This window comes from Tripterygium wilfordii, chromosome 14 (assembly GCF_013401445.1).
Source record: "Tripterygium wilfordii isolate XIE 37 chromosome 14, ASM1340144v1, whole genome shotgun sequence".
NCBI lineage: Eukaryota > Viridiplantae > Streptophyta > Magnoliopsida > Celastrales > Celastraceae > Tripterygium > Tripterygium wilfordii.
The window spans coordinates 2,174,421-2,449,960 of NC_052245.1; the positions used below are offsets into that span (position 1 = coordinate 2,174,421).

At 37.9% G+C, this 275,540-nt stretch overlaps 44 protein-coding genes, 3 long non-coding RNA genes, 1 other non-coding gene and 4 pseudogenes across 73 annotated transcripts in view; 34 read left to right on the plus strand and 18 right to left on the minus strand.

The window, feature by feature from the left end:
* The first annotated feature begins 1,943 nt into the window (after positions 1-1,943).
* LOC120014463 (ras-related protein RABF2b) lies at positions 1,944-6,785 on the plus strand. The gene is made up of 7 exons (XM_038866422.1): positions 1,944-2,230; positions 3,143-3,220; positions 3,307-3,474; positions 3,797-3,845; positions 4,329-4,402; positions 5,963-6,056; positions 6,440-6,785. Exons 1-7 carry the CDS (start codon positions 2,192-2,194, stop codon positions 6,538-6,540), a joined length of 603 nt encoding a protein of 200 aa, XP_038722350.1. The 5' UTR covers positions 1,944-2,191; the 3' UTR covers positions 6,541-6,785.
* A 1,371-nt stretch (positions 6,786-8,156) lies between these two features.
* Positions 8,157-9,590, minus strand: LOC120015135 (probable aspartyl protease At4g16563). Its single transcript, XM_038867360.1, has one exon. It carries the CDS (start codon positions 9,588-9,590, stop codon positions 8,157-8,159), a length of 1,434 nt encoding a protein of 477 aa, XP_038723288.1.
* Positions 9,591-15,258: 5,668 nt separating this feature from the next.
* Positions 15,259-19,744, plus strand: LOC120015346 (shaggy-related protein kinase eta-like). The gene is made up of 12 exons (XM_038867730.1): positions 15,259-15,477; positions 16,221-16,316; positions 16,464-16,523; positions 16,598-16,870; positions 16,943-17,017; positions 17,113-17,169; positions 17,746-17,886; positions 17,974-18,024; positions 18,115-18,210; positions 18,458-18,541; positions 18,756-18,857; positions 19,150-19,744. Exons 1-12 carry the CDS (start codon positions 15,460-15,462, stop codon positions 19,243-19,245), a joined length of 1,149 nt encoding a protein of 382 aa, XP_038723658.1. The 5' UTR covers positions 15,259-15,459; the 3' UTR covers positions 19,246-19,744.
* Positions 19,745-21,676: 1,932 nt separating this feature from the next.
* Positions 21,677-25,041, plus strand: LOC120014586. Its single transcript, XM_038866576.1, has 2 exons — positions 21,677-23,138; positions 24,341-25,041. The coding sequence occupies exons 1-2, from the start codon at positions 22,273-22,275 to the stop codon at positions 24,558-24,560; spliced, it is 1,086 nt and encodes a 361-aa protein (XP_038722504.1). The 5' UTR covers positions 21,677-22,272; the 3' UTR covers positions 24,561-25,041.
* A 183-nt stretch (positions 25,042-25,224) lies between these two features.
* Positions 25,225-25,297, plus strand: TRNAE-CUC. The gene has a single exon. It is a non-coding gene; the product is annotated as a tRNA-Glu (tRNA).
* Positions 25,298-25,382: 85 nt separating this feature from the next.
* LOC120014530 (60S ribosomal protein L11-1-like) lies at positions 25,383-27,471 on the plus strand. The gene is made up of 5 exons (XM_038866503.1): positions 25,383-25,506; positions 25,609-25,716; positions 25,828-25,870; positions 25,979-26,174; positions 27,103-27,471. The coding sequence occupies exons 1-5, from the start codon at positions 25,504-25,506 to the stop codon at positions 27,296-27,298; spliced, it is 546 nt and encodes a 181-aa protein (XP_038722431.1). The 5' UTR covers positions 25,383-25,503; the 3' UTR covers positions 27,299-27,471.
* A 272-nt stretch (positions 27,472-27,743) lies between these two features.
* On the plus strand, positions 27,744-31,008 carry LOC120014560 (pentatricopeptide repeat-containing protein DOT4, chloroplastic). The gene has a single exon (XM_038866543.1). It carries the CDS (start codon positions 27,969-27,971, stop codon positions 30,603-30,605), a length of 2,637 nt encoding a protein of 878 aa, XP_038722471.1. The 5' UTR covers positions 27,744-27,968; the 3' UTR covers positions 30,606-31,008.
* Positions 31,009-31,282: 274 nt separating this feature from the next.
* On the minus strand, positions 31,283-33,128 carry LOC120014494 (receptor-like protein 51). The gene has a single exon (XM_038866458.1). The coding sequence runs from the start codon at positions 33,075-33,077 to the stop codon at positions 31,629-31,631; it is 1,449 nt and encodes a 482-aa protein (XP_038722386.1). The 5' UTR covers positions 33,078-33,128; the 3' UTR covers positions 31,283-31,628.
* Positions 33,129-34,462: 1,334 nt separating this feature from the next.
* LOC120015167 (cellulose synthase A catalytic subunit 8 [UDP-forming]) lies at positions 34,463-40,551 on the minus strand. The gene is made up of 13 exons (XM_038867406.1): positions 40,374-40,551; positions 39,694-39,767; positions 39,473-39,524; positions 39,237-39,378; positions 38,796-39,068; positions 38,024-38,369; positions 37,757-37,894; positions 36,998-37,123; positions 36,692-36,904; positions 36,132-36,390; positions 35,845-36,044; positions 35,143-35,496; positions 34,463-35,050 (listed from the first exon to the last, which is right to left on the minus strand). The coding sequence occupies exons 1-13, from the start codon at positions 40,549-40,551 to the stop codon at positions 34,463-34,465; spliced, it is 2,943 nt and encodes a 980-aa protein (XP_038723334.1).
* Positions 40,552-41,443: 892 nt separating this feature from the next.
* LOC120015168 lies at positions 41,444-43,841 on the minus strand. Of its 4 annotated transcripts, XR_005471696.1 has the most exons (5): positions 43,704-43,841; positions 43,353-43,545; positions 42,498-42,792; positions 42,048-42,336; positions 41,444-41,836 (listed from the first exon to the last, which is right to left on the minus strand). It is a non-coding gene; the product is annotated as an uncharacterized LOC120015168 (long non-coding RNA). The 4 variants fall into 4 exon arrangements; XR_005471693.1 differs by lacking the exon at positions 42,498-42,792 and having other exon boundaries at positions 42,048-42,232; XR_005471695.1 differs by lacking the exon at positions 42,498-42,792.
* Positions 43,842-47,918: 4,077 nt separating this feature from the next.
* On the minus strand, positions 47,919-49,447 carry LOC120014503. The gene has a single exon (XM_038866469.1). It carries the CDS (start codon positions 49,152-49,154, stop codon positions 48,414-48,416), a length of 741 nt encoding a protein of 246 aa, XP_038722397.1. The 5' UTR covers positions 49,155-49,447; the 3' UTR covers positions 47,919-48,413.
* A 9,240-nt stretch (positions 49,448-58,687) lies between these two features.
* On the plus strand, positions 58,688-59,558 carry LOC120015787. The gene is made up of 3 exons (XM_038868340.1): positions 58,688-58,808; positions 58,912-59,049; positions 59,146-59,558. The coding sequence occupies exons 1-3, from the start codon at positions 58,725-58,727 to the stop codon at positions 59,416-59,418; spliced, it is 495 nt and encodes a 164-aa protein (XP_038724268.1). The 5' UTR covers positions 58,688-58,724; the 3' UTR covers positions 59,419-59,558.
* Positions 59,559-61,971: 2,413 nt separating this feature from the next.
* LOC120014378 (probable WRKY transcription factor 65) lies at positions 61,972-63,544 on the plus strand. Its single transcript, XM_038866320.1, has 3 exons — positions 61,972-62,344; positions 62,453-62,596; positions 62,834-63,544. The coding sequence occupies exons 1-3, from the start codon at positions 62,196-62,198 to the stop codon at positions 63,300-63,302; spliced, it is 762 nt and encodes a 253-aa protein (XP_038722248.1). The 5' UTR covers positions 61,972-62,195; the 3' UTR covers positions 63,303-63,544.
* Positions 63,545-66,598: 3,054 nt separating this feature from the next.
* LOC120014674 lies at positions 66,599-68,443 on the plus strand. Its single transcript, XM_038866693.1, has 2 exons — positions 66,599-66,930; positions 67,028-68,443. The coding sequence occupies exons 1-2, from the start codon at positions 66,637-66,639 to the stop codon at positions 67,049-67,051; spliced, it is 318 nt and encodes a 105-aa protein (XP_038722621.1). The 5' UTR covers positions 66,599-66,636; the 3' UTR covers positions 67,052-68,443.
* LOC120014675 lies at positions 66,818-70,370 on the minus strand. Of its 3 annotated transcripts, XR_005471603.1 has the most exons (4): positions 70,228-70,370; positions 68,977-69,807; positions 68,443-68,685; positions 66,818-66,952 (listed from the first exon to the last, which is right to left on the minus strand). It is a non-coding gene; the product is annotated as an uncharacterized LOC120014675 (long non-coding RNA). The 3 variants fall into 3 exon arrangements; XR_005471602.1 differs by lacking the exon at positions 68,977-69,807; XR_005471604.1 differs by lacking the exon at positions 68,977-69,807 and having other exon boundaries at positions 68,443-68,688.
* A 4,447-nt stretch (positions 70,371-74,817) lies between these two features.
* On the minus strand, positions 74,818-78,052 carry LOC120014078 (annotated as a pseudogene).
* LOC120014613 (ubiquitin domain-containing protein 2-like) lies at positions 77,936-81,502 on the plus strand. Of its 2 annotated transcripts, XM_038866616.1 has the most exons (5): positions 77,936-78,200; positions 79,423-79,545; positions 80,204-80,323; positions 80,461-80,526; positions 81,306-81,502. In XM_038866616.1, exons 1-4 carry the CDS (start codon positions 78,164-78,166, stop codon positions 80,514-80,516), a joined length of 336 nt encoding a protein of 111 aa, XP_038722544.1. In that variant the 5' UTR covers positions 77,936-78,163; the 3' UTR covers positions 80,517-80,526; positions 81,306-81,502. The 2 variants fall into 2 exon arrangements, with proteins under 2 accessions (XP_038722544.1, XP_038722543.1); XM_038866615.1 differs by lacking the exon at positions 81,306-81,502 and having other exon boundaries at positions 80,461-80,774.
* Positions 81,503-83,669: 2,167 nt separating this feature from the next.
* On the plus strand, positions 83,670-90,248 carry LOC120014938 (protein STICHEL-like 3). Its single transcript, XM_038867074.1, has 7 exons — positions 83,670-84,162; positions 84,279-86,862; positions 87,222-87,441; positions 87,730-88,293; positions 88,408-88,996; positions 89,244-89,307; positions 89,786-90,248. The coding sequence occupies exons 2-7, from the start codon at positions 84,790-84,792 to the stop codon at positions 89,876-89,878; spliced, it is 3,603 nt and encodes a 1,200-aa protein (XP_038723002.1). The 5' UTR covers positions 83,670-84,162; positions 84,279-84,789; the 3' UTR covers positions 89,879-90,248.
* A 1,152-nt stretch (positions 90,249-91,400) lies between these two features.
* On the plus strand, positions 91,401-94,198 carry LOC120015034 (U-box domain-containing protein 17-like). Its single transcript, XM_038867221.1, has one exon. It carries the CDS (start codon positions 91,813-91,815, stop codon positions 93,946-93,948), a length of 2,136 nt encoding a protein of 711 aa, XP_038723149.1. The 5' UTR covers positions 91,401-91,812; the 3' UTR covers positions 93,949-94,198.
* A 1,271-nt stretch (positions 94,199-95,469) lies between these two features.
* On the minus strand, positions 95,470-97,637 carry LOC120014839. Of its 2 annotated transcripts, none has more exons than XM_038866918.1 (4): positions 97,264-97,637; positions 96,459-97,063; positions 95,845-96,360; positions 95,470-95,763 (listed from the first exon to the last, which is right to left on the minus strand). In XM_038866918.1, the coding sequence occupies exons 1-4, from the start codon at positions 97,517-97,519 to the stop codon at positions 95,632-95,634; spliced, it is 1,509 nt and encodes a 502-aa protein (XP_038722846.1). In that variant the 5' UTR covers positions 97,520-97,637; the 3' UTR covers positions 95,470-95,631. The 2 variants fall into 2 exon arrangements, with proteins under 2 accessions (XP_038722846.1, XP_038722844.1); XM_038866916.1 differs by having other exon boundaries at positions 96,459-97,066.
* Positions 97,638-99,022: 1,385 nt separating this feature from the next.
* Positions 99,023-100,689, plus strand: LOC120015666 (transcription repressor OFP5). Its single transcript, XM_038868191.1, has one exon. It carries the CDS (start codon positions 99,376-99,378, stop codon positions 100,618-100,620), a length of 1,245 nt encoding a protein of 414 aa, XP_038724119.1. The 5' UTR covers positions 99,023-99,375; the 3' UTR covers positions 100,621-100,689.
* A 2,636-nt stretch (positions 100,690-103,325) lies between these two features.
* On the minus strand, positions 103,326-105,667 carry LOC120015754 (heat stress transcription factor A-4c-like). 3 transcript variants are annotated; one of them, XM_038868302.1, is made up of 4 exons: positions 105,534-105,667; positions 105,334-105,394; positions 104,649-105,205; positions 103,326-104,529 (listed from the first exon to the last, which is right to left on the minus strand). In XM_038868302.1, the coding sequence occupies exons 3-4, from the start codon at positions 104,862-104,864 to the stop codon at positions 103,519-103,521; spliced, it is 1,227 nt and encodes a 408-aa protein (XP_038724230.1). In that variant the 5' UTR covers positions 104,865-105,205; positions 105,334-105,394; positions 105,534-105,667; the 3' UTR covers positions 103,326-103,518. The 3 variants fall into 3 exon arrangements, with proteins under 3 accessions (XP_038724230.1, XP_038724232.1, XP_038724229.1); XM_038868304.1 differs by having other exon boundaries at positions 105,511-105,648; XM_038868301.1 differs by having other exon boundaries at positions 105,334-105,651.
* Positions 105,668-113,957: 8,290 nt separating this feature from the next.
* On the plus strand, positions 113,958-117,351 carry LOC120015164 (BES1/BZR1 homolog protein 4-like). 3 transcript variants are annotated; one of them, XM_038867400.1, is made up of 3 exons: positions 113,958-114,706; positions 116,236-116,995; positions 117,090-117,351. In XM_038867400.1, exons 1-2 carry the CDS (start codon positions 114,491-114,493, stop codon positions 116,977-116,979), a joined length of 960 nt encoding a protein of 319 aa, XP_038723328.1. In that variant the 5' UTR covers positions 113,958-114,490; the 3' UTR covers positions 116,980-116,995; positions 117,090-117,351. The 3 variants fall into 3 exon arrangements, with proteins under 3 accessions (XP_038723328.1, XP_038723327.1, XP_038723330.1); XM_038867399.1 differs by having other exon boundaries at positions 113,960-114,706; positions 116,236-116,975; XM_038867402.1 differs by lacking the exon at positions 113,958-114,706 and adding an exon at positions 115,110-115,248 and having other exon boundaries at positions 116,225-116,975.
* Positions 117,352-120,194: 2,843 nt separating this feature from the next.
* LOC120015165 (protein TIFY 5B-like) lies at positions 120,195-121,850 on the plus strand. Its single transcript, XM_038867403.1, has 2 exons — positions 120,195-120,410; positions 120,522-121,850. The coding sequence occupies exons 1-2, from the start codon at positions 120,222-120,224 to the stop codon at positions 120,726-120,728; spliced, it is 396 nt and encodes a 131-aa protein (XP_038723331.1). The 5' UTR covers positions 120,195-120,221; the 3' UTR covers positions 120,729-121,850.
* A 1,673-nt stretch (positions 121,851-123,523) lies between these two features.
* LOC120015539 (protein TIFY 5A-like) lies at positions 123,524-124,406 on the plus strand. The gene is made up of 2 exons (XM_038868010.1): positions 123,524-123,865; positions 123,985-124,406. Exons 1-2 carry the CDS (start codon positions 123,671-123,673, stop codon positions 124,171-124,173), a joined length of 384 nt encoding a protein of 127 aa, XP_038723938.1. The 5' UTR covers positions 123,524-123,670; the 3' UTR covers positions 124,174-124,406.
* Positions 124,407-125,542: 1,136 nt separating this feature from the next.
* Positions 125,543-129,130, minus strand: LOC120014043. 2 transcript variants are annotated; one of them, XM_038865959.1, is made up of 5 exons: positions 128,811-129,130; positions 127,451-128,362; positions 126,927-127,127; positions 126,188-126,383; positions 125,543-125,944 (listed from the first exon to the last, which is right to left on the minus strand). In XM_038865959.1, the coding sequence occupies exons 1-5, from the start codon at positions 128,922-128,924 to the stop codon at positions 125,760-125,762; spliced, it is 1,608 nt and encodes a 535-aa protein (XP_038721887.1). In that variant the 5' UTR covers positions 128,925-129,130; the 3' UTR covers positions 125,543-125,759. The 2 variants fall into 2 exon arrangements, with proteins under 2 accessions (XP_038721887.1, XP_038721886.1); XM_038865958.1 differs by having other exon boundaries at positions 126,927-127,130; positions 128,811-129,129.
* A 186-nt stretch (positions 129,131-129,316) lies between these two features.
* Positions 129,317-130,067, plus strand: LOC120015395. The gene has a single exon (XM_038867806.1). The coding sequence runs from the start codon at positions 129,385-129,387 to the stop codon at positions 129,706-129,708; it is 324 nt and encodes a 107-aa protein (XP_038723734.1). The 5' UTR covers positions 129,317-129,384; the 3' UTR covers positions 129,709-130,067.
* A 1,363-nt stretch (positions 130,068-131,430) lies between these two features.
* Positions 131,431-132,518, minus strand: LOC120015456 (CTD small phosphatase-like protein). The gene has a single exon (XM_038867894.1). It carries the CDS (start codon positions 132,397-132,399, stop codon positions 131,554-131,556), a length of 846 nt encoding a protein of 281 aa, XP_038723822.1. The 5' UTR covers positions 132,400-132,518; the 3' UTR covers positions 131,431-131,553.
* Positions 132,519-142,860: 10,342 nt separating this feature from the next.
* On the plus strand, positions 142,861-144,937 carry LOC120014837 (aquaporin NIP1-1-like). The gene is made up of 5 exons (XM_038866915.1): positions 142,861-143,149; positions 143,280-143,504; positions 143,763-143,960; positions 144,269-144,330; positions 144,530-144,937. The coding sequence occupies exons 1-5, from the start codon at positions 143,009-143,011 to the stop codon at positions 144,750-144,752; spliced, it is 849 nt and encodes a 282-aa protein (XP_038722843.1). The 5' UTR covers positions 142,861-143,008; the 3' UTR covers positions 144,753-144,937.
* Positions 144,938-145,050: 113 nt separating this feature from the next.
* LOC120014838 lies at positions 145,051-147,469 on the minus strand (annotated as a pseudogene).
* A 2,183-nt stretch (positions 147,470-149,652) lies between these two features.
* On the plus strand, positions 149,653-153,652 carry LOC120014835 (LAG1 longevity assurance homolog 3-like). Of its 6 annotated transcripts, XR_005471641.1 has the most exons (8): positions 149,653-149,880; positions 150,307-150,536; positions 150,669-150,824; positions 151,046-151,231; positions 151,823-152,007; positions 152,129-152,170; positions 152,514-152,645; positions 153,100-153,652. XR_005471641.1 is itself a non-coding variant. In XM_038866911.1 (7 exons), exons 1-6 carry the CDS (start codon positions 149,743-149,745, stop codon positions 152,158-152,160), a joined length of 927 nt encoding a protein of 308 aa, XP_038722839.1. In that variant the 5' UTR covers positions 149,653-149,742; the 3' UTR covers positions 152,161-152,194; positions 152,514-153,652. The 6 variants fall into 6 exon arrangements, 5 of the variants coding, with proteins under 5 accessions (XP_038722839.1, XP_038722838.1, XP_038722840.1 ...); XM_038866911.1 differs by having other exon boundaries at positions 152,129-152,194; positions 152,514-153,652; XM_038866910.1 differs by having other exon boundaries at positions 152,514-153,652.
* A 1,274-nt stretch (positions 153,653-154,926) lies between these two features.
* Positions 154,927-165,213, plus strand: LOC120015392 (probable LRR receptor-like serine/threonine-protein kinase RFK1). 2 transcript variants are annotated; one of them, XM_038867801.1, is made up of 25 exons: positions 154,927-155,534; positions 156,035-156,209; positions 156,302-156,373; positions 156,515-156,583; positions 156,651-156,722; positions 157,031-157,102; positions 157,228-157,299; positions 157,411-157,482; positions 157,611-157,682; positions 157,786-157,857; positions 157,940-158,011; positions 158,794-158,862; positions 159,217-159,282; positions 159,682-159,744; positions 159,835-159,882; positions 160,022-160,065; positions 160,786-161,174; positions 161,246-161,444; positions 162,159-162,257; positions 162,437-162,580; positions 163,299-163,411; positions 163,508-163,718; positions 163,818-164,052; positions 164,170-164,320; positions 164,452-165,213. In XM_038867801.1, the coding sequence occupies exons 1-25, from the start codon at positions 155,435-155,437 to the stop codon at positions 164,860-164,862; spliced, it is 3,162 nt and encodes a 1,053-aa protein (XP_038723729.1). In that variant the 5' UTR covers positions 154,927-155,434; the 3' UTR covers positions 164,863-165,213. The 2 variants fall into 2 exon arrangements, with proteins under 2 accessions (XP_038723729.1, XP_038723730.1); XM_038867802.1 differs by lacking the exon at positions 162,159-162,257 and having other exon boundaries at positions 154,943-155,534.
* Positions 165,214-165,672: 459 nt separating this feature from the next.
* On the plus strand, positions 165,673-171,402 carry LOC120015393 (MACPF domain-containing protein CAD1-like). Its single transcript, XM_038867804.1, has 6 exons — positions 165,673-166,130; positions 167,600-167,838; positions 168,438-168,633; positions 168,866-169,049; positions 169,823-169,977; positions 170,468-171,402. The coding sequence occupies exons 1-6, from the start codon at positions 165,855-165,857 to the stop codon at positions 171,110-171,112; spliced, it is 1,695 nt and encodes a 564-aa protein (XP_038723732.1). The 5' UTR covers positions 165,673-165,854; the 3' UTR covers positions 171,113-171,402.
* A 230-nt stretch (positions 171,403-171,632) lies between these two features.
* LOC120014079 lies at positions 171,633-174,660 on the plus strand (annotated as a pseudogene).
* A 6,030-nt stretch (positions 174,661-180,690) lies between these two features.
* Positions 180,691-182,954, plus strand: LOC120014501 (cyclic phosphodiesterase-like). The gene is made up of 3 exons (XM_038866467.1): positions 180,691-181,235; positions 181,442-181,499; positions 182,341-182,954. Exons 1-3 carry the CDS (start codon positions 180,918-180,920, stop codon positions 182,544-182,546), a joined length of 582 nt encoding a protein of 193 aa, XP_038722395.1. The 5' UTR covers positions 180,691-180,917; the 3' UTR covers positions 182,547-182,954.
* A 1,856-nt stretch (positions 182,955-184,810) lies between these two features.
* Positions 184,811-190,811, plus strand: LOC120014290 (integrin-linked protein kinase 1-like). Of its 2 annotated transcripts, XM_038866205.1 has the most exons (12): positions 184,812-185,614; positions 186,089-186,163; positions 186,301-186,396; positions 186,655-186,740; positions 186,863-186,983; positions 187,628-187,707; positions 188,176-188,235; positions 188,387-188,493; positions 188,636-188,721; positions 189,279-189,400; positions 189,854-189,965; positions 190,434-190,811. In XM_038866205.1, exons 1-12 carry the CDS (start codon positions 185,294-185,296, stop codon positions 190,536-190,538), a joined length of 1,371 nt encoding a protein of 456 aa, XP_038722133.1. In that variant the 5' UTR covers positions 184,812-185,293; the 3' UTR covers positions 190,539-190,811. The 2 variants fall into 2 exon arrangements, with proteins under 2 accessions (XP_038722134.1, XP_038722133.1); XM_038866206.1 differs by lacking the exon at positions 186,301-186,396 and having other exon boundaries at positions 184,811-185,614.
* Positions 190,812-192,240: 1,429 nt separating this feature from the next.
* Positions 192,241-194,059, plus strand: LOC120014442 (alkane hydroxylase MAH1-like). Its single transcript, XM_038866397.1, has one exon. It carries the CDS (start codon positions 192,395-192,397, stop codon positions 193,937-193,939), a length of 1,545 nt encoding a protein of 514 aa, XP_038722325.1. The 5' UTR covers positions 192,241-192,394; the 3' UTR covers positions 193,940-194,059.
* A 3,739-nt stretch (positions 194,060-197,798) lies between these two features.
* Positions 197,799-204,919, plus strand: LOC120014444 (floral homeotic protein AGAMOUS). 2 transcript variants are annotated; one of them, XM_038866398.1, is made up of 9 exons: positions 197,806-197,968; positions 198,270-198,513; positions 202,658-202,739; positions 203,695-203,756; positions 203,848-203,947; positions 204,060-204,101; positions 204,232-204,273; positions 204,402-204,568; positions 204,667-204,919. In XM_038866398.1, exons 2-9 carry the CDS (start codon positions 198,284-198,286, stop codon positions 204,668-204,670), a joined length of 729 nt encoding a protein of 242 aa, XP_038722326.1. In that variant the 5' UTR covers positions 197,806-197,968; positions 198,270-198,283; the 3' UTR covers positions 204,671-204,919. The 2 variants fall into 2 exon arrangements, with proteins under 2 accessions (XP_038722327.1, XP_038722326.1); XM_038866399.1 differs by lacking the exon at positions 204,667-204,919 and having other exon boundaries at positions 197,799-197,968; positions 204,402-204,572.
* A 178-nt stretch (positions 204,920-205,097) lies between these two features.
* LOC120014080 lies at positions 205,098-206,571 on the minus strand (annotated as a pseudogene).
* Positions 206,572-207,446: 875 nt separating this feature from the next.
* LOC120014650 lies at positions 207,447-210,354 on the plus strand. Its single transcript, XR_005471593.1, has 3 exons — positions 207,447-208,386; positions 209,118-209,198; positions 210,218-210,354. It is a non-coding gene; the product is annotated as an uncharacterized LOC120014650 (long non-coding RNA).
* LOC120014649 (GDSL esterase/lipase At1g29660-like) lies at positions 208,384-209,196 on the minus strand. Its single transcript, XM_038866662.1, has one exon. It carries the CDS (start codon positions 209,001-209,003, stop codon positions 208,437-208,439), a length of 567 nt encoding a protein of 188 aa, XP_038722590.1. The 5' UTR covers positions 209,004-209,196; the 3' UTR covers positions 208,384-208,436.
* Positions 209,973-216,936, minus strand: LOC120014648 (GDSL esterase/lipase At5g45670-like). The gene is made up of 5 exons (XM_038866661.1): positions 216,610-216,936; positions 215,764-215,888; positions 210,903-211,148; positions 210,553-210,808; positions 209,973-210,465 (listed from the first exon to the last, which is right to left on the minus strand). The coding sequence occupies exons 1-5, from the start codon at positions 216,848-216,850 to the stop codon at positions 210,242-210,244; spliced, it is 1,092 nt and encodes a 363-aa protein (XP_038722589.1). The 5' UTR covers positions 216,851-216,936; the 3' UTR covers positions 209,973-210,241.
* Positions 216,937-221,063: 4,127 nt separating this feature from the next.
* On the plus strand, positions 221,064-225,336 carry LOC120014081 (subtilisin-like protease SBT5.6). Its single transcript, XM_038866007.1, has 9 exons — positions 221,064-221,129; positions 221,211-221,403; positions 221,491-221,688; positions 221,954-222,068; positions 222,906-223,467; positions 223,688-223,782; positions 223,955-224,315; positions 224,431-224,644; positions 224,725-225,336. Exons 1-9 carry the CDS (start codon positions 221,064-221,066, stop codon positions 225,309-225,311), a joined length of 2,391 nt encoding a protein of 796 aa, XP_038721935.1. The 3' UTR covers positions 225,312-225,336.
* Positions 225,337-227,997: 2,661 nt separating this feature from the next.
* On the plus strand, positions 227,998-231,693 carry LOC120015433 (subtilisin-like protease SBT5.6). The gene is made up of 9 exons (XM_038867863.1): positions 227,998-228,063; positions 228,161-228,353; positions 228,441-228,638; positions 229,030-229,144; positions 229,322-229,880; positions 230,118-230,212; positions 230,398-230,758; positions 230,847-231,060; positions 231,137-231,693. The coding sequence occupies exons 1-9, from the start codon at positions 227,998-228,000 to the stop codon at positions 231,691-231,693; spliced, it is 2,358 nt and encodes a 785-aa protein (XP_038723791.1).
* Positions 231,694-236,727: 5,034 nt separating this feature from the next.
* On the plus strand, positions 236,728-241,703 carry LOC120014082 (subtilisin-like protease SBT5.6). The gene is made up of 9 exons (XM_038866008.1): positions 236,728-236,775; positions 237,224-237,419; positions 237,505-237,750; positions 239,194-239,308; positions 239,458-240,019; positions 240,106-240,200; positions 240,379-240,739; positions 240,850-241,063; positions 241,147-241,703. Exons 1-9 carry the CDS (start codon positions 236,728-236,730, stop codon positions 241,701-241,703), a joined length of 2,394 nt encoding a protein of 797 aa, XP_038721936.1.
* Positions 241,704-243,808: 2,105 nt separating this feature from the next.
* On the plus strand, positions 243,809-247,606 carry LOC120015770 (subtilisin-like protease SBT5.6). Its single transcript, XM_038868319.1, has 9 exons — positions 243,809-243,874; positions 243,989-244,181; positions 244,271-244,465; positions 244,931-245,042; positions 245,123-245,684; positions 245,790-245,884; positions 246,026-246,383; positions 246,464-246,677; positions 246,760-247,606. The coding sequence occupies exons 1-9, from the start codon at positions 243,809-243,811 to the stop codon at positions 247,308-247,310; spliced, it is 2,346 nt and encodes a 781-aa protein (XP_038724247.1). The 3' UTR covers positions 247,311-247,606.
* Positions 247,607-249,349: 1,743 nt separating this feature from the next.
* LOC120015651 (subtilisin-like protease SBT5.6) lies at positions 249,350-253,380 on the plus strand. The gene is made up of 9 exons (XM_038868169.1): positions 249,350-249,597; positions 249,696-249,888; positions 250,020-250,217; positions 250,559-250,670; positions 251,253-251,814; positions 251,912-252,006; positions 252,078-252,429; positions 252,513-252,726; positions 252,805-253,380. The coding sequence occupies exons 1-9, from the start codon at positions 249,532-249,534 to the stop codon at positions 253,344-253,346; spliced, it is 2,334 nt and encodes a 777-aa protein (XP_038724097.1). The 5' UTR covers positions 249,350-249,531; the 3' UTR covers positions 253,347-253,380.
* Positions 253,381-253,413: 33 nt separating this feature from the next.
* Positions 253,414-256,777, minus strand: LOC120015653 (pentatricopeptide repeat-containing protein At4g18975, chloroplastic). Of its 5 annotated transcripts, XM_038868171.1 has the most exons (8): positions 256,617-256,777; positions 255,523-255,711; positions 255,338-255,414; positions 254,994-255,090; positions 254,654-254,797; positions 254,187-254,399; positions 253,670-253,869; positions 253,414-253,632 (listed from the first exon to the last, which is right to left on the minus strand). In XM_038868171.1, exons 2-7 carry the CDS (start codon positions 255,646-255,648, stop codon positions 253,672-253,674), a joined length of 855 nt encoding a protein of 284 aa, XP_038724099.1. In that variant the 5' UTR covers positions 255,649-255,711; positions 256,617-256,777; the 3' UTR covers positions 253,414-253,632; positions 253,670-253,671. The 5 variants fall into 5 exon arrangements, with proteins under 5 accessions (XP_038724099.1, XP_038724100.1, XP_038724098.1 ...); XM_038868172.1 differs by having other exon boundaries at positions 253,414-253,869; positions 255,523-255,694; XM_038868170.1 differs by having other exon boundaries at positions 253,414-253,869.
* Positions 256,778-258,870: 2,093 nt separating this feature from the next.
* On the plus strand, positions 258,871-259,537 carry LOC120015469. Its single transcript, XM_038867918.1, has one exon. The coding sequence runs from the start codon at positions 259,027-259,029 to the stop codon at positions 259,450-259,452; it is 426 nt and encodes a 141-aa protein (XP_038723846.1). The 5' UTR covers positions 258,871-259,026; the 3' UTR covers positions 259,453-259,537.
* Positions 259,538-262,532: 2,995 nt separating this feature from the next.
* On the minus strand, positions 262,533-268,918 carry LOC120015655 (exonuclease 1-like). 2 transcript variants are annotated; one of them, XM_038868177.1, is made up of 14 exons: positions 268,689-268,918; positions 267,777-267,896; positions 267,264-267,387; positions 267,012-267,149; positions 266,721-266,930; positions 266,314-266,489; positions 266,143-266,215; positions 265,512-265,635; positions 264,652-264,815; positions 264,512-264,566; positions 264,067-264,416; positions 263,932-263,983; positions 263,051-263,273; positions 262,533-262,970 (listed from the first exon to the last, which is right to left on the minus strand). In XM_038868177.1, the coding sequence occupies exons 1-14, from the start codon at positions 268,847-268,849 to the stop codon at positions 262,874-262,876; spliced, it is 2,067 nt and encodes a 688-aa protein (XP_038724105.1). In that variant the 5' UTR covers positions 268,850-268,918; the 3' UTR covers positions 262,533-262,873. The 2 variants fall into 2 exon arrangements, with proteins under 2 accessions (XP_038724105.1, XP_038724106.1); XM_038868178.1 differs by lacking the exons at positions 267,777-267,896; positions 268,689-268,918 and having other exon boundaries at positions 267,012-267,163.
* Positions 268,919-270,197: 1,279 nt separating this feature from the next.
* LOC120014822 (cell division cycle protein 48 homolog) lies at positions 270,198-272,991 on the minus strand. The gene has a single exon (XM_038866895.1). It carries the CDS (start codon positions 272,885-272,887, stop codon positions 270,380-270,382), a length of 2,508 nt encoding a protein of 835 aa, XP_038722823.1. The 5' UTR covers positions 272,888-272,991; the 3' UTR covers positions 270,198-270,379.
* A 207-nt stretch (positions 272,992-273,198) lies between these two features.
* LOC120014971 (transcription factor GTE12-like) overlaps positions 273,199-275,540 on the plus strand; it is a 4,030-nt gene continuing 1,688 nt past the window's right edge. The window contains exons 1-5 of the mRNA XM_038867127.1: positions 273,199-273,356; positions 273,988-274,922; positions 275,068-275,131; positions 275,204-275,347; positions 275,428-275,492. Coding sequence (XP_038723055.1) covers positions 274,104-274,922; positions 275,068-275,131; positions 275,204-275,347; positions 275,428-275,492 — 1,092 coding nt within the window. The 5' untranslated portion in view covers positions 273,199-273,356; positions 273,988-274,103. The remainder of the gene's footprint in view (positions 273,357-273,987; positions 274,923-275,067; positions 275,132-275,203; positions 275,348-275,427; positions 275,493-275,540) is intronic.

Below are 275,540 nucleotides of genomic sequence, written 5' to 3' on the forward strand. Positions count from 1 at the left end.
TTGAGAACTCGATCATAACCCTATTTTAATTTGTGTGCTAATGAAACATTCATTTTTGATCTGCATGAGAAGATTCAATTAACATGACTTAGCTAGGAACCCTAATCATCATTCATTTGGTTTAGAGCCATATATAAGTCACCATGCAAGAACCCTTTTTTTTTTATCAACGAAGGAAGTAATCCATCGGAAATTACAGAAAATGCCAACAGGGCTTTTGGATCTTCCGAGCGAAGAGGACAGTTTTGTCCTTTTGGGTTTATACAAATGCCAATTCGTCTTTTGCGACAGAGGACACTCGAAAAGTTTTCGCCACGTCACGAGACTCTCTTTTTCCAGCATTTTCAATCTGCCAGCTAGGACCTGCGGGGTGGGGTAGAAGGGGGCAGGAGGAGTCAGTTTGACTGGGGCTTGACCATGATAGGTGGGTCCCATTATGGGGTCGCTTTTAAACACATTGACTAGTCCTTTCGCTCTAAGTTTTTGGATTCTAGCCTGCTCCATTTTTAGGGTTCAAAGATGAAGGGGGCCGTACCTAATTTTGTAAACCTAAATTAAATTATCATTCTAGATATATTGGAATTTGTGATTAATATATACATGAGAATAGGTATTGATTACCTGCAAATTTGGACCGATTACTCGCTTCTGCAAGTGTATTAGTTGATAGGATTAGGGATCAAGATGTTATTGTTTTGTATATGCGCAATAAAAAACGTGAGCTTTACGGTTCCCGAGATCTATCTCAGGGAGACGCCCAAGTTAGCTCAATATGCAATAAGGTTATTGAGATTTCTCGGTGTCTAGAGCTATCTTTTTAGCTAGTAGTGAATAGTAAGAATATGAGAGAGATTTATCTGAATGAGGTCCCATCTTATATGAATTTTGAATTATTAATTGCCTTTGATTGCGGGTGAGAATTCTAGAGTGAATCCCAGATTTTCTTCCTATTCGGTGATGTGTGCTCCTCGGTATCCCCGAGGAGTTTTGGTCACAGGGGATTCTCAGGGTGTTACGCTTGTTAGGTTGTATCGAAAAGTTTTGGCTGAGGTGACATCTGGGTTGGCCGAGATACTCCCTAGCCCGATATCTTCTTCCTTAGTATGTGTGGTGAAACGTGTCAATATCTCATTGGAGGGATATTTTTTGCATTATCATGTATAATACAACATTATTATTTTTTTAGTAAATCAGTTTGTAGCTATTACTATGGCCCATCTGTGTAGATGATGGGAATGCTCAATGTGTGAAATGTCCATACCAAATATCAAATCCAGATATCCAAAACAGTTCCATTGATAAACGAATTGTTTATGATAGGAAGGGTCCGAAGGGACCATAGATGTTTCTTTTCATGGGTTTCTGCTCATGGGCTTCGCCAAGAGTTTACTAGTTTACTAGTTTGGCCCGTATAAAGTTTGAGCTTTGCTATTTCGAAGCCCGTATAAAGTTTGGGCTTTCACTCAAATCCGATCAGATGGGTTGTTCATGTGACATTAAATTAACAAATATTATTAAAAAAATGTTTACGTGGAAAATAAAAAAATAAAAATTTATTTGCCTTACAATTGAATTTAACATCAAGAATAGCCTGATTTGGTAGTCATTCCACAATCTATATTAAAATTGTTATAAAGTAGTCACTCAAAAAGTTAAAAAGAATGCCAAGTCAGGGATACTCTTGGCGTTAAATAAATTTTTTTAAAATTTTTCCACATAAGCATTTTTTAGCAATATTTGATGATTTATTGTCACATCATTAATCCATCTGATCGGATTTGAATGAAAATGGTCAGATGACAATTTTATCTCTAATAACAAATACAAATTGCGTGACCAAATTATACCAACCCCTTTCTTTCCTTTCCATGTCTTTGGGTGCTGTAACGTATAATTAACTATTTGTAATTTCTACGTTGTAGAAAAACGACAAAAGAAAGACAACTTCCTTGCAAGCAAATGCACCGATCGCTTTCGTGCAGCTCGAGTCTTTTTCTAGAGAGAGGGGGGATTTGTTGCGGAGGATCCTTCCTTTGCCTCTTCAATCTTTCGTTTGCTTCTATCCCCTCTGTTTGTGTCGATACGCCCGGCTTTTCGATTCAGCGAATTAAATAACTCCCTCAATTGCTTTCTATTTCTCGAGCTTAATTATCTGTATCTACTGATTTCAAACAGTAAGTCGGTAATTGCGATGGCTACCGCTGGAAACAAGAACATCAATGCCAAATTGGTGAGTTTAAACTCCGCCTCGAGGGTCTCTCTGCTGTTTAGTTACTTGGTTTGTCTATGTATTTTTGGATATGCTGAATTGCGATCGTTCTCCTGAATTATTTTTACAATCTTGTTTGGATGATGAAATATGTATTCCTTTTCATGTGAATTCTGATGCGGGTTTGTTTTGAATATCAATTCCGATGTGGGTTTTATTTTCATTCGGTGTTGATTGATCTATGCCTGTGTCGGTCGTTATCACTTGCCTTCTTTCTCCTCTGACATATAGAATTATCTTACCGTTCTGTATGCCTTTTTCTTTTCTTTTTTTTTCTCGTTGTGAATTCTGAATTGGGTTTGCCGTTATCATCCTCTCTGATCCCGTCGATTGGTTATTTTATCAGCGAATTCTACCTTTTCCGTTTATTATGGGGGTTCAGGTCAACTTATGATTTCCGATGGTTTAGTCAAACTTTAGTTTTAACTTATGAGTTCATGTGATAATTGTTTTCTTAATTGGTAGTTCAGTACGGCTATTTTTAATATAAACCAAATCAGAAGAGTTTTAGTGCATAGAATAGAGCCCTGTGGAATTCTCAAAAATTGTTTTGCAATAAATAGAATCCAAAAGCAGCAAAAGCATGTGTAAGCAGAGAATTAATACTCATTGAATGGAACTAAAATGCTTCACCTAAAAGTTTTGATAGTGAAGTTTGGTCGCATGCACTTTGTCATGTTTTCATTGTGACTTGGCGTTCTCTGGGGCTTTTTTTTGCTATTTCGCACAAATCATATCATTGTAAGTTATATGTTAGTTTTGTTGCAACTTACTGTTTGATGTTTGTTTGCCCTGTTGTGTATACTATTCTGCTTGTGCCGCTGTGGTATTGGTTTCAAAAACATTATGGTTGCTATTTATTATGTCCTTCAGGTGCTGCTTGGGGATGTTGGAGCTGGAAAGTCCAGTCTTGTATTACGTTTCGTGAAAGGGCAGTTTGTTGAATTTCAGGTGAGTAAACATTGTTTTAGGTCTTTTTTAGGTGTGATGCCGTGACGCTAGATTCCCCTCAGTGCTATACTTTTATTATTTATTAGGAATCAACCATTGGTGCTGCCTTTTTCTCACAAACATTGGCTGCTAATGATGCGACTGTAAAATTTGAGATTTGGGATACAGCGGGACAGGAGAGATACCACAGTCTGGCTCCAATGTACTACAGAGGGGCTGCTGCTGCAATCATCGTATATGACATAACTAATCAAGTAAGTGACTTCGGGCAAGATGAGAGACTTCATTCTTGTTTCCTTTTAATAGTTAAACCACTGTACCTTATTTGTAAATTTCTTTTGACAAGTAGCTTCTTGGCATACTGTTAAACATTCTTGTTGTTCTTTTAGCTTCTTTTTTTTCTGGTCGTTATTTTTTATGCCATGTAAATTTATATGTTACATGTATTTACTGGTGAGATAAATTTTTGAGTTTTTTTGATGGTCATTGGAATTGATGTTATGTTTGAGATATCGAAGCTTGATTTACGTGATGCTATTTAAGGTAAACACCAACCATTTATTTTCTTTTTCCTAGGCCTCATTTGAGCGGGCAAAAAAGTGGGTCCAGGAACTTCAGTCACAAGGTATTCTTCCTCATTTCAGCTTGATTTACTGTATTTACATGCTCGAAGCCTCAAATATTTAGCTTTTGCAGTTAACCTACCTACACAGTGGTGATTGGAAATTTTTAGTAACCCTACCTGTCTGCCTTTTAACTGGAATTATATTTGTTTTAATTTTAAAAAAAGGAAAACATTTTTGATATTTTTGAGAATGTGTAACCTCTCCAAAATTGTACCTCATTGGACCTGCCTTGCATGGTAAACCACTGGCCCTAGCAAACACCTTCACTTGGTTACCCTTGCTTGGGTAACACTTACGAATTTTAAGTAGTTCTTATTTGACTCTTGTTCAGTTACGTGTTTGTGACCTGGAATATATTTTGATTAGTTGTTACTTGTTAGTAGTTGATGGATTCCTTATTGTTTTTATTTCTTGTTTTGTACTTATTACATGGATACTTAATTACTTACTCTAATAAAATATCTAATCATTTTTATGTCAAGGTAACCCCAATATGGTTATGGCACTTGCTGGTAATAAATCTGATCTATTGGATGCGAAGAAGGTTGCAGCAGAGGCAAGTTACTCAGTTACTCTACTTTGCTATTTGAATATTATTTGTCTCTATGTTTACATTTATGAGCATGCAGTCTATAAACAATATTGAATTTGTTCACTACACATTAGATAATTCAAATTCGAGTAAAACTTTCTAGTAGTCTGGAGCTGAAAATAAATACAGGTTACAACACCCAGTGTAATTTACAAGGTAGTAATTTCTTTCTATAGACTCTGTTTTTTTGAAATACCGCTGGGAAATATGCTTCTCATTGGAATTGAATATTGAGCACACATATGCCTAACCAACCGATTGTCAACCGAAACACCTCTCGTTGGTGTTTTCTATAGACAAGGTTGGTTCGCGCATTTATATTTCTTGATTAAAAATAGACTGTTTCTTTGGTTACCTGAGGCAATTATTGCAAAACTAGGGAGGATGGTTTGGTTTTTTCATAATTATTTATCTATGTATTTTCTGGGTGGAGCATGCTGTGTTTGATTAGAATAATAGTTGTGGGAGATGATAGTAATGACCAATAAGATTCTGTGAAGCTAGTGATTAATTTTTGTCTGTTCAGCAGTTGATTAAAATAAGTGCCTCTAGGATAATTGTCTACATAATGTTAGATGTTGAGAGTTGTAGTCGAGGATGTAACTACGAAAGTTGGCTATGAACTGCTTAGGAATTGTTGTTTTTTGGCAAGGTGTGACTTTTATGACAACGTAAAATAATCCAGCGGAGCCTCATAATTTTGATTGCATTAGTGGAAAGTGAGAAATTTAAAGCAAATTTGTGGTAGTACTTTTGTCATATTAAATTTTAATAGTGCCCTGCTCTTTAAAAGACATAAGTCCTTTGATTGCGTACCTTCCTATGGAAAATTTATCCTGGTTTGCAATCTTGTCCAACAGCTTACATTTAATGCTTCAAGTAGATTAATGAAGAATTGAATACATTCTTTGTTTAATTTTGTTTATCAGAAATTAAGCTCTTATTCATCTTAGCTTTTTCAATAGCAATATAGGAGTATAGGACATGTAATGTAGCAAACTGAATGAAGGGACGCTAATATAACTTTGAAAAATAATCAATATGGACATGAGATGTGTTCTTGTATTGTAAGTAGAGAAAAGTGGTCAAAAAAGAAAGTGTAAAGAAAAATGAAGTGATAGGGTGAAAGTAGAACCTGGATTAATGACTTTGCCAAGAGAAACAAATTTATATGATGCTCTAGTTAGCTGTTGGAATTGTAGTAACTAGTAAAATATTCTTCTCAAAAGAGGAACTGCCGTAAGTAACTGTAGATAGTCCTATAGCGAGATTGAAACTTTATACGTAGATATTATTAATAGATATATTTTCATATTTGGAACATTTGCAATTTTGATTTCAAACGTCAAGCGAAAACCAAGGAATACTGGAATTCATTTCTTAGTGTTTGTCAGTTTGCAGTCTCTTCAAAATTTTCCTCGTTTTCCCTTTCCCTTGCCCTTCAGTTGGCCATGAAAGGTTTATCAATTTGGATGTTACTCATATTTTTGCCTTCTCTTATTTGTCTCTGGTCATTAATTGCAGGAAGCACAAGTATATGCCCAGGAGAATGGTCTCTTCTTTATGGAAACCTCGGCAAAAACAGCAACCAATGTCAATGAAATTTTCCATGAAATAGGTATATCCAGAATTGCATACTGTCTTATTGGTCAATTCATTTTAATTAAACCTGTAATTATTACTGATTAATTGGTTGGTTAAGGTAGCTTCGTACTGAGCATATTTGAAATATTTGAGTGACAAACTAGCAAACATCAATAAACTTAAACTTCATCTGCTCATACTTTGTCCTTTCAATGCTGGGTGGTGGACTAGCATAAAAAGATGATTTGCGTATTCCTGAACTTCTATGTGTGAATATTATCCTGAACACCCATTGTAGAGCAATTATTCCTGGCAAACTATGAGCTCTCATTGTTTTTGACTAAATTATATTGAATATGCTGTTCTCTATGAAGTTCTTAAATTTGATATTTCGATACCCTGTTGTTCCTCGTGCAGCAAAAAGACTACCTCGTGTGCAGCCAGCACAGAACCCATCTGGAATGGTGCTTATGGATAGACCCTTGGAAAGGACAGCAAACACATCTTGTTGCTCCTAAGCGCTTCTACATCATCACCACCACCACTGCTTGTCTGTAACTTCTTATGCTTGTAACGCCTACTCTCCTGAAATCGAAGTTTTACAGTTTCCTGGTTTCCCCTTGTTTGTGTAATTACTCATTCAGAATTGTACAATGCTTGATTGTTGATTCCTCACCAGTCAGTGAACAGAGTTTGAGATTGGCTTCCCTTGTAGGCTTGTACTGATATATGCGGTTTCTTATCTGAGTTTCTAGTTTCTACGCATTGTCGAAGGTGGGAATATGGATGTGCTATTTTCATAGACAAAGTGCACCCTTTTTTGTGCTTTAGGTGACAGGTCAGTAACTAGTTGTGTAGTTGCTCGGCTTGGAATGTAACTCGTGGGGTATCTATAGGCAATTAAGCCCTAAATAATCCCCATAGAAAAAGAAATGCCCTGCATAAACCTTCATCCTCACCTCTCTATGAGATTGTATCTTGAGGGTGATAGCCATTACCCTTAGATTCGACAGGAGAGTAAATCTAAGGGTCCGTTTTATTTGTTTCTTTTTTTCTTTTTCTTTTTTCTGTTTCCTGTATTTTTTTTTTTTTTCATTTCGTGTTTCTAAAATGGATAACCAAACGTGTTTTTGAGGTTTCCTCGGAAATTGAAAATAAACATCCCAAAGAGTCTTATTCTGACATAAAATTGAGAAAATGACTGATTTGTCGGGCCAATGCAGCCCACTGTAACTCTTTGAATCGTTGGATATATTGCCCATCTTGGTCATGGATCCGCATGCCAGACAATGTATTGTGTGTTATACCGAATTATATGTTCCACATTTGTTTACCAAGCAAAGGAATATGGGTTTATGAGAACAAGCCCACCTCTCACATGTATGAGCCTTTTTTCCTTGAGTCCAAGAACCATTAAGTAAGACGGCTCACAGAAAAATAAAGTTATTTGAACCCAATATATCTATGAGAATCGGTAAACTCAAAGCGGTCCCACATTGGTTTACTAAGCAAAGGAATATGGATTTATAAGAACAAGCCCACCTCTCACATATATGAGCCATTTTTCCTTAAGTCCAAGTACTATTAATTAAGATGGTCCACAGAAAAATAAAGTCATGTGGGCCCGATATATCCATGAGAATCGGTAAACTCAAATCGGACAAATATCATATTGGTGAGTGGGTTTGGATTTCTAACATGTATTAAGAGAACTACTTAAAGTCATCACTGAAGGAGGATCTGTTGGTCAAGAGGATCCTCCTGTCCCTATCTTAATCCCATAAACTAATACATTAATTGATCTGTGATCACCCACATTAATCATTGCAAATGAAGCTTTACAAAGTTGATCCCACCTCAAGAACTAATTTAATCAAATCATGATTATTCCTCATGATGAGTTCCCAAACAAGGAGAATATATCCAGCTCATTGTCCTTATCAATGTAAAGACTTAAAGCCAAGACTTGACCAATGACAAACTGACTTCATAATAAAGAAAAACACAAGAAAATATTACATTATTCAAATCTCCAAACTGCAAAGCTTCATTATTTTTAAGCATTCACCATTGGCCAGCAACAAGAACTGCCATTAACTACCAGCTTAAATTAGCACCTTGATGATGAATTATTTTAATATTTGTGTAGTCCTTGAGAATCTGCAGCTGAAGCACAATCCTTGGTCTGAAACCCAATCCTCTCATTCTCTAAATCATACACAACCTCCATATTTTGTTGTTGGAAGCTCCCAAACACACCAGCTGGTCCATAATTACCATCATCCATGCTCTGGAACAACAGACACTTGACAGCAGTTGAGTTAGTTGGTGCGCTCATGGCATAGAAGTCATTCCCTTGTGGCAAAACAACACTCACATTATTCAAGAAATGGAAAGTGACTGAAGGAAACTGATTATGATCATCATCCATGAAAGTATTGTTTGGACATGGGACTTTGTAGCACAAATCAAACCCACTTCTGGCTTCTACTTCACTGGCTCTTGGATAAGTTATCAATGAATCAAGTTTTGAGAGGAATTGTGTGTAGAATGGCTCAGGTAGGTGAGTATAAGTTGTGCCTGAATCAATCAACATACCTCCATTTCCTTGTGAATCAAACTCTCTTAATGTTAAGGGCACTTGGGTTGCACTAATATTATTGGTACCTACAGTTATAGCCTCTAGACCAATGTAATAGTAGTTTGGGTACATAGGATTCTTCAACATTGGAGTGAATTGCATATTGTCTCTAGAAGATATAGCAACATCACCAATCAGTAATGGGCTTGAAATATTAGGGTTATTAGCAAACTTGAAGGGCAAGAAACAGTGTGAAAAGCCCTTTCGAAGTAACCCTAATTGAGAAGGCAAAGAAAGTGGACCCTTCCCAAACCCAGCAATCCCAATAGGCTCTCTATAGGTAGACCCAACACATCCAAAAGAGAATTTTGGGATATCTCTAGTGACACTAGGGTTAGTTCCATGAACCCTAAGAGTGTCCCTAGTGAGTGTCCCAATTACAATCCCTCCAGCACCATAAGTATAAGCAAAAGAAGGACAAGGTCTGGTGCAAGTGCCTTTGAGTAGAATACTTAGTGAGCATCCAGACACAGTGCATGGATCAAAAGAGTTGTCAGAGCTATGGATGTCAATGCAAAATGAGCTTGAACACACATCTCTAAATGATGAAGTTGAGTGAGAAGGAGAATATGCAGCCATTAATTTGTTGTTCCTATAGTCATCACAATCCATGCAATCAAAAGATAAATTCCCACAAGGGACCCAATTAAGGTCACTCCCAGTATCCATATAAACCTGGATAACTTGTGGGGGTGTACCTAGAGTTAAGGATATCAAATACCCGTCTCTAACTTCCCTCAATGGCTCCATTATGTCTGAATCCTCTGATGGTCTTCTTATGGAGGATTTTGGAGTGGGAAGGGAAGCCGTAGTCCGGCTCAGACCAAGAACTAGTGAATTAGGGTTTCCCTGTGTTGCTAGGGATTTTGAGGTGGTTAAGAGGAAGAAGAAAAAAGTAGAAATGGAGTAAGCTAGTCTTGTTGACATTGTAAACTTACTCTCTAATTCTTTCGTGTCTTGTGGTGGTATTAGGGTCACTAGTGGTATGTATATATAGAGGAGAACTAGCTAGGGTTTTGGGGAATTACTTTCAATGCCATTGTGGTCACACGACAAAATGTAGTAAATTGCATGTGAAAGACTTAAGAAATTGAGTGCATAAAAAATGACATTTTAATGGTATTTTAAGCAACGAGATCCTAGATTCATGTGTATGGGTATGTATGGGTGTGTGTGTGTATATATGTATGTATGTATGTATGTGTGTGTGTTTAAGAAAGAGGAGAGAGAGATTGTGGTAAGGATTGGATTTTCATGACTACATCCTTTGTAGATATATGGCAACCGATTGAATGAATAAATTAAGTAGAGCCGCAGATATATATATACATACACACACACATAAAGTATTAGTAAAGTCATTTATTCATTAATATATAGAAAAACTAAGTGAGTGCGCGCATGCTTTATATAATATTAGTTCATGCAATCAAAATCTAGTTGAGGCTTGAGAATTAATAATATTGGTGAAGTAGGCTTTGAGGATCCCATGTTTCCATGCATGTAAAGGGCTGGAACTTGGCACAAGCCGTTTGGTCGTTATTTGTGGGGAGCACGTACTTGGATGGCGCGCTTTGTGATTAAGATAGACTTGGCGTATATTATACTTATGGATTCAGGATATTTTGAGTTTGATTTTTATTGGGAATAATACTTTTGGGGTTACGTGTTAGATTTCGATTCAACTTACTCTATTCTTTCTGTGCATACGGACTTGACAATCGTAATTTAAAATCATGTGGGATGTGAGAACTCCAAAATTAAAAAAAAAAAAAAAAGTGTATATGATACCTACAAACTGCTTATTAGGATAATTGTGTGAATACGTTGCACAGAGACTTCTTCAAGCCTGCGCGCTTAGGTGGATTCCACGCAATTACCTCAAAACCCGGTGGGCAAACGGCCATCAACTGATCAACCGCCGTATGACATGTCATATTTCTAGAAACTAAGAAGAATATATATATATATATATATATATGTATGCATGTGTGTGTATATATATATATATATGTTGGATTAATATGTAGTACAACAAGATATGCATTTAGTTTGTAAGTGGTAATTTAATGAGGGAATCATTAGCACTTTTGTTTTTTTCCCCATATGAAAAGAGAAGGGTGTACTTGAGCTGTTTAGATAAATGATATTGGAGAATGGCACCCACCATATCATAAGAGGATGTTCTGTTTCCATTGAATGCTTACTAAAAAGTGATTGTGCATTATCATCAACTCTAAAAGTACTTTGTCTACATATTACCAATATTATTAATTTATTTTAATTTAATATTTATTTGTCCAAATCCTAATCCGGATTGGATTTCGGACTTATTTAATTGACCAAATCCGGATTGGTTTAAATCCAGATAAGTAAATCGGACAATAACCTAATTCGGGTTATGGTTCGGATAAGTAAACTAGACAAAATTTATGTGTTTAGACCCGGATTTCAGACATAAAACTTATGTCCAAATTTGATTTAATCGGAATTGAACAAATTCGATCATTTGGACCAGACAGAATTTGGCCACCTCAACACAAACCATACCTGTTAAACAAGTGCACAAAAATCCTTATGGCTTTGTTGAGTTTAGGTCGTTTGGTTTGATTGTAGTACAATTATAATAGAATCCTATTACTCAGTAATTAGAGTACCAAGTTTTGATGGGTATTGTGATATGATGTGAATACAATTATTATTACAATACAAGGGTGACCAATTGGGCCTGTTGCTACCTAACTTTTCAAGTTTAATGGGCTTTTAAGTGACTCATGAGCTTGTTCTTGTTTGGCCCAATCTAGAAGTCCATTAACTTGTTTTCTAAAAGCCCTCTTTTTTCCGGGGCAATCGGGTCCATGCGGGTTAGAGGGACGGGTTCTGCCACTTTCAAACAAGCGTCCGCAACGGACAATTAGGCATTCAAAATAAAGTCTACAAGCAACGGTCATCTTTTCAGTTGCTGATGATGATATTTTGGGAAGCTTTGTGGAGATATGCCACCCAGTTCTATGACATTAGGTATGTAATTTTGAATGTTTTCCTGAGTAGCAGTAGTAGTTGTTGTTGTTTGCTAGTGGGATTTGCATCAATTTGGCTCAAGCTTGGTCATCTCTGTTATATCTAATTGTAACTGCGAATTGTGCGCCAAGTATTCGACTATTTGCCTCACCCAACTGTTAAAGGGATAAAATCCCACATCGGTTGTTGAGGGGCTTGGTGTCTAGCTTATAAGCTTGCCCAAGTCTTCAACTCATTGTCCAGCCTTTTCCATGTGAATGGGCCGGGAACTGCCACAGCCCAAAGGGCTGAGATGGTGGGGAGGTTGGCTCTGGGTTATGCCATCGTGGGATTTTCTACATGGTATTGGAGTCAGGTTTGCTCGTCCCCGATAAAAAGTCCACTCGTTGGGCCTTGGGCAGAGATACCCAGTCCACGTCTGTCCCCGATAAAAAGTCCACTCGTTGGGCCTTGGGCAGAGATACCCAGTCCACGAGTGCGGGGGAGTGTTAAAAGGATAAAATCCCACATCGGTTGTTGAGGGGCTTGGTGTCTAGCTTATAAGCTTGCCCAAGTCTTCAACTCATTGTTCAGCCTTTTCCATGGGGATGGGCTGGGAACTGCCACAGCCCAAAGGGCTGAGATGGTTTTGGGCTGAGATGGTGGGAAGGCTGGCTCTGGGTTGTGCCATCGTGGGATTTTCTACACCAACTGCATCAATTTTCATCTCTGATTTGCATCATCCAGGGATTTAAGATCATCCAGCATGTGCAGGCAGGGTATTGTGTTGCACTTATTTGGCTTTCCTTATTCACTGAGATATGTATCTAGTAGCTCCTTTCAACGGCAAGAAGCGAAACTAATTTCACTGAGACTACAACAGAATTCATGAAGAACCATAAAAGTTCAGGATTTACATTTGCTATGCGCCATATGCAGTTCCTGTTGTAATATACATTTACAACAAATTCATTGTAAAAGATCATTGTGGTGAATGGTGCACAAGCATCAAGCGTTTATCCACTTTTGAATCTGGTCATGAATGACTGGAAATTAAGTTGGGTCTTCACCTTAAGTTTCCATGGACTTTAAATTAACCTTGAGAAATATCGGTCTTCCAAATATGCTTATACAGAGTGATCCTCCCACCAAAGTCCAGTAAAAGCCAATTTTAGACTTAGAAGATATATGTAATTGTGTCATTTAACTTCAATAAACACGGCCTAATTGCCAGTGGAGGGATTAATTTTCTTTCCAATATGCATCACGAGCTTCCTTGACAATGCTATTCTTTCATCTATTTGAGTTCTCGCCACAGCTTCTTTTGTATTATGATTCACAGACATTAATTCCACACTTTGTTTGAATGGCGAGTATTTATTTCTGTTTGGTTGCATTGTTGTTGGTTCAATGCTTTGTGGCAGGTCTAGCTACAACCTTCTTGAAGGGAACATCTCATTTGAGGAAGGCCAGCTTAATTCGCAGCCTGGAAGTGCCATCTACTGAAGGCAACAGGCTTTCAGGCTCTTTACCAGAAGATATGTGGAAAAGTGTTCCTGGACTTCATGTTTTATCATTTGCGTTAGACAAATTTGTTGGAACCATACGAAGGAGTATCTCACTTTTAACAATTTAAAGCCTTGCTAATGAAGCTCATGCCTAATGGGAGCCTAGAAAATGATTGTATTCTCACAATTATTTTTTGGTCATAGTCCAAAGGCTAAACATAATGGAAGTTGGAAGATGTTGCCTCAATTAACCAATGGAATATCTGCATCAGGGGCAGCATCCTACTAGATGAAGATATGGTGGCACTGGCACATGTAGGTGATTTTGGCATTTCCAAACTCTTGGGGGAAGGAGTTATGAGACAAACAATGACATTGGCCACTATTAGATACATGGCTCTAGGTGATTTCAACAAACTAATCTTTTTTTCTAAAACATTGTTCCTTTTATATAGAGTATTGTTGGATTATTTTATGTTTGCTTAACAAATTTATTTTCAGAGTATGGAATGATGAGAATTGTTTCTATAAGATGTCATGTCTGCGCTTTCGGCATCTTACTGATGGAAACTTTTACGAGAAAGAAGCCTATATTTTAAATGTTCGTGGGGGAAATGAGTTTGAAAAGTTGGGTGAAAGAGTTATTAGCACATGTACTAACTGAAGTTGAGGATGCATGTAAATTTGTTGAACAGAGAAGACATACATTTGATCACTAATTTGAATTGCATTTCATCTCTCATGGAATCAGCTGTGACTTGCACAAAAGATTCACCAGAAGATCGCATAAACATTAGTGATGAGCCTTGGTTATACTAAAAAAAATCAAGAAAATGCTCTTGAAAGGTGTCGGAGTGGAGCATAACACAAGATGTGAGGTTTCTTTTCGTCTTCTCGTTCCTGGATATGCAACTATACATTGTAAATACATATTGCAAGGCTGTAACCATCTTACGCTAAGTTTGGGAGGAACGTTCCCAGTGGTTGGGAAGAGGAGGTTTGGGGAGGGTTCCAATAGAAAAATATGTAAATTTGTATTGGAACCCTCCCCAGTCCTCCCTTTCCCAATCACTAAAAGGTTGTATGTTGCAGCTTTAGAGGAAAGTAATTGCTAACATTCATTATACTATTTCATGCAGCTAGAACGAGAAGTCCAGCTTATTAGTAGTATCTTCACAGTTCTTGGTGAAGTTGTAAAGAGCAGGGTAAGGCATCCAAGACAGTGCGAGCCTGGTGTGTCCTAGAAACTGTGTCTTTTTTGTTTTTTTTTTCACTGTACAAGCGACCTGATTGGCTGACTGTATATCAGAGCTTGCCAGTAAGAGTTGTTAAGAAAACTAGGCAGTTTTGACTTTGACCAAATAGCCTCCTCCCCACAGAAGTGGTCAAAGTAGTTGAAATTGAATATGTGGACTACGTAGTCATTATATCAATTCAAAATTCAAAACTCAAAACTCTCAGCTATAATTGAGGGAGGACTGCCCTTCTTCCTGATGCAAAAGGAATGTGCTTTGAAATAATGGCATTCACATGGCTCAATCAGGCTAATAGTAATAGTAGCAGCAGAGCAATAGTTTTTTCATTTTGGTTAGAAAACCACAACCCAGAACCATAGTATATATATAATACTGTATAATATAATAATAGAATACAATGAACTGTTTTCTGTATCATTGAAAGGACAGCCCATATAACTAATACCTGGTCAATGTAGTTTGAATATTGTGACAGAATGATCATCTCCTTTTTGAATAAAGGGGAAGGGTAGGAGAGGCTCGAACTTGAGACCTCCACCTTCATAAAATATCACACATATAAATATTATCTGAGCTACTCGTAATTGTTCATAAAATGTTAATATTGCTGGCTAGTAGAGCAGGAGTAGTTTATTTTCTCATTATCCGGCGGATGGTTATTACTAAACAAGGATAGGATTGGATAAGACGAGCGTCGGCAGGTAGTAAATAAGAAAATGCTATTATCGTAATTAAAAAGTAAAACGGGAGGGGTTAATGGTAATTGAGGGATGAAAAAGCGAGAGAACGGAAAGTAGGAGAGAGAGGAAGAGGAAGACCAAACCAAAGAAAACTAAAAAAGAAAGGAGCTGGAATCACATGGCCTTGTTTCTTGTCTCCTTTGTCTCTCTTAGCCTTACTCTTAGCCTTACAGGTGAGGGGGCCTCCCTTTCCTTCTTCCCCTTCTTCTATGATCTATCTCGCCACCGCACCATGATCTCCAAAGCTGAATCATAATCTCAACAACTTGTCTCTCTCTTTCTCTCTCTATCCATGGCTGAGGATAATAAGGTATCACTCTCTTCTTCTTTGTTTTGCTTATTCTGATTCTCTTATAATCTCCGGGAATTTGCATATTTTTTTTCTTCAATTTTTTCGTTTGGTTTTCTAGAGAGAATGATACGCAGAGAAACAGAGAAGTGGATTTTAGCGTTATTTTTTTCGTGTAGGAGAAAAGGAAAGTGATGGTGTGACAATTTTCTCGTCGTGCGTTTTTTTTTTCTTTCTTTCGTCTTTAGTTCGATGCATTTTGGGGCTATGAAATGGAATATTTTTAGAGCTTTGTTTTTGACTGGAAATTTGATGGATTTGGAAGTTTTGCCCCCCTAATGGTTCCTATCTCTGGATCTGGTGCTGTGGGCAAAACTCTACGTCCATTTAATATCGTTTATTTCCCTTTGCGGGTTGTCTCGATCTGACATCTTTTGATTTTTTTTGGAGGATTTAATTATGCTGCTACAAGTTTTTCAAATCTATGTTTTGAACCTGTGGGTGGAGTAGTATTTAAATCATATATCTTACTTTATTGCGGTTTGTTCATATTTTGTTGAGCTAAAATTTTCTTGTGTGGATGGTAATTTTTCTTACGTTAATTCTGCTATAGATGGTGCATATTTCTAAGAATCCTGTTATTAGTTGGTGTAATTTATGGTATTAGGAATCCTGTTATTATACTCCTTTAAGTTTCGTCTCTTTCTTAGTCAGTGAATATGGAAATATCCTTGATTGAGATCTTGTTGTGTTGGGATTTGCAGGAGATTGCAGCTGCCCATGTTATCGATGGAACCGATCCAGTTACTGGTCACATCATTTCCACAACAATTGGGGGCAAAAATGGAGAACCTAAACAGGTAGCTATTTTTTATTATTATCGCTCTACTTGCAAAATCAATTGTGTTAGATGTCAAAGCATGAATTATATCGGAGCTTGGAAATTTAGATCTTAAGATCCTTGCATAGCTGAAGAGTGTTGACGTTGTTATTTTTGCAATTTACAGACCATTAGTTACATGGCAGAGCGTGTTGTGGGGACTGGGTCATTTGGAATTGTTTTCCAGGTAAACTTAGTGTCTTATTGATCCTAGTTTATGTCTTCATTTACTTTAACATGCTATTGTTGCTATTCTCGTAGGCGAAATGCTTGGAAACTGGGGAGACCGTGGCAATAAAAAAGGTTTTGCAGGACAGGAGATATAAGAATCGCGAACTGCAGTTGATGCGTGTGATGGATCATCCTAATGTGGTGTGTTTGAAGCATTGTTTCTTTTCCACGACTAATAAAAATGAATTGTTTCTCAACTTGGTCATGGAGTTTGTCCCGGAGAGCATGTATAAGGTCTTAAAGCATTATAGCAGTGCAAAACAGGCAATGCCACTCATATTTGTCAAGCTTTACATGTATCAGGTATTGGCAATACCCACTTTTAGGTTTATTTGTCACATATTCTCAATATATTAATTCAGGATTATTTTTCAGATATTCAGAGGATTGGCATATATCCATGCTGTTCCTGGAGTTTGCCACAGGGATTTAAAGCCTCAAAATATCCTGGTATGCCTAACTTGTTATCGCTTGCTTTGAAGAAATCAGGAGCCCTTTTTTCTTTCTCTTTAGCTGAAGCTAATCACTTAATTGTCTCTCTGCAGGTTGATCCTTTTACTCATCAGATTAAGCTCTGTGACTTTGGAAGTGCCAAAGTACTGGTAAGTCGTCGGTACCCTTATCAATTTTCATATGGTTTATCTAGCTAACCACAATCATTGAATTCCTTTTTCTTCGGGAATATAAGAATGGAAAAGTACATTAAGCATTCCCCGTGTCTGTTGAGTCTTGATCTTGTGACACCTTAATGGTCATTGGGTGATTCATGTCATTGTTGGACGATGCACTATTTTGTAGAATTTGGCCTGATCTGTTGTTTTGATGAAGACTGTTTGCCTTATTATTGGCAGTTATGAATACATGCATTATTAGTCTTCCCATTGTTTTTCTTGCCAAAAGAAAAAAGAAGTCTTTTTGGTAGTCAGTCCTTTATTCTTGCTTCGAAGTCATCACGATTACCTGAGGTGAAAGCTTGTATATTGCTCTTGATCATTCTGCTGGGTTATCTGATTTAGGGATGGCTGAAAATATGTGGGCACTAGTTAGCTTTGTACACTTTCTGTATTAAAGAATGAAACTTGCAACTTTATGCTGTTAATGTGATCATTTCTGTTTTTCCCCCTTCAATTTCCCTGTAGCGAGCATCGTGCAATTACCATGTATCTCCTTGTTGTCAGGTTAAAGGTGAAGCTAACATATCGTATATATGTTCACGTTTCTACCGTGCACCAGAACTTATATTTGGTGCCACTGAGTATACCACCTCAATTGATATCTGGTCTGCCGGTTGTGTCCTAGCTGAGCTTCTTCTGGGCCAGGTAAGTATTTTCTAAATGCACTAAATATTCTTCACGTCCTGACAATATTTGTGAACAACTATCTAAAGACAAAAAATAATTTGGCAGCCATTGTTTCCTGGGGAAAATGCAGTCGACCAGCTTGTGGAAATTATCAAGGTACAGTTTGCATGCTAATACTTGAAGATGGTTTCTACTTGAAGATGAGGAAGCCTCACTATGTTAACTCTTTCTTATGTTTCCCTCTAGGTTCTTGGTACTCCAACTAGGGAAGAAATTCGTTGTATGAATCCCAATTACACTGATTTCAGATTTCCACAGATAAAAGCACACCCTTGGCACAAGGTTTGTGATTTTTCATTTCGCATTTCTCGCAGAGGCAGAATTGCCACCTTGTAAACCTTTTCTTTTCCTTCCCTAAATTTCCATCATGCCTATGTTCATTGTAAGTTTTTCCCCTTTCCCGCTTTTTCTTTTTGTTGTGTGTGCATTTTAGAGCATATGGCATTGCTCCTTGCGGAAAGTTTTCAGTTGATAATTTGTGAACCCAAAAAAAAAATGGTTGCGATAACAATATTATATTTGCATTTAGGTTTTCCACAAGCGAATGCCTCCAGAGGCAATTGATCTTGCTTCGAGACTACTGCAATACTCACCAAGTCTTCGCTGCACTGCGGTGAGTTTAATCATTGAATCTGTTGTATGGATATGCCACTTCTGTGGATTTTATTGCATGGTTTGTTTAGAAGGAGCCCACTAGTCTATTGTGTTCATTGAAGGGCGGTAGAAGCATGTGCACATCCCAACTTGTTATCAAAACTTGAAGGAGGAACTAGTTGTTTTTTTTTTTGACAACTCTTCCTAACTTGTATTTTCTTCTGTTATCACAGCTAGAAGCATGTGCACATCCTTTCTTCGATGAACTCCGCGAATCCAACGCTCGCCTACCAAATGGCCGCCCTTTTCCGCCTCTTTTTAACTTTAAACAGGAAGTATGTCTTCTAGCCATTTAAGCTTTGTTTCTTCCTTTTCTGGTCCTTATTTTTTTGTGAGCATGCAGATTTATTCCTCTCTCTGAAGGATCTCTAATTTTTTTTCCCTTAAGTTTGTAGTTTAAGATTGATTTCCATAAAGATTGTAAAATTGTTTGTGATATTCGCCAATTGTGATGAATGCAATATTTCTCTGCAATCAGATAGTTCTTATGTTATATTATAACCTATTATCTTTAACAAATCACCCACTGAAGCCATTGTTTAGCTAATTGCACTATTTTGGGTGCAGTTATCTGGGTCATCTCCTGAGCTGATCAACAAGTTGATACCAGATCATGTGAAACGGCAAATAGGTCTGAGTTTTTCCCACCAAGCTGGGACATAAAACTAGAAGAGTAATGGAGAAATTGATATCTGCTTGTTAACCTGTGGAAGTGAGTATAATCTCTACTTGTAATCAGTGTGCAATGAATCAGGCGTCGGTTTTCACTGTCGGGATGCGCGCTAATACTTGAGACGTCTGGATAGCTTGATGGGTGGTCTTTCTTGGTGCTTCATCTCTTTGTTTCCTCTCATCTCTCTACAACGTTTTCTCCATTTGCATATTTTTCTTTCTTCTTCCATTTATGTAAATGTTCGATAGTGAAAATAGATTGAGATGGGCTGACCAGAAAGGTGCTGGTAGAGAACAAGTCTTAAAAGACTCTTGGTAGCTAGGAAGGAAGGCCCCCTAATAGAATGGCCTGAACATAATGGGGTGGTATCCGTGGTCATGGGTTTTGTGTACTTCTTCCAGTTGTTTGTACTAAGTCTTCTTGGTGGTTCGTGGATGTCTGGATAACTTGAAAATCAGTTTGTGAAGAGTTATTTCATCATCTCTAAAATATCTCTTCTCCTCCCTTTTAGAATCAGTTGCAGGGTTTTTGGCTTGTCAGCCTTGGATACAGCACGACGTCGTTTCTGTAATGGTAAATAAAAGAAATTCCACGAACGGTCAAGAAATAACGACGAGCAATAATTACACAATGAAAGAAATTACACGAACCAATACTGTTCAGCAGTTAAGATTCAAACTCTGCATTGTTAATGGTCGCTCAATGGAGCATCAGTAAAGTTAATTTTCTTGCTTTTACTCTTTCTTTTGGCTGCATATCGGTAACATAGAAGCTTCAATCAGTCTTCTCTCTCCTAAAGGCGTTAACTTTGAAGGTAAATCTTCCCCAAATGAGTTTTCAAGAGGTGCGTTTTGTCAATCTTTGTCAAAGCGTGATTCTTGACTTCTCTATTGGAATCAGTGGCTGCATTGATGGCGGTTTGGAGGAAAATACTAAAGGTAGGAACAGTTGAGCTAAGGAGGAATAGGTTATTCCTTCGTATGAGATGATGTGGACAAGATAGTTCCAATGATGTCTTAGGCGGTTCCAATTGCTTTAATGTCGAAGGAGGTAGCGGTTCAGACAACAGTTATTGCAGGAGGTTATCAAGAGAAGCAAATCAACGGATGCAAACCGCACCTAGCCTCCGAAGCACTATAAATGCTTGTATCATTCAGACATTTGATGGAGACTCACTTACTTCTTTAATAAAAGATTAGACATTTTGTGGATTAGACAAGTTATCGAATCACGTACATCATTGTGTCTTTGTTATTATTATTGTATTTCCTTCTTTCTACATTAATTTAACCTTTGGTGTAAAAATTGCATCGTCGAGAGGCATGAAAATTGTCATAAAAATGACTCTGAGCAGTACGAGTTCAACTTCAACTAGCATTACGCGTTTTTGGGCGAGAATTATGATCCGCCAAACATAATCAAACTGGTTGGCATTGCAAATGATATTTCTTACATAATTTGTTATATTTTCTATAGCCCACGTGAAGTATGAAACTGGTCCTAGTAGGACCAGAGTGATTATCGGAACATATATATACACATTGCATGTGTCCAAGAGAATTTCAATTATGTGGCGTGTTGTATTCATGTAAGTCGATATCAATGTCTCTGGTGGTCAGAACATAAGAGCCCAGAAGGAAGCTGCAATGAAAGGGGGGGAGTGGGGAACTGTGGGACTCCATAATCATTCACATTGATTCCCCCACCACAAGACCCCCCCCCCCCCCCCAATTGCAAAGTTATTGGCTTTTTGCATAAACAATGGTGGTTGGATCACCATTGTGTTAGTAATGGCATTGCTTGCACCTTGAAGCCATAGTTATTCTTTCCCATCAATTATGGCATTCTAGTACTACTTGCTTGAAAGGACAAACTTAGCACCATTTGTTGTGCCCATCTCAACTTTTGGAGGTTGGTGGGATCAATTTGCTTTGTGAGTGTGCGAAGTAATGGACAAATTCGGTTCATACATATATAAACCAATTCTCACATTTCAACTAAAAATGTGAACACGAAATCCAATAATTATAATAAACTACAATAAAAGGTATATATTATAAATTTGCAGAGAGATCCATCACATTTATGGTTGAAAAATAAGTTCACAAAATTGTTTAACACTTTTGATTCTCATCTCCGAATTGTTGTTAATTTGGTATTAGCTTTGTGTGAAAATAAAAAAGTTTTAAGACTTTTTAGCCAAAAGCAAAAAATAACGACCAATATTGCTTACGTCATCAAATGTCTCTTCCAGGACAAATGGAAACTAACTATTAATTTAAAAAGAAAAAATAAAAAAAGGAGATTCCTTGTCGTCTCCGCCGGGTGGTTCCTTACTTCCTTCTGATACGGCACACGCAAAGACCGGGCACGGTCCCTTACCCGTTCAATACGTAAACCCAAACCCAGTTATCTTCTTACGTGTCCGAGCTTATCTCTAAATCCTCGTAATTAGTTAATTCTATTCTTATTTATCTAAATTATCTCACATTCTTTGTTAATGGAGTAGATTGAGTCGACTACTTTCGTTGCTATTTTCATTCCTTTCTTCACCTAACCTACCCTCTTTTCAGCAATCCCATAAATAAAAATATTGACTTCATACAATTGTATTTGGATTGGACACAAACATTAGGTGCAGTTAAGTTGGAGACAACATTGTACGAATTATATATATTTTTAATATATAATTTTGAAAGCAAACGTCTGTCTTTTGCGTTGCCATAATTCGCAGCTTTTATGGGTGGAAGATAGAATTCAAGCAGTCCCATGGAGGCGCTGACGATTTGGGTTTTCTTCTTCAATTCTTGTCGTCATTTAATTGATTTTCATTCACTGTAATTGCTGAATCATTGTGTGATTCGCTGTTTAGAGATTTTTACCTTTTTTCCCCTGATTGCCAGCATAGTGTGTTTTGATTTGAAAAGATATGAATGTCGGTTAGCTGTATGTAATTGCGGTATGTATATGCAATTATGTATCCCTGTTGAGGTCTGAGTGACAAGAATTTGTTGTTAATGGGGACGAGTAAAAATTTGATTGATTCGGTCCCTAGGGATGTGGCGGAGAGTGTGGTTGAAATGAAGTCAGTAGAGACTGTGACTGTTAATGGAGGGAACGGAGAAGACAAGGATTCAAGAGGGAAAGACCATGAATTGGGATCCAGTAATAGAGTGATGAATGGGGATAGGCTTCACAGGCGGGAAGTCTGTGGAACGACAAGTCAAGGAACCACTGTTAATGGGGTTGTGATAGAGTGTGTGGTTCTGATAAACTCGGGAGAAACTGGGAGCATCGATGAAGAAGACAGGGATTTAAGGGTGAAAAATGATGGGTTGGGGTCGAGTGATGGAGTATTGAATAGGGAGACTATTGATGGGCATGAGACCATGAGTATTACTGAGCAAGAAACTGATGAAAGCTCGAGCAATTCGGTTGATGGTGTGGTGCCAGAGACGTTGATAGTGATCAATTCACAGAATGCGTGTGTTGGCACTCAAGGAGGTCATTTGGAGATTAAGCAAAGTGACTTGGGGTTGGATAAGGTGTTGGAAAAGCCCAAGGAAAAGGTGGGTGGAGTGGAGGAGCAATCATGTGTAATTGATGTGAAGCATGGTGATGGTGATGGCGGTGGTGGAGGTATAAGAGAGAAGTGGGACGTGGAAAAGGTGTGCAGAATTTGTCTTCTGAGTACTGAAGGCTCAGCGAAAGGTCACTTGAGTTCTGAAGACTCACAGGAAAATATTTTGGCTACAATGACCACTGATGTTCACATGACAGCTGCTTCCATGGATCTAGTTCAGCTGGGCTGTGGGTGTAAAGACGAGCTCGGCATTGCTCATGTTCACTGTGCAGAGGCGTGGTTTAAGCTAAAAGGAAACAGGTATATGCTTCTCTTTTTTTAAGATTTAATTTTGTATTTTTGTTCTCAAGCTCTTCCGACCTATTATTGATTATGTGTGATTTTATCTGCTATGTGTGGAGAATTAAAGTTTTTTTCTTTATCATTTTTATTTGTTGAGGTCTTGAATTTTGAGACTGCTCTAGGATGCACTGGATTGTACAAATCATGGAAATCCATTTCTTTATTAGATTCTGAATTTTAAGCTGAACCTGTACTGGATAGGAAAAAACTGCGTGTTGAAATGTTAGAAGAAAGAACTTATTGATGTTCTATCAGATTATTATTGTGATCAGTACAGATTACAGCATCGCCATTTATTGGTGTGAAATGATCATGCCTAAAGATTTAGCTGCTGTCACAAGCTATCTGTGGACTCAATAGATTAGGAAAATCATTTGGCTTGAACTGCAGTTTAAGCTTTTGGATTTGAACTAGGCGCACTTGCCTCTGGCTACAATTTTTGGTGTATCCTTTAGCTGCCTGCCACTGCACTCTTGTTTCAAATTGAGGTATGCAGTATGCACTACTGATATATGATGGGTTTGAGTGAAGAAATGTTGTAGATTATGTGGGTGACCTTTGTAGTTAGGATTTCTGTTTAATAAATATCTGGAGTTGAGTACTACATCCACAATTAGGCTGTCTATTTTTTTAAAGGTAAGAAAGTGGGCTGTCTGCAGAAAACCTCTCTATAGCTCGTAGGTTTAGAGTTCGCGAGGGTGCTACATTATACAGAATCTATGGTTGCGAGGAGAGCTTATTTCATAGAGGAAGCTGTCTTCAAAGTCGCAAAGATTATCCATGTCATAGTTTCAGTTCCTATTTTGTCACCATATTTGTGGTGGATGAGAAAAAAGGATACATTATTCATCACTGACAAAATACCTCGATCATAGTTGACTCTTCTCGCTCTTTTAGGCATATATTGCTTAAGATTTTTTGTAAGATGGCGAAATATCTCATGCACACAAATGTGCACGTGAAAGGGATTTTTCTGTCGTCAGGAAGCGGTCACAGCTGAAATCTTTTGTTCGTCTGTTAATGTATTGACAGAATTTATTTTTTTTCTTCTCTCTGTCTAGCATATACATAATCTGTCTCAATCCAATGTTAATACTTTAAATTGGTTATTTGGTTTGCTGTAAGAATCCGTAATGAGATTTGCAATTCAAACTATTCAGATTATGCGAAATATGTGGCCAAACTGCAAAAAATGTTACTGGCGTGAGGGATAACAGAGTTATGGAAGAGTGGATCGAGCAAAGATATGCTAGAAATTACAATAGCTCATCAGACGGGGATGAAGGATGTTGGCAAGGGCCGCCATTTTGTAACTTCCTAATGGCATGCCTGGTAATTGCTTTTGTACTCCCATGGTTTTTTCGTGTAGACATGTTCTAGTTGCTGTGAATAAAAACTCCAGGTTATCCCTCGCATCATCACTTTCATGGCCATTTCTACATAGTTCTGCACGTATGTATTCTCGGAGAATTGAGTTCTAATTCTTGTTGAAGCTATTCCTGCGCCATCTATACAATCCCCTGACTGGGCATATGCCATGGGTCTTGGTATTATTCAGATGATGAAGCTTTGGATTCCAGAAATCGGCCATGTGAACAGCTGAGTGTGATTGAATTGCTGGTACTAGTTCTCAGATTTTGTAATGGGATCGCATACATACCAAATGAGTGTCAATAATTCTTTCATTTTGGCTGCAATAATCATCTGGTTTCATGTTTTCAGTTTGTGTATTTCTTATTCCTTTTTCGCTACCCAGAATTCTGAACACTTGATCTTCCCCACTCTTTTTTTGGGGAGTAGACGATTGTACACAAGGATTATGGCACAACTGGTTGGAATGCAAATTCTTTTTATTGTGAAATATTCCTTTGTATGGCATTTTTCTGCTTTCTTAGTGTATATTTGAAAATTTGAGGACAAATTAAATGATTGAAAATTGAAGTTTGCAAGTTGGAATATAATCATCAGGCTGCAGTGAATGATCACAATGAAGGCAGAAGAAATAATGTACTTGAAAAAATAATTGGATACCAGCTCTCAACCTTCCGTTGTAGTCTAGTTGGTTAGGATATTCGGCTCTCACCCGAAAGACCCGGGTTCAAGTCCCGGCAACGGAACTTTTTTGTGGGCCCATTTTTTTTGTCTCCAGATTTTAATTATAATTTTTATATTCGGCCCATTTAACCAGTTTCCAAGGGCATTATCGTCAATTTCTAGATCATCAAGCAATCTATTGCAAAACCCTAGCCCTCTTCTTTGCTTTTCGTCCCGTGCAGCGCCCTCAGCCTACCCGTCCACTTCGCTTCAGCGCCTCCGCATCGCAATGGTCTCTCCTCCACTCTTTGTTCCCTTTCAGATTTCAGTCCTTAATTGGATATTCGATTTCGGTGAATATGAAATCCGTGTTTTGTTGATTGTAATCATGTAGGCTTCCGAGAAGAAGCTGTCGAACCCAATGAGAGAAATCAAAGTGCAGAAGCTCGTTCTCAACATCTCAGTTGGTGAGAGTGGCGATCGTCTCACCCGTGCTGCTAAGGTCGGTTTCTTTATCTAGAAAACAGCTCTTCCCTGAAAACGCAGCATTAGAATACAATAGTAAACTCTTCTCCTAATTTTCTTCTATGTTATTTCGATTTCTTCAAACTAGGTCTTGGAGCAACTCAGTGGCCAAACCCCCGTTTATTCCAAGGGTACTTTAACTTCAATTCGTATTTTTTAGAAATTTTTTTTGTTTCAGTTTCGTTTTTGGGGCTTTCTGATTTGTGGATTTGGGTTTTCTGTTCATGTGTTGTGTGCAGCGAGGTACACGGTTAGGTCGTTTGGAATCAGGCGTAATGAGAAGATAGCATGCTACGTGACTGTGAGAGGTGAAAAGGCCATGCAGTTATTGGAGAGCGGCCTGAAGGTGAAGGAGTATGAGCTTTTGAGGAGGAATTTCAGTGACACTGGTTGCTTCGGGTTTGGCATCCAGGAGCACATTGATCTGGGTATCAAGTGAGTTTTCAATTGTGAATTTTTTGACGAATTATCGGTAGCTATAATAGCATTTTGAAGTACTGTATATTTAGCGAATTATCATTAGCTCGAATTGCATTTTTGATGGTTATTATGGTCTTATATAATAAGCATGATTGTCGTTCTGTGGATCAATGCATCTTTTAAAGGACACATTACTCAGTAGGTGATGTTCGTTGGTTGAAGGAAGTTATCTCTTTTGGTTTTACTATCCACATTGAACAGAACTGGCATTTCCATTGTCCAATTTCTTAGTGCACCTATAATATGATTGGTATTAAGCTACACCATAATCATCTAGCTTATCCAATTACAATCTTAACATCAATCTATTGGTTTTCCCATAACCTGAGTTTGCAAACTCTGGTGTGTACACTTTCTCTCAGAGCAATTTGGGTGTTTGTTGAGTGACCATTTTAACTGTTGCCCTTGTAATAGATGTAATATTTGCACTAGTTTTTCAGTGAGCATTTTTTGCTATGTGTTTGCTGACTTGAGAAATATGGTTGGATTCGTCTATAGTGAATTAAGGATGGATGGACTTTACTTTCTCTTTGCTAGGACAACTCAAGCCATTTTAATATTGTACAAGGCATAGGTAAACATTTAATATTGTTGATCTGTTTTTCTTGTGACAAAAGTCTGTGTCCATTCTATCATCTTTCTTTCAACTGGAACCTCTGTTGGATTCTAGTTACTGATATTCTTTGGCACTTATTCTGTGGAGGCTGGTGGAAAAGGATAATTTTAATTTAATATTTATAATTGTATTGACTGGTGGAGCTGAACATGCATGATATATTCAGCTGTTCCATCATATATGTTGTCCATTTGTTTTGCTCTTAATGCGAAATTGGAGTTGCCCCGTAAGTAACTGACTAAATTTCTTTGTTTTATTTTTCTTCAGGTATGATCCTTCAACTGGTATTTATGGTATGGACTTTTATGTTGTTTTGGAGCGTCCAGGGTACAGAGTGGGTCGTCGCCGCAGATGCAAGTCGCGTGTAGGAATTCAGCACAGAGTGACTAAAGAGGATGCAATGAAGTGGTTCCAAGTCAAATATGAAGGAGTTATCCTGAACAAGTCTCAGAACATAGCTTAGTAGAGAGATGCCTTTACTATCTATGTTAGTTTTTGGAAGTTTTGGTTGGCTGTTATGTTGGTTGAATTTGCGTAACTTGAGTTACAATTTTAATTGATATTTATGACTTGGTAGAATCTAAGTCCCTAATTATTTTCTTTTCTGGTTTATGTGATAATATCTCGTGTCTTTCATATTTATTGCCAAAACTTCTCTCTTTGTCCAACCAAATTTGAAATTTCACATCCTAGTCCACACGCAGCAATCAAGAGTTGCTATTTATGAGTAACTCAAATGATATTCATGTATATGATATCTTATAAAGGTCTCGAGTTCTATCTCCCTCTCTCTAACAACAAAAAAATATGTTGACAAGCTTACATAGAAATTCAAGGAATTCAACTATTCAAGGACTTGGGGATTCTTACTCCCTAAGGTAGATAAGGCTAGGGTTTGGCAGAGCTTAATACCTCTAAGTGGAAAAATTGGTCTTCCTAGCTTTGTCCGCGTGTTGAAGCAGAGTGAAGTTTGTATTCTCTGTCTATGTACTATCATTATCACTCCACACCCCTTATAGCGTGCGTATACGGCACATATGCCTGTCTCATTGCACAAATTGAAGACTTCTTCCCTAACAATTTCTCTGATTGAAAGATTCCCGCCTTCTTCCTGTGCATAGAGGGATAAAGACATGTTGATTTTCACTGGCAAATCAACACCCAGCTTTTGTTTCTCTCCGGCCAACGAAAACTTGAGAGCGAACCCTGTCAAATCTCAGCATAGATATGCATTTTGTAAACCATCTTTAAGAACTATCACCTCTGTGTCTCCAAATACCGTCAATTATTGTACCACCAGTTTCGTCTCCGCCTCACCTTCCGTGACCGTCGAGGCCAATGTTGCTGATTATAATGCTCAAATCTGTGAATTATCTGAACTGGGTAATCTTAGAAAGGCTATGGAATTGCTTCACTTGTCGCAAAAGTCCGAACTTGATACGAGAACTTACTGTTCAATCTTGGAGCTCTGCGCTGAGCGTAAGTCTCTGCAAAATGGAATAAAAGTTCATTCAATTATTCGTTCTAATGAGGTTGAAGTTGACAGTGTTTTGGGCTCAAAACTTGTGTTCATGTACGTAACTTGCGGGGATACGAGAGCAGGGAGAAGGGTTTTCGATGACATTTCGAGTGAGAGGGTTTTTCTATGGAATCTTTTGATAATGGGGTATGTGAAGACTGGTGATTATGGAGAAAGCGTTTCCTTGTTTAAGCAAATGCTAGAGCGGGGGATTGAAGTGAATTCCCATACTTTTTCATCTGTTTTTAAGTGTTTGGCGGCTATAAGAGACGCAGAAGGAGGGGAGCAGGTTCATGGGTACCTGTTGAGACTGGGTTTTGGTTCTTGGAATGCGGTTGCTAATTCTCTCATTGCTTTCTACTTCAAGATTAGAAGAGTTGAAAATGCATGCAAAGTGTTTGATAAATTGACTGATAGAGATGTCATATCCTGGAATTCTATGATAAGAGGGTATGTGACAAACGGTCTTGCCGAGAAGGGGCTGGAGGTCTTCAGGGAGATGGTATGCTTGGGAATTGATACCGATTTGGCTACTATGGTTAATGTCCTTGTGGCTTGTGCAGATTGTGGTGCTCTTTCATCGGGGAAATCTATCCATGCCTTCGCACTAAAAACTAGTTCAGGCAAGAAAATGATGTTGAATAATGCTTTGCTGGACATGTATTCTAAATGTGGTGATTTGGATAGTTCGATTCGAGTTTTTGAGAAAATGGGGGAAAAGAGTGTTGTGTCATGGACATCAATGATAGCAGGTTATGCTCGAGGAGGAGTATCTGATGGGGCTATAAATTTGTTCCATCGAATGGCAGAAGGTGGCGTTAGACCAGATGCTGTTACCCTCACAACCATAGTCCATGCTTGTGCATGTAGTGGGTCATTGGAAAATGGCAAGTACATCCATGATTATATCAAGGAAAACAATTTCCAGTCAAGTATATTTGTTTCCAATGCTTTCATGGACATGTATGCAAAATGTGGAAGCATGGAAGATGCTAAGTCACTGTTTCTAGAGATGCCAATGAAGGACATTGTCTCGTGGAATACAATGATTGGAGGTTATTCAAAAAACTGCCTGCCAAATGAAGCCCTTAATCTGTTTATTGCAATGCTACAAGAATCTAGGCCTGACGGTAGAACAATGTCCTGTATTCTCCCGGCTTGTGCCAGCATAGCTGCTCTGGAGAGAGGCCGAGAGATCCACTGTTACATATTGAGAAATGGATTAGATTCAGACCAACATGTTGCCAATGCACTTGTTGATATGTATGCAAAGTGTGGAGCACTGGTTCTGGCAAGGTCACTCTTTGATGTGATTCCTACAAAGGATTTGATCTCGTGGACAGTGATGATTGCTGGGTATGGCATGCATGGTTGGGGGAAAGAAGCTATTTGTGCTTTTAATGACATGAGATCTGCAGGTATTGAGCCCGATGAGGTTTCTTTCATTTCCATTCTGTATGCTTGTAGTCATTCCGGATTACTTGATGAAGGATGGAGATTCTTTAATCTAATGAGAAATGAATTTAAAATAACACCAATGTTGGAGCATTATGCTTGCATGGTGGATCTTCTTGCTCGCACTGGGAAGCTATCAAAGGCCTATGAATTCATAAAAACCATGTCCATTGAGCCTGATGCCACCATCTGGGGAGCCTTGTTATGTGGGTGCAGGATCCATCATGATATTAAATTAGCAGAGAAAGTTGCAGAACGGGTTTTTGAACTTGAACCAGAGAACACGGGGTACTATGTACTTCTAGCAAACATTTATGCGGAGGCAGAAAAATGGGAAGACGTTAAAAAACTGAGGCAGAAGATTGGCCAGAAGGCATTGAAAAAGAACCCAGGCTGTAGCTGGATAGAAATTAAGGGAAAAGTGAATATATTTTTTGCTGGGGATAGTTCACACCCTCAAGCCAAAAGGATAGAGTCTCTATTGAAGAGGTTGAGAATGAAGATGAAGGAGGAAGGTTGCCTTCCTCAATTGAGGTATGCCTTGATTGATGCAGATGAAATGGAGAAGGAAGTGGTTCTATGCGGGCATAGTGAGAAGTTGGCAATGGCTTTTGGGTTATTGAGCTTACCTCCTGGTAAACCCATACGAGTCACCAAGAATCTTAGAGTATGTGGTGACTGTCATGAGATGGCCAGGTTCATTTCACGGACTCGTCAGAGGGAGATTGTCTTGAGAGATTCTAACCGTTTTCATCATTTCGAGGATGGAGTTTGTTCTTGCAGAGGTTTTTGGTGAATCAAGACTATCACAAGGCTGGGAGTTTGAACTTGTCCGGGTGATTGTTTGCCTAGATAAATATTTTCCAGGTGAGGATTTTAGTTGGAATCTGTTTGTACATTGAATGCATTAGACATAAAGTTCCACCTTTCACGTTGCAAATAATTCTCTCTGATAACTCATTTACAACCCATAAAAGTTAATTTAGTGAATTTCTGGCTAGAATTTGATTATTGGAAAACACTTTTTCCTTAAATAAGTGTTCCTTTCCTGGTTCTTTATCCATATAAGTGAGAGATTATTATCTCATTGAAAAGATGTTCAGTTTGAGCAGTTTGTCTACAATTTATGTATAATTCATTTCTCCTATGTATTTTGGTATCTTAGGGACACTGATTGAACATCAATGTTGAGCCCATTTCGCAGAAAGTGCATGCAATGTTTTTCAGAGCAAAACTCTATATTCATGATTGCCATTCACCAAAACACCTCCATCCTACCAGTATCAACAATCAAGAATGAATAAAAAAATGTTGCCAACATAAGACTATTTCATCCAGAAGTATACCTTCTATTCTCTTCCCTTCCTCCCAAATCCTTAAATCCAAACACATTTTAAGGATAAAATCAATAAAAGGGTGATAGTTTAAGGATGGAATCAAATATCAACAAAACAAACTCAAATAAAGTGAAAAGGAACTAGAAGATGACCTAAATTGAGTAAAAATTCAACAAAGCAAATACTTATAGCTCAAGATACACACTTTTCCACTCTGTGGCAGCCAATAATACACCAAAACAATGGTCAAATGCCTACATAGCAAAGAATGGAACCAGCTGCTCCAATAACAAATGCAGCAAAAGAAAAAAAAAATACACACCAAAACAATGACTAATCCCTCAGTTTTTCCCCTACTAGTAACAATTAATCTTCTTCATAATAAAATGTATACAATAATAAATAAATTGAACAAAATATAAATCTCTAATTAGCATTTCTTCCTAATCTACATCCTAAATGACCAATCACAATACCCCCTTTCAACGGCAACATTTAGAGAGTAGGATGAGGAAGACGATGAGGAACACTATAGAAGAAAGTCCAATAGCAACACCAAGAACAACTTTATTTGGTCCGTGATGTTTCTCCTTGTTACCTGAATCATCTTCATCACCATAATCTGATGAATCGCTTTGACTATCTGCTGATGAATCATCTGGTGATGCCGGAGGCAAGATAGGTAATCCGTGCTTGTCACACTGGGCAATCCCAAGTTTCAATTTTGATGACAAAACTGAATGATTGTAGCACAAATTGGAATTCCCACTAACCTTGAACACAATCAATTTCTTCAAAAATGTTGCATTGAAAGGCAGCACCCCATGTAATGCATTGTTCTCGAGATTCAAGTACTTCAATTGCTTCATCTTGGACAAGAATCCAGGCACTGTCCCGTTCAACTGATTGGAGCTCAGATCAAGATGAACCAAACCCGGAATGGCAGAAATCGAATCTGGGATTGACCCAGATAAGGAATTGGACCTCAATGAAACATTCTTCAAAGAAATCAAGTCTCCAAATTCATCCGGGATCTCACCAGTAATTGCATTGGAGGAAAGATTCAACACTTCAAGATTCTCAAGCATTGTAAGCGAAGTGGGTATTCCTCCTTTAAGCTTATTACCCGAGAAATCTATGTAACTAAGGTTCTGAGGAAGATGCTTGCTTACATACCCAGTAAGGTTAGCATTGGAGATGGTAACAGACTTCAATTTGCGCATATTACCCAGAATGACAAAAAGCCCTCTTGTATTCACCGATGTTTGGGTCACAGTGAGGTCAGTGAGGTTCACGAATGAAGCGAGCCAGCTGCCAGTGAGTCGGCGGAAGGAGTGTACAGAAGAGAATGAGTGGAGGGAGAGGGAGAGATCTGAGGGAAATCGGACAGCAGATAGGGAAGGACAGTTTGTGAAGGAGAGGGTTTGGAGAGTGGATAGGGATTTGAGGGCGGTGAAGGTGAGAGAGAGGTCGGAGGAGCAGTTCTGGAGGTGAAGTTGGACGACGTGACGGAAGGGGGAGGAGGAGTCGCAGAGGGTGGAGTTGTGAGGGGAAGGTTGAATGCAGGGGTCCTTAACTGTGGGGATGCTGAGGGATTGGAGGGCTCTAATTTGTTTGGGATCTAAAGTGGAGTGGGTGGTTGTGGGGGTTGTGGGAGAGGTGGTGGGAGAGGGGGCTGTGATGGGGGTGGAAGGAGTGGGGGAGGAGGTGGGGGAATGAGTGGGAGGTAGAGGTAGAGCTTTGGAGGGTGTGGAGGAATGAGTGGGGGGTAGAGCTTTGGAGGGTGTGGAGGAAGGAGTGGGAGGTAGAGCTTTGGAGGAGGTGGGGGTGGAGGAAGGAGTGGGAGGTAGAGCTTTGGTGGTGGTGGTGGTGGCGGCGGCGGGAGTGAGGAGGAGAAGGAGGAGAGACAGTAGAAGTGGTGGTGGTGCCATGGGGGTTAATGTGGAAGTGAGCTATGTTTGGGGAATGTGTTGGAAGTGAAGTGAAGTAGGAAATACTGAAATAGTACTACTGCAGGTTGTGACAGTTAATGATGGATTTGAAGCCCTTGGGTTTGGGCTTATTTACAAAACTGCGCTTATCCATTTTTCATTAAATTCCATTAAACATGACTTGTCGGAGATTACAAGGAACTAACAGGGTAATATTGTAAAGAATAACAAGTGACTTAAATGATGATATTTATGTTTATGATATTTCATAAAGGATCTCGAGTTTGAGTCTTCTTCTGCTTTTCCCTGTAGTAAATAAATGGTAATATATTGTAAGTGGATATTAGCAACATGTGGGTTGTTTCTATACTAAAAAGACCATTAACGGAACTATGCTGTTGAAGGGTTTTGGGACAAAGGTCAAGATCTACCATGTTAAAACAGAATAACTTGCCAAATTAAAACAAATAATTGTACGTTAGGAAGCCACAAAGACATTATCATATTCAAGCTGGACTTTGCGTGCTGCCAGCTACTTTTTCTTTTATTTCTCTTTCTCATAATTCCTTCTGGGACCAGCTCCTACTCTGTACACCATATTATTATTATATTTGTATTCATTTTTGTTCTGTGTCAAAACTTGGAATTTAAGCAATTCCATTTGCATCTCTATATTTGGTTGGTTTGTATTTTTTTTAAAATGTTGGTCAAACTTGGCATGTATTAGAGGGTTAAGGGGCCACTGCACTAGGAGAAACATAGTCTATTACCAATGTGGGGTAGACCGAACGCATTTGATTAAAACTATAGTGACTTCTAATATAGGGACCTTGTCCGGTGTAGTAAAACATCCAAACAACACTTTCACTATTTCATATGAGATGCAATGGTTACAATTTCAAATCTAATGGGTTAAACTATTCAAAAGGTAAATTACCAAGTATTGCATGATTGGCATGTTTACACAGATCAATCACAGCACAAAAATGATCATCACCGAAGCAGCTGTTGCTGTAATGGCCTTATCAAAGGGGTGTTCTTTAATCAAAGCATCAAACGGTTGTTCCAACCACCTCATGTTCATGATTTGGTGTAGAAAAATGAGACAAAATCAAATCGCAATGATATCCCACATGTCCTACTTGATCCATCAAATATATGAACAAATTCCTTTTCTTTATGATTTTACAATATATATCAAGAAATTCCACCCAGTTTTACATTGATACATAGATTTACACTCGAGGGGAAAAAAAAAAAAAAACACTAATTATTCAAAACTCATAACAGGCAACTGATTATGGAGATTCCTGTCTGCAGGTACCGTACTTGAACGTTCTTGACATATCAAACCAAAACAATGGAGAAATAGTTCTTAGTACCTCTTAGCAGTCTATGGAGATGCAGGTTTGAGCTATGGTTGAGCTATCTGCTTTGGTCACAAAAGGATCAATCTTGACCCAAACAAGGGAGAAGACAGAAGCCAACAGCACTGACCAAAGCACAACAATGGTTGGTGTACGGTTTTGGCGACCCATGAGACCCTTGAGGAATGGATAGAGATGAAAAATAACCCAGAAAGCAAAGAACACCTTCCCAAAGAGAGGCCCCCATGCTTCGTATCCATTGTTCAATGCATCGGAGAATCCAGCTACAACACCAACCATGTTCACAATGAGGAGACTTGTTGGAGGGATCAGAAGTGTTGTCCATTTGACAATGTAGAGTTCACCAAACTCTGCATCATCGGCTGCCTTCGCTGTGACGGTGAAGTTGGTGTCAATACCGGCCAACATTTTCAAGAATCCCTGGAAGACGGCGAAGAGGTGAGCTGAAACACCTCCAATCACCCAAAACTGCTCGTTACGCCACAAGTCTTCGATGCTGACACCACTCCATCGCAGCTCAAGCACACTTGTCAGGATGATAGAGATGAAGAGCCCAAGAAACAGCATACTTGCCAGGTTTGAAAGCTGAAGCAATATACAAAATGATGCGAGAATTAAGTACTTCTTCGTTAGATAGTGCAGGCTACAAAGATGGGATTAGTGATAGATATAATTACCGTTGGTATGATGAACTTTCCTGTAAGAAGGCAAATTGCTGGTATTGAGCAATAAGCGACGAGAGGGAGGGATGTGAATGGGTAAACAATGGTGTTAATGTATGCCAATCTTTGAAGCCATTTTAGGCGCCCTCCTCCAAATCCATACCAGAGTGGACAGTGCCTACTGAGGAAGATTTCAACAGATCCAAGTGCCCATCGGAGAACCTGATGCAGTCGATCTGACAGATTGATAGGTGCAGACCCTTTGAATGCAGGCCTTAAAGGCATGCAGTAAATTGACCGCCATCCTCGGCAGTGCATCTTGAAGCCCGTCAAGATATCCTCAGTAACTGATCCGTAAATCCAACCAATCTGAAAAGACATAGGAAAGTTTTGCCATTGTTCAAAGGTTTGGAAAAAAAGTTAACTAGTTCTGGCTCAGCAAAGTTTATACAACAAAGCAAGTATCAAAAAGGCAAAAAACATTAACAATCAAGCATACAAGAAAAATAATATCAGGAAATTGTTAGCAAGAGGCCTCTAAGTGGCACGGATAAGATTTTGAATCCCTGAAAGAGCAGGAGCTAAATTCTCTGGCTGGAGATAATTAAAGAGGAAACAAGAAATCTATCCAAAATAACTAGATTTTCTATAGCTCATTCTGATGCTAAGTTTCAAAAATTGCACTGGAGTGCCTTGGAATAAGGATTGAAATTTCACCTCTTTTCCCCACTCAGTCTTCTCTTCGTAGCTGCAACTAATTACTTGAATTGCTTCTCTGATGAGTGTTGATGGGTTGACAGAGTCGGGAACTCCTCCATTCTCCATTAGCGTAGACTCGATGAAGACAGAAGATAATCCAAATGTTTTCTCAAAGCTCATCTGTGAGATCAACATTGATCTCTCATACTCATCGTAATCTGTACAGGAAGGGCCATGCATATCTCAGATAGTGAACCTTTATAACCATTGGTGTAATTTGAGTTGTGTAAAGTTTTCAGACTTACTATCGATCTCTCTGAGATTAAAGATGGCAGCATCAAGCTCTTCTCGTTTTGCATCTCGATAGAGCTCCGAAGGATCTTTAGCAGGCTTCTTGGAAGGACAGCAACAGGAGCAGCAACCACACCAAGAACAGGATGAGGATGATTTGGGTACGCTAGGCATCGATGGAGGTCCATAGCCATAAAGAGCTTGCCTATTGAAAACACAACCAGTCCCCACATAAACTGGTCCTTGGATTCCATCCAGTCCTTTCATGTTAACCTGAAATCGGAATCGAAGAGTTGTCAAGACTCAAAATACTAGCCACAATATTACAAAACTGTCATTTACAACCAAAGGATTTCAATAGTAGCTAAAATATGAGTAATGAGAAGAAATCTGTCTGTATAAACTGTCCAGATTAGGATGTAGAAAATTTTCCAAACAAATAAATTAAATTTTCATATTTATTGCGTTTTGGATTTCGGTTATAGGCACCTGAAACTGTTTTGGGAATATTGTCCAGATCTCTTTATAACCAACATAATAATTTAATCAATGGGACAACAAGCTTTAATCTTACATCAAAAAAGACAGTGTTGCGGTTGGCATATCGATCACTTCGATCAATGCCATCAAACCTCTGAGGAAACTGCACATAGCATAAATCTCGACCAACTTGTGGATCCATCATAAAGCACATTGCCTCTCGAACAGCCTTGCTATTGTTGACATAATGGTCACAATCAAGATTAAGAATGTATGGAGCATTTGTGAGAACTGCAGACACTCTCACCTGTATGAAGCCATTCATCAAAGAAAATATTAAAAAAAAACCATTGAAATTCAGTATGGAATTCCACTGATGTCAAGCTACATGCATCCATACCAAAGCATTTTCAGCACCAGCTTTTTTGTGGTGTTGATAACCCGGCCTCTTCTCTCTTGAGACATAGACTAGTCGGGGAAGTTCATTTCCCTCCATGTCACGGGCACCACTATGCCCAAGAAAAACCTGAAAGGGTCAAAAGTCCTTTGAATTTTAACTTTCTGTGTATCTAGTAGTGCTATAAGGGAAACTTCAATGAACACAAGGACTAATAGCTAGTATGAATTGAAATGAATCTGATGTGTAGAAGAACGATTATCATTGCCTCAAAAGGGAACAAAAAAATATTCAAGACATTAAATACAGGAATTGAAGAATAAGCCTGCATGAAAAGTTGATATCTATGCATTCTAAAAGAATCCTAGGAATATGTTCAATGGTTCCCTAGAGTGCCAAGGAATTCATTTACCAGAGGTTTTGAACTTCAAATTTGACGATATAAAAATAGGAAGGGATAAATAGCTGTGCCACTTCCAGTGTAAGAGAAATTCTAATGTTGAATTTCACACATATAGCTAAAGGACATACCGATCAAACAACTTCTAGACAACACTCCAAAACATTGAAAAAAATCAGTGGCACATCTAGTGCACGTCATTCATCATCTCTGTTGCTAGCATTATTAGAGAAACAGGGCTTGACTTATGATAGTTGGAGCATTATGTTTTTCCAGAGAGCTAAATAGTGTAATGCAAAGAAAACGGAACATTATTCCATTTACAAAAGAATGAAACAGAATAATAAATTTATAAATTTAACCTGAATCATGCCAGGGTGGTCACGAGTATTATTTCCTGGCCAGGATGTTCCATCTTGCATTATCCATCCATCTTCAGAAGGTTTCTGAGCCTTTGCTACCAACGCATTGATTCTTATTTTAAATTCCTCATAATCTCTCTGTAAACCAAATCCAGTAGACAATAATAAGATAATAGCTACCAGGAAACACATTCACAAAACTTACTTCAATCATAAAGTGGCTTGACATTTCAAGAATTGTAGCTAGGTGGTGCTTCAGGTGCTCACCTTCATTGCTCTACGTTCTTTAACAAACGAAGGCTGCACTTTATCCTTCAAGTAATCAATCTTCTGTGAAAAATAAAACTCAGGTGCCCGGGGTTCAATTGAAAATTTTTTGCAAAATGGAACCCATTTCCTTGCAAAGTCAGCTGTTTCTACAAGAGATTCAAATGAAAGCATGGCGGCACCATCATCAGATACATAGCAGGAGACTTTGTCCACAGGGTAGTCGAGAGCAAGGATGGAAAGCACAGTATTGGAAGTGATGAGAGGTGGTTCTTTCAGTGGATCAACTGTACTCACAAAGAAATCCACAGCAGCAAGCTCACTCGGTTCACCCTCTCTCTCATACCTGCCACAATAATGATTGCAAACTCAGTGGACATCCAAATCTATTCATTTGACGGGTAGCTTGCTACATCAGGAATACTGAATATCGTTTCAGTCAACTAGTATTCCCAGTTATCGTGGTTAACTCTGCTGATTATAATTCAATCTTACATGCATCTAAATGAATGCCAATGACAACATTAATTGGAAAGCTGATGAGTATGCAGAAGAAACTTTTCTTTAAGATACAAGTTTCAGAAATATAGTTCAGTTTTAATTGTCTTCAGTAGTTTTGAAAACAGTTGAGATGTATGTTTTATGGTGATAGTATCAAACAACCGTACGTGTAAAAAGTTTGGCACCCCAGACAAAATGAGTTTTCAGTCATACTTTTCCATGTCCAACAACATTAACTATGCCCCCATAACCTTTGCTCCAGAGCAATTACCTTGCAGAAAGCATGTCGATATATGTTATTCTGCTTACGGGAGACCATTTGGGAAACTGATCCAGCACCCAAGATACAGCAAACCATATCTCACATATTACAGAAGTAAGCCACAAACCATAAGCACTATCAACAGGATTTGTTATTCTGTAATGGAAGAAGAGGGCCAGAATGATCAATCGCATGACAATTACAAATCTGTATGGCGTGATTTTGTTCTTAGGAAGTGGAATGACAGTTGAAAGTGGCTGCGCTGCCGCTGCCTCTTGGGACCTGCAAAAGTATAATGTTGAATTTTAGTGATTACATCAGTCTCATTAGAAGCAACGGGATTTCTTCTTTTGCACTGAAGAAATATGGTCAAGGACATCAGAAACCTCCAGCACTTCTAATCAGAGTTTCCTTAGAATTACAGGGATATTGCACTTTTCTTATACTTACTGCTTCTCTTCCATCTGTTGCTCAGGTGGAATTTCTGCCACCTTTTCAGTCTTAGTTGCAGCTTTTTTCTTCTTGTTCTTTTTATCCTTCCAGCTTTCAACCCTATTCTTCCAGATTGGATTCCCATATTCATCGTTCATTTCTTCATTCAAGCACAAGAAAATACGGTAAAGAAAAGTAACATAAAAAATAAAATATAAATGGAAAATATGATGCAAAAATATAATTTTACTAACCACTATCAACGGTAGACACACTACTGATGTGTCTAGCATGAATTCCAACATCCTGCACAGACCACAACAAATGAAAGGTACAGTGTTCAACCATATCTCAGAAACAATATAAGTAACAAATGATTGCGTATGTTGCGTTCGTTAAGATCTTGACCTAAGTCATTAATATCTTCAACCTAGAGTTGTATAAGCATTAACAAACAGTACAGAGACGATTATACCTGAGAATCATTGACGTGAGCTGCCACTGCAGATCGACTGACAGATTTTTCTTCCGTATCATCCAACAAGTTCTCTGGTAAGTTGCAGCCATATCATTGTTAACATACAAGAAGAAAATAGTGACAACTGACAAATACAGAAACAAAACAATTCATCACTTAGAAGACAGATCAATAAACGTCGGAACAGGAAAATTTGGATCTTGCTTCACTCTGACTTTGAGTTCTGAACAAAAGAAACTTTCCAAAGATGTTTAAAGAATTCATATTCAAGCATTACTTCTCTTTCTCCTCCATGATAGGAATTAACAGAACGAAAAACAGTATATGTTGATTCTCAAGATAAATCGTCATTTGGATTCATGTAATTCTCAAGATAAATACTTCGCCTCAAAAAAATAGCACATAAAAGCTATTATTCCCCGACAATTGCTGATAAAATATGCAATAGGTGCAACTTTTTTCAATGACTCATATTTTGCACCAGATACCATATATTATCCACATAAAGAATTTGGTCTATAAAGCCTCAATAACTCAAAATTGAGTATCATTGACCCTATTTTCATCACGATTCAGCAACTGTGATAACAAGAGGTAAAATGTAAGAATCAAAAGCCTACAAAACAAACCAGGTATAAGAAGTGGACTCCAAAAGGAATCACATGATAGAGGAATACCATCAAAGGGAGAACCACACCGGAAGCAAGCTTTCCGACCCTCCTTGAACTCAGATTCGAAACAAGCTCTGCAAATGGGGAAATTGCAGTCATGGCAGCCCACAAAATGCTCTCCATTGGCATTGAGCCCCACCTGCTCACCGCAGGTATGGCAAATGGGAACCCCGGACTCCATCATCTTGGCTTCACTGGAACCTCTCCCCTGAAACCCAATAGTCCAAACCTTGCTACGAGGTCTCCCTCTCCTGCTCAATCCTTATCTGGGTGGTATGCAATGTGGATGTTTGAGAGAATGTCACACTGGAGGTTTTGTAATGTTGAAGAGAAGTAGAGGGTCGTGGTTGGTGGGGTATGGAGGTTGGGGCGTCAGATTTGTTGTTCTGCTGAGAGAGGGAGAGATGGGAAGCAACATCTGCATATTTTGTTAGGAAAGATTTTGAAAATTTTGCGGGAACTTGAAGGAAGGCTTTGGTTGGTTGGTGTAGTACATCTTTACCTACCTAACTACTGTATACCTGAGGTCCATTTGAAGATCCGTTTAGCAAAGCTTATAAACTAGCGTAGATTTTGAAAATTTTGCAAGTCCATGGAAGATGGTTGGGCGGTGTACATCTTTAGCCACCCAACTGCTATATCCTAGCTTAAGATAAGTTCCCCATCAGAGCTTACACACTCTTCATTCATTTATTACAATTAATATAAATTAATTTATTGTAAAACTATCGCCAAACGCATGACAGTTTATTTGATATATACGCATATCCGTGCTTGTGAATCCAGAATCACCTTCCAAGTTCCATCAAACGAGTATGTGCTAGCATTTCTGCCGCAACCCAAAACCTACAAAGTGTCGACATGGCCTTCTAGGTTTTTCTTAATGCTTTTATGCTGCTCTCTTCAGTTCAGATAGCCGTGCCTTCCTTAGTAAATCGTTCTAGCGATAAGCCGATACTACACATGTCAATAAATCCAACTTCACTCTGTTCACCGACTTGAAATAATTTATTTTTTTTTTAAAAAAAATTGTTACTTTATCCAACACCATCATCATTAAACACTTTTATTCCAGCTTTAATCCCACTAACCAAAATAATTAACATTGAATATGATGATTAATGAACATATAATTCTTATGACATTCACGACCAAAGACATATTTATTGTTACAGTGAATAAAAATTTTCATCTACTCAGCTGGTATAACATCATCTTCTCTCTTGTTCTACTTATGGGTTACAGAGCAAACACTCATTTAGAAGATCACCACATTAAATACCGAGTAGTCCTACTCAGATTTAAATGCAGTGTCATTACAGGGATTAAGACTTGCCTTCTCCCATGATCTTGGTCATAGGTTCAAAACCATCATCTCCAATACTTGCCTATTACATATGTCTCGTGCCTACTACTGGGCTGGTGTTGGGCTAAGCCAATTTCATGGCATGCTTTGTTGTGGACGGCTCCTGCGCAAAAAAAGATTTTCTCACTCAGTTGGCGTGGTGCATAGCCAGTTGACCGGACAAATTGGAGGTACAAGAGCAAAACTTTAAACAAAAGGATGACGGTTGCAACCAATTCATTCAGTATGAGCATTAGAACCCCAATGAGAATATCATTCTCCATTAAACAAGTTAAATCAACGGTTTCAAATAAGAAACAAAATAAGAAACATACCAAAATTGACAACTTTGTGACGCTGCCCTTTAGAGAAGTGACACATAACAAGCTTTGAATCAAGCCTTCCAGTGATTGACTGTCATACATGGGGACAGTCATGCTTTAACTAACAGAGCACTAAGTTTTGCGCAATAGTTCTGATGAATATACTCATTTCAGGATAATGATAGAACTCCCAACAACTGCAGAAATTAAGCACAGAGAATATTATGCAAAACAAAGCCCAGAAAACTCTCCTTTCTTCCACTTCAGGGCTTTCTTCTTTTAAGTTTCTAAAGGCAACAATCTGAAAAAAAAAAGGCACCCTACAACTTAACATCCATCAAACATATTTTCTCATTACATAAACATAAATGCGAGAATTACTATGGATACCAATTCCAAAGCTAACCACCTTAAAAGGTTAAGAAAATTGGGTTATCTTTGGCATGTCAACAGTCAACCAACCTATCATGTTCAGGCCATCAAACTGGTTTTGCAACGTATACAATCTTGGGCAACCCACAACAAAGCCTTTAAATTTTCAACGAAAAGACCTCCCTTTTCAAACACCAGTCAGCTATGCCCATCAATGTCTTCCACAACACTCCATATAAGAAAATCAATTATGTCGGGAGCCACCAATATGTTTCTGTGGGTTCTAGGCCGAATTAATCAAACCATGTGAGGCAAAATCTTACCATATGCACATCAAAACACTTAACTTCTTTTCCTGAAGAAACATAGATGATATATTCGTTCCCTGAGTCATGCAATAAGCATTTACCAACGATAATCAGATAACAATGATATATAGAAGATAGCTAAAAGTGTTTCATTAGATTTCAGTCTTAAAACCAAAAGCCAGCATCACAGATATATCTGTGACTTCATGCACTCAACAATAAGATTGATCCAAGTATGCGATGAACATCCAAGAAGGACAACGTAGCAGAAAGCATACGAATCGAAAGACTACAAATGAGTATTTCCTTGCCTGCCTAAGTTCTTTCACCTAACTCAGTTCCAAATTTGGCTAAATCAATGAATTCTTATGTTAAAACAAGAGACAGTATATTACTCTTCTCTCTCAGGTCATAAACAAGGAAAGGGGTTTAGCTTCAACAACAAGCGAACACCATTAACATATTCCAGGAATGCTTGTTCGAGTTTATCTTGTTGATTTGCAACAAAACCCCCTCTAGATTGTCAATTTAGCAAAAAATTTGCTCATCGAAAGACATAACTCCTAAAATAAATAAAAAAAATCAATAACATGACCAAGAAGAGATGAAAAACTGAAAAAAAATAAGAAACACTCACCGAGCCTGAAACATAAAGAAGTTATAGGTTCTTCCCCAACATCCATGATAAGTTGTGCGTCTTTGCATCTCATATCAAACCAACGAACGCGCCCATCGTAATTAAATTTACATCATCAAGCCACCAGCTTTTAGAACTGGAATTACTGGTAGCAAATTTCCCAGTCAAAAAACGTCTTCGTTCACAGCCAGACCTTTGAAAACAAAACGAACACACTCAAAAGCTAAGTTCTATAACTACTCATCCATTTCACAAGTAACTGAAAGTGGCTTTCAGCCTTTCGTTATCGGCCGAGCGCATAATTCCAGCTGAATTCGGTCAAAAACAGTAGAGGAGAGAAGAGGGTGATACCTCTCCCGCGGTTGCGACGAGGCCAGCCCGGTCAGTGACGCTATACAGCACGAGGCGGTGGCTTTGCCTCCACTCAATCTTCTTGGCTTCCGCCATTGCCTCCTCGCGCTCTCAACCTCTTTGACCGCCTCTGCTTTCTTGGGCTACCCACTTCACCAGTTACAAACCCCCAAAATCTGGGCCGGGAGGGAAGTAGTTCTCTCTTGGGCCAAACTATGTTGAGATGATAGACCCAGATATGAAGGCCCAATTTCAATTTTGAGTCCAGATTAGTGGATTACTTTACGGATCCAAGCCCAAGAACACATACATGACAGCTCGCTCCGGCTTTATGGCACCGCAAGGGGCCCATATGAAAGTTTTGCCGTTAATTAAATAATAATTTTAGGGAAATAACAAATTGGAAGTTTTGTAAGAGGGTGTTAAAAAAATACCATAAAAACTGAATCGATCGCATGACTGATCAATTGGTCGGTTATTTTCAAAAAAAAATCACAAAGAATTACTGATAACCAACCAAAATAACTGCCCGACTGTTACATTATTTTCATGTCAAAAAATTGAAGAAAAAAGAACGAACGACCGTTTGCACCTCTATATTTTGTGGTGTAGAATTATCCAAGAACCATAGTAATTACTAATTACCAAATAGGTTTTTCGAAATAATCAACTCCTTTATTTAATTATGTTTCTTTGGTTGACCCTTTTTGTTTGTTCCTTAGCAGTCAGTCAATCCGAAAAGATCAACAGAAGAATAAAATAAATCATGCAAACAGCTTTCATGTGAATCAAATTTGGAAAGATATCGAAAAGCTTGTTTTACGGTGTCGTATCTTTTGAACTGTTCCAACAAGGGTCGGTCTGTCCGAGAGAAAGGTTTGACCAGAAAAAGGAGTCAGTATTCCATGTACTTACTATCATGTTTGGTTTGGAGTCTTTGGACCATAAGCATTTAGCGGGAGACGTGAACTCTGGCTACTGATCCCAATCTTGAAAATGATGCATCATAGGAAGTTGAAGGTGAACCCAATAGCTATTATTAGTTTCAATGAACGTAACTGCTATATATATATATACACATACATTGAGAGTGATGAAACTTAATAGTACGTACAAAATGCCAGAATTGTTTTGTGCTGGACGAGGAACATTGGAATTTAATTAAGTCGAAGTTTCTCGGATGTTTCGAGATTTCAAATTCCAGATGAATTAGTGAGAGTACTCGAAGTTTTCCCACCAAAATTTCACTCACTCTTATCAACAATATTGTTCATTTTGAGTTATTCAGTTCTTGTGGTTGACTGGCTATGGATACATCGGATTCATACGGTTTTGTTCTTCCTATGTCGTCTCACTTAACAATACTTAGGCTCAAGGAATTACAAGACCTTGTTGATGAAGAGGAAGTGAGACTTTACTTATAAACCACATTGTTTGGATTTAACCAAGCGATATGGGACATTTTAAGAAGCTGTTTATTGCTGATTATAGAACATCGTTGCTTATCTCCTTAATTAACGTCAATATATCAAGATTACCAAAAAAAAAATGAAAGAGTAGTTGTAGAAGATATGTTAAAAAGAGGATATGATGAGCTTGCCATACTGCCGGAACAACTATTAATTAGATGCAGATTGACTCTGCATGTGACAACATCGATCCTGTAATTAATGTAAGAAACATAAGATAAGAGAAAGAGAAAGCCATGTCAAAGAGTTATTGCTCGTCGTCAGTAGTCCCCACAATTTAATCAGCTGAAACTGGGATGATATATTATCTGACAGCGCAAGCAACAGCATGAGCCCATGATTTTAAATGCTCCTTCATGGCCATACCATCATTTAATGGTGGCATCTTCACTAGTCTATCATTTTCACCTCCAAACCCACATGTCAATGACCCATATTCATAAACCAGCTTGCTCTCAAAACCCAACTCATCACCCTCTCCAAATACTTTCCTCCTATTACTCCTCCTCCTCCTCATTCTCCTTGATCTCTTCTTCTCCTCCTCCTTTGACGTTATTGTGTCTTCCTCCTCAACTGCTTGTGCTATCACTAGCTCAGTACTTGTACCCACATCACCACATTTAACACACCTTGGAGAGGAAACTTTGTCAGTGGACCACTCATCTTTGGCTTGGATTTCAGTGGCACCCAACAAAGGGAGATGGGTACTTCTTCTTGATGCCAAAACGTTGCCGCAGAACCAGAGAGTCTAAGCTCTCCATGAGAGACATAACCAGGACTAAAGACAACCTATTTAAGCATGTATACAAAGATACAGAATACAAAATATAATTATGAAAAAAAAAATTTAACAGAAAAGGTTGGTTTGGTGCGCCTTTTCTTTTGTATGGACTCTCTATTCGTAGTGTTATGTATTAAAAAGTAAACGCGACATTCACGTTCCACAACTGAGATGACAAATTTGACACTTGCTTTTTAGCGTTTATGCATATTCATGGAGGGTAGGATGGTCTTTTAAATAAAACCGGTGACACTAGTCAGTGGGCGGTGTCGTCAATCCACGGGAAGGAAAAACAAAAAGGGCAGCCAACGGTCGAAAATCACGTGGCTTCATATAATTGGATTTGCTTTTCCCATAATAAGGATTATTGAGCCAGGTAAGAAGAAATTATTCAATGCTAATGTGATGCAGCAGAATCAACCAAATGGTGCTCATTCGCACACTATTGGTGTATTTATGAAATTTAGCCCTATTTGGTATCACTATTGTTTTCTATTTTTTGTTTTAGTTTTCAAAATAAAGAAAACAAAAATAAAAAATGGTGTTTGTTTATATTTTTTGTTTTCGTTTTTATGAAAACCTACAACTCGTTTTTAAAATTTTTAAAAACACAAAAAAAAAATTCCAAAACACCACACACATGACGACCTCCTTTCTCTCTCACACGACATGCGTACCGATCCTTATCTCATTTTCGGATTGGGTCCTACCTGGGCCAAATTTTGGCCCCGGATCGATCTCGAGCCTGGCTAGGCTATAGGCCCAGGTCGGCCTTTGGACTCCAGTCGATCCTAGACCAAACTATGGGTCTTGGTTGGGTTTCAAGCCAGGTCAATCTCAGGCCAGACTTTCTGGTCTGTCCCCGGACAATCTTCAAGCCCTGATCAGGCTATGGGGCCGGGAAGGTCTTCGAGGTCGGGTCGGTCCCAGGACAGGCTTCGGGGTAGGATCAGTCCCTAGGTGGGCTTTGGGGTTGGGTTTGTCCCGGTACGATCTTCGTGGCCAAGTCGGTCCCGAGACAATCGTCAAGGTCTGGTCAGTCCCGGGATAATCTTTAGGGTTGGATCTGTCCCGGGATAGGCTTCAGGGCTGAATTTATCCCTGGATAGTCGTCGGGGTTAGGTCTGTCTCGGGACAATCTTGAGGGCCGGATCTTTCCCGGGACAGGCATCAGGGTCGGATCTATCCTAGGACGGTCGTCGGGGTCAGGTCTATCCTAGAACGGTCTTCGGGGCCCGGTCTGTCTCGAGATGATCTTTGGTGTCAGGTCATATCAATCTAGACGCGAGCTTCCGGGTTGGGTTGGTCCTGGGTTGGCCTTTGGGGCAAGGTAGGTCCTGGGATAGTCTTCGAGGTTAGGTCGATCCCAGGACAATCGTTGGGTCGGTCTTCGGGGCCAAGTCGATCACGGGACGACCATCGAGACGGTCATAGGGGTCGGGTAAGTGATGCATTGGTCTTTGGAGCCGGTTTGGTCTCGGGATGAGCTTCTAGGTCGGGTTTGTCCCGAGAACGTCATCCGGGTCAGGTCGGTCCTGGGATGAACTTTGGGGTCAGGTCTGTCATGGGATGATCGTCGGGTTTGTCCTGGGAAGATCTTTTGGGCCGAGTCGAGCTACAAGCCCGAGGTGGGCTTAGGGGTCTTGTCGGGCCTGGGTCGAACTTCAGACATTGACTTTTTCTTTGAATCAAGGCAGAGCTTCACGACATCTCGCACGACTATATATCATCTTGAATCATATTTTTGTTTTCAATTTTTGTTTTAAATACGCAACCAAACATGTAGTTAAATTTATGTTTTCATTTTCAGCTTTATATTTTATGTTTTTGTTTTCATAATTTTTGGAAGTGATATCAAACATAACCTTAAATTGTAAATTATTTATTTTCATTCCCAACTATCCATACATGACACTAATCACTTATAAATCTGTATCATCCTATTAATTCTGATACACCACATCAAACATCTTGTATTAGGACCATCGAATAATTTATCAACAAACTATGTAAAGTGGCTACCTAATATTTTAATAATGATCACGTCCCAAACTCTCCCCTTTTTTTTTTCCTCTTTACATAAAACACTGTATTTGTTTATGACAAAAAAAGAAAAAGGTTTCGACCTTTTGCATATTCTATTTAATCTATCGCTCGTGGTTGAAGGAGACAGTACTCCAATAGTAATCTATGTTGGGCAGCATCCGGATGCAATTGCTAATTAGGCTATTTGAAAGGTCTTGTCTTCTAGTCGAAGCTCGCAAGATTCTAGCTCGAAACTTCCCTGCTTGGAAAGTTCACAAACAATAATACGCCATGAGCTAATCTCACAATGTAAGTTGTTTGTTTTTTACTATAGAGATGAATATATATGTACAAGAATCAAAATTTAAAAATGTCCAAAGCAAAAAATCAGAGGTAGAAACAAGAACTTTGGACTTGGACCATCATTCATCATCATCATCTAACGGTGGAGGCAACAGAGTGAGCCCACAATCTAAGGTTATCTTTCATATCAATCTCATTACCAGCAATAGGAATCTTCCATTCAATCCACGGCAGCTTCTCTGCCTTTCTTCTCCTATCCAGAACCTCCCACGCCTCAGAAAGATAAGGCCTTGACACCTTTGACTGGTCAACGCCACTATCTTTTTCTTCCTCGTCTTCTTGCTTTCCCATTCTTTGCAATCCAGGAATGATTGAAGCCAATCTTGAATCTTTGTCCTCTTCTGAGAACACAAAACCCAGATCCATAAACCCTTTTAGCTCCTCAAATTCCAAATCTGACAAGCTCTTGCTTGTACCCTTGTTTCTCCTACTTGTGGAATAATCATTCTTCTTCTTCTTATGAGGTGATCCTACTTGAATATGTAATCTCTGTGTCGCTGCAGATTTATAATCTTCTTCTGTGATTGCTTTGCCCGAGAGGATTGTGTTGAGCTTTGGCGCGCGGATGATAGAGTCAGGGGAGAAAGAGCCAGAGTTGAAGCTTGTCAAGCTGGTGCTTAATTGATCATGACTCACGGACCTCCTATGAAGCGATGGAGTCCTAGAAATCTCATATTTTGGAGTTTCTTCTTGGTTTTCTTGATCTGGGATTGATCCCAAATTTGATGAACTTGGCAAAACCGGGAGCTTTGAGAAGATTTGCTTCTCGAACCAGCTTGAATCGTATAGCTCTATGACTTGTCCGGCGTCCATCCAAGGCGGCTAGCTATTGATGATGAGCACAATAATTAATCTACGGCTCTTCAGACCTCGAAGGGCTTTATATAGGGGGGCTTAATGACAACCTTGCCCTCCACGTTGTTGACTTATTACAAAGAAATTTATTCAACTAGAAGTGCACGTTTTCCATTTCAGCGTTTTATTGAAATAATATTGTTTAACCGAGTCTAATTTGTAACGTTGCTTTGTGTGCAAGGTTATATAAATTATGGGAACGTGTGGTGTGAAGTCTGACGTGGCTTTGAGAGGAAGCAAAAGCAATTAAGCAATCATTGAGCAATGGATGTTACTGGATCAACCGGGTTGTTTTATTTAATACTGATAGTTTGATAGATACTCATGATTATTATTTTTTAAATCTAGAACAATATCATACAAATTTGTCATTATACATTTGATATAAGCTTAACAACAACGCGTAACCATAAGAATATTGCTCCTGCCTCTAATATTCCTCTTCTCTTCCATTTCTCTTCCATTTCCTTAAATCCTTCAATCCAAACATACTCTAATAGACACCCACATCTCTCTCGTGTTAGATGACTACCAAACAATCATTCATCTACCAATTAATAATGACAACACTTATTTCTAGTTGATTAATTACATCACTAATTGGTCATCGATCATTTCACTCCACGTACGCGTACATGAACTGCCTAGACTGTTAATTCTCACTAGTCTGCCTAATACTAGAAAAGAAAAGGTTGAGTACTGTTGTGTTGTCTGCCTAACTGAAAAGAAAAAGTTGATTAAGACACACACACAAAAATGAATATCGTAAAAGAGCCTCCCTACATGTTATTTTTAATTAACATGTTTCGTTAGGTATGGAAAAGTAAAACGTTTTAAGCATGGTCAAAGGAAAAAAAAAAAGAGTTGGATTTACAGACACAACGGTCAAATTAAGAACAAAGCAAGAATTTCCGCGTAAACGGAGTTGAGAAAGGTCTTGTTAATCAACAATAGTCGGATCGGGCAAAATGGGAAATTATTGAGAAAAACAAATAAGCTACAGAAATATTTCCGACACATGATGTAAGAAGCATATAAGAATATTCTGGGGTCCAGTCAACGGAGGGATCGAGACACGGTCAGCCGGTTGATCTAAAATCACACGTGTGCTCATGGTCCACGAGAGCCACGCGTAAAGCGAACGTTGTAATGAAGTAAGAAAGATTCGCAAACCCAAAATGTACATGTATTACATATTGTCAAACATATACAAAAGTAAAAGAAAGAATAATCAAAACCCTAAAATATTAAAACTTTTTTGATCCTGAGAAGTAAGAAGCTTCGTAAACCCAAAATAAAAGGTGGATGAAAAATACATACTCATATGCTATCAATTATATTTTTTTGGTGAGTAAGCAGGGTGGGTTGAGGGATTCGAATTTGGATACCACCAAGTTGAGTATATATCTTAATTACTTCGGTTAAAGGGTAGTTGACACTAGTGCTCGGAATCGGACCTGGTCGGGCCGGCCCGAAAATATGAGGCGTCGGCCTGATTTTGAGAATCGGGTTTCGGGCCGGGCTTGACTCTCAAAATGAGGCCCAAGCTCGGGCCGGGCCGGCTTTTTGATTATATAATATTTATATATGTATTTTTTTGAGAGAAATGTATTATATATATGCATGTGTAATATATATGTATTATGTGTGTATATATATACACATACAATGCAATAATATATATATATATATATATATATACACACACATATATATACTCCATCCGTCCCGTAAAAATAGTCATACTTTCTTTATTCGTCTATCCCAAATTATAGTCTTGTTTCATTTTTTAGAATGTAATTAGTTCATTAGTTTCCTAAAAAACCCCTATTTAATGTGCTTTGTTATCACAATATTAATTAGGGTCGTCTAAGTATTAATTAGGGGTGTATTAGAAAAGATGTGAGTAAAATTGAATGTTGTTACTATATTAATTAGATTTTCTTAATCTGTGTGAAAAAAGAAGTTGTACTATCTTTACGGGACGGAGGGAGTATATATAAATATATATATATATTACATATACATATATATGTAATATATTGATATAATTTTTCCGGTTTCTTAAAAAATATATATAATATATATGTAAATATATACATATTATATATATAATGTATGTTACGTGCTTGGGCCGGGCCCGGGCCCGGCCCCAGAAATGGAGCCCAGGCCGGCCCAAGGTGTTGGGCTGGGCTATCCAGGCCCGGTCTAATTTTGGGCTCGGGCAGGGCTTAGGCCTAGGCCTAAACCCACGGACCAAATAGTGACCCCTAATTGACACATCAATAATTATTTCCCTAAACGGTTCAATTAAATACATGCAAATAATTTCTTCAAGTCTATGTGAGTTTGGGAAAAATATAGATGGTACAATGCATCCTTCATTTTTTTTTAAGAAATAAATTGAAGCAATTAATACGAGACATAATGAAGTAATTAACCATGCAAAAAAAAAAAATGCACTGGTGGAGGAGAGAGAAAGAGCTAGAGAAGGGTCCTTGCACGTCTAAATTTGGTAGACAAAATTATTACATTGGCCTTCACGCATAGGTGAATTGCGGGGCAAATCTCCTTTGGCAGTGAGCCTTTAACCACTTAATTACCGCAGTAATCGATCAGCGAACAATTACTACTGCCAAAGGAGTAGTTGCCCAGTAATACATCCAGACACACTTCTTTTAACTCATGAATTTCTTCCTCCATGAACAGTTGCAATACAATGGCCTATGCTACGCCATATTTTTATAGCCCAAATATTTCATGAGAAAATTCTAGCCAAGGCCCTTTTCCATGCACAAACGCATATTCGGAGCACAATACTCTTCTTCTTTTCTGCTGATCAGTAGCAAAGAATAAGCGGTTCTGTTGCTTTTGATATATACTCAAATCAATTTGTTACAATGTGGAAAATTTTAACTTTACAAACACAATTAAGTAAATACGAATGATATTGTTTTTAGTTCCTTGAGTCTTAATTGGACATTTTGTTAGTTAAAAAAACAAAACCTTAAGTATCCGAGTATTTTTATGTCAACTATCTTAAATGTTGAGATATATCCACATGATTCATGCGAAATAATGTGCGTCCATTCATCTTAGCATTTTAGATAGTTGGAAACCAAAAACAATGAGATCCGTCGAACCCTTGTTAAAAGAATGAGAATAGTTAAGTTCCTAAAATAGAAAACCTATGCGTATGGAGACGTGCGGTGACAAGTCAGTCATGCATTAAGGTAAAAGGCATTGAGATGGCAAAGCAGTTCGGGACCATGCATGCATGAAAAGATGGAAGTAGTGAAAGGTCGTCCTAGCCTTTATACTGGAATTGTGTTGGGCATATCCGATAATCCAAGTCCATTTCAATGGCATATCCATATTCAGGTGCGAATCCCTCTTGTATAAAACCACGCCTCTTCTTTCTCTTGGGTTTAACTTGAAGCCATGCTCCAGACTAAGTTCAGTGTAGTGGTTTAGGAATAACGGTGTGATTCTCCTCTGGCAGAGACAAACAGTATGCGTATGCTTTTAATTTATTTTCTCTTCTGTCAAAGGAGAATTGCCCTGCTATTCACTACCACAGGAACCCTGCAGGCTCCCTTAGACGATGAGATATTGATTCTCCATAATATCATCGACAAATAGGTAAATTTTGTTCCTTTAAAATGCTTTTTTTTTTTTCTCTTTCAAATCTATTGCTGCAATAATTAATAATTAATCAAATTATTTAATTAATTTTCTTTATTTTGCAGGTGACAGTTGAAATCAGAGGAATTAAAGCAACAAGGAAGAGTGGAGAGTACTGGTTTTTAATTTATCAAAGTCAATTTCAAGGCTTAGGTTCATGTTTATACCAGTTATACTGTAATATTCACTCATCTTTCTTGGTTATATTTATGGTTTTTTGCTTCTCTTTCGTGTTTTTGTAGGATCATTAGAAGTAAAGAAGAAAAGGATTAAGGTGGTCGAGCTTAAAATATCATCGCAATCCTAAATCATCGTAATGGCCTGATCAGATTAGTAAATTTTTTGTTATTAAACTGTATCATCTCAGAAGAAATCAGTGATGGAGACATACACTGTTGGAAAGATATGGATGCCAGCTCTCTGAGAAACCCTAATATTGCTTAAGATACTCAATTCAAGGAGACAAAATTATTAATATAAAAATGTTACAATATAATTCTATGGTAATTTCTATTTCAAATCCACTGTCATTTTATTTCTTTTCCTTTTTTTTAAATGGGATTCTTATCCCATTGGTTTTTCCAGGCTTTTAATGGCCTAATTCTCCATAACTCTGTGATTTCGTTCCCGTTATTAATTAGCTCACGCATATAATCATCCTAGAGAGGAGAAATTAAGAAGAGGAACTCACAATCCTACAAAGTTCTTAAGAGGGTAAATAATCATAGTGTTGTGAATTAGCGAACAAAACTCGAATATAGGAAAATTGTGGAAACAAAAGAGAGTAAGAAGACCTATTTATAAGGGTTGTTCCGATAGTGCATCTGCGGCATCTGTCCCGATGGATCGAGGAGATGTTTGGATAGATTTTAATCTATCTCCAAAAGATGCACTGCTGTCCGGACGACTCGAGGATCTGTCCGGACAACTCCACCGGTATGAGCCAAATTCCACACATAGTTGGGAACAATATATATGTAGTTATAACCTAGCTATATAGGTTCTTGCACTATGTGAAAAATTGATTCTCCTAAGAACTGAAACTTATAAGAGTGAGTGACTGTTTTTTATATTTTATATTACTAGTTGGCCTAATACTCTAATAGAATCATGACAGAAAAGTTTAAGTTTTAGTTTTAACACAAAAACATGGAACAAACATCTTAAAGTAGTGAAAAATGGAATCCGGCCCGAATGCATAACAACTATTTATTATGAATTCAAACTAGCTACAACAATGTCGGCCCACTAACCTAGAAAATCATGTCTAGCTACCACATATATTGCTCCAGCGGCAGCATATTCTTTTGTTGTTGTTGTTTGTGTGCCGCTCGGATTGCCCTTGAAGAAGAAACTATAGATAATTATCCCAAGAGATCGAATTCTTTTTTTGGATAACCGAAAATGACATCATACAACTTCCTTTTGGACGTTTGATATGGGCCTAAATTGGGGCCGTTATATCTGCGTGCACAAAAGTTTCTCACATAACGACATAGTAAGTTGAGCCAAATCTCAACGCATGATCATAAAAATATTGCTTCCAATGGGAATTAACTCAGGACCTTTCGAGGACATACGATTTGGCCTCAGAAAGATTCATCAACTAGATTATATGCATGCAGCCTAGCTAAGAATTCACCCCATCAGAAATTTAAAAATAATATTGCAGAAATATTGACGGGCAAATCTCCATTGGCAGTGGCCACACCCACATTAGCTATATAAAAATTAGGGCTTGGAAGCACCTTAACTTGTAGTGGCTGCCTCAGCCTGCCAATGGAGTAGTTGCCCAGTAATACAATTGCAACTCAAGAGTCAAGTCCAAGTTGTCACACTCTCTAATATTGAAGTCCCTGCATATTTATAAGAAACTAGAAGTAGCATATCCTGTGGAACAATCCCTTTCTTGTGTAGTTCAAGCCCTTCATCACTTTTATTTTATTCCTAATACCATATACATATATATATGGAGAGAGAGATGCTTTTGTTATTAACCTGCCTTTCATGGAAGATCCCCAAGCATATTCTTGCTATTTCACTATTCGTTATTGTTATTAACCCGCCTTTCATGCAACGAAGAGCCACCAATTTAAATTCCCTACTATAAACTTGTTGCTTTACTTGATAAAGACAAAGGGTTGTTGCTTTCTCTATGCGCAAACTCGAAGCTGCGTTTAATTTGTAGGTAGATTCTGTAATTTTTATGGGACATGTCCAATGATACTATATATATATATATATATATATATAGAGAGAGAGAGAGAGAGAGAGAGAGAGAGAGAGAGAGAGAGAGAGAGAGGAGAGAGAGAGAGAGATGGAATATCAAAGATTTTTCTTCAATATATATATATATATATATATATATATATATATATATGTAAATACGTTTTTTATATTGACTAACCATGCATGGATTTTTTTTTTTTTTTATAAATCTGAGATTTTATTAAGATTAAATCAAAGATACAAGATGAACCTTCTAGCCGAAAAACGATATACGAAAGAAAAGAAAAAAAGGAGCCGAAGGACAAAACCCGACCTGTCAGAAGGTCCAATAACTAGACCAACATTAAACTAAGGAGAATGAAGCAGAGAGCCCTTGAAAATTAACTTGAAAACCAATCAAAGACAACCCACCATAAGAACTAGAGAGTAATGTAAACTGAAGCTATGCCAAGAACTTCTACAAAGGCCATTTAAAGATCGAAGAACATCAACTGAAACCATAGAAATTTGAGAAGAAGTGAAACTACACTTGAAGAAAGATATTGAATGAAGGTAAAAGAGAGCAAAGCCTTCCCAAACAATGCCTATCCACCAAACTGATCACCCCTTGAAAAGATAAGGGTACAATAGAGGAAATTTTATGGGAAGGAAAGGAGAGAACAAAGCAGTCCCAAACAAAAAGCCTATCCACCAATCTGAAACCCCATGGCGATGAATATTGTTCAAAAATATGTACTGAAAGTAACAAAATGAGTGGTAGTAACGGAGTCGTTTTAATTTACACATTTGTGTACATATACACGTACTTTTCACACCCAAGCCTCACTCGTGATCTCTTTTCGATGGGGGATGGCCTTGATCTTTCTCTTTGTACCTTGGCATACTAATAATGATTGGATATTCTTTTACATCATATCTCATAGGGCAAATACCCTTCATGGGGTTTCAACCCAGGTCCTGGGGTGGGGATTGGAACTTGATTCTCGCTATTTTGATTTGAAATTGCATGTATGTGCGCCAGAATTATGAAGCAATAATGGCGTGCCAAGAAATTAAGATGGTCAACGAATCATGACTTCCTGCATGGATATATATACAAATGTAGCATGACAATTTAACAAATGATTGACACCCTCAACTTGAATAAGATATATGACAAGTGAGTAAGTAAATGTACCAACTTAAATACCTCGATGAGCCCTTGTAATGAGTAGAAACAATAATTAATTAATGAGGAGAATGTAATAATTATGGTAATTAGAGTGTTAATGCAGAAGAATTGCTGGGCAAATCTCCTTTGGCAGAAGGCATACAAGAATGCATTCTGCCTGCCAAAAGAGAAATGGCCCTGTAATATGCAGCTGCACCCATATATGAATGAAGCTCTTACACTTACAAAGATAGATGCTCATCAGGGGCTCCATATTTATGTAAAACAAGAGAAAGCATATCCAATGGAACTATGCTTGATTTATTTGTTGTGTTATTCATGGTTTTCATATGGGTTTATTCCATCAACATATCACAATCAATAGAATATTTCTTAATTAACCCCACATTTTCGTTGAGAAGACATAAACTAATTCATTAAGGAGCACATGTGGTCTATGAATTAAAAAAAAAACATAATTGTACAATACTAATTAAGTGAATCTAAAGAGACAAAAGACATAATAAAATATGGGAGAGAGAGAGAGAGAGAACAATAATAAGCTTGTAGTAGATGCTTTTGGGTATGGAAGATCTTATGGGATGTGCGCGAGGGGACCTTTGGGCGTGGAAGATGTGGGAGAATGTTCTCATGCAAATATCTAACTACAACGTACGTCCTTTGTTACTTTACTTTCTTTCGCACCCATTCTCCACGATTTATAATTATAACCAAATAAAATGTGTTACCAATAACATATTTTATATCGCATATAATTACTAAGAAAACCGACTAGTGAGATTAAAACGCTATGTTGTTAGGATTATGCAAAATTTGATTGGGAAACTCGTTTCGATGTGGTGATCAAATCGGCCATTTAATAGTTTAGGAATATTTTCGTAAGTTTGTATTTTTATGTTTTTCTCTATTTTATGATTGTAACCGGTCCTAGTGACCATTAACTTTTGATTTTGAACAAATATATTGAAAGTCTCGAGACTTTCTCGCAAATATGGTGAATTGCAGTGTTTATTTCCTTGATCAAATGTTTGTTTGATCTTGTTCGTTGTTTGTGCTTGGTTAGTTTCATTACCCTTTGAGTTTGTTACCATTCGAATCGGGACAATATAGACGAATTAAGACAAATGGAAAGAAAACTTGAGCAAGCAAACAAGAAATAGTAGAAAGCTGAGTTGTGCATGACCAATTGAGAATATGATAGGGAGATGTCAAGCACAAATGCACAAACCAAACAGATGGGAAGATGAGCTGATAATACTGAAAGATGTCTGCTATCAATGAAGGCTGAAGCAGACCAAAAAGGACATGCACCCAGTGAAGCAATATGTAAGGACACCACAACAGACAAACAATGCTAATTAATAAGAGTGATTTAAGGAGGCATGCATGCACCCACTAAAGTCCATCATAACATGCTCCTTTATCCTACTTTTTGGGTTTATGTGTGTGTATGTATATATATATGTATATATGCATGGTGCCTCTGTAGAATATGATCAGAAGTTGTCATCATGCAAGCTATGTGCATGTCCTCTTTTATCCAAAACAATTAACCAATTATATCAATGTATCTAACTATTTATCTTAAAATTGGGTTGTAAACTTGTAATATGGCCATATGTATGGGGACACTAGAAGTGGAAAGAACGATAAAGAACGAAACAGAAAAGTTATATATAGAGCAGTGTTTCAGTGCATGTGAGCCACGGCCCACGGCCAAGTAGGAAGCAACAAGACAAGAGTCCCGTGAAGAATACTGAAATGCGATGCAACTCATCACTCATCACTGACTCATGTCATTCCATCACTCACTCCAATCACGCTACTGACTCAATCCATACATACTTTCCCTTGTAAACATGGTTGAAAATCCCAGTACTCACATCCATAATATTTGTCCATTTTAAATTTTTATCGATTTCCGTGAATACATCGAATTGTCTCTCTTTGAATTGTCGCACTTATAATGATACTTAAGCCCAACAAAAAGACCTCATACATATGAGATGGGTGATCTTTCTTTTATAAACTCAAATCACTTGTGTTAACTAAGCAATGTCTCATTTAATAGTACTTAAGCTCATAGAAAAGACCTCATACACATCTTGAGATGGGGAGGTCTTTCTCTTATAAACCCATATCACTTGTGTTAACTAAGAGATGTGTGACAAACAAGTCATAACAAACATACATGCCAACCCATCAACTATATATGAGATATTATGATAGTTTCTTCTTTGTTTTCTTTTGTTTGTTTTTCTCCAATAACTTCCAAATCCACATAAGACAAACGCTAGAGCTTTGATATCCAAGACCCCGATACAAATATCCCGCAACACCTCCCATTCCCATGCTATATTGCTATATATAAAGACCATCTATAAGCATTTATATATACACACACATTCTCACACTCATATAGAGTTTAAAAGAGAGAGGGAGAGATGGCTTGTAGGCAGCAAAAGAGAAAAGCTGTGTTAATGCGCAAAAGGCTTCACATTCTAAGAGCCCTCACGTGCTCCAAATCTGTAATCTATCAACACTATTATCTCATTTTCTTCTTCTTCTTTTTTTTGTATTTACTTGATATATAGAGTAGTTGGTGATTCTTCTCTCTTATTGTTTGTGAAGGTGACAAGACTCTCCATCATCACGGATGCTCTTCTCTACATATACAATCTCAAACTCAAGTTGGAAAAAACCATGAAAGAATACTTAAACCTAATTGCAACCAGAAGATCATACTTAAACTTACTCAAGCATGGAAAGGTGAGTCTATATATTCTCTCTCTCTCTCTCTCTCCTCCCCCATAAACATCAATTCATAAATACTTTTCGTCATATTATTGATTTTTTGTTTTGAAGGAGGTGAAAGTGGAGAAGTTGGGGAATAATGAATTTGTAATAAGGGTGACATGTGAAAGAAGAGGAGATCATATTTTGGTTTCAATCTTAGAGGCCTTTGAAGAAATGGGAGTTTGTGTGTTGCAAGCAAGAGTGTCATGCAACCATTACTTCTCCATGGAAGCCATTGCTGTTGCTAATGATGATCAAGCTCTTGAAGTGAGAGACATTAGTCAAGCCATCCTGAAGGCCATTGATAAACCAGTTGGAGAGGGAGTAGTCAACACGAATTAATTAATAATAATATCCATTTATCTTAGCTAATCAGTTTGGTTATTACATTGCTGAACTCCAGGGTCTACATGTATGTACCAACTTTCATCATTTTCATTTGGAAGGCCAAGAAATTGCATTTGATAATTAATGGTGATCTATTTAATGAGGCACTAAGGACGGCTAAATTGGAATTTGACGGCTTTACAATTTTGTTGAGTCCACAATTCACATCTACTTGCAAAATAGAACACAGTAACAACGTTACTTGTAATTGGACCAAGTGGAGGCCTTCAATGTTTTCTTGCATTATGGGGCTGGATAAGGATGATCTCCCGGCCCATGAAATTCTTTACAGAGAGGCCCATTTGTAGAATGCTTTATTCTTACTGGGCCTTTCCACATTGTCCCATCTTATTTTAAAGAAAACTAATTAATCAGTATGTGAACGAATGCGATTCCAAATCTATAGAAGGAGTTTTGTCTTTTCTATCCAAGTGGCTGTTGATATTCACCGCCCAAAAGACATTGAAGATATTGTTCGCTCTAAATTATGGGCCGGTGTAAATTTTATTTCTCATAGGTCGTCATCAATGATTTTGAAGCTTAGAAAATACGTCTAAAACGTGAAAGAAATTGTGTTTTGCTTATAAATCACTCGGCAGAATTATGTCAGATCGAGATCGATGGATGTATGATTTTATTGTTGACTAAACCCTTGTAGTAATCGAAACTGATAGTTACAGAAGCATTTAATTAATTAAATGATTATAATTAATGAAAGTGCATTGAACTTAACTAATTTTGAAAGGTATATCTAGTCTATTACATATATGGCTATTCATTTTTCTTGCGTAGGACCCATAACTTTTCACATTTTAGCTTTGGCCGGCCACTACCTTGTCCATGACGGTATCACAATTCACAAATGTGAGTTTTTAACAGAATACAATAAGTCAAGACCAATTGCACTGCCATTCTGCCAGTCATTCATTATTAATTGCTCAAAATGTGGATCACTATGGGACAAAAATATTCCTTCCATTTATATGAATATTTACAATTACATCATAAATACTTCAGTTTAGTTGGTTTTTATTTTTATTTTTATGAAATATAAATACTACTGTTGGAAACACCAAACACCCGAATACAGTTGAAAACATAAGTGTAGAACACTAAATCAACAACGGGTGGTTGGTTGAAATGGTGAACTTGATCACGGTAACTCTTAGTGCAAACGGGAGGTCGTGAATTCAAATCATAAGAGTGTTTCCATTATCGTAATTTACGAGATGAGCCCTTACTTAATCCAACATGTGCGAATGTCACCTTGTTTTACCTGTTAATTGTCCGATGAACAATTGGGTGAATTCGATGTTAAAAGAGTACTAAATCCACTTAATATTCAAAACCAATAATTAAGCAAAGATAAGACAAAAACCTTGAGACCATCTTACACGGATCAGGACAACATGTGAAGTACATTCCATTGGGCATTGGGTTTATAAAGCTTTTAATACAAAAAAAAATACACAGAAGATACGGGTAATATATATATTATACTATACTATAATATATGCATTACGTAATGTCTCATTAACATTAAGTGTGTCGTATAGGAAAAGTTTATGTTGGGTATTTTCTTTGATATTAATATTCATATCAAGGAGGGAGTTTCGAGGGAGTGTTATTAATTATGGAGTAGAGGAAGCCATGAGGAGGTTTCTGTTTCTTGAAAAATGTTGTTGCAATTATTGTTATATTATAGAATATTTTACAAATAATACAACAAAATATGCCTTTTTATTATTATTATTTAATTACGGGTAATTTTTTTGAAAGGGGGAGAGATGGGTAGGCACGAAATGTGGCGTGGGATATGGAAGTCAGCGATAGAAGGATATCATACAATAACTAGCTGGCTAGCTTATATTAATGCAAGAGTCGTATATATTGCTTCAGCATTCAGGCATCATTTAATGTATGTATTTATTGTAGAATATTAGTTATTATTCAATTAATTAATAAACATATGATTGATGATGCAAGTTGGGCAATTGGGTCTTAATTTCCCACATACGGATCCCCATTCCAACCGAGTTAATTATGAGTTTATGACTGACTGGACTGAGTCAACAAATTAAAGTTCAGCAATTCAGCAGCATTTGCATTATATAAAAATATCTCATCATTAATGTCAAACTTCTAGAAATATGGAAACCCCAATAATTGATTTTTTTTTTTACTAATTTTACATGAACATGATGCTGTTAAACAATGTTATGGAATTAATCCAAAAGATCCGGCCTTAAGCATGCATGAATCCAAATGGCATTGTGACTTTTCTTACAAAAGGATATGGATGAAACCCCTCATGTTAAGTTCCAAACTAGAGAATATATATATATATATATATATATCAATCATTAAGAAGAAAAAGAAAAACAAAGTTGGGTAGCTTTCAAAAATTATAATATATAGTAATTGTAAATTAGGGATTAGTTATATATATATATGATCAGATAAGCTTCTCACGTCGTCCTTAATTAATTAATTATATAAACTAATACACAAAGCTCGTCACTTTCTTAGCCCATTTTTTTAATGGACTAAAACCCCCCACCTTCTCCCATTTCTTCTCTACTTGCATTCACCAACAAATTAATAAACCAGCCAGCCCTGCCCCTCTCTCTCTTCTCTTCTACAGCAGCTACTTGTATGTCCAGTAATAATAAGTAGCCATCGTCTGCAATCATCAAAAAGAATCAAGGCCTGCCTGCCTGCCTGCTGCAATCATGAAAAGTCGATTACAAATTATTGATGGAGAAGAGAATTATGACAACTCTACTCCTGAAAGCAGTTTAGGATCTCCTACTTGCAGCGACGTGATGATGATCAATACTACCTCCAGGACTAGTAGTACTGCTCCCTCCCCTAAAAGAAGGTAATGTTAATTTTTCCTTCCTCCCTCTAATTAACAGCACATCATAGCAGATTGAGTGTAATTGATAGATATATATATATATGGTGTGGGGGGATTTTGTTTTTGCAGGAGAGGCGTACAGAAAAGAGTGGTGTCAGTGCCAATCAAGGAGGTAGAAGCCTCAAGATTGAAGGGAGAAACTCCTCCACCCTCTGATTCTTGGGCCTGGAGAAAATATGGTCAGAAACCCATCAAAGGCTCCCCATACCCTAGGTAATTTACCTTCTCCTCTCCATTCGCTATCATAAATCCATAAAATGCGAAAACAATAACAATAGAGATTTTAGCAATTGATATCTGATTCTAGCTAATGAGTTTTCAAGTGTATCAAGTGAGACATGTAGAGATCACGAATTCACTTGTATCTCGTACGTTTTGATGTGAAAAAGTAGTAGTGATAATGATCATGATTTCATTCCCAATGAAATGAAAGGCTATTCTATGTTACAGGGGATATTATAGGTGTAGTAGTTCAAAAGGCTGTCCAGCAAGAAAGCAAGTAGAAAGGAGCTCTGTGGATCCCACCATGCTAGTCGTTACCTACTCCTCCGACCACAACCACCCCTGGCCCCCTCCTTCTAGAAACCACCACAACTCCTCCGCCGTCAATAATAAGCCCACCAAACCCGGAATAATAGCATCATCAACTCCCTCGCCCGAGGACAAATTCCCCGACCTCCCAGTGCTTATGACACCAACCGACGAATTCGCCTGGTTCGGGGAGATGGAAACCACGTCGTCCACCATCCTTGACAGCCCGGTTTTTGCGGATAAGGGCAGCGCGGGGGAATCCGACGTCGCAATGCTATTTCCGATGGGAGAAGAGGAGGATTCGTTGTTCGCCGATCTCGGGGAGTTGCCGGAGTGCTCGATGGTGTTTAGGCATCGCGATGTGGGGTCTCAGGTTGAGATCTGCTGACACGTGTGCTCTCCTTATACGATGCCCGGGGTTTATTGTATTCAACGGGTGTGCGTATCGTCCGCCCCAAGTAACGTAAAGCAAATTTTTAAATTTCTTTTTTTTTTTTTTACCCCTTCAATTATAATCATTTTAAAATTAAAAATGTTGAGTTTTTAGATATTAAATTTTCTGATATTATTTGTTATTAGTTTCAAAAATGTCAGGAATCCTAGTAAATGAGATTTCAATCATCCCAATAATTCATCTTGTTTCTTGATTTATGTAAATGTAGGGGCCCACTAAACCTATTGATTAAACCAAAGAATGACATGTCAATCACTGGAATGACTGAGATCCTTATCAATTCTGTATTAATTTTGATTTCAATGTAGCCTAATGTACATGAAGAATTTCCAATCCAATTCCTTCCTCTCGTGACTTTGTGATTTTTTTTTCTTGTTTTCAACAAAGGCAAACTTTATTAATAATTTTTTTTTAATCTTTTAAGTTGTTTTGTGGGATCAATTGCTCAAAATATTTGGTTTCTACTCGTGTCCGATGAAAAAAATGGAATCACTTATTATGGTCTCAACAATGCTCCCTCGGTGACGGAAAAATACCGCGATTACATATCTTTGATAAACTAAAATAATAAATCCAACAAAATCCTAAAACAAATATGAAATAAAATACAATCTTTTCTTTTTGACATGAATTTCTAGAATATTACATAAATTTCTTCAATCGGATATATCTTCCTATCTAAGTCTTGACGTCAATTTATACTAGTTTTTGTCCTTTAATTTATTTCCAATTTTTGGAAAAAGTCAAATGGTTTGATTCTTTGGTTATCATTACAGCTGGAGAAACTTAATTTATCAATAATCCCAGCTAAGACCAGAAGGGTTTGAGAGATGCCTGTATCTAACTATGTATAGCAAGTACAGTGACCTGGGATGGGCTGGGCTGGCAATCATTGCTCGAGAAAGTCAAAACAGAGATGAAGAAGACAAATGACAATCATTGATTAGTCTCACGTGTTATAAAATCATAGTTTAAACCTTAAAGCATCGAATAAGGTTTAATACAGGTTGCCACACAAGCTTAGATCTAGTGAACTGAAAACGTAACTCAACAGTTCTATGTCAACTTGTTGATTCGAATCACGACTATCCGGATCAAGACTTCGACACCTTATTGATTCAAACAAATACTACAGTTCTACTTCAACTTGTCGATTCGAATCATGAATATCCGGATCAAGACTTCGACACCTTATTGATTCAAACGAATACTAAATTGAAAAAAGAACGATGGCTCGTCTCTACGATATTAATTTCGAAATCAAAAGGTGAAAACTGCCCTCAATGCATACACCGCTGGAACAAAGCGATCATTTATGATAGTTCAGCTGTTATGAAGCAGGTAATTGGTGAAAAACCCAATTGAAAGACATCATAATTGAAGGCAATAGTGTAAAATAGTGATCGATCATGGCCTAGCTATCTCCTACTGGTAGGCATATTTGAGAAGATTTACACAACAATGGTGTACATAGGAAGGGATGCAGCGAGAGATCGAAATTAACCACCCACATCTCCTGAAGAATCAAATTTTGCCTACAATTCTAGCTTGAGCATAAAAGACACGCGCACAAATCTTCCCCAATAGACGAGGTTGGGGACGGGGATGTAGAGAAGCTGTGTTTTGGGAATTGAGTCGGTGACCTCTAAGTTGCACCCCTGCAACTAGATAGTTAGTGCGTGGAATATTAACTTCGGGGTTAGATTTGACATTTTCTTGGTTTTACTAATATTTTCTAGTTGTGCTGGTGCTTAGCTGCTAACGAAAAGAGTACTCAAAAGATGGTAACCCTTAATTATCGGAGCAAATTTAGCAGTATGGGCTATGTTGGGTCATAATTACCATACTTCATACCCAGGCCCACCAACGTCCATCTAGAGGCCTTAGATCCAAGGAAACAGGCTAATTTTGGAAGATGAAAAAGGGTGGCATTCCGCATTGGATTCCCTGTACTTGCAAAACTCAGCCTGGTTTGCCAATTGTATTACTGCCACACGGTCGGGCACTTTCTGCAAATATACACACGTACGGTTCCTTTGTTATTACATAAATCTTTGGACGACTTGTTAGCCATGGCCATTGATAATTAATTGGACGTATATGCAAAAAAATATTGGACCACTTAATTGGAGCGATTCTGTCCTGGCAAATATGAAGCCCACAACCATCATCACATTTAACAACTAACCATTTATGTCATTCCGTACTAATATCAGTAATATGATCAATTCAATTGGTCACTCTCAAATTGTGCAGGCCCATCACTGATTTAAACATTTTCATTGGGCATCTACAGTAACTTTTTTTGGGTAACCAACATGTCGCCAGAATCACTCTAGCAACAGGTAATAAGACTATGCTGAAGCTTATGTTGATGAAATGAAACTCCTAACCTCTTTCAAGAAATGGACGGACCTTAAAGCCCAAGAGATCACGAAAACACCATACGAAATACTCCCAGCTGAGTTCAAACTCCCGATCCTCCTAGCAGCGTGTCAAAACAACCATTCATCTTAAATCTAAAGATATAATCAAGTTATTGCTCATTGGTTGGCATCTACAGCACCTAACATGTCAAATCTGCGGAGTGCCAATGCAGACCAACACTATCAGTTTTGTCAACCATATATCAGAGACAAAGTTATATGATGCAGATCTCAAATAAGTCAAACAATGATTTTTCTTTTCCTTTCAATAATAATCTCTCCAGGATATGACGAATCAAGTTTGCTACTTTGGTCGGCAGGAACATGATAGACTGGTGGCCGGTCGGATCAATACACCAACCAAGGTCCCTTACTAAGGAAGTCACTTATCACCCTAGACATGAAAAGACTGACTTGTTTAATCTCAAATTGTATCTTCAAAATGTTCCATAGCACACCCACCATAGTAAACTCCAAAACCTCATACGGGTCCACAAAAAAAGAATGTGTGATTCTATGTCCACGAAACAGAGACTCTGTTTGGATAAAATAAACTTTTCACAACACCAATTGTGTACTCTCCAAATGTGGTGAGAAGTCTCCAAACTTAGTAACTGATGATTCAGACACCAGCTAAAGAACCTTTATTTTATGCCATCAACGACCCCTCTCCCTCTCTATGATTGCATACAGCCATACACGTCTTTATCAAACTACCCTAACATCAGCATCCAAAGACTGTGTCTTTTAATTCCTCAACCCTCAACACACCACACCCAACTCCTTTTCTTCATTATATCTCATATACCCTTTTGAGCTGGTCTTGCAATTTTGATTCTACAATGTCCACTGAAGTATCATCCTCTTCACCTTCACCACAAATTGAGGCAAATTTGCCACAGAGAGTGCAGATGGTGTCCAAGTCTGTGTCGCAGCGACTACTTCAGAAATTTTTTGATGCAACTGAGTATGACTTTGATTATGAGCAGAGTGGATTGTGGTCTCCACCAGTTAAAAGAAGTGCATTCATGAGCTCACCTGGTGGAATTTTAACCGAAGAAGAGATGCTTGGAAGACTCAGAGATGTAATGGAAGCTCGCCGCCGCCGTGCCAGAAGATACAGAGTTTGCTTCAATGTATGAGCCACCATTGTCTCCTCTGCAATCATGAATTAATCAATATTGTTTCCAGGGTTTTCTTTTTCTATATATAAATGGACTTCTATATTTGCAGGCAAGTTGGTGCTCTATAAAATGAAGCAACAGAAAGGGAGTCCCTGATTTTCTTTTCTCTTCATTACATGTAGATGTCATTACATATAGAGGACATATGTATACATATATTTGCAAGAGCAGAAGTTGGAAGTCTTGAACTCCTGTTACCTGCAAAACTGCTCTCTGACTTCAAATACTACTTAGTAATTCGAAGAAATTATACCTCATTTTCTATATAAAATAAAGATTCTAACTTTTCAAAATATGAGTTTTCTCCAGCATTGAACTGTTCCACTAATATTGGAACTTATTGTTCTGTATGCATAGATAATATGTTGAGGAATCCAAAGCTACCATATAATTTTTGTATGCTAGCAATGTCAATATGATATAAGAATATAAAACAATATGATGAGATATTCACAACCACCATATCTGCACCAAACTGCCATGATTAGGTCTTGCTGCAATTTAAACCCATGATATGGCTGTTAATTAAGAATTTAAGACCAATTATGAAGTCTGAAAACAGTTGAGGGAAAAATAAAGTAGTAGTAAATATTCTGGCCTATCATGTGCTCTTTATTAATCAAAAGAGCATGTGAGGGGGCAGTAATTATAAAGTCTGCTTGCAAAAAAGCAAAGAACAGGAGGGGAATAACAGGCAGCCTAAAGTGGCCTAAAAAATAAGCTTCAAAATATATCAAACGAGAGCATCGCAGATCCATAGGCCATGCTGGTGCATCTCTGCATCTTACAGGCTTTTTAAAATCCAAGTGTACCTTTACCTTGAAACTAGAACATATAAAGCATCCACAATGGGTGCTCTTTAGTGCTTGAAATCATACTTTTTTGATAAATTTAGTGCTATATGTCTATAATGGGCACATTTTGACACTTCAAAACATATAAAAAATTTGTAGCTACTCCATATTTGGAGTGCTTCTTTGTTCATGAATAGTGAAGAGAGATGATGAAAAGGAAGAGAGAGGTGATGGAAAGTAAGAAAGAGATGATGAAAAAGAAAAGAGAGAAGAGGGAGAAAGGGAGTATGGAGTGTTGACTCAAGCGTATCCATTGTGAGTGTATTAGAATGTAACACTTGTTAAATTGATAGTTACACAAGAATTGATGTGTGTGGAGTGTGTGGATGCTCTCAGAGAAGGTGAGAGAAGAATTGGGCCCTGTTTCTTATTAAATAAGAGATGCCAGAGAGTGACCAAACTGCAATGCAACCTATTTAATATTTTTCTTCAATTTTTTTTAATTTTATTCTTCAGGTTTTATCTGAAGTTACTGAGGTTAAAATGGAATAAATTTATTAAAAGAAATCAACTAGAGCAAAGAATCATTGAAAGATACTGGAAAGTAACTGTAAAAGTAAGCTTGACAGGAAAAGAACAAAGAAAAGGAACCATGTGCCGTATAAGACACCTTGTGTGGGAAATGGCAGTCATTTTCTAGTTGCAGTGAAACGCCAGATGAACAGTCAGAGTACCAGAGATCGACAGACACATGTAAGCATGGCAGTTTTTGCAGGTATGCTCTGGGCTCTCACCATGACAGGCTGTGTCTAAACAAAGATTTTCCATACTTCTCCCTGAATTTTTTCTTGTCTTTTGTAACATTTATTGTTTCTCTCTCTTATGAAGCAAATCCTCTTTGAGTCCAAGAATTCTGCTGTAAAGAGAACTAGTTAGCTATACAAGAATGAAGAGTGTATTTGTCCACTACATAGACTGGAAGAAAGAAAGAAATATATTGCTAATCAACAGATTTCATAAAAAAATATCGACCAAGTCTCTTTGCTATGTTCGATAACTGAGACAACGTCCATAATATAACCATACTGCAGTTTAATGTTGCATTTAATGTTTTAGCATATACAACATTATAAATGAACCTTCAATTTAAATGTAATGAAAAAACTCAATTCCTCGTTCAAGCACACAGAAGGAGGTTGTTTACTGAGATCTAGTTCAGGCCCATCAGGTCGAGTTACTCCTGCAGAACTGACATGTACGAACCAAGAGACTCCGACATAAAGAGTTAATTTGATGGAACCATTAGATACACCATGCCAAACCAGTCCTAGCCGAAGTTAACTCTCCCTGCATGAGCAAAACTTCCCCTACAAAACACATCTCAAACTTGAGCCGGACTGAAACAGTGAAACCTAAGGAATTAGGTTACAGACTTACAGCCCAAGTTTGTTCTATAAGTTTTGGCTCGGTTTATCTTAGTTTGTATGCGGCTTTGCGCCCTTAAGTGAAGTTAGGTTTTAGACCTGGGAGCGACTGGATCCTTTATATAAGGTCCAATGCTTGAAACTGGAAGTTGAAATTCGCCTTCCACAAAAGTGGGATTCAGTTTCCCGTGTCGTACTCAAACTTGCCGAACATGAGCTGGAAGGATTTCACATTCTTTCAGGATCAGAACAAAAGTGGGATTCAGCCCAGCATTTTCCTCGCATTCTCTTGATTTCTCACGTAAAAGTAGTTCAATTACCAAACATAGAGCAGACAGCAAGAAAATAAGCAATGATTGTGAATTGAAAATCTTAAATGGAGGAGAAAAGATTAGTCAGTTTTGTGAGCCAAGATTTGTATAAATGCGGCACTAGAAAATATCAGAGCATATTACCAACACTTGGACCGGAATCCCTTTCTTCCACAAAAACTTCTACCTACCCCACCAGTTGCTCCAGCTGAGGATTGATTTTGATGGAGAAGTTCTCTAGGCGATGGAACTCAAGAAAACAATAAAATTTCATCTTCTTCGTGTCATATACGTCGATTACTGTAGCCAATTTTAGGAGTAAAATCGAGGAAAATACCACATAACAGATTGACAGTGCTTCAGCAATGATAATTTCAGTGATATACATGTAAACACAACCACAATAACACATCTCCAAGTTGTAATAAACAATAACGACATCAAATTTTACTGGATTGTTGCAATTAGGGCTGTATTAGTAACCAAACAGATTTGCAAGCTCTACTGATTTCAATTGTGTTTGGTTCTGTTTGCTTAGCATGAAATAGATTAAATTGAGCATTATTTCCGATACAATCGGTAAATCAAATTCCCAAACTGATGATGCATTTTGCCACAAGTAAACAAGAGTGATCGCAAAAAGAAAAGCACATGTCACCGATTTTAGGTTAACGAAAAATTACTGAAAACAAGTTTCAGTATCAAATTCAGACCACTTACCTGAAGATTGAAGATGGAGAAAGAGAGAGGCGATGAAAGATTGGTGGAGCAACAGCAACTCTCCAGTTTCTCTTCTTCTATTACGCTTCTGTGGGAATCGAATACGAAGACATTAGGATTAAATCTACTGATGGTCTGTGGCATCGTCGTTAATATTTGAATTCAAGGTCTTAATATAGACGAAACTCATCACTGATGCACAGCAGTACAGCCCGGATAGTAGAATGGGCTTCCGTACACAAGCGGAAGGGCCCAACAAAATAGTGGGTATGGACCGTATGTAAAGTTGTAAACAACAGAGAAGCCCAAGAAACGAAGGCAATGGATTTGGGCCGACAAGACCAATCTTAAATTTCATCAAAAATATCATTATATTTAGTCATGAACAAGTCTTATCGATCACAATGTTTTTTTTTTGTTGAGTAGGACTATTTGCACCACATGAGTTACTAAGTGCACTCCAATTTCTTGTCAAAAAACCCACTCTCAAAACACCCCAGAGTCCCTACCATTTTTCAGTCCCAACTATGTTTTTTCTTCCCTGAAACCCTAGATACCCAATTTGGTGTGAGAGATGGTGGAGATGGTGTGAGGTGCTGTCATGGCAGCCATGATGTTAATCACCTCAAAATCGCCTTCTTCTTCATGAACCCTAAAGTTCTCAGCTTTAGCCCCAACTCCTTCTCTCCTTCTTCAGCCCCAAATCGATGGTTACTGCTCGATATGCTCAATCAAAGTTAAAACAAAGGATTTAGTCTTCCCGTCCAAAACTCAATAGCCCTCTAACTCTGAGAGAGTTTGTCCTCATTAAAAAATGTGTTCTTTTTGTGTTTTTGTTCTTTCTCCATCCAAGCTTGTTTCTTGTTAGAGATATGTTGTTTCTTGCTTGGTGTTGCTGCTCATGTGGGGTTCATGTGGCAAGAAGAAGAAACCCTAGGTAGAGGAGGAAGAAGAGGGGTGCATAGGGTATTTTTTTGAAAAAACTAAAAAATGGGGTGTAGTACTGAATGTTATGTTTTAAACTGGGGTGTAGTAAAATTGAGGTGTACTTAGTTATTTTTGGAGTGTAAATAATGTCGGTCTTTTTTGTTAGCTCACGATTTCACATGGATCATGTGAAACTTGTGGGGCCACGATTTCAAATTGATCATCTGCATCCATCTCGCATTTGGGATAATCGCAACAAAAAAACACGGGGTTAGCATTTTCTTGAATTCAATCCCTAATTAGCCAAAAACTAATGCACCATTGAAAGCATAAGTAATTGAAATAGTGTCAAATACATGAATTGAAAAGGAAGATGATTGGTAGCTTACATATCTTATAGCTTTTGACAATAAGAGTATAGATTTTGACAATGAGAGTGCAGTGTACACCTCTTGTCCCAAGGCAGACACCAAAAGTGTTGACATGGTGAAATAATTGAAGGGCCTTGTGTACACCTTCATGCCCAGCAAACTCATGTTCTTTATTCATTTAGGCCGACAATCAAACCAATAGCTAGAGTGTGACTTCTCTTCAATTAGGGTTCTATACATTTTTGTATCTATATATATATATATTATATAGTGGTTGTTGCCCAATTGGAGTATTGTATGTATATGTTCAAGTCAACAATGTCGATTCTTTGGCCATTGCGCGCATGTGCAATAAGATTAAATAGTTGGAATACATACTATTTGTCAATGCATGGATGGGAGGACCTCGGGAAGTTCTGTTTTGATATTGTTTTGGTTACTATTCATGAGCATTTGCATGTCTTCATGTTCATGATTTATGATTTAAGGCAGTGTATTTTTTTTCATCAAATACAAGGAATTGATCCATAACGTCTATATAATACAAATAATTTTGTGTTTTCTTTGTTTTTTATGGTAACCGAAAACGATCCCCATATAAAATTATTATATGAATATTCGATATGAGCCTAAACTCGAACCATCAAGCCAACTCGTATGGACCAATTACAAGGAATTAAACCATAACGTCTACATAACAAAAATAATTTGTTATCTTTATTTATTTTTTTTGTAATCGATAACGATACCATACAATTTTACGCTTTGAACATCTAATATGAGCTTAAACTCCGACTGTTAAGATTGCGCCCATCTTGTTTCCCACATGACGACATAGTAAGTTGGGTCAAAATTCAATGCGTGACCACAATAATATTGCTTCTAGTGAGAATCGAACTTGATCAAGACCTCCATAGTCAATACATTTTTTTAATAGGGCTACATGCGTATTGATAGAAATGATATATGAAGGATGCCCACTGCCTAGGTTGTATTCTTTCTGTTTAACTTTATTTTTCGTATCCACTAATATCTCAAATTCGGTGTAAATTTAATTTTCTTTAATAAATTATAGTTTGTTAATATTGTGATTTTTTTAAAAAAAATACTGTTGAGAAATATATTTCTCATTAGAATCGAACTTTAGACACACATATACCGAACCCAATTGATTGTCACCGAGCCACTCCTTGTTGATTGTTAATAGGGTGACTTGATCACTTGAAGTAACCAACTTAATTTATAGATGCGGAATACAACTTCAATCTCTTGTGTAAATAACATATTTGACATAGTATTAGTCAAACAAATCTTGATTAATTAAATAATAGTTTGATGTTATGATTCTAATTAATTAAATCTTGGATTCCAAGGTCATGAAACGTCGGTTAATCATGAATAGTTTATCATGACATGCTAAGGAAGTTAACAGTTAAGGGGAATATAGTCAACATCCCGCGTTCCGTTTACCTCTTTTGGTTCTAAGAACGAGGACATATGTAATAGGGCATATTGCTCATAATTTCGCTAGTTGGTACCTACTTAATACTTATTGTGATTAAACCTTATTAAAGCATTAACGTTATAAGTGTTTACGTGGTAGTTTCACAAATTAATAACACAACCTTTTAGAAAATCCCGGTCAAATACTACCACCCAATCTTGTTCGTTTTGAGTCAAAGGCCTACACAATTTTGTTTTTCTTGGTCCGTCGTCGTTGTTGGTTCTTAGGTTTACAAAACGAATTGGTTGTGTGAAATAGATTTTACTTTTGCTTATATATATGTCACTCGATTGAGTTATGTCAATACGTTAGTGAGATGAAGTCTTCAACACAATCATGCACCAAACCCACTAGTCAACACTAGAAGTACCAAACTCGAGTATTTCATACATAATACAAACATAACTACTCGTTGACATTAATGATATACATATACATATACATATACATAAATATGAAGAATGTTTCTAACCAACTTGAGTAGTTATACGTCCCACAAACATAAGAAATTTGAAATGGAGCCATGAAGCTGGATCTTTTCTATTATTTATTGAAAAATGAGTAGTAGTAGTAGTAGTAGTACGCGGGGGAACACAGGGCCGGTGAGGGCAGGCAAATGGAAACTTACAAAGCCAACAACCAAGATTAGGGGAAGGAGTAATGAATTGTATTACGCGCTAAGTATACGTACACAAGATTTGGACTTTCCTTTTTATGTCTCTTAATTGTTGTATTGCCTTTGGTGCATTGATTGCACAGACATCAGATATAATAAATTAATGGCACTCGCAATTTACAGATCTAAAAGGCTGGTTAATTGTACAATTTTACGTTAAAAGTCACATTCTCACCTGCCAAAACTGAGACTGAAAGATGGTTCCCCAATTTTGTTCCGGTTGCACTGCATTCAAAACACTCCTTTATGTGGAAAACCTTATCTCAATTGCCCATTTTAACTTAGATTTTTGGACCCACTACCTCTTATTCTTCTCCCTTACGGTTTTTGACTTCTAAATTATAATTTGCCTATTAGGAGCTGGCTTGAAATGTTATTAAGCTCAGCTGGGTCTGGGTTAATTAAGTATTGCCGCTATTACATGTGTTTTGGTAGTGCTAGGCAAGCTACATACTAACGCGTTTTTGGGACTAAAGGGTCCAAGAGAACAAATCCATGCGAACTACGGACTGGATTACCTTAGCTTCCATGCGGCGTTTCTACACACTTTATAGCATAAAATTTGAAATTAACTACACAAAGTCACAGACTAACATGACTCCAATCTCTCTCTCTCTCTCCAATTTCAAACCCTTTTGTTTTGACTAGGCCCATCCCTAACTTGGTCCCACGTCCTTTATATATAAATACACCAATTCTCACAACCAGACATCACCCACATTCCAGTGTTTTGCATCTCTCACTCCAACAACAAAACCCAAACTCCACATTCTCTGCTTTGCTCTACATTGTTATCTACCCTACATGGCTAGTGTAAGCGCAACTGCCATCGTTTTCATTTTTGTTTTGGCTTCATTTTGTTGTTCATCAATTGAAGGCCGGAAGCTTTTGAGTACTAAAGGGAACAACAACAATAGCAACAAGACAGTCTCTTCTGCGTTTTCAAGTTTGTTTCTTGCTTCCCTGCCTAAGGGTACGGTGCCAAAATCTTCTCCAAGCAAGAAGGGTCACGCCACTTCCGTTAGTGAACAACTGTTTGCTAGCATTCATCGCACTCTAGAGTCAGTTCCGAGCCCCGGTGCAGGCCATTAATTAACATGCACTTTTATGGGTTTTTTTTAATAATTATTCTTGCATGGTGGGTATTCATTGAATATTTGTACACACAAATGTACAGAGACCATAGACAATTACATGGGATTGGTTTTAATGTATCCATCCCTTCAAGAATGAAAATATTTTATATATGTTCCAACATTATTCTTCTGGAAAAAAAATAAGAAAAAAAGAGAGTTATGTTACATGTACCTAAACAGAAGTTACTGTTTTTTGCTACTTTTTTATCATTCTGCAGTGCATGTTTTAGATATGGGGAGATTTTTTTAACCATGCTGGGACAGCTCAGTAGATTTTTCTCTCATATGTCTCAAAGTACTGATATACGGTTGTAACTGCAAGTAAAATCCCTGTTCCAGATCCAATTGCTCCCAATAAATCTGCAACTACTACACCGACACAAATTCCTCCAAAGGCAGGTGCAGTTGGTATGCAGCAATTCAGCTTTTTCTGTATATTTGAATCACTGTGTCCAGAAATCGCCATTTGTTGTTCCTCATAACCTGTTATAATTTGACGAAATTGAGAATGATGAGGAGGTGAGAAGTATAAGTAGAAGTAGGTGAGAGAGGTGTAACCCAATCCACTTGAGATATTGTCCACGCCTTGGCCCAAGGCCCGTGTGTAGTAAAGTCTGCATTTATGGTGCCGACCCCGACCCCGCCCATCGGCGCTAGCCTTGTGCACAAGAGTGTACTTTTACTAGGCATTTTTTTTTACTAAAACAAAACTAGAGCAAGAAGCTATCCCACCCAGGGATCATACAAGCAGCAGAGACAAGAATAGTATCTCAATATACCTTGAGCTGCTTAGCCACGTCTCGAGCAGAAGAACCAGAGACTTCAATCCATGTTTTTGAAATAAGTGCACAGGCTGAAAGCATAAACACCAGATAGAATAGAACAGTGTATGGAAAGGATTGGCTGCCCTATCAGCCAAGCTGCAGCAAGACAAGACAAAACCAACCTCTTTAGAGACAGAAAGAAGAGGAAAAAAAACAGGAAGGAATGAGTTCTCAGATTATCCATTTAGAGATAACAGCTGAGCAAAGTATATTGCAAACAGAAAAAGAAAGGCAATTACCCGCAGGAAGAGAGACAAGGCAAGCACTAAGCAAGACCACCAACTGGAATAAACTGGCCAACTGAGTAATCAGATTTCTTCCACTGGCCCAGCAGAATAGTGATGAAATTTCCACCATATCTCCTGTATTGAAACTGCCCATAAATAGGTAGCATTATGATCCTGTCGAAACAAAAAGAAAACTGAAGCTTCCAACAACTGCATAAGAGAATTTGAGTACCTGGGAAATAACGTAAAGATTCGAAACAAGTGCAGACTGGAGAATGACAGGCATGTTGGAGGTATAAAACAACTTGATTGGATATTAGCCCTGTTGTCCACAAGCATTCTTTGATCTCACAGGTAAAACCACAAAAAAACCTTGGAAGTAGTTGACAATAAGGAAGATCAATACTGTATCCACTAGCCAGCAAATTAGTAATATTTGGAAAATTCTGTCAATAGAAAACCTCTTGAAGTGCACACACGGACTTTGTCTATCCTAGTGATCACAAGTTGGACTAAAGTAATCACAGCACCTTCAAATTCGGGTCTGCAGTCAGTGTTGATAGTTGTTGCGCTTAAAGCTTTCCAGATAACACTTTCTCTGCATGTAAAAATGGGGGAACGATTACGATTAGAGTACCTCGAAGAATGTAATAATGGGAAATTGCAATTGTTTAATGCATCATTCTGATTTGTGTTCATTTGATTCTACACACACTCACACACAAATAGAGGAAAGAACAACGCTGGGAGGGGAGAACATTACCAGATATTGGTAGCTATGAACAGTGACATCCAGAACCCAAGCCATATCCCTTTCGCAGAAAGCCAGAAACTCATCAAGGTATACAATAATTATTCCAGCAAATATAAGTTGAAGAAAAATAAGAATATCATTGCCAACACCAAGTTGACTGACACTACCATATATGCCAGAGAGCACATATGCACAGCTTCACCCACAGCAATCAAGAAGCACAACAGTTTTTTACTCCATTTCTACAGAAAGGCATCACGATGAATTAAAAAAATGCGGAAGCAACAAAAACTGGTTTGAAACATCCAAAGTTATTCCATGCAGTAAATGTGCAGGGAACTTAATTTTGAATGTCCTTATCAGAGATAAATATTAGCAATTGTGATAGTGTACGTGTAGCATAACAATTTAGCCAGAAGTATATGGGATGCATCTTAGGAATTAAGTATACTTCCAAGTGATTATAGAATCAATTTAATTCCATTATCGTTTATGGTTTCACGAGAATCATAAACGAAAAATTGCAAGGGAAATAACGTAAACTAAATACAAGAAATCAAAACCCTAAGCTCCTATTGGTTGCCGAGAAAACAAAACAAATGAAATTACAAGAACAAAATTTAAAAATGGGGAAAAAAAATCATTCATAATTTCGGACCTTAAACCCTAATACCTCTACACAGTTGCCTTTGACGGGTTCAATTTGTTTTTGTACTGCTATTCATGATGATCCACAAAACACTGACAAACAACTAAAATGAGATTGCAGTCCTATTATGATTTACTTATTCAATGAACCATACTTCCGCTGATGAAAATGTACAGTCTGAGAAGAGTTACCTGAGCACGACTTGGTGGCGAAGATTTTGAGGGGGAGAGAGAACCAATACACTAATCAAGTTAAGTCATACATATCGCCGGCGAATCTGAAGATATTCATGGTTGCAGCGATTCGATAATGGGAGAGACATTTTTGGCGTAAATTTGCGCCCTAGATTTCAGAGGGAGAGAGATGAAGCAACAGCTCGGTACTGGTCCTGCTAGTGCCACGTGAGCAGTGTGCAAGAAAGGAGGAGATGACGACATGGCACAGCGAACGGCTCTCTTGCCTCCACCCGGAGCGTAAAGGAAGGGTTTTTAATAAAACGGGGGCCGCTCTGTTTCGAGTTTTGACAAATCTAAAACGGTGTCGTTTGCTTTTTTTAAACATTTATTCTCTATTAAAAATGTCGTTTCATTGACGTTGACGTGGCCAATAAAGCGACATCCCACCGCGGCCCTCGAAGAAAAAGAAAAAATTGATTTGATGGAGAGGAGAGGGTGGACTTGATAGAAGGTTTCGAAGTTGCCCGTTCACCAAGAATCCTAGCCCGAGCAGGAGACCATTTGATACAATCTACTTTCATGGCTGTTGATTAGCGGCGGAACTGCAAGGAGCCTTTTGTTCGGTTCGGATAAATACGACTTACATCAAGCTGAATCCATCTCCCACTTATAGTCGGTCACCATTCGCTGAGATGGGTTGTGGAGGATCCTCTCTCGCCGACGGAGATGGTACTCCCCTTTTTTCTTGTAAAATTGTCTCATTCTGTTTTGTAGTCAGTTAAACTGCTTCTAAAGAACTCTATTGATCTTGATTACTTGTTATCTTCAGCAACAGCTACATTGATTGTCAATGATATTGTTGCAGATTTTAATCCATGATGATAATTCTGTTTGGTTTTAGGTTAATTATTTAAATGGGTTCTCTTAGTTTGCTGCGTAATTTGGTTCTTTTGTTTTCTACTCGTAAATATGGTTCCAGGGTGGCTGATTTGTTAAGAGTTAAAATTTTGAGGTTTGATATCCCAATTTGTACCGCTGATTGATTTTCTGGATGGTTGAAGGGGGCTTGTTAGAGACCTTTCATGCAATTAGATGGGAATTTGGGAAAGCTTTGATAATGATTTAGACTGTGTTTGGATTGAGGGATTTGGAGGGAAGAGACTGAGAAGTTTCAAGAAATTCTTTTTTTCTTCCAATGTTGTTGGCTTAAAGCTAAAAGGAATTTAACATTGAAGGTCTTACAATTCACACAGAATTGAATTACTTGAGTAAAAGATATCCAAAAAGGCAAAAATGATTGGGATTCATAAAATATTCCCTGCTGATGACTGAGAACTGTGGAATTACCATATGAAGGGTTTGCTTTATCATCTCTCCTTTGGTTTCTATTGGCCTCCCGCCTCTAACATATTTCTACTCGTGTTGGTTCCTCATATCTGCCATCTTAATGTGCCTTTTTTTCCTGCGTTGTAAGACGGTAATACAGAGTTCTTGCCAAACATGTTCTAAATCCATGGGCAGAGGTTTCGGCATTTGGGAATTCTTGTAAGTATTCATTGGCCCATTAACATACATCATGAGTTTTTCACTGTCTACATCCTTCAAGTACATTAGGTCCGTTCAGTGGCCTGAATCAGCAAACACCTCGCTCAAACACAAAAAAAAAAAAAAAAAAAAAGTGCATGTGTAAGGGTTACAGACACTACTTTTTTTTCTCCCCATTTTGATCACTTGGGTTAATAGATGCTTTATGGAGGCCGATGTTTCTAGTCTCTAGAATAACTAATTTAATGAAGCATAGGAACTGGATTTACTGAATGTGCTGCTCTATATTCAAGATATAGCTATATGAATTTCACATACGCTAAAACTCATAACTTCTGGCTTATACTGGCAAATGCTTTATTAATAGACTCTTGGTGCATTCACTTTGCTGCTTATATGCTTACAGGGAGTCCTAAGAAAATCCAGAAGCCAAAACCCTGGAAGCATCCTCAGCCAATTACAAGGACACAACTCATGAAGATGCGCGATGAGTTTTGGGATACTGCTCCTCACTATGGCGGGCGGACAGGTATTTTTTTGACATCTTTTCCACTATAAATAGTATTTTTGGGTTAGTTTTCCCTTCATATGTTGTTTTATGGACTTGATTGAGACTAACAGCAGTGTTCGCCCATTGAACTGGAGTCCTGCCTTGTTTACTCATCATGTATGTGATTTAGTCTGGATATGGATGCACATTTCCTGTGAGTATGAATATGAGAATGAAAGCTCAAACTAACCATATGGTTACCAGTGCAAAGTACTTTGTGTTGAGGGTTTATGCTCATATCTTTTATTCTCTGGTTCTTAAATGAACTTAGTAGTTCCTTAAAAAAATGAGAAGTTGAAAAGGGTATGATGGAGTAAACATATGTTCATATGTATGTGCTTGTATCATTTGTTTAATACAACAGGGGATTCACATTTCACTTGTAATGTTTTTCTCTCAAGTATAGAAAATAGGACTTTTTAGTTTAATATTGGCTTGAAGTTGCTTACTCACTTCTTATTGTTTATTTGTTGATTGTGAAATCTTGCCAAATGTTAAGCAACTTATTAGTTCATGGAGATAAACTGATGCTAGTGATATGTAGGCTGTAACTATTTGTTATCCTAGGACTATTTTAAGAAGTTAACAATACCAAGGATATAAAGAACATTTCTGAAAGTATGTTTGCCTTTATCAGAGATATGGGATGCACTTAGAGCTGCTGCTGAAGCTGATTTAGATCTTGCACAAGCAATAGTGGATAGTGCTGGTGTCATTGTTCGGAGTGATGACTTGACACTTTGCTATGATGAGAGAGGTGCCAATTGCCAAATCAATATCTCTACTTCTTCACCTCTTCCGTCTCTACTTTATCTATGTTCGCATCTTTTTGCATGAATTGAATTCTGCGTAGACAATTTTCAGCCTCTTAAGCTTATTAAATTACTATTGCAGGTGCGAAGTATGAACTACCAAAATACGTCTTAAGTGAGCCAACCAATTTGATTTGAGATGATGGAGATAGGGATTAAAGTAAGAAATACAACTTGTTTTCCCTTTTGGTTCCAAACTCCAATGCATCCTGGTTGAATTCATCTTGGTAGATAAGCCATTAGGCCCATTACTTTGATATAACAATAGACGTTCCAGAGCAGAATCCGACTGATATTTGGAAATATTATGTAGTATGAGAATTCTTGCAGCCAAAAGTGTGGTGTTTAAAAATTATGTAAAGTTGCACTTACTTACCAAAAAAGTTTTGTAGTCCACTTCTATTGGGGACCAATATCCACACCTCTGCTGGGCAAATGTGATGGGCTTGTGCTATTTTGGGCTGTCAGGTTAGGAGTGCAAATTGCTGTGAAGGTTCACTTGGGCACGTGAGGGACTAATCACCATAAACTTACTGCTTTTTTTTTTTTTTTTTTCTTCAAGATTAGAGATTCCATTAGGAAAGAAAAGAGAGGCTCAGATACTGGAACACAAATTCAAGATGTTGTCCCTCCGGAACTAGACACACCAATAGCTTTTTCAATGCAAGAAATGATGCCCACCACCTTCTTGAACTATATAGGTCTAATTAATCTAATCGAGCCTGGAATCCTTTTTTTACTGAAAAGTGATTAGGGCCATGCCAATCAAAGATTTGGGCACTATTTAACTTTTTTTACTCCTTAACACATCATATCTTTTATCTTCTTGTCCATATCTAGTATAAATAATATGGTTGAATGCGCTTTCTTTATGAGCCGCAATCTTCTTCTTTGAATGTTTTGCCCTTGTTTTTTTGGGGTTCACAGGCAGGGCAGACTGGCAGTTGATCAATTATTGAACAAAAAATGTGAGCGCCAGTTGGATTCAATTTATAGCACCGTTTTAAAAAGAGGAAGTGTGTATGGACTTTCATGCTTTTATCTTCTTGAATAAATGTTGTTTTTCCAACTGTTTTTAGTTAACTAATGAATTAGTTCACGATTCAAGTTGCTTTTTTGCCGCACATTTAGTTACCCAATTTTCTGATTTTGCATGTGATATCCATGAAAGAAAAAAAAGGAGAAATCTTTCATGAAATTATGGTCATGGATTTTTATTCTATAGTATGAGACTGACTGGATCTTCAATCCAAAGACAGAGTGATTAATTGTATGTGGTTTGAGGGGGAGTGAAACCAAACTCTTTCCTTGGTGTTTTTCTACTTGGCTCATCTATATCCTGTTGTCTACTAACCTAACCTTTGACTTGTCTTTGTATGACAAATGTGACATGCTACCTTTGATTGCAACTTTTCCTTCACTTTCGATATTATATATACATATATATATATATATATATATATATATATATGTACAAATGTCTTTGGCTAATACCCTAGTAGAGTAGGAAATTAAATGAATTTCCAAGTACTAATTTGTTGTTTTTTTTTTTTAACTTTTGTCATTTGTCTTGTATCATCTACTTATTTCTTTCATGTCTAGTGCTCCTTCCCACCCAGCTCATTATATGTATTGTACTTGTGGCTTCCCTTTCAAAGCTAGTCCCCGCCAACCATGTGAGTGTTATCAAATCTGAATTCTTGTCAAGGACCTTGTAATTTGGTCAAGAACTGTATTAGTTTATTAAGAGTGAGTTCTATGTACAGAGGGAGAACAGATGTATTGGTGCACTAGACACCAAAAATTGTGTAGGGTCTTAGTTATATAATTGCTGATGAGAATCCAAGAAGATCCACATGGATTGACCAGCAAGATATATATATATAATATCCATCCCCCATCACATATAATTTTATATCCAGTTGTTACCTGTAAACCGATGTTGGGTACTGCAAATTAAATTAAAGCACCTTGATTTGAGCATCTTAATATAAGTTTAGATGAAAATTCATAAAATTAATACTTGTTTTGCTAACCAAGTTCGCCCTACATGTCAATTGGGTTAAAGCTCAGTGTAAAAAATAGTGAAGTTAGTTTAGAATCGAATTCGCGATCTCGGATGAAATTTTTTACGTACTAAGTCTAGAGAAATAATCAACTAAATTATCATCAAATGATTCCTGAAAATTAAACACACATCATACAATTCAATTGTAGGTTTGGGTGTGGGCATCCCACCATGTGGTGTAGTAATGGGAAGTCATTCTGTGTAGGGAATTTTGTTTGGCTCTTGTGCCCCACATGAACTCCATATTATCCTAAGCACACAAAGCTTGGATGTTTAATTATTGGGATAAGATTACTAGTCCATAATTAGGGTTAATTAATTTCAGAAATTACATATTAGGGTTGGGTTTCATTAGTTTTCAGAGGTATCAGAATGAAGCCATGAGAGTTTACTATACTTGTGTAAGATGGCCTGGGCAAGAGCATCTCAAGCATCATCATGATCAGAAGCATCGTTTGCAGAGGCAAGTCATGATTCCTCCGCTGAAAACTGGCACACGTGGCCCTGAACTCAACTGATATTCTGATTGGTAGTAACTCTGCTTACACAGTAACAGATGCCATCATCTTCTACTTTTTTTAAAAAATTTTTTTTATTAGCAGATACAGCCAAACAGCCAATGATGTTATCACCATTAGGAAACCTGTAATCTATTGGATCTAAAATAGGAGGTTTGATTTCTCTTCCTATATTTGAATTAAAAATGCTGGGATAGACGCATAAGATTTCATATGGATTATGTGAGACATATGAGACTCATGATTTTCACATAAATCATGTACGGTTACTTTAGCGTTGTCCATCTTAACATTCGAAAAATTATAAAGATCCCAATAATTTGGTATCCCAGATATTCTAGTTACTGAGATGAATTGAACGCACAATATTCAAGTGAATTGATGAGCAAAACATGTGCCACATGATTATATGATGCACATAAAAATTATGTGCGTATAACTTAACAGCTGTGATAACTGAACTACCAATTGTCAATAATTGTGATAACTAAGATACCAATTACTTATATTCGTATCATGTGCGTAATAATTGTTATAACTGAGATATCAACTGTTGATATTCGTATCATTATTATTATGCGTTTGGGATAGCGGAGAGAAAAAACACCGGAATCACCAACCTATATATATAAGATAGATTGTCCCAGATGTTGAGAGTTGAGAGTTGAGAGTTGAGACTGGGATACAGGGATATATGGTACTACTATAAAACGGCTATCTCAACAGAACGGACCATTCTGGTCATATCAGATATGGGGTCCCCAGTCAAAATCCCTATTTTTTTCTTAATTTTTAAATTTCATTTGCATTTCTCGACAAGAAAATAATAAGTCTCCCCTGCAGCAGGATTGCTAGAAATAATTTTTGAAATTTCTGAGCCAGTTTTGCAGTGCATGCGCAAACAAACAAACAAACGGACACACCGCCTTAGTGCAGATGTGTTCTGTTCCGGGAGTACTCTGTCTCTGTAACAGATCTCGTTTTCACTCACAAGTCCTGACCTTTCTTTCTCACTTACTAAAAAACTTCGCACTTTCAATTTCTCTCTCTCTAACTGGCTGAGTTACTCTCCTTGTGTGTTGTATGAAAGAAACCCATCAATCCTCTCGAAGTGCAAGTGAAAGTTTGGGCAGTGAGAGATCTGGGAAGCCTTAATAATCGAAGCGGCTGGTTTTTTGGCTTTTGGGGGATCTTTCAGGTGAATGGACTGTTCTGTTACTTCGCTTTTGTAGTCCCCGTTTGATTTCTTGATGTGACTTCATGTTCTTTCACTCTCAAGCTTCTTTACTCTTTGTCCTGATTATCATCTTTCAGGACGGGTCCTTCTTAGGCTGCTTCTTTTATGTGATTTGCTCTTTGAAGCTGAATGGATTTGTTCTTTTTAGCTCATGCACTGAAGGCGTACCATTGGAGAGTAGCATTTGCTCTGAATTCGGTTTTTTCCTTTCCTATTCAGTTTTGCTTTTTTGGGTTTCTGCCATTGATGACTTCTTGTTAAGTAGAGTATGTTTTTCATGCACCTTTGCTTGAGCGATAAAGTGAAAAACTTTGGGGAAATTTGGCAAGTTTGTGGTACTTTCATTGCAAACGGAGTTCTTGCCTTTAAACATGATTATTTCATTGCAAATTTGGCAATTTTGTTTTTGATTGTTTGGATTTTTGGTATTTTAACAACTGGGGTTGTGAGGAAATCTTTACTGCTCTTTAAAAGCCATAATTGTGAAAGATTTGGGGGTGGTTACTGCTCGAAGAAAATGCGATACAGTTTCATTCATTCCAGCAATAGGGAAGAGATTCTGCTATCGGATGCATTAATATTCTGATCATGACCAAGGCTGTGAGGGATAGGATACTCAAGGATGCCAATGGTGATATCAGTGATCATCTGCGCAACCATATTCACTTGACTAACTGTATTCACTTGAAGAACCATATGCACAAGCAAAGTCCTATATTAGCTGATAGGGCCCTCACGAGGGACCTTATTGTCCTTCAGAGGTCTCGATCCCTCCGGGATCCTTCTGCTAGTCCTCCCTCGTGGCATTCACCTTCTGTTTTGGATTTACTCCCCAAGATAGGTGAGAAACGTTCAATAATTCGAGAGGGGAGAAGGTCAGTTGGGAATGAGCAGCGGATGGAAGGTAGGAGGTTATCTGGAAGTTCACCACCCTTAGCAAATGTTGCACCATCAAAAGTAGCTCCAGATGAGGACAGTGACGGCAATGATGGGGTAGCAGCCGTCAGTGAGAGGAGTGGGAAGAGTGGAGTTCGGGATGCAAGAAAAGTTAGGAGGGAAGAATCTGGAAGAAAGAGCAGTCGGACTGATCTTTTGGGTGGCGATGAGGATGCTTTAAGAGACCAAGAGGGTTATAGTTTAGCTCATGATGTTGTTTCTCGGGGTTCTCAATCTAAAGGTAGAATGAATAGACAAAAGGGGAAGCATAGTCAAGAAGTTCCTTTAAAGACCCTTTCCGATCAATTGAATGATATTCCGGTTGATAGTGATGATTTAGCATCTTCTAAAATACATCGGAATGGAAGATATTCTAGACAAGAGAAAGCTGGTGAGGAACGTGAAGCCAGCATCCATGGTCAATCAGCTGGATTAAATAAGGGGAAAAGACGGAAGTTTCAAGGGGCCAGAAGAGCTCGTGCTGCTCCCCCGTCAAGAGATGTTGGTGCACATAGCGAAATGTCTGTTGCTTCTAATTCATTTACACAAGGTTCAGTGCATCCAAAACATCACATGGAGGTTGCGGATGACTATGGCGACCAAAGCGTCACAAGGGCTCCTAAGAATGGCTGTGGAATACCATGGAATTGGTCTAGAATTCATCATAGGGGTAAAACGATCCTTGACATTGCAGGAAGGAGTTTGTCTTGCGGTCTTGCAGATTCCGGATTAAGGAAAGGTGGTATGGCTCCTCGTGGGAGAGATATTAGTGGGATGCCTGTGGCTTCAGATCATTCAAGTTCATCTAATAAGTCAGATGCAGAGGCATTGCCTCTACTTGTTGAGGCATCTGCATCTCAGGGAAGTACTGATAATGTTCATTGGGCACACGATTATTCTGGGGAATTAGGAATTTTTGCTGATCATTTGTTGAAGCATGATGTTGATTCAGACCTCGCTTCTGAGGCTAGATCTGGTGACCAACAAAAACTTCGGGGAAGTCGCCATGGCAGGCACCAAAATCTGACACAAAAATACATGCCGAGAACATTCAGAGATCTGGTTGGGCAGAATTTGGTGGCACAAGCGCTGTCTAATGCTGTAATTAAAGGGAAGGTAGGGTTGCTGTATGTTTTTTATGGACCACATGGCACAGGGAAAACCTCTTGCGCTCGTATATTTGCCAGAGCCTTGAATTGTCACTCTTTAGAGGATCCAAAACCTTGTGGCTTTTGCGATTCTTGCATTGCACATGACATGGGCAAGAGCCGAAATATAAGGGAAGTCGGGCCAGTCGGTAATTTTGATTTTGAGAGCATTATGCATCTGCTTGACAAAGTGAGCAGATCCCATCTGCCATCAAAGTACAGAGTTTTCATTTTTGATGACTGTAATAGTCTGTCCCCTGAATGCTGGAGTGCCATAATGAAGGTCATTGATCGATCTCCCCGACGCCTGGTTTTTGTGCTTGTCTGCTCTAGCCTTGATGTTTTGCCTCATACAATCATATCCAGGTGCCAGAAATTCCTTTTTCCAAAGCTGAAGGATGCAGATATTATCTATACTCTGCAGTGGATCGCATCAAAGGAAGATATAGAAATTGATAAAGAAGCACTTAAGCTCATTGCATCACGATCAGATGGATCGCTTAGGGATGCTGAGATGACTCTTGAGCAACTGAGCTTGCTCGGGCAGACAATATCTGTTCCTCTGGTTCAGGAAATGGTGAGTTATTTATTATTTACTGTGATTTGCTAGTTGCTATAACTTGTTTCAACGTTAAAATTGCGAGACTTATGGCTCGAAAAAGATGATGTTCAAAAGTTCTACCATGTCCGTTGGATGTTTTTTGATCTCTTGAGCAATTGCAAGGGCGTGATGTAGTCGTACGGTACTAATTACTGTCAGTGCAGCGTAATTCTGAAAGCAATTCTTTCTCATATGTAGCTTTAGAACATTTGCTTTGGCTTGTTTGTAGCTTCGGAAATACCCGATCAGGCTTCCTCTTTTAGGGTTCAGTTAGGCCTATCTGAGGCTGCCTTTTTGCATGAGTTGCTCTAATATACATGAATCGTTTTTCACAGGTTGGACTCATTTCTGATGAAAAATTGGTAGATCTTCTTGATTTAGCATTGTCCGCAGACACAGTACATACTGTGAAGAATTTGAGAGTGGTAATGGAAACTGGCGTGGAGCCTTTAGCTTTGATGTCGCAGCTTGCTACAGTTATAACTGATATACTCGCTGGTAGCTATGATTTGACAAAAGAAAGGCACAAGAGGAAGTTTTTCCGGAGGCAACCTTGTGAGTCCAATGATTTGTTTCTCTGTTATATTTTTTATTAATAACTAATATTTTGTCCATTAAACTTAAAGGTTTGGACTTGATTGTAGGATCCCTTCCAAAAGAATATGCATAATTTTTGTAATCCCATTTTTCTATTGTCCAACTTCTTATTTTTGAGGATCTCTGAACTGTTGCAGTGTTATCGTTATCGCCTATCTGCCGTTATTATTATACATATGCATTCATATATCTGGATGTATATTTTTTAATTTTCAGTTACTGACAATACAACTTTGTTGGTTCCAGTGTCCAAAGAAGACATGGAAAAACTGCGCCAAGCTTTAAAAACTTTATCTGAGGCTGAAAAGCAACTGAGGATATCAAATGACAAACTAACATGGCTAACAGCTGCATTGCTTCAACTTGCTCCTGATCAGCAGTATATGTTACCTAGTTCTTCTGCAGATACTAGTCTTAATCAGAGTCCCTTTGCTCTAAATAATGCTGGTGGAAGAGGTATGGCCAGAAGAGGTGGCGAGCATTCTGAGATGCCCGGCAACGAGAGGGGCTTGTCAGCAAATGTTAGATTGGAAAATTATAAAGCTGGAGGTTCCGGTGATGCTGTTGATAATAGTATGATGACAGGTATTCCCATAGATAGGAAAAGACATGCTGGGCCAAAATTAGTTCCTCAGCGGACATTGGCACTCACTTCTGATATGTTTAAAGTGAGTGATAGACATATTCCAAGCAAAAGTTCTGAGGCAATTGAAGAAATTTGGTTGGAGGTGCTTGGGATGATACAAATTAGTAGCGTAAGACATTTCCTGTACCAACAAGGAAAGCTGCTTTCTGTCAGTTTTGGTGCAGGTACATTATTTTCATTTAAATTCTCTACGATTAGTTGGTAAGAACATGCATTTTGAAAGATTTTTCTTAGTATCAGACCGTAGTCTCTGACCAGATTTATGTTTGTTGTTGTAGCTCCAACTGTGCAGCTGATGTTCAGCTCGTATTTGACCAAGTCAAAAGGAGAGGAGTTTCGAGATCACATTTTACATGCATTTGAGTCTGTTCTTGGAGGTCCAGTGACAATTGAAATCCGATATGATTCAAGGAAAGACACAAGTCCAGGTCATCTGCCGCAGACATTATCAACCTCTAAGGATGGCTTAACTCAGATGCCTACAGCAAGACATTATGATACTACCCAAAGGGTTCCTAGGAATGAGGAAGTTAATGGGTTTGGCAACGAAGCCCAACTCCTGCATTCAGAATCTCATGAAATGGGAAGGAATGAAATAGTCGAAGTTCCCACTTCCCCTAGGGAATTTGAAGTTGCTGATGGTAATGGTACACGGATGGGAGAGGCAGGGCCTTCAAACAAGATATCAACAACGTCTTCTATCTCAGGTAGAAGGAAACTTGGGGAACAGAGTCAGAGCCAGAGCATTGTGAGAAGCAAGGTGTCCCTTGCTCATGTGATTCAGCAGGCCGAAGGATGTTCGCAGAGAAGTAGTTGGTCAACACGCAAGGCAGTTTCCATTGCTGAAAAGCTTGAACAAGAGAATCTGTATGTATCTGACTTGATACGCTTTTCCTTGCAACTTTTGGTTGGAGTTGAATACACTGAATTTTTAAAGAAAAACAATGCTTATCTAAATTGGATTTAAAACTGAAAGAGATTGGAAAATTCAATTAAAAGGACTACTGGTTTTCAATTGGATGTCATGCCAAATGTAGTTTACTTTCAAAGAGTAGTGTAACTCTTTAGTCTGTTGGTACACTTGAACTTCCTTTCACATGCTGAAAATTTATAGGAGACTGGAACCAAGTTCTAAAAGCTTGCTGTGCTGGAAGGCGTCTAGAGTTACTCGTCGGAAGGTAATTGCTAATTCAGATTATCATTTGATGGCCTTTCTCGGGTCCACTTTTCGTGCTGTGGAATTAATGTAGGACTCGGTGGTGACTTTTATTTCCATCGTTTGTTCAGAGTATTGAAGTTTTCTGGTTAGGCATTGTGATTAATGTAGGAGTCACTTCTGTAACAGTAATAATGATGATAGGTAAACTAGTTTGCATCCTGATTCTATTTTATTCAACTAGAAATTCTAAATAGATTACGAACAATGGTTGTTGCCCAAATAAACCCTTAACTTGTTTGCTTCCATACCCCCTCCTCCCTCCCTGAACAACCGTAAACCTTACGTTACTGAATTGGCCATCTTTGATGTTCATTTAAAATTGTTGTCTTGATACTGGTACTAGTCTATTATTATGGTTTGATTGCGAGTAAAAACATTCGTTTATGTTTCATGGATCCAGTTTGAAGACATTGGTTTGTATATATTTGTATTTGCAGCTTTCTCGTTTGAAAATTAGGACAAGAAAGCCACATTCATTGCTGAAGCTGGTCTCCTGTGGGAAGTGTATCTCATCCCGATCTCCACGGTAGACAGACAAGCGAGTGAAAGTTTAATATTTCGGCCGGCCTGCTGGCTGGCTGGCTGGCTCGGGTGGTTGAGTGGTATGACTTGGTTTGTTATAGTAATTGGTGTAATTAGCAAATTTTCTCGTGGTTTAGAAAGTCTGTTCTGTTCTCTCTTTCAAATTTCTTTACCCTGAATAAATGGTATGATCTCTGATGAGAAACGTAGGAAACAAGTTTAGGGTTGTAGGTCCATGAACATTTTTCTTTCTTGTATTAATGCAAATCATTCATTTTTCTGGCATTACAGTCTGGGTCTTTCGTCTCCATTGTAGTCTGAACATATATTTATGTACCATAAAACGTTGAACAAGACCATGGAAAGTCACATTTCCAACTCCGTGGTCGGTCTGGCTGGAATGCAGAAAGTGATGGGATTCAACGGATTCCTTCCTTCTGGGTTTTTCTTTTTTTCTACTTTACAGAAAGCTAGACTTTTGTTTTGTTTTGATATTTTTGTTCTTCTACCTAACGTGCCAATTACACGTTCGCCACGTCAGGGATGAAACCTTTGACCTAGCAGAGTATGACTCCAGTGAAATCTTTGCTGTATCCTGTATTATATGTATGTATGTATTGTGTTTTGTCTGTGTCTACGTGGCGTTATTTCAATGGATTTGTATTTTGTGGTGACCGACTTCGCCTGCAATGTGTTGACTCGTTTTTACCCCGACACGAGACTAGGGTAGGGGGCTTTGTTGTAATTTTCTTTTTTTTAAAAAAAAATGGTTGAAACCCCAGCATCCTATCCCATGAGAGCAAACATTAAACCAAGCAATGGTGGATTTAAGATCCTAAATCACTGGAGACACAATTAGATAGTGGGGGTACCGGAAACTTTTTGAGTTATTTATATGACAAATAATGGTTTTGGATGAAGATTATTGTTTTCCCTTTCATTGAGAGAGATCGATCCCATCATTTATAGGATTCGTATTACTATACATCAAATATATGTCATCGGTGAACCTATTAAAAATAATCGATAATCAAGAAATCTTGACATATGGAGGATATCTAGAAAGGCGCTAGAGGCTCGACAACGTCCTCCTCCCGTAAAAAAATTTGTTTTGAAAGTGTGGGTTTTATTGTGATTGGATGAGGTGGGTTTGACAAATATTATTTGTCCAATTAATAAAAGATGTTACAAAAATATTTGAACCAAAATTATTTTTTTTTTAATTTTTTTTTCCTGATGGATTAGGTAAGTGAATAGACTCGTGAGGGCAAAACCCTTGGATAACGGCAAGTTCCTGAACCTACCTGCTGGTAGAGTCACATTTCTAGTAGTTGTAAACGTGGCGTTCAATGGTTGGGTAAAATAAGGTCCCACATTACATTTTGTTGACAAAATGAGCATTTAGTCATATCAAGGAAAAGTCAAAACCTGGAACATATGTACTGTACAGACTGTGTAGAAAGGAAGGAAGGAAGAGAAGCTTTAAAGAAGAAACAAACCAATGGACAGGAATCCATCCGTATCATTAAATTCATTATCCCGTCAAAACTCTTACCAGTCATTTTCACCATTACTCTCATTGAATTAAGTTTCCTATAACCGAGAAAGAGAAGCAACTCGTAAAACTTGGAAAATTCAGTCTCATTTTCCTTTCTTAACGCGGATTCATAAAGACCATATCTTCTCCTATCTATACCTTCGAAGATTCAAACACCGTTTCCAACCAACCCAACAAAGTTATTATTGTTCTCTTCATCTGGGTATTTCTCTGTTATATCTTTGTTAAATTTTGAAGCTTCGGAGGTTTTTATTTTTGCGAGTTTTGTGAGGCTTCTTCACGGGGTACTTTAGATCTGATTCTAGATACCCAGGTACATAATTCAGCAGTCTTGGGCTTGTCGAAGCATGTGTTAGCGATTGACTTGAGCTTTGTGCAATTTCAATGGCGGCAGCGACTATAGTTTCTTCTCTACGGCGGCGGAAATCTCCGTACCTTCAAGCGTTCTTGGCTCCGGTAGACCTCGCCGATGGGGCACTTATACAGACCCTCACATCCGTATCCGCCAAGCTCGTCTCCGGCTTCTCCTCCAAGTCGTTCTTCTTTCAGCGCAAGAATTGTCGCTCTCTGATTCGCAAAATTGAGCTCTTTCTGGTCTTGTTGGAGTACCTGAGGGACTCTGTTTCTGGGTCCAATCTTCCTTCGACGGCGCTGTTGTGTTTTAAGGAGATGCATTTGCTTCTCTATCGGTCCAAGATACTCCTCGATTATTGCGCTCAATCGAGTAAGTTATGGCTATTGCTTCAGAACCATTCAATTTCAGGCCATTTTCATGATTTGAATCAAGAGATTTCGACTCTTTTAGATGTATTTCCAATGAAAGATGTTGAATTGAGTGAGGATGTGAGGGAACAGATTGAATTGTTGCGAAAACAAGCTAGGGAATCGAATTTATATATTGATAAGGATGATGAGGCCTTGCATGTTCATTTCTTTTCGTTTCTTGATGAGTTCGAGAAGGGAAAGATACCCAATCCAGTGGAGTTGCAATTGTTCTTTGTTGACAGGTTGGGGATTAAAGATGTCCATAGTTGTAGAGCTGAAATTGACTTTTTGGAGCAGCAGATTGTGATTAATGAGGGCGATGTTGAACCAACAGCCCCTGTGCTTCATGGGTTTGTCGCGATCACCCGGTATTGCAGGTTTATGGTATATGGTTTTGAGGAAGATGAATTGCAATTACTATTTGTTAATCGGAAGAAACCAAGGAAAGGACTTATTAGTCAAGAAATCGCCGAGACATTTGTGACGATTCCTAAGGACTTTTGTTGCCCCATATCATTGGATTTGATGGGAGACCCAGTTATCATTTCTACAGGGCAGACTTATGATCGAAGTTCCATATCTAGGTGGATGGAAGAAGGGCATGGCACTTGTCCTAAGACAGGACAAATGCTTGTCCACAACCGCCTCATCTCTAATAGGGCATTGAGGAATTTGATTTTTCAGTGGTGCACTGCTCATGGGATCCCCTACGACCCGCCAGATTCTGCAGAATCTTTTCCTGCAGCTTTGCCAACCAGGGCGGCACTTGAGGCTAATAGAGCCACCACAAAGCTTCTCATCCAACAGCTCGCAGATGGGTCTCTTGGTGCGAAGACAGTTGCTGCTCAGGAGATACGTTTGTTAGCCAAAACAGGAAAAGAAAACCGCGCTTTCATTGCCGAAGCTGGGGCAATCCCTCATCTTCTTAAGTTGCTCTCGAGTCAAAACCCTGTTGCACAAGAGAATTCCGTAACAGCTATGCTCAATCTATCAATCTATGAAAAGAACAAGATTCGAATCATTGATGAGGAGGGGTGTTTAGCATCGATTGTGAAAGTTCTGCTGTTTGGGCACACAACGGATGCCAGGGAAAATGCCGCAGCAACATTGTTCAGTCTCTCTGCTGTTCACGACTACAAGAAGCGAATAGCTCATGAGGACCGGGCAGTTGAAGCCTTGGTGGGGCTATTGAGATTGGGGACCCCAAGAGGGAAGAAGGATGCGGTCACAGCTTTATATAATTTGTCCACTCACGTGGAGAATTGCACGCGAATGATTGAAACCGGGGCTGTAACAGCACTTGTTGGGGCATTGTCACAAGAAGGGGTGGCCGAGGAGGCTGCAGGTTCATTGGCCTTGATTGTTAGGCAAGCAACTGGGGCCGAAGCAGTTGGGAGGGAGGACATGGCCGTGGCTGGGTTACTAGGAATGATGCGGTGTGGAACACCAAAGGGCAAAGAGAATGCTGTTGCAGCTCTGCTTGAGTTGTGCCGGAGAGGCGGCCCTGCTGCCAGTGAAAAAATTCTTAAGGCACCAGCATTGGTGGGTCTGCTTCAAATGCTTCTGTTTAATGGTACAAAAAGAGCAAGGAGGAAAGCGGCATCACTTGCTAGAGTGTTTCAGAGGTGTGAGAATGCAGCCTTGCATTTCGGTGGTGTCGGATATTCATTATCTGGAAATTCAGCTGCAGACAGGGAGCCAAGTATCGTGGGTGATGTTTCAGTACATATGTCCATTTCAGTGCCTGTTTTGTAGGGATGATGACATCCGGCGCCGTTCTTGGTTGTCTCCTCCTTTGACGTGCATCCCCATTCATTTTTGTTGGCAATATTCTACACCATTCTTTTGTTAAAAGAAATCTCTCAGGTGATAAAGAGGAAATTATAGACATATCAGTCTTCAAAAGAAATATTAATGTCTTGAGCCGTTAGTTTTACTTTTGTCTTCTGAACATACAATAATTTACTTAACAATACTAAAAGATACGGGAATCTTTGAATTTTAAGTTTGTTTGTGGCTTTCATTCTTTCTCCGGGAGTGAAAAAAAGAACAGGGTGGCTGAAATTGGCTGAGTTAAGGCTCTGTTTTTAGCTTCGATTCCGTAAGAGAATCTAAAAAAACTACCTTATGTGCATATGAAATCTAACAAGAAAGATTTTGCATTCTACCCTATGTGCATCATAGTTGTGAGTTGTCCGGTTCTTGTGTATTCACGGGAACTCCAACGCATGACTTCTTTACTTTTCCCAAGCCCAATAAGTATGCAAAGTCTAACTCATCAAAGCTTGGGAAAATGCCTTACTGATTGTAAAGAAGTATGTTTGTCCCTTATAAATAAGGATTACTCCATATATCTTATTGATGTGGGATAATATGTTCAACACAGAATAAGGCATATGGTAGATTGTAACTTTGAAGAAATACTTTCTGACTACATCCAAATCCAAAGCGAACATTCTGAAGATGAACATTCTGAAGATGAATTGTGTAGTGGGTGGTGACGAAAGATGCCGCAACGCAACCTTTCTTCATTGAAATGATGGTGTACAGCACTGAGAATTTTAGGTTCGATATCTAATATCTTGATGAAATTGATAATTAGATTCTCCACTACCTAAGCACGTCAGAATGAGAACTCTGTGGAATGTTATAAAATCTTCTTGTAATTGAGAGCTTTGATAATGGTCCATGGTGTGGTGTGGTGTTGTGTTGTGTGGTGTGGTGTGGGGCATGCCTTCAAAAGAAGCTACCAAAGTGGATTCTCAAGTAGTAGGCCATTTACAAGGAAAATGATTAGATTAGAGATTTTGTGGCATCTTATCCAATGCTTACGAGGTCCTGTACCCTTCAGAGGGACATATATGAACTTCTCAAGTAACACAGGCCAAGAAGAAAAAAGTACTGAGAGTTGCATTCCTTTGGCAGGTGAACCAATTTGGGCATACTTGTTCTACGAGGCAGATTTATTGGACTTCACTGGCCCATGGGCCGCAATTTTAAGGGCGAGGTTTGTTAACCAATTTGTGGGTTTTGTTGGCCACCTATCTAGCTAAGCTCCTCTACAATTGTGTTGTGAGTATTTCAGTTTCGATTCCATCTGCTGACTTGGACGCACAAGATCCAAATGAATTCGTGGGCTCCACATGTCTCATATAATGCACGTGAAATCCTGTGTGTACAACTCAATAACTAGGATAACTGGGATACCAATTGTTGCATGCTGAGATGACTATCATTACTGATCCTATAATATTGTTCTTGTGTTAGAAATAATGATGACCTCAAATTTGTTCTACTAAATTACAATTACTCAAGTCATTTAAGAGAAGAGTATATGTTCATACATGTTTAAGCAAATGAAACAGCAAAAAAAGCAAGAGATTCTAATTTTTAAAACCTCAAGCACTTCTGCCTGAAACCAGTCACAAGTTCAAAGTATCATGTCTTATTGGGTAAAAGGATGTCAAAATCACTAACACTCCATTCAGCAATCTGATCAGGGTCTTTAAAAATCTCTGTCCCCAAATCAACAGACATCCACTGCCTTCCTGCTGCTGGAGTCCCTGGATCCTGCAAAAATTTGTTCTTTTTTAGCTTTCTTAACAATGTGACCATATTCAACAGTCCTTTTAGGACAAGAATTGATCAAACCTGATAAAAGTACAGTGACTCTGACAACCTCCCAACATCCAACTCCCAAGTCCTTGGATCACCAATCCACCCCTCCCCTTGTTTAGTAGGGTAACCATATTCACCCCAAACTGGATGTGGCAATATTTGCGTTATCTCCTGAGGCTGAGGATTGCTGTATGGATCACACAAGCTATAAGGCTCCTCTAAATGCTCTGCATTTCCTGGAGAGCAGTGCAAGTGATAAACTGCATAAGGGAAGTGGGCAGTGTCATTGCGATAAACTCGAGTCCCGTCAGGGAATGTGTGGTAAGGTGGGCAGACGTTGAGGTTGTCCGGATGACACCATGCTGTCGTGGTTGGATTGATAATCATTTCGCTGTATCGGGTAACGTCTGAAGTTACATTTCCATCACAAGGCTCTCCATTGTTCTTCCAACAACTACCTATGTCAATTAGGTAGAACTGGCTGTTAGGACCCCCACCTTGGATTACATTCAAAGTGAACCTCACTTTAAAATTTGGTGACTCGGGAATCTGCATGTATGGTACAGATGTTGTAGGTGAATCTAATTACAATCCACCAAAGTTGTTTTGCTTGTAAGAAAAACTTCAATAGAGAATGAGTTACTTACAATTTTGGACATTCCCCTTGTAGGGTAATGGTACCCTCCAGAAAATCCATCTGTGGCATCTGATCTGAAGTAAAGCATCAACCATGGATACTTTGTTGAAGTCCTTAAGAAATGATGAAAAACCCAACTTCCTTCTCCAATTTCCTTCTGCCACGTCACAGAATGGTAAGAAATATTCCCCACCAATCCTTGACTCAAATCAGCATTCAAGTCCCATGACCCATAAAACCTTCCATTAAGAGTAGTAAAATTAGGACCCCGTAATGTGGTGTAGTCATGTAAAATTTGTGGTTGGTTCATGCAACCTTTTCCAAAGCATGGGAAGGACATATCAGGGCCAAATGGTCCAACTTTATGACCATTTTTGGGGCATTTAGCTGCATAAGTGTCCATGTTACCACTCTTGAGCATGATCATCCAGAATTGCCATGGCCTTGGTGTGTCTTCAACTTCACATTTGCGGCCTAAATAGAGTTCCTTCTCAGCAGCATAGAGATCGACATCATTAACGGCCTTTGGTTCCATCTCAGGGAATGGTTCTCCAACCCCTAGCTTGTTGTCCTCTTCTGTAACCATGTGAGCCAACGTGTATGCCAATTTTTTCTCTTCTAACAGAAAAAGACCAAAAAATAGACAGTTTTATCGATGAATTTGGCATAGATAAGAGAAAACACTGAGAGATCTGCAAATAAACTCACATACTATGCGTAAGATACAAGAATATAAATTAAATACTAGCACCAGCCAAAACAACTACATGAAAAGATGTAACAGCCAAGAAAATACAGAAGAAATTGAAGCTAACCATCTGTTGTCAGAGAAGCTTCATTTATGTCGAAGCAATCAGCAGCTCTTGGACTTCCCATATGGGGAACCTCTTCTCCAACCTCATTGCACTGATTCCATGACTCAATTGCCAATCTTAGACTATCTCTTCTCATTCCAGGATCGCCCAACGCTGATACATACACTTCATCGGCATTCACATTCAGAACTCCACAATAAGAGACCAAAAGAAGTACAGGAAGAAAACCACTTGGTTTCACTTCATTATGACTCATGCTGAATTTTTGATGTCATAAGAAAAGTGAGCAGTTTTATTTGTTTTGGTGGAAATTTACTTCAAACTTTTCACATTTCACTTTCCTGTAGCAGGGAACACACTTTCTCATATGCTACTGTTATTACATTATTGTTTACTTTTATAGGTGGTTGGGTGCAGATTCTGTATCATGGACTGGCAACTTATTCCTTTCTTAAACTCACTCTTCTCACCAGTAAAGAAAAAGACTGAGCAATACTTACATTACAAACCAATCTTATTAATTAGTTATTTTCTTCACCTACTGCTACATATATATATTCTTGGAAATGTACTCTAGCAGAGTTGAGAAAAGTTATAATCAAATTTATGGCGTAGAGTGGACAGAAATCCATCACCAATGATCATCATTTTAGTGAAAATTTATTATTCTACACAAAATACACACTCTAAACTAATCCTCATTGATGATAGCCTCAAACACCAAAACAGCATTTCCCTTTTCACATTTACTTTTTTTCCCACAATGTTTATACTGATGTTAGTTCAAATCTCTACCGAAATCGGCCATTCGTCACAAAAGTGTACCATTGATGTAGCAAATCACTTAACAGTTCAATACCTGATATGGATAGCAGATGTAGTTTATCACTTCCACTATGTTTTACCTCTATATGTAGATATGACATATTGACCATATCAATCTGCTTTTGATCCTACTTTGTTTACCAGTTTTATGGTGTACTTCAAAGGTACCAAGTTGGGAAGTCTTTGCCCTTCTAGCTGCCAATGGGCACACTATTCATTAAGGTAGATTGGGCCTAATTTATGGTTAGCATAACAGTGACTAGGTATGGAGCAGGTACCCCATTTATGGTCCCATCTTTACTAACCTTTATCGCTAGCCTAATATAAATTCTTCACCAAAAGAGATACTATATATCAGCTAATCTTTCTGCAGAATCCATCACCCAACTGTCCAAAAATTGCTTTGTAGAGGCATACCCATGAAGGAAAAATGTTAGATTAGGCAAAATACCATAATCTAGTTTATCTAGAAACATAAGCCATCTAAAACTTCTGACCTATGACCATGATGTTGGTTGTTGGTTTTCTTTTAATCAAAGTGATGGTTTCATCATGTCTGAAGTAAGAAACAAGTCTCTGGTATGTGGATCCTGACCTGAGGATTCAGTATTGGATTTGGGCCAAACAACTTGTTTGAATGGGCTTGGCTCTCCAACATCCTCTGTACCCAAAGCTAGGCCCAATTGGCAGTACTGGGTTCTTTTGAATAGTCATTGTCACAGCCCTTTTCTTCTTTTATGTAATTACCCACTGCAGTCGTCTTCTCTAAAGCAAAAAGTCACAATGTATAAATACTAAAAACAAAGCAAAAAAGCAAAAGAAGGAAACCCATCTTGATTTATTACCAAAATGATATATGACTAAAGAGAGAAACAAACCCAGATCACCCAAAAACGGGGGAAAAAAAAAACTGCAAGTTCCTCCCTAGCTGTTATGCACTGTAGCTGTTTGATGCTATGACACTGTGAAAGCAGCATTTTGTAATATATAGAATTAGATACCTTTGCTAATGAGTTCTTGGTCCCCTACACTTAGCATAAGATGTATGTACTACTAGAAACCATAAAGTAGAGAAAGGCAGGCAAAGTAGTCACAGGATTTAGGGCGGGCCTTTCTTTTGAAAAAAAAATAGCAGAAAAAACCAGTAAGAAACTCACGTCCCTATTTAACAGCCTAACTGTCCCATAACTGCTAGAAACTTCTCCATTATCATCTTGTCATTATTTCCACTTCCTCTGCAACTCCACCAAGCTTCAACAAAAATTTATTTATCAGAATTGGCAAGAGATGAAGTGGAGAAAGAAGAAACTCTCACCTTCATTATCCTCCTCTCGGCTTCCTTCGTTATCCGGCGTCTTTCCCTTCTCTTGGCTATCTAAATTCAAGCAAATGAGCATCAGTTCAGAGCCTAAACTTCCGAAAGGTAAGAGTAAAGGGAAGAAGAATTCTGCGCCTTTGAGTTCGCCTAAATATGCATCTAGTGGAGGAAATACAGGGAGATTCTATAGTAGAGATGGTGATGCATTTTGGAGATTGTCCTTTGGAGAAGAAGGTATGGATGGGAAGAAAGGTACAGGTGTTGTGAAATCTGTTTGGTGTGAATCGGATGATGAGCTTGAATTTCCGAAATCGACGAGGCTGATGGCAGGAGAAGAGAATCGCAAGTTCACAGATGTAAGGAGCATGAGAGAGCTGCCAAGAGATTTGAAGATTTTGCCGCGGACAGATGCATATGCAAAAGAAGTTGTAAAAATCAGAACACCAAGGCTGAGAAATGACAAAGATTGGAAATTGAGAAAGATTCATCGAGGAATTATAGAAGAGAAATTGTTGGAAGCTGAAAGGGTATCGCACGAAACAGTAGGGAAGTCTAAAGCAGCACAGAGTGATCTACTGGAAAGGTCACCAGCGAGCGGTATTGGGACGATAGAGAGGGAGGACTCCGAGTTATTAGCTGCTGTCAATTCCAGGAAACATGACTATGGCTCTTTCATGAATTCAAGAACTGAAGAAGAAATTCCAGAGTGGAAAAAATTGAAAGAAATGAAGATTGAAGAGCTGAAGTCAAAGAGTGGAAGGCAGAGGAAATCTCTGTACATAAGCAGGGAATTTCAGAGAAAAAGAGCAAAGCAGAGTAGCAAGGTGAGGGTCAATTCTCCAAGAACAGCTACCAAGGTTGAAATGTGCAAAATAAAAGCAATTGAAAACATGAAGAAAGCCAAACTGAAGATGAAGAAGGAGAGAGGAAGAGCTGCAGAGGAATACACAAGCTTAGACAGCTTTGCTGTGGTGAAATGTTCATATGATCCCCAGAAAGATTTCAGAGAATCTATGATGGAGATGATCATAGACAAGCAAATCAGCCAGGCAGAAGATCTTGAACAACTCTTGGCTTGCTATCTGACACTGAACTCCGACGAATACCATGACCTCATAATCAAGGTATTCCGGCAGGTGTGGTTCGACCTGAAGCAGGCCCGTTCCGAGTCTTCCGACCATGAATTACTCAGTGAACAGTGTAATTATGATTAGTTACGGCTTCTAATCACTTTGTAAATAATTACACTTTCACTTTAATAGTATGATTCTAAAGTTAGTTTATGATTATTGTATGTCCTATGGTTCACAGTAACACTATAAACCATACCAGTGTAATGAACTACTAGTAATATGAAAACACAGTCTATCTTACACCAACTTAGCAATTCAAAACTGGACATAAGACGTACACAGGACAAGTTAACTCCTATGAAAATATCCCCCACAGTCCTTTCTTTCTTACATGCACTACAGAGGATGTGCGGCCCTTACTCGACCTGCAAGCCCTCAATAGGTATCTTGTCAACAAGTTGCATTACCAATTTTGTGTCCCAAAAGTCTGCAGACTCTTTGCTATCAAAATCCCGTTGGTATACTTTTGTGCTAACTCCTAGTAATTCAGAAGGCATCTACAAGAGAGGGCATGGTTTATGAGCAAAAGACGCCATGTTCCTTATACAGTGCAGTAGCTTTCAGCACAACTTGACTAGAGACTTTATAGCAATTGGTGGTTACAGAGGACAAGAACATAATGAAAAGGCAAAAGGAAAAGAAGGTTCAAGTATGGAGTGCCTATTTTATCATGATGCTATGAGTCAGCAGCACTGCACTGCTTATGTTCTCATTGTGCATAGGATGGCTACAGCTTCTGCATCTCATAGCCCATAGTATTAGTCACAGTCCAAGGTTGATTATGGAAAACTCTAATGTTATAGCTTGGACCCTCTAGGGCCAAAACAGGCAGAAAAGTGTTCATAAAGAAGGAACTAAAAAATGTGACCCGTTTGACAAGAGATTTGCTGCCCACTAAGTGCCAAGTTCTCTAGGAAACAGGAATAGCAGTCATTCTAGCTCTCTACTTCTTACAACCACTGTAAATAAAAATGTTAGCCATCATTCTGGTTATACCTACAAATCAAGAAAGCATTTCCTGTGCATTGGTAATCGACAACTTGCGCTCAAAGAAAATACCAAATAACAAGACTTTGCCTCGACAGGCAGTGTGTGCTTTCTAGAAATTTTCCATTGGATAACTTGGTCTACTCTTAAACATCGACAGAAGCCGAAAAGGAAGGAGACGATTAGAAGATAATATAAAATTATAATCCTAAAAAGGAAAACACAAAACCAAATCTCGGCACTGAACATCTTGCCTTCTGTAGCTTATTTCGACAAGTTCCCTAATATCGTATGTATTACACCTAAAATGGATTGAGTCCTAAAAAAGAGAACCAATAACTCTCAAATCAAGGAGATGTCATCCAGAACATAATATCCTCCAAATTGTCACTTTCAGGCTAAAGCAAGATAAGTAGACATGCAGGTTATTAGCATGGCATGGCAGAAGGCAAACACCTTGTCAGATACCTCAGAGGATAGGCTCCCAAGATCGAGCGACATATCGCATGTCCATAAGCTTCTAGTGATGGAAGAAAAGGCGGCCTCAGGTATGTCATCATATTGGAGACAACAGTATAAGGAATGTGCTAAAGCAATCTATGCTAGTTACAAGTGCATTGGCACATCTAAAAGCTGAATCAGGTGCTATCAACACCCTTACTCCCTTAGTATCAAATGAAGGGTAGGTTCTAGCAACATTCTTAAAATGACACTACAAAGGGCGAATCCTTGGTCTCATGGAAAGTTGCTTTACTGCAACTTAGAAGCAAAGGAAGACTGTGTACTTCATTGACCTAGAGTTGTTTTGAACTAGGTACTATCTATGACCAGAGTGTATTCACAATAACATTTATTAGCAAAGGACTCACTCTACTAAGTATTTCAATCACATTCAACATGAAATAAATCAGACCTTTAACTGCACCATACAAGTTCTCACTAAACTTGACCAAACCATCTTCTCCAATTTCCAGTCACTTTTGTCCAGCTGTCAAGTTGTCAATATCTGTTTGATTAAATAGTGAATTGCAGAAACAATTGTGACAGGAAAACCTTGTACTCGTCAACATGATAGGATGAAAATGTCAATTCTTATAGTATTCCTACTGGATTGTACACCTTCCAACAGCATCTACATTTCAAGACACCTAGATATGTCCAGCCTCCTGGAAGATAAAACACCTATTATTGCCTATATTTACGAAATAAAAGATTACTTTTCACCATCTGCCATGGAAATTCTATTATCATTCTCCCTCATGTTGTGAAAAATATACTTAACACAACCATCCCCATTTGCAATACAAATTACTAAACCTAACAGGGCTAAGCAACTTAACCCACATAATAGCATAATACTCTTCGTAAGTTACATAGACAAATATCAGAGAATGAATTCCTAAATACAACTTTTTAACCTGCTTGTTACCATACAATGCCAACGAACTTTCACCAACTTCCATTGTGAGCGATATACTTTTATTCTACAAAAACAGTGATAAAAAGGCATTTGTAGCAAACTTTCGACTTTCTATACAAAGCACATAAAGAAAGAGAACATTGTGTAAATCAAAACTATTCATAATCCTCCCAATGGTATTTTTAGTTAGGACTCAAAAACAGACATTCGTAAAAGCAATCAAGTATAAGGGTAGAGGGTAGATAGTGGAGTGATATACTTGTCAAATGGCTCATGATAAGGAGATAAGCAGGGGGCTTTAATGCGGAAGAGTCGGTCTAAATGCTTGTGAGAGAATCACATGAACGCCAATAAAAACACTAGTGCGCATGGTCGAATGTTAGTACCAAGGGACATCTCATAAACTGTATATCATAATAGCACCAATACTTTTCAACTAGTCCAGCAAAACTAAACAATGAAATGGCCAAAACGTTAAAAATCTATTATTTCCAAATAAAATCAATCATACCTAGATTTATTATAACCAATATACGGAGTCATCAAAATCCAGAAACAACAATAAACCAATTTCACGTTTTCTCTGCAGGAGTAAGATGTCCCATCTGCTCAGCAAGATTATTTATACTATTTACGTTCCACCAAAATCTTCCATGATCACTAGGCATGCTTTCGTTCTTTCTCCCATCATCACCGTTTTTATTTGCTTGAGCTTCCTGACTATCAGTCGAGCCAGGATTCTCCGTCAGAAATTGCTCCCAGAAGACATCGTTCGCCCCCGTAGTCACAGGAGCTGAAGTCCCACCAGCTTGTTCTTTCAAGGCAACAAGCTCTGGAGCAGCTGGGACAACAGGCTCAGAATTCACGTCAATCCCAGGTGATTTAGTCCGACATTCAACATTAAGAGGCACAAGAGACAAAGCAGGGGTCTCAGCACAACTTGTAGATTCGTCCAAATCAAGGTGGTCAGAATTCAAGTGAGCATGGATTTGGGATACATCTCGTACAGTATTCTCCCAAAACAGCAAGGATGACTCCATATGCTCTAACCCCTCCACATTTGATGCCACGATAGTAGTAGCATCTGCATTTTCTCTAGGTACTGCTTGGGAACTCCCCATATGATTCTCCTCGCTGGCTTCATCATAAAAGTAACAAATTCTGGTTAATCTCCTCTTTCTGTCATGACTTTCGGATTGTGGAACAAGATCTAAGGAAAGCCCTGGTTTCTCCAACGCTTGGGCAAGAAAAGAAACCAAATTTTTCTGCTTTTGTTCCATTTGCCTCCAGCGCTCCATCAAAATCTGAACTTGCCGCTCAAGTTCTTTCCGCTCTTGTTCATTTGTCTGTAACTCAGAAATGAGCATTTCTTTTTCCTGTTTGAGCCTAAGAATTCCGTCCTTAAAACCCTGCCTTTCAGAATCAGTTACTTGAGAGGACAGAAATTCTTGACCATGGAGATTCTGCAAGGAATGGCTATGAACCGGTTTTCGCCTATGGATGTTCTTCATAAGATGTGGCTGACCTCTTATGAAATCATCATTTGCAAATTCCCATTGCTCCGGATCAATTTTTCTAAAACCCTATTTAAACATGGAATGAGTTTAATATAAGTATAACACAATAGATAAGGAATATAACATATATCAGAACCCAAAATGAAACAAAGTAGAGAAAGATATGAATAAAGCAATTGGCTTACATAAGTATTGAGCTGCCTAATGAAGCTGGAGAAGTTATTGTGCTTGAAGTATCTCGGTAGTAAATCCCTAGCAAACTCTGGAGGGTTCCACACAATAAAGCTTTTATTACTCTGACTCCATGAGACAACTGAATTTGTCGCCGGATCATCTACCATCTCATACGTCTTTGTAAGGAAAGGAGGCAGCGAGTTTGAACTGCCCTGAGACTCTTCCATTCTAATTAACCCCAAATCCCCAAACACCAAAGATTCAAAAACCAAGCAGCAATCCGTCAACCACCTCAATCGTTGGGTCAAAATTCCTAATGTATCCCAAAAAAACCCTAATAATTCGCCATCCAAATTCCAAACTTTTGAAACCCTTGATTCTCCAGAAACACAGATATCGCAATTCCCCAATCTCCCAATACAATCAAAATCAAATTCGATTATCAAAAGCACAACATGATGATGAGCACCCACAAACCCCAAAATCTCCAAACCCCAACAAAACTGGAAAAGTCCCAAATACAGCAGATGCCAATAATTCCGATAGCGTGGAAACAAACAGTTGGTTTCTGTTAAAACATTTGACAACGGTTTCAAGTTCCAATACAAAAAGGGAAAACACAGAAGAAGCTTCCACCTAAAATTCCAACTCTTAGAATACTTGAAGTTTTAAGAGAATGGGAGCATTTATAATTACCTGAATTCAAGAACGCTTTGACCAGAAGAGTCTCCCCTGCAATGTTCGAAGATTCTTCGGTCTAATTCGTAAACAAATCTTATCAGGGTTGGTTTTATTATAACAGTAATTAATGCTAAAAACAAATTAAATGCCAAGTAAAAGTAGTTAATACAAGTTAATTGTATATTAATAAACCTAAATGTAGATGACTTTTTTACTTGAAAGCTGCTCTTTGATTGGATCGATCAATATTTCTGTCCGACGGCGTTTGACGATGCCATTAATTTTGTGGAATCGTAAGCCCTTCCTTCTCCTGTCCACTCGCCTGTTGACAAATGACAAGTAGAAGACGATGCGCATATACATCCACATATATATATATTTATATAGATAGATACAATGAATGTGTAAATATATTCTAGTAGTACAGACCAAAAAAAAAGATTATTATTATATATTTAAAAATTAGATGGAGTGAGTCACTCGATAAGCGCCTCTTCTTAACCCAATAGACTTAAATATCTGGCACAAATTAAAATCTAGAAATGCAGTAAACAGGCTGATCGATATATGCAGTTGATTGGGTCACACTAGTCTAACAGATGCTTTGAGCATTTTTAGTGATTGAAGATGAATTGAAGATCGAAGGTTTAAATATTAGTTCTCGTGACGTCATTTTATTCCGTTGTCTCCTCGTATTCGGCCACTTCCTTCTTCTCTAGAGATTTACATTAGTGATTTGCGCATAAATAATGCATTTACAAGTGTTCATGAAATTGTTAATCTTGTACAGAAGATGGTTGTAACAAGAAATAATATGATTTTATCCGCTTGTGTATAGTCTCGTAAGCGTTAACTTTACCTTTTCACATGCAACGACAACTCAACTGTAGAGAGAGCATTTTCAGGTATGATGATTGTGAAGTAACAATTGTTAAATCGGATGGGAGATTAATGACTCAATGACGGCCTATTTACTGTAGAGAGAGCATTTTCAGGTATGAAGATTGTGAAGTAACAATTGCTAAATCGGATGGGAGATTAATGACTCAATGACGACCTATTTACATATATTGAGAAATAAGTGTGTGATCAAATCTCTGATGACATTATTATTCAATATTACCAAACACATGAGAATTCGTAGATTACAATCTAAAATAATTTATGGATATGATTTTTTGTAATACAATATTTCATTTTGGATTCATATTTTTTTAATGAACGATATATAAATAATCCCAAAAAAATTTTGGGGCAACGACATATATATAACACCAAAAAAGTTTTGAGTGGTGCTACCCCATCACTTATTTGCTCCCTAATTCTAGTACTGGGCACCACCCCTGTGAGTGTAGACCGCTTTGTCAAATGTTCCACATATGCTCAAAATAATATAAGATCATAAAATTACCAAGGATAAGTGATGCAGTTGCAGCTGCTGAGCACTTCTATTTGGCATGGGATCGTAACAAGAAGACTTGATTGATACAAGAAGGCTTGATTGATACCTCAAGATTTAGTTTCCTTTATTTCTTTATTTTAGCTACCATTTGTTTAGGAGTCTTAATAGTATTGTGTTTCCTTTTTGGTACTAGTAGTTGACGTAGGGTTAATTTCTTTTGAGTATTTATATTATGTTATGCATATTATGGGAGGTAGCTATTGATTGAATAAAACACAAACAGAGAATTTTCTCTCTATTGCTGCACGGCCAATTTTGTTCTTTCTCTTTTGCTTACCACGTCCGCATCAGTTGGTATCGAAGCCAGCACGTTCCACTCATGCCGCCAAAGAGACAGGGTGCCGGACGGCAAGCTACTTTGGAGGAGGTGTATGTACGGGACGATACTACGCTCGATCAACGTTTCGAACAGATGGAACGCAGGATGGAGGAGCGAATGGCAAGACAGCTGGAGTTGGTAACACAGCAGTTCGCTGCGGATGTTACGACCCCAACATAATCCGCCACCGAATCTGCATGTGGCAGATGAGGTTGTGTCTGACGATGAACCAGTTAACCCCTTTGGTGATGTTGTTGCCGGGGACAGGGGGCATGTCAGGTATCCGGATCCAAGGCGGTGGGAGGCCGGTTTGCGTATCGAAATTCCTGAATTTCAAAGGAGCGGTCAGCCTGAAGAGTTCATTGATTGGGTGACGGCTGTCGACGAGGTTCTGGATTTCAAGGATGTACCTGAAACTAAGAGAGTTTCACTTGTAGCCACAAGGTTCCGGGGTCGGGCAGCAGCTTGGTGGCAACAACATAAACTGACTTGGTTTAGGCAGGGCAAGTCAAAATTGAATTCATGGGAGAAGTTAAAGAAGCACATGCGCGCAGCCTTCCTGCCGCATAATTACCGTAAACTATTATTTCAACAACTCCAGGGAGTGGAGCAAGGAGTGAAATCAGTGGATGATTATACTACTGAATTTCATTGGTTGGTAGCCCGGAATGATTTGACCGAGGATGATGAGCAACTTACGGCTCGGTACATCAAAGGATTGCGGGAGGAGTATCGTAGTGTGGTTAACCTTTTTGACCCTTTCACGGTGTCAGAGGCTCATCAACGTGCTAGAGTTTGCGAAAAACAAAAGAAACCTGGAATATCGGTCTGGGAGTCATCATTGGGGCGGGGAAGAGTTGTGAATAGACAGACTGGAACTGTTGGGCCTCAGTCCCAGAGAGCCGGGTCTGGTGCTCCACTGCCAGAGGTGGCCAAACCACTCATAAGTGGCCAAGTCAGTCGACCACAAGGCAGTGGGTCGACTGGGAGGTGCTTTAAATGTGGAGAATTAGGGCATCGCATGGCTGAATGCAGAAAAGATGGCAAGTATGGGAGGGGTTGTTCGTGGATAATGAACCAAGTGAAGACGAGCCTACTTTTGATGACTCTGGTGATCCCAACTTTGATGCTTGTGCGCATGAGGAGTATGTGGAAGGGGATGTTGGCCTCTTGTTGGTGTTGCGTCGCTCATATCTTGCTCCAAGAGGATCGGAAGGAGAGGATTGGCTTCGGAACAATATTTTTCAGTCCACATGCACAGTAGGTGGAAAAGTGTGTCGGTTAGTGATCGACTCGGGCAGTTGTGAGAACGTCGTTTCTGAGGAAGCAATAAACAAGTTAGCCCTGCAGACTGAACAACATCCTAGTCCTTATAAACTGTCCTGGCTTAAAAAAGGGACTGATGTGAAGGTAACAAAACGTTGTTTAGTTCCTTTATCCATTGGACCGCGTTACAAAGAAAAATTATGGTGTGATGTAGTAGCCATGGACGCGTGCCATGTGTTGTTGGGCCGACCATGGCAATTTGATCGAGGGGTAGTGCATGATGGAAGAAAGAATACTTATAGTTTTGTTTTTGACAAAACAAAAATTGTTTTGGTGCCCAGAAAGGAGAGTGATACGAAGGCCATAGTGGGAGAATCTTCAAATATGCTAACCAGACCTGAGTTTATAGAGGAACTTGAGCAAAGTGGGGTCGTCTTCGTCTTTGTGGGTAAAGAAGCCACGATGGATGAGGGTACAGCACCCACACCGGTTCAGCCGATCTTGAGAGAATTCCAAGATGTGTTTCCAGCCGATCTACCTCAAGGCTTACCACCGTTACGAGATATACAACATCACATTGATTTAATCCCGGGTTCTACTTTACCAAATCGTCCGCACTATCGCATGAGTCCGAAAGAACATGAAGAATTACGGAGGCAGGTAGAGGAATTGTTAGCAAAGGGGTTCATTCGGGAAAGTTTGAGTCCATGTGCAGTACCAGCTTTACTTACCCCAAAAAAATATGGTACCTGGAGGATGTGTGTAGACAGCAGAGCGATAAATAAAATCACAGTGCGTTATAGGTTCCCTATTCCAAGGTTGGATGATTTGCTAGACCAACTCAGTGGGGCTTCGATCTTTTCCAAGTTGGATTTAAAGTCGGGTTATCATCAAATTCGAGTAAGGCCGGGGGATGAGTGGAAAACTGCATTTAAAACGCGAGAAGGGCTATATGAGTGGCTCGTCATGCCTTTCGGCCTCTCCAACGCACCAAGCACATTTATGAGGTTTATGAATCAGGTGTTACGACCTTTTATTGGAAGGTTTGTCGTTGTTTATTTTGATGATATTCTTATATATAGTGTTACCTCCGATGCACATTTACAACATCTTCGAGAAGTACTTACTGCCCTACGACATGCTAGTTTATGTGCAACGATTAAAAAATGTGCTTTCATGAAGAGTAGTGTCCTTTTTTTGGGTTATATAGTTTCCGGTGATGGTATTGCTGTTGATGAAGAGAAAGTGGAGACAATACGCAGTTGGAACATACCGCAAAACTTGTCGGAGGTGAGGAGTTTCCACGGGCTCGCGTCCTTTTACCGTCGGTTTATTCCCCACTTTAGTACCCTTATGGCACCAATAACTGACTGTATGCGGGCTGGAAAATTCAATTGGAATGCTGCAGCAACTGCCGCTTTTGAAACAATTAAAGAAAAGCTCACCACCGCACCTGTTCTAGCACTCCCGGATTTCTCAAGGCCTTTTGAGTTACATTGTGATGCGTCAAAGGTTGGTATTGGTGGTGTCCTAAGTCAAGAAAACCGACCCATAGCATTCTTTAGTGAAAAATTGAATGGTAGCAGGTTAAATTATTCTATCTATGATGTGGAGTTTTATGCTGTAGTTCAAGCTCTTAAACATTGGAAGTCTTATCTGTTGCATCAAGAGTTTGTTCTTTATTCTGATAACTTGGCACTGAAGTATCTTAGCAGCCAAGACAAGCTCTCGGACAGACATGCACGTTGGGTTGGGTTCTTACAACAGTTTAATTTTGTTCTCAAGCACAAGTCTGGCGTCTTGAACAAAGTTGCTGATGCTCTTAGTCGCAAGAGTTCTTTGCTCACGACCATGAAAAATACAGTGGTGGGATTTGAGTCTTTTACTGCCTTATACGCATCTGATGCGTATTTTGCTCCAATTTGGGAGGAGGCCACCGCCGGCAACTCAGTTGATTATTCGGTGCTCCAAGGCTTCTTATTTCGGGGGTTGCAACTTTGTGTGCCTGAGTCTAGCCTTCGAGCAAAGATCATACGGGAGATGCATGAGGAAGGTCATATGGGTCGTGATAAGACACTCCAGCTTGTGTCCAATTCCTATTATTGGCCATCCTTGAGGCGTGAAGTGAGCAGATTTGTCTCAAATTGTCGTGTTTGTCAACTTTCTAAAGGGACTTCAACCAATGCTGGCTTATATCTTCCTTTGCCCATACCGGATCAACCATGGACTCACGTCAGTATGGATTTTGTGTTGGGACTTCCGCGCACTCGACGGGGTATGGATTCTATTTATGTTGTCGTGGATCGATTTTCCAAAATAGCTCATTTTATTGCTTGCAAAAAAACGACCGATGCCTCTAACGTTGCGGGATTATTCTTTCGAGAGATTTATCGTCTACATGGGCTGCCTATCACTATAGTATCCGATAGAGATACTCGATTCTTGAGCCATTTTTGGCGAAGTGTGTGGCGTATGTCCAACACTAAGCTGACGTTTAGTAGTGCTTATCATCCTCAAACAGATGGGCAGACGGAGGTCGTGAACCGGTCGTTAGGGAATTTATTGCGCTGCCTTGTGAAAGCTAATTTACAGTCCTGGGATCAAGCACTTTATCAAGCTGAATTTGCTTTCAATCACTCCATTAACCGAAGTACCGGTAAGAGCCCATTTTTCATTGTTTATGGCCTACATCCGCGTTCTCCACTGGACCTTGCCCCACCTACGGAGCTTGTTAAAATTCATGGTGGTGCTGACGATTTTGTTACCAACATTCAGCATGGTCACCAACTCGCTAAACTCAAATTGTTGGAGTCTACTGCTTCCTACAAGCACAGGGCAGACCTCCGCCGTCGCCATGTTGAATATAATGTGGGGGATTTCGTGTGGGCAGTATTGACAAAAGATCGGTTTCCCGCGGGTGAATATAACAAGTTGGCTGCTCGAAAAATTGGCCCCGTTGAAATTGTTGAAAAGATTAATCCCAACGCTTATCGTTTAAAGCTTCCCAGTCATATTCGTACGGCCGATGTATTCAATGTACGCCATTTGTTGCCTTATACGGGTGATAATTCAGACGATGATGATTCTGCGAATTTGCGGGCAAATTCTGTTGTCGTGGGGGAGGATGATGCAGTTGCAGCTGCTGAGCACTTCTATTTGGCATGGGATCGTAACAAGAAGACTTGATTGATACAAGAAGGCTTGATTGATACCTCAAGATTTAGTTTCCTTTATTTCTTTATTTTAGCTACCATTTGTTTAGGAGTCTTAATAGTATTGTGTTTCCTTTTTGGTACTAGTAGTTGACGTAGGGTTAATTTCTTTTGAGTATTTATATTATGTTATGCATATTATGGGAGGTAGCTATTGATTGAATAAAACACAAACAGAGAATTTTCTCTCTATTGCTGCACGGCCAGTTTTGTTCTTTCTCTTTTGCTTACCACGTCCGCATCAATAAGTTAGGGTTAGAAGTACAATTTATACAGTTAATTTATTTTTTGACAATCTATAAAGTAATTTATTTTTTCTAAATATAAACTCTACCAAACATACCATAATTTTTCTTAATGGTTAGTAGCTACTTTAGCGAAGTAGAATGCTGTATATAGTTAATCAAATAATTATTGATATGTGCTCCATGCATTTCATTCAAATGTTACATTGAATTTCCAAGAAAGGACAGAGAAAGAAAGAGAGTTAACAAATGAAAATAGTGATGCATGTTATGTGAGTGGAGGTGTATGGAAATTTCAATGGAGAGAAAAAGACTAGGGGTGGGAAAAAAAAAGGTTTTGTTATGAGTTAAGTGAGTCCCACAGTGGTTGCACTTTCATTTTGCCCGACTAATGGGTTAATAAAATGAAAGCCCACCCTTAACATCCAATAAGACTTTTTTTTTTCAAATCTAATAAGTTTGGCATTGACCCATTAATAGCGGAACATTACCTAATCGATGTGAGATTCTAACTCATAACAGGTTTCGAGTAGAACAACAACACGTGTTTACGAAAGTAAAGCATATAAGATTTATGTGTTTGGACCCAGTTTTAAATTGGACAAAAATTTTATGTTTAGATCCGGATTTTAGACATATAATTTATGTCCAAACTTGACTAGAAGATACTGTCTAAGGTAGAGCACAATATATTTATTGAAAATATGACAAATATTCTAACAGTTGATATCTCAATTATTTGATAATATGAGCCGAGATCCGTAAATATATGTATCCCGTTATAAAAGGGATGCAAATAAATTCCGCATGGGTGGCAGTGGCAGGCATATGGGGACATCACGTGACCCCACTGGTTTTTTTTTTTTTAACGATATGATCAGACCTCAAGAGTCATGGGCCCCGCCAATGCTCGGGTAATCCGGGCTAAGACATAATGGGCCTAAATTATAAACTAGTGCGTGGTCAGTTCATTGAAGACGTGTTCGGGTCCGCGGCGCACGTGGGGGTTTGGATAATGAGAGTCATGGGTCCCACCCTATTAATCCTTGTTTGTATGAATAGTTAATTATTTATGTTTTCAGCACTCAAAGATAAATTAAACTTGTTTCAGTATTCACTCACCAACTGTTCATTTATTACAGAAGGCAATAATAATAATGAGTAGAGAGTAGAGAGTAGAGTTGTGGGCGATACTTAGCTGCAGAAAATCATTAACCAACCCAGTTTTGGAAGGTGGCGCATACCAGGTCCAGGTAGGCCTCGCCCGTACCAACCCTTCAGAAGATAGTTTAACCACCTCCACCTGGCTCTGTCTTATCATCCAAGTCGCTTATGACTCACGCTGTGTGCGAGCTAGGGTGGAAAAATAGTTTTGAGTGACGCAGCCAGCCAACCAACCAAACGCCACCAACAGCTACAACACGCTGATGAGAACCACACCGGCCCACAGCCACAGACCAACCCCCTTGTCAACCAAAGCCCAACCGACGCCCTTGCGGGCCGGCTGTAACCAAGGCCCATGGGCTGAATCCCATGAAAACCTTGGCTGGTAGGTTGGGAAGAGTCTGCGCTTATAAGCTAGGTTTGGTCCTCCTAGTTTTCCGATGTGGGATCTCAACAGACCTCCCCCCTTGGGGAGCCGACGTCCACGGCGGCTACGCTCGCCTGGCGGCTGCACTCGCCTGGCGGCTACGCTCGCCCGACAGACGGCAGCCCTTTCCCGGACAGCAGCCCTCTCCGCAAACGTGAGTGCCTCTCAATGAAAGCACCAATGATGAGAACCACACCGGCCCACAGCCACAGACCAACCCTCCTGCCAACCAAAGCCCAACCGACGCCCTTGCGGGCCGGCTGTAACCAAGGCCCATGGGCTGAATCCCATGAAAACCTTGGCTGGTAGATTGGGAAGAGTCTGCGCTTATAAGCTAGGTTTGTTCCTCCTAGTTTTCCGATGTGGGATCTCAACACACGCCCCCCACTCTGCTTTAACGCCCAGTAAATAAATATCTCAAACTCAACTTTTTTACATGGTCCTCTATATATATATATATATATATGTTGCCTTTTCTTCCCCAATCAGTTCGTGCTTACAGGTATTACTTTCAATTTAGCAAACAATTTTTTACCATATCAATTTCAACGGGGAAAACAATAAATTATAAACTCTCTCTAATGTCCCTTCTGATCTGGATAGAGCATCTGTAGTAGACGTCAATATGCTTTTAATTACAGACGATCAATCTATTTATCGGCGTGAGTAGAATTTCTTGCTCAGATCAATATTTTCTCGAGTTTATTTTATAACAAATGCGAATACTTTGCTACGAAAAGGTCTCATCCTCCTTATTAAAAAAGATACGACACGTGTTACCCCGTGATTTCTGGAAAAAAGCATTCCCTTTCCTAGTTCCCTTCCCTTGCAGTGGCATCTTCGTAAATCTGGGAACTGTCCGTGTCTTATTATGTAATTAGCTCACCTTCCGAGAACTTAACTGCTCCCTATTCGACGACTTTACTGTATCTCTGCATCTTTCTCTGACTCGGTCTCTTTCTCCACCCCCATAACTAGTTTTATAGAAGGAATCTCGCCAGAAATCTCATTCAAGCCAACAATTTCTCAGATAAAGTAACTATCCGGTGGTTGCATCCTGGTGTGAATTATTTGTTGATGAAAACGGGGACCAGAATGCCTTCCTGGAAAGAGAGGGAGAACAATAAGAGGAGAGAGAGGAGACGCCGAGCGATTGCTGCCAAGATCTACGCAGGTCTCCGTACCTATGGCCAATACAAGCTCCCTAAACACTGCGACAACAACGAGGTCCTCAAAGCTCTCTGCAACGAGGCCGGCTGGACTGTCGAAGAGGATGGCACCACCTACAGAAAGGTAAAGTCAAAATCGTCACCTCAACCCCGCGACTGGCGCTGCTTATTACTTTGTTACTGGTTCTGAATATTTCTTTGACTAAATGCATTATGAGTGGTGATAAGCTGCGCCGATGGTGTGGCAACAGATATAAAATATGGAATTGAGCTGATCGATGGATTGTTTGATTGCTTGTGGCTATGGCGTCTGTTAGATCTTACAAGTTTTTGTTTAATTTTTCTTTATGAAAATTAATTTTCCGGCGAAGCTTCACGGAACACAAGATCTTGTATTAGTGTATGATTCCATATGAACACGACGACCGTAACAGCTCAAAACTCGAGACGAATGACGCCAGAGGACTTAGTCATAGAACTAGCGAAAGGACTTCAATACCCCTCTCTATGTCACATGACCATACCGTAGATTGAACTTTCTGTTCGGGACCGTTTCTTTGTCTTCACCTTTTCAGAGACTTTTGCTTTCTCTACGCTGTTTTACGAATCTTTTGGTGATCACAACTTGCAAGTACTTCCTTTGTTTTCTTCCTCATTTTTTTGCTGGTAAAAATTTGCTCTGTCAACTATCAAATTCTTGTATTTTCTCTGAATCTTTAAAAAAAAAAAAAAAACCTTTTCAGACCTCCAAAGCTATAAATTTTGTTCTTACAGAGACAATGAGGTCGCTTTGGACTTTTAGTGGGGAACTTTTTAATTTGATGTTTTGCTTTCATCATTTGATATTTTATTTGTAGTGGGCGGTGCTGTTTTAATTATCAATTGTCAGGAGCAGAGTAGATATGGAATTCTGGATGCACTTTTTTTTGAAAATTCTGAATTAAGTGATTGTGTTATTCTAATGAAGCATTAAAACGTGTGCAGAGTGTCTATTTAATTGAGGAACAACAGGAGATGTAGAGATGGATGGTGTGTCCGTTGGGTGCAAATATGTTGATAACGCCATTGTTAACTTCTTTTAAGTTTTAACTGGAGTTGTGGTTGGGTGACAATTAGATTATTGCCCAACATGACTTTTAAACTTCGTTGATTTGGCCTGTGGTAGTTGTTCAATCTTTTTATTTGGTGAGCAGAGCTTAGGATAAATTTCATCTCTACCTGATGACTTGAAGGGGTCAATAGGATACATTGTCATGGGATGAAATCTAAACAATCTTCTATTTTTATCAGTGCAAGATCGGATAAGAACTGGATTTCACTTATTCACTTAAGAACCCAGGTTTTTGCATGATTGACCAATTGGCAACATCAAATGTAGCAGTTCCAGATTCATGATTAATACATGACTATGATCATGTATCATGCAGTTGGAAAAGAAGAACAATATATATTTATTAAGAAATGGTTACTTGGACTGGTGCGTTTAGCTTGCTCTATGGTGCTGTATAGGGATTTTTGGTGCTTGAGTACTTATTTCAGATTTTCGATTGTCTGATAGTTTTGTGCATACATTTCTTGTTTTAATACTTTAAAAGTTTTTCAACAATTATCTCTCTTTTAACTTAACCTGATCATCGTTTAGCATGGCTGCAGGGTTGCAAGCCTGTGGAACGAATGGACATAGTAGGAGGATCTACATCAGCTAGCCCGTGCTCTTCGTACCAACCAAGTCCATGTGCATCCTACAATCCAAGTCCACCTTCCTCTTCTTTCCCAAGCCCATCCCGTTACATATCCAATGCCAATGCCCTCATTCCATGGTTTAAGAACCTCTCTTCTAGCTCATCATCAGCCTCATCCAAAGACCCCTTCCACCTTTACATGCATGCAGGCTCTGCAAGTGCTCCAGTGACACCTCCATTGAGCTCCCCAACATGCAGAACTCCTCGTACCCAAAATGACTGGGAGGATGCAACTATAGGCCCAGCTTGGTCAGGACAGAACTATTCTATCATGCCCTCATCTACCCCACCTAGTCCTGGCCGCCAGGCCCTGCCTGATTCGGGATGGCTTGCTGGTCTCCGGATCCCCCAAAGTGGGCCATCATCTCCGACATTCAGCCTTGTCTCTCGAAATCCATTTGGCTTCAAAGAGGAGCTTTTATCAGGTGCAGGCTCTCGAATGTGGAGTCCGATGCAAAGTGGTACATGCTCTCCAGCAATTGCTGCAGGTGTTGACAATACAGCAGATGTTCCGATGCCAGATGAGATTGTAGCCGAGTTTGCATTCGGCAGTAATACAACTGGCTTTGTGAAGCCTTGGGAGGGAGAGAGGATACATGAGGAATGCATATCTGATGATCTTGAGCTTACTCTTGGGAATTCAAAAACCAGGTAATTGACGATGTTACAAGGTTTGTGTTCGAATCTGTTTTAATACATTGTCTTAAAAAATATTTTCTTCTTCTATTTATCCATGTGTACCAATACTTAGTTTTGGTAGCGCAGCTAGAGAGGTTTCTCGCAAGAAGTGAGAGAGATCCATTGATGAGCCTCTTGATTTGGCCTCTTTTATTGTGGAAAGTGCATGTTGATCATTCAGAATGTCGCTTCTGAGTTTGCAAGGCAGCTTAGTTAGAAGTACAGTGTGGAGGAGTACCTGTTTTTCACTAATTTCTTCTCCTTTTCTTTTCTTTTTCTCCAAAAGAGAACAAAAATTTTAGAAATTAAGTTATATAAATCTAGCTCGTTGTGACTATGCCCCTCTTCAGTTCATTCTTCCATTTTTTTTTCTTTTTTTTTCTTTTCCAGATAGAATCTAGCTCGCAAAGCATTGATATTGTTTCCCAATGGATTGGTGTGATTTTGATTTTTGTTTTGATTGAGAGCGATTTGGCATGTCAAGATTTAATGCCCCTGAACTTCTGTTAATTTTCTCAAAAACTCATGTAACATATTCCAAATGATAATGATGAAACATATTCATTCTACCTGTGTCCAAACCAGGAGAGCTGCCGTGAGTTGGATTATTTAAATTAGGCAGGCCATCCTACGGAATTTTGCAAAACAGAGCTCCCGAGGTTACTGAACATAGTCCTGCAATTTTTAACATCTGCTGTTTTTTTTTTTTTTTTTTATAAGCATAAGATAAATTTGAAAAGAAAGCAAAGTACAGAAGGGCATCAATGTGGATGGCCTTAATTTATCAATAATTACATACTTTGCGAACTACAATAAGTTAAGCTAGGCTAAAACCATATGATAAAGTCTGAAGATCTCCTGGTTCCCTCTTTAGCGAGCACGTCTGTCAACGAGTTTCCTCCTCTTAAGATGTGCTGTAGAGATAGATTGTTGATTTGTAACTTGGTTAAAGCAATGGCATTCGTAATAAGGGCAAGTTTCCAAGGGGTTTCACACTTTTGGGCCACCCATTTGAAGGCATTTAGAGAGTCTGTTTCTAGGATGACTGAAGAAGTAGGTGGCATGGAAGATGACAGGGTGAGCTGTAGAGCTTTTTCCATTGCTTTTAGTTCTGCCTCATTTGATTCACATATCCCTGCACTGCCTGAAAACAAGCATAATAATTGGCCATTTTCATCCCGCAACACACCTCCTATTCCTGCTCTTCCCGGCTTTCCTAGTGAGGCTCCACCCACATTCCACTTCAATTCTCCACTATTAGGAGGGATCCATTGCTGGTGGGCCTTTCCGTACGCTAATACTTTCCGCAGATTGAAGCAATTGTGCAGCCGAGTATGTAAAATGAGGGTCAATATAATTGCTCCATAGCCTGAATCGGACAAAGATCAACAAGAAGTCAAGAACACATTATTCCATTCCACTACCTTTCCTTCAAAATTCGCCTCATTCCTCTCCTTCCATATAGACCGTACTGCAATGCAAAAAATGCAATGTCCAGAATTTCCTCTGTAATCCGCCCTTGTCCATTAGACCACTCCATTGACCAAACAAAGTAATAATATCTCCAGCTTGACACCATACTTGTCCCCACCAATCCACTATTTTATACAACAGAGATGAAACATGGAGGCAATGGCAGAATACATGATCTACTGTTTCTGGAGCAGTTGAACAGAATGGGCAAACATTTTCTAGTGAGCTTATGATACCTTACCTGAGAAGGCTGTCTCTTGTTGGTACTTTCTTTTGGAGTAAGATCCATGTGAAGACCTCAACCTTTGATGGAGCAATACCCTGCCATACTAAATTGAGAGAGCTAAGACTGGGAGGTAGAATGTGTTGATTCTGGCCTGTAATAAGTTTAGAGTATAGAGATTTAACACTGAAGTCCCCTTTTGGAGTGAATTTCCAAACGACCTTATCAGGTCTATTGGGGCATAATAAGACTGTTGACAGTTCCTGTTTTAGCTCCTCCAATAATCTCTCCTCCCACCCAAATAGCCTTCTTCTCCACTTGAACTTCCATTTCCATTTGTAGTTCTGCCACAGTCCCATCTCAAATACCAGACTATATCTCTGTTCAGAGATGTTGAAAAGCCTTTCAAAACTTTCACACAAAGGTCTATGTAGAGCCCAAGTGTCTCGCCAAAAGCGTACTGATGATCCATTGCCGGCCACAACCCCTACACCTTGATGGAATAAATTGCCAATTAATGAGTCTGGATCAGAGGCAAGAGCCTGCACATTTCTCCACAGGCTTGAAGCTGATGGTGATGAAGGTATGAAGGTTGTAGGTATATGTTGTTGTCCCCTTGGGCTGTACTTCAGATCAATGATATTCCTCCATAAAGCATCCTTCTCTGACAGATATCTCCATATCCACTCGAACAATAAAGCCTTATTTTTGAGCTGGATGTCCCCAATTCCTAGACCTCCACATTCCTTTGGCATTATAACCTGCTTCCACTTTACATGGTGCAACCTCCTTTTTTCTACAGTGTCACCCCACAGGAAGTTCCGTTGCAACCTTTCCAACTTCTTGGCCACTGCTGATGGTATCTTGAATAGGGACATGAAGTAAAGAGGCAAGTTTGCCAAAGCAGACTTGATCAGAGTCAATCTGCTGCCTATGGAGAGCTGCCTGCCTTTACAGCTTTTTTAACATCCGCTGTTAGTGTCAAGTAATAAAAGAACAGCAGATTACAGCCATCACCAGCTCTGTTATAGCTGCCAAAAAACTCGATTAAGCCAATATTTTAATGTGCCAACCGCCAAACACAAAACAATTTTTTCCCTAGAATTCCCCTTCCTCTTTCTTATGGCATGAACAAAATATGAAAGTAATTGAAGTCCAGTAATTGTAAAGTCAAGCCGACCAAAACACCTGTATATATGTATATGCTCAAAACGACCATAACATAGTAGATCCCAAATGAGAGACAACAATTTCGCTAACCAAAGCAAAAATTACTTCAAAAAAACATGACCAAATTGTGCAGAATCAAATGTTACAATGTGGCCTGCCATTCTGTTGTCTGGTTTTGTGTTTTACATGTTTAAATCTACAGGTTTTTTCTTTCTTTTTTTTTAAAAAATTTTGGTTTTGTCTGAAGTTGCATTGTTGCGGCCGCGGCCAAGCTATGTAAATGCCAAACTATTTATATGAAAAACTTGAAACGTGTTTTTTATCATCTCAAATAGAAATAGAAATACATTGCAATGCAAAAACAGACAGCTAAGCCTTTCAAGATGAGAACAAACCGCAATCTTGAACTCCAGCTTTTTCCTTCAACAGATTCTGATTTCGATTCAGGTCACGCGCACCGTCAATCAACGGAAGACTCTAGCAGAAGCTCTGGACATTATCAACAACCACAGCTTAAAGTTTCTGATGATGCAGAGGTTCAGGTATTTCTCCTTTTTTTTTCTACAAAAAGCTATTCAGTTAGGACATTTAGAATAAAGAGATCCTCTGCACAAAAAGTTCTTTGACTAACAAATTTGGGGATTAAACTTCAGGCTAGAGCCATACTATCACTGGCATCAAGAGAAATTGAGGAAGGAATGAAATTCCCAAGTAGATGGGAGACAGCCTCATCATCAACTGTTCCATATCAACTTAGTCTAAAAGGTAATCTTTCGACGAAGATGTCCCTGCGACGCTTTCTGCAGAAGCGAAAGTCCAGGATCCAAAGCTATGTTTCTCTATATACCTTCAATCACTAGATGTGTGAGGCTGTACTTCCCAGGTAGATTTCCAATGGGGATGGAATTGAAGAAAACTTATCTTAGAAAAGTTTAGCTTGATCTTCTACAATTGGTTACTTTTGGGTCTGAGGATTGCACATTGTTTCTGTATTCTCATCAATAAAAAATGTTGCTTTAGATAACAGCTATCATTTCTCTCTTCTTCTTCTTTTCATTTCTTTTTCTCTATGATCTGGTGCAGTTTATACTTTGTAAAAGTCAAAAACATTCAATAAAACATAAAAGGAAAAAAACCTTAGTTACCACCACTTTACAAGCTCTATTGTAATCCAAGTAATCTCTCTACAATGATCCATAAAAAAGAGAGAAAAAAAAAACATCTCTACAATAACAGTAACAAGGGATGTCTTGGTAGGAAACATATGAATGCTCAGAAAAAACAACAAGGCTAATGATAATGTGATTGCAGAAAAACCAGATAAACAAACTGTATCAAAAGCAACCAAATCCCAGAGCTTCTGCAACTCAACCACAGCTACGAAATTAAGAAAAGAAAAAAGAAAAAAGAAAAAAAAAACCAACTTCCTCACCTAAGCGCTCTAAGAAAACCCAAGTAGCAGAAGAATAACCATTGGAAAAAGAAAGCAGGCATTCGACTGAAACAAATACTCGATCTAATCTGCTCAAGGATTCAGGATTGTCCCGAGAGAACCTCCTACCTGACAAAACAAATCCCTAAACACACCTCTATAATCCTTAAGTTGGTCTCAACCTATGGTGCATTTGCCAATTTCCAAACAATCTCTAAACACCGCTATAAATGAACAATTGACAACTACGGTTAAAACCTCCTTTCAAAGCTTCCTAGCCTTCCCAAGGACAAACGCTTTTACCTGAACAGCAACAAGAACTCACACCACTAAAGAAAAACTCCATAATATTCAACCCCATTCACAATCTTCAGCACAAACAAAAAAAAAACCTTTATCTACCCAAATTATGCACTGCCCTCCCAAGAAGCTGTCCTTAGCACTCTTAACAAGCCAAAGCAAACAATTTGAAGCTGTCCTTAGCACTCATAACAAGCCAAAGCAAACAATTGATCAGAGATATTGATATGAATAAAAGCATACCTCACCAAACACCATATTGCATTACCACTGTCAAGATTCCTCGAACTTTGCCCATTCAAGGCATTCCCTTCATCATTTTCTCCAGTTCTGCAGGGCTAAATCTTCTGTATTCCATGGGCTTAGACCAATTGACAATCACAATTCCCATCTAGCGAGAGCCTCACTTTCAGGCTTCCAATGCAGATAACCTCCTGAAATGATAATCGAGTATCACGAGTCAGTACTGATAATTCTGGGTTCACATTTTTACGTACTCTACTTCTGCTGCCAATATCCCCTTCCATAGTATTTGATACCATAGCACCAAATTTCTCTTTCTTCTTGATTTTCTATTAGTTAGACTTTTGGAGCCTGAATGAACTGGACAACACCAAATGCCATAGCCTTGATAGCATCATTTGTTCTCAGAAAAACTGTGAAGTCAGTCTATTCACCTCCAGCCCGCAAGGTTATTTCAGACGAACCAAACATAAAAAATAAAGATGTTGATAACAAACATTTAGTCGTGAGACAGGGAAACACATTCGAAATAATGATCAAGAGCTCGTTAAGCTGGTGACAAGGCTTGGGGAATTAGAGATCCCATCAAGTTAAGACACCAAGAGCTTCAGTATCAGGGTCCCCATCAAACAAAAGATTGCGGACCTTGTTATGTATGGATGGAAAGGTAGCATCAGGGGTAGGCCTTAAATTACATGAACAATACAATGGAGCGTAGAGTACTGTTTCAGAGAAGGAGTCAATTTTTAATGTCATACTATTCGCACTGTAATTTGATGAAACTAGGCCGACTCAAGGGCTATACACCTCGGTATACCCTTGGTTGTGTATCCATTCTCTATATATAAAATCAAATATCTGTTCATAAGAAAAAGAAAAAAAAAAAAACCTCGTGCATTATTGACACAAACATAGATAAATCAACATAACAATGAGAGAAATGATTAACCCACTAGATTCAAACAATTAAGAAGCAAATGACCAAAGAGAACAAAGAAAGCGAAAAGAGTGGCCGTTTGGTTTGTTGAAAATTTGCTCAATGTTCAGATCTGAAAAGTCACTTCTGGAAGTTCCCATATTTTTAGTTGAACTGTCACGCAAAATCAACTCCAATTATTTCCAACCAACCATTTATACACATGGTGTTTCTAGTTCTATACAAAACTAATATTGAAGCTTTCAGTTACACAAGAAAGCTCAAACCCTGAACTTACTCGCCGCTTGTGTAATACTACGTATTTTAATATAATACATAGTATTACATTCATATACACACATATGTGCATGTATAATTAATATTCAAATTTTAAAAAGATTATTAATCCTCGATTATATTTTTTAAAATTAAGGATTAATGGTAGTGTGCCAAATACAAGGAATATCCCCAACCCCAGAAATTCCAAACCTCTTTCTCATTGCATGAACAAAAGTCCGACAAGTAACACGTGTGGATATACACACATACGATCAACGTGCAAAAATAAATTAAATGAAAGAAATGGAAAGTCGGCCGATTTCGGTAAACCCAGACAAAAGCTAAAATTAATTAATTGTTAAGAAAAACATGGTCAACGTGCAAAAATAAATTCAATAAAATGTAGGTTTTGTGTGATTTACGTGTTTAAATAGATTTTTATCCAGAATTGCTTTGTTGCGGCCACCACCACCACCACCACCACCTTCTTGCAGCTCAACGTGCGAAAACTATATAGCCGCAACAAAGCAATTTTGGTACGTGTATATATATATATATATATATAATCATAAGGAGTGCAGAACTTCAACGTTTTTTTTTTATAATTCATCTTCAATCGCAAGAACAACAACATGAAAAGGAATTGCAATCTTGAACTTCGCCTGTTCTCTCTTACGGCGGATTCCGATTCCGATTCCGACCAGCACCAATCACCGGAAGTGTCCAGTAGAATCACTCGACGCGAACAACTACAGCAGCAGCAGCAACAGCTTACAATTTCGTCCATTAATGGAAGGGTCGGCGTTTCTCATGTTTCAGAGCTTCAGGTAATTTTAATCTCTTCTTCTCGATTTTTCGATAGAAATATTGAATTAGAGCATTCCATATGTATAAAAATCTCGCAAATCTTGAAGTAGCGCTTACCATTTTGTGGATTGAATTTCAGGGCAGAGCAATAATATCGCTGGCAACAAGAGAAATTGGGGAAAGAGTGAAAACTAACCTAATTAGATGCAATGAGACTAGTGTTTCTTCAGCAAACAATCTTTCAATGAAGATTTCGCTGCAACGATTCCTCCAGAAGCGAAAGTGCCGGATCCAAGCTACTTCCCCCTATCATCGCCCGAGTCAATAGCGCCATTAACAGATCTTTCTCTTAGCAGATCTTTCAATGAGAGGATTGTTGAACATTTAATTAGTGAAACTGATTTTAGGGACAGTTTTTAACTTCATCTTAGAGATGCAAAAGGAGTTGAGTCGGACTTCATTGTTAAAGAAATCTGTCAAAGCTCTAACTCATTTTGCAAGAGCTCTAAACAACTTTTTTGACTAACGTCATTCTCCTTCTTCTCCAGTTGATTTTCTGCTTCTGCAGTTTATTGATTTTTATTTTATATTTCTTTTATATGGGATTTTGTCTGTAGATTAGTAGCCAGCCATATTCCTATATTATTATGAATATAAATAGTTAACTTACTTTGTACCCATATAATATTATCAAGTATATATATATATACCTATACGTAAATGCTAAATAAGACCATTTATATTTACAATTTTTTTTTTACAATTTTATAAATAGATACTTAAAAAAAATTGAAGTTGAACCAAGAACCTTTTGCATTTTATAAAAAAGTTTATCTTGACAACTTATCATCCCGCCAACTTCTTTGGAGTTTACTAAATGAAATACACGGAGCAATTGTAGACTACATGTTATTTTAGGCACCGAGGATAACACAGTTCTCGATCAACATATTGTCATTTCTTTTTAAAAAATTTGTCCACGAAAAAAGTGGAGCAATTTTGATCCATCAAAAATAATCGTTGTACTCTTTTCTTTTCTTTTTGGAATGTCGATAGTTTAGGCTTTGGAAAAAATTTTGTGCAAAAATAATCTAAAAAGATCATATTTTATTAAATTTTTGACAAATAAGTGAAGAGTTCAGCTGAGATACAGTTAAGAATAGTATTCTAACTCTGCAATTTCTTCACTCACATTGGGCTTTTACCATACTTCACTTGCCTTTGTTTGATTAAATGAAATGGATTATTGAATTGTCAGTTCTTTTGCTCCACTTCACAGCTTTGAAACAATGAAAATTCTGATACATTTCCACTAATTTTTTTTTCTTCCTCTTTTAGTCTTCTCCACGCTAGGCAGGAAAACACAGTCGAGGAATTTAGACAAGAAAATAATTTATTTTTTATTACTCCAAACTAATATCACAGGCGAAATTTAAGAGCAGAGAATCACATCTTGATTAGTTCTACCTCCCACTTGTTCTCTCCATTGACACGTTAAACCCACCTAAAATTCTTAAATGACACGTTAAGTTCTGCAAACACCTTCCCCACCCTCGAGCTCGGACACAAGACAAGCATTTGAACAAAGCCTTTTACTATTTCATATAATCATCTGCCTTAACATTAATCATGTTTTCAAAATTAAGAATCCACAGAGAGGCTACAAATTGGTCAATCCAATGTTCATCAATTTCAAGTGATTGAATTGTTTTTTAGGCTTTTCCCATCTTCACTGTTCGGTCGGAACGGGGGAGAGGGGGCAAATGAATTCTTGCTGTACAAGAGCTGTTTGATTACTTACAGAGGCAAAGAATAGATATGGACACTTGAATTTGAAATGCTTCTCATAGAATGTACAAATATTTTGTCTAGCGGTACTTACTTTCCTTTCAGGATTTTACTTTGTGCTATCGATCATCTGTTGAGCTTCTGATATAGATCTGCAAGAGCGTGGTAAAGGATGCCAGCAGCAGGCGGTCTGGCCAGTGAGCCCAGAAGAATATCTGATGTAGTTATTGATTGGCTCCCGTAGAATCTGGAATTCTCTTTCGTGCGGGTGGCTACAACACTCCCTTCAAGGGAACATCCAACAAATGCTCCTGCATATATTGCAAAGAAGAATGTGTCGATTCGAGGGGAAGTACATGGGAAGATTCAAACCGGGTTGTTTCATGAAGCAAAAGATCAATGTCAACTTGGGGTGAATACATCAGAAACTTGCATTACGTAGTTATAAAAAAAAGCTTGCAGAAAGACAGCCTCCACGAATGCCAGAGAATCATATACACATACAAAAGCACATAGAAAAGCACATACACGTATATCTAAAGGAAAAGAAATACCTTTGCTGCAACTATATGTATAACAAGCAGCATAACCACCATCACCAGCACGAACATCAGCTTCAACCGCACGTCCAGCTATGCCAACCGCTGCACTCAAACCAGCTCCAAGTGAAAGATGTGCATTGCCACCAAATGTCTTAACGGCATCACTCGTTCTCAAAACAATTATGTAGTCAGTCAACTCTCCTCCAGCCTGCAAGCACATCATGGATGAACCAGACACATACACATAAGCATACATTCACCAGACAGAGAAACACGCTATAAATTAATGATAAATAGCTTGCTAAGCTGAGCAAAAGAGCATTCATATATGCATTAGGTACAAATTAAACAAAGCCAAAAGTAGTCTTCATCGTCACCAAAAAGCAAAACAAAACAAAATAATTGATGAGCACTAACCCTTAAAAGGTATATGCAATTTGTATGAATTTGAAAAGGTACTGGGGGAAAAAAGAAACTGGGAAAATCAAAGAAGTTAGGACTTGTTCGGTTTGTGAAATATTGTACAATATTTTCTTCTTTACTTAAGGCAATTTTAACTTATTTCATATTTTTAATTAAATTGTTCAATAGTCTCCACGAGCGGCCCTTAAATTGTGGTTTCTCCCATTGGCTAGAGCCTAGAAAGAGAGCATAAAATTACGTTAGAAATATTCATGCAATATCTGCAGTCACTTCCACACACTTCAAATGCATATAAATAAAAAAATAAAACTACTTTAAATATGCTCACCTGAGCTCCCCAACCAACACCGAAAGTTGATATGGCAGAGGGTGGAGACCATGAGCCATCTTCTCTACAAGCAATTACAAGTCCTGTTCCTATATTGTAGGTAACCATCACGCCTACCTTCACAGTGGTAATTATTGCAAGGCCCTTTGCTTGCCGTAGAATGGCATCTGGAATCAACCTCTCAGGTTTCAAAGAACCAACAACCTGTATAAAAGATGTAATACTATCAGCTATCCATTGAATAAGTATGCCAAATTTCTGAATAGACATTTCCAGGAAAAGCTCAAATCTGAGTCATAAAAAATCTCTTTTAATCAAGAAATAACCAAAAGCAAGAACTCATTTCCCCATGATCATTCAATAAACAAAACACAGGACGTGTCAGGCAAGCCAAAAAGACACCAGACTTCTACTAAAAATAACTGCATTTTAAACTATTCATTACTTTATCTGAGACCTATACAACAAAATAGTTCAAGCACATGCGAACATTGAAAAAAGCTGCGCCAGGACTGAACTTTTACCTTACTATAACCCCGAATTGTATTCGTTGCCTTGTAGATTTCATACTCCATGGACTGTCCCCAGGGGAAATTAACCCAGGATCTCAAAGTACTGAGGTCTGTGAGGTCGTGGGTGGGTAATTGCGAAGCACGACTTACCTGGTCCATAAGGAAATGCTGGACAGACTCAAGTCGAACACAGCATACATCACATACTCGTTGGGGATCTGCAACACGGTACTTTTCAGGCAACAAGCTTCTTCCCTTGGAACACTCACCACAGAATATTCCCCCACAAAACCGGCAATGATGTCGGGAGCACATAATTGGATGAAAACGCAATCCACACAACATACAAGCAGAAGCAGCACTGTCAGCCAACCACTTTGGAGGCTCTGCCTCAAGAATCTCTCTAAGATTATCAAGATTGGCTTCTGTGAGAGTTTGAGCAATCTCTTGCCAAGCTTGCTCTAGTAAATCCCGTGAAACCCACGATAAGTTACATCTATAAGCATCAGCTGAAGTAAGAGCACTCACTTTTCCACGAGCTGCCAGCAGCATTTCTACTATCACATCCCACATTGTCAGCTCCTTCTCTTGCTCAAGGTAGTGGCTCCATCCCATGTCGCCATCAGGGAAGTAACCCCCATTTGATGGAAATCCTTTGGCCCAATCATCACGATCCTTTTCTAACATAGGCGGAACTGAAACAGGTATCCAAACCCCAGTTTCTTCAGATAGTGGTGTGTCATAAAAGAAATACTGCCCAGGCTTCTGATGACCGCCTTCTGACTTCTTAACATTTGTCTCCTCTGTTGCACCTTGACGAAACTGAGTAAGACAATCTACATCTACATTAGATGTCTGGTCGCCAAAATTGGTACCAGCTTGAGCATTCTTGTTCTCCTCTGGAGAGTTAAGCACCCCAGAATCCTGTCAAGATAGAATCTTCAGTGCAAGTGTCATACAAGACTCAATAGAATTTTCACAATCATCCTCGCATATCATATCATGAATTCATAATTCACAAACTAGTACAGCAACACATTGCACAAGAGCTAAATACAGTCACAAGAATGGCACCCATGCAATTCTCTCTCCCTAGAACTGTTGTTTACAATAATCTTACCGAAAAAAATTTACCAACAATCCCGCCTATTTTTTTTTCCCAGCTTAACTGACAACCCTCAATCTGAATCAACACGATATTATTCACAGCGTAAGCAATACCTATATGTCAATCCAACGCCAAGTTGAGAATACAGTTGATTGTAAATTTGATAAAACCAATCGAGTTCGATAAACTTGAAGCCAAGCGTGTTCAAAATCTCAGAAATTAATAACCTAACACCAAAAACAAATAAATAAATACACAACTTACTGTAAGGAGGTGGCCGCTCTTTCCGCCGAGGGACCAGGCAGAAACCCTAGAATCCATATGCTCGATTTCTCCTTTATCTCCTCGAATCTTTGAACTGCCATTATTCAACTCCATCGCTCGAAATCAGCCGCAGTAACACCGTGCAGGAAGCTCGGTGGATTTCGAGATGTATGATTATGATTAGATACGATCTTGCGACGAAGAAAAAAAAATCGGATATTGAATCAATAATCCGAAAAATCGAAAACTAGTTTGTGCTGATCAAGATAGCTGTATTAATGGCGTTTTCGTATTGTCTACGTCTGTTTCGTCCCTTAATTATCCATGACCAAACCGATAGTTCGAAGCAAGGACAACGAATCCGTTAATTATGGGCTAAGTTAGTCCAATTCCATTCACGGATAAAAAGCCCATTCCAAGCCCGTTTTAAGCCCATTTTTGGCCCAGGCCTTGTTCTGCCGTCCATATTAAGTCCGAAAATTAATCACTAGCCCAGAAACAAACAAATTAGTCAATAGTCACTAGCCCTAGCCCAGAAACAAACAAGCCGACTGGTTTCCGCAGTGAGAGAAACATGAAGTTCTCAATCTCACTGTCAATCATCCTCCTCCTCCTCCTCCTCATATTCTCGTTTCTTTATCAAGCGTCGTCATCGCACGGCATCGCCGCCGGTGAAGATATATCGTCGACCACTTCGTATCGCAGTATCTTAGCGGAGCAGAGGAGGGGCCGGACCGGATCCCGTCAGATCCCGGACTGCGGGCAGATGGTATCTAGATCTCACTGCTCTCAGAACCCGCAGTGCAGATGGTGCCGTAGCGATGAGCTTGATGACATGTGCTTTAGCAAAACCGAGGCTCGGCGCCTGCCACAACAGGTCTTCACTTGTGATTCATGAATCTCTATTTTTTGTCTCACCATTGTTATGGAGAGTGAATAGTGAAGAAGTTATCTGGGATGGGGTACTTGGAGGTTGTTCCTTTTTCCAATTTGTGATATGGGTCTCTTTGCTTCCTTAACCTGAGACGAAAATCGGGTAGACTCGAAGCTACTGTTGTAATGTGAAGTGATATCTCTGTAAACTTTGCTTGTATTTTTGAATCAATTTTTTAAAATTTGATAACGAATTTTTTGATAGGGTTACTTGTCTTTATTGATTCGACTTGCAATCAGAGTTTTCTATCCCGAACACCAATGTGGAGCTTTCTGGTATTTTCTTTATATCTTGTCATTATATGAGAGTGGGAAGGAAGTAAACTCCAGGGCGCTGAATTAATATATTTTCTTGGAATTATTATAGTCTTTCCCATTCGCACATCCTATAAACATACTCAGTTCACGCCAATTGTAGCCATCATTGAACCTCTGTTAACATGTATCAGGCTGAACAGTCCGCTCACTATGAACAAACCATTTGATTCTGACATTGCAATATACCTGTGGGGATATTTGTATGTTTTTGGTTTTTCTTTGTCTTCCTCTTCTTTTTGTGCTGTTTATCATTTATAAATTACTGGATCAGCGCCATGACTGTCCCCCCACCCAATGAACATCTTTATGCCTGTATAAATATGATCACACACACAAAGGAGAGACATTACATGAATGCTCTCACAAATTTACTGGATATTAGTTTCCTACTTTCCTTTGTATCTCTTACTTAGTTCTTTAGCACTCTTTCTTTGTTATGATACCATAAGCTAGTTATAGGCTTTTATGCAGAAAATATGAATTTGCATTCAAACATGCATCTATACATTTTCAAAGATGGTATCACAATACTTTGAGTCAATTAAGAAGACTTATAAGGGGAATTGTGCAACTAATCACAGATATTTAGATATCCAGGTTTGGCTTGTGTGTGTACATCTCTATGCGCATGCATTAGATGCATGCTCCCATTAGACATGGTACATATGGAAAGAAATAAAGATGTGAGCATCTTTACGAGGATGGTGTTTTTCTTGATCAATTAATGTGAAAGATGACTTCAAGCCATTTTCAATGATCCTCCACGGCCCTTCAAGATGATCCTCCACAGCCCTTCAATCCGTAAGTGCATGCACAGGCGCACAGCTCTCATTTAGTATTTCATAAATCTGATTGGTCTTTGTATGTATTCACTGAAGCGCTATGGAGTGCTTAAAGAGCTGTATAAGGGATACTTGTAGGAGATTTTGAATTACTTGAATTGATGGAACTGAAACCAGGGTGAAGATTTGTTGGGAACTTGAACCTATGTTTCACTTGATGGCATGAAAAAAATATTATTGCTCTTACATTTTCTTTTCTTTTCTTGTTTTGTATCATAGCACGGCCCCAATACGTCATCACTATGTGGAATCATGAGGTAAAATTATTTTTGAAGGGGGTGACAGACAGGTCTAGCTGCTGCCATATTTAACAAGAAAATGCAGCAGAACATATAGAAATTCTTGGTGTGTTCTTGCATCTTCTACCCAAATAAGGCAGGTAAAACAAGATTTAAGAAAAGGAAAACTGCATACTGCGCTTCTTGAGTTTGAAGGGGCAATTTTTTCACACTGTTGAATGATGGTGAGTTTTGAAAGTGGAATGCAGACACTGCGGAGAAGATAAGACACAAAATAGGGCAACGGAATAATCACAAGAGAAATACACTGCATCCCTTATTTCCTTCTGATTTAAAATTGAACAAATAATTGTTCAATACAATATCAGTAAAATAAAAGTAACCTTCAGAAAACACAGTCAACATACAAATTTAAGATACATGTGATTCATGTTCACCAACAAATGCCTTGACGGCATGTCTCATATCATCACAGCAATCACATCCTTGGAAAAACTTAACCAGCCTCATCAACTCCTTGTCCTTTGGATCATCGATAAAAGGTCGAATCTGGATTGCATTCTCTGGCTGAAAAGCATAAGCATTCGGGTTATCATCCACAATCACAACCCTGCTTAACTCCCTTCCGGTGGCTGATAAATCTTTCACAAACCTACCATCGACTTCTTTGCACGAATCCCGGTAAAGCCGGTGCGCAATCACTCCCTTCTTGTCGATCCTGTCAAGCACCAGCGACGCATACTCCTTCAATCCGGCCGTGAACACCACTACTTCAAATTTCCCATTCAAGAATTCTAGAAATTCGTCGAGCCCTGGACGCTTCAAAACATAGAAATTCATCAAATTCCCATCAATCCAGGGCCTAACCACGAAATCGAATTGATTCGGTGGTGGGTCCAGGTTCGAATGGACTAAGGTCTCATCGAGATCAAGAAACACCGTCCTCTTGTTGGGCGAAATCAACGGTGGAAGAACATAGTCGTCAGAGAACAAAACTTTACAGATGCTGTCTTTGGATTCAGGTTCTTGTTTGGGCAAGATTTTGTAGCCTTTGCGGCGGATTGGTGTGGCGATGCGGGCCAATTTGCAGAAGAACTTGGCAAGGCGGCGCTTACATGAGTGGATTGACTTGTTGATGGAGAAGATGAGGGTGTGCGGGGAAGCGTTCTTGGCCGGAGACCTCCTGTGGTGTCGGCGAGGTATCCGCCGATCTCTGGCGCACTTCTTGAGGGTTTTTCTGATGCACTTGGACACCATTTTTGAGGGGATAATGGAAAAGGTGTGGAAATCGAAACTCAAATTGAGAGCGGTTGGTGTGGAAAGCGCTGAACGGGGGGTGAGAGTATTTTTAAACTTAGCTTCGTTGTAACGGTCAGATAATCAGGTTCGGAACCGAAGCTAGATTTGGTGAAGTGTAACCAGATACTGTTACAACTTACAACTCAAAGGCAGCCGACCGTTGGCAGTGCCAGTTGTAGCTGCCTAGCTGGCCTCGCAGTTCGCACAGATATTGGTTTTACCTTTAGTCCCGTTATTTAAAGCCCATAACATAAAATGCGAAAGCCCATATCCATATCCATTTGGCCCATAAGCCCAATAAAGTAATTAAAAGTGCTAATTGAAGGGCAATGACTGTTTTGTTTACTAATAATAACAAAATTGGCCACGTAGGACTGACATCATGAGCATGTCACAAGTGATAGCTTGACTTAGTCCTTTCATGGTAGTCTTTACTTGCCATTTAAGTCTTTGAACAAGTCCAGACAAAAAAAAAAAAAAAAAGTCTCTGTGAACAGGTGTGAAAGGAAAAGATTACGTGAACAGTCCATAACAGACAGTCAAGCAACTGTTACTAAATTGCTATTGTTTTTTCCCCCGACAATTAACTGATCATGCTATAACACTTTACGTTGATAGTAAAATTTCCACACGCACAAAAAAAAGAGAGAAAAGCAAGAAAGACTAGTGTTGGATGAATATTGTTACTGGCGACAGAAAATCAATCCACAAAGTGCCGACTATATACTTCACATAAATAGTGGGAGGTTGGATACCATCGCATGCGCATTGAATTAACAAGCTTTGTTGGTTGATTTTAGTCTTCTACTACCATAACTTCAACTATATATATACATATATATACACACGGTTAGTGTGGTTGGGTCGACATGATTAGTATGAAATAAATATATGCGCATATATTGAATGATACTTGTAAGTAATTAGTTCCCATAAGACAACAGATAAATGGGACCCTTTTGAAAATCATGTCCACCCAATTTATTAGAGTGGAATTATTGTGTTTACGACTTAAAAAAAATTATGTTTTAAATTTTGCTACAAAATTTTGAAATTCCTTTATCACTCATTTTGTGATGTCTATTTTAATTTTTATGTGTTCGACGCGACCCTAATTTAATAAAACAAAACAAAAAAAAATACATATTTTGAATAATAATTTAAAATCAAATGCTGAATATATCCCATGTCAAACAAAACTAAAAAGGGGAGAAAAATAGTAACAAAAAACCAATGGGGAAAATTGAATTTGAAAATAGGGGATACGTGGCGCAATAATATATGTTAGATGTCACATATCGTGTAAATATGACATATCACATAAACCAGGGGTTAGAAAATATTTTGTGGTCTTGGTATGTTATGTCATATGCTGATGTGGTGCACCATGACCAATATGATCAGGTGTGACAAAAAATCAATTCTAGGTTTGACAACATCACTTTTTTCCTATATTTGCATGTCCGAATTGATTTAAATCCGGACAATAATCGAATATGGGTTAGAGTCCGGACAAGATTTATGTGTTTGGACCCAAATTTCAGATAAATAACTTACACCTAAACTTGGTTTAGACCGAGTCAGACAAATTTGATCATCCAGCTTAGCCAGAGTTTTGCCACCCCTAAATGTGATCACGATAATTAATAAGTTTGTGATGGCAAATCATGGATTGTTGGGATGAAAATAATTTGTAATTCAAACTTTAAATCATTTACAATCATCCATTAATTGATACCAACAACTTATGAAATATCATCATATGATTTCTTAACGTAGCATATGACATGGCGTACCTGGATCACTAAATATTTTTAGGTTAATAGTTTCTATTATAGAATCAACTGCTCTCAAAGTATTTTGGAGTAATTTTCTGGTATATATGAAACCGAATGACTTATGCACCCACCAATTTTTTGTTTTCCCTCAACGGTCGTCTCTATGAATGTCTTTTTGTACTTTTGTACCTATTTAGGCTATTATTGTTATCCATATAGTTGATTAGCACCCGCACACACAAAAATTAAAAATTAAAAAAAAAAAAAGTCTGCTTGATTACTAAAGCAATTATTACATTTTTTTGGGTTTTTCTATAACAAATTTTATATGATTAGTAATCAAAGACACCATTGATTGCATCAAAGGGAATTGTTCACTTCTTCAACCTTACATCACAAAATATGCATTGGATGCCTACTTCAATTAACAACCAAATCTTGATTTTGAAAAAGAAAGAGAATGGTCAAAGTCCCCGCTTTGCGAAGGTTATAGGGTGTATGAAAAAAAATCATGAACTATACTTGGGTCTAATGAGCCTTCACGAATTTGTCCCCCTTGTTTAGGGAGGCCTGACCCAACCAACCTCCAAGATTTACTTGAAAAATCGATTGTTATATGTTAATGTGATTGACCCATCTTATATGTTGGATCATATTTCTAACAACTATCCGATGTGGGAGTTTTAACATGTCAAGCGATTTATGTGTTAATACAAAATAGTGAATTCAATAGTTGTAGGTTGTCCTAAATCACACACAAATGGGTGAGCAAACTAGATTCCAATTTGCATACATCAACGTGAGAAGTAAAGGACAAAGCAAACTCATTGAAAATTAAGCCAGTTATTCTTTGTTACATCCCCAGGTAGGTAGGTAGGTGACAGACAGTACACACTGAACTCTCCAACATAGTGAAAACTCTGTTTTGATTTGGAATCAGCTCTTAGTAATCATAAAGATGAATAGACAACAATTGGCATATCTGCCTTGTAATGTATTAACACTAACATGCTGATTGGACCTCTATTTTGAGGTTCTAATATCCTTTAATTAGGATGTTCTAGCACTTAGTTAATGTATTTGATTGCATTTTAGCTTAATTTTACACTTACTAATGTTTCCCCTTGGTTTTGTAGGAATCGGACCTTGTTCGGGCAAGTTGGAGCACTTTTTGGGCACTTTTTGCTGTGAGGTGTCGGGACACTTTCCAAGGTGTCCGGACACTTACCGTCCGGACACCCACAGTACCCGTCCGGACACTTTCTTCACAAATTGAAACAGAGGCTCACAAAGTTGGAGGCATGAAGCGTCCGGACACCCGTCCGGACACCTACGGCGAATCTGCAATTTTCTGCACCGAAATTTCAAGGGCATTTGGGGTAAATCATGTATGTAACCAATGGGAAACGATTTTATAAGGGTAGTTAGGTATTTTCTATTGTAAAAAGAGAAGAAAACCCTAAGATTTGGTTGGCTTCCTCATTTTTCATTGACTTCTCCAAGAGAAAGCCACCATAGGAGTAGTGTAGATCTAGTTTCTCTCTCTAAGTTTTCTTTGTTGTTTTTGGTGCTTTCTCTTGATTTTGTATAAACTCTGATTTAGATGACAATAGATTGGATGTTTATTGCAACAATCATGAGTGAGTAGTTCTCTTTCTAGTTTCTAGTCCCAAACGGTGGGTGCTCGGTTTCGATTACTTAAGGTATGCTCAAAGAATCGTAGCTTCGATTTCTCTCTTTTAATTTCGTGATAGTTGTGTGATTGGATCTATGGGAATGACATATTTGCTTGTATTCTTGGATTGTCTAGTCTAGGGATTGCATCTAATGTGTTCAATTGAGAATTGTTAAACCCATTGCATGATTTCCTTAATTAATTGAGTTTTTCATTGCATAGCTATTAATTATGTGTATTGATGATGGGGTTTTGGGTTAAATTAGGAATGTGCATGGGAGAGTTATGGTTAATTGATCTTTGAGTGTGAAACTAGGGTGTTAGCCAAGCCAAGCCCCAAGGGGGAATATTAATTCATAATATTAGGTGCTTATCCATTTGCGTTCATCGTAGATTAAGAGACCCGATGGCCTACATGTATGAATTGAAGTCTTATAACCCAATTCTCTTTGCATATGCATGATTGATAGTATCACACAATGCATTGTGTATGGTTGTGTGTGTTTGCAATGATACCTTGAGTATGAGAACCGAGTAGCCACCGGGACGGACTAGAGACTAGGTTTTTAATTAATTGTTTTAAATCCAATTTGTGCTTACTTTGATTACAAAATCGCTCATGCTACCGAGTCATTCGGCCCATTTCTTTTACTTGCTTTTATTTGATATTCATTGTGTTTATTAGTGTTAGCTAGTCATTTGCATATCATTCACTTCAAATTTGCATTGCTTCCTCGTGGATCGATACCGGACTCACCGGTTTATTACTTGACGATACCCTACACTTGGGGTAAGTACACACACACACTTTGGTGTCGGTCAAGTTTTTGGCGCCGTTGCCGGGGAAGTGAGTGTCAAAGACGGAGCTGGGTGGCTTGTAGATGCTAGCTTTATGCTATTAAACGTCATCAAATAAGGAAGGAGCACGGTCACGCTTCAAGGGTAACTTCGTTCCTCCCTTTTACTTGCTTTCTAGTGTAGTTGAATTAGTGTAGTTGCTGAAAAAAAAAAAAAACAAAAAACAAAAAAAAAAAAACAAAAAAAAGGTTGTGAGAAGAACTTGGCGGATGGGGCTAACTTAGATTCCTATGGGCGATGGATGCCACCTTGTTTGTTGCTTGGTAGTGATACGTTGTTTGAGAGAGCTTTGTGCATTTTTATTTTTATCACTACTTGCTACATCTTGGTGTGTTATTGTTCCTAAGGTTGATTGTTGCTCTATTCCTATCCTTGCTCTTGTTCTTGCTTAATATTGTTCTTGGTTGTTCATTAATTGAAAAAAAAAAATAAAAAAAAAAATAAAAAAAAAAATCTTGTGTTACTTGACGTGGTTGATTGCTACTTTTGTGTGTTACTTGCTATTGTTCTTTGCCATCATGTCTCAACCTAGAGATAATGTTAGTGGGCATGGGTCTAATAGAGATGGGATAGGTGGTGATATAAATGTGAGTGATGCGGGGAGTGTACGTGGGGGTGATATGAATCTTGATGCATTGCGTCGTCTTTTGCAACATGTGAATATTGATGAGTTGATGAATCCGGTGCAAGGGCAAGATGTCCAAATTGGCAATGCCCAAAATTTGTAAAATGTTCAAGTTGAGCATGCTTTGCAAAATGCACCTCAACCACTTCAATAAGACAATGCGACGCAATTTGCCCCACAAAATGTCTACCCACCTATGTATTATCAAATGCCACAAGTGCCACAATATGCTCCCTTCGGACAAAATTTACATGCACCTCCTCCTTTTGACTACAGTCATGCACATGAGTACCAACCCTTTAGGCAAGCACAATCTTCACACCAATGTATAGCTCCACCATCTTACCAACCATACACCCCACCCCAAGAGAGATCACTTGAGGATACGCTTCAAATATTCATGGAAGCTCAATTGGAGGTTAATCAAAGGAGATTTGAATTTCGTGAGCAAACCAATAGAGCCTTGGAAGATTTAAGAAGCCAATTGACAAAGATCACTCAAACATTAGAATTTCAATTCGAAACTTCAAGTGAGGGGTTGAATGTGCAAGAACAAGAACAACCCATCATTACCTCAAGGAGTGGGATAGTAATTGACAATACCATGACTCCTAAGGTAAGTGAGGATGAGAAATTAGTGGAAGAAGTGGGTGGTGAGGTGAAAAATGTTATAGTTGGAGATAGATCATGTCGAGACAAGGACAATGCTCAAGTTGAAAAGGTTGAGGAAAAGAGCGAAGATAAGAGAAATGAAGAGAAAGAGGAAAATAAAGTGAGAAAAGAGGGGAACAAGTTAGACCTTGGGAGGGAAATTGAGTACGTCCCTAAGCTTTATATTCACTCTCATGTTGAGTACAAATTAAAGTTGACACTTGCACATGATTCAATTGAGGTTATACTAGCATTGGTTGAGAAAGGTAGTAAACTTTTGATTGAGGGAGATGCTATGAAAGGAGTTTTGAAATCCTTAACTATTTACGGTGTGGGATTTTTGTCCTCTCTTTTAGGAGCTTTAGAGCCTTCCCCACTCAAAGTTGAATCATACCAAGTGCATCCTCAAAAACCAAAAAAAATACCTTTGCCAAGTGGATTTAAAAAGTCCTCTAAATGCTACTTTGCACAGAAATTTTTTACAGAAATTAAAAAAGTATGGCGTCCCAAATCCCAATTACAATTTTTTCCATGTGAGTCTCGGAAAAAAGGGACCGAATCATGTGTGGTCCGTCATGTTCCTCAACATGGGAGTAGTGATTATGAGGATGTTCTTGGGATCTCAAGGATCCCAGTTCTCCCATGTGTCATGGTTAGATTTCACCCTTTTACCATAGTATGGTTGTGATTAGTTTTAATTTGATTTCAATTTTTGTGTGTGTTTTGTATGCTCACAATCCATTTCACAATGTTAGCTCCTTATGCACTTATTCAAGTTGGGGGGTGAGAATTGTGACATGGTTGTGTGTTATGTTTTGATTTTCTTACCCTTTAATTTTTGTGTGTTTTTGTATGTTCACAATGCATTTCACAATTTGTTCTTGCCTTGTTTTCCATTCTTGACATTGGGGACAATATCTCATTTAAGTTGGGGGGTGAGGGAATTGTGAATTCATTGTGAAATTTGCTTTATTTTGGTGTGCTTTGTGAATATCAAAAATTTAAAAAAAAAAAAAAAAAAAAATTTCTTGTTGTGTCATGCTTGGATAGTGTGGTTGGTATTAACTTTTTCAGGATATGCTTCGTTTCTCATGATTCCGATCACTTTTGAAGAGTATGGTATGATTTCCTACCCTCTATCCTATTGTGTTGTGCTTTGTTGTTCATACATGCTAGATGGACTTTAGGAAGGGAATGGTAGATGCTTTTGGGGATTCACTACCAATTTCAACGTTAATTTCTTATTCTTGTTCACACGTGCAAGTGTATAGTAGGTTCCTTGGTTTCTTTTGCGAAATCGATGCATGTGATTGAGTGAGATGACTATAATCATTTTCTCTTGGAATGATTGAGACCTAGTTTGATATAGAATTGTGTAGTTGAGCAGACATCTTGGCATTGAAGCATTTGTATGACTGCGTTTTTGGATCTTTTGTCTGAAAAATTACCTTTTTACCCTTCTAATTCCTTTGAGCCATTCTTCATTGATATACATTAGGTTTTGGGTGATTCTCTTCATTGATATTCATTTGACATCTTAGCGCGTGTTCTTCAATAGCTTTGTAAACATTACATTTGATTACTGAGAAGTGTGATTTTTGTATTTTGCCACTTGCTTGTGAACTTAGGATTGAAAGATTCACTAGGTTGAGAGATTTGAGCTTAGCCTATTCATTTGTGAGTGATTATAAGCCCTAAATTTCTTTAAGCCTCTTGATTTCACTTACAAGCCTTGTGTGAGCTATTTTCCTCAAATATTTCCCACCTTTGGTTGCAAGGTTGAGTAGGAGCTTAAAAAAAAATAAGTTGGTAGTGATATTACCCTTTCTTATGTTGAAAAAAATTGAGGGTTGTTGTTCAAATGTTGTTCATTTTCGAGAAGAAAAGAGAAGAAAAAAAAGAAAAAAAAAGTGCATAGAAAAAAAAAATCAAAAAGAGGTGTATGCAATAAAGTTAATCCTTTGTGTGTAAAGGATGAGAAGTGTTTGGATTTGTGGTGCAATGGAAGGGGTGACAAAATGAGAATTTAGCTCACATGTTTGAACTTAACCTTGCAACTTGTTACCTAGTTCCAAATTCTTCCTACCTTGTCCCTTAGCCACATTACAAACCATTTAACCTTTTGATGAATTTGATTCAAGGTAAACAAGTGAGTTGGCGGATGCATTAATTGTTCTTGTAGGTGATTTCTTTCTCAAAGCTATGCCCATCCAAATTATCTTTTATAAACACATACATTTAATTCAATTGTGTAAGTCATTCACTTACCACAATGCTTTTATGTTTTTGTGTACATTTGGGATTGCGGATTTATGAACACCAAAAGGGTCCATAACAAGGTTTTACTTGTGTGAATGTGTTGAGTTGTCTTGCTTGATTGCACATATATTTTACATATTATAAAATGTTCTTAGTCATCTTTGAGGGGATTGAGATTGGTTGTCTAAAGATTTTGCATGTTTTCGACTAGCGGGGGAATTGGGGGATTAGCTCTATTTCTTGCATGTGAGAACTTAAGAATAATTTATGGTGCTTTCAAAGTAATAGTGGATCCCTTGGTAAGTGTTTGTGGGTATCGCTCTGATAAGCCCTCACGAGACTACAACTCGTCCACTAGGGTGACCTAGGGGTTTAAAGGCTTGTTGCATGCGCTAAATGCAACCGTGATGCCTACGTCAGTGAGTTAGGATTTTATTTAGCAAATTTTAGTTTTAGGTAGTGGTTGCATTGCTAGGGACTAGCAACGTCTAAGTTGGGGGGTGTGATTGGACCTCTATTTTGAGGTTCTAATGTCCTTTAATTAGGATGTTCTAGCACTTAGTTAATGTATTTGATTGCATTTTAGCTTAATTTTACACTTACAAATGTTTCCCCTTGGTTTTGTAGGAATCGGACCTTGTTCGGGCAAGTTGGAGCACTTTTTGGGCACTTTTTGCTGTGAGGTGTCGGGACACTTTCCAAGGTGTCCGGACACTTACCGTCCGGACACCCACAGTACCCGTCCGGACACTTTCTTCACAAATTGAAACAGAGGCTCACAAAGTTGGAGGCATGAAGCGTCCGGACACCCGTCCGGACACCTACGGCGAATCTGCAATTTTCTGCACCGAAATTTCAAGGGCATTTGGGGTAAATCATGTATGTAACCAATGGGAAACGATTTTATAAGGGTAGTTAGGTATTTTCTATTGTAAAAAGAGAAGAAAACCCTAAGATTTGGTTGGCTTCCTCATTTTTCATTGACTTCTCCAAGAGAAAGCCACCATAGGAGTAGTGTAGATCTAGTTTCTCTCTCTAAGTTTTCTTTGTTGTTTTTGGTGCTTTCTCTTGATTTTGTATAAACTCTGATTTAGATGACAATAGATTGGATGTTTATTGCAACAATCATGAGTGAGTAGTTCTCTTTCTAGTTTCTAGTCCCAAACGGTGGGTGCTCGGTTTCGATTACTTAAGGTATGCTCAAAGAATCGTAGCTTCGATTTCTCTCTTTTAATTTCGTGATAGTTGTGTGATTGGATCTATGGGAATGACATATTTGCTTGTATTCTTGGATTGTCTAGTCTAGGGATTACATCTAATGTGTTCAATTGAGAATTGTTAAACCCATTGCATGATTTCCTTAATTAATTGAGTTTTTCATTGCATAGCTATTAATTATGTGTATTGATGATGGGGTTTTGGGTTAAATTAGGAATGTGCATGGGAGAGTTATGGTTAATTGATCTTTGAGTGTGAAACTAGGGTGTTAGCCAAGCCAAGCCCCAAGGGGGAATATTAATTCATAATATTAGGTGCTTATCCATTTGCGTTCATCGTAGATTAAGAGACCCGATGGCCTACATGTATGAATTGAAGTCTTATAACCCAATTCTCTTTGCATATGCATGATTGATAGTATCACACAATGCATTGTGTATGGTTGTGTGTGTTTGCAATGATACCTTGAGTATGAGAACCGAGTAGCCACCGGGACGGACTAGAGACTAGGTTTTTAATTAATTGTTTTAAATCCAATTTGTGCTTACTTTGATTACAAAATCGCTCATGCTACCGAGTCATTCGGCCCATTTCTTTTACTTGCTTTTATTTGATATTCATTGTGTTTATTAGTGTTAGCTAGTCATTTGCATATCATTCACTTCAAATTTGCATTGCTTCCTCGTGGATCGATACCGGACTCACCGGTTTATTACTTGACGATACCCTACACTTGGGGTAAGTACACACACACTTTGGTGTCGGTCACATGCGTTCGGTATTATGTTTGCACCTCCCAAACACATCACATTATTTTTGTTTTGAACACACTGTGTTCATTCAAACAAAAAAATATATTTGTTCGAGCAGTATGTTACGGTATCATTCGAAGATGAAACTGTAACTTGCATAGAGTTGCTTCCACTCATGACGCGACGCAACGCAACGCAACGTGGTTGGTTGCATTTTTTACGTCAAAATACGATTTTTTCCCCAAATTTCTCCACAAATTATTCCATTTATATTTTCACAGAAATAAATTGAATGGATTCAATTGACAAGTGTATAAACTACTTTTTCAAAGAAGGCATTCATGTGTGTTCTGTATTTGCGGTGGGCAGTTGAAGCAGCCTTCAATTCATTGTCTTTGCTCTGTTCTCAATACTCTGTCTCTTGATAAAGCCCTAATACTCTGTTTTAAATGTCACATTTTTCAACGATATGTCAATAGCGATCTTAAATAGCCAGATTGGATATACATTAGAAAACACTTTGTTAAGACAGCACCGAAGTAAAGATGCTTTAAAAAAAACACCGAAGAAAGTTAAATAAAGGGTATTCACTGTCTCCGCCTATTTTAGTCAATTGAAAAGGCCCAAATCTCTGGTAAATTTGGATCATATAACCACCAGCTCACCTATAAAAAACGACCCACCTTGTTTCTTGTTGCTCATTCAAGATTTCCTCCACTGGAGAAAGCTGTAGGAGAGATCAAACAAAGACATGGAGGAGAGTTCCAGCCATGGAGGCGTTGCATTAGATGTGAAAGGTGGTGGCGATCCTTCCAATCTCACATCTCTCCCCACTTCTTCCAAAATCAAGGATGATTCAAGCCTCACTTTTTCTGTTCCTTTCTTCCAAAAGGTGACTTAATTCTCCTCTTAAGTCCTACCCATCAATCATATCTTTCAAACCCACAAATTAAATGTCTTTATTTTGAGGAATTGAAAACAAGAATTGATGATTTTGATTTGTTGAATATTGCTTGGTGCAGTTGATGGCAGAGTTGGTGGGGACATATTTCTTGATATTTGCTGGGTGTGCTTCTGTGACTGTGAACAAAGACTTTGAGGGGGTGGTTACCCTTCCAGGAATATCAATTGTCTGGGGTTTGGTTGTGATGGTCTTGGTTTACTCTGTTGGTCACATCTCTGGTGCACATTTTAACCCTGCTGTCACCATTGCTCATGCTACTTGCAAGAGATTTCCATGGAAACAGGTATAAAAACCAATTTTGATCTTCAAGCATTTTGTCTGCAAAGTCTTGCCTGTGTTGGGTGATTCCAATCATTGAATAAACAATCAAGGAAGCATAATGTGTCACAATCCTTTCACCAGGCACTCTAGAAAAGTCCTATAATATATATATTTATCTCATCTCTATTCGGATATGCTGGATTATTAAATATGGTGCAGTGTTTGTTTTCTAATTCTATTGAGAAGCAACAACTACTAATTTTTGGTTCAAACTTTGCAGGTGGCACCCTATGTGCTGTGTCAAGTAATTGGTTCAACCTTGGCTGCTGGGACTCTTAGGCTGCTATTTAGTGGGCATCAAGACCAATTTGCAGGAACAAAGCCGGCGGGATCCGATTTACAATCTTTCGTGATAGAGTTCATAATCACATTCTACCTCATGTTTGTCATTTCTGGTGTTGCAACTGATAACAGAGCTGTTAGTAACACTTCTTCACCTCTCCTTTGTGCAATTGTTTTTATATCTTAATTAGCCTCTCAATGGGTTCAACAATGTGGTATGGAATATGAAAATCCAATAGGGTAGGCTAATTGGCTTGTCAAAGTAGTTGGCTTGATTTCTTATCTGTGTTTATGGTATAATATTGAGTTAACATTTAAATATAGCCGTTTGAAGATTACAGAAGAAACTGACTGAGACCTTTTTATATTTTTATCTGCAATGACGTTGATATGGGAAACTTATGCATCAATCATTCCATAATTTATCTTGTTTTGTTTATGCAGATTGGTGAACTTGCAGGTCTTGCAGTCGGTGCAACGGTCCTACTTAACGTGATGATTGCAGGGTAATACTGGCTTAAGCTTTATTCATAACATAGACTAATTGCTTAGAGTCTTAGATTAATAAATATTAGTAGTCTTAGTTGTGGAAAAGCAGTGCAACAGATAAACAAATTCACACACAAAAACAATACACTCTATATTGCACATTTTGCAAGCAAAGCAAGATTGAGAATACGTATCTCGTGGGATTTTATTTGACAGACCAATATCAGGAGCATCCATGAATCCGGCTAGATCGTTGGGGCCTGCCATTGTTTCAGGTGAATACAAGGGCATATGGATATACTTGGTAGCTACGACCATCGGAGCAATAGCGGGGGCATGGGTGTATAACATGGTCAGGTACACAGACAAGCCGTTGCGCGAGATTACAAAGAGTGCTTCTTTCATAAAGAGCGCAACCAAAAGCAATGGTTCTGGTTGACAATAATAAGAAGTTTGTGTTGCCTATTACCTTATCAACTTGACTAGTCTTTTTTTCCTTCTCCTTTCCTTTGTCCCCTGTTGTCTGTTAAGTTTATGGAGATTTATCAAGGTCAATAGACAGCAAAAAAAGAAAGAAAATGCATCTGTCATTCTAGGGCAGCAATAAAGATGGATACTTGAGCATGTGAGCAGCCAGATTTAAGTTAAAAAAGGAGAACAGATAACAAGTATGGACAACCATTTGCATTTGCCAATGGATAAGGATTGTGTTATGACATCCCCTCAAAATCACAAGATCACATGAATTACGCTCATTGAACAGAAAGTATTGCCAACAATGACTTTGCTTGTTATTCGCGGCGCGAGACCTGAAAAGAGCAATCCATTGGATTTGCGGCGTACAGAGTATGTGCCATCTAGCTTCTCCGTCGTCTCCTAGACTCCTACTAGTGCAGATTCATTGATGCAATGAAAATCAAAAACACATTCATATATGCACAGCAGCACTTTCTGACCTGCATATTAACAGAAATGATGAAGCCCTGGTAAACTACCTCCCTTGTTTCCTACTTTCCACAGAGAGTTCACACAGTCTTTGAAACTAAAAAAAAATCATAGTCTATTTGGCGGTTTGCTGGAGATGCATCGCCAAAATCCTTAATCTAGATTAAAAAGAAATCGAGGCAAAAAACTGAAACAGTAGCCGTTGCTGTTTTAACTCGCTCGCTGTTCAAGTATGGCTTTTAAGCAGGCAGTGGCTACATCTCCTGCAGTATAATCCTCTTATCTTTAAATTCATAGTTTGGGATTCTGATATGTAGCCAGCAACTAATGGAACAATCTTAAGAGAAGTCAACAGAAGGCGTATGGGCTCACTTTTGAACTTTAACATGCTCGGATGGCTGGAACTAGCAAAGGTTTCACAATTAGCAGAAAGGAAGTCCACACTCTTAACCTTCAAAAGAAAAATGATCAAGATCAGAAAATCATTCTTTGTGTATGGATATTTGGATTGACACATTAACAAGTTCTTTAAGCCACTTCAATTTTTTCAAATGAATAAATGTTAATTTTAGAAAGAAATACATTGCAACCTTTCAGTACATAAAAACTCATCAACAGAAGGCAATGCAAAATCTCACATAAATTAAAAATTATACCATGGCAAATCCCTGCATGTTAGAACAAAGACATACATCGAACATCAGGGAAACAAAGAACACAACATATGAATCAAATGTAGCAAACAGAGATAGCTGGATCTTATTCAGAAAAACAACCTGGAAAATTCCAAGATTTCTGTTGTATTCCTATTCCGGCATAGTTAAGGAAATAATAACCTGCAACTTATGATTGACTGGGATAAGCCATGAACCCTTGTTCTTCAAAACAGTAACATTCTCGTTACAATTCACACCAAAACCAACAGCGGGGCAAGACCATATAAGTACCAACGCCACTGGACTATTCTTTGTGTAATCAAAATTCAATTTCTCCTTTATCTCTACTGGCTCCTCCACCATGTTTCTCACCAGAAACCCACTAAGAAACTGAACAAGGCAAGGCCAACATATTAAGACCATAACAATCCCCAGAAGAATATAAATAAAAGCTTCCATATAGATTTGTACTCCTGTAAGCACTCACTCATCACTCTACCCACAATCCCCCAAATATAGTTCCATAAGTTCATCAATTTTTCCTGTTACAAATTCTCGTCCCCGCCTCAAAGCTTCAAAAGGATCAACCACAAACATGAAAAAAAAAGAAGCAATACAAGGCGCAAAAAGGGAATGTAATAAATTTGATCAATATATTAATTTGGAAAGCTGTTGCCTTGATTACCAAGCCAGCAAAAGGTTAACACTTACAAAATCGGTCATCAGACTTCATCGTCAACGTTGATACCGCATCCTTCTCTCCGACTATGTCCACCGACTCCTCCAGCTCGGAAGGAGTATCCTACGGTTTGGATTTCTCCAAATTCTTCTCACTTTCCTTCAGTTGACCGTTCACGATGTAACTTATACCTTCGCGCTTTCGAGTCAAGAACTTGAGTGACACTAGATTATAAGGAGGAGGAATCTGGAAAATTCGAATCCCCAAATTCTTCTCCAGAGAGTCGGCAAGAAATTGATCGGCGGCAGAGGAATGGCGTGGAAGACGGAATCTCCAGCGAAGCCACATCCCCACAGGTTCAGGGAGGGAGAGAGAAGAGTCGGAGGTTGATTCCTCTAACTGGTCGGCGCCCACCCAAATTGTAGAAGGGGAAGTCGTCGATCGCATCAAGGAATTCTCAGTCAATTTGAACACAGATAACACCCGTGAAAAGCGAAAGGCAAGAATAATTTACGGAAAAAGACAAAGAACTTATCATTTTCAGGTTAAATAAAAGTTGACAATTACTTTTTCTGCTTTCAATTTTACAGTCAAATTCCGTTCTCTACTGTTTTTGGGTTTGAAGAGAAATAGGGTAAATTGCATAGTCGGCTGTGTCAACAATCGGAACAATCAGCAGAAAATCAGCAGCCCGCCGGCCGCCGTTACCAGCACACGATACTTTCTTTGAGGGTATTTGCGTCACCGCAAAAAGTCGATGGCAATATCGAGAATAAAGAAAACAATGGTCACAATTTCAAACCCACAACATTAATTTATAAAATAAAGTTGTATCAAGATCGTGTGCTCCTCCCTGTTCAGTCAGAAGGAAAACTCGTCCTTATAATGAGAGCGACAAAAACAGAGGCAATGTTGTTACACAACCCGTGTAACTTAGCCAATCCACAAGAACAATACATTTGCTACAACCGATAACAGTGACAATAACCAAAGATATTGATATAATTCAAGGAAATATAGGGATATACTCCTTAACACAACAACAAGACAGATAGCGCCTATTCGAGAGAGGCGGCTCTCCACAGTCCTCAACAACAACAACAATATTCAGCAACAACCAGACCCTAGCAATAATCTGCTATATATATATCCTATGCACTTACACGGTGGGCCTAATTAGACATGCTCAAACATCAGTCCATCCCGCTAGACTAGGCCCAAGCCTATTAGGTGAGACCCAAGTCAACTCAGCCCATCAACCAGGGTTGGTGACAATTCCTCCCCCTCAAAACACCTTGTCCACAAGGTGAGAATCCCACACAATAAGACTCTTGGAGCCACCAGGATCAAATGGAAAATGATTGGCATCAATAGCAATGAACACTAGTGCCTCTCGTGATGTTTGTGAATTTGTTGAACCATTTCCTTCATTCTCAACCTCCACACTTTCTATTGTACTCCAGTTCATGGACTGATCAAGAATAGCTGTAGCTATAGAAGTTGTGCCACCCATTGAGACACTAGATTGTTTCCTAGGCACGTTCAAATTAGATTGCTCCACTGGGAGCGCACCTTGTGTCATTGAATGAGTTGCCAAATGCAAGAAACCCACTTCACCTTTCACCAACTCAGTCTCTTCTTTCCAACCGTCAAACAATCTACCCAATACTTGATAACCATTAATATGGCAATCAGCCATGATGAACATATGTTCTCCCTTCAAATAATGTTCTAAATTCTTTTCGCTACTGGTTCCTTTTGGAAGCAATTGATCAAACACCTTATAAGCATTCCAAGTCTCCTCTTGTAGTTCCAAAATTATGGTCAATATTTCCTTTCCATTATCAAACTCTGTCACATCTTTCGTTTTGTCAAGCTTATTCAACACTACAATTACAGAATTATTCATCGCAGGACCACCCGGATCATAAACCCTTCCAATCACAATTTTCAATCGAAGTCGCTCTTCACAAAACCCCCTACTTAAAACTGCATCTACCACAAGAGTCGAAGAGCACAGTTCTTGTTGAAGCATTTTCACATACAAATCGTGTGCACAAGCCAATAATCCAGGTATGGCACTAACATCCTGCAATCCAGCAACCAACCTCACAGCCAAATGTAAATCAAAAGTTTCGATTACGTTTTGCTTCATGTCAAGGAGGGGACAATCGTGTACAACATCAGCTCCACGGCTCTTGGCCGCAACCGGCAACTCAACATCAACCACGGTGGTTGGGTCACCAACTCTACCGTTTGTTAACTCTTCGTCTCCAGTCGATACCATCGGTTCGTCCATCACTAACCCTTCATCTTCATTCAGTACTATCGATTCTTCAAATAATGGCCTGTAACCAAAGCAACGATGAATGACTTCTTTGAAGAGTGCCCAGTCGTTCAAGACACGGTGACAATGATATTTTTCCAACACTTTGAACCATTCTAAGGCTTCACCCTCGAAGACTCGTCGTGCCGCAATTGGTCTATCATTCAAGGGCACGCGCTGTTCTTCAAAGAATAACTCGGCAGTGCAAAGCCAGGCTAGGGGACCTGGTCCATTGAATTTAGGCAACTCCAACTGCACTTGAGAGATGGAATTCGACCTCAGACAAGCATAGCGATCTGGAAACAAGGCGCTGAAAGCTAAATATGTCATAAAGCTAGGCTAGAATCGTGAGCCTCTGATACCAATTGTTACAAAACCCGTGTAACTTAGCCAATCCACAAGAACAATACAGTTGCTACAACCGATAACCAGTGACAATAACCAAAGATATTGGTATAATTCAAGGAAATATAGGGATATACTCCTTAACACAGCAACAAGACAGATAGCGCCTATTCGAGAGAGGCGGCTCTCCACAGTCCTCAACAACAACAACAATATTCAGCAACAACCAGACCCTAGAAATAATCTGCTATATATATATCCTATGCACTTACACGGTGGGCCTAATTAGACATGCTCAAACATCAGTCCATCCCGCTAGACTAGGCCCAAGCCTATTAGGTGAGACCCAAGTCAACTCAGCCCATCAACCAGGGTTGGTGACAAATGTGTTGTCCCTGATTGATATTTGATTTATGGTGGTGCAGATTGCATTTTTTTTAAAAGATAAAATCTTGATTGATTATAAGGAAAACACGAGATGGGTTTGATTGAATATTTCAAGTCTGTAGATTGGGAGCATGAATCGTATCCAGTGTATGAGGATTTCGTTTTCCTTCCCTTCTTGGCCCTGTTCTTCCCATCAGTACGGTTCTTTCTTGACAGATTTGTTTTCGAGGTACGTGTTTCGTAGTTTTTTGTAAATCTGTTTTGCTGTGTTTGATTGGAATTACTTGGTATGTATCTGTACATTGATGTTTGTTTGTAGCTTCTTTGCTTCTTCTGTGTCATTGATGATCTGGGTCTTTAAATCTGTTTCTTTTTGTGCTTCTATGTGATCAGTTGACTGATTTAGTTTTCGTAGGCTGTTAGTATTAATTTTGGATTCAGTTTTGCTTGAGAATGGGCATTTACAGAGCTGGTTATAGTTATAGTTCATGTTGTTTTGACTTTCCAGAGACATTACATGTGCTTCCATTTCCATCCCTCTTTCTCTCACACACGAAACATATACATGACACCTACACAGCTTTTTTTCTCTCTTTTTTTCCCCTCTGATTTAGGAAGGAACTCATTTAGGTCAGCCTGAATATGCATGTTACAGAAAGTGGCAAAAAGATTAATTTTTGGAAAGGGGCATCGGATGCTGGGTGTTGAGACGGATGAGACAAGGAAGAAGATCAGAAAATTTAAGGAGTCAGCTTGGAAATGTGTGTATTATCTTTCAGCAGAGCTTCTTGCTCTCTCTGTAACTTATGAAGAGCCATGGTTTACTAACACAACAAACTTTTGGGTGGGGCCAGGAGATCAAGTCTGGCCTGACCAAAAAATGAAGTAAGATTTCTAACTGCATCTCAGATTCAAGTGGTTGTTTCATTAAGTCGTGCACATTAAGCTTAAATTCTCCTGTTATTTGTATACTGAATAATTACAGTACTCAACAAAGCGATATTTTATGAATTTCAGGTTTAAATTGAAGGGTGTTTATATGTATACTGCTGGATTTTATACATATTCTATATTTGCTCTGATTTTCTGGGAAACAAGGCGGTCCGACTTTGGTGTGTCAATGGGTCATCATGTGGCAACTGTGATTCTTATTATCCTTTCTTATATATTAAGGTATGCTCTTTTGCACATTGGTGGTTTGTTAATTACAACTCGGAAGAAACTAGGAGCATCAAATTACTTTTATTATATGGAATTTATTATCACTATGATCTATCTAATGCTTCTGCAAAAGTCTTGATGGTTCTCTGTTCTCGCAGTGCTAAATACTCATAGGTTTACTTGCTAGTACTTAAAGAAGGCTTTTGCTGTCCCGTATGCCTTATCTGTTGCAGGTTTGCTCGTGTTGGATCAGTTGTCTTAGCTCTCCATGATGCTAGTGATGTATTTCTGGAGGTAGGAAAGATGTCCAAATACAGTGGTGCTGAGACAATGGCTAGCTTGGCATTTATCCTTTTTGTCTTGTCTTGGATCTTGCTGCGCCTCATTTACTATCCATTCTGGGTCCTATGGAGTACAAGGTTGGTATAATTAATGGCAATGTTTAATCAGGAAAATGTGTGTTTTAAAAAAAAAGGCAAAGTTTTTTCTACTGCGCAAATTATTTACAGTTTATTCATGTTACTCATCAGGTCAATCTTACTTTAAATTAGTCTAGACACAGTTGAGTATTATTGCTCATCTGAGAATGGAACTTTGGTATCTTGAGAAGAATGAATTGGTTAAAAATGCACTTATACTGATACCGTTGCTTAGTTTCCCTTCGGCAAACTCTAGATTTGTCACCCTTTGAAATGGGCCAACATCAATAGTGATGTTAGCCTTTTTTTTTTTCCTCATCTAACTGCTCTACATATTAAGAATTTTGGATAACCTTGGCATTGTAAAGAAGCCTATTTGTTTATGCAAGGAGTGGGGAGTTCTTTTGTGGGTATGGGCATCTTACATCAAATGTTTTTTATATGGATTGATAGTCTGGGTTAACTTATAATCTAGAGCTCAAAGATTGAATCAACTTACTACAAATTTTTTCCATATTCATATTTTCTGAAAGCCAACCTTTTATCTAACTGCTGACATTTGCTGCTCTCTTTTTATCCTTCTTGTGACAGCTATGAAGTCATCTTGACATTGGACAAGGAAAAACACCCTGTGGATGGGCCGATTTGTTACTATGTCTTTAATTCTCTCCTATACTGCTTGCTTGTTCTTCATATATATTGGTGGGTCTTGATGTTTCGAATGCTTGTTAAACAAATCCAGGCCAGAGGCCAGCTTGGTGATGATGTTCGATCTGGTAAGTAGACCACATTCTTAGATGGTAGCAACCGAATGCATATAGATCCATCTTTCTAGCTTGGAATAAGAACTGGAAGCAAAATTTTAATTAATTAATGATGGTCTTTTCTACAATGCAGATTCTGATAGTGAAGATGAGCATGAAGATTGACCAGGAAAAGGTAACATCCCGTGATTCATAAAAGGTGATTTGAAATTTGGCAGGGTTTGTCTCGAGCCATATGGAAAGATAAAAATCATCCTATGTGTTTGATGTGCATGTTTATTTGCTTGCTTTTCGAATTTACAAATGATTTAGTGCTCAAGAAGTGTTCCTAAAAAAGTAAAAAGTAATTGGCGGGTAAATGACATGAGAGCTTGGATATTATGTAAAATATGCATGGTGGCATTTAATTTTTGTCCATGAGTCTCACCTTACTTCTATCATGTAAATGTATTGCTCTTTGTTCCTTTTATTCATTCAAACTGAGAGAAAGTATCTCATTTATGCTATCTTTTCTGCAGGGGGAAGCATCCATTGTTTACATTATTGATGTGCTCGTGGGCTCAAATGAAACAACTGTATATCAGGAAGTTTTGTCCTAATTGAAGGAGTTTTATATTGATTTTTTATCAGATGGGAAAGCAATTTACAAGGTAAAAATTCGAGGAAGTTTGAATGTTGATTCGAGCTTTAAACCTCATTGGATTAACCATCTTAAATACATCTCCTGCACAACGATGAATGTGCCAAGGAAGTTTACATTAGTTGGAGATGCAAATATGAAATCTCTAGGAATTGTTATACTCCTACCTGTTATTTTGAGGTTAAAGCACGTTGCGCTTTTAATCGTATGCTTGAATTTCTATGTTACGTTTTCACCTGGGGGCAAACATTAACATCAAAAAATTTTAAAGAACTGGTGATTAAAAACCAAATTTTCTCATCCTCTTTACTCCTTTCACCTCCTTCAATCTACACTCACAGTTAAAAGCTCTGGCATTTGAAAACTTCACATTCTATGAAGAACTGAATTGTATTTTGTTTGTGCCTATAGCAAGGCTTTGGAGCACTGGTGTGTATAGGTTGTTTTTGTTGAATTTGGTGCAGATGATAAATAATACCAAGGTTGGATGGTTGATGGGTGGTACACACAACTTGAGTTGTCGCCACTGCCGGCTGCAAAAATGCCATTTTTCTCTGAGTTGATATGGTAGGTCCAGATTCTTTATTCATGGTAATTGACTGACTGGTGCCCACTTGCAATGCCCATACCTCAATGCATATTCCAGCAAATATGTCAGTGCTGTCGGTTGATCTTGTACCTGGAAATGAGATTGGAGTTTGGAACTACATCACTGTTAATCTGTCTCTTTCTCTATCTGAGAGACATTGTTAGTCATGAAGTTTCTGTGATGACTGTATCAGTTTATAGCCATCCTTGAGGACCACAAGAATTATGCAGTTGTCTCTGTCTCTCTTTCCTCTGTAGGTTTGTCTACCAAACTCTCTTTTCTGTGTTTCTTTTCAGAAGGATAGAATAGGAGAGGAAGACCGACCTATGTATGGAGCAAAAACAGTATCATAACAACGGGTGGTTGTATGAGATGTTAAACTTAACCGCGCTAACTCTTAACGCAAGTGGGAGATCGTGAATTCAAATTTCTTAGGTGTTTCTATTATGTTATTATCGTAATTTGCAAGACGGATCCTTGCACTGGGCCTCGACCCAAGTCTTAACTGGTTTATGGGGGTTGTGGGGTTTTTCGATGGATTGTTGGGTGGGTTCCACATTTAAAAAAAAAAAAAAAGCAGTATCATGATTAGGCTGTGACTGGTCACAGAGTGCGGCAGTTCTACCAAACATATTGCTTCCTTTCCTTTACCTCTTAGCTCTTGCCGTGGAAAATATAAACACATCTAGGAATTAAAACCCACAAATTACAATGATTTTCATTCTCTTTAAGACTTTTGACTGTTCATTAATTCATTCACTTTAACCCTTTTGACTTTTCATTAATCTTCTGTTTACAGTAAGAGTCGATGGCTACAATTAAATCCTTTGACCATGTGCGGTTTCTGAGTCTTATATGCATCCTGCAATGGAAGAGTGAGGTAATGTTTAATCTTTATATATATACAGGAATTCTCATATAAGGGTTTAAAGTAAAAGTGTAAAATAAGGGTCAATTTTTAATGGTGTGGATGAGTATGATGACATGTGGGGCCCATTACTTTGTATCTCATATGTTTCAAATCAATGGTGTAAACATACACCCTTACTTTAGATCCTTATGTAAGAATTCCTCATATATATCTTGATGTTTGATCAAGGTTTTGACTTTTGAGTTGGGTCATTGTTTAGGTTTTGGGGCTGGCCCGAGTTTAACTGATGGGGTCAGACCGGGTTCAACCTCAAAACTAAAGCCTAGGCCCACCCATAAATATATTTGGGCTGTCCTTTTGGGTCCAGGCCAAGCCTCGGCCCACGAGTCCTTTGGTGAGCCTAGGAGGAGGGTTGGGATGAAAGAGATATTTACTTGACCTATACTGACTATATATAAACTGCTTATCATATCAAGATTGGACTTGTGGTTTGAACTTTCAACTCCCATTGTTTTCAAATAGCGCTTTCCATTCCTTCCTTGGTCAAAAAGTATGCATGGCTGCCGCTTTGATAGCTTAATGACTCCCCACCCCAAACGAAGATGCAGAGAAAACAACGTGAACAACTTGAAGTTTGAAAAGCTTTAAGTCTGTGTGCATTGATTGGAGAATTGGGTCTCACTCACGTCTCATCTCTTTGACTTAAAAAGCAGAACATGTTACGTAATTATTCCTGAATCATTCATACAGAGATGGCTGTCTGGCTAACAAAATAAATTTTAATTTGATCCACCAGCTCTCATAGTCAGATGGGTGGGTTACTTTAGTATAATTTTCTTGGAGACTTATCTTTAAGCAGACAATAAGACAACCTTACCTTAGCCTTAAATTTATACGTAGAATACATAACGGAATTATTGACTGGATTTCCTAATCATGATATTAACTTTTGTTATAATTAGCAGGTCAGCAATGCCATAATCTGACTATACTGTCTCTACTGTTCCGGGATATATACACAAAGAAAAGTCTCAACATCTTCACACCCTTATAAAAAACCATTAAGCATGTCTTGCACTTAAGTAATAGTTTACAGCGTATTTCTATATCAATAGTCATATAATTTTGGAGTAAAACGTGCAATCATCTCCCATATTTACATGTGCCTTGTGTCTATTTTTTTTTTACATGTAATTGTGAGTAAGTTTTGTCAGTTTGAAGCAATTGACCCCATCATCTTCAAAGGTAGAGGCTTTTGTAATACCCAAGAGACAGTGAGTGGGGGTAACTGCCTGCAGCCTGCAAGAGTTGGTGTTTGGAGTCACTTCTTGAGAAATCCATGAACATGGTTGCTACCAAGCTCTTTATATTCTTAATTATTGCGATGGGTTGCTTCAGATTACTCAGATTTACCGAGTCGAAGGTCGTTCAAGAAGAAGGTTAGTGCCAATTTGCTTACTCGTTCACCCTCTCTCTTTTTCTCATGATATGCTCTGGTTGGTTACTGAGAAAATGTGGAAAGGTAAGAGATTGACATTCGAAACTGATTTCTGGGTTATTGGGGACTCTCTCTTTTTTATGAGAACGCAACTTTTTTAGTTACTGTGAAATTTGGGAAAATGAAAAATTTTGGATCTGGGAACTTATGTTCAGAGGAAAAGCACGGTGAGTTGAGACTTTGATTGAGGTTTCTGTTTAGTGTAATCTTATTGAATTTTAAGTACATATTGTAATGGGAATTATTTGAAACGGACATATTTTAAATTCAAACCTAGCAATTTCTCTGGTGACGTGCTTAGATGGAAGGCAGATTGACGGCTATGTTTGACTTTCACAAATTAATTTTTACATGATTTCAATTGCTTTTGCTTATTTAGCTTGGGAATCAGTGTTTGGTAACTTCTGATTTGATATTTTTAAAATTTTGGATGTTTTGAAGTTGATGCTCTCCAAGAAATCGCAAGTACACTCGGTTCAACATATTGGAAGTTCAATGCTGATACTTGCGAACTTGAAATGGTTGGGTTAACAGTAGAGCCGCCAAAGAATTCTGAGCACAGCATAGTTTGTGAATGCCCTGATGAGAACAACACTGATTGTCATGTTGTAAAAGTGTACGGGTTCCTCGTGTTGTCACATCATGTCATATTTTGATACTATGTCCTGCAGATTAGACTAAGAAATTCTGCTTTTCATGTCAATGTAGAATGCTCAAGTTTTATAGTCTTCCTGGAATGCTTCCACCTCAATTGGTTAAGCTTCCTTATCTGAAGGAAATGTAAGAGCCTTTTAAAACACTTCAATTTCATATCTGAGGACAGTATCATCCATAACACATTGATTTCCTGCAAAAATGCACTTGAATTAAAGAAAATATATCCTTGCACTAAATTTTGAATAATTTCTCTCATCAATGCAGCGATTTGGCTTACAACTATCTTAATGGTACAATACCTCGCGAGTGGGCCTCCATGCAGTTGAATGTTATGTGAGTTTTTGCCTAAGTTTCCATTACACTTTTCCCTATTATAAACTAACCAGCGAATGCCATGCAGCTCTCTTCTTGTAAATCGCTTATCAGGGGAAATTCCAAGGGTGTTGGGGAATATTACTACTCTTACATACCTGTAAGTACTGACCTCTGGTTAATCTTACTTGCATTCATGCATAAATCCTGGTTTGTATATTTGCCAGCTGTTATCATTATTTTAAGTCCTTGATAATGAAAATTTGCGAAACTGAAAATCAGGGTCTCTGATTTGTTAGTTGTTTGAACCTTATATCATATGACCTACAAAACAATCAGCAATATTACGTTTCTGCCTATTATAGGACGTAAACAATTTACTGTTCGCTTATAGAAAATTCTTGCTGCGCATGATAGCATATAACTGCCTTATTTACCTAATAATCTGTATGGGAACTTCTTATCCAGGTGTCTTGAAGCAAACCAATTTTCTGGCAATATTCCTTCTGAGCTAGGGAGATTAAATAACTTGCAGACTTTGTAAGATATTCGGTTATTCTTTCTTGCCATGTTCTGGTCTTCTTTTCATTGTAGACATTATCTGATCTCCCTAAATAGTAAATAATAGGTTTTTGATGGTTTCTTTCAATTAATTGCAACCACAGGATGCTTTCATCCAATCGATTGACCGGAAAGTTACCGGCCTCATTATCCAATCTAGTAAATCTAACAGATTTGTAAGCTCTTTTGATATCCTACTTCAGTCTGGATAGATGGATATTCTATTTTACTAGAAAGCTTATATTTCCAAGCTCATGTAAATTAACTGCTATTTAAGTACAATGCAGTAGGATACGTGATAACAACTTTGAGGGAACAATACCTAATTTCTTACAGAATTGGAAACAGCTAAACAGATTGTAAGATTCTTCGCTTCTGTTTTATTAAGTACTTCTAGTGCCTTTTGAATTTTGAACTTGATAAGCTTATGCTAAATTCTGTTTTTCTAATAGTTATGCTTTTTTTTTTAAACTTTGAATCACTAAAGAGAAATGGAGGCAAGTGGACTTGAGGGACCTATTCCATCAAACATTTCTCTTTTGAATCAGATAGGTGAATTGTGAGTAGAGAACCTATGCATTTTCCATCTGGTTGTATTAAATGAAATAAATGTAAATTTATTCCATTAATTGTTTTGGCTACGGCGACGTATCTTTCTACAGGAGGATTACCGACATTAAAGGGCCAATTCAGGGTTTCCCCACGCTTGAAAACATGACTGGCATAAAAAGATTGTATGTCATTGAACATTATGTAGTGATATGTGTCTGTCGCATTTGATAATGATTGAATTAATGTTGTTCAGCCTTATTTCAGGGTGTTAAGGAACTGTAACATCTCAGGAGAGATTCCTACTTACATTTGGACAATGAAAAATCTGGTACTATTGTAAGTAAACCACGCAAAGTTAGTGACTAAAATTCTGCTAAGTTAAATGCCTTGATGGTTCTCATCTGTTATATAATCTTAGTATGTACGCATAATGCTATGTTCCCTTTTTGTGGGTTCTATTGTGTATGTTTTCCATCTATCAATCCGTTTCAGAAGTGCTGTTGCCATTGACACTTTAACAAAGGCCAACATATAATTTCTGGGTCATTAACTGCATGCTTTTCTGGGTCCCAGCCTGATTATATAATTTCTGGCCATACTGATAGCAATATTGTGTTTGCACGAGTCAACATTTTCTGTTCCTATTTTATGAAGAGAGTGTGAAAGAGAGAGGAGTTTGGGCTAGAACAATTGATGGTAAAAGCTAAAGCCAACTAGCCAAGTCATTGTTTTGGTACAACCAATGATTACAGTTCAGACTTCAGAATTTTCTGGTCTCATGGAAACGAAACTGTAACCACAGTTCTCAGCTAACGTATGATCTTTCTGATACTTCCAACATCTCAAAAAAATATCTGATGCACATATCCATTGGATAAAAGATGCATCTCTTGAGCATGGAATGACCAATAATTAGTGAGTGCACAAACCCATTATGGGATTTACGACCTGTTTAGTTACATCAATTAAATGTGTTCTTTTTTATTTGTCATTTTGATTATGTGTTATTTATCAATTTTTTTTGTATTAAATAGTAATCTTTTGTGTTCTTTTATTTTAAATTTGATATATTTTATTGTGATGGGCATTGATTAGATCATCGTGTCATGATTCTGCAGGGATGTCAGTTTCAACAAGTTAGTTGGGAAGATTCCATCTAGCATAAGTGCAGCGGATTTGAGATTCGTGTAAGCATGGGACTTGAGTTAAGGATTACTGTTGAATTGGGCTTTACTGCAACCATTACTTGATATCATTCTCCCGGTTTCTAAATGTAGAATTAGAAAATTGATATGTGTTGGCACAATCATAGTTGTACAAACATGCAACATACAGACAATTTGAATTGATAAATTTTAGAACCATGTGATAAAAATGTAGGCAAGTAGTGAATGGTGAAATGAGGTTGCGGAAAATCCTTGTTTAAATCTTACCATGCTTATGAGTTATGAAACAAAGAAGTGAATATCTTTTCATTGCATCCATGTACTATGGGTGGTGTGGCATGCTAAAGATCTCTCATCTCTTTATTGGGTATTCAGATTTTTAAGTGACAACTTGCTGAGTGGGGATATACCGGAAGCTATCTTGAAGGAAAAAAGTAATGTGTAAGATTCTTATCTCATATGATTAGAATTTTCTCTTCCATATGTGGGTGAACCACCCCGTGCTGCAGGGTCGTGTTCAAATTCTGCTTAAGTTTGAGGAGCAATGTGTCTGCCCCAATGGACAAATTATCTTATTAAGATGAAATTATAAATGTTCTTTCAAGTTAATGTTCACTATCTTTGTGCATCTCAGCTCACAAATACACCACCTTGTATTTAGTTTGTCTAGATGCAGCAAGATGTGCTAGCTAAAACTTAAAAGATTATTCAATGGCTGTGTTTCTGTAGCTTTTTCCATAGTCTCTTTTGAGGATGGTGACAAGCCAGGGTCATCTATATTGAAACGATTCTCTGGGATAATTCTCTAACATGACGTTCGTTTTGAATGCTTGGATGCAGAGATCTCTCATATAATAACTTAACATGGCAAGGTCCTCAGCACTCAGCTTGTCGGCAAAACATGTCAGGGAACTCTTTTCTGTTGTTTCTCTTTACATATTGCAGTCTAAGGTTTTCTTATTGACAATTGTTTCACTTTTGTTCTAATACCAGGAATCTGAACCTGAACTTATTTCGAAGTTCTTCGGTGGAGAAAAACTCGTAAGATTTATTTTCTCTCTCTTTGTAATTATAGCATTGAATTTCCCTCACCTATCAAAAAAAAAAAGAGAAATGATGAAGTTTTCTCATTGTTTGGGGTTACAAGAAAAGATTTTTTTCTCAACTTTTTTCTGTACAGAATGCAAGCTCTTCCATGCCTGGAAACTTTCAAGTGTCCACGGTGTAAGTATAGATTCTTTTGGAGTTTCAATGCCTTTGACTAATTGAACAGTTCATTTGAATATTTCTTCTGCTATTTCAGAACATATGAAATTACTTCTATGAAACTGTGAAGTCTATTTGATTTATGTATTATATTTAATTTAATCTATCAATTCATTGTGATACCACACTTCGTGCAATTTGGTCTGTTTATAGGGAAAAGAATCATGAAGATACATATTGTGGATCTTATAATGTCACATAATCCGGAAAAAAAAAATGCTGATTTCAGTTTGATGTTAAAATGTCAAAGAAATGTTACAAGTTTTTAACCAAGAACTTCTGCTCTATAGTCTATACACATGTTCATGTAGTCTGAGGCTCTCTGACTGCACTAACTACTCTTATTATTTCAACTTCACAAAAGCTTGTATGCATGAGGCTGGTTATATTGCTGGATTTGAAGTAAATCTCGACTCTGAAGCATTTTGCTGGTGTTTGAGAAAAGAAAAACCTTAAAATGAAATAGCAAAGAACTTTATGCTGACTGATTTGACCATAAATAATTCAGACTATGCCCAAAAAAATGACTCTCTAAAGCCAGTATTCGAATCAACATTTGGTTAATAAAACATTCTAGTTGACAACAATCGAAGATATCAGCATTTTAAGTGCCATGTTAATCCTCATATATAGTATTGGCTTCCTTTTATCTTTATCCTTCTCTTTCTTTTATGGCAGATTCAAACTGTTTGCATATTAATTGTGGTGGAAAGGATGCAACTGTAAAGGAAAGTGGAAAAAACTTATTCTATGAAGGAGATGGGCAAGTTGAAGGTGGTACAGCAAAATATTATATTAATGACAAAACTTACTGGGGATTTAGTAGCATGGGAGACTTCATGGATGATGACGATTACCAAAATACCCGCTATACTGTATTTCTGCAATCCGCAAACATCTCTGAATTGTATTTAACGGCTCGCATAGCACCGATTTCGCTATCATATTTTCATTATTGTTTGGAAAACGGGAACTACACAGTAAATCTCCACTTTGCAGAGATAAGATTCACTAATGACAAAACATATAGCAGCCTTGGAAGGCGCGTCTTTGATGTTTATGTTCAGGTATGCACGCTAACTAATATATGTAACTTTGAAGTGCTGACTAAAATATTAATTGTTTTACTTTGCCGTAGGAAAAGTTAGAGCTGAAGAATTTCAATATAGAAGATGAGGCAAGTGGTGCTCAAAAGCCTTTAGTAAAACGAATATCAAATGTCCGTGTGACAAACAATATATTAGAGATCCGATTCCATTGGGCTGGCAAAGGCACAACGAGGATTCCTGTTAGAGGGGTTTATGGTCCCATGATATCAGCCATTTCTGTGGTTTCTGGTGAGCTCTTTGCATTAATTTCTTAGCCAGTATTAGTTCCTTGAATGCAGTGTCATCTGCGTTTTCATGTGTGACCCAATTTAGGGTATCTGTAAGGGGATAAAGTAGCTGCTATCTGTTCAATCCCTAAACTTAAAACCAAGACGTAATACAGTAGGATATGGTCCTGATAACTTGCTTGTCTTTGATTGTAATTAGTCGCAGTTTCTTTTTCTGTGCAAATATAATGTTATAATGAATTTTCAAATTTATGGGATGATGCACTGTTTTTCCCCACTAAATCTTCTTGGGTCATTAGGAGGTTTTTTCATGAACAGGGGACAGCTCAAATGTACAACAGATGTTCCAATCAGCATGGCACAATCTACTTTTCATATGTTTCATTAACTTATTCTTGCATATTGTTTTCCGAAAAGATTAATATCGTTTGAGGGTTTAGGGATTAGGTCCCGTACCCCGCTACCACTACAGTTGCCTCATCCTCGTCATATGTTACTTCCATTTTCCTTTTCCAAAGGTTACAGAAGACGGGCATGGTTTGTGGTATGGTGGCAGTGCATGTTTTGTGGCAGAAATATATAAATAAAACTTTTTAGCCCACTACCTGATGCCCTCGCAACTGTCACAAATAGGAAAGAGAATGTGCGGAAGCTGGGTTGGGCACCACCATAACTCTCAGTAAATGACAATGAGCTTAAACTAATCTTGTGGCAGCTGCTTCTGCAATCCATTTAGAGCAATTTTCTTGTATCTACTCGGGCAGACTCAGACTGATGTTCTTCTATGCAGAACTTTTATTTTCTGCTCTGACACGTACGTAGAGGGCGAACTCATTCCTTCATTTGCTATGTCTAAAAAGCAAAATTTTTATACCGGGAAACTAATTCTTGATTTCTATTTGAAAATCATCTTTGATACCCTAACCAATGAGTTTTAATTATTTTCCTTGATTTTGTTGCCCCCATAACAAGATATGTTCTGCATCTGGGCAGATTTTAAAGCTTGTTCAAACACCAAAAGCAAGGGAAGTCCTCTGTACATCATCATAGGAGTTGGAGCAGCATGCTTTGTCTTTATTGTACTGGGAATTCTTCAGTGGAATGGCCGTTTACAAGGGCAATGGAAGAAAAGAAAAGGTACTGGACATGTTGAATATCTCATGTATGAACTGGTTGTTCCAATCCAAAAGAATAGAACTGACTTCTTGTATTGCTGGCAGATTCTGCATCTAAAAGAAGGGGGCAACTGTATTATGTGCATTGTGCATTGATAACAAATTATTATGGGGGTGCATTAAGTCCAGCATAGGTTGAACTGTTGAAGTATGCGCATTTTAAGTGGCAAGGCATGACCAATTATAGCTTAGATTACTGACTCCGAAAGTAGTTATAATCTGGACCCTAGCATATTTTGGCAGTGGTCTTAGTTTATTTTGGAGTTTCTCATTTATTTTGATTGAAAGTACGATTGCTGTTTGCTTTGCTGGAGGAACCTCCAAAGTTAATTGCAAAATAAACTGTGATTGTGGATTGTCAAATCATGTATGCTTATTTGGAGAGGGAGGAGTAGATCAAATTTCAAGCAGCATATCTGTTTTTGCACTGAAACCATTGTGCCCTTTAGACATAGTTTTGCGAAATTTTAATGAAAAGCCTAAAATCTAGGAGCCAATAAGCAAAGTTAGTCTATTAGCTTATCTGACAAAAGCTTGGAAATTTAGAGGCATACCCCTTTTTAAATACTTTTGAAATTTGCGGTATTTGCATAGGAACTATTGCATAATGTAACTGAACTTGCTGTCCTAGAAATTAACATATTTTTGTCATGCAATGCCCTTGGATTCTCTCTGGACAGAAAGGTCAGAATTGCCAACTGGGACTTTTACCTTGAAACAAATCAGAGCTGCTACTAATGACTTCGATTCTTCAAACAAGATTGGAGAAGGTGGTTTCGGCCCTGTTTACAAGGTAAAATATCAAACTATTGCCTGACTATTTGATCTGAGGTATGGATTAAGCTTTTTCTTCCTACATGTGAAATTTTTAACAAAGGTCTGGGTGCAGGGTCTTATGCTTGATGGTACAGTTGTAGCAGTGAAGCAGCTCTCATCTAAATCACGGCAAGGAAATCGAGAGTTTTTGAATGAGATAGGCATCATTTCCTGTTTGCAACACCCAAATCTGGTGAAACTTCATGGATTTTGCGTCGAAGGGGATCAATTATTGCTGGTTTACGAGTACATGGAAAATAATAGCCTTTTCCGAGCTTTGTTTGGTGAGTCTCGTGTTATTTAGTCAGCCCTGCATGCTTCATGAATGCTAAAGTTATGTAACTTGGTTTTACACACGAGACATCTTCTTGGATTATATTTAGGTCCTAACGAACAACTTCAACTGGACTGGCCTACAAGGCTAAAGATATGTATCGGGATAGCCAAAGGACTTGCTTTTCTCCATGAAGAATCAAGACTCAAAATTGTTCACAGAGACATCAAAGCTACAAATGTGCTGTTGGATAGGGACTTGAATCCTAAAATATCTGATTTTGGATTGGCTAGGCTTGATGAAGATGAGAAGACCCATATTAGCACACGAGTTGCTGGAACTATGTGAGTCACCATATCAATTCATCACTTGAAAACTTCAGGATTCTAATGTCCTGTAGTATAATTCATATTATAATCTTCTGATGTTACTCCTATATTTGACATCTAATTGCTTTGCAGAGGATATATGGCACCAGAATATGCGTTATGGGGTCACCTGACCCAGAAAGCAGACGTCTACAGTTTTGGAGTCTTGGCATTGGAAATTGTTACTGGAAAGAGCAACAACAATTTCCTTCCAACTGAAAATTTTGTTTGTATTTTGGACTGGGTACTCCATTAATTCCTGCTTCTTTCTAGTCATCCTAGCTTGTTATATATGGTTCTGCACTTCTGCTACTCGTTCAATGTGACGCAGCGATCTAAACTTTTTTTTTTTTTTAATAAAAATCTATGTTGCAGGCCTGCCATTTGCAGCAAGGTGGAAATCTTTTGGAGCTTGTGGATGAGAAATTGAGGTCAGAGGTGAACAAAGAAGAAGCTCATATCATGGTTAAAGTAGCACTCTTGTGCACGAATGCATCATCGAAAATGAGACCTACAATGTCAGAGGTTGTAAGCATGCTTGAAGGAGAAATGCCTGTCCCAGATATGATTCCAGATCCAAAAAATTACATGGAAGATTTGAGGTTAAAGACGATGAGGGACCTACGACAACAGAGGCCACATGAAAGTTCAAGCGGTAGCCAAACACAAAATTCAACCACAATTAACACATCTGGCTCTACATCTACATTTGATCAAGACTTTTACGAGATCAACCCGACATCAAGACCTGGATCTCTGATTGGTGGTGGTGATGGTTTTCCTTGAGAATTCTTTTCATTTGCCATACCAAATTTTGGCTGTTTTTGTTAAATTTGAAGCCGCCGTATTTTTTTGAATGGGTGCACTGAGATTGTGTGCATATCAAGGCACACATTTTCATGGGTTGGTGGGAGTAGCAAGGGTTTAGCTTTGTACAGAAAGAAAAAGTTTGGTAAACTCTCGTGCATAAGTCTCCTGTAATAGGTGTGGAGTGGGGGACAGACGGTATCTTCACTGCAAGAGTTTCCATGGAAAATGGCCCAAATAATCCATTCAAACACTGTAAATGACCATTCAACCGCTCAATAATGTTGTTAGTGATGTTATTTTCAATACTGTAACTTGGTTTTTTCTGTCCCTGGTTTGTCCCTTCGAAGAATTTATTGATGGCATGTATTTTTTATACAAATCAAGCCAAAGACCCTTTCTTCGGCCTTCGCAATTCCAATTCTGAACTCCAGTGTTCTTCCTCAATCAAAATCAAGCCAAAAGACTCTTCCTTTGGATAACCCACATATCTCTTACGCCAAAGCAAGTACGAATCATTACATCAATCTATAAAACAGAAAAAGCGCATGAAATTTGGGTAGGGAAAACTGAGAACCCAGGTCAAACATTTTGGCCTGCAATGACTTTTGAATAGAAGAAAATTGGAGCGCATCAAAAGGACAGATTTTTATGGGCGTTTGGAGAAAGATCTTTGTAAGACCAGCCAACTCGGGATTCTCTCTATTGGAGTACAGGAATGTACCACAAAAACGCGTTTTTTTCTGCCATTATTATTTATTGCAGTCAACAGCTTCGACAAACAGCAACAGAGCTGGCCAACTCCGAATTTCAAAGTCCAAAGAGCCCCACTAGGCCACCACAATTACAGTACAATAATGCAAAACCATGTTTTTATTTGCTTCCAAGCAAATCAAACCAAGTTAGGAAAAGCACAAAAGCTCGACCGACCTATTTCAAGGTTCATGAAATAGAAGATTCGTTTTAATTCTATGGAAAACCCAAGAACAAATTTAAGCTCAGATGCTTTGACTACCACTCTCTGCAATTCAATCCAGGCTCTGGGTCGTGGCTTTGATGTTACATCGGATATAAGGCTTTTGTACTGCAAGGGAGCTTCTGGATCGAGACTGGTCCATGTGGATGAAGATCGCGCTAGGGATCTTGTTGTCTCTGATGGGGTTGTGGTGCCAAATGTGTCTCTTGAAATTGAGTGCTCAAAGGGAGAGAGGAGCATCGAGAGAATACCTGTTTGCAACTTCCATGAGGTAAGATGGTTCTTTTGATCTGTTTTTTGGCCATAGAGTTTGAGAATGCTGGTTTGTTGGTCTCTTGGTGCTCAATTCTTTATATGCAGTACTCGAGATTTGGTTTCTATTTGTGCGTTGAGCTTAATCTTGCCTACTTTGGCTTTCTTGGTTAGGTAATCAAACGTTGTTCTGGATTCGTTTTGTGGGAATTTCCGGTGATGAGGGTTTTGTTTTAGATAGTTTGACGGCACCGTGGTGGCCAATTTACTATAACAGCGTATATTGTTGGTTAATTGCAACACTTAATGGATTTTGTACTTTTGGTTTGTTTGAGGATGTTCTATATATCGATGTTATTATCTCCGCGCATGTGTTAATGCTTCAGTTCTAATGAAGTAATGATGTGTTGAGGATGATGGTTCCCTTTAACTGCATTGTTGTGCTGTTTATGTGGGAATTCCCATAGCAAACTGATATGTTGTGGTGCATTTTGAAACCCCCCAGTTCACCCCTCATGCTCAGTGTTCTCACTTATCCAGTTGTGTATATGTGAAAGATTTTTTTGAATGTTGTTGTCCCTGGAAGAGCGGAGATTCTGATTTAGATGCACTTTTTTATCTGTCACGGAGCATTCTCCTTTGGTTAGCAGATTTTTACATATAGTGTTCCTTATTAATGTGTCTTGCACTCTTGCCTGTATTATTTCGTTTTAGTACTGATGAAAAGTTCCAAAATTCGGAGAAAGTTACACATGATACCAATGTCAATTCCTTAATATTCCAATTGGGGTAGGGAGCTTCTGGGCTTTTTATTAACTATATATTCTATTTTCAGTTAAGGAAAGTGCTTTCACTTCAAAAGTGCCCTTTATTTATCTTAAGTTTAAATAGTATGTGAACTTGGGACTTTTACTAAGAAACTAAAAAAGCATTAGTTTCAATTTTACAGATAAATATATTACAAGCTAGGAAATTGCATACCTACAATATTTTATTTTATTTTTCATTCGAACTAGGAAAGTAGACTCTTTTTTCATCATACCTAGTCAAAATGCAGTTACTTATCCCCTTTTTCGGTAGTCTGTCCCTTTATGATTCAGTTGCCCCCATGATTTCTGAGTTTCTTGTGTCTGTTTCTAACAGTGACTATAAAAAAGTATCAACAAAATCAAACGTCCAATATGCATGTTTTCACTGATTCACCTTTTTGGAACTCTGGAGTAGTAATTGTGTTGAGTTCACCTATAGAACAAAGCTTACAATCTAATACTTAGGCAAGTCATGAGTTCCCTGTTTCCTGATCAAAAGCAGTCCCTCTTCATTGCCTTAACGCCTTATATCCAGTTTGCATTGTCATGGCAAGGTATCATGTCGGAATCAATGTTTTGTTGTACTTTCATCATAGTGTTGCAAATAGGTTCATTGTTTTGTTAAAATTATCATATAGTCTTATCAGTGTTTCATGGTTTCCTTTACTTAAAATTTCAGATGGCAAGATGCTTCAATGACAATTCTGGTATATCGGAACACATTCCACTCGGAAGCTTTAATGCTATGTTCAATTTTACTGGTTCATGGCAAGTTGATGCAGCGGCTACAAAATCTCTTGCAATGGTTGGGCATTTAGTTCCCCTATATAAGGTTCAATTAGCAAAATTGGATCTGGCTTTGCATGAAGAAATCAAACGTGCGGTTCCTTACTCCTGGGATCCTGTATCCTTGGCCAGGTAATATTTTGTCAACCCATCTTTTGCAGTTGCTACCTGCTGCTTTTTCTAAATATTTTGCTGTTTGCTTTCATCATTTTACAAGTTCTCATTGTAAATTTTGATGTCGTAATTTTTGGCTTAAAATGAATGAGAATATTCCTTGTCAGAACCAGTTCCCATCTTGCAATGACAATTCCTGCATAATAAGAAGGTACATTTTGAATTGGAATTAGAAGATGAATGTTCAGAATGATTTGTTTTCATGGACTATTTCTGTAGTTATTTCTTAAACATCGTTATCTTGACCAATTGGATATCTACACCCGCTCGCATACATACTTTGGCACCTAATAAGAGTACTCCACTACATTAATACACAACCTAGGACTGGCAAAAAGGGTATAACTTACCTTTTGCATGACTACTAGAATTGCTATTATTGATTACACTGCCACCTCATAGTATTCCAAATGAAGTCCCTCATAGTATTCCAAGTGTCCTGGAAGTAATTTATTGCAGATGAACTGTTCCAGTACAATCACTGGATCAATTTTGAAGACTAGGTACCTCAGATTTCTAATTAGTAATCACCATTGGTTTTTTCTCCACTTCTCCAGTTTTATCGAAAACTATGGTACACATATTGTTACATCTGTGACAATTGGTGGAAGAGATGTGGTTTATGTCAGGCAGCACCAGTCATCTCCTTTGTTAGTGTCAGAAATTGAGAACTATGTGAAAGATATTGCAGATCATAGGTTTATGGACTCAAAGAGCCAGTCAACTGAGGGTCCCCTGAAATATAAGGACAAGGTTAGTACAATGTTGTTGCTAACTTTTGTTTTTGTACCTTGTTATTGATCCACATGTTTAATTGAAGACATTTGGTTCGCTTTTATGGACTCTTAATTTACACTTAGTTTACGTAACTCTTAGCTGTGCATTCTTGTTTTGGAAACTACTTTTTTTCTGAAAATATCTTTCTCAAACTCTTATTGTTTCTTCTCGTAGTATAATCAATCATAATCATCTACTATTGCTGTAGGATGTAACAGTCATTTTTCGGAGGAGAGGAGGTGATGATCTTGAACAGAGTCATGCCAAGTGGGCAGAGACTGTACAATTTGCTCCAGATGTCATTAACATGACCTTTACGTCAATTGTTTCTCTGCTTGATGGAGTGCCAGGAATAAAGCATCTAGCACGTGCTGTTGATTTGTATTTAGAATGTAAGTTCTCAATCCACCATGTTCATGCTTGCTTAGTTTCAGATGTGAGCTTCATTAACTTTGTTTTCTATGGATTATGGTCGAGCATGTCTTCGAAATGTGCTGCCTCTTGTGCACGACAGTTCTAATCTTCCAGAAGCTTCAAGTAGTCTCTGGTAGTATTCCTGTGCATTAAGAATTTTGTTCATTGCTCCCCTGTGGCCTATGGTGGCCTATCATAGTGTCAGTTTAATGATAGATTAAAGTAGTAGCTTTTAATCATACGTCTGCCTGGTCAATAACGGTAGGTATATAGAGAAAATGTCTCATGCCAGTACTGCTACTGTATTAATGAATGATGCAAAGAAAGTTTAGATATATATTAAAGAAAGTTTGACCTTATTTCCAAGCTTTGGTTTTAAAATACTAAACAATATTATTGCAGAAATAGCTAATGGTTAAAATTTAGGTTGCAAGTCAAATCTTAAAGAAAACAGTGCATGTATGATTCATCATATCATCTCCTGAACAAAAGAAAAGACCAAATGGTTCCTTGTTATACTACTTTAAATTTTATTTGTGCAGGTAGTTTATACTTCTTGCCCTACTAATTTGGGATTTTAGTTTCGATTTGTTGGAGAAAATCTAATTGGTGAAATTGGAGTTCAACAATCTTTTGAGGATAGCGTCATGTTTGGATTACTCCAAAAGCAACATATATGGATTAATAAAGAATGTCAATTTGTCATTTTTTTTCCCTTTCCGATACTTAGTATCTAATGTGATCTGACCAGATAAACCTCCTATCGAAGATTTACAATATTTCTTGGATTTTCAAATTGCTCGTGTTTGGGCTCCGGAACAGAGTAATATCCAAAGGAAAGAGCCTATGTGTCAATCCCTTCAGTTCAGCTTGATGGGCCCCAAACTTTACATTAGCCCAGAACAGGTAAAATAACGTGATTCTTGATTCTAGTTATCTAGTTAAATTTTGATTTTATTTCAAAAATGATTGAGGAAGACCGAAGATGTAGTCTTCTATTTCCTGTTAATAGACTGGTTTGCTCCTCATTTGATTTCAAATAGAAATGATGCAAAAACTTTTAACAATTAAAAAAATGAAGAGAGCTCATAAGACAATCCATAAAAGAGAAATTAGTAAAAAAAAATTGTAGCATTATATATTGAAAGCAATGATGATGGTGGAAATAAAAAAATGAAAATTTAGGTTTTAAAGAAAATAGAATCCACATTCATGTTCATATGTTCCTAGCATTCGAAGTTTTATTGGTTTTGAGGACTCTACTTTCTCTATACCTGTGTAAATGCATGTGCACGCATGCACGTGGATGCAAACGTGTGGCAGTAGCATATACACCATGCGTGCTCAGGTGCCATTGATGCACTTCTTAACCTTAGACATGCGTTGAAATTTGCAGGTGACGGTTGGTCGGAAGCCAGTTACTGGTCTTAGACTTAGCCTGGAAGGCAACAAACAAAACAGACTTGCCATTCATTTGCAGCATTTGGTGTCTCTTCCAAAAATCCTTCAACCACATTGGGACACACATATGGCAATAGGTGCACCCCAGTGGCGAGGTCCTGAAGAGCAAGACAGCCGTTGGTTTGAACCAATTAAGTGGAAGAACTTTTCCCATGTAAGCACGGCACCAATAGAGTACTTAGAGAACAGCATTGGGGACCTCTCCGGTGTTCACATTGTTACAGGAGCTCAGCTGGGAGTTTGGAATTTTGGTTCTAGAAATGTACTGCACTTGAAATTTCTCTTCTCCAAAGTCCCAGGGTGTACAATAAGGCGATCAGTGTGGGATCATAGCCCCTCCAACCCTTCCGTACAAAGATCTGATGGCACTTCTACATCATCTTCCGGTGAGAGAAACTCTGATGACAAGAAGGATGATACTTTAAGCCAAATTGGGAAACTGGGAAAAATTGTAGACATGAGTGAAATGTCGAAAGGACCACAAGATCTTCCAGGTCATTGGCTGGTCACTGGGGCTAAGCTCGGGGTGGACAAGGGAAAGATAGTATTGCGTGCCAAGTATTCTTTATTGAATTATTGATATAATTACCTTTGTTTCTATTTGGTTGATTTTTTCTTGTAAACTGTGCGGTATTTTATAGTTGAGGTCACCACCTCATTGTTCATCTTTTGGCCTTCTCTGTTTTGAAGGTTCATGTAGTAAAACACAAAGGCTTTCTTGTCAATCCGGTGGCATTAGACTTGTTTGATTAATAGATAACGTGATTTTCATCTTCTCATGGATAGGGGCCATTGCATTTCTTTTCTTGAATGATTGAATTGTCTTGTAAAATGAGGTTGATTGATTAATACATGAAAGCTATACTTTGCTGATAATTTTGTCAAAAGTTGTATGTTCAGTGAAAGAATTTCACTTCTTTGTTGCAGGTTGAAGTCTTATCTTCTTTTCCCTGCCATTCCTAAAATGAGAGTTACTTTCAACTTTTCTTACCCTATTTTTTTCTAAGAAAATTATCTGAATCCATTTGGTCCACTCTGTAACCACAATATTGCAGTATTAAGCTAAAATACTAATGTTATTGAGAAAATTACACTCCAATATGGCTTCTGTATTGAACTCCTACTGTAGCATGTGACATTGCAGGAGGATTTCAACTGTTCTAAGCGAGCCAACATTAACTTGAGTATGATCACCAGTTGCTGAAGTGACTGCTACTTGAACAGAAAGGGCAGACACTTCTTTTCAAAACTGGCCGGATCGTGAAAGATCAGCAAGCTTTTTGGACTAAAGCACTATTATTTTCTGCTTGTAATGTTTTATCATCTCAATCAAACTTGTCAATTATATGTAATCTCCTGTCGCTATGTAATTTCCTGTTTGACCAAGTTTTTGATGCTGCCAAGTGCCAAGTGAGTCTCTCTCTCTCTTTCGTAGGCAGCAGTTGTCAGTGAAAAATGCAGTTACAATCATTCAAGCTGTCGTAACCACTTGACAAGGTCACCCTCACGGATTCAGGGGGGAGCCGGTTCACAATTGAACAGGTTAATAACCTGTTCAGTTTGTGAGCTGTTGGATTTTCCCAGCAAAATCCAACGGTTTCCCCTAAATCTACTCTTTGTATTTTCTCCCATCAAAAGTACAACACTCTCTCTCCCCCCATCAAAAATACAACACCGACTCAGTAACTTTTCTATTTCTTTCGAATTTGTCATTAATTTTTTTGAGAAGATCATATCCGGTGTGTTTTGCTTTGCATACGAAGAGAGGGGAAAATCATTTCTGATAATGAAATCTTAAGTGAATACAAGGTAATCAAAGTTGCTGGATTTGTAGAGAGAGGAGCCAAATCGGGGCGGAATAGAGAGAGGAGCCAAATCGAGGCTATGTAGAGAGAGAATTTTGGTAATTGTAGGTTTTAGATCTACAAAGAGGAGCTGGGTATGGTGGTAGTAAAGGAGAGAAGGATGTAGGGGGTGGTGGCGGTGGTGGACCGTGGGAGTGGAGGATGGTCCGAAGGAGGAGGGGCACGTGGAGGTGGTTATGGTGGTGTTGAAGGTTCTGGCAGAGGATATGGTGGTGGAGCAGATTTTTTTTGACTTTTAAAGCTCCAAAAATTTCAACTAGGGGGACCGTCAGATCTTGAGGACAAGATCTGACGGTTCACAACTGAACAAGTTATTAACCTGTTCAATTGTGAGCACCTGTTCAATTGTGAACCGGCTCCCCCCTAAATCCCACCCTCACACGGTCACACCCTTATATATACAACGCTCTCTATTATATTTTGCCAATCTGGTCACTGTTATACTCTAGAGTCTTGACTATCAGGCACCCAAAAGATAGACCTTTATGGCTATGGCTATGGTACTTCCTTGTTCTTCTCATTTGCATTTCACAGTTTCAGAATGAAGTTTATGTTTTTTTTTCTTCCATTTAAACTGAATTTGTTTCTTCACTTTTGCAGGATAAACCTGAGTTTGTTGAAGGAAATGTAGATTGGAAGGGAAGGCAAGCAATCAGGAATAAGCATGGAGGAATGAGGACTGGTTTGCTTGTACTAGGTATGCTAAAAAGTGGCTATTTCATCTTGTGATTTCAGAAACCTGAGTTTTATTATGGTGATTGTTTGGATTTTGGTTGCAGCAACGTTTGGTTTCGAGAACATGGCAACTCTTTCCCTGGCAGTAAACTCGGTGACATATTTCATTACTGTAATGCATCTTGAAATAGCAGAAGCAGCCAACAGCGTAACCAACTACTTGGGAACGAGCTACATCCTCTCCATACCGTTTGCAATCCTCGCAGACACTTATCTTGGCAGAGTTGAATCTGTTATAATCTCAGGATTCCTAGAGTTTCGATAGGTTTATGTGGCAGCCATACGTAACATAAATCTTCCACTCCCAGAAGATCCTTCAGAACTTTATGAGATGAACAAGGACAAAGAGGCTGCTGTGGAGGCAGAATTTCTACCTCACCGAGATGTTTTCCGGTATGATTTCCATGCTTTAACTGAAAAGATCATGGGTGAAGTAGTATTTCAAAGTTCTTGAAACCTGATTTATCATCATTCTTTATGTAATAATTTCTATTCAGGTTCCTGGACAAAGCAGCCATCCAAAGGACACCTGAAGGGCAGCTAGAGAGTCCATGGAAACTAAGCAGGGTCACCCAGGTCGAAAACGCAAAAATCTTACTCGGAATGGTCCCAGTTTTCTGCTGCTCCATTATCATGACGCTTTGTCTAGCTCAGCTTCAAACATTCTCAGTCCAACAAGGGCGAACCATGGATACAAGGCTGACAGATTCTTTTCACATACCGCCAGCCTCGCTTCCTATCCTTCCACTTATATTCATGATCATCAGCGTCCCAGTTCCCGATAAAATATTCGTTCCCCTTGCACGAAACATCACAGGCCACCCGACAGGCATTACTCACCTACAACGCGTAGGCGTTGGCCTTGTCCTGTCTTGTATATCCATGGCTGTGGCCGCAATAATGGAAGTGAAACGCAAAGGCGTGGCACGCGATCGCAACCTGCTAGATGCTATCCCAGGCGTGACTCCATTGCCAATTAGTACTTTCTGGCTATCATGTCAGTACCTCATATTCGGCATTGCAGACTTGTTCACTTACATAGGTCTTTTGGAATTCTTCTACTCAGAGGCTCCAAAAGGGCTTAAATCCATCTCTACTTGCTTCCTTTGGATCTCCTTGGCACTTGGATACTATAGTAGCTCCATTATCATCGACATCGTGAATACGGCCACCAAGGGAGTTACCAAAAGTGGAGGCTGGTTAGCAGGCAACAACATCAACAGGAACCATTTGAATCTCTTCTACTGGCTGCTTTCAATACTTAGCTTCATCAACTTCTGTATCTATATGTTTGTTGCTAAGAGGTACGAGTATAGGCCTCAAAACCCTCCGACTTCCGATGAGGTCAGCGGGGCTTACTCCAAATGAGAAACGTAAAATCAATCCAGTAGAATCTGGGGAAGAAAAATGGATGAAAACAAACACAAAGATGAACTATTGTTTCTGCTCCTCATATTTCACTCTGGTCTGCAAGCTCCGTTACTGTTATTCCTGAGTTTCTTTATTGTTATTCAAAGTTCATGACATATCTTCCATGTTTTTTTTTCTCTCTTCTTGGCTTTTTCTTAATAGTAATGCTTTCATGAATAAATCTAGTACGATGTCAATTCTGAATCTCTGAAATTATTTTATTTGCACTCTGATTGAAAGCAATACTCATAACTAATTTACAATATCAACTTTATTTTGGGGATTTCGATTACTGTGGATACATCATATTACCCTCACAGATTTTTTTCTTCATGCAACTAATGTGGTATATTTGTTTTAATACTTCTTCGCATTTGTGAGCTGAGTTATGTCATACCCAATAAGTGAATTATATGCTACATCCAATAGGATCGAATTGTTCCGATACTATATCAAAAATCCACACATCATACATACCAATAATATTATTAGAGAATATTGATAAAATATATTGTAATTAATAGTGATTGATACAATCATTCATAATATTTGTAATATCAATTGAATATTCTAAAATCAATTAAGGATTTGATTGATTGATTTTCTCACTCTCAGAACTCTAAGGGATCTCCTATATAAAAAAAAATCAAGCAATAAGAATATGTAGGTCGAGTGTTGAATCACTATAAAATTGTTGTGTTATCTACTATTCTATTGTCTTCTCCATTCAAATTTTAAATTTCTTCATGGTATCAAAGCGATTTGACTTCTATCATAACTCGATCCTACTTATAACTGGGTTATAAAGGCATATCATTCCTGATGTCGATCAAAGACCCTTCAACAGTTACTATCATCAACCACCGTGGGTTGCCACCTCTGAGCACCGAATTTATGTGCCAAGTGTCAAGTATACCATCGTCATGTATGGATGTTATTTTGTTTATATATAGAAGGAACACATTATTCAAAGAGTCAAATCCAAATTAAAAAATTTTCAACCTAGATTTAAGGGAGAATATTAGAGAATAATGATAAAATATATTTATAATAACAATCAAATATCCTAAAACTTAATTTTGCAATCAATATCTTTTATTGAAGTGGGAAACACCTATATAGCTATTACATTGGTTTACAATCAATGATCTACGTAATTACAATCTCTATCAAAGTCATTATCAAAGTCAACAATTGAGGCATCAATTATGAACTTAGACAAATCAATATTGAATGCGAATCTTCAATTAAGGAAAGTCTTCAATCAATATTGAGTTTGTCAATAAAGTCTTCAATCAATAAAGTAAATCTTGGGTAAATCTTTGACTCTATTCAACACTCCCCCTCAAGGTGGTGCATAGACATCGTATATGTCCAGCTTGACAAGTGAATCAGCAAACACTGAATTTGACACTCCCTTGGTTAACACATCAGCCAACTGATCTTCGGTCTTCATATACGGAACTTCAATTATTTTTTCTTCTAGCTTTTCATACACGAAATTCCTATCAATTTCCACATGTTTAGTCCGATCATGTTGCACTGGGTTCTCAGCAATTTTAATTGCTGACTGATTATCACAATACAATTTCATTGGTCTTTTAATTGACAAACTTAGCTCCCTCATAAGCCGTTTGAGCCATAACAACTCACAAATACCTTTCACCATTGCTCTGTATTCGGCTTCTGCACTAGACAATGAGACAACTTTTTGCTTTTTACTTCTCCAAGTAACCAGATTTCCTCCAACAAAAGTTAAATACCCAGTGGTTGATCTTCTTCGGTCTCCTTTACCTGCCCAATCTGAGTCGGTATAGCCCCATACGTCTGCATGCCCATTCTTAGAAAAAAGTAAGCCTTTTCCCGGTGCAGATTTTAAATATCTCAGAATTCTAATAACTGCATCCATATGTTGTTTACCAGGATTGTGCATAAATCTACTCACAACACTGACCGCATATGCAATATCTGGCCTCGTATGAGACAAATAGATTAAACGCCCAACTAACCTTTGATATCGTAATTTGTCTATTGAAGTTTGATTCGAAGACTCTTCCAATCCATGATTTTGTTCCATAGGAGATCCAATTGGCTGACATCCAAGCATACCAGTTTCTGTTAATAAGTCAAGCACATACTTTCGTTGGGATAAAAATATGCCTTGCTCAGAACGAACAACTTCAATGCCCAAAAAATATTTTAATCCTCCCAAATCCTTCATATCAAATTCAGTTGACAAATAGTCTCTCAGTTTACGCATTTCTTCAGAATCGTTGCCTGTCACTACCATGTCGTCAACATAAATAATGAGAGCCGTTAATTTATCACCAACTCTTTTCAAAAATAAAGTGTGATCTGCATTACTTTGCTTATAGCCGAATCTTCTCATAGCAAGTCGGAATCGACCAAACCAAGCTCGAGGAGATTGTTTCAACCCGTATAAGGCTTTCTTCAGTTTACACACGACACTTTGATCACCTGGAGCTTCATATCCTGGGGGCAGAGACATATAAACTTCTTCTTGTAGCTCACCATGTAAAAAAACATTTTTTACATCATATTGTTGTAGAGGCCAATCAAAATTTGCAGCTAGGGATATTAGGACTCGAACCGTATTAATTTTTGCAACAGGAGCAAACGTTTCCTGATAATCAACCCCATACGTCTGGGTGAATCCTTTAGCCACAAACCTAGCTTTATACCTATCAACCGAACCATCAGGCTTGCACTTGACGGTGTACACCCACCTACAACCAACAGCTTTTTTTCCTTTCGGCAACTCCACCAATTCCCAAGTTTGATTTTTCTCAAGTGCTGTCATCTCCTCAGTCATTGCAGTTGCCCATTTTGGATCCAACAACGCCTCTTGCACTTTAGTAGGAATATCTATGACAGTCATATTACTGACAAAGCTTCGGCATTCCTTTGACAGTCGGTGAGTGGATGCATACTGAGCAATAAGATATTTCACTTTTCGCACAACCTCTGGTGAAAATCTATCTGGTGGAACACCACGAGTACTTCTTGGTGGGAGTACGTATCTGTCAGTTTCAATCGAGACACAAGTATTATCACAAATATTGTTAGTATTAACATCAGACTCAATGCTTACCTCAGGAGGATCTGTACGAGGAGTATCGGGAGTGGGTACTAGCGAAGATGAGAGAGAGGGAGCTTCAGCAACAGTATCGGCAACACACAGTGGATCAGGAAACAACTCCATCCAATTTGGAGCTTCAACAACAGTATCACCACTCGGGCCCGGAAGCGTGGAATTGGGTGAAGAAAAAAACATTTCATGTTCAGAAAAGGTGACATCCATAGTAACATAGAACTTACTTGTAGGAGGATGAAAACAACGGTAACCCTTTTGTGAAGGATGATAACCGACAAATACACACTTGAGGGCACAAGGATCAAGTTTCGTGCGGAGATGTTTCTGTAAATGTACAAACACAACACAACCAAACACCCGGGGAGGAAGTGTGAGGTGCGATGGCAGTGTTACATAGGATGCCAATTTATCAAGTGGTGTCTGAAATTATAGAACACGAGTGGGTACCCTATTCAAAAGATATACAGTTGTGGTAACAGCTTCTTCCCAAAAACGTGGTGCCATGTGGGCTCCAATAAGGGCAGCACGTGTAATCTCCAAAATTTGTCTGTTTCGGCGCTCAGCAACACCATTCTGTTGTGGTGTATAAGGACAAGTGGTTTCATGCAAAATTCCATGAGTCTGAAAATAAGCTTGTAACTCCTGATTTACAAATTCACCACCATTATCAGATCGAAGAACTTGTAAATTAGCAGAGAATTGTGTTTTGATCATGGTATGAAACGTGCGGAAGCAAGCAGCCACATCACTCTTATGACGCATAAGGTAAAGCCAAGTCATACGAGTGCAATCATCAATAAATAATACAAACCATCTAAAGCCAGTAGAAGTAGTAACAGGGGCAGGTCCCCAAACATCCGAATGAACCAACGCAAAAGGCACAACTCTTTTATTAGAACTATCAGAATAAGTAGCACGATGACTCTTGGCCAAAACACATGTATCACACTGAAAATTGGAAGGTTCACATGTAGAAAATAAAGTAGGAAATAAATATTTCAAGTAACCAAAGGAGACATGACCCAAACGATGATGCCATAACCGAATCTGATCTTCTGATGCCCTAGATGACCCTTTTGTTGATAGAGATCGTCCCATACTAACATCTTCCACATAATATAATCCCTCTCTCTTAGTACCACGCCCAATTATCTCCCCGCTGCAGAGATCCTGAAGGAAACAAAAAGTAGGATATATTAATACTAAACAATTTAGTTGTGTAGTAACTTGTGGCACAGATAAAAGATTATTGGAAAGAGCAGGAATCAATAAAGTGTGCTCCAAGGATAATGAAGGAGTTAAGTTAACCCTTCCAGCGCCCGTAACCGGATATGAAACACCATTGGCATTGGTGACAGTAGAGCAATTTGGTAAACAAGCATCATGTAATAAGGACGCATCAAAGGTCATATGATTAGTCGCACCAGAGTCAAGAATCCAACCGGGATCTTTTTCAGAATTTGTTGCAAGAAGGGCTAGACCAACACTACCTGACTGTTGGAGAAGAGTAGGATCTACCACAGAGTGAGTGATATCAACTGGAGTAGTGGAAGCCATGGTATCCATTGAAGAAGGAGTCGGTGCCATTGGGACTGTAGGTGAGGTGCATAGCGCAACTTTACCACCTTTTCGAGCTTGTAATCGCTCTTTGTGAGTCTGCCACCACTCGGGATATCCATGCTTTTTGAAGCAAGTATCTACAATATGTTTGGTGCTGCCGCAATGAGTACATTTACCACCAGTAGGTACTGACAGTGACAAAGAACTTGTTGGAGTTCCATATTTTCGAACTGCCATAGCCATCTGAGGAACTTCTGAAGACATCATTGTATTCCGGCGAAGTTCTTCACGTCTCACAGTTGAGAAAGCATTATCAGGTCCAGGTAGAGGATTAGTACGAAGAATATCTCCCCGAACAGAATCATATATATCATCAAGCCCAGCCAAAAAAGAATAGACTCGATCTTCATCAATTTCAGCCATTCGAGTCTTAATCACATCTGGCTGAGTAAAGGTAATTGGACGACGATGATCAAGCTCTTGCCAAATAACCTTAAGATCGGAATAGTATGCAGCCACAGGTCGCCCTGCCTGCTTAGTTGTCATAGCTTTTCGAGACAGATCATACAAAATAGATTTATCAGCACCCTCAAAATATGTTTGAGACACAGCATCCCAAACATCATTCGCAGTGGGTAAACGAATAAAAAGATTCATTATATCGGCCTCCATAGAGCCAATAAGCCAGCCTTTTACAGTAGCATCCTCCATCATCCACTTGTTATATGTAGAGTCACTAACAGTAGGTTTCGAGGTCGTTCCTTTGAGATATTCCATCTTTCCTCGTCCAGCAACGAACATAGTAACCACCTGAGACCAAAGAGTGAAATTTGAGCCATTCAGTTTGATCCCATAAGGAATAGAGGTTGGTTCTTGAGTTGGCGTCACCACAGGTGGAACTATAAGAGCACCGGATTCAGCCATGAGTTGTTTGTAATTTCTGGATGAGATTCTGGTTCAATGGTGCAATCGGCACCTGTTATGGACGAAGCAATCGGCTTCTGTCGGATGGTTGGAGCAGTCGGCCCCTAGTAGCTACGGTGATGGAGAGGTAGTATGTTAAGAGAACCTTGCTCCGATACCAACTTAATTTTGCAATCAATATCTTTTATTGAAGTGGGAAACACCTATATAGCTATTACATTGGTTTACAATCAATGATCTACGTAATTACAATCTCTATCAAAGTCACTATCAAAGTCAATAATTGAGGCATCAATTAGTCAACAATTGAGGCATCAATTATGAACTTAGACAAATCAATATGGAATGCCGAATCTTCAATTAAGGAAAGTCTTCAATCAATATTGAGTTTGTCAATAAAGTCTTCAATCAATAAAGTAAATCTTGGGTAAATCTTTGACTCTATTCAACACTAAAATGATTTGATTGATTGATTTTCTCATTCTTACAGGGATCACGTGTATGATAAAAATCAAACAATATGAAATTATTGTCGTGTTGTTACTATCCTATTGGCTTCCCCAGTCAATTTTAAATTTCTTCAACACATACCAAATACTTATTCATCTTGCCTTCTTCTTCCTGCTTTGTCTGCGCCTTCAAGAACACTATTTAATTTTTAAACCAAAACCTCACTATAGATTATAGAAAGGATCTTCTGTTTCTTCATCTCGTTCATCTTCTTCGATTTTCACTTCCTTGATCTTCTTCTTCTATCTTCTGAGTCTCGGTTCGTCATGGAAGTAGCACCTGAGTCCATTGCAGCGAATCCCTCTGAAGCGGAAAAGCATGTTTATTCGGTATGGGCGATCCCACCAGATGACGTGATCGTCAGGCTAAAGAAATTGATGGATGGCCTGAGGTCGGAGTTCGGCGGACCCCAATTTGAGCCCCACATTACCGTTGTGGGGGCCGTCAGCTTGACACTTGATGATGCGGTAACCAAGTTCAGGTCCGCTTGTAATGGGCTCCAGGGGTATAACGCCACCGTTGATCGTGTGGTCATCGGGATCTTCTCTCAGTGTATTTATTTGTTAATTCATCCCACGCCCGAGGTATTGTACATTCTATTCTATGCGCTTTCAACGGAATTCAAGGTTTAGATTAGGGTTTGAAATGCCTCAAGAACAGCATATATATGCTTTAAATTTTGTTCACTGGCTTGGAATTAGGCTGTCTCGGTGTACTATGAACTTTTGATTCTATTGAAATTATATGGTTGGCAAGTTCAGATTATTATTATTATTATTGGGATTTCCAGGTAGTGGAAGCTAATATACACTGCACCGGCTATTTTGGTTATAATAAGAGCTCCACAAGTGAGTTCTTTCCTATGGTCTTTGTTCAGAGGTTTTAATTTTTACAATCTTAAATTTTGTATATATTTAGACTCTGTATATGTCAGTATCTTGTCAATTTGTTTAATTTGCCATAAGATTTGGTTAAATTGGTTGGGCGTGAGTGTCGGAAGCATTCAATTATCTCTATGCATCTTTTTTTGATTGGAACAACACGTATTATAGAAGTTATATAGTATTGATAAATTTTTTTGAAGCTTGTCTAAGATTAAGATTGCAGTCTTTTGTGAGATAGAACTGTTGAAAGTAAAAAACTGAAAGTTCAGGTTTTCTTTAAAGAAAAGATGGATTTGTATGAGCCAAAAGATCAATTGAAGATGCCTAGAATTGTTGTTCTTAAGAGGGGTAGAACATTTGAATGCGATCCTTGTCAAGTATGTTAAGGGCATGTGGCAAATAAATCAGGGAGCTATAGCATTTACACTGTAAAAGCTCACTAGCTGCCCTAGTGAGCTTTTACAATGTTGTCTGTGATGTACTAATTTCCATAATTAGTACTGTTTTCACCAACTCCGGCTGGGAATAGAGCGACTTTGTATAGAACCCATCTTATGGACGGGATTTTTTGGTCATGTGATGAAAATATAGGGTTTTAATATCAATTTATTGATAAAGATGTTTGCTTTGCAAGTGACTTCCCTTCGCTATTCAGAATTAAGCTTTGCAGATCACCACCACAATGCTCTCAAAAAAAAAAAGAAGGAAAAAGAAGTTTCTTGCCATGCTTCTTTAGATAAACCAGGAAATGCCTTCTCATGAACAACATATGTATGCTAATGCTAAGCTTTGGCTAATTTTGCAGATTACATGCCTCATATGAGTCTCCTGTACGGGGATCTGACAGATGAGGAAAAGAAGAAGGCCCAAGAAAAAGCAAATGTTCTAGATGAGAGCATTAACGGCCTTAGCTTCCCAATAACTCGCCTAGCATTGTATGAGACGGACCCCAAGGACAAAACTCTCAAATCCTGGGAGAAGGTTGCTGAATGCAGTCTCAACCCCAAGTAGTTCATTGTCTTCTCTGTGCTTGTTGCTAATAAAGCTTGCTATGCGCTCCTTTTGGCTGCCATTGACTATGTAGTTGGTGAGTCCTTTGCCACCACCATCCTATGTTTTCTTCTAATGCTCGTACTCTGATATCCATTAATTTATATGGTGTTTACTTGTACACAGACACAGGTTTCATTTAGAGACCAATGCCATTTGTCGCAGTTTGGTCTCTTTAGAAACTAATAAGGATATTTTCATTTATATACTGCATACGTAGTATTGCATATTATGTATGTTCAAACTCTGTAGCCTCTGCATAATATGCGGAGAGGATACTTTGGGTTTAGTCCTTGTCTGGTATGCTAACAATAAGGGACAATCATGAAAAAGGAACAACCGAGCGGCTTTGTTGTCGGGTTAAGATAATTAGAAGTGCAGGTTCTGAGGTTTAGGGGCAAAACTTGTCCCAACAGTCTCCTGGCAATGTAAGTTTACCGCTAGAATTTGAGTTTAGAGGCAAAGGTGGTCTCTGGCTCAACCAACTTGTCCCGATTGTCCTCCAACTTAACAGAAAAAGTGGCTGGCTAAATGATTTTCTTAAAGTACGGTGTACATGTCAACTTTATAACCAGTTGTATTTGTTAAGGGTTCCGTTTGGCCTTTTAAAAAGTTAGCTTATAAGTTGTTGCTGTTTAAAAACTTAGCTTATAAGCTGGTGTTTGTGGTAGCTTATATCTGACGCTAGCTTATAAAGCATTGTGAGAAAATGTTATTTTATGATTTTTTTATTTTTTAATAATTTAATTTTCAGTTTAAACTTGTAATTATAGGATATTTTTATATAAATAAAATTTAAAATTAATATTTTAATAAAGTTTGTAATATTATCTTTAATAAAATATAAAAAGAAAGGGAAAAAAGAGAAGTAAAAAAAAAACAAAAAAAATCTAAAATAAACTTTAAAGTGCTAGTTAGTTTTTAAGAATAACTCCAACAATGATATGTAAAATGAGATTTCAAATGTATACTATACATACTTCAAAAGTAGGTTAAATACTCGTCTATAAATTTTAAAAATTTTCATTCCAACAATGATTCCTAAATTAACCAACTTAATTTTACTCTCACAAAAATATACAAACTCACTCTCTCATTCTCTCTCCTATCTGAGTTTGTATGTATATTTTTTTTGACAATACGAGGGAATGTAATTTTACATTCTATGATAAGAACTCTGTTGGAATGATAAAAAATTAAAAATGAATATGTATATTAACGATTATGATTTGACATTCTCATATACATTTGATGGAGTTTATTCCAAGTTAGTTTATCTAGAGTATTTGATGGAACGTTTGTCCCGAGTTTAAAATGTCTACCAAATGGGCTACTTATATTTTCCAGTTGCTGTCGGTACAACGACTAACGGGTATGAAGTCATGATCCCTACAAAGCCAAGTCAGACACGTCAAGATTCAAGAATATCGTATCCTATATGGAATGTATAAAAACGAGAACTAGGCAACTACTTTCTGATTTCCTCATATCATTCTTCTTGTGCTTGAAATAATTATTAGTTTAATGTGGAATAATTATTCTTATGGACAAATTAATACGCCACCTGTCTTTAATTTATATGGAATAATTCAATCTATAACCATTAGTAATAATACGGGGAGAAGAAAAAATCGATAGTCAGTAATTTTAAATAGGACTCTATTATTTTAGATATAATTACACATTATAAAGTATTTAAATAAACAGATATATATATTTTATTAATATTTGTTTGATAAGATCACACTATGATCTAAACAAGGAATTCAAACATTGAAAGTTGCGGGCATTAGTCATTAATCAAGTATTGTTCAGTGTATATGATACTTTACAGTGTATTTAGGGAATGATGACGACGGTACCAATTACCAAGTCAATTTAAATTCAAAAAATTCTTATTTCAACCCTCAACAATTCATTTTTCTATGTTTATCTTTTTATCTTCCTCCCATCTACCAGAGCTGTTCCGAGGGCGGGCGACATGGACCGTCTCCCAGTTCCTTAATAGATAGAATTTCATATTTTTGAAAAATTATCAGTATTGTACTAATAATAACCTCAAACTCGCTCAAGTAACATCATAAAATTTAATTATTTTTTAAAGAGAGTTAATTTTTTAGAGTTTATCGGTTTCGGAAAAGTCAGGTCGGCGACTGCCATCCACGTGTCTACTAATAATTGGGGAATGCTGATTTCTACGCTGCAAAAAAGGGCACAGATCCATCATGCTGCTGTAATGGGGGCGTGGCGTCTGTGAACGCCCTGTCGTAACTGACACAATGCTTGGCTACTAAGCCGCCTTTCTGCCACTTATCCACGTTTTCACGCGCCAGCCTCACGATATCCCCCTAATTCTTCTTCACTTTCGAAATTGTCGGCGGTACCCGCAGCGAACTCCTAAGTCCTAAGACCTTCAAACAGGAATCGTTTACTCCGCTTCCCTTCAAATTCCGAATGCAAATATTGTCTCCATTGAATTCTTTCTTCTTTTACACTCCTCCTATATACTCTGTAAACTCTAGCCTTGATATTTCGGAAGAATTGGGGTTTAAGGTCTTCTATTTTGTGCAGTTAGGGTTTAACTCGAACTGCGACAATTGTGTTGATTATGGAGTCATTTAGAGATTAAGAGACATTGTTGATTTTCTCTGGTTGATATATGCTGCGAGAATCATAATTGATCGAATTGTCCTTTTTTGAGTTGGTGAATGGAAACAAAGACTCCAGCGAGGTTCACGCTAGGGAAGCAGTCTTCAATGGCGCCAGAACGGCACCGCGAGGAATCAGAAGTGGTGGACGGAGAGCAGGAGCAGGAGGAGGTGGATGGATTGCGCTTGATGTATCTGGCGAATGAAGGCGACCTGGAGGGTATCCGGGAGCTACTGGATTCAGGAATTGACGTTAATTTTCGGGATATGGATGATCGAACAGCGCTTCATGTTGCCTCCTGCCAGGGTTTGACGGATATCGTGGCTTTGTTGCTCGATAGAGGTGCGCTGGTCGACCCCAAAGATCGATGGGGCAGTACGGTAATTTGAATTCTTTATTACTGTTTGCCTTCTCTTTTGTTTTCTAATGGTTTCACTACTGTTTGTTCGGCCTCTCTAAAACTACAGAGAATGTTCAGTTTGAAACCATATATTCATGAGCAATTTGCGTGGGGCTAATTGTCTTCTTTTTTCTTTAAAGAAGTAGCATAATTACATTTATGCTGCTTGAATAGTAAACGAAGGCTGGCTTAAGGGCTCATTGGTCATTCAATTTGCAAATATTTCTACTAAGCAATTTGAAATAATTATTTGAAAGCATGTTTCAAAATTTAATGAGAGAACAGGTATAATAAACACAGATAAGAAGGGTTTTTTTTTTGAGCAGTGAAGGATTTTTTGGCATTATGGGTTTCCAGTTATGATCAGATTTTCTGAGAAATTGATTTCTGAATATGATAGTCTCTCTATGAAGTGGTGTTCATGTAAGTTACTGACTCTCATTTTCTTATACAGCCTCTATCCGACGCTATACACTATAAGAAACACGATGTGATCAAACTCCTGGAAAAACATGGTGCAAAACTTCTGGTATGAGTTTATATCATCAGACTTGGGCTTGAAAATGTTAGCTATATTTTATGTTAGTGGAATCACCAAGCCTGGTGTATTCCTGTTTGTCTCTTACGCTTTAGCTATGTTTTGTTTTACATGATTTTACTTTGTAGATGGCATCAATGCACGTTAAACATCCACTTCAAGTCCCAGAATATGAAATTGATCCTAAGGAGCTTGATTTTACTCACAGTGTCGAATTAACAAAGGTATTTGTTTAGAAGCCGTCACTAGTGGATTGCACTCTTGCTTCACGTTTCCTTGGCTCTTTTTTAGTATCTAGACATCACCAATTCACCATGACTATTGTCAATTTGTCATCAAGTATGATGTCTTTCTTTGGGTTGAAATATGTTGTTAACTCAAATTCGATGATTTGCACTGCTATATCTTTTTCCTTTGGCTTCTTGTTAGCTTTTTTATTCATATTTTCCTTTGTGTAGCAAATAATGTTATCTTTATTGCAGGGGACCTTCCAAATAGCATCATGGCGTGGAACTCAAGTTGCTGTTAAAAAGCTTGAGGAGGATGTGTTTTCTAATGAAGATAAAGTGTATGTGGTTCTTAACAAAGCAACGTTCATTTTCTTGAAATTTTTAAAAAATATATTTACTGCCATATTGCCTTTCTTTTCTTGTACTTTTCTATTCCTTAAAAGCCTTTGGTTTCGCTCAGGAGTGCATTTAGGGATGAGCTTGCATTACTGCAGAAGATACGGCATCCAAATGTGGTCCAATTTTTGGGTGCTGTTACTCAAAGTAGTCCATTGATGATTGTCACAGAATATTTACCCAAGGTACTTCCATTTATCTAGATTCTTTCAGATTGTCTCTGCTTGTTCTATGTGATGTTTCCTTGGTTAAGTTTTTGCATATTTTTCCTTTATTAAAGCTATATATTAAATCCATACTTCTTGCTTAACTGCTGATTTTGGCACTGATGTATAGTTGGTTCCTGTTTTGTTTGTTTTTCTGAATTTTGCCTTTCATCATCCATATGTTATTATGTACTTGGTAACTTTTTCAAGTCTCTTCCTGTTGTAAGTTAGAAGGATGAATATGGTTTCATATAAAGATGCCAGCCTTCATAATCTTTTAACTTGCCTTTGTTGCTTTTCAAGTTCCAAATCCTTATGATTTCCTTATGATTTTCACCTCTGCTTGAATGTTGTTGTTTTATTATATTCACTTGGTTATGAAAGGACTAATATCATATTGTGCTAGACTCCTCATCCCACTAAAGCGCAAAAACAATGTGTTACATAATGCTCAATCCACATCTGGCAAAAGCAAAAGAAAAGACAAGATAAATAAGGGATGGTGAAACCTATTAAGAGAATAAGAGTTCGTTTTACATTGTTTATTAAAGGTTATTTTGTTTCAATCAAAATTATGGGTGAAACTATCCTTTCAAGTATTTATTGTCTTATTTCTGTCACAGGGAGATTTTAGTGCATATTTGAAGTGTAAAGGAGCATTAAAACCGATAATAGCTGTCAGATTTGCTCTTGATATCGCAAGGTATGTTATTGTTGTTACCATGCAAGGGAAATGCATCTCACATTCTTACTGTATTCATGTTTGGAGTTGGTTATCCTTTCTGAAATCTGAATATGCTTCTTCTACCAATAGCATCATTTCTCTTATGAAGAGTTTTGTGTGATTAGATATGTATTTTTAATTTGAAGAGTCGCTGCCAATCTCAAATAATGAAATTTATAAAGAAAATCTCAGTCAAATTCAGAAACATGTGAAAGCACATCAACCAGAAACATGTTCCCACATGAGCGACTGTTCTGTCTGCAAGAATGATTTATTAGCTGCTAGCTTGTACTGGCATTTAACTTACGCAGGTTTGATAAACATAAGCAGTTAATGCTTAATTGTGGGTATATCTTTCATGCTGGTTGGTTGAACATGTTCTATTTAGGTAGCGACGCTATCAGCATGAATCCAAGTGGTTGTAATTGTTTCTTTTAATTGTTGCAGGGGAATGAACTATCTGCATGAGAATAAACCTGCTATAATTCACCGTGATCTTGAGCCTTCGTAAGATTTCTTCTTCAACTTTGTTTTGCTTTTGCTTGACATGTACATATAGATATCACAGTCTATAATTAGATTTCTATGGATATTCATTGGCTCCTTCATTTTCTGAATTGTCCACATCTTTTTGTCTTGCTAATGAGCAAGATAACAGAAATATATTGCGAGATGATTGTGGGCATTTGAAAGTTGCAGACTTCGGGGTTAGCAAGCTGCTCACTGTTAAAGAAGATAAGCCTCTAACTTGTCTAGACACCTCCTGTAAGTACTCTTAGGAATCCCATGAGTGCCACTTATTTTGAAAATTTAACAGCAAAATAGTGTTACATGATTTTGCTTTCATTTGTGTATGAAGTAGATTTCTCAAAATAAAATGGTAATCAATTATAGTTCTGTTATTCAGTCCGATATGTGGCACCCGAAGTTTTCAAGTATGAAGAAGTTGATACTAAAGTGGATGTGTTTTCATTTTCTCTAATTCTACAGGAGGTAAATATTTTACTTATTAAAACTTGCATATTCAATTTTATCTTTTCATGTAGATTTGAAATTAGATTGTCACCTTATTGATACTCGAAAGGTATGGTATCTGCAGCATGTAATTATCTTTACTGATTCTGTCCCAGCCTCATTGTTGCTGTAAATGTCAGTTGATTGTGTTATGCAACTAGATACATGTATTTCATATAAGCATGTCAGCAAAAGCAATAATTTCACATCTTGTGTATGGATTTGAATGGCTGACAAATATGGAAACTGTTGAAAGCAGCAGGGTTTGTAGTGCAACCGACAGGGGTAATAGAAATTAGCAATTGAGGATCATATGTACTTGGTTCTATATTCTAATGAATCGTTAGCGGCGAGGTGAATGGGGGTATGTGAGTATGTAAGATTGGAAACCTCTTATCGTACAGTTTGTTCGGAGAGATCATTCGCTTCCTTTTTCTTTCTTTCTCTAAGAGTGGTTTGTGTGGGAAAGGAGCCTTCTCTGATGATTGGAGAAATTCTGACTGTTTTTCTTTTTACATGTTACGATTGTACATTAGATGATTGAAGGCTGCCCACCCTTTTATACAACGCAAGAAATTGAAGTTCCTAAAGTATATGCTGCAAGAGAGCGTCCACCTTTTAGAGCTCCAGCAAAGTATTATGGTCATGGACTTAAAGAGTAAGCCCTTCATACGCTTTTATACTTGAGGTTTCTTCCAATATAGTGGCGAATATTAACATATTGTTTGATTATTGCTTTAGCTCAACAAAGCATGGATTTGGAAGCTGTTTGTAGGGCTATTTGTACTTTTTATTGTTATTTTTTAAAACAAATTTCAAACAAATTAAGCTGAGAAATGGTCCGTGCTCATTCCTGCCGAAAGGACTCCGCATTTTCATTGATACGCTTTTATGTGGAACTAATTGGTTTCGTTTTTAAAATTTATATCCTTTTTCTTCCCTTGAATAGTAGACATCATATGATTCTTTAACTGTTTTCCTTGCTAAGAGGATGTTCTTTGAAGATGTTCTCTTAGGCTATCAAAAAAAGTTTGTCTCCCTCAGAAACACTGATTATTACTTTCTAGTGTCATATGTCTGAAAAATAAAAGTTTGAGCATGCCTGCTACAGGTTGATTGAAGACTGCTGGAATGAGAACCCATCAAAACGACCAACATTCAGGCAAATAATAACGAGATTGGAGTCCATTCATAAAAGTCTGAGTAACAGGAGCCGTTGGAAGGTCTCTCTCTCCCCCCCCCCCCTCCACCCCTCTATCTGTGTGTGTCGGCTTGTCATTATGTGTGTGCACGCCATTCTGCATTTGTGCTAAAAAAATTGGACCAAATGACTTATTGCTCTTCCCAATAGAACTTAATCTAGCTGTGTTTTCTAAATTTAACATATGAGTAGGCATTAAAGAATGTGTGAAACAATTTCCGTTCAGAAGGCTCCTGCAATTGAGGTAGGCTTGGGAAAGGGCTATACAGCCTTTGCCCCGCATTGCTGTGAAAACTCTCTCCAGGATTAAAGAGTAGTGTTTGCAATCTGGGTGATTACTTCCAACAGATGAGCTATCTCCATTCTCGTTGGGATCTAGCTCTTCTTCTCATTTTTTTGCTTGGCCAATCATCTGGTGCATTCCAATTGCCTGCCTTTTTTTCTTCTTCCCTTTCTTGTTGAATAGTTTGGTCTCTTGCAACATGTACAGGTGAGACCACTACAGTGTTTCCAGAATCTGGAGGCTATGTTGAAGAAAGATCAATCCAATCGAAGCCGCAGCAATCTTTCTTCTCATTCTACGAGCAGCATATGAATAATCGAGGATAAATTTACGGTTCCCCAGGTTGGTAGCCAAACGGCGACTTCGTAGTTGCGACGGTTTACTGGTGTGTAATAATAAGTCTAGATTTTTGAGTGAGTTCTCTTCCAGATTTTTGTGCTCTGCCTTTGATTTTGGGGGGTAGAGAATTACATTTATATGTCATGTGCTTACCTTGATTCACAATATCTGCCCTCGCAAATATCTCGTTAAAAACAATCTAAACCGGAATTTACGAGTCCTTCAGTATACAAACATACTTTCATATGTATTTTGGGTTTTATTAAGTTGAAACGACTTGTACTTCAGTCATAAATTAGAGTGGTAATGATATGCGTATCACTCTAATGATCGGTTCGAATCTACCACTTCGTTTTGGAAAGAAAAATTGAAACGACATGGTTTAATGACTTAATGTGTTGTCAACAAAACATATGTTAAGTTACAGAATTACCCCTCCCCTTGAATTTTGGTCTTCCACTGCCGACGATAATTTCACATCATTGACTTGTTTGCACTGTGCGTGAAGTCAATGTCTTGCTGCAACGACAATGCCATGACCAAGTAGTTGGTTGATATTTAGTCCCCATTTGTGTCCCCTGTTTTTCTTAATCAAGAAATGTGTCAATTTCAATTGGAGTTTTCTTCTAACTTTAGCCAACCCTAAGGACAAATTGCAAAGTGGACGACCCAAGCCTTAATCTCCTCAATTAATAAATAGAGTCAACGGTGACGGTTAAGCATTTAAGTGTAAGAAATTATGAGAAATCACACACCCCTCATATAACTAATTATATTGTCCGTTTTAGTTATTGGTTCTAAAGGATACATCTGAAATCATGAGAAATCACACACCCCTCATACAACTAATTATATTGTCCGTTTTAGTTATCGGTTCTAGAAGATAGATCGGACCCACAAGACATTGTTTCTCCTAAGTCTAATAAGTGGGCTAAGCTCAATTCACCAAGTTAGAGAAAATGCTAAGTTATTTGTTAGGGGTGAGTTTTGTCCATACAAACCCATTGGTAGACTTGTGTCTAATCAACATGGGACTTTTATGTTCTTAACAGAAATGAGATTACATTCATGAAGGTTTGGGATTGTGATTAAATGAAAATAAGATAATTGAACATGAAATCAAACTAGATAGTCTAGTTGCTTCGGTCAAAGGCGTATGTCTGTGGAATTTCCATGATTCGATTCCCATTGAAATCTATCTCCATTCAGTTTCGCGTTAGGTCTCAACCTAGTTACCTGTCCGCAAGATTATGCTGGGAAGTGTCAACAATGTGAAAAATCAAGAAATTGATGATGTGCACATATAATTTAGGGGAAAAAAAAAACAAAAAACATGTCATATATATTAGTTAACTACAAGAACCCTAAAGGGGTGATATACGTGGATGAGCTCAAAACATAAGAAGATATTTTAGTTATGGCCTACTGGTCCTCTTGAAAACCTTGTAGCAGTAGTAGCTGTCCCCTCTTATCTTTTTGGTTCCCAATACCCTTCTTGTATGTTGACAGCCTCCATTCACGTCCCCTCTTAATACTTATCTTAATCAATCAATTATTAGCATTGCCTAATCACTCCTAATTTGGGTTGGTCTTAGTTTTTCGAACTCTTAATTTGACATGTTTATCAAGATTAGCTACCTTGCCTTGTCAACTCCCTGTAGTTGTAAGAAAAGTCTAAATAAAATTAAGCTCTCATTAATTACAAAAGACTTTCTTTCCAGCCAAAGCTTCCAATGATTTCTGTATAAGTGTACATATATATACATGGTCACTATGAAAGTTCAGCACGCATAGCAAATTAGCAATACAATAACTCTAAGTCTTAAGTCATGGCCTTATTAGGTCTTCTTGAAATCCTTGTAGCAGTAACATGCTTTGTGATTCTTCGTTGCTTATGCAGCAAAAATAAGACTCCTACAAATTGGCCTCTGGTGGGTATGCTACCGGGGCTGCTTCTCAACGTTCATCGGATTCATGATTGGTGTGCAGAAATCTTGGAGCTCACTGGCTGCACTTTTGTACTGAAAGGGCCTTGGCTTGGTAACATGGACATATTGGTCACAGTACATCCAGACAATGTGCACTACATAATGAGCACAAACTTCTCCAACTTCCCAAAAGGGTCTGACTTCAACAAGATGTTTGATATTCTTGGCGACGGGATCTTCAATTCGGACTACGATTTGTGGAAGAATCAAAGGAAAACTGCTCGATTGTTCCTTAATCATCAAGAGTTCTACCATTTCTTGGTGAATTCTAGCCAAATTAAGGTGCAAAATGGGCTGATTCCGGTCATGGAGAATGTTGTCAAGAATGGCCTTGTGTTGGATCTGCAAGATTTGTTTCAAAGGTTCACGTTTGATGCTACCTGCTTGCTCACCACCGGCTATGACCCGCAATGCTTGTCCATTGAACTTCCAAAGGTACCTTTCTCCATGACCATGGACACTGCAGAGGAAGCAATATTTTATCGTCATGTTGTGCCAGAAAGTATATGGAAGTTGCAGAGATTGGTGGGCATAGGAGAGGAAAAGAGACTTACTCAAGCTTGGAAAACACTTGATGATATCATAGCAGAGATTATATCAATGAAGAAAGACAAGTTAAGTAAAGCAACAAATTCGGATAAACAAGGCTACCTCAGTGAAGGCAGAGGGGCTGATTCGGAGGGCATTGACCTGCTCACAAAATACATGACTGAAAATGGGATTGCAGAATCAGAATCAAATGAAAAGTTCCTGAGAGATACCATCATCAATTTCATGATCGCAGGCAGGGACACAACTAGTGCAGGTCTCACATGGTTTATGTGGCAAATCTCAAGAAACCCACAAGTCAAAAACAAGATTAGAGAAGAGCTTGAAGCAGTAATACCAACTTCTGAAGCTAAAAAGTGGAGGTTGTTCAGTGTGGAGGAGCTAAGAAATTCTGTTTATCTACAAGCAACATTGTGTGAAACACTAAGGCTGTACCCACCAGTTCCATTTCAACACAAATCACCTCTCCAACCAGATATCCTTCCCAGCGGGCACCGGGTCCATCCAAAGACGAAAATCATATTTTCTTTGTATTCAATGGGGAGGATGAGTTCAATTTGGGGGAAGGATTGCTTAGAATTTAAGCCAGAAAGATGGATTTCAGAGAGAGGAGGTGTAAAACATGAACCTTCATACAAGTTCATGGTTTTCAATGCAGGACCCAGGACTTGTCTTGGGAAAGAAGTGGCTTTCACACAAATGAAGCTAGTTGCAGCTGCAATAGTCTACAATTATGATATTGAAGTGGTGGAAGCAGATTCTGTCATCCCTGCTACATCCATAATTTTACACATGAAGCATGGTTTGAAGGTGAAGGTCAGTAAGAGATGGGCCTGATAGCTGTCCCTTATCATCCTTCTTCATTATGTGTATCACTATGCTACTACAGTGTACCGTAGATATATATATATGTAGAAAGACGGACTAAATAAAAGGAAGCAACAACTTCAATTCCAATGGGTGATCATAGATACTGGAAAATATGCCTGCCTCTTGTCTATCTAATCTTTCCAAAACTATCTAATCATGGAAAACTCCGCAACTCGCGGCACCCAAACCAGGATCGCAAATATGCAAGTGATTGGGGCATTTCATCGAACACCTGGAGCACAATGGCAAGCAAATTCACTCCAACTTAAGCCAACTGACCTGCTCAGACCGAACCAAGACAACTTTCAACAGCAACAACAACAACCTTCAACAAAGAAAAAATCATTCAGTTCCAACTTCACTAACTGATTAAGCCTTCAAACTGAAGTAGTGGAATACAACTCCCAAATCCAAAGAAGTAAGAAAAGGAAACAAGTAGCTAATCACTCTCTACGAACAAATCAACCAACCACTGATGGGCCGGGCTATAAACTTGAGTTATGGGCTAAACCTAGATTGGGTTTCGTCTTCTTTGATGACTAGGCCACCATTTGTTGGGCCTTCCATTTACGTATGTATGTAAGTATGCATGCATGTATGTATGTATGATGAGAGATATTAGGGTCTTGAAGAGTCTTGTCCCCAACCAACGGAATTTGTTAATGGTGACATTAGTGTTCAACCAAAGCTTTACTGCTAAAATGGAATCTCCATCAACTTAAATGGTAAATATTGTTTGAATAAATAAATTAAAAATTGAAGAATTAATTTTAATGTCATAATCTCACACTACTTCTTCAATAAAAATAATAATAATAAAAAAACATAGCATATGCCTTCCATATTGCCTGTCACATGTCAAAATCATCAAGTATACATTCAAAGCATTAGCATATATGGTCAAAACTTGACCTGATGAATTGAATCAACTCTTTTGCATCTAATTTTCATTAAAAGCCAAGATAGATATAAGTACCAAGATTATTTTGGGTTAACAACATGGAACATGGTAAGCAAAAAATCCTAGAAGTTATTTTATATATGGATGAACCCATAACTTAATGATGTAAATAGTTTTTATCGCCAAAAAATTATTGGAATTTAGGAGTTTACCATCTGAATTGATTGAGCGGTTGACATTGATGTCGTTAGAAACTAATCGTTAACCCCTGTGATCCATGAGATAATATTAAATATTTTGTTTATCTAGTACTATTGAGTTAGATGCTAGTTTCATTATTTACATCTAATTATTATGTATTTCTATCAGACATCATGAGTAATTTTTTTATACAATGAACAAGGAGTTCATCTTCACCAACAATTGCTAGCCATCAAGAAGCCTAATGTGGAAAGTAGTAGTTGATCATGAGTTGGTGCACTGTAGGCTAAACAGTAACTTGTCTTCAGGGTAAGATTGTGACTGCATGTAATGGTTTTATTGGGGATTAGGTCTCTTGCATTCAAGTCCTGCATCTCTCTCATCATGCACCATTGAAGATCCATAAATTATAGCATATATATATATATATATATATATGTATATATATATATAATTAGTCTGTATAAGAGAAATAGTTCTTTTATGCATGTACTTTTTGTTTTTCTTCCATTTCAATGAGTACACATACTTCCTTGTGCTTTCTTAATGCATATAAATTTTTATCTTTAATTAATTAATCATGTAATTAATTAGTTAAAGAATTTGCTTGGTTTCCTCTTTTAACTAAACATGTCAAACCTGTCATTTTGAATTTTTGACAAGCTTGACATAAGTTATAGTGAAACACAACCAAACCAAGCCTAACACAGCCATTAGTGGACAAAATCTTAAGAGTGTTATCAACTCAATTTAGACATTGATGTCCACCAAATTAGAGCATATTTCTTTAAGGTTATAGGTGATTTCCTTTTATTACCCTCCTTTGTTGTCAAATGTTTCACACATTAAAAAAAAAAAAAAAAAAAGGTGATGAGAAAGAAGAAGAAAAAGAAGAGGGATATGGTAGCAGCAGTTGCCCTTAATGTGGTCCTGAAATGTAGATATGGAGAAGATTTTCTTGTTGTGATCATGAGTAAAGACTTTTAGAGTCTTTTTTTTGACCTATGAGGGTACATATGTAATTTTTATGTTTGATGAACTTTGTACCACGCTGACGACATGTAAAATTAGGTTGAATACCATACGGAAGAAATGAGGGTCCTAGTCCTTCCCCAGAAGTGGACAGACTCATGGAACTAGGAAAACACTAGGAAAATACTCTTAGCTAATTTGAACTCACGATCTTAGCAGATGATGCTTGATGGTCTTTCTATCGTTGAAAGCGCATTTTAGACATGAAGCGATGTGTAGCAATGGAGCTTTAAGACCTTGAGAAAGTGCATGTATCTTAGTATACAGAGGAAAAAAATTATGACTATGAAAATCACCAAGCTTCAAGTTTCACTTTCATTTCCAAAGTAACACCCATAATCCACTATAATCCACTAAATCTTATCAATCAATCAAAAAAGAAGATAATTTGATATGTATATGAATTGGCAAGGGAACATGCATGGTGTGAGTTGTCCAATGTCCATAGGACTCATTAGGAGATGTTATACATTTCACCTGTGAAGCTATGACTTGACATGGCAATGTTTTGACATCCAATGCTAATTAGAGCCTTAGAGGTGGGTATGGGAATAGTGACTAGTCTTCCCAGAACAATGTGTGATGTGGTATGACAAAGGTGCACAATAAATAAAACCTTCATATTGTGGACCCTATTACCCTAATATCAAAGGACAAATTTTGATGGCTCTTCTCTATAGGATTCTGTATTTGCTAATTGGACTTTGGTAGTAGTATTGAGAACCCCTAGAATCACCTATTCAAAAAATACCATCACAATAAATGGTAGCTTTTTAGTGCCAAAATCCATGTAGAATGTCATAGAAGATTTTGAAAGTTATGGAATCCATATAGTAGATGCTAATATATTTATAGAGAGAGAGTGTGAGACTATTTTTTGAAATTTGAGCTTGCAAAGAAGCAATCTTACAACAATAATGGAAATCAGAACAAAAGGGCATGATTTAGAGGGAAGAAAACTCCAATAGCTTGGATTGGCACATTTTGCCAAAGTAATCGCAATCGCAGTCATGAAATGAAAAGAAAGAAAGCAAAGCGAAGTACATGATGCAAAGTGCTTCACCTCTTATTACCAAAATATGAGGTTAAAGGTGTATATATATATATACACACACACATATATATATATGTGTGTGTGTGTGTGTGTGTGGAGATGTAGGAGTTGATCATGTCACATGGGAGTCCTCTTTCAGCTTTTTTTGTCATAATCCTACTGAAACTCTTATGTCTTGATTACTGTACATGGAGGATTGGTGGGGTATTGTGATAATGGGAATGAATTATTGATCTTCCCTCTCAATTTATTCTTCTAGCATCAATGAGAACAGGGAGCTTATGATTTTACTGTGAAGTTGATAAGAAAAAATTGAAGAAAAATGAAGGCCTTGATTGCAAGTGTGCAACATAGCCCTGTATGGCTGTATGTCTTTTTCACCCCCATTAATAATCTCTTTCAAAAGCTCCTCTCTTTCTCTTTCTTTCTCTGTCTGTCTGTCTTTTTCTCTCTTTATTTGTGTGCGTATGTTATGCCCTCCATCATTTCACAAGAAAAAAGAAAAAAAAAATGGAGTCTTTCAGTCTTATGAGGGCTTAATTACCCAAATTAGCCTTCTTTTCTGCTTAATCTTCAACAAACACAATTTACCAAAATAGATTACAGAATAAACTGGAAAAGTAAGTTGCAGTGGATTTTATCTATACAAATGTTATCAAGGGTCGTTGTTCTTTCTTTATAAAAACCCACCTTCTTGCTTCCATTTTCTGCATCTCCTGCGTTGAGATTTGTAGAAAGAAGAGAAAACCCACAAAGGCAGAAACCTTTGTTTCATCCACCCTTAATTATCAATTGTTTCCTCAACCAGGTTAGTGAGAGCAAAACAATGAAAACATGAATCTCATAATCTTTTCAAGTGCTTCACCTCTTTTGGGTTAATCAATCCTTTTCTCCAAAAATATTGGTTCAACCACCAATAATCCACGAGAGAATGAACCTCTGAAGCCCTATAACAGTGTATATTGCAGCTGTTACAGGATTCAATCATTTATTCCTTTCACAGCTTTAATTTGTTTTCTTTAAGAATTGCAGTGACTAGGTTTTAATCTTGGTTATTGTATGGATCTTCTATTTATTTGTTGATTTTTCTTTTTGGGATTCTGGTTCAGCAAGAGATATCATCATGTCATACCCGAATGAATCAAGCAGGGAGGACTCTCCACAGAGGAAAAATGGAAGGGGAAAGATTGAGATCAAGCGGATCGAGAACACAACTAATCGTCAAGTCACCTTCTGCAAGAGGCGCAATGGTTTGCTCAAAAAGGCCTATGAACTATCTGTTCTTTGTGATGCAGAAGTGGCTCTGATTGTCTTCTCAACCCGCGGACGCCTCTATGAGTATGCTAATAACAGGTATATAAGCTGTTTTTTTCTTTTCTTTTCTTTTCTCTTAGCAATCTCAATTGTTCATGGCATATGTTAAAAATATATGTCACTTTGTGTGTAGATTCAGCTTAATTTATTGATCTTAGTTTCTCAAATTAGTTTCTCCCTTTTAGGTTTCCACTGCTACAATGAAATGGTGTTGTTGGTTTCCTTTACTTTCTTCTCCAAAGCACAACTTTTTTTTAGTACTTTTTGTTTGATGTTTCGATGGTTGCAATTTCTGGTTTCTGCAGTGGATCTATGAGGAGATTTAAGTGAAAGAACACAATCATTTTTTTATGGTAGTAGTTTTTGATTAAGTTTCACTTGTCTTTCTTTCTTTCACTTTTGTATTTTTCCTTCAATGAGCTTTTATGGGTTTTCTTTCTTTTATGTTTTTGGAGTTCTTGACTTGATTGTGTACATAGATCTGGTGTTACATAGATGGAAATAGAAGCATTATAGTAGTGGTAGTGAGAGTATGAACAAGTGTAGGTTTTTGGGAATTTATGTAGAGGGCTGTGAGATCAGCCTCTTATGATCATCTCTTCCAATATTGCCGTTAATTATCATACTTTCCTTTCTCTTCCTTTCGTTATTCCTCTTCTTGCACACACTCTCTCTTTGAATGTACATCTCTGTATGTGTGTCATATATGAAGCTAAAGACAAGGCCTACAACAAAAGCTGTCACAATTCCCATTACTCCCCAAACCCTTCCCATCTCTTGACACTTCCTTAATAGCACGTCAGTTGCTCATCAAGTACACTGTCAAAAACCCAATTGAAAAACCAAATTAGGGTTTCAAAAAACCCCCAAAATCCCATATGGGTTTTCTTCTATCTCCCTTTTCCAACCAGTTAAAACCGAATCTGGTCATGATAATCCATACCCAATTCAGTGTCTCCCTAATCCCAAGTCAAATTACACAAATCTCAATCTAACCCATGTAGGAAGTCCAACTTTCTATAGTCTAACATTCCCAAATTAGGGTTTTTTTTTATTAGCTAACCCTAAAAGTAAATCTAGGGATGTATCCTTCCAAAACCAACCTAATCTCCCCAAAAAAATTTCTCTGAAATTACCATTGGTGAGGAGCGGTAACTATAGTTAGGGTTTGATGGCCCAGACCAAGACCAAGATGAGATTTTTCAAAAAGTTATATAGAATCTTTGATCACGTCACACACGATTTTTTCCAGTTCTTCGATATGACAAAAGGGTTTTTGTGATGAATTCAACTGGGTTCTCTTTTTTTCATCATCTGAACTCCAAAGTTTCAGTCTTTAGACGGTTTCAATATCAAAGATCAATTTTTTTTTTGGCTTCTGTCCTCTCTCTCTTAGTTAAATTGTTTTTTTGCTATGGTACAAAAAAAAAGAGGGATGGGCTAATCAAGGATGCTCAACTGGGTTGTAATGATGATGCAACTGTTGAGATGGTAGAGTATGCTTTGATTTTTTTTAAGATCTTGCCGTAGATATATTTGTGCAAGTTTCTAGAGAGAGAGAGAGTGTGTGAGAGAGAGAGTGAAGGGTGCAGAGAGACAACGTACGACAACTGCGAGCCAATGAGAGAGTTCTGAACATCTTGGCTTGTTTCATGGAATTGGGAAGGGCCAACTGCAAATGGACGGCTCTGATCCATTCAGACTTACAGACAAAGAAAAGACTGATTACACATTTTATATGTACTTCCTTTCATTTTCAATTATTTTAATTAAAATACAGATTTATTGACTTTATTGAAAAAATCGAGGAGGTTAATAGGGTCTGGTTGGGGGGAATTATCCACTGAGTATTGGGTTTCTTCCACGTGGAAGAGTTATAGCCGTGGATGGGGAATAACCAATGGTATTGTTGGAAGAAGTGTCGACCTGGCAGAGGCAGCCAATCAGTAGCTCGAGGATGTTAAGGTATCAGCGGGTGTTGCGTGATTTTATTACAGTATTTATCACATCTGGGTCACATTGTGAGTGAGTTATGACTGAAAGTCTGACTCAAAAAAAGTGAGATTTGGCTTTAGGGTTTCGTATTAGAATCAGTTAACTCAGAGAGTTGATTGATTTGACCATCATCTTCTTTCTTTTGCCTTCCCTAAGCTTGACCAGCTTGAACCCTTGAACCAGGTCAATTGTCCAGGTGTGGAATCCTAATAGGCTCACTGATGATTGGTTTTTTTTTTTTTTTTCCTGAAATGTAATGCAGCTGATATTTTATCATTTAATATATTATATTTTTCAAAAAAAAAATCTTTTGAGTTAATATTTAGTGCCTATTTGAAGTAATTTTTCTTTTACTTATGTAGTGCCTATTTGAATCAATATAGTCCATTAGGGTTCTAAATTTGACATTGAAGTCACTTTTTCTTGCATATATATAATCAGAAGTTGAAGTATTTTAGCTTAATTGCTTGAAATGCTTTTGATATTTTATATTGCTTTTTGTTCAATACTTATTTTGTGCCAACTTGGATTAGTCAGTGGTATAATAATTTTCCTTTCTGCACATTCTGAAATTCATGTTCATCAGAAAAAGGTATATGCTGTTTTGAAATGTGAAATGTTTATCTCACATGTAAATATGGGCTAAATAGCAATGAAATTGCAATGCCCTTATGAACTATAATTATGTAACAATGAGCATAAAGTTTGTATGAGGATTTTGAGTCTTAAACAAACCAGTCCTATGGCAATTGATGAACTTTTAGAAAACTTTTCAACTTTTGTTGTCTGTTTGTGTAAAAAGGATTCTTGTTTGTCCGCTTAAAATTTTACGACTAAATATAAAATAGATTTTTACATAATTTTTTTTTATCTCATTACTTTTCCTTTTGTTTGGAACTCTTTAATATGCAAAAGTTAAGCAGATCTTACCTCCAAATAATAAGTGAAAAGACTATTTTAGGAATTGAACCTGTAACATTTGGTGGCTTGCACCTTTGTAACTCTACAATTGATCACATATTTGCCTAATATATATATATATATGTATGTATGTATGTATGTGTATATACTAATTCAAACACAATCTCTATGCACTTCCATTAAAAATGTAGACGATTTGACTTTTTAAAAGAAACATATAAGTTCTCTGTTGGATCTGATCAAGTCTATATCTTTAGTTTGTGTATTTCACCACCACAGTTGTTGATACTTGTGTAATTTTAAAACATTAGGTGAATAACCTTTCTTTTCTTTTTTCTTTTTTTTTATATTCATTAGTAAAAATCTAAATTAATTTTTTTTGGATTGAATGTGAGAGTTATTGGAAAAGAATATTGATTGAAAAAAGTGAGCTTGTTCTCTTGTCATTGCAATTATGATTTCCAAAATTTTCCAATCACATTTTGTTCAAAAATCTTAATCTGCATTGTTTGAAAACACCTGCTTGGACTCTAGAAATGCACTTAAGACTGTGGAGAAGGTTGGTATGAGGAAACCTATTTGGACTCATTTAATGGATATTGGAGAATCTTATTGTTATGCAATTATACATTAATTATGACAACAAATGCTGTAATATGACTAAGCAAGATATTAAGCTAGATTTTAAACCATATCTTAGGACTTGCTTGAATTGATATGTTAGAGAATTAAGGGAGGAGGGTTAATAAGGAAGAGTAGCTTCACCTTTCTTGGATTATAAAAGAGAGAGTTAAGTGGGGTGAAGGAGGGAGGAAATTTCCCCTCACTTTAACTCTCTAACTCAATATTTTGTGACTCGCTGACTCCCCAACTTTAAGAGATTTGTGAGGTCAGAGAAAAATTTGTTTATTATTTCATAGATCATCCTTGAAGTTTTTCACTCATTCCAACTTTTGTAAGGATATTTTTGTAACTCACATCTCTTAATTCTTCCTCCCATAACTCCCCTCCCTTAACTATACTTGACTCTTCATTGTTCAACACAAGTAAAGCCTTAGAGGAGGGTTCATGGTCGTTGAGGACGGAAGATTTCGATTTTCCCCAAAATGGCACAGTGCGAGTGCATATAACTATGGAATTTTAAAATTGTATATATGTGTTCTTGCCATGAAACTTGTCTGTGTAGACAAGTTAGTCAAGCTTAATACTTATATGCATTGAAGAATGCATAAAATGCATATAATCTCACTTAATTCAATACTTGCAGTGTTAAGGCTACAATTGATAGGTATAAGAAGGCATGCTCAGATACCTCCAACAGTGGGTCTGTTTCAGAAGTTAATGCTCAGGTACATTTTCATTCATCTTCTCATGAAACATAACAGTTTTACGTATTGCACCTCAAATAGCATTTCTTCTTCTTCAGAAAACTTTTTCTCAAGGGCTAATTGCAATGAAATAGGGTACACTGTCACAAAGTACACATTCTTAATTCCTCATTCATTTCTACATTATCCAACTAATTGTTGGGGTTAATGCATTTTTGTATATCCAATTAATAACTCAAAAGAGGAATGAGAATTTTCAATATGTTTGGGTGAAGAACCTTTTAATTAATCTACTTCTATTTATCTGTAATATGTTAAGACTTTATCCCACATCGGATTGACATAACCCAAGCGAGTAGCATATAAGCAAATGTCCATGTCTTCTCACACAACCAATGTTTTCTATGAGCTTAAGAACCAATGACAACGACTCAAGAAGAACAAAGCCATGCGGGTATTTGGTCCATAGTGGATAATATTAATTTGTAGTATTTGGGTTAGATATTCTAACATAATCTGTTACCGACTTTGGTCCAAGGTGGACAATATTAGTTTGTAGTATTTGGGTTGAATATTCTAACATAATCTGTCACACTTTTCGTTGATACACAAATTAGGGTTTGGAGTATTAGAGAATCTACTCATAATCAAATTTTTGCTAATAATTGCAGAACAGAATAATAATAATGTCTATCCCCAGTAAAAATGGATATTTATGATTTGCCAATTTCAGTATCTCTAGACCATTTTGTCTCAATGGGATATTTTATATGCCCTAATAATAATATGAATCATAAGTAACTATTAACGTCGTTACATTGTCAAATACATTGTTGCTGATGACATATGAGTCTACGTACAAGCATTCTGCATTCTCATCTGAATTGAGATATTGTTTTTATCCTTATATGGAGATATAAATATATAGATTTTTAAAACCACAATGTATGAATGTTTTTTTTCTTTATTGTTACAGTACTACCAGCAAGAATCTGCAAAACTGCGTGCGCAAATTGGGAATTTGCAGAATTCGAACAGGTGATCTAAACTCTCAAGTTAACCATTGATTGATGGGATTTAGCACTGGAACCTTTGTTAATTAATTACCTGAAATCCTTATCTCTGTTAGGCAAATGCTTGGCGAGTCGCTGAGTTCTTTGAATGCCAAGGATCTCAAGAACTTGGAGAGTCGATTAGAGAGGGGAATTAGCAAAATTCGATCCAAAAAGGTATAATGCCTTTTCTTTTTCTATTCATTTAGAACCAATTGTGAATATCCCATTTTTTGTCGAACAATATTTTGACTAACAAGTTTATCTTTTTCTTGTTGTTTCCCTACAGACTGAGCTGTTATTTGCAGAAATTGAGTACATGCAGAAGAGGGTAATCCATTTGAATGCCAGCTTTGTAGTATTCAAGAATAATAGTCGTTTTTCAAGCTATGCATGTCGCATATATACACACACACACATATATTGCTCTTCTTTTCTGTTAATGAAATTTCATGTAGCAGGAAATTGATTTGCACAACAGTAACCAGCTTCTTCGAGCAAAGGTCTGGTTCTGTCTCTGTCTCTCTATATATAATATATGTGCTGGTGTTTATCGTGCATGTTAGTATCCTAATTAGCTATGTCTGGGGATTTTTCATGAGGTTGGAGCTTAATTTTGTGGATGATGCAGATAGCAGAGAATGAAAGAAACCAACAGAACATGAATCTGATGCCAGGAGGGGCTAACTACGAGAATGTCCAGTCTCAATCATTCGACGCTCGAAACTATTTTCAAGTGAATGCCTTACAGCCCACTAATCATTATCCACGCCAAGACCAGATGGCTCTTCAACTAGTGTAAGAATACCACATATTATCAATCAGACATCTATTTCCTCAATCTTCAAAGTACTGGCTACTTTATGCTTGTATGGTTCTTTCTTGCATTCTTGCAGGTAATAATAAGCTTGAAGGATCACAAGTATCTATATGATGTTCAGTAGTATTTCAGTTGTATAAAAAGCTACAGTTATGGTACAAAATTACTGACGATAAATCCTCATCTGTTAAGAGAGCATAAGTACGTACTCTCCCACCGCGTCGTAGCTTTTTACGTTCATGGTTATATTGTCTCAGACGGATTTCTTAATCTTGTTTTGTGTTGAATGCTTGTGCTTAAGATTATGTGACATATATAGATTTTCCTAATCATTTGCGTAGCCTATTCTTCTATCTGTCTTTTGATTGTGAAACAATTAGATTGTCTATATTGTCACTCTCACCAATCAGGAAACGAATAGCTTGACTGCACTTTTTTCCACCACTTGGGTTACTATAAACTTAAGATATAACAATGGAGGACGAAAAGGCGCTAGCCGGGATGGCAACGATTGTCCATCTCCCAGCAGTAGGGTCTTACCTAAAACAATCAATGTACACCAATGAATTAAGTTTAACAGATTACAATAAAAACTTCAATGTCTGATGTCGATCGGGGTATCCATGGCGACTAACTACAACTGAGATAGGCCATTGATATCCATGGGATGCACATCAGATGGATTGATAGCACTATATGACCCAACTGCGGTTAAAAGATTTGCAGCTTCAGTTGGATGAAATGCATCCCAGAACAAGCTCATGTTCCGATTCGGGCATGGCTTTGTGAGAGGAGTACACATACCAAATTGATTCACTTGACAACACAAGGGCGCCGGACCATTAGCACCACTGACAACTGCAGAAATCGATTAACCATATAAGAGTAAAACACTTATTACTACCAAACCCAACAATGAAGTTTATATATATATATGTATATGTACCTGGTATGGATTTTGAAATGTTAGCTGACATTGCCAGAACATCAATGAAGATAAACTTTGCGCCGGTTAGCTTCTTGTTGAGTTGATCGACAAGCAGTTTGAGTTGGTCGTTAAAAAGCTGGACTGCAGCGTTCATTTTGTCGACGCATAAGGCCCCGTTGGTGCCAAACATTGTGATTGCAAATGGAGTGCAGCCTACAGGTCCTACTCCAAACAAGCTAATCTTTCTTGCTCCATAATTGTACAAAGTCGTCAATTGTTGGTAATATTGTTCAACGAGAACATGTGCAAACTGTTCTACTGTATATCGCTTGCTTGTGTCGTAAAATAGGGGCATAAAATAGTTGTTAATGAAATCATTAGAGCCAATGTCTAGTGTATATAAACACTTGTTCAGGAGATCAGTAGTTTGGTTTTGATTTCCCAGTATTTCAGTCATTCTTGAGATTGTCGTTCCATGGTTTTTCAATTGTGCATTTAAGCAGATGCGCTCACCCTGCAAAATTAGTACACTTTTATGTTATATATATATGTATGTATGTATCCAAATTTAGGTAAGGTTTGTGTAACTAAATAATTACCAAAATCTGTCCGGTTTCGTCGCGAATTCCAGATCCACCTGATGCATAATTGACACCTTCAAGTATCTCATTGCCTTTGGCAGTTGCAAAGGGAGGAATGAATTTACCAAATCCCAGAAGTTGTGCTGCAATGAGCAATTCATTTTCCATTAGCAAGTGGAACGGAAATCACGCTTACCTACCAAAAAAAAGAAAAAAGTAAGAGCGAACCAATGATATCAACGGTGGTTCGACCATTGGTGAATCTTCCGGTTGGTCCGGCAGGGAAGTCTACCCCGTACGGTGGATAGTTAACTTTGGCTGTTGTGTTAAGGGCATTATTATTGCCATTGTCGGCCAAAGAATCTCCGAAAATGAAGTAACAAGGAACTCTTCGGACTCCATGAACAAAACCATAGTTTGGAAGAAGAAGTAGCAGAAGCTGAAAGACCAAGAAATATTGTAACTTTGCCATCTATACAAACAAATTGAGAGATGATGAGGCTTTAAGGTGTGATATAATTAATAAAAATGGCAAACTTATTATTACACATATAAGCCACTCAAAATATAGATAGTAAGGCCAGACAGATTGGGAATGCCAGAGATTTTGCAATATTTCAGGAACAACGTCGATTGGACAACCCACAAAAACTGCTTATATGCACAAGTAATGCTTTACCACCAAATTGATTTATAAGCCTTCATCTCGTCTATCATTGTCAAGAAAATTAATTGGTAACGGACTTTTGGGGGAAATGGATGCAAAAGTTAGGATTATTTAGGCACAAAAAGTTTGGTATATTTAAGAAACAATTAATTGGGCACGACTTTGATGCATGTGTGCCTAGGTATAGAGATGTAATGTGGGCCGGAGGGCCTGTCTCGGCACGGCCCACAGGGTTGCCCGCCTTGTTTTGTGGGCTGGCCTGCCCGTCCTTTAGAGTTCACGGGCCATGTCTAGTCAACCCGCAAACTTACGACATTGTTGTGCTTAGGGGTGTATATCTGGTTTTCAAACTTAGCCTAACTCGAAACTTATCGGGCAGGCTCGAAATATTTTTTATTGGTCTGAGTCATTCCTGATCCTATAATTTCATAACAAGGTCGGGTTTCGAGTACTTGTTTTCATAATTTTCAGATAATCGAGTCACCCAATAATAATCATCAACTGGTTCAATTTAGGAGTTTTTTCTTAAGGATTTTCAGTATTATGGTGGGTCATAGCCCATAAGGGCCCATACATCATGCAAAGCCAACGGTAGGCCAAAGCCCTGTTGGGGCCCATATGTTACTTTATGCCCACATATTCGTAAGGATTAAGCCGGTCCATTGGAATTGCGAGGCCCATTTAGCAATTTCACGAAGGTGGCGAGGAGCCGAGGACTCCGTCCGCTCGCGCTTAACACCTCTCTTAGAATCGGACCGACGAAACTAGAGGAAATCTACCGGTATCCCTCTATTTCTTGTGTTCAATTTTGTTGTTTCTAATTCTCTGGATGTTCCTGTCGGCGGGTTTGTGTTTTTGTTTTGTTGTAATTTACAGGTTCAATCTTTGTTCGAAAATGTTTTGTTTTTGTTGTGTTGATTTAATCATATCTGGGTTTATCTGTTATTGATTTTTCTTTCATATCTACATTAACGCTATCATGCATCCTTAATTTGATATGAAATATGCGAATACCCTGTGTTTACTTTGCTTTCTTCAGTGCCTGCTTAATCTGTTCTTTACATTTTCGACTAAACAAGGATAACATTCTCCAAAACAATGGCATGTTTTTGGTGCTTTGTTCATTAATTTTCATTGCATGCGCAAAATTTCTTCATCTAAGACTGAAGCTAAAGTAATGCTATTAGCAATGTGTTTGATATTTTGCGCTTTCTTCAGTGGCTGCTGCTGAACTTGTGTAGTAGTATTATAATTGAATCTGTTATTACATTTTTGACTAAACAAGGGAAAACATTCTCCAAAAAAGCAACAACATGCGGCAACACGCAGGTTGCCTGCTAGTGATCTATTAAACTATTGTCCACGAGCTAAATAAGCTGGGTCAGCATGATTTTTAACATGCTTGTAAACTGCTCATTCGTAACCACAAATGCTAACCTTAACTGCTTCATTAGAGAATTGTTTTGATAACACCGTATGATACTTTTGCAGTAATGATGTTTGCAGCTTCAGTAGGATGAAATCCATCCCAGAACAGGCTCACGTGCCTAAGAAAACATGCATCGCTGGAAGGCAGACATTGATCAACTTCATTTACTCCACAGCACGTAGCTGTCATTGGTTTGAACTCTAATTAAGACCAACAACAAAAATTGTTCTGTTATTGCTTGCTATAAACAAGTCATGTATGATAATGGATTAAATGTTTGACTGATATGCGTACCCGGAAAATGTTTCGGCAATTGCATTATCATACCCAACATGTTGACATAAACAAATTTTGCATCTTCCAATTCTATTCTGAGTTGTTCGATAAGCAATTTGAGTTGATCGTTGAAAAGCTGGGCTGCATCGTTCAATTTGTTGACGCATAAGGTGCCATTGGTGCCATAAGTCTTAATTGCATGTGGTGTGCAACCTATAGGCGCCATTCCAAACAATGCAAACTTCCTTGCTCCATAACCATATAAAATCCTCATTTGTCGAGAAAATTGTTCCATAAGAACACCTGCATATTGCTCTAGAGTGTATTGGGTGCTTGTGTTGTAATGTTGGGGCATGAAATAGTTGTTTAGGTAATCATTACTGCCTACTTGAACCGAATACAAGCACTTGTTTAGTTGCTGGGTGGCTTTGTCTTGATTCCCTAGTATCCCAACCATCTTTGAGACTGTATTTTTGTGATTTCGTAATTGCTCATTTATGCAGATGCGGCGACCCTGCAAATAGTCAGGCATACAATTGTATTAGTGAATACAATTATTCGATGTAGATGCATTTTTAACATTTTTGTTGGTATTATATTTAATTTATAATATATGGCTAATAAATCTTTACCAATTGTTTCCCAGTTTCGTCTCGAATGCCAGCTGAACCGGAGGCATAATTCACGCCTTTGAGTACAGCAGAGCCGTTTGCCGTTGCCCAGGGAGGTATGTAGTCATCGAAACCCAAAAACTCAGCTGTGAAATTATAAATTGCTGGATTAGCATTATAAATAGATGGACTTTTTTAGTACTGAGAAATAGATAAAATGTTTTGGTGATCCTTTAAACTCTCCTCTCCTCTTACTGAGAACCACTGGTTTTGGATTAGGATGAATTATTTTAGCCAAGACCAGAGACTCAAAATGTTTGTTCCTTTTTTTTTTTGTGAAATGCAAAATGGCAAGAAGTAATGGTAACGATAAGAACTTACAAATCACATCGACGATGGTTCGACCATTGCAAAACCGTCCGGTTGGTCCATCGGGAAAGTCTATACCATAAGGTAGATAGTTAACTTTGGCCGATGTATTAAGGTTGTTATTATTTCCATTATCGGACAATGAGTCTCCAAAGATGAAATAGCAAGGCACTTTTGGCTCTCCATGGACACCAATTCTCAAGTTTGACAGAAGAAAGACCAGAAAGCATAACGTGCACCTGAAACTGCAACCCATATCTACAAAGAAATTTCAAACATACGTTTGCAGAAGATATGCTGAGAATTTATATATTTAGGCAAATAAATATTGAAGATTTATATATAGTCCAGTCAAAAGTGGAGAAATAATAGGAATGCCAGTGATTTTTCCTTGCTCTGTGATTGTAAAAAGCACAAAGTGTGCCATAACGAACACATTTTAGCAAGGATCACATATAGAAGAACTGCCAAATGAGAGGTGATAATAAGAGTACATTAGATGAAACTGTAAGACTGCCTCATAAACAAAAGTTTTAGGTTTTATAATTCTTTTCATGGATCTAACATACAGGGACAGAAGCAGAACACTCTGTTTCAGTAAAGTGATAGAGAGACTATATTCATATGTTGCTTACATTGACATTCACACTTGCAACAATGAAAATTATTACACTCCGGAGATATGGCTACACTTTATCAAATCACAATTACAACACAATAATAGAGAAAATAATACGAAAATTCTTTCTTTTTTTGTTCTTTTCAGCATCCAGTACCAGCAACACCATGGTCAGAGCAGTGCCAACCGGCGGATATCGAAGGGATAAGCGTCGGACGCAGACTGAGCAGCGTATGCTCTTCTGGCAATAATGCTGTTTGCAGCCTCAGTTGGGTGAAATGCATCCCAAAACAGATACTCATCCCTGTTCTGGCAAGGCGTCTGCGCCGGTAGACATGTAATTTGCCCATTGTTCCTCCCAACTCCGCAACACCCGGTATTTGTCACCCGTAAACCTGAAATTAAGAATATTTAAACAAACCCCATAAACTTACTTATCAATATATATATATACAGAAATACTACTGTTTCATTATACGCACCATAAGCACCCGGATTTGATAACAAATCTTGGTTAATCCCAAATGAATTGATGAAGATAGATCTCGCGTCGGTGAATTGATTGTTGAATTCATCAACTAGAGATATAAGCCTGTTGTTGAATATCTGATTAGCATCATTAACCCTCTTAACACAGGTTCTTCCATCCGGGCTGTTCTGGGCCAACTGGTTTGGACTGCACCCTATCTGCCCTATTCCAAACAACACAAGCTTTCTTGCTCCATAGTCATACAAACTCTGTACCATCCATATATACAACATATCATCACTCAAATTGCACAAAACATATGTAAAATTGAGATATGAATTAATAGAGAAAAATAGAACTGACTCTCAGTTGGGTAGAGTAACGGGCAATGAGGTCGTCGGCGTATTCGTCCGGCGTGTACTGGTTGCCGGTGTTGTAGTAGAGTGGCATGAAATAGTTGTTGAGGTAGTCATTGCTGCCCATCCCAATTGAGTATATACACTTGCTTAGGTATTGTGCAGCCGAGTCTTCATCACCTAACAAGTTCACTACTTGTGACACTGTGTTTTGATAATTCGTCACTTGCCCACTAAACGTAATCCGACCACCCTACAATGAACACAATCATATATGTCAAATCACAGCTGTATAATATCAAGCAAGAAGTCAATAATATCAAGCAAGAAGATCACAGTTGTATAATATCAAGCAAGAAGTCAATTCAAAGATTCAGCAAGGTTATAGGAGTCTAATTGTAGAAAGAAGTCAATGATTAGTTCCTAAAATCACTCTGTAAAATATTTCATTATTCTCTGTATATAATTAGTCTATCACGACATATTGAAAAGGTAATAAGATTATTCAACTCTTCCAACTTTGAGATGGTATCAGAGGAGTCGATATTGACCGTCTCTTAATCAAACCCTACTCATTCATTCATCACCAAACACAGTCTGTTGAAACTCATTATCTTCTCATTCTTGAGTCATCATCATGACAAGTGAAGATGTCTCTCCCAAATCAAATTCAATCCCTCAGATTGTCACCATACAAGGAGACAATTCCAACTTCTCAACTGGCATAAAGTTAGATGAAAATAACTATTCTCTAAGGCACCAAGTCATGGAGATGAAAATTGTTGGACGAGAAAAACATGGTCACCTAACCGGTGATACTATCCAACCTGCAGCTACAGATCCAGCATACAACAAGTGGAGTGCATCAGATTGTCAAATTAAGAGTTGGCTAGTTGATGCCATGCACCCCAGTCAGATGAAACGATTCATTCGTTATGATACAGCCAAGCAAGTATGAGATGCCATCAAGAAAACATACTCTGATGGTTCTGATGAGGCAAAGATTTATGATCTACATCGACAATCATTTATGATGAAACAGAATGGTAGATCAGTTGCAACATACTATAGTGATCTCACAGAGATATTTCAGGAACTTGATCAGTTAAGCCCCAGCAACATGCAACACCCAGAAGATATGGAAACAAGACGCAAGGAGATTGACCGTCTTCGAGTTTATATTTTTCTTGCAGGTTTGGACAATAATTTTGATCAAATCCGAGGAGAAATTTTAAGGATGGAGCCTAAACCTGAACTCGGGGCAGTATATGCACATATTAAAAGAGAGAGTAATCGTCAAGGCACTATGTCTGAAGCAGATTCCACATCGGAAACCGTAGCCTTGGCTACCACAAGGTATAAGCAATCTCGCTCTCAGAATTCAGGTGCTACTCGTAACAGAACTCCAATGAAGTGTGCAAAATGTGGTCTTGAAAATCACACAATTAAAGGATGTTACGAGATTATTGGTTATCCAGAAGGATGGGTTCATAAAGGCCGAAAGAAGGAACCAAGTCGGGCTTCATTCGTCTCTGCTAGACCATCCCAGGAGAAAGACTCTGAACTTCCATCAGGTACATCTGAATCCAAGGCTTTGGCGACCTCAGGTACTTCTTCACTTACTTATAATAGATCATGGATTATTGACACTGGTGCTACTGACCATATGACATCTAGCTCAATTGGATTACACTCCACAAAATCATCATCTCAAACTCATGTTACTAGTGCAAATGGAACCACTTCCCAGGTTTTGGAAGAAGGGTCCCTCTCTCTTACACCTTCATTAAACCAAGATCACATCTTGGTTGTCCCTTCCCTAGACTATAATTTGTTATCTGTTCCTCAGATTATTGATTCCCTTAATTGCACTGTGTGTTTTTGGCCATCTTATTGTCTTTTTCAGGATCTACTCACCAGGGCCGTGATTGGATGTGGTACTAGGAAGGGAAAGTTGTATTATTTGGACCTATCAGATGATTGCAGTAGCAGATTGAGTCGTGTGCATCATGTAAGAGGTACAGAGTCAGATAGAATAAAGCAGATTTGGTTATGGCACAAGCGACTTGGACATGCTTCCTTTGGTTACCTAAAACTTTTATTTCCAGATTTATTTTCTCAATTTGATTTATCAGACTTTCATTGTGAAACTTGCATTTTCGCCAAAAGTCATCGTGTTTCTTACCTATTGAGATTAAATAAAAGTTCTATACCTTTCATGGTTGTCCATTCGGATGTTTAGGGACCATCAAGAGTTCTCACTATTAGTGGCTTTAAGTGGTTTGTGACTTTTATAGATGACTACACCAGGATGACATGGGTATTTCCCATGAAACAGAAAAGCGAAGTTACTGCAAAATTCAAACAATTTCATCAGTATGTTGCTACACAGTTTGATAGGAAGATCATAACACTACGGTCAGATAATGACAGAGAGTATGTCAACAATGATCTTTCTTATTTTTTTAACCAACAAGGGATTGTTCACCAAACCACATGTGCTTATACGCCACAGCAGAATGGTGTAGCAGAACGAAAGAATCGCCATCTCCTAGAAGTTACTCGTGCATCTTTATTCGAGGCTTATATGCCCCACAAATTTTGGGGGGAGGCTCTTTGTTCTGCAGCTTACCTCATCAATCGGACACCATCCAGTACTCTCCAATATCAAACTCCATTTCAATCATTGACCAACCTTCTCACAGTGCCACCTACACCAAACCTTGAACCACGGATTTTCGGGTGTGTTGCTTACATTCAGTTACATACTCACCAACGTAGCAAGCTGGACCCATGTGCATTACGTTGTGTCTTTGTAGGCTATGCTACCACTCAAAAAGGCTACAAGTGTTTCCATCCACCTACACAAACCTTATATGTTACATTTGATGTTACTTTCAATGAAAGTGAATTTTATTACTCAAGGAACACTTCTGAGCATCCTCTGCAGGGGGAGAACTCTATCTTTGCAGAAGATACTCAAAACCAAGTTGTCCATGTTTCCCAGTGTCCCGATGGTAATATTGATGGGTCAACTAATCCTGTGGAAGAACAACTTCAAGTAGGTCAAACCATGAGGGACGAAGAGCAAGGACCAGAAAATCAAATTTAGAGCAGATGGAGCAATTGAACGATACAAAGCAAGACTGGTGGCAAAGGGGTATACTCAGACATATGGAATTGACTATTGGGAGACGTTTGCACCTGTAGCTAAAATCAACACAATTCGGGTACTTATCTCATTGGCAGCCAACCTAGATTGGCCTTTACATCAATTTGATGTAAAAAATGCTTTTTTACATGGAGACCTAGAAGAAGAAGTCTATATGGATCCTCCTCCCGGGTGCAAGATGGAGCCAAGTCAGAGCAACATGGTATGCAAACTCAAAAAGTCTCTTTATGGATTGAAGCAATCACCCCGAGCATGGTTTGGAAGGTTCAGCAAATCAATGAAGAATTTTGGCTACAAACAATGCAATTCTGACCACACTCTCTTCTTGAAACATAAGAAAGGTAAGATAACTGCACTCATTGTGTATGTTGATGACATGGTAGTTACAGGGAATGACCCAGAAGAGAAGGAAGCGTTGCAACATTATTTAGCAGCTGAGTTTGAGATGAAAGATCTCGGCGAACTAAAGTATTTCTTGGGCATTGAAGTGGCACGTTCAAAGCAAGGAATATTTCTATCACAACGAAAATATGTCCTTGACCTTCTAACCGAAACTGGAATGTTAGCCTGCCAACCAATAGAGACTCAAATGGAGGTGAATCTTAAACTTCATGAAGATGCTGAACAAGTACCTACCAATAAAGAACGATATCAACGTCTTGTTGGTAAGTTGATTTACTTATCACATACAAGACCTGACATAGCATATCCTGTTAGCGTCGTAAGTCAATTTATGCATGCACCGAGAGAGGCTCACATGGATGTTGTGATTCGAATTCTGAGATATCTTAAATCTGCCCCGGGGAAAGGATTGATGTTCTCAAAACATGTTCATCTTGATGTTAAAGGGTATGCAGATGCAGATTGGGCCGGTTCAGTTACTGATAGAAGATCAACATCTGGTTACTTTACTTTCGTGGGAGGCAATTTAGTCTCATGGCGTAGTAAGAAACAGAACGTGGTGGCTAGGTCAAGTGCTGAAGCAGAATATAGGAGTATGGCACATGGAATATGTGAACTACTCTGGATAAGAAATTTGATGAGAGAATTGGGGTTCAAACAAAAAGGAGTAATGCAATTGTATTGTGATAACAAGGCTGCAATAGACATCTCACATAATCCAGTGCAACATGATAGGACCAAGCATGTTGAGATTGACAGACATTTCATTAAGGAGAAACTCGAGGCCAAGATCATTGAGGTACCATTTGTCAAATCTGAGGATCAACTTGCAGATATTCTCACCAAAGCAGTTACAGGCAGAATCTTTCACAGCTCACTTAGCAAGTTGGGCATTAAAGACATATATGCACCAACTTGAGGGGGAGTGTCAAATCACAGCTGTATAATATCAAGCAAGAAGTCAATAATATCAAGCAAGAAGATCACAGCTGTATAATATCAAGCAAGAAGTCAATTCAAAGATTCAGCAAGATTATAGGAGTCTAATTGTAGAAAGAAGTCAATGATTAGTTCCTAAAATCACTCTGTAAAATATTTCATTATTCTCTGTATATAATTAGTCTATCACGACATATTGAAAATGTAATAAGATTATTCCACTCTTCCAACTTTGAGAATATATGTAAGTCATATATATATATATATATATATATATATATATATATATATATATATATATATATATCCATATAATTTGATTTGGTTAATTTAAGGATGATTATTGATTAATTACCAGTTGGCGGCCGGTTTCCTCTCTGATTCCAGCTGCTGCTGATGCATAATTCACTCCTTGTAGAATTTCATCACCATTTGCACTTGCATAAGGACCAATGATTGAATCAAACCCCAAAAGCTCAGCTGGCCATGGTTAAAAATATGTAAGTTAGTATCAAACTTAATTAATGGTAATTATGATTATTGACATAAATTGACGATTCCCCACAAATATAATTGTAGAGACATGACTTCAATCAGTATTATTGTCAATTTGTCATGTTCTACTATATATGTGTACGAGCTAGGGACCCACTAATATTTATGAGCTTCATAATTTTTAAAAGTGAATATTGAGGTTACGTAATTTCCTAAAATTTGTAATTCGCATTCAATGGCAGAGAAAACGTCTCACAAATTTTAAAAATAGAAAAACAAAAATATGATGTGGTGTGATGTGATGTGACACAACTCTCAGACCATTGGATTCAAATTGTAAATTTTCAAATTTAAAATGAATTGCAGAGCCCTAAATCCACTGAATTCCGACTAATTCGCTCATCTATTGTTCATTGATTGGCATGCCATCAAACTGAGTTCAATTCCCACTGATAGTACTACTCTTGTCGTCACACATTAGGTTTTGATCTAACTTATCATATCATCCACTTGCACCGACTCCAAAATTTTCTTCTTAGTCTAACGTAGAGAAAAATAAAAGCGATAGAGCTCAATCAACTAAGTGATGTCACTATAGTTAATTCGAATCCATAAGCCACTCTCCTATTCAGTTATACCGATGGATGTGTGCATGCAGTGATGCAGGTTTACTCTAAGTCTAGTTAGAGAGAAAGAGAGAGCTCACCGACAAAGTCGACGGTGGTTCTACCATTGCAGAAGCGACCGGTGGGGCCGTCGGGGTAGTCAATGCCATAGGGCAAATAATCAGCTCTAGCCAAAGATGAAAGCTGATTGTTGTTGCCATTATCCACAAGGGAGTCACCAAATATGAAGTAACAAGGTACTTGTGGTTCAGCTTTACTAGTACTCACATATTGCATACCAACAACCAACAAACCCAAACACACCGCTCTCCACATCTTCATATTCCACCCACCAAAAATGGAATACGAATTTTATCAAGTGAAGAAATGTTGAGACGGCTGGCCTGGCTGTGTGTGATGACTTTGAATTAATGCTAAGAATATATATATATATATATATATATATATATATATATAGAGAGAGAGAGAGAGAGAGAGAGAGAGAGAGAGAGAGTGGAGCACTGGAGCTAGAAGCAATGGATAATGAACTAATAAAGCATAGAGCTTTTACAGTTGAGGGAGTTGGTTAGGGCATTTAATTTTACGCGGATGTGATGTGTGTTGAAAGTGTGGATTTGGGTTAGGGCAGGCAGGAGCAGCTATTGCCCAATTTTCTTTTGGTTGAATGGATCGATCCGACAGATGATTATATATATTTGTCGGTAGTTGGCAGTTTGGCCATAACTCAATAATCATTTTGGAAATTAATTGACTAATTCTAATGCAAATTGAGATCCATTGTAAGTTTATAACTTAATTATAGATGAATTCCGCGTCTATAAAAGTTGTTAGAAAATCTGTGTTGTCCGCTTTAATATTCAAGGTTAGCTCGCAGGTTTATCCTTCCTTCCCCTTCTCCAAGTGTATTTGTGTATTGCCTAGTTAGGAGCAATATTAATGGTATTTCATAATTAATATAACAAAAGTCATTAGCTGTAAAACGAGAAAACAAAAATCTCTAAAAAATGTTTTTAGTAAATTAAGTACACGCATTTGTTGATGAAATAAAAATCATTTTCAATCCGATTATTGAAATGACAAGTGGACCCCATTGTTTCGATCTCACATATTCCAAATCAATAGTAAAAATATAAATCAGAATTTTAGGTCGAGACGAAATTGCTGACTTGGGCAGTTATATATTATCCTATCTCGGACAAAAACACCACGAATTTCAACCCCCAAGGAGCTTAATATTATTGACTGGACCTGGTCCAAAAAGGACGATGGTGACACTGTTTTTTACATGCATGCACACATATTTGCTATTTAGAGCTACGTAGTAACATCACATATATATGTGGTCCTAATTATAGCCAAGTACATACACCTTTTCCAATTCAATTTAGCCATTTGGGTTTATCTGGATTACAGAAAACTGATGGAGAAACATGTCTGTACGTCTACTTTGAAAGACAAATAAATCACTTTGTATAAATTTCAATTAGCATCTACGTAACGTACTTTTTTTTTTTTGTGAAGGAGTACGTTTAACCCAAGAACAAAGCATTGAATGGGAGTAGGTGCCAAGATTTAATGTTTAGAAGGTCAAGTCATTATAAGAAGTGTGTAACATCTAACATGGGTCTGAAAAAAGACAACCCTTTTGAGCAATTAAGGCAAAGCTTCAAATCACGCACATATCTTTTTTTCGAAAGTAAGAAATTTAATAAAGGAGAAAAATATACAGATACGAATGACATATCCCAAGAAGAGTCAAACGACAACATAGAGTAGAGAACTCATCAAATAAACAAGGAACTAGAGCGTAAAGAAACCAAAACTCAATAAAACCATGCCATCAAAAGCCTAGAAGTGTGTAATATTCAGTTTGATGTTCACAATATTGTAATTAGCTCCTTGTAATTGTTGAACTTGATCCCACGTCGGTGCCAATTCAATCCAATCCAACCCGACTCGACCCATGCATGTATTGTATATTGGCCAAAATATATATGATCAAGTTTAATATACGCGAGATAATTAAGTATAAGTTGTCACTTGTTTTACAAAATATGATCAAGCTTTGGTTGACCAAGTCCTAGTGCCATAATTGGCACCATTGCATTTATTTGAAAGTTGAAACTTTGTTGAGAAATAGTCCAACAACTTATCAATTTATCAACTCTTTTTGTCGAGTTGATAACGGCTGCATAATTGGTGAATGATCGATATAGTTGTCTGTCAAAATTAAAGTTGAGGACTTTCTTTCCACCGTTATGTTTCTGAAGGAGTGCAGTAGTACCTCGATCTTGCAGAAACAATGCATATATGATTACAAAATAGCAAATATATATATATATAGGTGCTGTCATTGACACAGAAAATGAAACCCATTTGACGACCGAGGGAGGATAAGATTTGAAATAATAGAATCATTTAGTAGGGGCATGTGATTTGGGCATTAATTTGTTGACAAAAGGGCTCGGAGTTTCTGGTCTCTCACCCAACACATGAGCTACTTATGACTCACAGTAGCCTATTTGTGGGTCTATCACAAATAGTTATGATACCAACCTTAACAGTTAATATCTCAGTTATCTCAACTATTGAGTTCTACACACATGTTTAATTTTATGAGCATCTTGTGGGACATATGGAGTTCACAAATTCACTTGGATCTTGTGCATCCACCTCAATTATTGAGATAATTGGGATACCAACTGTTGGGGATCGTTATCATTTTCGTACCACAAATCATCTTATCAAGCTATTGGAACAAACATTTTTCTTAGACTTGTGTTGTCTTCTTATTTTTCTTCTTTTAGCAATTTTAGCAGGTTACGTCCTAAAAGAAAGCACCAAGCTGAGCAAACAATGAATAAACAAGTGATGTAGGGTAGCGTGATGAAAAGATCACCTACTTGGACTTGTTGACTCGAGCATGAATTCCGGGAATAAGTCTACTTAAATCTGTTAATTCGACACACGAATACTAGATTTAAGGTTTCAAAACTTTGTTGATTCTAACTAATATCAAAAAATTGAAAATAAAAGGCAGCTCGCCTTTATAATTTTTATTCAACTCAAAATTAACTGAAATCTCAGGGTTACAATCTTAAATAATAAATGGAATGAAATCGTAGTCAAACCCTAAAATAACACTTTTAACGAGAAACAAATACTTAAAAATAAATAAATAAAATTACTCATAATAAAAAAAATTTCCTAAAATATCAAAATAAAAAATTTCCAAACTTGACAAGCATGGGCCATAACACCATATAGGGCTTTACCCATACAATAGTGCTTAGCCAACCAAGTCCACGGGCATGCCCAGATCTTGACAAAATAGACCCATGTGGCCCGGTGGACCAACCGAAAGTACAGGAATCAAATCTGGAATCCCATAATCAAGAGGAGCATTGACCTACTCCAGCAACCGCCTTTCCTCCGCGCTCCCAATCATTGCGGTGGCTCGTGAAGATCTCGACTTGTAGTCCTCCTTCCTCCTTGACTTCATCTACTTTAGATGCTCCTCCGCTTTAAGAGTGTGTTTGGATGAGGGATTATTGATCGGCATTGACCCGGCCTTGAAACGTGATTCCAACGACCGTTTCAGACTCCAGACGCAACCAGAACCCGAATCCAACGTTTTTGACATCCGAGGGACAACTTCAACACTCGTCGCGAAATTTGGCGTATCGTGTACTGCGATCAGGTATAAATACGAACTCGTAAGATATTTAATATTAAATAATTTTGTTGAGAATGAAAATACGGTATATTGGTAGATGCTGACTGACTCATAGACCCGCACATATTGGTGAGGGGCAGAGTGTGAAAGGAATTTGAATTGTGATTGCAGGCAAACCAAGTAATAAGGGAAAAACACATCACAGATGTGATTGAATTACGATACTTAGGAGATATCAGATGGGACGAAAGTGGTTCAAGTTATATATGAAGTGCTTAGAAAATATTCTAGCTGTTTGGATTTATTTTACCATTGGGGTTCGGTGTAGTGCGTTGTTATGCTGTCGGATTTTCGTTTAGTTAGAATTGAAACTTTCTGCAAGTACCTAAGTAGGTATTTTTTGTACGTTTTAGGTGATTGAGCATCCGGTTTGAGTTTATGAGGGACGAGAGTGTTGATGATAGGCTGCAGGCGTAGGTAAAGTTTGATGACATGATAAATAATAGCACCAAAAGAAAAATACAATAACCCAACCCTGGAGCGCTGAATACAACAAAAAAGCATATTCCATAAGCACACTTGACACAAACAAATAGCACCAAAGCCAGCAAATATACGGCAGATGATCTGCCGAAAAAGCATCTTTGCAGAAACTTTTGCAACACTGCACACAGAGCAAAGAGCGGAAGAATCTAACTAAAACCACTGTAGATGCAGAATAAAATAGTCTAAGACAGCTTATATCCTATGTATAGTTTTCTTGTTAAGATCAAGCAGACAAGATACGTCACAAAAAATGAAATATTACATAAGGTAATTTATCTTGCCAAGATAGCAGAGTAATAAAATCTCATCACTATGAAGTTGATTTTTGATTTCTCTATCCTTCTTCTTCCGCTCTTAGCCTCATGTTTAAACAAACAGGTTTTCCTTTCGTTTCTTCTTTTGTTTTTCCATGTATACATATATAGATATTACAATTGTGTTCTTTGATGATAAATATAGGTCTACATAGTATACTTGGCTGAGCACAAAGGAAACAGTACATTATATGATAAAGAAGAGATACATCTCTCATATCTTTCATCAGTAAAAGAAGCAAGGGAAGAAGTAAAAGATTCTCTTCTATACAGCTACAAGCATAGTATCAATGGTTTCGCAGCATCGCTCACCCCGGATGAAGCTTTCAGACTATCTCGTATGGAAAAATAAGACGAATTTTTGATTGAAAAATCTCTCTCTATCTCAGCATTCAAAAGAACTAATATATTTTTTTTTTTTGCAGAATTAAAAGATGTGATATCTGTAGATGAAAGCAACCCAAATGAATACTCTTTAGATACTACAAGGTCATGGGAGTTTTTGGGATTAGGAGGACTAAAAGAGGAGAGGGCACATACTTGGAATCAATTTAGTATCGGAGAAGAAATGCTCCGCAAAGCTAAATACGGAAAGAATATTATTGTTGGAATCGTTGATACTGGTAATCATATTTTTTGACCTTTTTGTATGTTATTATTATTATTACTTTATATATGTAAGACTGAATTTGTTGTGCAAATGAAGGAGGAAGTTCTTGAGCCCGTAACCTTAAGGGCCATTGGGTGGGTGGAAAACTACTACTAAACCAAGTGGTGTCTAGAAAATAATGATTAATTTAACGATGATGACTCATGCCCCTATTAAACCACAAGAGCTTCTCTATAGTAATTATCATGGTAAGTGATGATAGCAATTTTGATGATCAGGTATATGGCCGGAATCAGCGAGTTTTAGGGATGAGGGGATGGACCCCATTAATCCAGACTTATGGAATGGAATATGTAAAGCTGGACTTGGTTTTGCTTCCTCACACTGTAACAAGTAAGCTATTTTTTTTTCCCTATAATCACATTCTTGAAGTAGACTACAAACATGTCGAGCTAAGTGGACTCTCATTCATGCATTCTTACCTTGTTTCTTCTAGTGTTGAAATTTTCTAGGGTCCTTGTTTTCCAGGCCTTTTTCTGAGCCTATTAAGTTCGGGTGATTGGCTTTGGTACTTTTATTTTTTGGCTCGGTGAGTTTGTTATGGAGAGAGATTCATTTTTGGTTTGTGTGTGGTCTCCAGTGTTCTCTTTTTTTGAGATTAGATGCAGTGCCCTGTGGATCTGTGGTTGGGGGTGTTGTTCTTTGGCTTTGATTTCCCTAAGCCTTCGTGAGATGTCTGTTTCTCGGTCTGATTTCGTTGGATCTTTGATTTGATAGCTTCTGGGGGTGTTCAGTGTACTTATAATGTTCCCCTAATGAGTTTCCTACGTTGCAATTTGGGTTCCTGGTTTTCCATTTTGTGACTCAGGTTCTTGGTTTGATTAATCATGTTCCCTTTTTTTGTTCTTGGTTGGATTAATCTGGTTGACTGGTTTCTGCTTGGGGTCCCTGTTGGCACTTGGGGTCGTCGTTTTTAATCTTGTTTTCGGGTGTTCACTGTTTTGGAGTTGGTCTCTTGGTTGGGTTTCCTGGTTTTGTTTCCCTTGTTTAGTCATTGTCTTCTGTTGTGATATGCCACTAATCAGTATAGCAGAAGCATACCAGGAAAGACTGACATTAAAAATGTAGGTTTTGTACGAAACGTTGAATTCTCTAAAACTCATTTGAACATGAAGTGCATATATTAATATAGATAGATATCTTATGAGTATATTTTGCTTATATTTCTAGGAAAATCATTGGAGCTAAATACTATTCTAAGGACTTTGAGGAACGCTTTGGCACAATAAATGCCTTGGAGAACCCCAAGTCACCACTTGACATCAATGGCCATGGAACTCACATAGCCTCAATCCTGACTGGCCAAAATATTACGGGTGCAGAAGCCTTGGGAGGATTTGCACACGGGACTGCTTCTGGTGGCGCTCCAATGGCTTACCTTGCAATATACAAAGCATGTTGGGCTCCACCTAATAAACGAAAAGCTAGCATAGCCATTTGTCACCCAGCAGATATTCTAGCTGCCATTGACGATTCTATTAAAGATGGCGTTCACATTTTAAGTATATCTCTTGGGGGAGAAAGTCCGCTTCCATATGAACTAGACCATCTATCCATGGGTGCACTTCGTGCCGTGAAAAACGATATTGTGGTGGTGTGTTCTGCTGGGAACCTTGGCCCAAACTCAAGAACAGTGAAGAATGTGGCACCTTGGCTTATTACTGTAGGCGCTAGCACCATAGATCGAAAATTTTCTGGGCCTCTAATATTAGGTAATGGCAAGGAAATCATGGTGAGTATAGATTTACTAGGAAAAATATTTGTTTTTCTATTTCTCTATGGCAATAAAGTTTTGAAGCTATAAAAGAGACTTCTTAATTTGACAAGATTGCATGCATTACCCTTTTTACATTTCTTCATCATTCGACTTTTGCAATATGTACTGACTGTTATTTATTCTTGTTGCATAATTTTTTTTGATTTTACTATGTTGTTTCACAATGAAATAATAGGGACAAACAGTAACTCCGGATGAGCTGGTGAATATGTATCCATTAGTAGAAGCAATAGATGTTGAAAATTCCAATGCTGACGAAGATGAAGAAGGGTAATATTTATAGACGAATTTTGTCATCTAATAGTTAAGATTGAGAATTTTCAAAGCTAAACAATAGGATTCAGTTTTGGGATATACATAGAATTTGATATTTAATTCTGATTTTAGAGATTTTTTTTTAAATCCTTGCCTATGGTACTCACTATTTTCATTATGGTTTCAGACAATGCCTTCCTGGCTCTCTTTCACCTGAAAAGGTTAAAGGAAAGATAGTGTTATGTAATAGTGGAATGGGCCGAAGAATGGAAAAAGGTGCAGAGGTAAAAAGGGCTGGGGGTGTTGGTTTCATCCTTGAAAATAGTCAAAAAATGGGCGAGAAGGATTTTCAAGTTGATGCACATCTTCTTCCAGCTATTGCATTAAGCTTTTCTGATGCGACGAATGTCTTGGATTACATCGATTCTGTTGATAATCCAAATGCAACTATTAAAAAAGCAAAGACGGTGATACACAACGGACCAGCACCATCAGTGTGTAGTTTTTCAAGTAGAGGTCCAAATATCATCGATCCTTACATTCTTAAGGTGATTACGTTACTTTCTTCTTTGATGAAATAACTTAGGGCTATGTAATTTGTTCCAACTTTTTATTTGAACCGGTCACGACTTCCACCTCTAACAATGTTGTTTCTTTCTACAGCCTGATATCATAGCTCCGGGTCTGAATATATTGGGAGCGTGGAGTGAGGCGTTATCCCTTACCAAGGAATTCGATGACCACCGAAAGGTCAAGTTTAATATTCGTTCTGGGTCTTCTGTGGCTACCCCTCACGTGGCTGCTGTAAGTACCCTTCTCAAAGCAATACATCCAACCTGGAGTAGTGCTGCTATAAAATCTGCTCTCATGACTACAGGTACTTAAACTTTGTTATATATATTCTTACCCCTACCAAATGACACTTTCCAATGCATTTAATACATATTTCACCCTTAGCCTCGCAGAGAAATAAGAAGGGTTACCTAATAACCGATTACGATGGACGTCTTGCAAGCCCCTTTGCATATGGATCTGGTCACCTCCGGCCAGAAAAGGCAGCAAATCCCGGGCTAGTGTATGATATTTCTTATATAGTCTACCTTATCTACCTTTGTAGTGGAGGATTGAAAGGTATCAATGCATTAAGAAAATTCGATGAAAATTTTGATTGTCCAGATAAACTAATCCCATCATACAATCTCAACTATCCATTACTAGTACTTCCACATATAAGTGGCACTATAATAGCTAAGAGGACAGTCACCAATGTTGGAAACTCTAATAGCGTCTATGTCTTTGATGTCATTAAGCCATTTGGGTTCATGGTGACAGCCTCTCCCAAAAAATTGGAGTTTGATCATCTTGGACAAAAGAAAAGTTTCAAAATTAAAGTGACTCCAATCAGCATAAATACGTGGCATCTTAAAGGAAATTATTCATATGGGTGGTACAGTTGGATTGATAGTTCTCATGACTATGAGGTGATAAGTGTTTTGGCAGTTTCTTATGTTATCTTCAAGGTACTATATAAAGAACCATATTAAGGAGCTTCTTTTGCAATAACCGTGACTCTGCAAAAGTGCGAGAGTGTTCTATCAGGCCTGGCAATAGTTCACAACTAGTTGCACGTTCGAGTTACGTATTATATGTAATAAACATGTAATTATATATTTATTATCTGTACTGTATGACATCCACTTTGAAATCATGATTTTTTTTGGGATATTAGCATGACATGTAATTAAATATTTATTACGACATGCAATTATATATTTATTATCTATACTGTATTACATCCACTCTGAAACTAAGCCACTCTGAAACTAAGCCGTTCGATTTTCTTATTTGATCTGAACCGACCCCAACGAATCAATCACAAAACTCATATAAAAAGAATCAAAGAAATATAGTGAGCAATGAAATCAAATGAGGAAAATAAATGTTTAATCTGAAGTCCTAATTAAAAAGATCTGTGTTTGTCATACTCTGGAGTTCGTCGAAGGCTCTTTCCTCCGACAATGGCAGCTATGTCGGCTACGATCTTCGCCTCCAGTTTTAGAGGCTCGATTCTTTCACGGACTCCGATGCCGATTCGGTCAAGGACTCCGGTGGAGACCTGAAAGAACCATAGAATGCTACGTATGAGCAAACCTAATCACCCAGATATTAGAAAGAGCACAGAAATTTACAAAATTGTTGTTTTAAAATTGTCATCTGGGTAGTTCCTGTGAAACGATGAGCCAGATAAGAGGACACACGAGAGTGAAGCCGGCGATAACATCATTTTTAACGGACATGGAAGTCAAGAATGTAATTTCGCTTCTCTTATATGTGTATACGATCAAAAGCAAGGAGATCCCAGGTTCACAGCAGCTTCAATCTTCAAATAGGGTAAAAATCAACGAAATTTCTCTTAACACACACATTACAATTGCAGAGAATAAAAGGTTTACCTGGAACATCGAGAGCAGATCATGAAAGTGGAAAGAAGAGAACGCAAAAGCCCAATCAAGTTCTTGAGAGTAGGGTTCAGATTTCAGATATGGGAGATTTAAATCCCCTGTAATCAATAGATGCATGAACCTAACGGATCAACAAAGACGGGAAATAAGAAGATAAACATGAGGGGGAAAGGGAAGCGTCGTGAACGGCAGCCAATAATTCAGCTCCATTTATGCCTTGGGCGGGCCTAGGCTCCATTTATGGGGTTGGGGTTGGGCTCAGCCCTACCCGAAGCCCGACACCTCGAACGCTAGCCCGAGGTTGAAGCCCGACCAATGACCACTGTGTGTAATGCATATATATATATATATCAACTATGTGTGTAATGCATGTATGTGTATATATATACGTCTACTGCATGTTTGCATGTATATATATATATATGTTTGGTGCGTATTTTAAGTGCGTAAATTAGGTGAGCATAGTAAAATTGGAAAAAGATTGGCTGGAATTATTCCATCAATTTCACCAAATCTGCACCATTGAATGGTGAGATGTTGTATTGTCAAATCCAATACAATTATGCATTAAATGGTGGAGATTTGGTGGAATTGGCTGGACTAATTCCAACCCCCCTATCCCAATAGAATTCCTCGTTATGTATATATGTCAAAAAAATAGTAATAGCTAAGCCCAACCCATTGGCCTGAAGCCCGGCCCATTGGTCCGACTCATTTGGGTTTGGGCCAGGCCTGTGCTTTCATTTTCATCCCAAGCCCGGCTCAAATGGTAAATCCGGGCTTGGGCCTCATAGTTCAGAGCCGGTCAGGTTGGATGCCGACCCCTAATTATGAAGAGCTAGAAAATATACTATTGTGATAGCTGAAGCGGCAGATTCTCCAGCTACATTACAATACCTCACCCTTTATACCAAAGCGGCTCGGCTGAATAATTTATCCTAAGAGAACACACATTTGAAATTTGTGAAATGCCTTGTATTAGCGACATTATCTCTACTTTATTATTTTGAACTGCTTAATTATTTGTCTAAGTTCTATTTGAATTGTGCACCTTTTAATTACTGCTTGTATTTCTTTTGATAAATCGGAGCAATTAAAAAAAAAAAAAAAAAAAAAAAAGGGAACCATAGCGAAAACAAGGACACAAAAAGAACAGGACTAAACAGCCTCAGGCTAAAACAAGTTCCATAAACTTGCACCCAAAGCTCACAGAAAACTAAAGCAAGTTGTGAAAGATAAGCCCAGCATAAACCACTCGAAGAACCACGTACGCTAGCTGATCAACAAAGAATTTCCAAGCAGGAAGCAACGCGAACAAGGCCAAACCACCGTCCTAGCTAAACCCCCCATAATTTGATGACATGATAAAAAATAGCACCGAAGGAAAACACAAGAAAATATAGATAAATGCAGCACCAAATACAATCTATAAGCATATTCCATAAGCAACACTTTGAAGACAAAAAAAATAGCACCAAAGCCAGCAAATATACATCAGAACAACCTCCCAAAAAAGTATTTTCTGGGGAGGCAGAAGCCGGACAGACCGATCGAAGGCGGCAGAATCTAACATAAACCAGTATATATGCAGACTAATATATATGCATAGTCTAAGAGAGCTTAGGTCCTGTACTTTTATATTTAATTTTGTCGTTGAATAGACAAAATACCTCGCAAAAATCAAATATTTAACAGGCAATGCTTTGTAGTTTATATAAATAATCTTATTATCTAGCTAGCCAATATTGCAAACTAAAACCTCATCATCATGAAGTTTATTTTTGAATTCTTTTTCCTTCTCCTTCCGCTCTTAGCCTCATGTTTAAACAAACAGGTTTTCCTTTTTCTTTTTCTTTTTTTTCTCTGCTGTTTTTCCATATATACATATATAGATATTACAATTGTCTACTTTGATTTGATGATAAATATAGGTTTACATAGTATATTTGGCTGAGCACAAAGGAAACGATACACTCTATGATAAAAAAGAGATGCATCTCTCATATCTTTCTTCAGTAAAAGATGCAAGGGAAGAAGTAGGAGATTCTCTTCTATACAGCTACACGCATAGTATCAATGGTTTCGCTGCATCCCTCACCCCGGAGGAAGTTTTCAAACTATCTCGTATGAGAAAAATAACACATGAATATTGAATTCCAATCTTTTTGTAACCCAATATTACAAAAATCACAACTGTTATTTGTTTTACAGATTTGGAAGATGTGATATCTGTAGATGAAAGCAACCCAAATGAATACACTTTAGATACTACAAGGTCATGGGAATTTTTGGGATTAGAAGGACTAACACACGAGAGGGCGCATATTTGGAATCAATTTAGCACCGGAGAAGAAATGCTCCACAAAGCTAAATACGGCAAGAATATTATTGTTGGAATCATTGACACCGGTAATCACATTTTTTTTCGACCTTTTTTGTATATTATTATCGATCATTACTTAATATATGTAAGACTTAATTCATGTGCAAATGGAGGAAGTTCTTGAGCCCATAACCTTAAGGGCCATTGGGTGGGTGGAAAACTACTACTAAACCAAGTAAATAATGATTTGATGATGATGAAACATGCCCCTATTAAACGACGAGTTTCTCTATAGTTATTATAATTTTTTAATTATAATCAATATCACGCTTAGTGATGAGTGCAATTTTTTTTTGATACAAGGGGATTTGGAGAGGGGAGGACTCGAACCCACACCTTAGTGGGTGAGCCGTCCTATACATGCCAACCATCTTACCGTTCAATTTTTTTAGTGATGAGCGCAATTTTGATGATCAGGTATATGGCCGGAATCAGAGAGTTTTAGGGATGAGGGGATGGACCGCATCAATCCAGACTTATGGAATGGAATCTGTAAAGATGGAATTGGATTTGACTCCTCACACTGTAACAAGTAAGGTTCTGTTTTCTATAAACCACAACTATGTCATGCTAAGTGGACTCTCATTTAGTCAAAATTTGTCCAAGAAAGAGTGACATTAAAAATGTAGGTTTTGTACCAAACATTGAATTCTCTAAAACTCACTTGGCCATGAAATGCATATATTATATTTTTTACTTACATTTCTAGGAAAATCATTGGAGCTAGATACTACTCCAAGGACTTTGAGGCACGGTTTGGCACAATAAGAAGCTCAGAGAACACCAAGTCACCACTGGACGTAGATGGCCATGGAACTCACATAGCCTCAATCGTGGCTGGCCAAAATATTAGAGGTGCAGAAGCCTTGGGAGGATTTGCACACGGGACTGCTTCTGGTGGTGCTCCAATGGCATACCTCGCAATATACAAAGTGTGTTGGGCTATACCTAGTAACAAAGCTAGCGGTGCCAAGTGCCTCCCAGCAGATATTCTAGCAGCCATCGATGATGCTATTAAAGATGGCGTTCACATTCTAAGTATATCTGTTGGGGCGCCAAGACCGATGCCTTATGAACGAGACCATCTCTCCATTGGTGCACTTCGTGCAGTGAAAAACAATATTGTGGTGGTGTGCTCTGCTGGAAACCTTGGTCCAGAATCAAGCACAGTGAAGAACGTGGCACCTTGGCTTATTACTGTGGGGGCTAGCACCATAGATCGAATATTTTCTGGGCCTCTAATATTAGGTAATGGCACGGAAATCATGGTGAGTATAGATTTACTTGAAAAAAAATATTTGTTTTTCTTTTTCTCTTGGGGCAATAAAGTTTCGAGATCGACTTTTCTTAATTTTACAAGATTGCATGCATATACCCCTTCTACATTTCTTCATCATGTGAAGACTTTTGCAATACTTATGGCTGTCATTTTTTTTTTGTTGCATAATGTTGGTTTTTTTTAATTTTTTATTTTACTACGTTTTTTCACAATCAAATATTAATAGGGACAAACAGTAACTCCGGATGAGCTGGTGAATTTCTACCCATTAGTAGGAGCAATAGATGTTCAAAATTCCAATGTTGACGAAGATGAAGATGGGTATTTTTTTTATAGATGAATTTTGTCATCTAATAGTTAAGATTGAGAATTTTCAAAGCTAACCAATAAGATTGACTTTTGGGATATACATAGAAATTTGATATTTAATTCTTATTTTACAGATTTTTTTTTTTTAAATTTCAAATCATTGGCTATGAAACTCACTAATTTCATCATGGTTTCAGGCAATGTCTTCCTGGCTCTCTTTTACCTGACAAGGTTAAAGGAAAGATAGTGTTATGTAAAAGTGGAGAGGGCCGAAGAACAGAAAAAGGTTCAGAGGTCAAGAGGGCTGAGGGTGTTGGTTTCATCCTTGAAAATAGTGAAGACATGGGCGATAAGGATTTTCAAGTTGATGCCCATCTTCTTCCGGCCATTGCATTAAGCACCTCAGATGCGGAGGATGTCTTTGAGTACATCAAATCTATTAACAATCCCACAGCAACTATTAAAAAAGCAAGGATGGTGATACACAACGAACCAGCACCATCAGTGTGCAGTTTTTCAAGCAGAGGTCCAAGTATAATCGATCCTTACATCCTCAAGGTGAATATATTACTTTCTTCTTTAATGAAATAACTGGACTTGCCACGACTTGTACCACTAACAATACTTTGTCTCTTTCTATATAAAGCCTGATATCGTAGCTCCAGGTCTGAATATATTGGGAGCATGGAGTGAAGCATCATCTCCTACCAAAGAAAACGACGACCATCGAAAGGTTAAGTTTAATATTCGTTCTGGGACTTCTATGGCTACCCCTCACGTGGCTGCTGTAACTAGCCTTCTCAAAGCAATACATCAGAGTTGGAGCAGTGCTGCTATAAAATCTGCTCTCATGACTACAGGTATTTAAACTTTGTTATATATTCTTACCTACCAAATGCCACTTTCCAATGCATTTAATATATATTTCACCCTTAGCCTCACAGAGAAATAACGAGGGTTCCATAATAATCGATTACGATGAATATCTTGCAAGTCCCTTTGCATATGGGTCTGGTCACCTCAGGCCAGAAAAGGCAGCAAATCCGGGATTAGTGTATGATATTTCCTATACAGACTACCTTATCTACCTTTGTAGTGGAGGATTGAAGAATATCGACGCATTAAAAAAATTCGACCAAAATTTTGATTGTCCAGATACACCAATCCCATTATACAATCTCAACTATCCGTTACTAGCACTTCCAAATATAAGTGAGACTATAATAGTTAAAAGGAATGTCACCAATGTTGGAAACCCTAATAGTGTCTATGTCTTTCATGTCAGTGGGCCATTAGGGTTCATGGTAACAGCCTCTCCCAAAAAATTGGAGTTTGATCATCTTGGACAAACGAAAAGTTTCGAAATTAAAGTGACTCCAATTGGCTATCTTACGAAGCATCGTAAGGGAGATTATTCATATGGGTGGTACACTTGGATTGATAGTTTTCATGACTATGAGGTGAGAAGTGTTATGGTAGTTTCTCCATCATAAGAAGAACTTCTTTTGTTATCTTCAAGGAACCATATAAATGATCATGTCCACTTATTTCTGGATTTGTACACTTCATCTAAAGATAGATGAACGAATATAATAAAAATACATATACAGAGCAATCCAAATCTCGAGTTTTTTTTAAAAAAAAAATACTGCTGAGAAATATGTTTTACATTTGGAATCAAATTTTGGACATACATATACGTAACCCAACCGATTGCCAACCGAACCACCTCTCGTTATCCAAATCTCGAGCTTAGTTCATAAGGATTATCATCGATCGTAACACATTTATATTCTAACCCATGAATGCATAATTCATACGAGTATTGAGGTAAAATATATGGACCTTGAACACAAGTTTGCTCACCTTAACGTTGAGCTCCCTTGGCACATCAACTGACTTCTTGGTGGTTATATATCTCATACACCAAGGTAACGAAATTTCTAGAGCCTTCGAAGGGTGAGAGAAGATCAGATACATCAAATGGGTTTTCTGGAGTCTCAGGTAATGTGAGGGAAGGTAGAGAAATTTAGGTTAGTTTTCTCATTATTTCACTTTTACCCCAAGTTTTCTAAATTTTCAACTTCGTACCAAATCAATTTACTTATTACCATGGTATTGCCCTTAACTCTTGACCATAATTTAAATTACATAAAGTTCCTACTAAATTAGTAGATTCTCAAGGTGTTACAAGTACGACCATAACCAATCAAACTACTCTTTGGGGGCAAAATACAAATTTTCAGATTAAATATTATTGGACTTTGCATGTTGAGAAATTTAACACAAAATCAACTAGAGGAACCCAAAGCCTACAACGAAGACAAGCCTAAACATCAACAACCCAGAAAACAAACTGAACTCACATAAAAAAAAAACCACAAAACCGAGACACAAACTGCACTCACATAGAAAGAAACCAACAAACCGAGAAGCCAAAGAAGGAGCAGTCCGGCGACACGCACCAAAACCCAAACATAAAAGGATGGGGATCCAGCTCTGAGAACCGAGGCTACCAAAAAGCAAGAAAAAATCCACAAGGGAACCCAAGAGAGCAGACAGAGGAACACCAAGACTGCACGCAGAAATCCGGAATGGGACCAAAGAAGGCAAATAGGAAGATCAACAGCAGCAAAACACCGAGAAGGGACCCATCTCTGGACGACAAGACCTCTAAATTGCACAAAGATAACCAGAAGATGGCCATCAAGAAGCAGTCAGAGGGCTAACATTAGCAAGATAAACCAACCTAGAGAAGCCTTAAAAACGCAGCAAAAGGACTCCAAGAGAGAACCCAGATCTTAGCACCAAGAACGATGGTAGAAACAGCAGGGAAAAGCAGCCAGAAACATGGACACCATCATACAGCAGCAGGAGGCCGAAGGAACGAACTGCGAGGAACCATGCTCAAACTGATGAAAAGGCAGAAGAAGCAATCGGGTCTAGCTAGGGGTCCGAGCAAAGGAGTACCCCTGGAAGAGCACGACTAACGGCGGAAGGAGCACCGCCACGGAGGACACCAAAACTCAAGAAAAGAGAAGAACATCTCAAAGGAGACCGCAACCGACTGGGGACGGACCCAAAACCAAGATCCCACCTAAGGAGGAGCAGAGGGACTCGAAGGCAACACCAAGATCGACACAAATTCTTACACTACACAAACAGCAAGGTTCGATTCTTGTCTCACACGAAATTAACAACATAACCCCAAAATTTATTCTAAGAGAACACACGGTGAAAAATGCCTTGAATTGCCAACAATATCTCCACTTTATTAATTTTGAATAGCTGTCACAAGCATAGAGCATAGCATATCTGATTGGCCCTCCTAATTTGTATTTGAATTGTGAACGTTTTAATTGTTGTTTGTATTTGCATTGCTCACGTTTTAATTGTTGTTTGTATTTTTTTTTTTGAAACAGGGGTTGAGGGAGGGAGTAGGATTCGAATCCACGACTTAATGGATGAGTAATCCATTACATGCAATGTGATTACCGTTCAACCAACAGTTCACTTGCTATTGTTGTTTCTATTTGACCATAAGTATATTTTTATGTATGCATAAAAATATAAAATCTGGTAAAACCTAAATGACAATAAGAGTGTGTTAATCTTCTCAAAAAAAAAGAAACAATAAACAAAAAGACTATGTTAATAACCAATGAGATTGGTGCATTTTTTGAATTATATATTCTTATTCCCAACTACCGCCAACAGCTCACAAATGATCACCATGACCATATCAGTTTATGTCGTCGTGTGCCAATACCACTGGAAGGCTAGTTACAGCAGCCACGTGAGGGGTAGCCATAGAAGTCCCAGAACGAATATTAAACTTAACCTTTCGATGGTCGTCGTTTTCTTTGGTAGGAGATGATGCTTCACTCCATGCTCCCAATATATTCAGACCGATGCTCCCAATATATTAACTCTAACCTATTTCCCCTACCAAAGAATTTGATGACCACCGAAAGGTCAAGTTTAATATTCGTTCTGGGACTTCTGTGGCTGTCCCTCACGTGGCTGCTGTAACTACTCTTCTCAAAGCAATACATCCAACTTGGAGCATGCTCCTATAAAATCTGCTATCATGACTACAGGTACTTAAACTTTGTTATATATATTCTTACCCCTACCAAATGACACTTTCCAGTGCATTTAAAACATATTTCACCCTCAGCCTCATAAAGAAATAAGAAGGGTTACCAAATAACGGATTACAATGGACGTCTTGCAAGTCCCTTTGCATATGGAGCTGGTCGCCTCATGCCAGAAAAAGCAACGGATCCAGGGTTAGTGTATGATATCTCTTATACAGACTACCTTATATACCTTTGTAGTAGAGGATTGAAGAATATCAATACATTAGGAATATTCGATGAAAATTTCGATTGTCCTGATATATTAATCCCATTATACAATTTCAACTATCCGTCGCTAGCACTTCCAGATATTAAAGGCACTATAACAGTTCAAAGAACTGTCACCAATGTTGGAAACCCTAATAGCGTCTATGTCCTTCATGTTAGTGCGTCATTTGGGTTCATAGTGAAAGCGTCTCCCAAAATTTTGAAGTTTGATCATCTTGGACAAAAGAAAAGTTTCGAAATTGAAGTGACTCCAAGTGGCAGTACTGCTAGGAGGCATATTAATGGAGATTATTCATACGGGTGGTACACTTGGATTGATAGTTCTCATGACTATAAGGTGAGAAGTGTTATGGCAGTGTCTTCCACCATAAGTTGAGCTTATTTTGTAATCTTCAAGAAATAAACGTGATGTCTTCTTTGTTCTCATGATTATGAGGGGAGAAGTGTTTTGGCATGTCTTCACCATAAATTGAGCTTCTTTTGTTATCTTCAAGGAATAAATGTGTTGTCTTCTTTGTTCTAGAATCTCTTGCCAATAAAAAAACTAAAAAAATAATAATCTCAATTACCGATGATGTCCCCTTATTTTAGGATTTATATATGAATATGAACAATTCTGCAGACACAAATCTCAGTTTCTATGATTCTATTGTGCCGGGTGGACATTTCATATCTTCACATAAATGTCATAATTCAAGATAAACTTCATTAATCACAATCAATCCATATTAGTTATGTCCTTCATCAAGAAATCAAGTTACGTGAACCATTTTTTTTTTTTTTTTTATAGATCAGATATATTATTGAAGAAGACTTTATGCAAGCCTAAGCAAGAAAAAGCCAAGGAAGCGCCAAGGCAAACAACAGTAGTGAACGCCACTATTACAGACATAGATCTTCCGCTACGACTCATACTCTAAATAGATAACATGCAGACCCGTGCAAGCCCCCTTCAAAACTCAGCCCAAAGGAACCATGTTATGCAAACCATGCTGTTATCATTTCGCTTCTGTTGACACCACTCTTGGCCAAAAAGTCCACAACCCCGTTAGCCTCTCTCCACGTGTGAATGAATTCGACATTAGTAAGAGTGTCAACAATATTAATTATGGCATTGAAACTGCATAGAATTTGTATTTGTATTTCAAACGTGACACCCACATCCACTTTCTTCCTGTTCACTAAAATGCCATGCTTTTATGAGGTCCATACACGAAAGAGAGTTCATAACGAAATGGGTGATGCAATCGTCAAAAAAAGGTAGATCTCCTCACCTTTTATTTTTGACTAAATATCTACAAGGAAATTAATATAATCAACGATAAAATTAAACCTAAATAAATAAATATGTAGTAAGAATAAAATTTTAACCTAAATTAGGCCAATATGAAAAATATAATTATACCTAAAATTGGTAATATAAAAAAACGGGGGTTTATCCCTAATGACAAAACTTAAAAATTGTATTCCAACAATGACAATATAAAAAACAAAACTTTAGAAAAAATGACAAAATCTAACAACTTATCAAAATACTCTAATCAAAATTATGGACACATATCATTTTTGTTTAATTATTGTTCGTATTTGTCCAAGCACTCGCATAATGCCATACGGTCCATCCCATATTCTTTGTATTTGAATTGCTCAGGTGTTAATTTTTTTTTGGATTTGTACTAATGCATACCATACGTATATTCTTATGTGTACCTAGAAAAAATCTGGTAGGACCTGAACACGACAAAAAGAGTATATTAAATTATTAATGACATTATTCTGTTTAGGAATTTAAATCATGTGGTATTGCATTATTATAATTCAACATCACCAAATTACAGTTGTGCTTTGAGACAAAATAGTGCAAAGATTTAATAATAAAATGCCAGGTCATTAATATAGCAAAATTTACATGAAAAAAATATTCTTTTCAAATACATATCCACTTAGTAAACGGTCGAATATACTCTTGATGATGTGTAGAGGGTGTCGTGTTTCAGAATTTCATTATCAGCAAATTGCAACTTCTTCAACTCAAACAAAAATAAAAAAATAAATCACTTCATATAACTCGAGTTGTTCAAACCTACTTTTAAAAAAAGATGAAGATTTATCAACTACATACAAATGTGTTACTTAAAAGCACTGCACAGGGCGGCGATGGAGAACGTATTGTTGTATGATGGTGGTGAGCTCGATCAGAGAACGGTTTGTTGCTGGAGATTAGTGACGAAGGGGTGGAAATAGAAAACGTGAGAGAATCTGAGAAAACCGTTCAGAGAGAGAAATATTAAAAATATAAGTAAAATATTATGAAAATAAAATTATTTATAAATAATAAAATTTTAAAGTATTAGAAGGCTCTTGGGTTGGTGGGGCCTAAGCGGGGGCCAGGTCGCCCCATCCCAAGGATGCTTCTGGCCCCTACGCGTATATAAATACTCTAATTGTCCAGCCAAAATTGTAAAGTAAATCTTAATCAATTATGAATTTGTTTTTTATTTTCTTTATCCTTCTCCTTCCACTCTTAGCTTCATGTTCAATAAAGAAAGAGGAAGAGGTTTTCCTTTTGTTTGTGCTTTTGTTTTTTTTTTCAATATATATATACACACACACAAATATACATCACAATTTTATTTTTCGATAATCTATATAGGTATATATAGTATATCTGGGCGGACACAAAGGAAATAAGACGTTGTACGAAAAAGAAGAGATGCATCTTTCGTATCTTTCATATGTGAAAGAGGCGGCAACAAGTGAAGTTAAACATTCTCTCATATACAGCTACAAGCATAGCATCAATGGTTTTGCCGCATCTCTCACTCGAGATGAAGCTTCCAAACTTTCTGGTATGAAAAATAACACATGAATTTTGAATTTCAATCTTTCTGTATCCCAGTATTACAAGAATCACCATTGTTATTTGTTTTACAGAAATGGAAGATGTGATATCTGTAGATGAAAGTAACCCAGATGAATACTCTTTAGATACTACAAGATCATGGGAATTTTTGGGATTAGGAGGACTAAAAGACGAGATGACACATACTTGGAATCAATTTAGTATCGGAGAAGAAATGCTCAGCAAAGCTGAATATGGAAAGAATATTATTGTTGGAGTCATGGATACTGGTGATAATATTGTTCTTATGCTATCATTTCTTATTTCTACTTTTACATGTAATTCCATTTTGCATCCAAAGAAGAAATTGACGGAGAGGGTTTTGTCATGCTTGAGAGAAAAAAGCTGCAGAGGAATGTGAAAGATAACGATAATAAGGGTAGGAGGGGAAGGGAGAGGGGTCGAGTCAAATAGATGCGCTCTCTCAATACAAGTCATCAGAGTCGCTTACTTGTCGGTTAATTTGTTCATGGTCGAATAACTTGTTTCGACATGGATCTTTTTAGCAGAACATTTTACCTTCGTCTCTGTTGGATAGAGTGTTTTTTAAGAATCTCAGTTGTAACGAAGCCGATGGGATTGATTGATGAGTTTGTAAAACAAAACAAAAACGGCTTTGTTGGAGAAAGTGAGGTAGAGTTTAACTGTATGTCACAAGCAGGGGCGGAGCTACAGAGGGACAAGGGGGGCCCAGGCCCCCCTGGATTTTGAAAAAAATAGTATATATACTTATTAGTTTATAAATTTTACAGTAAAAGCATGTTGGTTTGATGGTGTTTAGTCCTTGTGGCTGCGTCTCAGCTCTCGGTTCGATTGAAGACTTCAACATTACAAAACATTTTAACTTTCTTTTTATTTGCCTTTCTTTTTTTCATTTATGGCATCACCAACAATAAGCTTATTCATTTTTTCTTTTTCTTTTTCTTTCTCTGCCTATTTTTCTTATTTACTTCATCTTCTAACAAGAAGCTTTGGACAACTTCAAATCATCTTTGTTCATTTTATTTAATTTTATCTTTTTGTAACATTTTATTCATTTATTATGCATCATGAAACAAATCCCATTGATACATATTCAATTAAAATGACTATAACCTTGCAGCTGATCAAGTTACATTTACTATACTAAATTTTAACAAACGACACTAAATAGGCCAAAAAAATTTCGGGGGCGTTGCCCCCGAACCCCCATCAACTTTCAAACCCCCCCTCATTTGATTTCCTGGCTCTGCCCCTGGTCACAAGCTTGCTTTTGTCAGATGCTTCGTCAAGCTGCCTCTCTCCAACTCATATTAAGATTCCTTCGGTTCTTTAATATTCTTAATCAATAAGTTAATCCTTTTGCCATTGTTTTTCCTTCTCAAAAGGCATTTGGGCGCCCGGAAACTACTACTGAATTATAATTTAATTATGATGAGGCATGCCACTATCATACCATAAGAGCATCCACAATGGTGTAATATTTAGCATTGTTAACAACATTTTTTGGATAAATATAGTGCTATACCATCACAATGGGTATTTATGAAGTGTTGATGAATAGTATTTATTGTGGGACCCACTCATCCAATTGAATTGTGTCACATAAGAGAGAGGAGAAGAGAGAGAATGATTTTGAAGTGCTGTATTATATGGTTACCATTGTGGATGCTCTAAGAGCTTCTCTCTAATAATTATATCATTTAACCATCACCTTGGGATATGTGATTTTTGATGATCAGGTATATGGCCAGAATCAACGGTATTTAGAGACGAGGGGATAGACCTTATTAATCCAGAATTGTGGAGAGGAATCTGTCAAACTGCAGATGATTTTGACGACTCACATTGTAACAAGTGAGTAACTGTCTCTTATTTTAAGCTTGTGATATATTTTTTTCCAGTACATGCTTGCATATACCAATCATAGAAACCAAAAGACATGAAGAATTATAACATATAAATATTGAATATATTTTATAGCTAGTTTTTGCTGATGTGCTTAGGAAAGTCATTGGAGCTCGGTATTATCCTAAGAACTATGAGAAAAAATTTGGTTCAATAGATGCCACAGAGAACACTAAATCACCGCGTGATATAGATGGCCATGGAACTCTCACAGCCTCAATCGTGACAGGCCAAAAATTTTCAGGTGCAGAGGCCTTGGGAGGATTTGGGAACGGCACTACTTCTGGTGGAGCTCCAATGGCATACCTTGCAATATACAAAGTGTGTTGGGTTCTACCTGATAAACCAAAAGCTGCTGGTTCCTTGTGCTATCCAGCTGATATTCTAGCAGCTGTAGATCAAGCTATTGCAGATGGCGTCCACATTTTAAGCATTTCTACTGGGGCTCAAAAACCAAGTTCTTATGATGCTGACTCTATATCCATTGCTGCATTTCATGCCATGCAAAACAATATTGTGGTGGTATCTTCTGCAGGGAACAATGGCCCAAACTCGAAGACAGTGAAGAATGCAGCACCTTGGATTTTTACTGTGGGCGCTAGCAGCATAGATCGAATGTTTCCAGGGCCTCTAATGTTTGATAATGGATCGCAAATCATGGTAAAAATGGATTTACTTGGAAACATATTTGTTTTTTTTTTTTTTTAATTTCTATTATGATTTGTTATTTCTTGATCAAATAATAGGGGCAATCAGTGACACCTTATGAGCTAGAGAATATGCACCCATTAGTACGAGCGATGGATGTTGAAAATTCTAATGTTGTGGCTGATGAAAAAGGGTAATTATTAGGAGAACTTTAGTTCATCTAATAGTTAAAGATTGATAATTGGTCAAAGCTAAGCAATAACATTGATTTTTGGGATATACATAGAAATTTGATATTTACTTTTTAACTTTATAGATATTTATTTTCTAATCATCTATAGTGTTACTCATTATTTTTATTGTGGTTTTAGACACTGCCTTGATGGCTCTCTTTCACCCGATAAACTTAAAGGAAAAATAGTTTTATGCAAAAGTGGAAAGGGACGAAGAACAGAAAAAGGTGTGGAGGTAGAAAAGGCCGGGGGTGCTGGTTTTATTCTTCAATATAGCGAAGAAATGGGCAAGGAAGATTTTGTAGTGGACGCCCATCTTCTTCCAGCGATTGCATTGAGCGCTTCTGATGCGATGTCTGTCTTGGAGTACATGGACTCTGTTGAGTATCCCATGGCTACTATTAAAAAAGCAAGCACGGTGATACACAACCGGCCAGCACCGTCAGTGTGTAGTTTTTCAAGTAGAGGTCCAAATATCATCGATCCTTACATTCTTAAGGTGATTACATTACTTTCTTCTTTGATCATGAAATAATTAAGGATTGTCATAATTCCAAATTTTTATTTGAACTTCTACCACTAATTACAATACTTTGTTTCTTTCTAAAGCCTGATATCATAGCTCCAGGTCTGAATATATTGGGAGCATGGAGTGAAGCATCATCTCCTACCAATGAATTCGACGACGATCGAAGGGTCAAGTTTAATATTCGTTCTGGGGCTTCTGTGGCTGTCCCTCACGTGGCTGCTGTAAGTACCCTTCTCAAAGCAATACATCCAACCTGGAGTAGTGCTGCTATAAAATCTGCTCTCATGACAACAGGTACTTAAACTTTGTTATATATATTCTTACCCCTATCAAATGACACTTTCCAATGAATTTTTATATATACATTTCACCCTCAGCCTCGCAGAGAAATAACATGGGTTCCCTAATAACCGATTACAATGGACATCTTGCGAGTCCCTTTGCATATGGGTCTGGTCACCTCAGGCCAGAAAAAGCAGCAGATCCGGGTTTAGTGTATGATATTTCTTATACAGATTACCTTATCTACCTGTGTAGTGGAGGACTGAAGAATATCAATAAAATAAAAAAATTCGACGTGAATTTTGATTGTCCAGATACACTAATACCATTATACAATCTCAACTATCCGCAACTAGCACTTCCAGATATAAGTGAAACTATAACAGTTGAGAGGACTGTCACCAATGTTGGAAACCCTAATAGCGTCTATGTGTTCCATGTTAGTGCGCCAACTGGGTTCAGGGTGACAGCCTCTACCGAAATTTTGGAGTTCGATCATCTTAGACAAAAGAAAAGTTTCGTAATTGAAGTGACTCCAATTGACACTGCTGGGAGTCTTCTTAAGGGAGATTATTCATACGGGTCGTACAGTTGGATTGATAGTTCTCATGACTATGAGGTGAGAAGTGTTATCGCAGTGTCTTCAGCATAAGTCTGAGCTTCTTCTGTTATCTTTAAGGAACTATGTATATATAAACGTGTTGTCTTCTTTGTTCTCATGACTAAGAGGTGAAAGTGTTATGGGAGTGTCTTCTCCATAAGCTAAGGTAGCTTCTTTTATTTTCTTCAAGAAACTACTATATATATATATATATGTTGACGTGTTGGCTTCTTCGTTAAATTATTAAAATGAAACATACTCTTAATCTCAATTACCGATGGCAATGATGTCCACTTATTTTGGGATTAATTTGTACACTTGTTATATATGAAAGATGAACGAATATATTACAAATACATACACGAGAGCAATATTTCTAACACAAATTTCAATTTCTCTGTTTCCATTGTGTCCGGTGGACATTCCATATCTACTCATGAAATAAGCTTTTGCATAAATCAAAGTTTCAACAAATAGTACTCTATAAACAAAAATAATTATATAGATATTTTATGGTGATATAATTATAATTAATTTAATATTATCCGATTAAATTCTAAATACAATTACCATACAAATCACATAAATTTTTATATTATTTTTATTAAAAAATTTCTCATTGGCAATTCGCCAAATGGTGCGACTCATAAGTTTTACACATTTCAACCTTTAAGTATTTTATATATATAGATCATCTCAAATTTATTTAGTTATAATTGACAAAACCTGAAAATTAAGGAACTATATATCAACCTTTTTTTAATCGAGAAAAACATCATATAAGTTTACCCTTTGAACATCTGACATGGTTCTAAACTCAGGCTATGAGATTTGTACGCACAGAAGTTTTTCACCAGACGATAAAGTAAGGTCGGTTGGGCCAAAATCAAGTGCATGGCCACAAGAGTATTGCTCCAAGTGAAAATCGAACTCAGTATGTCCCGAGTCCATATGATTTTGACCCGAGAGAACCGGAGAGATTTACCAAGCATATGCCAACCAAGGTCTCAAGTGCTTTGATCAACACATAAATGTCATAATTCAAGACAAAATTCAATCACAATCAATTCATATCAGTTACGTCCTTCATCAAGAAATCAAGTTACGTGAACCATATGCCAAGAAACTACATAGAATTTGTATTTGTATTGTTGGGATTTAACGAAACAAAATCGAATATAGAAAACTCGTAGAAATAAAAGAGAGAAAGAAGACACAATGTTTAACGAGGTTCGACACAACTTGCGTACTCCTCGGGCGAAGAACAACAAAAAATTTCATTAATATGAAGAAGATTACAAAAGAGACGAGTTCTTGAACTCAAGAACTAACCCACAAATCTCTATATCGGACTCTCTCTCACAAGTACTATTTTTTTTCACTCTCGGCTCTGCTATATCACTCGCACTGACGCTCGACTATCTTAACACATATATATAGAAAAAGAAAACAAAAAGAAAAAGTGACGTGTGAGAATAGGAAAATAATTACCATACAAACTCGTCTTTGACAATTGCTCTAGCTTTTTCCTTCTTTCAACGGGTCCCACACATCTTCTTGTTATTGAATTCCTTGGAGAGTTTGAGCAAAGAAACAACACCATAAACCAAACTTTGATCAAATACCAACATGTATTTCAAACATGACACCCACATCCACTTTCTTCCTGTTCACTCAAATGCCATGCTTTTATGAGGTCCATACACGAAAGAGAGTGCATAACGAAAAGGGTGATGCAATCTTCAAAAAAGGTAGATCTCCTCACCTTTTATTTTTGACTAAATTATATCTACACGGAAATTAATATAATCAACGATAAAATTGAACCTAAATAAATAAATATATAGTAAGAATCTTTTTTTTACCTAAATTAGGCCAATATGAAACATAAAATTATACCTAAAATTGGTAATATTAAAAAAAAAACATATAACAATTTGGAATTAGCAAGTTAAGATTAGCTCGATAGGAAATTATGTTATCACCTGGACAGTGTCGTATCTCACCCGATTCTTCTTTTCTTTTACCATGGAAGAAAAGCAAACAAAGGAATTGTTTTATTTTAATATTTTTCATAAACCATTTCTATAAGTATTAAGTGCCCACCACCCACTATGGATTCAAGATTGCATAATAGCATAACACTGTCACTAACCATGAAATTGATTGGTATACTCTTTGTGTTTCTTCTTCCTCTCTTAGCCTCATGTGCAGAGAAAAAGGTTTCCCTCATGAATTTCTTTTCCTGTTTTTGTTTCCTTCTAATTATGTAGAAAAGATTTCATGGACTATTGTATTTAATTTAAAACCTCTTGTTTTGTGGCAACCCAATTCAGGTATACATAGTGTATCTTGGAGGGCACAAAGGAGACAACGCGTTGCACCAAATTGAAGAAACCCATCGTTCATATCTCTCATCGGTGAAGGATACCGAAGAAGAAGCAACGACTTCTTTGATCTATAGCTATAAGCATAGCATCAATGGCTTCGCTGCATCGCTCACTCCCGATGAAGCTCAAAAATTATCTGGTATGAAAAGAAGAATATGGGTTTTTAGTATTGAGTTGTTTGTATACTATAACAAGAAACAATTTTATTATTTTTTTTTTTTGGTACAGGATTGGAAGGAGTGATATCTGTGTTTGAAAGCCATCCAAGAAAATACTCTCTGCAAACAACAAGATCGTGGGAATTCATAGGGTTGGGAGCATTGACAGAGGAAGAGGGAGAGGTGCATAACCAGGATAACGGGAAAGACTTACTTTTGAGAGCTAAATATGGCACTGATGTTATTGTTGGTCTCATCGATAGTGGTATGTATATTGTTTTAGAATAATGTTTGAAACCTCTAAAATGTGACCCCATTTAACCCTCAAATAATGGGTAATGTTGAATGTTTAAGGGGATCCCACAATATATGTGTTTATAATGAATGATTGTTTCACATGCGATATAGATTGTTTTAGATCCGAGGAGGACTAGTGTTATGCACCATTTTGGTGCACAAAAAAATTTTGAAAAATTTTCTAAAAAATCAGAATTTTGTGGTATTTAGCATAACGGGCCCAACAGTATTCTTTTTTTTAAAAACAAAAATCAAATTTTGAATATATTTGAGTTTAATCCGATGATCTAAAATTGCATAGTGCACTATCCCTCCCCGGATCCTATTGTTTTTTGTTCTTCTACTCTTGTCGTCGATTTAATTTAGTAGAATATATAATTGATGATTTGATTGGTTGCAGAAGGAACTAATGAGTGTGAATTTTAATGATTAGGAGTATGGCCAGAATCGGAAAGCTTTAACGACGAGGGAATGGGGCCGATTCCAAAATCATGGAAAGGCATTTGCCAATCGGGATCTGATTTTAACTCTTCACACTGTAATAGGTGTGTACGTTATTTGCAACTTGTTTTCAGAAAATATTTTTCTTAATTAGAATGATCAATTCTGATCATTGTTTTCCTAGAAAAATCATTGGAGCAAGATACTACATCAAGAACTTTGAACAATACTACGGTCCTCTAAACACCTCAGAGGACACCTTGTCACCGCGTGACTTGGATGGTCATGGAACTCACACAGCCTCAACTGCAACTGGCCGGAGGGTTGAAAATGTTTCTGTATTCGACGGACTTGCAAATGGGACTGCATCCGGTGGAGCTCCATTGTCACGCTTGGCTATATACAAAGTGTGTTGGGCTAAGCCTAACCAATCGAAAGCTGACGGTAATGAGTGCTTTTTAGCCGATATAATGGCAGGCATGGATGATGCAGTTGGGGATGGTGTCCACATAATGAGCATTTCCATTGCGACTTCTGAACCAATTCCTTATGAAGAAGATGGTACTGCGATTGGTGCACTCCATGCTGCGAAAAAGAACATTGTGGTGGTTTGTGCAGCTGGAAACTCTGGCCCTGGACCGGGCACATTGTCGAACGTGGCACCATGGATGATAACTGTTGGTGCTAGCTCCGTGGATCGTGTATTCCATGGGCCTCTTAAGCTAGGAAATGGCGTGACGATCATGGTAAGAATAGTTTTACCGGAACAATATTGTTTTATATTTTTCGTGTTCCTTCTGCGATGGAAGACCTTGTAAGAAGTTATTAATAATGATCTTTTGTAACTTCAGGGGCAATCGGTGACTCCATACAAGTTAGACAAGATGTATCCATTAATATTTGCAGGAGATGCTGAAAAGCTTGGTACTCCCAAAAATGCCACTGGGTAAATTCATTCACATATTTTATCAATTTCAATTGTGCAAACAACAAGTCATTGGCTGAGTTTGTTAACTTGACCGCGATAACTCTTAATGCAAGCGGGAGGTCGTGAGATTAGTGACGTTGTCGGTTTTGTTGGTTCCAGATATTGCCTGGCTGGTTCACTTTCTCCCGGAAAGGTTGAAGGAAAGATAGTTTTATGCTATAGAGGACAAGGATCCAGAGTACGAAAAGGCGAGGAGGTGAAAAGTGCTGGTGGTATTGGTTTGGTCTTGGGGAATTTACCAGTAAATGGGGACGATGTAGTGGCCGATGCTCATCTTCTTCCTGCAACAGCTTTAACTGCTTCTGATACTACTAAAGTCTTTAACCTTATCAAGTCTACCAAGAATCTCATGGCAACTATTGGTGCTCCAATGACTGTGTTACATAACCGACCAGCACCATCAATGGCTGGCTTCACAAGTAGAGGTCCAAGCACGATTGACCCTTACATTCTTAAGGTAATCAAATACAAAACACAATCCCAAACGGGCCCTATAAGTTAACTTTCTTTTGTATGAACTAATGGTTCCTTTTATAGCCCGATGTTACGGCTCCAGGTGTGAATATATTGGCCGGATGGAGTGAAGCATCATCGCCTACAAAGTTGGTGAATGATCATCGAGTAGTCAAGTATTATTTTGATTCCGGGACCTCCATGGCTACACCTCATGTAGCTGGTACAGCTGCACTGATCAAAGCAATACACCCAGAATGGAGCAGTGCCGCCATAAGATCTTCCCTCATGACTACAGGTAACTGATCTTGTTTACATTGACACTAATCAAATTCCACTTTTACTTTATAATATACTCTAATGTCAACTCGACCATGCAGCGTGGATGCGAAACAACGTAAATTCGAGCATAACCGATTACAATGGTGATATTGCAACTCCATTTGCATTCGGGTCTGGTCACTTCAGGCCTACAAAGGCTACAGATCCTGGTTTAGTATATGATGCTTCCTACACAGACTATCTTATCTACCTTTGCAGTGGTGGACTGAAAAATAGCAGCGCAATAAGCTATTTTGACCCAACATTCAAGTGCCCAAAAGTGTTGACTCCACTGTACAATCTCAACTATCCATCGTTAGCGCTCCCAAATATAACCGGTACTATAGAAGTTAAGAGGACTGTCACTAATGTTGGATACCCCCGTAGTACCTACTTCTTCTCCTCCGACCCGCCGCTGGGAATTTCTGTGAGAGCCTCTCCGAGTGTTTTGTTCTTTGATCAAGTGGGGCAGAAGAAGAGTTTCACCATAACAGTGACCCCAAGCGACATTGCAAGAGAGTATCACAAAGGAGATTATGCCTTTGGGTGGTATACTTGGGATGATAATTACCACAACGTTAGAAGTCCTATGGCAGTATCTTTAGCATGACATTACCTTCTTTTATTCTATTCTTCTATTCTTGCTTTTAGTTTGGGAGAGCCTTGTAATAAAACCAACAAATGAAATACAACTGAGTTCTTGATCATTAGATGATGACTGATGAAACAAAGCCAGCCTAAATTAGTATTCCGGCAGAGATCCTTCTCTGTCCGAATTGAAGCCTACGATGTGAAATCAGAAGACAGCTTGTGCCTGCTTTGTCACCCCAAATTACTTTTGTGTGACCAGATGATGTAGGACTACGCCCATTTAATTACACAAGAATGTATACCGCCATGTACGATCGAAAAGTTACGGGATCGAAATTACGTAAAATTTGATAGAGTGGCTCAATTTAGCGTGATTGTCAAGACTAGTTGTTTAATTTGCTACCAATTCCACGTTAGCCTTTCAAATTAGCATTTTATTATTTTTGCGATTTTCTTTATTTCAGTTTTCCTATTTACTACGTATTCAATTTCTTATTTATTTAATGTTGTAATCTACTAAGAGATCATGGAACGATTTATAAAATTACTTTTAGATTGCTTCTCTTTCTAGTGGACTCCAATTTCTTGTGTTCTAGCCTCTAGGCTTAAATGTAAGTTTAGTCTCGGTCTTGTGTTTTAAATTGCGACACTAGATAACCATTTGGCTATTTTTCTCTTCTCTTTTCTTTTTTTGATAAATCTTATTAATTTTACTAATGAAAAGGACAAAGAAAACAACCATGACCGACTAAAGGGATCACACAGAGGAGAAAACCCAAAGACTAAAGAGGCGAGAGGCCTCAAACAGCCATGCACAAAGTATAAACAAATGAACATTAAAACCTAAACCCCAACAACAAGCCAAAGATTAAAGAGAGACTGCTGACCCTAAGCAGCCACTAAATTAGAACTCGAACAGCTCTAAGAAATTCTCAAAGAACCTGGACCACTGAAAGAAGTTTGGACATTAAAGTGATTCCAAATGAAAATGCGTGCCATGCCCAAAAGGTGATGGTGATTAGTCCTTTTGGTCTTACACTTAGACTGATAGTACCCATGACCATGTAGTGAGAAGTCCTTTGATGGTGTGGCTGGTTTCTTTAGCATCAAATGACCTTCTTTTGACATGGAAATGGATTGTAAAGTCTGGGCTTTTGTTAAAGGTCTCTTTCATAATTAGAAAACGAGCAAACCTGCATTATTTGTAAAGCTCTCCTCAACAACTTTTGATATTGAATCATATGACTTATGTCTGTTCTCATCCTTTTCTTTTTAGTTCATAGTGAAAGTGAAGTGTAAACTTTACTTGCAGTAAAAATATATTGTAAAGAATCTACAGAAAAAAAAATTAATGCTCTCAAGTTTTTGGTTGAAGCAATATATATATTTCAAAAAAAAGTATAATCATGTGCATTTCTTCTCAATAATTCATTATGGAAATTCATTTTAAAATATTTTACATTTCTACCAAAGATGATGAACAAATGTAATGCAAATATGTTGCAATCTCAAAATACCTACGAAGTATTCGAAACAAAAGTGTAAATAATTTGGAAATCTACATGGATATAGATATGATATGTTGATTGTTGTTTGAATAAATTTCATTGGTTTTAATCACTGCCTCAACTGATATTAATTAGGAAAAAATCTCTTTTAGTTCATGTATCTTATTTTATTTGGTATGTTCATAAATGTTAAAAATTCAAAAAAAAAAGGTTTTTCCAATTAAGAAATATGATAAAATTCCTTCCAATTTCACAATATTTGAAATATGATCAGAAAAGTAATACAAATGCCAGCTAAAAAGGCCTCGTAACCATTCCTTGTTTTTGTTTGAAATAACCATTCCTTGATATATATATATAGAAGAAATGTTGTTGGGACCCTCTTTTTTGTTCTCTTTTCCAAGCATCCAAAAAATTCCAAAACCATCTCCAACCCATTAAAAGTTATTTTAAGAAACTCCAAATAGTTTTTTCAAATAGTTTTTTTTGTTATTTGAACCTAATTTAATTTAAATAAGGTCTTGTGATTCACCAGAATCTCTTCTTTAGAAAAAAAAATAAAAAAGTTTCCAAAATCTCTTACAATACCAGAAAGCATTTGCTGTGAAAAGAGGGGCATGCAGTCGTGATTTGGAAAAAACTGCAAAAACTGCTTTTGTAATTTGTATAGATGACCCGTTATTGATCCAAGATTAATTTCATCGTGTAATCTCACACTAAGAGACACAAGTCATGAAGTTGATTTGTATATTGGTTCTCTTTCTTCTTCCTCTCTTAGCCTCTTCCACAGAGAAAAAGGTCGTCTTTCTTTCTGCTTTTCTTCTTTCCTTTGATACTAGATAAAAGGTTCCATGGAAAGGTATTTTACATCGTGTGTTCTGTGACAATCAATACAGGTGTACATAGTATACTTTGGAGGGCATGAAGGAAGCAAAACCTTGCAAGAAATTGAAGAAAGACACCACTCATATCTGGCATCTGTGAAGGAGACAGAGGAAGAAGCAAGAGATTCTCTTATCTATAGCTACAAGCACAGCATCAATGGCTTTGCCGCGGTACTCACACCATACGAAGCCTCCAAAGTATCTGGTATGAAAAGAACGACACATGGGTTTTCAATTTTAGTCTCTCTCTCTCTCTCTCTCTCTCTCTCTCTCTCTCTCTCTCTCTCTCTCTCTCTCTAGCTCACATTAACAAGAAAGAAACAAGTGGTTTTGCAGAAATGGAAGAAGTGGCATCTGTGTTTGAAAGTCTTCCAGGAAAATACTCGGTGCAAACAACAAGGTCATGGGAATTCTTGGGGTTAGAAGCGTTGGCAGAGGGAGAGGAGCATAATCGGAATCAATTTAGCCGGGGAAGAGACATGGTGTCGAAAGCCAAGTATGGCAAGGATATCATTGTTGGTCTCCTAGATAGCGGTAATGAATTTTAATTCCTTTTTTTTTTTTTTTTCTCTATTTTGCATGTGACTTCTACCAACTCATTTCGTCTTTCGTAATTTATTGGCGAAAATGTTAAGGATGTTAGGGTTTTTTTGTCCTAACTATCTTAGATATTGACATAGACGTACATAATCTATGTGAAATCATGAACCCACATGACCCATATGAAATCACATACGTCTATTTCAATATTTAAAATAATTGGGATAAAAAATATTAGAATCCGTAAGTAAGATTGCTCAATTTGTTGATTATCGATAACTTTAAGAGCAACATCGTTGCATTTGACGAGAGGGTAAATTTTGATCAATGATCAGGTATATGGCCAGAATCAGAAAGCTTTAATGATAAGGGAATGGGACCCATTCCGAAATCATGGAAAGGAATCTGCCAAACAGGACATGATTTTAACTCCTCACACTGTAATAGGTGAGTGTTTTGTTTTTTAAAAGGTGAGTTGTTGCTTCTTGTTTTTTTCTCCACACGTGAACGACCTTTATGACCCACACACACTATATGCTGTCACAAAGATTCTTTTCCCTTAAGCAGAAGATAAGGCACTTCCTTTGCAACTGACATGCTTGAGTGTTGACTCTATAATAGGTTTGGTCCCAATAATCATCACTAAAGAGCATATGATAGGTCCTCCATTGATAACATTAATCATTTATTCATTTTATGGTGATTTTAAACCCGATTTTTCCTGCCAATCTATTCTACTTTTCTTCAACTTGTGATAGGTTAGGTTGTCACCCTGTCCTTAGCTAGGATTCTTGGAAATTATTAGGCTCCACCTTTTTGTTTGGTTTGGTCCGGTCCAAGACATTTTATATATATATGGACACATACATACACACACACATTATTTCAATACAAGACAAAGAAGTGTTTTGTCCATGTCAATAAATGATAGAATATGAGCTGAGTTGGGCCCTCGTCCGGTAGTTATGCTGTTTGGCAACCTTCGCAACCTCCCTCATGAACTTATGAAGTCTAATAATTAATTTTCAGGAAAATCATTGGAGCTAGATACTATGTCAAGGCCTTCGAATTTTACAATGGCCCACTAAACACCTCAGAGGATACTCTGTCGGCACGTGATTTGGATGGCCATGGAACCCACACAGCCTCTACCGCTACCGGTAGGATGGTCAAGAATGCCTCCTTTCTCGGCGGAATTGCACGTGGGACTGCCACCGGCGGAGCTCCAATGGCACGCTTAGCTGTATACAAAGTGTGTTGGGCTACGCCTAACAAACCAAAAGTCGATGGCAACACATGTCTTGAAGCGGACGTGCTCGCAGGCATAGACGATGCGATTGGGGATGGTGTCCACGTAATGAGCATTTCCCTCGGGTCTGATTCAGCTATTCCTTATGATGAAGATGGTATCGCCGTTGGTGCACTCCATGCTGCGAAAAAAGATATTGTGGTGGTAGCTGCTGCTGGAAATTCAGGTCCCAAAGCCGGATCATTGTCGAATGTGGCACCGTGGCTTATCACCGTTGGCGCTAGCAGCATTGATCGCGTGTTCCATGGGCCTCTAACACTAGGAAATGGAGTACATCTTGTGGTGAGAACACTTCTAATCACTATTTTTTTTATAAGATCCTTAATCCTTATAGCAGCAGCAGTTGCTAATTTACTCGTATTGCATGATTTGATTTCAGGGGCAAACAGTAACTCCATTCTCACTCGACAAGATGTATCCATTAGTATACGCAGGACATGTGGAGAAGTCGGGCATCTCTAAAAATGCCACAGGGTAATGTTCCAAGTCTTGAGATTTTATTCTGGGAAATTTGCCGGTACTAGTGATCATTTTTTTGGTTGCAGACAATGCCTCAATGGCTCACTTTCGCCTAAAAAGGTTAAAGGAAAGGTAGTTCTATGCTACAGAGGACAAGGAGCTAGAATAGAAAAAAGTGCAGAAGTGAAAAGGGCTGGGGGTGTAGGTTTTATTCTGGGAAATTTGCCGGGTTGGGATGTACCAAGTGACCCTTTTTATCTTCCAGGAACTACATTAAATGCTTCAGATGCTTTTAAAGTCTTTAATTATATCAAGTCTGCTAAAAATCCCATGGCAACTATTGGAGCAACGCAGACTGTGTTACACAACCGACCAGCACCATCCATGGCTGACTTCACCGGCAGAGGTCCGAGCACGATTGACCCTTTCATTCTTAAGGTAATTCAATTGCTTTCTGTAACTGAAGATGAAAGAATGTCAAGGACACTTTTTGTCTTCAATAACTTTGCTTCTTTATACAGCCTGATATCACAGCTCCAGGCGTGAATATATTGGCAGCGTGGAGTGAGGGAATATCGGTTTCAAAGTTGGCCAGTGATCCCCGAGTGGTTAAGTATAATTTTGATTCTGGGACTTCAATGGCTACTCCTCATGTGGCCGGTACAGCAGCCCTTCTTAGAGCAATACACCCTGGTTGGAGCAGTTCTGCAATAAGATCTGCCCTCATGACCACAGGTAAAACAACCTTGTTTATATTCTCACCTATCAAATTCCATGTGTCATGTATATTCTGATGTCAATTCAATAATGCAGCCTGGTCGAGAGACAACGTTGGTTCAAGGATTACAGATTACAATGGAGCCACTGCAACCCCATTTGCATTTGGGTCCGGCCACTTCAGACCTTCAAAAGCAGCAGATCCTGGTTTAGTATACGAAGCTTCATATAGAGACTACCTTACCTATCTTTGCAATGCTAGACGACTGAACTTCGGTATAATTGACCCAAAATTCAAATGTCCAAAAGTGTTTCCCCCATCCTACAATCTCAACAATCCGTCTTTAGCACTGCACAAAATAAATGGCTCCGTAAAAGTACAGAGGACAGTCACTAATGTTGGAAATCCATCCAGTGTTTATTTCTTCACTGCCAAACCACCATTGGGAATATCTGTGAAAGCCGCTCCAAGCATTTTGGTGTTTGATCGAGTGGGGCAAAAGAAGAGTTTCACCATGACAGTAACGCCAAGCGACTCTGCTAAAACATATTACAAAGGTGATTATGCGTTTGGGTGGTATACTTGGACGGATAGTTACCATTACGTTAGAAGTCCAATGGCAGTATCTTTAGCATAAGTTACCTTCTTTCATTGTTCTTGATTTTTGTTTTAGTTTAGCACCATTGAAGGAATGGAAAACCTTATAAAGATAATAATGTTTAGCTCTTCATGTGTTCATCACAGGACAAAATGCAGAGCTTGAATGTTAAGCTCTGTTAAACTTCTTAAAATGTACTCATGGTACCATGATCAACTTTGTTGCAAGTCTTTTTGTTTTTCTACATTTGAACAACAATAAGCTCCATATGTGATCCTCCTCTACATGGTCCGATGCAAAAGGTCCTATATTGGCATCAGATTGGGTCCATAATGTACAGAACTCTCATTCCAGCTTACAGGAATCAATCATCTTCATCCCAAGGTTTAGTTCTCACTCTGACCCGTTCACCCTTAAAATGAATATACTTCCATGTACACTGGTATCTTTTTAGAACCAGTTTCTGCCTATCTTCTTGCCCTAGTTTCTGAAATGCGCGTGCTACTTTCCTGGTGGTATCCTCGTCTGGTCTTACACCCAATTCCTCCATGTCAGCAAATACCTGAAATTCCCACATGAAAAGAGGACATCAATGAAAAAATAGGAAAAGAAAAGGATGAGCATCTATGCAAATCCCCCAAATTCCTCCCAAAAAAACTGGGATACACAACTGAATAAATCTTTAAACAATAAGATAGAGAACTTGGATTCAAGGACCAACACCATAGCAATGATTCTCACAAAAAAATTAGCTTAAAGTTTCGGGTTTCAAAAATATTGCAAAAGTTGTTTGAAAAAGGCATACAAACACAGAAAAAGACTGGTCCATTGATGCTATCGTATGACTTTTAGATGGATAATAGTCCATAACCCACATACCTCTACTATCTTATCCTGCGAGTCATGATGATCATAAAGAGAGATCATCCTGGAGAACAACTGCTTCGATATAGAACGAGTATGCACGTGCAAAATCATATTCCACAATGATTCGGCCTCATCTACTCTATCATCCATATCAAATGCCATTAGAAGTTCATCATATGTTCCCATAGTCGCTCCCTGTCCTTTGCTCAACATCCACTTTGCCAGCTGATCATCAATGAATGAGCTTGTAATAACAGTAAAATATCTTACAAAAGCTACAATTGAACACTAAGTAGAATCGATTTTTCAATATGAACAAAAATTGCAAAATAAGATAAGTCTTCAAAGCATAAATTTTCAATTAATCTTATTAATAGCACACAACTAATAGGAAATTAAAATGAATTAATTAAAATAATTAGGTTATGAATTAATAAGTAATCATGGTAAAAGTAAAATAACAGTAACCAAACTAATACCTGAATTACACGGTGCCACTGATTCCTCTTTCTCAATGTTCTTAAAGCCTTAGCTGCTGCAATCAGTGGAAACTCAGTCTCCCAAGCTATCCATTTATCCAATGCTCCATACACAGCCTCTTTCTCATTAGGAAGTTCCGAGAGCTGTCATTGCAAGGTTTGCTACCAATCAAGAGAAATTTTACAAAGAAGAAACAAGGCCTTCGTTTTATTTGGATAATATACATCGCAAAACTAAATATTGTTTCATCCCTTTCAAATCCAAGGACTTGTCTTCTTAAGGATGACAAAAACGTCACAGGAAGAGAGAAAAAAAAATGCAATGGCCAGAAAAACCCACAATTCTAATAACGTTAAGCGCCTTTTGTCCAGATCCAGTAGAATCTCTTTTCTTCCACAAGTGGTGCTCTTTCTTACCCGCCTTCTTTCTCATTTTCCTGGATTTCAGAGTAAAAATTTTAACAGCCACATTGATAGCAAAAAGGCACAGTTATAATATTGATGGTTCAGCTTATAATTATAGCTCTCCCACATTCCATGCAGTAAAAAATAAGGGAAAGTGAGAAACTCCTAATTATGACATTGAAACAGGGTAACTGAAAATCGGTGGTAAAAAAAGGTAAGCACTTCACATAAACAATCAATGGATGACAGGAGAACTAGGAAGCATGTGAAATCACTAACCTTTCCTCAGCTTTAAAATTTTGTAACAGTTCCCCACCGTTCTTGAAGCAGCACATAGCATGTGAAACACCTTTTTCCTACAAATTAAAGAAGAGATCAAAAATATTTTCAAGAGAAGAATCAGTCAATCTAATCAACATGTGAGAAAAATGAAATATGAAAGTGAATTGGAAATTAGCACTTGCCTTTTCTGTGCGGAAGGATATTTTGTAAGTCGGTTTGTGAAAAAATGGTGACGTTCTATAATTAGCATGATTTATACCTTGGGAATAAAATTGATAAGCAAGAGAATTAGCGCAACCAGAAGCCATTATAATTCGCTTGGCAACTTACCAACCTGACCCCAAATTTGACCTTCTGGACAAAGATAAATCCTATAAGTATTGAAACAACAGATAAAATGTAGTAGAGAACCAGCAACATCAGTATTGACATAAAAATGATTACTGAAGTAAAATAACAACAGAAATTGCACAGAGTCACAGACACCTGTGTATAAAAAACACAGAAAAAATTGTAAAACATATAATATAATCAGCATTTATATTCCGAAGTTCGATTTAAAGCCTATCTATTATTTGGAACCTTTAGATAAATCACTTGTATCTCACATGTTCAATTATCCTTCATTGCCACACTCGACATCATCCAAAATCCTTGAAATAGGCCACTGCCTAAGCTTATTAATCTTCACTTCGGCAGGTTTCATATTAACTACAAATTTCCCATAAATAAAATCAATAGCATGATAAAGCTAGCCCAAAATCAACCTCCTTCCTATTTTAAATAGGTATTTTACAACAGGTAACCATCCAGGAAAATTGGATTAGTCTGACACAAGGAATTATAGCTTTGTACTCTCACTTACTTCCTCTAACCTTCCCCAACCACCGCAAACCTTCGTCCCAAGCTTAGTCTAAAGTAGGTTTCCTTCTTCCTCTAGCAGCGAGGCATGGTGTTTGAGAGGTGCTAAAATGTTTTAACATTTTTCACACCCTCGGACGAAAAGTATACTTTCTGTGAAACAACACACAATCCTTGACATAAGCTATTGCTCCCAAACAAATTTAAACCAGTAATAATCACATAAATTCGAAGAAGAACAACAAAGAGACTTGTTAGCAATTCAAAAAGCTGCAAGAAAAAACAAACACCACAACAGCAACAAAGACATAATCTTTATGGCATTTAATCGAACAGCTCGTGACCACAAAAACAAAAACAAAAAATTCAACCGCAATTATCGAACCAAAACAATACGAACTAAGAGAAACCTAACCTTATTTCAGTTCATTCATTGGAAGTAAAATTTGAGGAGATTCTGTGATTCTGTCTCATGTTGATGGTAGTAGTAATTGCGTCTCGTTAAGAGAGCGACCACTGTGAAGGTATACAGCTTTAGCAAGGATAAAGAAAGTCGCATAACATTAACAGTAAACACGATTGACAGAGGCGTTAGAAATCGTTTTAGGCTTAGAAGTTCTTGAGCAGTGTCATAGCCCAAATACTGGGCCCGCAAAACATCATCCCCTAAAGGCCCAATACTTCCCAGCTTGTCACACGAATGCATTAGTCCGATAGGCCAGGCCCATAAAGGTAAGTTAAAACTTAAAATGGCCTCTTTATACAACTGGGCTTAAGCCTTGTCCAGTTTGGCCCATGAACAAATAAGCCCTGAAGAATGATGTGATCAACACATCGGCATGACTCTGCACACCCATTTCTTCCATCTCTAGCATTCTCATTATCTCATCCTGATCCAAAAGTCGTTTTACCAATCTTTGAAAAAAAATGAAAATATACGTGTATGTATATATGTGTGTGTATAACTTGGCATATGAATTCAACTCTGTTTAATTAAGTCTCTTGGTTGTTCGTATCCCAATGGACCCAATCGAAACGACATTTGCCATCGACCACTCGTCGAAGCTTAGTGCCGTGACACAAACTAACTACAGATTTTAACGTCTCCCATTAAAGATAAGATTGCAGTCATTATCATGCTCTTTATGAATCCAGTGATATAAATATCTATAGTAAACCTTGCATTCTGTGCAGTCATTTTCTTCAATAAGAAATCCAAACAAAACCCATTTGTCGTATTTGTGTACGATTTTATACACATCTGGACGACCCCCCCTCTTTACAACGAAAACGAACCAAATTTTGAACGAAAATTATAAAAATCTCACACAATTGATATCCCAATTATTCTGACTATTAAGTTTGACACACAAAATACAAACGAATTTGTGAGGTTCATATATTTCACATAATGTACATAAAACCTTATGCGTATAATTTAACAGTTGAGATTATAAATACCAACAACTAACATCCGTATTTCAACTACACAAATACAGACTTGTGTTTTGTCTTCTTCTGGAACATCAACACACACAAAAAAAAGAAGCTTCAGACTTTTAAAACACTCTTTATTTAACCCTTTCTTCACCCAATAATTCAACGGATAGACTCTCCCCTTCCTGCAAGGTGCAAACTACAAAAACATGACTTGCACGAAAACGAAGGGCAACGCCACGTGGCACAAGACACAGTCACCACCACAAAAAAAAAAAAAAAAGAAGAAGAAGAAGAAGAATTATTGAGATTCTCTCTAGTCTTGTCCGTTTTGTTTTGAATTTTGCGATGGATCTTGACGTCACCTTACTCCTCACGTGTCGTGTTGCAAGTGGTTTGTCTTACATGGAAATTTATTCCCTGCTGTGAAAAAGGCTGGATTGGATGGAAATATAGTAATATAGATATTGGGGGTGGGACCTAGAAGGAATGCTTGGATAAGTGGGGTCCACCTCGGACGAGTAGCATGAGCCGCCGGGTGCGCCGAGCTGGTTGATTTTATTTTCGCTTCATAATTACGCCATTTACAACTCATTATTACCAAATAATTACAGCTCTGACTTATTAGAGAGTGTGTTTTGTTCACATCACGCAACTAATTAGATCCGCTAAATTCAAAATTAACATCTTTTACTTATGTTTTGAACTTTTGATAAAAAATTATTAATGCCGTATTGCGTTAAGTGTACTTTTAATAATTCACTATAACAAACCACAATATAACATGTGTCATGAATACTCTCGCCTATTTTTTAAAACTTAAAACATATTTTTTTTTACATTCTAATACACAATTTTCATCCTGATTTAATGTCTCAAGAGCACACATTACTATTTTTCTTGATAAAAAACTAAAAATTATCTCCCAACACGCCGCATGATAATTTAATCATCTAAATCAAAACCGTAAAACGGCACATATGCCAACGTACCTGTTGTTTAAATTAATATGAAACTGAATTAAGAAAGAGGGGGAGCCTAATTAGTCAGCGCAAAAGGAATATTAGTGGCTTAAAGAAGGTAGAATAAAATAAATAAATAAAATTAGAAGAAATAAACGTGAGGCGCAAGAAAAGAAGGTGTCTAATGCAGAGCCGACTAATTACTTCGACGCAGAGGAGAAATGAATTCTCTACAAACACACACAATCATAAGAGAGAGAGGAGGCGGGGACCGCACTTAACGCTTCTTCGAATAGTGTGCTCACTACGACTCACATTCTTCTTCTTATAAAACCCCATCCTCCTCCACTGCTCCATCTTCTTCTTCTGATATATCGATAATCATTTACACATACTCGCCCTCTCTATATATTTCTCTCTCAATATATGGCAGAGGTGGAGTTTCAAGAATCGGAAGTGATATTCGTTCAAGATCGCCACGATTGTCGTAAAACGACGAGGTGTGACGTCCAAGAAGACGATGCTAATCACTACTTCAGTGTGTTCACGAAGCATAATTTGTGTAAACCTAGTGGTGCGAAGAAGAATGATGATAATAATAACAAGAGCAAGAAGAAGAGTATCTCGAGCTCGGTACCTGTAAGTATTCCGGATACGGCTCTGCAATTCACGTACGGGGATGAGAATGAGGCGGAGGACGACGGCGAGCTGGTGCCGCCGCATGTGATCGTGGGGAGACGAATTGCCAGGGAAATGGCGTTCTCGGTTTGTACGTTAAAAGGGAGGGATTTGAGTCGAGTCAGAAATTCCATTCTCAGAATGACTGGCTTTTTGGAGGCTGAGACCGCATGATGAAATCCAAATTCAATTCCTCAAAGTGGTTCGGTTGGTAATCGATTGGGTTAAATATATGTGTTAAAAGTTCGATTCTAAAAAATATATATATATTTTTCAGTAATATTTTAAAAAATAAATAAATAGCACATAGAAAACAAAAAAACAAAAGGAAATGGAAACTGTTTTCCTTTCGACTTTAATTTGCCATATATGCCATCTGTTATTTTCATTTTATTCTTCTTATCCTTTTTCTTTTTTTTAGGGTCAATAATTGTATTAATTACAAAAAAGAATAATTGAAATTAGAAGCAAAAACTCTTGTGTTTCTCTTTCTCAACAATTATATATATGTTGAGTCCTTAATTGTTTGCATGGATTTCTCTTGAATTAATTAATTTAATTATGCTGTCAATGTATATACTATATATGGAGAGAATAAGAACAAATGGGAGTTGAAGATGCGTCTTAAACCAGCAATTCCTATGAGAAGACTAGTGCTCTCATCAAACTACATTGTCGGTTTAAGATCTTGTTAAATTATAGACCCAAAAAAAAAACAACTCATTTTTTAATATTTTAATCGATACAAAAAGAAAAGAGGGACTACATTGATTTTTCTTTAGCAAATAATAACAATTTGTTATGGCATTTCTTGGGTCTCTAACTTTTATATATTATATCTCTACAATCAAATCGTATGGATTCACGTTGAAAGTTTAGGGTTCTGAATTCAATTCTCACTGATCATAATATTTTTGTGGCCACGCTCTAAGTTTCAACCCAACCTACCATGTCATCTGGTGTGAAGCTTCTGTGCTTGCAGGTCCGACGGCTAAAGTTTAGACTCATATCGAATGTCTAAAGAGTAACTATATCATTATATATACATCTTATTTCCATCATTCATGGTTGATGTATATAGCTTGGAACCAACTATATCATTTATTAATTTACCATTATATATTGTCATTCTCATAAGAATCTATGGTAAGCTTGTAACGTTACGATTTCTTATTTTGTAGTTTGAAAATGAATATATATGTGTACGTAACGGCAATTGATTATCCCCCACGTGTCTACAGCAGTATCTCAAAGAATAATATTTTAATAAATAGTTGACAAATTAAATAAATAGTAAAATGATTAAACTTATGATGATCCTAATCGTCGATCTCTGAATCCGAATGGAAACAGTATTGACACCGAGGCCACGTGTGCAGCGTGAGATTTATTGAATGATCAAGTGCCACGTATTAACTTGTCAGAGAACTACCAGATATTATCCAGCTCAGTCGTATATATTAACCAACTACGTGGACAAGATCACAGCCACAAGATTCACATTGAATCATTACAAAATATATATAGTATTATTTAATTATTTCTTTATTGTCAGGTTTTTGGCTTTTCCTAAGAACGGTTGTGTTGATTTTAACGCTAGCTATTAAACTGTGAGAAAAAATTGAGCTTAAAGCTGTGAAATAAACTATGAGGTGTTTGATGAAACTTTTATGTTTTTAGCGGTTAAATTGTGTAAAAAATTTATTTTTATTATAATTATTATGAATGAATAAACATAATAATTTATAAGTATAATTATTAATTTAGAAGGATAATTATTAATTTGAAATATATTTTATTTGTATTTTAAAGTTTAATTATTTTATTTCTGTTTTAATATTAATTATTATAATTATAAATGAATCAATATAATTAATTTAAAATTATTATTAATTTATAATTGTATTTTTTATAAAGTTATTAGGTTTAAACTGTAATTTTTTCAAAAAGTTATTAACTAAAATACTAAATATGTTAAAACTGTATTTTTTGGTGGGTCCCATGACCTGTTTTAAAATACTAAATAATAAAAAGGTGTAGGACCCATACCAAAATAAATTTAAAAAATAGACCGTACCTTTTTGGCATGGACCCCATGCCAAAAAATGAGCGTTTGAGATGTTCTTTTGGGGCGTTACCACCCCATTTTACGGGCGATAATGCCCTACTTTTAACCCCGTTTGGTGGGACGGGTTGGGAAAACGGGTCCACCCATCCCAATCAATACCCTACCAAATAGAGTCTGTGAGCTGACAGAACAATAACGATAAATAGCTTCAAAATACTAGTTTAATTTTAATTTTGAATTTTGAATTTTTTTGGTAACTAATAACAATATCATACAAATTTAACTTTTGGACGACATATGCATCTAAACTCGGGTCATCAAGCTTGTACTCACAGAAATTTTTCATTAACGATTAAAGTTGGATCAAAACTCAACTCATAACCACAAGGATATTACCAAAACATAATATTTGAATCATGGGTACTTCAATATCTCATTTCAATCTCAAATAGTCTAATTTCGATACATGTTATTTGTTATATAACGTTCATTATTGTGTGCCTAATTTCTTTCATATACAAAACAAATACCCTTAAAAAGGACAAAAGCCAAATTATTCACATGTTGGATATTTGAAATAATATTCATCGTATCTTATTATTCCTTCCCAAACAATCCATCTTATTGAAACACATGACACCAAACAGAAAATTGTTTCACATTGCAATATCAATAGTTATAATCTAACCAAATTGGTGGGTTTTTTAAGTTCCTTGTAAAACGGTACGTGTTGCTATCATCTATCATCCTTAAAGAAGAAACAAATGCAAACTCAGCTAATGATGAAGGAAACTAAGTAAAGATAAACAGAGAGAGAGACGTGTTGGCAAGCATTCCAAAACTTTTGGACAGACACCTCGCGGCAGCCATTGTTGATTACTTGATTCAGTAAGGTGAGAAGGAAGAATCCCTTTTTTTGTCATACAGCCGGTTCGCGGTTTGATCATAGTATCAAGGTCCAACCTCGGTTTTGACGGTTTTTCCAAGTATACAGTATTATGTTACCAATAAACCGTCGTTGCCGGCCGTCAAACCGTGAAGACTGTATTATGTTACCAATAAACTGTCGTTGCCGCCGTTACGCAGTTTTCACGGTTTGATCGGCGGCATGATGCGGTTATGAAAACTGTGCTACTACTACTGTTGTCCATCACAATCATAATAATAGTGTAGGACTTTATGATAATGATATCAGAATGAGTAAGGTCACTTCATTATCCCTATGTTTCTTTCTATCTGATACATGTAGAACATTGTTGAAATACACAAAGCATTAATTCTTGCTCATTGCCAATCATTGTGTGCGAAGTATACAACAAATCCTCTTTCAGAAACAGAAAGAAAATCATACAAATGAAGATACATGCAATACAACTACTCCAAAGCCAGTCGTTGAATAGAGAAGTGAAGAGTTTTACTGATCATTCGCCAAATAAACAGATTCAGAGCTCCTCTGTGATCTCCTACTGCGAAAGAAATGAATAAGATGGATGCTAAACTGAATGCAAAAATCGGCTTGAACATCTTTTAATTCTTCAAATTTCTGCGCCTGCGAGATGCTAAGTCTGTCTTGCGACTTTTTGGTACATATGCAAACTGGCTGAAATCCACTCCATCGGTTGACCTTCAACCATACCAAAACAGATCATGTAATGGATTAACTATGATGCTAGTGGCAAAGGTTAAATGAATCATATATTTTACCTATTGGTGCGAGTGCTCCGAACATCTTTCAGCGGGGCACGGAGGCCACTGGCACGAGAACCAGAAGTCAGGCATTTAAATGACGAGATCACTGAAACAAATCTTTCTAGTGACTTTTCTGCTATGTCAGAATAATGACTCAAATGTGAAATATTAGATCCAAACTTTCCCTCTTCAGTTTTTGAGTCCCTGAGCGGATTTTCTAGGTCAGAAGCACAACAACCTGGAGTTCATAGTGAAAAAAATAAATAAATCAGCAGAAGTCATATTTTCCTTTCTTTTTTAAGCATTGGACCTTCACAGGACTTCCAGCAGTGGCATAAATCTATCAAATGAGTAACTGATAAGATAACAGAAGCCATTCATTATTTTGTGAGAACAAGATCAATCACAAGTCACAAATCATAATAATATATGCACGTCGTCTCATGTATATTTTTAACTAAGCAGTTGCAACTTGCAACTGAGCTACCTATAGTTCATGTAGAGGTTACGTAAATCTCTGTAATTCAGTCAAGTGGGATTCCCGTGATTCTCATTTTGGTCCCAAGTAAATGAGTAGCTATAATTTGCATGGTTCATGAAATGCAGATTTTAGAACTGCAATTCGCAGGCAATATGATCCCGACACAAGCACAGTCCATACATCCTCATCTCACGCAGTACACGTAGAGACAAAGATGTGTAAATAACATCTTGTTATGCGCAAAACTACCAGCTTTCTTTTCCCATCACGTTATGTGATTCTAGGTTGAGTGTGTGAAAGTATAAGAATAGCTTGGTAAAGTAACATTCAATACATAAAAGATACTTGTTAGTAAAATTCACAAACAGCAATAGAATAAACTAATAGTTTTGTAATTAAGTAAATTAACACATACCTCCATCTGGAAGGTATGTACCTCTACGCATGTGCTTGCGCTGCACATTTTCCTGAAGATAATTCAAAAAGGGTCACATATTAGCCAAAGCATAAACAAAATCAAAGGGTAAGCGCGAGAGTGAAAAACACATACGCTTTGGATAGAGTCATCTGTGGAGGACTTCCTTTTCTCAGCAGTGTCCTTATGGTAGTTCCGCAACGCATTCTCAGGAATGATATTTTCAGAAATAGTAGCATAATCATCATGGTTGTTTGGGAGCGTCTCTTTTTCGTTCTCTTGATCATGTTCTGCCGCAGGCTTATGCTGAAAATAAGAACTCCTTACTATGACTCTTCTGTTATCTGTTTTTATTTTGCTTTCAACTGCAACAGGTGCATCCTTACAGTCATGCTCCTTACGCAGAGCTTGACAAGGTTTATATAGTGGTTGCGCAGATTGCTGCATCAAAGTATGCTCTTGGCCATCCTTCTCATCCACCAATCCTTTCTCAAACATGAACATACGGGGAGTTATTATTCATACTAAGTTACTAACTAATTACTGAACTTGTGGATTCCCCAGGAGATCATATCCTTACCATTAATTGGAGATGCTGCAAACTCAGAATCGTCAGTGGCAAACTGAGTTTCCACCTAAAGAATGAAAAAAAAAAACAAGAACAGTGAAGGCGAGTTGAACTAGAAATGATTGAGGATACAAGGGAAGGACATTGCTCACATTTCCAGAGTTGAGTGACAATACTGATGAGCAGCTCGTGTTACAAGCAGCCTCTAGAGTGGCATGTTCCTTTGGAGTGCGAGAAGAGTGGTAAGCTGGATTTGGATGCTTAGGTGATGTCCGAGGGGCCCTGAATTTTCTCTTCGCTTCAACAGAAGCAAAACCTTTAAGCATTAAGGAAATTAAATTTCAAATTTCAATGAAACAGTTGAATTATAAAAAGAGTACTTAAACTGTTAGGGTAAAACAACATATACAAATTACTGGCTCCTAGTGCTTCCATGAGGTTTAAGTGTTTAACAACTATTTCAGACGACTTGCTACTCCATATATCAAACTATATTTGAATATCTCATCCTTATGTCTAACTCCCATCTTCAACACTATGTCCAGATGTGCTTCAAAGCTAAGACCTTCTGTCTAAGGTATGCCAGTGACTGTCAGTCCCTAAGTGGCAATATGCAAGCTACTTTCTAGGAGGTCAAAAATTCAGTCAAGAAAGATATATTGTGCTTAGAATACTGAGAAAGAGCCACATTGGCCATATATTACTAGGAGGATACAAAACAATTTGACCAACCCCTGAATAACAAAAAGTATAGTAATGAAAATGAACATAATATGTGAAAACTCAGTATCCCCAGGACAAGTATTTGTCCGCAGAAATAAAAAAACACCCATTTTTGCTTTCTTCTTGCTAAGGTATAGAAGAAACAACTAGACTGCTAAATGATGACTGCAGAATGCACTGTTATCATAACAATGCTAATAAACGTTTTTCAGAACAGGAAAATAGCCAGAAATGATTTAAGAACCAAAGCAAAGGACCAAATATCCAGCACCAGACTTCCTAAGGATACAGAAGCACTTGGTCAGGAGATTCTTTTGCACAGGCAATTCTAGCTTTTTTCGTACACTTTCAGGTACAGATAACTTGAATTGGGAAGTCTTATCCAGCACAAGTTCAGAATTAACACTATCACCCTGTCATGCCGAAAAGAAAATCCATAAAAAAAATGGTATTATACAATCGTAGATAGTAAAGGGAAATTGTTTTTATCTTAGACAAAACTTGAGGACTGTCTTAAAATTTAATCTTAGAAGAAGCACTGGATTAAGATATGACAATATATTAAACATATTTTAAATTTCTAGGAAAGAACCAGATATTATTAGTTCAAAGATACAAGACTTGCAAGGCTATGGTGTATGTCATTTATCATCTTTCTCTTGTTCGAATTGACGTCCCATATATGGAGTTTTTTTATTGAATATTTATTTTCAATTTAAAGTGTATGAAATACGGGGATTAGAAAGTAGTTATATTTTCTTCCTCTAGTATGTTCAACTTGATGTTCTAGAGACTAGACCTAACGGGTAGAGGTGTATGGGAGCAGAATCTTTGAAAAACTAGTTCATTATGTATAGTGACCCACAAATATCAGAAAATAATTGTCAAGAGAGAGAAGAACACTAAAAAAATGAGCAAACCTGGAATGGCATTTGGGTAAATGGATCAATATCACCTTTTGCCATACCTTTAGCTACATGTTGTGGCATCGCTGTATCCCAGGTTAAGGAATCATATGGGCTAATTCAGTGATACTGTAAGAATAAGAACATACCTAGACTCAACAAAAAGAAAACAGCTTAAAAGGATATGGGCCTAGAAAGTCCAAATCATCTCCAAGGGTGTCACAGCTTTCAGATAGATGAACTATGTCTTCACTTACAGGATCATAGACCCTTTGATATTGAAAAGTCAGCATCGCTTTCTTGAATGATTCTTCATAAAGAGAAGGAACAGAAGCTGTGCTGTATCTCAAGTGCTTGATTACCTGAAGTAACCAACATGGTACATAACAGAAGCTAATTTTGAATTCTACAACACAGGGAATAGAGCAATAGAGCACAAGAATAATGGAAGGAGAAAGGACAGGGACAAGCAAAATTATGCAAGCGAGTTGACACCCATTGTACCCATCTAGCTTGCATTTCAAAAGAAATTCTGTTGGTCTACCTTGTTATGAGAATGCAGTAAAAAAAAAATATTGACCATGGAAACTTACCTTGTCATAACATTTGAACTTTTTAATTAGTGCATGAGCCCTTTTTAATCCCATTCCTGGCAGTGACTGCAAATAATCACAACCACTAAAAATGCACATCTCAAGAAGCATTTCCATGGAGAATCCTGCAAAACTTAGTTCCTTATTCTGTTGAAGCATGGACTGGCGAAACTCGACACCTTGCCCCAACTTGTCCATTTTAAAGATTATCTGAATTAAAGAGAAGGTTAAAGCACCACATTGAATGCACACTTTGCAATAAAACATAATACAAATGGCATGTCAACTCACTCTAGGACAGCCAAACGGTATAAGATCAGAATCCTCAGTAATAACTGCATCAACCTTTTTGCTCACAGCCAAGAAAGTCATTTGTGCGTCTGCCTCGTAAGGAGCCACTATGTACTGCACATTCTCCTGCTTTAAGACCTTCCACATTCAACCTTGTCAGTAGAGGTGACAACAATATTGAGAACACAAAATTATAGATTCACAAGCTGATCAGATTTTGGAAACTAATTCAAAGATGATGTGAATTCATACCTGGATTAATTCACGTGCAATCAAAGGCGAAATATCAACAGCCTTTTGATAGAACTCATAAGCGGCAGCAGAATTACCATTTGCCTCGTGCTCAATGGCACGTGCAAGGCTTTCTTTCCTTGTCCTGCATTTGTAGCATGTTCTTAACATAATATGTTTCAATAATGTTTGAACTTTAATTTGACCCTTCAGATACAGCATTAACCCCTAGGCAATAAGATATCCCAATATCAAGCAGAAACAAACAAGACTGCAAAAGAAAATTTGATACATTTCAGGTGATTGATAAGAACCTTTAGAGCTAATGTGATATCTCATGGCCATAGATAACCCTAAACTCTACGTCAACTTGAAAAAAATGTAACCATGCCAGTCAAAAGTAGTTTTGATGATTTCTCATAAGAAGCTGAGCACATGAATTGATTGCACATCAAAACTAATAAACAAACATTTTCAATATGTGCATCGCCAATTCAAGAATGAAGACAAGATGCTAATGGATACATGTCATACCTAGCTCGCTTATTCTCTTGCTCAATTTTCATTGGTAGAAGACCTCCATCGAAGACAAGAATGGGTTTAATGCCATAGTGCCGTAGTAAGTTCACTCTGTGCATGCAATACTCAATGTGCCTGCCAAATAACAAATCAAATGAGAATGCACCTCCAAACTCTCGTAGATAGGAAAAACACTGACTTTCTGAAGTCCTTTAATGAATTGATTGAAGGAACAGTAGCTTTGGACACTGCATCAGAAGATGCCACTTTGAACTACTCTTCAAGCACAATAATTTATTTTCATTTTATCGCTTTTAGAGAGAAGCAGCCACAATTTTCTTGAGTACCTAAGCATTTGGTTTTTGAAGGGTACATTTTGATGTTTTTTAATAAAATTTTGGCTTTCCTGATTATAAAAAGAATACAAAGGTAGAATACCATGTTAATTGTGTTATGTGCATAAAAGTAAATGGAGTGTGTACCAAATGAACCCCAAAGCCTATCTCGGTAAGTTCCATTAGCAGAGAATCTTCTTTTGACCTCAGAAAGAGAGAACCATTGAACATAATGCATACAAATGAACAACAACTAACAAGTGAAGGATGATACCAAGTCTTTGAGCTTACAAATCAAACTCACAATACAAGGAAACCAGTACAGAAGAATGCACCCAAAAAGTCATTAACTTTTCAACTGCAAAAGCAAATCCACGTAAGGACGTCATTTTTCAGGCTGGACATTCACAAAACGCCTAACAACTATCCCGCAATCACCAATACAGAAGTACCCATTACACCAATTTGCAGGATTGGGCACAAAACAACAAAAGAGGAAATACCCAATACCCCAAACCGATCAAATCTTTAAAATTTTAAGCTACAGATATACATAGGTGGGCAATTGCGAAAAGAGAGACAGAAAGTAGACCTGGATGTGGGTAATCCCTTGCAGAGCTCTCTGCTGCAAGACAAGGCGCCTTTGTGGAGCCAAGAATAGGTATCGATGGCCACCCAACAACCCTCCAAATCCTTGATGTGGAACGGCACCATGATTGATTTCAAGAGAGGTAAGAGCCCTTGTATTCCCATTTCGTTTTTCAGCTTTTTCTCCCAGTCTCAATCGACTACGCTTGGCCAATGCCCTAATTTTGTACCCAGATCGACATCTAATCTTGGCTTATTAGATAGTACATTTTAGGGCTCTTATTAGTACGGTTACTGTTACTAAACACGGAATATCGTTATCATATCAATTCTTTCGCTAATTCAAAAAATGTTACCGTTACCGGAAGAGTCGGTATACCCATCGGTATACCGATCGATCGGTAACGGTAAGTCGGTAATTGGTAAATTTACCAATTCTTAAAACCTATTTAAAAAATAGAAGAAAAAAATGCATCAAGTAGCATTGTGTTTAATAGTCATTGTATGAGACTACAACACTTTCATCTTGCCTACAATACCAATAATAAAAATGCTAGATTAATGAGAAGGATCATAGTGCTACATGTGAATAAGAGAAAATATCTATCAATCGGAGAAAAAAAGAAATGAGAATTCACATAACATTATTCCAACAATCTATAACGGAAAATCTTTCATTTCATTAATTTCCAATATTTTTAGCATCCGAAGTGTTTTAAACTCCATAGCAGGAAAGCTAAAAGAAACAAGATAAATAAAGATAAAAGACCATAATGCAAAGGGAGAAGAAAAGCATGTAATCAATACCAACAAAGTATTTTGTTATGTAACAAACACTGCTTTAAAGTTAATGAACTTGCTACTAGTGATATATAAATGATAACCCTAAAAATAATCAATGGTCTAGATTAAATTAGATCAATCTAATGGTCATAATTAAATAAAACTAAAACTAAAAATAATATTAATATATATTTAATATATATGTCGGTAATCGGGAAATTTACCGATTTTGAACTTTGCTTACCGTTACCATTACCGAAATCATCGGTAAATTTACCGTACCGAACAATTGATAACGGTATACCAATCTTTTGCTATTTTCGGTAACCAATTCGTCGGTAATGATATACCAATGGATAATTTACCATACCAATAACAACCCTATTTCATTTGCACAGAAATGGAGAGTGGCAAGACCGCGAGAAGCCAAGCAAAACATCGCCTAAAAGAGTAAAAGGACGAAATGGCGGGAAGTTTTTTTTTTCCCCATTTTATGTGTTTTTTTTAAGTAAAGTGGAAATTAGTAAATCCGATTACACATTGAAAAGGAAAAAAAAATCCGAAAACTCCATGCAATCTACATTGCAGCTAATAAAGCTGAAGACAAAAATGGGAAGATTGCATTCTACATTGCAGCTAATCTTTCCTTGCTGGTAAATGTAATACTTGACCAGCATCATTAGGATTAGCAAAAGCTGAAGGAATTAGAACAAAAATATGCTATCAAAAGTATAAATTTCATTGAAAAAAATAAATCCTAAAACTCCATTACAGCTGCATTCTGCAACATTTTATGGAAGAACAATAATTGAGTGTAATTCAAACTCTAAATTTAAAGGCAAAACAAGTATAATAACAGTAACTAATTAGGAATTCCTGAAAGCAATATAAACCAATGATGAGCAAAAGCAGCTAGTCATATAGCTGGTCTTCATCTTCATCTTCATCTTCATCACCAGCAGCAGAAGATGTAAAGTAGTTCAAACCTTTGGGCACTGTTTCCGCGTTGGAGAATTTGGAATCATCCCTAAAATCTCTGGATTGCTGTAAAGTTTGAGCAAAGGCCTCGTATTTAATGATATCAAGATCACTGACACTCCTCCTGGCATATTTCATGGCTTCTTCAAAGTGGCATGCCATAATCTCTGCCACGTCATCCTCCACAACATTGATATCTTCCTCCATTGATTTGGAACACTCACTCTTACTCCTCTTCTTCTCCAGGTCCTTCTCAATATCCTCACGGATGGCATATTTACATGCTCGTTGGCAGATTTCCGTTATGTCAGCACCACTAAAGCCTTCAGTCAGCTTGGCAATAACTGATAGATCAACATTCTTCGAAACAGGAGATTTTCTAAGGCATGATTTGAAAATCTGCACGCGTGACCTCTCGTCTGGCAGAGGAATGTATATGAGTTGATCAAGACGACCTGGACGTAGAAGCGCGGGGTCTAGAATGTCAGGCCTGTTTGTAGCACCAATCACAAAGACAGTTTTCTTTGCTGACAAACCGTCCATTTCAGTTAAAAGTTGATTCAAGACTCTATCAGCAGCACCACCAGCATCTCCAACACTACTTCCCCTCTGAATGGCAATGGAGTCAAGCTCATCAAAGAATAGAACACAAGGTGAAGATTGGCGTGCCTTGTCAAAAACGTCTCTCACATTCGATTCACTCTCTCCAAACCACATAGTGAGCAGTTCAGGACCCTTGATACTAATGAAGTTTGCTTGACATTCGTTTGCAATAGCCTTGGCCATAAGAGTTTTGCCACAACCGGGAGGACCGTAGAACAGCACTCCCCGAGAAGGTGACATTCCAAACTTCTCAAATTTCTCTGGGTGCTCCACCGGATACGATACTGTTTCCTGGACCTCCTTCTTAACTTGCTCAAGCCCACCAATGTCTTCCCAGCTTGTGTTGGGTACTTCCACAATTGTTTCTCGTAGAGCTGAAGGATTGCTGTTTCCAAGACTAGCCTTGAAGTCCTCATTGGTGACAACCATGGAATTGAGAATTTCAGCATCAATGGTGTCATCGTCCAGATCGATCACATCCATCTTCTCCCTTATGCATTGTAATCCAGCTTCAGTGCAGAGAGCAGCAAGATCAGCACCAACATACCCATGTGTATCTTTTGCTACTCTCTCCAAGTTAACATCATCTGAGAGCTTCATCTTCTTGGAATGCACTCGAAGAACCTCAAGCCTCCCAACTTCATCTGGAACACCAATATCAATTTCCCTATCGAACCTCCCAAACCTCCTCAATGCAGGATCAATACTATTTGGCCTATTCGTAGCAGCAATAACAATCACATGAGCACGAGATTTGATACCATCCATGAGCGTCAAGAGCTGCGAAACAATCCTCCTTTCTATCTCCCCACCAGTCTTGTCGCGCTTAGGAGCAATCGAGTCAATCTCGTCCATAAATATAATCGCCGGAGCATTCTTCTCGGCTTCTTCAAAAGCCTTCCTGAGATTCCCCTCGCTCTCACCAGCCATCTTAGACATAATCTCAGGACCATTGATACAAATAAAGAAAGCCCCAGTTTCATTAGCAATAGCCCTTGCAATCAAAGTCTTCCCAGTACCAGGAGGACCATAAAGAAGAATCCCTTTTGGTGGCTTAATTCCAATAGCCTTAAAAAGCTGTGGATGCCTTAAAGGCAACTCCACCAACTCTCTAATCTGAGCCAATTGCTTCCTAACACCACCAATATCATCATAACCAATACCATCCAAACTCTCCTCATCTTCCCTCTTCACAGGCTCCCCTTCACAAAATATCTCAGTATCAGTACTAACCACACAGTACTCATCAGGATCAGTGTGCATAACCTTAAACTCCACGGCACGCATTGCCCCTCTCACAAGAAACAAATCACCCTTCCTCACCGGACGATATGTATCAAGAAAATAAGGCTTTAAATAAGCATCAAACAAATTCCCAGTAATTCCTTCAATTGTATCCTCCAATGGCAGAATATGAACCCTCTTCCCATACTTAATATTAGGGCAAATATGAACTGAAACCACATCCCCAAGCCTCACCCTCAAATTCGACCTCACAACCCTATTCATCCTTACCTTGAAATCCTCGCAGGATTCGTCGGCATTAACATTGCAGAGGGTATCTCTCTTCTTCTTACCTTTGATCAGAACCGTGTCGCCGATGAACATCTGGAGGGTCTCCATGGTTGTGGGGTGCACAGAAACCATAGAATTGTCATCTTCTAAGGATTCCTCCACAACGAGTCTGTTGGGGGATCTCTTCTTTCCGTTGCTCATGTTGTTGTCGTCGTTGTTGCCCCGATTTCTCTTCTTGTTTGAAAAAGTAGAAACTTTTCCGTGCTCACTCATAATAACAGAGTAGCATAGCAGAGTTTTTGCTTTTCGTAGATGCTCTGCCATTGTGTGGGAGCTTGTGTATTTATATGCGAACGAAATTGATTCCTACTTCCATTATCATTCGGATTTCCTAACACCAGAACCAATTTGGAATTCCTTATTTTGGGATTCTAAACAAATTTTCCCGTTGTGAAAGCAATCATACTTCCTGATGCAAATAGGATTTGGATCTCCTAATGTAACATCACTTTGTGTCTTCTTTTACTTGTTTTTTTTTTTAAGAAATTTTTTTTTAATATATAGTCATTGCAATATACGGCGTCGTATATTGCAAAAACCCCCCTATATCTATGTCAAATCCCGCGTCATTTAGACGTCAGAGATAGAAAACCTAAAGAGAGCGAGCACAGAGTCCAGTCTAGTCTTTCCCTACTCGCTCGTAAACCTCATCGCTTCGTCTTTTTAGGGTTTCACGATTCTGGGGACATCGCGGTTTTCTGCTCGCTTTGCGAATCGAAGGAATCAGGTTAAGGTATGTGTAATTTGGGTTATTATGTATTATATCTACGACTATTGATCTCAATTTGAACTCGTTGAGTGTGTATTCATCTGGGTTACTCCGTCGTGGTGCTCTACCTGTCTACTTTTTCTTCTTCTTGTGGTGTTTGTGAACTCAGCTGAGGTTGGATTTAATTCGTGATCACAAGTTCTGGTTTTGATACCAGCAAGTAAGATTTTGGGTTCTCGTCGGTTGCGTCCAAATTTCTTTCCTAGTCATAATCTTTAGGTATTGGGTATCTAGGTTTGGGAAATTGAGCTTCGCTTTACTGGAAGGTCTGGATGCACAGTATTATATTGGTCCTTTTGTGCTCTACTGTTTCAACCGACCATCTATATTGTGATTCTTCCCATGCTGTTTTCCCTAATTTTAGTCTTGTATCCCTCTGTATTAAGTTTATTTGCAATTTTTTTTGAAAAATTTATGCGAATTGCAATCCGATTGATATGTATTACGTAACTGTAAAATTACATCCTTCCTACCGCATGGGTCTATTACTGTCTTTTACCTTTTTTATGTTCGAGCTACCTTTTTTTCCTTGAGTTTTAGGCAGAACTGGTATAATTTGACCTTATGATTCTTTCTGCTGTTAAATTTTTTGCAGCTTATGCAGGTTTTGAAAAGTGTGATTACAAGGAGTTTGAATTTTTGGTTTTGGGTTATGGCATCGTAAATATCTAAACAGAGATAGTGGTACTTCCAATTTGCTTCGCTTCAACCATGATTGCTGCTGAAACTGTACTAGCAAAGGGAAGGCTGAGGATCAAATTTCCTTCAAAAAAATTAGAAACGGTTTCTGGAACAAGGTCCTGTGATTATGGACAAAACTTGTCACTTATAGATGTAGGCGATCATTGCAGTAAATATGGGAGCAATCATTCCGAGATGATTAAATCACACAGCGCTGTGATTTGCTCCTCAGTGAAAAAGAATTTTGGTGGTGATTTACCTGAGCAGAAATCTAATATAATGGCTGCTAAAAAGCGTGGACTGCCAGGGGAAGCCGAGTGTCAAAGGGAGAAGAAACAGAAGATTGATCGTGCTGTGACCCAGCAATGTGCTGCCATTCTGAAAGCATTGATGAGGCATCCAGCTGGTTGGGTTTTCAATCAAGCGGTGGATCCTGTGAAATTGAAGATTCCCGACTATTTCTCAATCATATCCAAACCCATGGATTTGGGAACAGTTAAATCGAAACTGGATAAAAACATGTACTTTAGCACTGAAGAGTTTGCTGCTGATGTAAGATTGACCTTCTCTAATGCAATGCTTTATAATCCTCGCTGGAATGATGTCCACAAAATGGCAGAGGAACTGAAGAATATTTTTGAGCTCAAGTGGAAATCTGTTGAGGACGAACGGAACTGTGAAAGACTGAAGTTTGGACAGGGAAATGTTTTGAGTGGGCATGCAAAGGAATTTTATGAGGCAAGACAAAATTGCCCTAGAACATCTCATTTGAGTACCAGTTTATCTACCGGCACACCTAAGTCAGCTGAAGGGAAGACAATTGGAACTTGTGATGCAAAATCAGCAAAAGTGAGTTTTACCATTGATAATTTTCTTGTACTAGTTTTGTTAGATCTGGTATGTACTAGTTGGATTTGAACAGTCATTTGTATAATAGTTTTTGCGATAAGGGTTTGCATTGCTTCTCCATCTCATGTGTGTTAACATCTTTTAGGTGAAGCTTGCTAAAGTAGGACAGAATTGCGAACGCAAGCCAGTAGCAGAGAATTTTTGTGAAGGTATGGAAATGGCAGTCAACAGTTTCTGCTTTATGGCTCTTTGCTGGAGCTAATTCACCATGTGTCTATTAGGCAATGATACTGTTAGTAGACGTGCTCGTGGCTTTGCCAACACCAAGCCATCAATGAGCCATGTTGTGTGCAAATGTCGCACTATTGGGAGAAATATGTGTAGATGTAGCCTCGCTGTTGACTCGGTTCATGCGTCCTCAGTTGGTTAGTTGCTATTTTCCCTCAATATTATGCGTTGGTTGTGATAATTTTAGCTGGCTAATCTTTTCTTCCCTGTGTTGTAGACAATTCATCTGAAATATCGATTGGAGGAGATCATCATCCAAGCATTGCAGATATTTCCAAACTGGTATAAATCTTATTATTATTTCTTTGATTATTCATAGGAGAGGGCGAT

Coding starts and splice junctions, on each gene's coding strand:
- LOC120014494 (XM_038866458.1), bottom strand. CDS start 33,077: ATGGCACCACCACCACTTCTACTGTCTCTCCTCCTTCTCCTCCTCACT.
- LOC120014081 (XM_038866007.1), top strand. CDS start 221,064: ATGAAGTTGATTTTTGATTTCTCTATCCTTCTTCTTCCGCTCTTAGCC. Junction 222,069..222,905: donor GCTTCCTCACACTGTAACAA/GTAAGCTATTTT, acceptor TTATATTTCTAG/GAAAATCATTGGAGCTAAAT. Junction 223,468..223,687: donor GTAATGGCAAGGAAATCATG/GTGAGTATAGAT, acceptor ATGAAATAATAG/GGACAAACAGTAACTCCGGA.
- LOC120015392 (XM_038867801.1), top strand. CDS start 155,435: ATGAACATGGTTGCTACCAAGCTCTTTATATTCTTAATTATTGCGATG. Junction 156,723..157,030: donor ATTACTACTCTTACATACCT/GTAAGTACTGAC, acceptor CTTCTTATCCAG/GTGTCTTGAAGCAAACCAAT. Junction 157,858..157,939: donor ATGACTGGCATAAAAAGATT/GTATGTCATTGA, acceptor GCCTTATTTCAG/GGTGTTAAGGAACTGTAACA.
- LOC120015164 (XM_038867400.1), top strand. CDS start 114,491: ATGAAAACGGGGACCAGAATGCCTTCCTGGAAAGAGAGGGAGAACAAT. Junction 114,707..116,235: donor ATGGCACCACCTACAGAAAG/GTAAAGTCAAAA, acceptor GCATGGCTGCAG/GGTTGCAAGCCTGTGGAACG.
- LOC120014674 (XM_038866693.1), top strand. CDS start 66,637: ATGTCCACTGAAGTATCATCCTCTTCACCTTCACCACAAATTGAGGCA. Junction 66,931..67,027: donor GATACAGAGTTTGCTTCAAT/GTATGAGCCACC, acceptor CTATATTTGCAG/GCAAGTTGGTGCTCTATAAA.
- LOC120015393 (XM_038867804.1), top strand. CDS start 165,855: ATGGAAAACCCAAGAACAAATTTAAGCTCAGATGCTTTGACTACCACT. Junction 166,131..167,599: donor CTGTTTGCAACTTCCATGAG/GTAAGATGGTTC, acceptor TTAAAATTTCAG/ATGGCAAGATGCTTCAATGA. Junction 167,839..168,437: donor GATCCTGTATCCTTGGCCAG/GTAATATTTTGT, acceptor CCACTTCTCCAG/TTTTATCGAAAACTATGGTA.
- LOC120014835 (XM_038866911.1), top strand. CDS start 149,743: ATGGGTTTGATTGAATATTTCAAGTCTGTAGATTGGGAGCATGAATCG. Junction 151,232..151,822: donor TGGGTCCTATGGAGTACAAG/GTTGGTATAATT, acceptor TTCTTGTGACAG/CTATGAAGTCATCTTGACAT. Junction 152,008..152,128: donor TGGTGATGATGTTCGATCTG/GTAAGTAGACCA, acceptor TCTACAATGCAG/ATTCTGATAGTGAAGATGAG.
- LOC120015539 (XM_038868010.1), top strand. CDS start 123,671: ATGAAAAGGAATTGCAATCTTGAACTTCGCCTGTTCTCTCTTACGGCG. Junction 123,866..123,984: donor CTCATGTTTCAGAGCTTCAG/GTAATTTTAATC, acceptor ATTGAATTTCAG/GGCAGAGCAATAATATCGCT.
- LOC120014463 (XM_038866422.1), top strand. CDS start 2,192: ATGGCTACCGCTGGAAACAAGAACATCAATGCCAAATTG. Junction 3,221..3,306: donor GGCAGTTTGTTGAATTTCAG/GTGAGTAAACAT, acceptor ATTATTTATTAG/GAATCAACCATTGGTGCTGC. Junction 3,846..4,328: donor CCAGGAACTTCAGTCACAAG/GTATTCTTCCTC, acceptor TTTTATGTCAAG/GTAACCCCAATATGGTTATG.
- LOC120015754 (XM_038868302.1), bottom strand. CDS start 104,864: ATGGAAGAGTCTCAGGGCAGTTCAAACTCGCTGCCTCCTTTCCTTACA. Junction 104,530..104,648: donor TTAGGCAGCTCAATACTTAT/GTAAGCCAATTG, acceptor ATGTTTAAATAG/GGTTTTAGAAAAATTGATCC.
- LOC120014290 (XM_038866205.1), top strand. CDS start 185,294: ATGGAAACAAAGACTCCAGCGAGGTTCACGCTAGGGAAGCAGTCTTCA. Junction 188,494..188,635: donor AACTTGTCTAGACACCTCCT/GTAAGTACTCTT, acceptor TCTGTTATTCAG/TCCGATATGTGGCACCCGAA. Junction 188,722..189,278: donor TTTCTCTAATTCTACAGGAG/GTAAATATTTTA, acceptor ATTGTACATTAG/ATGATTGAAGGCTGCCCACC.
- LOC120015787 (XM_038868340.1), top strand. CDS start 58,725: ATGGCTTGTAGGCAGCAAAAGAGAAAAGCTGTGTTAATGCGCAAAAGG. Junction 58,809..58,911: donor CCCTCACGTGCTCCAAATCT/GTAATCTATCAA, acceptor TTGTTTGTGAAG/GTGACAAGACTCTCCATCAT. Junction 59,050..59,145: donor ACTTACTCAAGCATGGAAAG/GTGAGTCTATAT, acceptor TTTGTTTTGAAG/GAGGTGAAAGTGGAGAAGTT.
- LOC120014649 (XM_038866662.1), bottom strand. CDS start 209,003: ATGCCTGACTATTTGCAGGGTCGCCGCATCTGCATAAATGAGCAATTA.
- LOC120014938 (XM_038867074.1), top strand. CDS start 84,790: ATGACCAAGGCTGTGAGGGATAGGATACTCAAGGATGCCAATGGTGAT. Junction 87,442..87,729: donor GTTTTTCCGGAGGCAACCTT/GTGAGTCCAATG, acceptor TGTTGGTTCCAG/TGTCCAAAGAAGACATGGAA. Junction 88,294..88,407: donor TTCTGTCAGTTTTGGTGCAG/GTACATTATTTT, acceptor TTGTTGTTGTAG/CTCCAACTGTGCAGCTGATG.
- LOC120015135 (XM_038867360.1), bottom strand. CDS start 9,590: ATGTCAACAAGACTAGCTTACTCCATTTCTACTTTTTTCTTCTTCCTC.
- LOC120014613 (XM_038866616.1), top strand. CDS start 78,164: ATGGGTTGTGGAGGATCCTCTCTCGCCGACGGAGATG. Junction 78,201..79,422: donor CTCTCTCGCCGACGGAGATG/GTACTCCCCTTT, acceptor ATATGCTTACAG/GGAGTCCTAAGAAAATCCAG. Junction 80,324..80,460: donor ACTTTGCTATGATGAGAGAG/GTGCCAATTGCC, acceptor TTACTATTGCAG/GTGCGAAGTATGAACTACCA.
- LOC120015346 (XM_038867730.1), top strand. Junction 17,170..17,745: donor TTGGAAGTGCCAAAGTACTG/GTAAGTCGTCGG, acceptor CCTTGTTGTCAG/GTTAAAGGTGAAGCTAACAT. Junction 18,858..19,149: donor TTTTTAACTTTAAACAGGAA/GTATGTCTTCTA, acceptor TTTTGGGTGCAG/TTATCTGGGTCATCTCCTGA.
- LOC120014082 (XM_038866008.1), top strand. CDS start 236,728: ATGGAGAACGTATTGTTGTATGATGGTGGTGAGCTCGATCAGAGAACG. Junction 237,420..237,504: donor TGAAGCTTCCAAACTTTCTG/GTATGAAAAATA, acceptor TTTGTTTTACAG/AAATGGAAGATGTGATATCT. Junction 240,740..240,849: donor TCGATCCTTACATTCTTAAG/GTGATTACATTA, acceptor TTCTTTCTAAAG/CCTGATATCATAGCTCCAGG.
- LOC120015167 (XM_038867406.1), bottom strand. CDS start 40,551: ATGATGGAGTCCGGGGTTCCCATTTGCCATACCTGCGGTGAGCAGGTG. Junction 39,768..40,373: donor GTGTGGTTCTCCCTTTGATG/GTATTCCTCTAT, acceptor GCAACTTACCAG/AGAACTTGTTGGATGATACG. Junction 38,370..38,795: donor ATCGACATGCTTTCTGCAAG/GTAATTGCTCTG, acceptor TTATTGTGGCAG/GTATGAGAGAGAGGGTGAAC.
- LOC120014503 (XM_038866469.1), bottom strand. CDS start 49,154: ATGGACGCCGGACAAGTCATAGAGCTATACGATTCAAGCTGGTTCGAG.
- LOC120014442 (XM_038866397.1), top strand. CDS start 192,395: ATGGCCTTATTAGGTCTTCTTGAAATCCTTGTAGCAGTAACATGCTTT.
- LOC120015165 (XM_038867403.1), top strand. CDS start 120,222: ATGCAAAAACAGACAGCTAAGCCTTTCAAGATGAGAACAAACCGCAAT. Junction 120,411..120,521: donor CTGATGATGCAGAGGTTCAG/GTATTTCTCCTT, acceptor ATTAAACTTCAG/GCTAGAGCCATACTATCACT.
- LOC120015655 (XM_038868177.1), bottom strand. CDS start 268,849: ATGGGAATACAAGGGCTCTTACCTCTCTTGAAATCAATCATGGTGCCG. Junction 264,417..264,511: donor TGCAGCATCTCCAATTAATG/GTAAGGATATGA, acceptor TGTTTGAGAAAG/GATTGGTGGATGAGAAGGAT. Junction 263,984..264,066: donor CAGATGACTCTATCCAAAGC/GTATGTGTTTTT, acceptor AATTATCTTCAG/GAAAATGTGCAGCGCAAGCA.
- LOC120015469 (XM_038867918.1), top strand. CDS start 259,027: ATGGCAGAGGTGGAGTTTCAAGAATCGGAAGTGATATTCGTTCAAGAT.
- LOC120015666 (XM_038868191.1), top strand. CDS start 99,376: ATGAAGTGGAGAAAGAAGAAACTCTCACCTTCATTATCCTCCTCTCGG.
- LOC120014378 (XM_038866320.1), top strand. CDS start 62,196: ATGAAAAGTCGATTACAAATTATTGATGGAGAAGAGAATTATGACAAC. Junction 62,345..62,452: donor GCTCCCTCCCCTAAAAGAAG/GTAATGTTAATT, acceptor TTGTTTTTGCAG/GAGAGGCGTACAGAAAAGAG. Junction 62,597..62,833: donor AAAGGCTCCCCATACCCTAG/GTAATTTACCTT, acceptor TCTATGTTACAG/GGGATATTATAGGTGTAGTA.
- LOC120014444 (XM_038866399.1), top strand. CDS start 198,284: ATGTCATACCCGAATGAATCAAGCAGGGAGGACTCTCCACAGAGGAAA. Junction 202,740..203,694: donor TTTCAGAAGTTAATGCTCAG/GTACATTTTCAT, acceptor TTATTGTTACAG/TACTACCAGCAAGAATCTGC. Junction 203,948..204,059: donor GCAAAATTCGATCCAAAAAG/GTATAATGCCTT, acceptor GTTTCCCTACAG/ACTGAGCTGTTATTTGCAGA.
- LOC120014648 (XM_038866661.1), bottom strand. CDS start 216,850: ATGAAGATGTGGAGAGCGGTGTGTTTGGGTTTGTTGGTTGTTGGTATG. Junction 211,149..215,763: donor AGGAAACCGGCCGCCAACTG/GTAATTAATCAA, acceptor TGTTCATTGTAG/GGTGGTCGGATTACGTTTAG. Junction 210,809..210,902: donor GTTACTCTACCCAACTGAGA/GTCAGTTCTATT, acceptor TGGATGGTACAG/AGTTTGTATGACTATGGAGC.
- LOC120015034 (XM_038867221.1), top strand. CDS start 91,813: ATGGCGGCAGCGACTATAGTTTCTTCTCTACGGCGGCGGAAATCTCCG.
- LOC120014043 (XM_038865958.1), bottom strand. CDS start 128,924: ATGGAGTTGAATAATGGCAGTTCAAAGATTCGAGGAGATAAAGGAGAA. Junction 128,363..128,810: donor AGAGCGGCCACCTCCTTACA/GTAAGTTGTGTA, acceptor CTATCTTGACAG/GATTCTGGGGTGCTTAACTC. Junction 125,945..126,187: donor TACATATAGTTGCAGCAAAG/GTATTTCTTTTC, acceptor CAATATATGCAG/GAGCATTTGTTGGATGTTCC.
- LOC120015770 (XM_038868319.1), top strand. CDS start 243,809: ATGAAATTGATTGGTATACTCTTTGTGTTTCTTCTTCCTCTCTTAGCC. Junction 243,875..243,988: donor CCTCATGTGCAGAGAAAAAG/GTTTCCCTCATG, acceptor AACCCAATTCAG/GTATACATAGTGTATCTTGG. Junction 246,384..246,463: donor TTGACCCTTACATTCTTAAG/GTAATCAAATAC, acceptor TTCCTTTTATAG/CCCGATGTTACGGCTCCAGG.
- LOC120014839 (XM_038866916.1), bottom strand. CDS start 97,519: ATGAGTCATAATGAAGTGAAACCAAGTGGTTTTCTTCCTGTACTTCTT. Junction 97,067..97,263: donor AGCTTCTCTGACAACAGATG/GTTAGCTTCAAT, acceptor TTTTTCTGTTAG/AAGAGAAAAAATTGGCATAC. Junction 95,764..95,844: donor AGTCACTGTACTTTTATCAG/GTTTGATCAATT, acceptor AAATTTTTGCAG/GATCCAGGGACTCCAGCAGC.
- LOC120014530 (XM_038866503.1), top strand. Junction 25,717..25,827: donor GTCTCACCCGTGCTGCTAAG/GTCGGTTTCTTT, acceptor TCTTCAAACTAG/GTCTTGGAGCAACTCAGTGG. Junction 25,871..25,978: donor AACCCCCGTTTATTCCAAGG/GTACTTTAACTT, acceptor TGTTGTGTGCAG/CGAGGTACACGGTTAGGTCG.
- LOC120015433 (XM_038867863.1), top strand. CDS start 227,998: ATGAAGTTTATTTTTGAATTCTTTTTCCTTCTCCTTCCGCTCTTAGCC. Junction 229,881..230,117: donor GTAATGGCACGGAAATCATG/GTGAGTATAGAT, acceptor AAATATTAATAG/GGACAAACAGTAACTCCGGA. Junction 230,759..230,846: donor TCGATCCTTACATCCTCAAG/GTGAATATATTA, acceptor TTCTATATAAAG/CCTGATATCGTAGCTCCAGG.
- LOC120015651 (XM_038868169.1), top strand. CDS start 249,532: ATGAAGTTGATTTGTATATTGGTTCTCTTTCTTCTTCCTCTCTTAGCC. Junction 249,598..249,695: donor CCTCTTCCACAGAGAAAAAG/GTCGTCTTTCTT, acceptor CAATCAATACAG/GTGTACATAGTATACTTTGG. Junction 251,815..251,911: donor GAAATGGAGTACATCTTGTG/GTGAGAACACTT, acceptor ATTTGATTTCAG/GGGCAAACAGTAACTCCATT.
- LOC120014501 (XM_038866467.1), top strand. CDS start 180,918: ATGGAAGTAGCACCTGAGTCCATTGCAGCGAATCCCTCTGAAGCGGAA. Junction 181,236..181,441: donor TAATTCATCCCACGCCCGAG/GTATTGTACATT, acceptor TGGGATTTCCAG/GTAGTGGAAGCTAATATACA. Junction 181,500..182,340: donor TTATAATAAGAGCTCCACAA/GTGAGTTCTTTC, acceptor CTAATTTTGCAG/ATTACATGCCTCATATGAGT.
- LOC120014822 (XM_038866895.1), bottom strand. CDS start 272,887: ATGGCAGAGCATCTACGAAAAGCAAAAACTCTGCTATGCTACTCTGTT.
- LOC120014586 (XM_038866576.1), top strand. CDS start 22,273: ATGGGGACGAGTAAAAATTTGATTGATTCGGTCCCTAGGGATGTGGCG. Junction 23,139..24,340: donor TTTAAGCTAAAAGGAAACAG/GTATATGCTTCT, acceptor CAAACTATTCAG/ATTATGCGAAATATGTGGCC.
- LOC120015456 (XM_038867894.1), bottom strand. CDS start 132,399: ATGGTGTCCAAGTGCATCAGAAAAACCCTCAAGAAGTGCGCCAGAGAT.
- LOC120015395 (XM_038867806.1), top strand. CDS start 129,385: ATGAAGTTCTCAATCTCACTGTCAATCATCCTCCTCCTCCTCCTCCTC.
- LOC120014837 (XM_038866915.1), top strand. CDS start 143,009: ATGGAGGAGAGTTCCAGCCATGGAGGCGTTGCATTAGATGTGAAAGGT. Junction 143,150..143,279: donor CTGTTCCTTTCTTCCAAAAG/GTGACTTAATTC, acceptor TGCTTGGTGCAG/TTGATGGCAGAGTTGGTGGG. Junction 143,505..143,762: donor AGAGATTTCCATGGAAACAG/GTATAAAAACCA, acceptor CAAACTTTGCAG/GTGGCACCCTATGTGCTGTG.
- LOC120014560 (XM_038866543.1), top strand. CDS start 27,969: ATGTTGATTTTCACTGGCAAATCAACACCCAGCTTTTGTTTCTCTCCG.
- LOC120015653 (XM_038868172.1), bottom strand. CDS start 255,648: ATGGCTTCTGGTTGCGCTAATTCTCTTGCTTATCAATTTTATTCCCAA. Junction 255,091..255,337: donor AATTTTAAAGCTGAGGAAAG/GTTAGTGATTTC, acceptor TCTGAAATCCAG/GAAAATGAGAAAGAAGGCGG. Junction 254,798..254,993: donor CGCTTAACGTTATTAGAATT/GTGGGTTTTTCT, acceptor TTGCAATGACAG/CTCTCGGAACTTCCTAATGA.